Source organism: Sebastes umbrosus, chromosome 1 (assembly GCF_015220745.1).
Source record: "Sebastes umbrosus isolate fSebUmb1 chromosome 1, fSebUmb1.pri, whole genome shotgun sequence".
NCBI lineage: Eukaryota > Metazoa > Chordata > Actinopteri > Perciformes > Sebastidae > Sebastes > Sebastes umbrosus.
Window position 1 is genome coordinate 25,886,071 of NC_051269.1, and position 236,419 is coordinate 26,122,489.

The 236,419-nt window shown below is 40.6% G+C and overlaps 21 protein-coding genes and 1 long non-coding RNA gene across 39 annotated transcripts; 8 read left to right on the forward strand and 14 right to left on the reverse strand.

The window, feature by feature from the left end:
* Window positions 1–2,496: 2,496 nt before the first annotated feature.
* fblim1 (filamin binding LIM protein 1) lies at window positions 2,497–8,289 on the reverse strand. The gene is made up of 8 exons (XM_037778066.1): window positions 8,132–8,289; window positions 7,395–7,806; window positions 6,187–6,341; window positions 5,359–5,452; window positions 5,104–5,273; window positions 4,361–4,539; window positions 3,473–3,593; window positions 2,497–3,397 (listed from the first exon to the last, which is right to left on the reverse strand). The coding sequence occupies exons 2-8, from the start codon at window positions 7,780–7,782 to the stop codon at window positions 3,287–3,289; spliced, it is 1,218 nt and encodes a 405-aa protein (XP_037633994.1). The 5' UTR covers window positions 7,783–7,806; window positions 8,132–8,289; the 3' UTR covers window positions 2,497–3,286.
* Window positions 8,290–10,891: 2,602 nt separating this feature from the next.
* LOC119485719 (transmembrane protein 82-like) lies at window positions 10,892–13,414 on the reverse strand. The gene is made up of 5 exons (XM_037765466.1): window positions 13,098–13,414; window positions 12,920–12,992; window positions 12,636–12,834; window positions 12,064–12,481; window positions 10,892–11,211 (listed from the first exon to the last, which is right to left on the reverse strand). The coding sequence occupies exons 1-5, from the start codon at window positions 13,177–13,179 to the stop codon at window positions 10,892–10,894; spliced, it is 1,092 nt and encodes a 363-aa protein (XP_037621394.1). The 5' UTR covers window positions 13,180–13,414.
* A 137-nt stretch (window positions 13,415–13,551) lies between these two features.
* Window positions 13,552–21,620, reverse strand: slc25a34 (solute carrier family 25 member 34). 2 transcript variants are annotated; one of them, XM_037777722.1, is made up of 6 exons: window positions 21,416–21,620; window positions 20,245–20,986; window positions 17,009–17,074; window positions 15,798–15,950; window positions 15,078–15,212; window positions 13,552–14,966 (listed from the first exon to the last, which is right to left on the reverse strand). In XM_037777722.1, the coding sequence occupies exons 2-6, from the start codon at window positions 20,743–20,745 to the stop codon at window positions 14,778–14,780; spliced, it is 1,044 nt and encodes a 347-aa protein (XP_037633650.1). In that variant the 5' UTR covers window positions 20,746–20,986; window positions 21,416–21,620; the 3' UTR covers window positions 13,552–14,777. The 2 variants fall into 2 exon arrangements, with proteins under 2 accessions (XP_037633650.1, XP_037633659.1); XM_037777731.1 differs by lacking the exon at window positions 21,416–21,620 and adding an exon at window positions 21,316–21,334.
* Window positions 21,621–24,166: 2,546 nt separating this feature from the next.
* Window positions 24,167–30,782, reverse strand: fbxo42 (F-box protein 42). The gene is made up of 10 exons (XM_037777465.1): window positions 30,625–30,782; window positions 29,401–29,680; window positions 29,086–29,202; window positions 28,263–28,397; window positions 27,583–27,736; window positions 27,340–27,450; window positions 26,726–26,822; window positions 26,553–26,609; window positions 26,315–26,431; window positions 24,167–26,203 (listed from the first exon to the last, which is right to left on the reverse strand). The coding sequence occupies exons 2-10, from the start codon at window positions 29,672–29,674 to the stop codon at window positions 25,136–25,138; spliced, it is 2,130 nt and encodes a 709-aa protein (XP_037633393.1). The 5' UTR covers window positions 29,675–29,680; window positions 30,625–30,782; the 3' UTR covers window positions 24,167–25,135.
* Window positions 30,783–35,978: 5,196 nt separating this feature from the next.
* Window positions 35,979–41,051, forward strand: LOC119493028 (SUZ domain-containing protein 1-like). The gene is made up of 4 exons (XM_037777996.1): window positions 35,979–36,461; window positions 38,176–38,228; window positions 38,326–38,595; window positions 38,706–41,051. The coding sequence occupies exons 1-4, from the start codon at window positions 36,411–36,413 to the stop codon at window positions 38,815–38,817; spliced, it is 486 nt and encodes a 161-aa protein (XP_037633924.1). The 5' UTR covers window positions 35,979–36,410; the 3' UTR covers window positions 38,818–41,051.
* A 1,552-nt stretch (window positions 41,052–42,603) lies between these two features.
* On the forward strand, window positions 42,604–49,385 carry necap2 (NECAP endocytosis associated 2). The gene is made up of 8 exons (XM_037777855.1): window positions 42,604–42,861; window positions 44,688–44,788; window positions 45,650–45,754; window positions 46,840–46,921; window positions 47,326–47,434; window positions 47,577–47,721; window positions 48,118–48,208; window positions 48,392–49,385. Exons 1-8 carry the CDS (start codon window positions 42,767–42,769, stop codon window positions 48,438–48,440), a joined length of 777 nt encoding a protein of 258 aa, XP_037633783.1. The 5' UTR covers window positions 42,604–42,766; the 3' UTR covers window positions 48,441–49,385.
* A 1,601-nt stretch (window positions 49,386–50,986) lies between these two features.
* LOC119492684 (rootletin-like) lies at window positions 50,987–81,734 on the forward strand. 6 transcript variants are annotated; one of them, XM_037777348.1, is made up of 39 exons: window positions 51,003–51,135; window positions 55,902–56,034; window positions 56,768–56,894; window positions 56,990–57,135; window positions 59,068–59,259; window positions 59,342–59,425; window positions 59,509–59,600; window positions 59,724–59,889; window positions 59,973–60,079; window positions 60,176–60,403; window positions 60,495–60,585; window positions 62,254–62,340; window positions 62,415–62,627; window positions 63,884–64,083; window positions 64,184–64,366; window positions 64,878–65,022; window positions 65,127–65,273; window positions 66,071–66,301; window positions 66,531–66,724; window positions 66,807–66,934; window positions 67,151–67,320; window positions 67,436–67,615; window positions 68,243–68,377; window positions 68,481–68,624; window positions 70,020–70,258; window positions 70,337–70,496; window positions 70,595–70,762; window positions 70,853–71,273; window positions 72,104–72,261; window positions 72,361–72,481; window positions 73,142–73,305; window positions 73,860–74,075; window positions 75,082–75,306; window positions 75,394–75,543; window positions 75,717–75,917; window positions 77,289–77,420; window positions 80,561–80,734; window positions 80,856–80,930; window positions 81,155–81,734. In XM_037777348.1, the coding sequence occupies exons 2-39, from the start codon at window positions 55,978–55,980 to the stop codon at window positions 81,176–81,178; spliced, it is 6,075 nt and encodes a 2,024-aa protein (XP_037633276.1). In that variant the 5' UTR covers window positions 51,003–51,135; window positions 55,902–55,977; the 3' UTR covers window positions 81,179–81,734. The 6 variants fall into 6 exon arrangements, with proteins under 6 accessions (XP_037633308.1, XP_037633276.1, XP_037633267.1 ...); XM_037777380.1 differs by lacking the exon at window positions 55,902–56,034 and having other exon boundaries at window positions 50,987–51,135; window positions 56,993–57,135; XM_037777339.1 differs by lacking the exon at window positions 51,003–51,135 and having other exon boundaries at window positions 55,772–56,034.
* Window positions 81,735–81,832: 98 nt separating this feature from the next.
* mfap2 (microfibril associated protein 2) lies at window positions 81,833–89,369 on the reverse strand. The gene is made up of 9 exons (XM_037777981.1): window positions 89,213–89,369; window positions 87,414–87,475; window positions 85,486–85,533; window positions 85,071–85,097; window positions 84,902–84,982; window positions 84,774–84,815; window positions 84,595–84,682; window positions 82,718–82,791; window positions 81,833–82,636 (listed from the first exon to the last, which is right to left on the reverse strand). Exons 2-9 carry the CDS (start codon window positions 87,442–87,444, stop codon window positions 82,533–82,535), a joined length of 495 nt encoding a protein of 164 aa, XP_037633909.1. The 5' UTR covers window positions 87,445–87,475; window positions 89,213–89,369; the 3' UTR covers window positions 81,833–82,532.
* A 1,801-nt stretch (window positions 89,370–91,170) lies between these two features.
* Window positions 91,171–95,679, reverse strand: sdhb (succinate dehydrogenase complex, subunit B, iron sulfur (Ip)). Its single transcript, XM_037777811.1, has 8 exons — window positions 95,513–95,679; window positions 94,126–94,259; window positions 93,356–93,441; window positions 92,813–92,949; window positions 92,257–92,373; window positions 92,067–92,168; window positions 91,842–91,964; window positions 91,171–91,721 (listed from the first exon to the last, which is right to left on the reverse strand). Exons 1-8 carry the CDS (start codon window positions 95,582–95,584, stop codon window positions 91,641–91,643), a joined length of 852 nt encoding a protein of 283 aa, XP_037633739.1. The 5' UTR covers window positions 95,585–95,679; the 3' UTR covers window positions 91,171–91,640.
* Window positions 95,680–96,565: 886 nt separating this feature from the next.
* mrpl20 (mitochondrial ribosomal protein L20) lies at window positions 96,566–99,103 on the forward strand. Its single transcript, XM_037778011.1, has 4 exons — window positions 96,566–96,800; window positions 97,060–97,170; window positions 97,779–97,856; window positions 97,959–99,103. Exons 1-4 carry the CDS (start codon window positions 96,714–96,716, stop codon window positions 98,130–98,132), a joined length of 450 nt encoding a protein of 149 aa, XP_037633939.1. The 5' UTR covers window positions 96,566–96,713; the 3' UTR covers window positions 98,133–99,103.
* Window positions 99,104–100,808: 1,705 nt separating this feature from the next.
* Window positions 100,809–108,135, forward strand: atad3 (ATPase family AAA domain containing 3). The gene is made up of 16 exons (XM_037777476.1): window positions 100,809–101,138; window positions 101,983–102,059; window positions 102,949–103,050; window positions 103,148–103,207; window positions 103,294–103,363; window positions 103,450–103,615; window positions 103,883–103,952; window positions 104,751–104,906; window positions 104,993–105,049; window positions 105,142–105,267; window positions 105,359–105,483; window positions 105,579–105,630; window positions 105,742–105,812; window positions 106,454–106,621; window positions 107,095–107,203; window positions 107,341–108,135. Exons 1-16 carry the CDS (start codon window positions 100,949–100,951, stop codon window positions 107,806–107,808), a joined length of 2,067 nt encoding a protein of 688 aa, XP_037633404.1. The 5' UTR covers window positions 100,809–100,948; the 3' UTR covers window positions 107,809–108,135.
* Window positions 108,136–109,769: 1,634 nt separating this feature from the next.
* Window positions 109,770–112,611, reverse strand: LOC119493036 (transmembrane protein 240-like). 3 transcript variants are annotated; one of them, XM_037778024.1, is made up of 3 exons: window positions 112,234–112,611; window positions 110,690–110,898; window positions 109,770–109,941 (listed from the first exon to the last, which is right to left on the reverse strand). In XM_037778024.1, exons 1-3 carry the CDS (start codon window positions 112,317–112,319, stop codon window positions 109,799–109,801), a joined length of 438 nt encoding a protein of 145 aa, XP_037633952.1. In that variant the 5' UTR covers window positions 112,320–112,611; the 3' UTR covers window positions 109,770–109,798. The 3 variants fall into 3 exon arrangements, with proteins under 3 accessions (XP_037633952.1, XP_037633969.1, XP_037633962.1); XM_037778041.1 differs by lacking the exon at window positions 112,234–112,611 and adding an exon at window positions 112,089–112,207; XM_037778034.1 differs by lacking the exon at window positions 112,234–112,611 and adding an exon at window positions 111,283–111,339.
* On the forward strand, window positions 112,484–203,294 carry LOC119493077. Of its 5 annotated transcripts, XR_005207907.1 has the most exons (6): window positions 112,484–112,620; window positions 116,614–116,771; window positions 134,530–134,714; window positions 138,990–139,240; window positions 139,370–139,525; window positions 139,660–139,694. It is a non-coding gene; the product is annotated as an uncharacterized LOC119493077 (long non-coding RNA). The 5 variants fall into 5 exon arrangements; XR_005207905.1 differs by lacking the exons at window positions 139,370–139,525; window positions 139,660–139,694 and adding an exon at window positions 203,177–203,294; XR_005207908.1 differs by lacking the exons at window positions 139,370–139,525; window positions 139,660–139,694 and adding an exon at window positions 188,231–188,322.
* Window positions 115,002–120,730, reverse strand: ssu72 (SSU72 homolog, RNA polymerase II CTD phosphatase). The gene is made up of 5 exons (XM_037777918.1): window positions 120,448–120,730; window positions 118,711–118,854; window positions 116,579–116,718; window positions 116,278–116,396; window positions 115,002–115,941 (listed from the first exon to the last, which is right to left on the reverse strand). Exons 1-5 carry the CDS (start codon window positions 120,525–120,527, stop codon window positions 115,840–115,842), a joined length of 585 nt encoding a protein of 194 aa, XP_037633846.1. The 5' UTR covers window positions 120,528–120,730; the 3' UTR covers window positions 115,002–115,839.
* Window positions 123,354–125,799, reverse strand: fndc10 (fibronectin type III domain containing 10). The gene is made up of 2 exons (XM_037777745.1): window positions 125,383–125,799; window positions 123,354–125,224 (listed from the first exon to the last, which is right to left on the reverse strand). Exon 2 carries the CDS (start codon window positions 125,047–125,049, stop codon window positions 124,012–124,014), a length of 1,038 nt encoding a protein of 345 aa, XP_037633673.1. The 5' UTR covers window positions 125,050–125,224; window positions 125,383–125,799; the 3' UTR covers window positions 123,354–124,011.
* On the forward strand, window positions 128,032–130,152 carry LOC119493070 (olfactory receptor class A-like protein 4). The gene is made up of 2 exons (XM_037778090.1): window positions 128,032–128,998; window positions 129,086–130,152. The coding sequence occupies exons 1-2, from the start codon at window positions 128,912–128,914 to the stop codon at window positions 130,106–130,108; spliced, it is 1,110 nt and encodes a 369-aa protein (XP_037634018.1). The 5' UTR covers window positions 128,032–128,911; the 3' UTR covers window positions 130,109–130,152.
* LOC119492892 (olfactory receptor class A-like protein 4) lies at window positions 131,036–134,378 on the reverse strand. Its single transcript, XM_037777769.1, has 4 exons — window positions 134,063–134,378; window positions 133,490–133,753; window positions 131,826–132,071; window positions 131,036–131,620 (listed from the first exon to the last, which is right to left on the reverse strand). Exons 1-4 carry the CDS (start codon window positions 134,366–134,368, stop codon window positions 131,408–131,410), a joined length of 1,029 nt encoding a protein of 342 aa, XP_037633697.1. The 5' UTR covers window positions 134,369–134,378; the 3' UTR covers window positions 131,036–131,407.
* On the reverse strand, window positions 137,241–146,968 carry LOC119492822 (von Willebrand factor A domain-containing protein 1-like). 3 transcript variants are annotated; one of them, XM_037777621.1, is made up of 6 exons: window positions 146,642–146,968; window positions 140,258–140,797; window positions 139,827–140,105; window positions 138,935–139,210; window positions 138,430–138,717; window positions 137,241–138,305 (listed from the first exon to the last, which is right to left on the reverse strand). In XM_037777621.1, the coding sequence occupies exons 1-6, from the start codon at window positions 146,721–146,723 to the stop codon at window positions 138,286–138,288; spliced, it is 1,485 nt and encodes a 494-aa protein (XP_037633549.1). In that variant the 5' UTR covers window positions 146,724–146,968; the 3' UTR covers window positions 137,241–138,285. The 3 variants fall into 3 exon arrangements, with proteins under 3 accessions (XP_037633549.1, XP_037633538.1, XP_037633529.1); XM_037777610.1 differs by lacking the exon at window positions 146,642–146,968 and having other exon boundaries at window positions 138,430–138,714; window positions 140,258–141,184; XM_037777601.1 differs by lacking the exon at window positions 146,642–146,968 and having other exon boundaries at window positions 140,258–141,184.
* LOC119493014 (transmembrane protein 88) lies at window positions 185,384–194,580 on the reverse strand. The gene is made up of 3 exons (XM_037777968.1): window positions 194,112–194,580; window positions 192,603–192,897; window positions 185,384–188,448 (listed from the first exon to the last, which is right to left on the reverse strand). The coding sequence occupies exons 2-3, from the start codon at window positions 192,894–192,896 to the stop codon at window positions 188,221–188,223; spliced, it is 522 nt and encodes a 173-aa protein (XP_037633896.1). The 5' UTR covers window position 192,897; window positions 194,112–194,580; the 3' UTR covers window positions 185,384–188,220.
* On the reverse strand, window positions 199,277–206,577 carry nbl1 (NBL1, DAN family BMP antagonist). 2 transcript variants are annotated; one of them, XM_037777951.1, is made up of 4 exons: window positions 206,122–206,577; window positions 203,242–203,422; window positions 200,943–201,054; window positions 199,277–199,892 (listed from the first exon to the last, which is right to left on the reverse strand). In XM_037777951.1, exons 2-4 carry the CDS (start codon window positions 203,412–203,414, stop codon window positions 199,611–199,613), a joined length of 567 nt encoding a protein of 188 aa, XP_037633879.1. In that variant the 5' UTR covers window positions 203,415–203,422; window positions 206,122–206,577; the 3' UTR covers window positions 199,277–199,610. The 2 variants fall into 2 exon arrangements, with proteins under 2 accessions (XP_037633879.1, XP_037633872.1); XM_037777944.1 differs by having other exon boundaries at window positions 206,111–206,576.
* A 3,705-nt stretch (window positions 206,578–210,282) lies between these two features.
* Window positions 210,283–215,252, reverse strand: LOC119493051 (MICOS complex subunit Mic10-like). The gene is made up of 4 exons (XM_037778053.1): window positions 215,096–215,252; window positions 210,732–210,779; window positions 210,542–210,651; window positions 210,283–210,457 (listed from the first exon to the last, which is right to left on the reverse strand). The coding sequence occupies exons 1-4, from the start codon at window positions 215,154–215,156 to the stop codon at window positions 210,449–210,451; spliced, it is 228 nt and encodes a 75-aa protein (XP_037633981.1). The 5' UTR covers window positions 215,157–215,252; the 3' UTR covers window positions 210,283–210,448.
* Window positions 215,253–218,632: 3,380 nt separating this feature from the next.
* On the forward strand, window positions 218,633–235,904 carry capzb (capping actin protein of muscle Z-line subunit beta). 3 transcript variants are annotated; one of them, XM_037777825.1, is made up of 10 exons: window positions 218,634–218,942; window positions 225,518–225,607; window positions 228,865–228,986; window positions 229,127–229,240; window positions 229,329–229,470; window positions 229,915–230,031; window positions 230,124–230,189; window positions 230,840–230,916; window positions 231,334–231,435; window positions 234,813–235,904. In XM_037777825.1, the coding sequence occupies exons 1-9, from the start codon at window positions 218,940–218,942 to the stop codon at window positions 231,425–231,427; spliced, it is 825 nt and encodes a 274-aa protein (XP_037633753.1). In that variant the 5' UTR covers window positions 218,634–218,939; the 3' UTR covers window positions 231,428–231,435; window positions 234,813–235,904. The 3 variants fall into 3 exon arrangements, with proteins under 3 accessions (XP_037633770.1, XP_037633753.1, XP_037633761.1); XM_037777833.1 differs by having other exon boundaries at window positions 231,334–231,428; XM_037777842.1 differs by lacking the exon at window positions 231,334–231,435 and having other exon boundaries at window positions 218,633–218,942.
* Window positions 235,905–236,419: the final 515 nt, after the last annotated feature.

Here is a 236,419-nt window from a genome sequence, read left to right on the forward strand (position 1 = left end):
AGTTCTTCAAGAGGAAGAGGGACAGAACTGCAACACGAGCTGTCTGTCTGCAGAGATGTTGTTGTTGTCTGCAAGCAAGGTAAGCAGTGTTATTGATTATTATACATTATTCCAGTGGCACAAAAGGAGATTCCATCATCTTAATGATAGATAGATAGATATCAGGGTTTTTTTTGTTGTTTTTTACATTTATCCTTTGATATTGCAATAAATTTGTTATTAATTGTTTTTTATTTGCTTGTTTGTTTGTTTGTTTGTTTGATTTATTAGATAGATAGATAGATATCATGTTTGTTTTTTTTAGTTTTTTTTACATTTATCCTTTGATATTGCAATATATTGTTATTAATTGTTTTTTATTTGTTTGTTTTATTGACACAACAAACATTAATTACTTCTTTATTGTTTTCTTCCATTTACATGCATGTTCTTTTTAAATATCTATATATTGTAATTTGCTTAATGAATTGTATATATGTATATATATGTCTTTATTTTGTTCTTTTTTTATTTTTATTTATTATTGAATTGACGCATTGGCAATATTGTATTGAATAGTAACTTTATTGATCCCGAGGCACATTCAAGTTTCCAGCATCACAGTTCCATAGTGCAAAACATGTTAGTAAAAAGGCAGTAAAAAAGTTAGTAGTGCAAAGTATAAAGTACAAAAAAATATACCAAATATAAAAATACAAGGAGATGAAGAAAACTGTTAAAACTGAATATAGTGCAGGGTAACAGCTGGGATACAGGACTATTAAAAAAGTGAATATAGTGCAGAAGAGAATGTTAAAAATGAATATAGTGCAGGGTAACTCCAGTAGCTTAGTCATTATTATCATTATTATAATGTGCTAGTATTTGATACATGCTTAAAGCTGCAGTGTGTAGAATTGGAGCAAATATGATTTAAAAAAGTTATTTTTTATAAAACTGTCACTATATCCTGATAGTAGTGCATGAGACAGGTAATCTGAAAAAAATCATGTGCCTCTGTGTCCTCCGGTGCCCTGCAAGATTTCACAGACCGGAGGAAACAACCAATCAGAGCCGAGCTGGAGCCTTGCCGTCTCTGAGCAGCTGTCAATCACTCACGAAGTCCGATCAAACTAGGCAGCGCTGATCAAATATGAATCAATATTCTGTTACTGTAATGATTGTTTCTCGCCTCAAATGTTTTCAGAAACATCTTGTAATGAACTGTTTACCTGTAAAATGATAAAGTTTGTGACCTAGCAACCGTGTTGAGATCTGTTGAGAAAATACCAAGCACCGCCCACCAGCCGGAGCACAGCCAATAGGAACGCTCTCTCTCTCTGAAATGACCTGTGATTAGCCAAAGTCTCCCGTCACGGGCTACATTTCATAAGCCTGAAAACAGAGCCATGAGGACGTGCAGAAGTCTAGTTATCTCTCAGAACGCTTGAATTACAATATACTGAAAGGTTATTATGGAATTTTTGCCCAATGATGCCAAAAATATTCTGCCTACTGCAGGTTTAACTGTTGCTGAATTATTTAATAAAACTTGAACTATTCCTTTAAAGTTGAATATAAGGCTGCTGATCATTGCAACCCCAGTCAATGTTTTTCAAAGTAGGCTATAGTTTGTGCACACAAGCAGAAACTAGGGCTACAACTAGGCTTGACTAAATATCAATCTTCAATCTTTTTTTTCAATTAATCTATTATTTGGTAAATCTATAAGATGTCAGAAAGTAGTGAAAAATGTTGCTCACACATTTCCAGAACCCCAAAATGATGTCTTTAAAAGGCTTGTTTTTTCCAAAAACAGGCTGAAACCCAAAGATATTAAGTTTATGGGCTAATGACAAAGAGCAGAAAGCAGCAAATCACACTCAGGGAGCTGAAATCCAGCAAATGTGTGTCATTTTTGCTTGATCAATGATTTCAAAATCGATGGTCAAAACCGATTAATAGACTTACTGTTTATTAAGCACTAGCAAAAAACTAAAAAGAACCATAGAAAAGTATTGTTTTGTGCAAACATTGTGCACTGATGGCAATACTGAATAATTAATTAATTGTCCTTCAATTTAAGGAAAAGTCAAACACGTCCCTCTTGGACCACTTAAAGTGAGACAATATGTTTGCTGAACAACAGACACTGTAGCCAAAAGTGACAATTGTGGGATAATGGTATATATTAGTTTCACAAGTAGAGAAGACTCATAAAGTGAGCAAACAGACTCAGTAATGTTTCACAGCAATATCTACCTAAACTTTGATAATATTAGCTGATATTAGCCACCATAAGCTACCAGACCAAGTAATACTGTGGCAGAAAAGACCCAGAGTTTATTAAATGAGCAACAGTGTTTATATTTTGTATGAATTCAACTTTTCATTTCTTTCAAAGTAATCTACTTTAAAGAGCAGACAGAAAAGATAAGAGGTTAGCAAACCACTATTGCGATATTTAAAAATAAAAAGTAAAATTGTGTGTGCTGAATAAAAATATAAATGCCAAAATTAGTTTTCCAGAAAATGTTTTAATAAATGTTTTTGATACAAAGAAATATAATTCCACAAACATGTCATTTTGAGATACAGAACATAAATAATAAAAAATAATTTGGCTGGGATCTGAATGAGACTTTAATATTGTAATGTGAAGTCAATGTGAATAGTTCTATTGTTGAGGCAAAAAAGGCAATACAGGCTCTGTGGTCCAGTAAAGATGTTTGTGTGGTAAAAAAAAAAGTGAATGTAATCACATCATGAGCACCTTCTAGTTTTGGTCCGTAATGAGCGCTTGAGGATGTACTATTGTGCTCTGTAATCTTTTTATTCACATCGTAATACTCATTTGATAATGTATGTGTAAATTTAACAAGTGTAATGTTGGAGCCTGCCTCAAGATAAAATATATTAGTTTAGTTTTATATAGACACTTTTTTATATAACGTTTTTTTTTTTTTATAAAAGATTAATGTGATTGCGAAACAGTATACTGATTGAGATGTACAAAAATTCAAATAATGTTTGCCATATGTTATTGCAAAGGCTGTTGCATAAATATATTTGGTGCATTTTTGTAGTTTATTGAGTGCAAAATTATCAAGTAGAAAAGTAGAAAAGGAGGATCTTTAGAAAGCATGATATATTGAAAAAAAAATGCCATATTTCATTATTGTTCTATTGGAAAAAGATGTGTGACATTTGTAATGCCAGAGTCTTAAATGCACATGCAACGTGTCCCATCTCTTTGAACTTGGACTTTTCCACCAGTTGCAGTTTATCCCGGGCTGTTAGTCCAGTGTTAGTGCTCGCCAGAAACCAGCTTCAGATGGCAAGATTTGCAGAGCATCTTCCCATCCAAAGGGTAGCAGCCGTGCTCATTTGGTTCAGGAGAGAGCTGGATGACACAGACCTGCAGACAATAAGAAAGTTTTATTAATTAATGTGTCTTCATAGTTGTTAGTGTGTCCGCACAGTGAACACCTACCTCACATCTGTAGCAGTTCTCATGGTAGGAGTGTCCCATGCATTTAACATTATAGCTGTCGGTACCATCTTCTTTTGGAATGATTAGCTTTTTGCAGGCGTTGCACTTTGGAGCATACTTCCTTTATGGACAACATTTTAAAGGAAAGAAAATATTAGACAAAGCAAGGCAACTTTATTCATATATCACCTTTCAAACACAGAGTGACTTGTGCAACCAAGTGTTGTACAATGACAATAAATCAACCTTGAGTTGAAAGTGGTTTAAAGTGAAGAATGCATTAAAAGGACTTTAAAGAGGACCTATTGTGCTCATTTTCAGGTGCATACTTGTATTTTGGGTTTCTACTAAAACATGTTTACATGCTTTAATGTTCAAAAAACGCTTCACTTCTCTCATACCGGCTGTGTTACAGCACCTCTTTTCAGCCTCTGACTGCCCAGCCCTCCCGAAAAGCCCAGTCTGCTCTGATTTGTCAGCTGGCCTACTGTTGTGTTGGTCCACCAAACCAAACTCTTCGGTCTCCGCTCCAGCTCCGCTCTAACTAGCTTTCTTTGAGGGCGTGCCAAACTAGTCGCTAGGTAAATGTGTTACTTGGTGACATCACCACGTTACGGAAGAAAAGGCGGGACTTCAATCAAGGCGTTTCAGACAGTTCAGGAGCAGGGTTTCTGTGGGGGAGAGTGACTCCCTTTGGCGTGGACTTTGGGCTTTGTAACTTTGCAGACCTTTTACATTCACAAAAAAAACTATAGAACACACTAAAGGAAAGGGGAAAAGCATAATAGGTCCTCTTGTTGATGTGTTATCTCAGGCCTGTTACACAAAACCTCTGAGTTATGTAAATTATCATGCGATGCTTGATGCCATTATTTTGAACTCTCATACCTGTAATAATCCTGGAGGCAATAAACTTCTCCAACTTCTCCCTGAGCAAAAGCTTGCTCTCCGATTTGCTTCTTACACGTCGCACAGGTGAAACAAGTGGGGTGGTACGCTCGTTCCAGTGCACGGATCACATGATCTGTGATAGCGTCCCCACACGCCCAGCAAAGCTCCAGGCTGGCCTAAGAGACAGAAATAAATGGTTAGTGGAATACATTACTATTTTAAAAGACAATACCAACATTTTCCACTGTTTAACTCATTTACAAACCACTTATACCTCATGTATGTATGACATATGACAAAACATAGCACAGTGTTTACATTTTTGCATTATATTTTTCCCACTTTCCAAGCAACCATTGGCCTCCAATCATTTTTGCAAAAAATCAAAATCAGATTGCAGGTAATCCATCACAATGAACATCATCTCTACCTTTATTTTTTACATTAGGTAGGCTACAGACAGACTTGAATTCAATCTCCAGTTGTAACTACACTGTGCAATGATAACATTGACACTAAAAACAGGTGACACAATGTTAACTGATGGATGGATGATGGAAGGTATGGGAAAACCACAATTCAAAAATGTAAAACATTACAGCAGTCTAATTACAACAGTTAGCATTCATGTAAAGCATTCATGATTTGAAGTAAATGAGCATGCAAAAAACATTGGTTTACATTTATATTTGCAGCTTTAATAACATCCTATGGTGGAGGCCATTTTGACTTTGATCTACCTGGTAGCAGTCTTCACAGAGTGGGATTCCTGCCTTGTTGTAATACTGTTTACCAGCCAGGGGATTGTGACAAGATCGACACTGGAAGCAACCGTCATGGTACGTCCTGTTTAAGGCCTCTATTGCAGGTTCAGAAAGAGCCACGGGCTTCCGACAGAAGCCACACACATCTGCAACGTACACAGACATCAAAATGTCAAAGCGGGTTATAATAATATGTGTATGTGGTACATGTGTAAATAGAGATCACATTACCTCTACTCTCCCTGCTCGCGTCTTGGCCATTTTTATGGATCCCGTGGGATAGTTCATCTTGTTTTAACCCACTAGATGGTGTACTTGTTTCCACCTCAAATGTAAAGAACAATGTTAATGAAAACTTTAAACTGAGACAGTTCACAAGTTCACATTTGAGTTTGGCCTCACACACGGTGAACCACACAATTTAGCTTGATTTCGAACAAACAATGGTCATGTTTGAGGCTAGAAGGAAAATGTAGGAAGATTTAACCCATTGAAGCCCTAAATCTGTAACATCTTCACCAAAGTGAAAAAGAGGTGAAACACTATTTTAAATTCAACTATGCAGAAATTAAGATATGAGGTGCCTCTTAAGGGATTACATAAAACACAAACAATAAATCTATAAGTCATCGGGTACACTATATAGGTATAGTAGGTACACACTGTAAAAAAAACATAGGTACATAGTGATGAAAGTGAAAGTATTATCAGACCTCTTGCTGTAACTTTCATTATTTCTGCACAGATGGGGCTGTAATGATGGGAACTAAAAGTTTCTTATAAAGACATGTACAGTTTGGAAAGTGCTCTGTTTATGAACTGTCACATTTTCCTTCACAAAGTGTTTTTGATCATTCAGTCATATCTAAAAGACAGCTGTTTTTCCTTCATGATGTGTTTTGCAGATGATTCAACATAATACAGTATCTGTAAACGCTGTGGAAGGTTGTAATCTTTCACTGTGGGAAAATAAATGGCTTGTCTATTTCTGGTGAAATATATTTTGAGGAAAATTGGGATCAAGTGCTTTAAAACAGTAAATGACAGAAGTCTGCATACCTCTCTGTTGTAAACTGGCTGCTTGCCTGAGGTCAGAGGGCGGGAGAGAGGCGTCTGGGCAGGAGGAGGTGGTGGAAGTGCTGATTCGTCAGAGAGCGACGTTCCCAGAGATGAAGGCAGTGCAGCAGGAGGAGGAGGAGGAGGAGAGGGAAGAGCTCTGTTTCGCAAGAAAATGTAATATTAAACACCATTTTGTAGCAACTTACACAGATGCTTTTTTATTTAAGTTTCAAGTAAGCACTGAAATTAAGGATAGGATTAGTACAAAACCCAACTAAATATATATACAAATATATAGCCTGCACATGCATACATGCAGTATGCCTGCATACAGATTACACCACCCCCCCCCAAAAAAAACAATTAAATTAGAAAAACAAATAAAAAAGAGAAAATAATAGATTACTAATAATAATGACAATGAGAAATTAATATAAAAAGGGGAGAAATAGAAGCCTATGAGTTTATGTCTTCAACATGTGTTTTGCTCCTCAGAGTCAAAATAAAGTGACAACTCTTCTGCATGTTCCTAAAAGAGAAAGCCTCATGTGATCAAATTCAGCAGCTGTTCCTCAGAGATAATACTTTATCTTTACCAGACGGATAGCATACAATATATCCTGAATCCAGTGAGTGTTAGAAGAGGGTTAAGAATTGTTTCCAATTAAAAGAGTAATAGCATTGCACTCCTATAACACTGTCGGGCTCACAATGGACAGTTTAAAAATATATCAAAATTGATGTAGCAGAACCAGAGATATCGTATTTTTTTATATTCCACACTTTCCTCTTCCTTGTCAAAACCTGTTGCCTACATTACCCACAATACAACTGGTCTGCTAGCCTCAATTAGAGATGAGGAGCGGCCTACAGAGGTCTGGCACTTCTTTCTAACTCCACACCTCCAGATTCTTTTCATTCTCAAACTTGTTGTCTTCAGCCCCAACTGACGCTGACCCAAGGGACATCACCTGAGGCCAATTATCAACTTTTTGTTACAATATGTAGTATTGCTCCCCAAGACTTGTAAACATATTTTGATGTATCAGAGGTCTGGTTATAGGAAAGCAATATAATCTCATTTGTATCTAGGGAGGAGTCAGGACTTCTAAAACAAAGATGGACAGGTCAAAAACATATAATAAAGGTCAGCCAGGCCCCATCAGTTAGATGGAGAAAGATGGAAAAAAAGAGTTTGTCATGAATACCTGCATCACCTCTGTCGTCCTCTTGCAGCTTTCCTCTGCCGGGTCCAGGTTGGACAGGTTTTGGGCTCTGAGGGTCTGAAGTTTGGACAGGTTTTGGGCTCTGAGGGTCTGAAGTTCGGGCCGAGGTCCCCGTACGAGTCTGGCCTTTGCTGTCTACACTGCCATAAGACTCAGACTGTGAGCGGTCCTCTCTCTTATGTCTGACGGCGGCGGGGATGCTGTCACTTGGGCTGACTCGTACAGCGGCGTGCTGCTTGTCTCCGGCCGGGGCGCTGTGAGCCTGGAGGACGGGCTGCTGCTGCTGCTGTGTCACGGTAGCTTTGTGAGGAGACGCCAGAGTGATGAAAAACGAAGACACCATCCTTTTTGATGGAACTGCTGACGCCATGACTGTATAAAACCCACATACAGCCTAAACGAGAAGACACAACAGTTATTATCTACTGTTTCATAGTCTTGTAGAAACATAGAAACACATCATCACCTTACTTGATCTTTTTGAGCAACCCTGGAGCGTAAGAATAAAACTAATATTGAACATGACATTATCATCTCAATAATATTGACTCTAAGTGTACACACCCTCTCAGTCAACTTTGTGGGAGCACTCACTCTCACTTTATAGAGGCAAACTCACAGCTCTCATTACCCATAATGAATGGTTTTAGAGGCAGAAAGCACAAATCTGAATCATTTGTTTCCTTCACTCACTCTGGCTGTGAGCTGCCATTACATACCTGGGAGGAAATGTGGTTTGAAGACTTGTTTCTTTCTCCTCTCTGTATCTCAAAACTTCTGGTTTTGTTTTCCCTCCTGTAAGCTGCCACTGAGAGAAGACTTTACTCCGGTAGAGAGAGCGACTATCAGCAGAAGGCCACTCCTTTTCCTTCTGTACCTCCCTCCCATCCGTCGACCCCTCCTCCTTCTCTGGCTGAATGACAATACCACCTCCCTCCCGACCGTAAAAGGTGAACAGTTAATCTCTGGCAAAGTGCAGTAAAAAACATGACACATTCATCCACTATGAAAACTTGGCAGGCACACACACACACCCTGGCATGCACGTAGACACACAAAGGAAGTCATGCAACAGTTGGGCAATCAAACCAAACCCACACAGACTTTTTACATATTCAGCATCATAAAGTATCTCATAAGGTCTTTGCCCTCAAATAGGCACACATCCACTCCCACTCCTTTATCTTTTTGCATGCCAGCAGCAGGATGTGACTGTACCTGCCTTTTCCAGCAACTCTCTATCTCAAACTGTCCTCTTTTTCTCTCCTGTGCAGCTCTGTCTTATTGTTCTGTCAGCTTTATTTTCCCTACCTCCCTCATTGAGTCTGCCTCCTTTTTTCTTCTCCCTCTTTCCTTCTTCCCTTCCCCCCACTACATTATATCACTATAGCCTTGACTCACTATCAGTGTCACATGGCATTGCTCCCATTTGTACCCCACCGACATCTGATAATATGTGGTGGACTTCATCAGGCTCTCCTGATGGAGCTTTTGTGGTTGAAAGTGGCCGTAAAGGAGCCGCAGCATTACAGTGCAATGAATCAGGGCATTGTGCAAGAGGAGATATTGGTGTATTAGGAAAGGCAGGGGAGGGGGGGAACAGTGAGTGATGTCTGTGAGAGCTATGAAAAAGCTGCTTTGTTGTGTTTGGTGCTCTCCACCAGAGTGAGTCTCAGCAATATCAGGTCCGCTGATCAGCAAATATTGTGGTTAGTTTCCGGAGCCAAACCTTGTAGGGTCTACTTCCCTCCTGAGTCAGAAAGGGAGGATGGAGTGAGGAACTGAATGTGGAATAAAACCTAATAGACGTGGGTCAGAAGAGTGAGAATATGTGTGAGAGAGAAGGAGAGAGAGGGTTAACAGGAGACGGAGATGAGGAGAGTGATGGGGGTCTCTGTTGTTCCAGCTCTGTGGAAAGGAATGCTGCAGTGATGTCACGGTTGCAGGAGGGAGCATGCCTACTGATGACACAATCCACAGACCTCCACGCTCCGCCCCCCCTTACAGCCAAAATCCTCATTAAACCCTCTGAACCTCTTCATTGCTTCTACAGCACGACTTTTCAATTTAATCACCAACATCACAGTACATTTTTTTTTTTACTTTAATCCTCAGTTTTTATCTACTTGGGTGAGCAGACAACAGTTGAAATAGAATGAAGGGAACAGGAAGAAACACAGTAGATAGGAAAAAACAAGGACAATTGCATGTTCACAAATACAGTTGATGTTGATTTCCTAACTGCAAACATCTGCAGGGGTAGATAAACTACTTCTCAGGGACTTTACCCAAATATCTCAAGTAGTAGACTGCTTAGAGAAACAGTTAAAGGAGCACTTAAGCAATAAAGTTGAAGGAAATGTGAGAGACAGAGGCTGAGATATTCTGACTTTTAGTTAAGGGTGTTAAAGGATAATGTCTATTATTATATATAAAGATATAGAGGAGTAATGTCTACCTGAGCAGAGAATGAAGTCGCTCTCCCTCTGTGTGTGTGATGTGATCCAAGTTTCTGCGTGCTTTGTTGACATCGCCGGGCCGGTCGCACATGCTTTTAGTGCATGTTTGTGCATGTGAGTGTGCCCCACTGGCTAGCTCACGGCGGTCTCAGCGGATAACTCCGTCCTGACCGATTTTCAGCACTTTCACCGTTGTTTGCACCGTTAGCAACGTAAACTGATGTTGAGAGCCGTTTAGAGGCAATAGAAATGCTCCCAATCCCGTATTTTGCACCTTCAAGGGTCCAGCTCCAAATGAGCAGGATCCTACACTTCCCATAATGCAATTGGCCACTGTCTTTCATTAGACCCTCCTGCCTCTTACATGCCCACTTCTTTAAAACTCCACACCTCCAGTTTGTAATGCAGGTTTCCTGTTAATAAATAAATAAATCTTAAGCCTGAAATAACCCTGATGACATCACTATGACATTAAATCACAGGATTATATAATTTATAATTACACATTTAACAACGGCTTTCACAGGCTGACTAGCACTTCTCATGATGCATAAACTGATCTCCATGTGTAATATTGGTGGAGTATCCCTTTAATTAGTGACATATTGTCTCTGTCAGTGGGCCATTGATGCCAATGTGGCATACTGATGATTATCGTCTTAAAATGTACAGTCTCCTGACCAATTTCTCTGCTATTCATCGATTAAATTATGCTGTGTTACAACAGAAAACCTGCAATACAATATATTTAATAAGCAGCTTGACAATCCCTTTTCATGTATTATTTTTCATGACATGAAGCATAGAAACAGTGCAACATTATAGCGATAATCACTAAAGCTCCTAATCTTCCAGTCAATACTGGCAAGAAAACAGCAGCTGCTATATGGTGCAACATTGCAAACTCCTCATTCTTTCTGTTTAAAACAAGACTCAATAACAGTAAGTACACAACGTATGCCAAGTGTGGCCACAATAGTCCTTTTATTATTTGATTATTTATCAAGTATTTGCACATCTTTACATTCGAGGTAGTGTCTGGTATTTGAGGTAGATTTCGGGTTCAACTGTCATCTGATGATGTTTTGTAAAAAAAGGGAGACATAAGATATATTTGTAAAATCCCTGTGAGTGTAAGAGATGATTAACACAGACCTGTAATGTGGCCTGCAGCAGGTCCTGAGAGGGCAGCAGACTGACTGCTTCACCCAGGAACGTGATGAGGACGTGGAGGACATCCGACCAGTCGCCTACGGTCAGCATGAGCACCAGTAAGGCTCCCAGTCGCAGCACGACAGTGTGCAGCAGGGCCTGTGTGCCAGTGTGCCGCTGCTGGTCCTCTGTGCAAGATGATACACAAAAAGTTACACAATAATGCTAAAAGATCTTTTGTGCCTGCAGCTGCAGAGCCGGCCCTAACGGCAAGATTTTAGCTGATTTTGCATCGCAGCTCAATTGCACCACCAATCATTGTGTTCATACACTCACACAGAAACTGCTTAGCTTTATGTCTTTGAGATTAAGATACACAGATCACACTAAAAAGAAATACTGTATGTTGTAGGTTATTCCCAAAACACCTGAACAGTCTTTCCAACTTCCGCTATAATGAATTTAAGGTTAACACTTGTTATTTATTAGGGCCTATTTAATAGGCTACATAGTTATGTTGTTGTGGTTAATATTTTTAAATAATAGTATTAAAATAGTAAAAAAAAAATAGTAAAATGTATACATTTTTAATTATTTTTTCTTCCCTCATTCGGGGCGCCCCTACAGTATGGATGGATGGCACCCCTAGCATTCGCCTATACCACCTACAGTATGCCTAGGGTCGGCTCTGCGCAACAGTATAATGATTGTTTTATGAGATATGTGTTGTGTTTTTGACATCATTTGCAAGGCGTTGTCTCATATGTATCGCTTTTTATGGTCTCATTTCATACTTATTGTTTTATTGGTCCCATTTCCAGGTGCATCCCTTATGACCTGCTTTATATCTTTAGTTTGTGTGTTAATATAAACACTTTTGTGGCAGTGTGTCTTTCATTTGATGTCACCTGAAACTTGACAGAGTTATGTCTGTTTTGTGATTTGTCACTGTGCACAGGTGGATTAATCTAATCTAATCTCATTTAAAAATGTTTCTTTCTCCAGAAGTCTTCCTAAAGGACCACCGTCCAGACGCTCACCTTGAATGTAGACCACCAACATGGTGTAGCAGAGTGTCAGTGGAATCCAAAACTTTAGAGCATCCTTCTGGGACAGGAAGTGGTCATAAACCGTAGCGGTGGAAGCCGCAGCTGCTAGAGCAAAGGCCAAGACAACCGCTGTCTGTAGCGAGGCCAGTATGGTGTGTCCAGAGGCCAGGAGGGTGATGCACTTCCCACAGTAACGCTCTCTGCTATGCAGTGGGTAGAGTTTGGCCACATGGCTCCACAGACTGCGGCTGACACTTGCCAGTGCCCAGCTGAGAGCAGCAGCCAGAAACAAGCTGATGGAGCTGCGTGGAGCCCCCTTATGGAGGAAGTCAAGAGTACAGGTGAGGCCGCAGCCCAGGGAGAACTGGCACTGGATCAGGAGCAGGTCTAGGCCTCTGCCATTGGCATCCTGTGTTCAGATTGATACAGGAGCATGGATGAAAACATGTTAGATCAGTGTGAGAAAGATCTATATGTTGAACGCTTAAAGTAAATCCACACATAGACATAAAACAAGTCTAAATCAATGTGTTATCAGCTGTTCATGTGTTTGAGAGACTCACCAGTCTTGCTGATACCCAGGCAGAAACAGCTCTGAGAGAAAACTCCAGCACTATCAGAGAGGAAACCCTCGAGCCCACCAGAGACAGGAGGACCGTCAGGGACCAGAACTGCAGAGCTGTTGCCCAGGTCCCTCTCAGAAGATGGCCAGGTGAGGATGACCTCTGTTTGCTTTCAGTTTCAGTTTCAGTATCAGAATCACTGTGTGGACAGCAAAATTAGACAACGAATATACTGCACATAAAAAAACAATACATTTTCGCTCCTTTTTATAGAATAAACTCACCTGCATGTCTGGATGAAGTTGTAAACTCTCATCAAATTGAACAGCACTGATATTCCACATGCACCCACAAGACCTTTGAAGCAACAGAAATAAGTATGAAAAGAAACTCCTTTACTCATAAGTTGAGAATTAATATTATTTTATTGCCATATAGAAGAAAAAAATACGGTCAACTCACCTTGAAAAAAACAGTCAATTGGGTTTGAATCAAAAGACGTCCATTCAGGAGCTCCCAGGATCCAGGAGAAGGGAAAAAACATGTTTCCCTTGTAATATCTCAACAAGGACACACACAAAAAGGTGCTATGATCTCTCACTCATGCTGCTTCAATGATCAGAAACTACAAGTGCTGAATTCTTGTGAGCCAAACCGTCACGTCGCCTTTGTTTCCTCAAGCTCATCAGGTCTGTGTGCTCCATGTTTAAGGTCTAAAGGTCAAAGGTGATAGGAGTGTGGTTGTCTGTCTAATCATTTCCTGATGAAAGAAGCTGAAAGTCCTCTCAAAAATGTGATTAGGTTTACAGAGCAATCACACACTTTTTTGAATGTCTCTAAATAAAATCACACTTTGCTTATAATGCGTCTTAGATATCATGTATTTCAAAGAAATGGATACAGATGTATTCAATGCTTTTCATACAAAAATGTCTTTATTGTTATTATTACCAACTGCTGTTCAAAGGCTTGACGTACCCGTAGGTTCAGTTTCTGTACATAAAAACCTAAATCAATATGTCAGTAAATAAAACATTCCTATCAGATGTTTTTCTTTACATATAACAGACAAGGCAACTAGAATTATGTATTAAACTGTGACAAATCACAGCAGCCACACTGGACTATAAACATGTAAATACAGAGCTTATATGTTTTAATAATCCAGACTTGTTCTTCGTCTCATCGCCACTTCATTTGTGCCTGAAAGTCACGTGGGTCTCACTTCTCTCATTTCAGCTTTGCTGCGAGCCGACATGTGAGAGCCCAGGACATTTACTGTGAATTCATCATTTGAGGTATTAAAGTAAAACCTGATAGTTCAACAGCATATATTTAATATATTTGAGAAATTTGAAAGGAACTCCTGAAAATGTTAGAGTCTGTGCATTGTTATTTTATCAAGTGCTTCAATGCTCATCCATCTCCTTTGCTTCAGACAGAGTGAGTCTCACTTAAAGGAATAGTTCCACATTTTTGGGAAAATCGCTTATTTAGTTTCTGGCAGAGAATTAGATGAGAAGATGATACCACTGGTGTTTGTACGGTAAATATGAAGCTACTGCAAGCAGCTGGTTTAGCATAGCTTAGCACAAAGACTGGAAACAGGGTGAAACAGCTAGCCTGGCTTTGTCCGAAGTTAACAAAATCCACCTACCACCAGCGCCTTTACAGCTCACAAAAAGAAGTGTAAAAACGACAATTCAACGTTTTATGGAGGCGAGTTATGTGCCTGTTTCTTGGCTCTGAGCAGTTGCCAGGCAACCAGCGGAGACTCCAGGAAGTCACTGTTGTGATAACATCCCGTAAAACAGCAAATTAACATTTTTAGACTTCAACGTGTTAATTAGTGAGAGGTGTTGGTAGGTGGACTTTATTACAGTTGGACGGAGCCAGGCTAGCTGTTTCCACCCGTTTCCAGTCTTTATGCTAAGCTAAGCTAACCAGCTGCTGGCTTCATATTTACCGTACAGACATGAGAGTGGTATCAATCTTCTCATCTAACTCTCAGCAAGAATGTGAATAAGCACATTAACCAAAATGTCAAACATTTGCTTTAAATTCAGTGTTTCGTTAATTGATGGACCGCTTCAGTAGTCGTAGCTGAGTCCAGTCAATCAAGTGCAGGCGTTTTGGGGTGTTTTAGTTCCTTCCCTGGCTCTGGTTGTCCTTTACTGTCTGTTGCCTCATCAGATCCCAGAACAGCATGCTGAGCATTGTGTGTGGGGCCAAGCGCACGAAGACAGGACCCATGCCTTTATACAAGCCCAGCAGGCCCTCGGATTGGCACACCTTCAGCATACAATCTGAAAAGCCGTGGTACAGACGCCCCTGAAAAGAGAAAGAAAACATTATGTACAGAGCAATGGCTCAATCTTTTGTGCATTATTATTGAGCAAGAGCAAATTTGATGAAAAGAGGTAAGTTTCTAGGGGAACTCACCCTACGAAACTCATCCACCGGCTGGTTGTAGAGCCTTGTACTAATGACGTCAAACGGCGTCATGCTGATCGCCACGGCGACTCCACTGATCATGGCGGCTATCAGAGCCGTGAGCCAGTTGTTTGGACTAAACCACTGCAAGGAAAGAAAGAAACCGATTATTAAAGGTCCCATATCATGCTCATTTTCAGGTTCATACTTGTATTTTGTGTTTCTACTAGAACATATTTACATGCTGTAATGTTAAAAAAAACTTTATTTTCCTCATACTGTCAGCCCGAATATACCTGTATTTACCCACTGTCTGAAACGCTCCGTGTTTTAGTGCATTTTGACAGAATTGCAACAGAGCTGTCCTTTCAGCTGATGACATTCACATACACTGCAACCAGGAATAAACTGGGACACATTTAGAATGTTCACGTAAAAAAAGTTTTCAAGGGTCTAAATATTGTATATTCATGACATCACGAATGGGCAGAAATCCTGACAGCTTGTTTCAAATGCAGAGTTTCTGAATACGGGCTGTGTGTATTTCCCTGTGGATTGAGCGCTTCGATACTTTCACAGTATTTATATAGGACTTAAGCCTGCTTTATAATAAAAAAACATGAAAATCTCACTTTTTTATAATATGGGACCTTTAACGAAGGTCTGACTTTTGGCTGACGCTGCGGTGGCAGCTGTTGTGCTACAATGTCAGCTGTGTATCACGTCTACCTGGGAATGTGACACCCATTCCTTGGCCGAGGTGAAGGTTGCCAGTTGAGCAGCTGATCCCACCATGACTCGAGGCACAGCCCCGTTCACACCCCTCCAAAGACCAATTAAACCGTCTCTTCTATAGATGGTAACAAAGGCATCAGACGCTCCCTGTAATGGAAGAAAACAAAAGCATTGGCACCCTAATGATACTGTGCATGTCTTTCTATCATGTGGCGATAGAAATGTGTTTCTGTTGGATTAAAATGCCTTTTTCATGCATTTAACTCCGAGTCATACCAGCGCAAAGTAGTCTGCTTATAACAGAAGTTTAATGCTGCGTGTATAAATGTATGTTGCTGTATTTATCCACCCCTACAAATTATACATTAACATTATGTGGCATCAGTACAAAGTTTAAAACCAAAATATGGTGGTGGAATGTAACTAAGTATATTTACTAAAGTACAAATATCTCAAAGTTGAACTTTAGTATCTCCATGTTATGCAACTTCATACTTCTACTTCACTATTTTTCAGAGGGAAATATTATTCTTTTTAATAAAATGCATTTATTTGACAGATGAGAACGATATAAGGGCAAGATGTCCCGCTTTAACAGGTTCAACATAACCAACAGAGGGGTGGGGGAGCTGTCAATCAAGCGCAGTGTATACACACACCCATACAATCCTGATAGGACATCTAATTAGTATAACTGGAAGCACCTGTGAATATTAAATACATACATTTAAAAATAAATGCAAAAATAGATTAAAATAAATACATTTTAAAATTGTATTAAAATAGATACATAAATAAATAAATGGGAAAAATAAACCGCAGAGTAAATAAATAAATAAGGGAATTAATGCAAAGATAAATAAATAGAGGTGCAAATTAAAACAGAAATATTAAGATCACATTTTATCAATTAATTAATGTCTGCATTTATTGTTAATATTATTTTTGCTATATTTAATGACATATTTAAGTAATTTCTTTATTAATTAATTAATTTTTTATTTTGGCAGGTTCCGTTCTCCATATTATTGGGTGGACTGTGGGTTTGCAGGTGCTTTTAGATTTTGCATACAAAATATAAGATCACTCTATAAAACATGATGCATTATTAAACAGTATAATACGTAGTTAGAGTATGACATAATTCCAGATAAAAAAAACGTATAATGTATTCATGTGTCTTACTTTGAACATGTCCGTCTTACCAGATGGTTGTGCTGGTGGCCTACTGCTATGGCTTGCACAGTTTGAGCCTGCAGGTGGGTCTTCACCTGTGAAGAAAACGCAGCACACAACAAGGTTTAATGTGCATTCAGTTTGCACAAGATATTAAGTGCAGACAAAACCAGACTTGTTGTCGCTAAGTCGGATAAAGTCTGAGTCAGATGCCAGGATGAGTTATGTAACAATTGCAGGTAAGTGTGCTAATGTTTACCAGGTATGAGTCACAAACGTGTCTTAACAAACACCTCAGTGATTAATTTGCTCCAAACCTTAACAATCAAACAGCAGGTATAGCACAAAACCAAGAGGCCGCTCTACTTGATTTCATACAGTGTCAATAAAATAACCTTCAGCCGTCCTTCCTTCACTGCCAACACACACAGCAAGGGGCCACAAGATACTGTATATTTTTAGCAGCAGTGGGTAGGTTGAAGCAGAGTGCAGGGTATATTTAGAGACCAAGACAAACGTGTTGTAAAACAATATTTTCTTTCCATGACGGTGCAAAAGGTTAGATCGTTTTAAATGTGTTGACCGACAGCCGAGACAGGAAAACAGCAACACTACGGCTGTCGTATGAACAAGGACATGCAGAGGACGTTCATAACTTGTGCTGTAAATCAAGAGACTGATTGTTTTATAGATGCACATTAAATCTGTGTCTAATCTGACAAACAGCTGAATGGGACTTGGATGTGGACAGGCTGGCGGAGCAGGTGGGTAATGAAAAGATACATCACTCATCCATGTGGACAAGATAAGTCAGCTTAATGATCATATTGTTCCATCTTGTGTTCTTGATATCAAACTAGACGTCATCTGTGACAAACCACACACGCCCATATAATGTCATTTTGCCTCACGAGCCCTCGTGCTGGATAAAAATAGACGTAGGACATTTGACACGCCTTTGAAACTGAGCTGGTTCGCTTTCCTGTCTCCGATTGTGATGAATTACAACGCAGTTGTTCAGGGTTTGCGATGTCACGTTTGAATTTAGGCTTTCCAATTTTCATTTCATTAAAAATGTGACACCCCTCATTTATTTGACGCAGTTAGGAAGTTACTGTTGTTCTCCATATTTCTCCCCTTCAAACTCCTTTTAGTGACTTTCCCCTTTATATTTCCCGTTAGTGGCTCAAAAGAGTTATTGTTAAAGGCTAGGTTGACATTTCTATCTTCAAACAATACTCACATGTCTATATAATGAGCATCTTCCAGTGTACATACTGTTTGGGTAAGTGAGTGAATGTGAGCTGTTGAAATGTAGCGTCTAAAGTGCGTCCAATAGTGACTGATATGAATGAACTATGAACACCTCTTGCTTTACAAAGTTGCACAATCTTTATAGTGTGTAATTTAATACTGTAATCTAACGTTGCAATAGTGCCCTTCACTAATCTGTTTACAAAGCTGACGTGTGTATTAAGTCGACCCACCAAATGCAAACATGGTCTGATATCTGGTCACAGATGATGATGACCAGCGTGTTGGCGTTATTCAAACAGTACGTGCATAAAAAGAGTGTTACAATGAAACCTTTTGCATAATATATATGAAACTTGCAACAGAAAACAATTACCCATATCGTCTTTCCACAGGAGCTCCCTTGTCTTCTTAATGTCAGCTGTTTGGCTGTTAATTAACTTATTTAGTAACGTGTGTGTGTGAGAGGTTGAGTGTGTTGAGTGTAACCGAATCGGAGGTTTCAATTTCCTATTAAACCTAGTTTTTGACCTACTGGTCTCACATAGCTACTACAAAATGACATCATGGCTGACACCTCGTAGAAACATTCGAGGGACTTATTTTAAATGTTCTGACTCTCATACATTCAACATTATGCTCAAACAGTAACATCAATATATCCTGATGGTACACAAAACACAGAAATCACATCGTTGTTGTGACTGTGATCTTTTGGACAAACATCTTTGTCATAAACAGTAACGGGCCACATTATAACTTTAACTACAAATGGCTTGTAACACCTATATCGATTTAATCCAAAAACCTATAGAGCTGCTGACTTATAATGCCCAGTAGAGGCCAAGAACCCATCAAAGGGTCGCAAGACGATTAACAGTGTTACACAAAATTGCATCTTTTTCAAACTTTTCTCTAATATTTGCTCTTTTCTTGCCAAATACTGTGTAGTTTTACCTCTTCAAGGTCCCAAAAACTATTAATTCAAATTTACCTCCCTAACAGCACCTATATGTATAAATTCAAATTTACCTTCCCATCAACACCTATATGTATTAATTCAAAGTTGCCTTCCTAACATCACCTATATGTATTAAAGTTTGTGGCAGCTGCCAATTCTCTGGTGCTTGCTGTTGTTTCCCTTTTCCCTGGTGTTTTTTTGGTTGAGTTGCTGAGTGATTAGAGGGTTATTCAGTTCACCTGTTGCGCAGGGTGTGGGGACTGGCTCTTAAATGATAGTTGAGAGCAGCTTGGTGCATTCCCCTCTTGGCCAATCAGGGTGTAACGACGCCCTTTCTGTAGGGCTTAAAAGAGGAGGGAAACTGCACACCCAGTGTCATTCTGATCTCTCCTTCACTCAATGCAACATGTGTTATCAGCTTTATCAGAAACTCTGGTCTGTTTTGGGCCCTTTTGGGATTCTGTGATCTTTGTGTTTTGTTTGTTGAGAGTGTTGACTCTCCTAGTTGGGGAAATAAGTTAAGTGCCAACCAATTGGGTTACCTGCACTGGGACGTTTAGTACTATTTGTGCAACGATCTGGCTTGCCTTACAATAGCCTAACGCCTGCAGGCTGTATTTTTGTATTCTATTCATTTGTTGATTTTCAATGAAACCCTTTATACCCATTTCTTTTAGTGTATTTTATTTGGGAAAACTAAAGGAGGGTAAAAGGAAAAACACAAACCAATATTTCAGTTTCCTTAATTGTTTGTTAATATAGAGGCATTTGTTCATTATTGAAGAGGCATTTGTTCATTATTATTATTAAGAAGGCATTTTATTTTATATTATTATGTGGATGGGAACTGTTTTTCAGTCTTCTGACTGAACAACTAAAGTCTGGGGAACTCAGTACCGCCACAAGTTAACTATTAAGAGGGTAAAAATCACTTCAAATGAACTGCTCAGCACTCTCAGACATACACCCTGCATGTGATGAGGGGTCAAAAATGTGGGGAACGCCTGCAATAAAGGATGCAATAAAAAAGAGAAACTTTAGTAAACGTACCAGGTAGGCAGGCGAGGCAATGAGGGCCCCCAGCGCCCCGGCCCCGGCCCCTGACAGCAGACTGCCCCCGTGGTAGGAGGTGATGCCCAGAGATTCACAGTAGGAGTAGGAGCCCAGCCTCACGCCGTTCATCACACCCTGGTACATCAGCCCCACCGAGAGCCCCTTCTGCAGGCCCCGGAGCCCGTCTGTGCGGCCCACCACCCAGAGGGCCTGCAGGACCCCACGGTAGTGTCTCTGGTAGGACCCCCGAGCACGCAGCTCTCCCTGAAGCTGCAGACGGGTCTTTACAACCTCCAGGGGGTTGGTGAACACACAGGCGGCGCAGCAGGCGAGAGCACCCAGGGCGAAATCCAGAGGAGGCCAGACGGCCGGAGGGGGCGGCGAGCGTCCGAGGACACCGCAGGGTACAGTGGACACGGTGGATGCCATCCTGTGGGACGGCTGGGCATCGAACACAGACTCTTCTGGGGAAGTTTTCAGCAGCTGAGCGCTGGTCATCCCTGGGGAGAGTTTGTTCTTGTGACGACCGGTGTCAGTTTGTTAGGGAACAGGGAGAGTGTGTCACACTTGGTACAGAACAGTGAAGTCAGAAACAAACGCTATCAGCTGTTGTGATAACAAATCTGTTTTGCATGGTGCTCCTGTGACAATGCAGGTCAGTGCGCCTCTTTGGTGTCCTTCTGTTGTGACTTTCTCATGGAGCTTCCTTGACTGTCAGTCTGTTCAAAAGAGGCACCATCTGCAAGAGAATTTAATCACGTTGAAGGAAACATTTCAGGTTCAGGTGTGTTTACAAAAGCCCATATGACGTCACAGTGTCAAGAGAAAGACTCAGAGTGGAAACTCACATGACTAACATATTCTAAAACATGTCAGAAAACATTTCCTGCTTTTTAACTCGCTAAACTTGCAGCATGTCAAAATTCAACAACACAAAAAAACAGATGTACAACATCTTTAAGTTGAGTTGTGTGCACAAGAACACCTGACACTAACAGGTCTAACACCTCTCCAGTCAAATTCATTCAAACTAACAAACAGCTACACAGCCAAGCACAGTACAAGTACCAGAGGGTAAACACGCTCCAATAGAAACACTCCTCTCTCATGCCTTTTGAAAAAGTTATAACATATCTTTTGAATTTGGTGACTTCATTCAGAAACTCACAGTGTTTGGAGGTCCTGTGCAGCTCCATTCTTCCTCTCTCCCCATCATTGTAAACATGTGTCCTCAGCACATTCATTGTCAGAGTCTCCTCCCACTGCCTCTCACCAGAGCCAATACAGCTTCAGTCCTGTCTGCCACATCACCACATCCCCAGGTCTGCACCAATCACACTGCTCTGCTCTGAACTGCCCCCCTCTATGGTCCTATAGGAGCTCTCTGGGTAAAAGGTTATTGTTGGTCAAAGAGGGAGGTGGAGTGTCTGGGGGGAAAGGATCCAAATGGTGTCTAAACAAGGTTAATCTGTTGAGGATATAGAGTGGATAATCTCACAAACAAAACAAACAAACCTGTGCTCTCTTTTACTCCTGCACCACATTAAACTTTCTTATAGTAACAACTGTTTTAAGAGACATTTTGAGCACAAAAATGGAGTTAACAGAGGAAATAATGTGGTAGAGCTGTTAAAAATTCACAGATTGCTCAGAAGCATGTGTCAGCTATAAATTACATTTGGAAAAAATGATGCTTGTTGTTGAGGTGACTCATGTATGAGCCCTTTTCTTGATGTGCTGTATGCAGAAGAGCCACTAGAGTGCGCTCTTCTACATCTTTATAAAGTACAACTACTCAAATATGACTCCCAATGCCTCTTCATGAACAAATCAAATGCAACAATTGAGAGTTCATTCTTGATCTTGGAAACAGCAGCGGACTAAAACAATCTCACCACAAGGGTCAATGTGTAGCTGTTCAGGAGCTTTCGATGGTTTCACATGATCTTCCTCAGCAGATGGAGTGGTTTAGCACTTTAAAGGTTTCTTATGGAAGCAAAGAACAGCCATAATAATTTGACAATATAAACTAAACACGTAATGCTGTGACATGTAATCACTACTTAATACTTAATGTTAAAATGTAAATACCACTGGATTTATAGCATTGGAATTGAAAAAAAAATAAAATAAAAAAAAGTCTCTATATTCTCAATTAGGGGGTATCACAATATACCGGTATTTACCATAACCGTGACATTTAAAAATGAATTATTGATATCATGTTAATAATACACATATGATAATATTGTGTACATAATCCTGTGCCTCTTAAATCATTTTTATATATATAATAATTACACTAAAATATACATATATATATATACATATATATATATGTATATATATATATATATATATATACATTCACCGGCCACTTTATTAGGTACACCTTGCTAGTACCGGATGGTCTTCTGCTGCTGTAGCCCATCTGCTTCAAGGTTCGACGTATTGTGCATTCAGAGATGGTATTCTGCATACCTTGGTTGTAATGAGTGGTTATTTGAGTTACTGTTGCCTTTCTATCATCTTGAACCACTCTGCCCATTCTCCTCTGACCTCTGACATCAACAAGGCATTTCCGTCCACACAACTGTCGCTCACTGGATATTTTCTCTTTTTTGTACCATTCTCTGTAAACCCTAGAGATGGTTGTGCGTGAAAATCCCAGTAGATCAGCAGTTTTGAAATACTCAGACCAGCCCGTCTGGCACCAACAACCATGCCACGTTCAAAGTCACTTAAATCCCCTTTTTTTCCCCATTCTGATGCATGGTTTGAAATTCAGCAAGTCATCTTCACCACGTCTAGATGCCTAAATGTATTGAATTGTTGCCATGTAATTGGCTGATTAGCTATTTGTGTTAACAAGCAATTGAACAGGTGTGCCTAATAAAGTGGCCGGTGAGTGTATATATATATATATATACATATATATATATATATATATAGCTGTATGTTTTAGTGCAATTATTTTGCCAAAAAGAGACAAAAGGCACAATAAACAATTTAACGGCGAATTTGACATAGCATTTTTATTATTTTCAAATGTTCGCGATAATATCGTAATCATGAATTCAAGGCCAAGATAATCATTTAGGGAAAATCTGATATTGTGACTGCCCTAATTGAATTTTCCTCTTTGAATTTTCAAGGTTATTTTAAGTTCAAATTGCAAAATCGCTATTTATTTATTTATTATTGTTATCACATATTCAGAAAGAAAATTCAGATGTATATTAAAAAAATAAATATTTTTTTGGGTCTCAAAGTTCCAAGTAATTTTTCAATTTAGAAAAATTCAAACTTGAACATCCAGGCTACTGAGGATAATTCCGTCAGTCACATGATCCAAGAAAGAGTTCAGATGAGCGACTGAAAAGCCGCGTACAGGTCATACGGGATGGATGGTAGAGAATAACAAAAGATTCCCCAACTTATGAGCGTCACAGAGAGGGCTGTATGATCACAGAGTTGGTCGTGTGAGAATTAAAAAACTACACAAAACATATTCATAAATTTGGGCTCAATTACATTGAACGAAGGTCTTTGGCTGATGTGAGGCGTCCATATTTGTTTGGCGTTTCCAAGTCGTAATCACAACTTGGAAGTTAATGTGACGCTATTTACAAGTTGTAATTACAAAAACTCCCATATGACATGAACGCATCAGAAGCTGGGACATTAAGGCTTAGCAATTTTTGTCTTTAATTCTGGTGTCTAAATTAAACCAAACCAATTTGAGCAACTTGATTTTATTGTCTCGACTTGAAGTTTTAGATCCAAAATTGACTGAATTAAAATAAATTGAAACAGTTCTTTGAACATGGTATACTTTAATATTCTCTCTGAATTTGTGAAAACAAACCAAGAATTTAAAAAAAAAGAAGAAAAATTCAACCAAAAAACTTCAGAGATGTTTTTCAAAGGAAAATATTTGAATGCTTTTAATTTAGGAGCATTTAACACTGAGTAGTTATTACATCTTACATTTAGGTTTTCAGTTGCTCATAACAATTCAAATTATTATGGCCTTTCTTTTTCTTCCATACTTCTCACCCACATTGACTTATGAATTGAGATTGAAAGTTTATATGGAAGTATAAACATCTCAATATCAATTACAACTCTGCAAACTCCATTTGAGAAGATTGTGATATGATCGGAAGCTCCAGAGCAGCCACTAATGGACCTTATGGTGACATCTTTCTGTCAACAAATGCAGAAATGTTTGATAGTCAAAACTCACACAGAGCAGGAATATTAGGACTGTGACAGAGCAGACATGGAGGCCTTTATTGTTTAACTATGTTTATAGTACAGTGCCACGTCTCTCACCCTCCATGGCCTCCGACACACATTAGTCAACAACTTTTAACCACCACCGTGCACACATGACACTCACATACACACACACACACACTCACACCGTTTCATTGTAAACATTGCAGGCTTAAAGAGTGATACAAAAAGCAAGGTAGTCAAGCACCCGTTCTCCCAGAGTTCCTCTCTTTCAAGAGTTCAGAGGAGGGCGACACAGAAAAACAGAAATGTTATTGGTTGGTTGATCACCTTTTGGGGAACAACAAAAAATATTCTCTCTAATCACTGCAGTCACAAACACACACACATACTGACACACCCGTACACACAGTCAGGATTCTCTTTCAATCAAATGTTTTTTTATCAAAGTGTAGTTAAAGTGTTTTATTTTGAATGCTTGCAGTAGGCAGAAGGGAGAATAGTGAATTTATGAAGTGGAACATCTAACAATGATTATGTTCTTTTCCCATAATCCTCTCAAAAGGAAAAAGGCCTTGTGTGTCAATTCCCTTGTGTGGTCACAGGGTGGAGCGTCTGTCTTCCCACAATCCCGCCTGGAGCTGCACTACCTTTTAGCTCGTACAAAGTACAAGGCGTTGGTTTTAGGGTAGTACTTCACATTCTGTTTCTTGTCCATGAGGCCCCCAAAAATGATGAGCTCTCCCCTGCCCTGTACCACTGTGTGAAGGCTGGTCTCAGGAGGCCCTGTAACCGCGGCGGGAGTCCCGTTCCCGTAAACTCTCCAGGACACCACCCCGGCAGACTTGGCCCTGGACACGTCTAACACATACATCTGCATGGGCTTGCAGTTGAGAGACTGATACAGAGGCTTCCCTACGTTCAGGCTTTGGGGAGGGTGATGGCCAAGACGCCGTGCGATAGGTGGGATAGCGTGTCCATCAGCTGCAGCAGCCTGTGGAGGGCTGGAGGATGATGACGGAGGGGTTCCAGAAGGACCCGCTCCTCCACTACCACTACCACCACTTCCTCCTCCAGGAGAAGCCCCCTGCGTCTGAAGGGAAGACGATGACGATGAGGACGGTATAGAGGAGGAAGATTTGTTTTTCACTGCCTCCAGACCTCGTCGTAAGGCAGCGGGGGACACTGCTCCTGGGGGAGTGTGTGGGGAGCCTGCAGGAGGTGTATGCAGGCCGTTGGTGCTGGGCACCTCAGGGTGGTGAGCGGCAGAGGGGGGAGACTCCCAGCCATAGTCTGTGGAGGCAGATGGGAGAGGGCGAGAGGAAGGAGATGCAGCCTGGGCTGGGCTGGTCCTTGGTGAAGGGGAGGATCCATTTAATAACGGGGGAAGTGGAGGAAGAGGAGGGCTGTCTGGGCCTCGTGACGGAGACGGCTGTTGGGGAGAGGATGGGCTCCCTTCTCTGGCACTTCCTCTCGCTGAAGGCCGAGGTCTCAGCGTGCCCCATCGGCCGTTTACACAGGGAGCTTCTTCAACAGCTCCCAGGACGACACCGGCAGCGCCGCTCCGAACGGGAGACTGAGAGCGCAGAGAAGGCGGTTCGGGGCCCAGAGGGGCAGGCGTGGCACTTATGGGGGAGGGCCGAGAGTTAAGACTTGGGCTGAGTGGTGCACGGCCAGACGGAGCCTGTGAGAAAACCACCACACACTGGCCCACCTTGAGGTTAATGAACAAGATGAGAAAAAAAAAAAGACACATTAGTGATCAATCTAATAATCACACACAGACACATGCAGAATAGGACTGACAGCTAAGATAAACACTTACTCTACATGCTGGGTGACACCACAGCTCCGGGGCCCCGTGGTCCTCGTTTTCCACCTGCAGATGCTGCCACGTCCACGGCGGTGAATCCATGTGGAGGAGCCAGGCATCTTTAAGGAGCTTTAACACACAAGCCAACAGGATAAGTCAAAACTGTAGTCACTTATAGTCACATGGAATATTTGCTAGGAGATATAGATACTGTGTGTTGTTCTGATACTAGAGTGAAAAAATAACTTACTGCATTAGGACCGCCACAGCCTCCCAAGATGAGCAACGTCTGATCGTCAATCACAATCTAATAAGAAAACATTTAAAAAGGTATTATTTCATTTCATTTTTAAAAACATTTTTCACACCTTGAATAACAACTTTATTGTCAGACCTTAAAAAGTGTAAATGCTGAAGCCTTACTTGTGATTGGCCTCCTCGCGGGTGGGGTGACGGGCCAGATATGGGTGGTTTGGACCAGGACCACTGCTCCAGATCCAGAACCCAGACTTCATTACTCCTGATCAGAACCATCAGAGGGGACGACAACATGGTGAGGTGTGACAGCCAAAGATTGTATTCACTAACACACTTCCATTTACAATGTTTAAGGCTTAAACCTGAAATGTGTTTGAATTAGAATATAATTTCCGCCATTTATATGGTGGAGGGTGGTTGTGGACTCGCTTTTGTGAATGTTGATCAGATTTGTCAAATTAGATCTGTCCAAGTCTTCTAACAGCCCGTCTACACAGGATGTGTAACAGGTCCTGAGTAACTTGTTTTTTTAGGTTTCAAGTCTTTTTCCCCGTTTCACCTGCGTAACTAGTGATTGTATATGATTTACTGAAGGTGATATAACTTCATCACCTTCAGTAAATCATATACTCACAATAACCTGTCATCTGAGGAGTCAATAACACTTTTACTGTCTACAAACGAGGTTTAACACCTTTGCAAAGTTACAGATTTCATCTTTAATTTGTGCAGCTCAGTTTTGAATAATGTCTAATTGAATACAAGTAATACGTTCATACATTTGCCGTGCTCCTAGTGATCCCCCAAACACCACCATGGTGTTTCCAATCACAGAGGAAGAGTGGCCAGCCATAGGCGGTGGTCCATGTGTTGTTACTATGCAGTTCCACCTGAAACAACAGAAAAAGCCAATCATAAAAAGGGAGAAAAAGATAATGAGTGCTAAAGTCAAACTGTACAAAGTTTGTCCATCACTTGTGACAACTACATCCTTTAACTCCCGGTATTGAAGTCTCTCTCACCAGTTCTTCGAAGGAGAGTAGGTGTGGATTTCATCAAAAAACCTTTCTGGTTGGTGCAGTGGATATGGGCTGGGGCGAGTCCATCCCCCAAACAGCACTAACAGATCTTTGTGCATCACTAGAGTTGCCCCAGCTTTAGGAGAGGGATAAGAGCCTGGAAAAAGAAAAGAGCAAAGATATGACTCACATTGTAGCTAAATATGCCTGATGTTGTATTTATGTATAAATCAATAATATTTGATCAATCACTTTTAAGACGACTCTTACTTAATGCCATAAATGAAAATGGCTGAACAGAAATGGAAAACATGGCACACAGTAAGACTACGTAATTATTTTGCCACCTCACATACAAGTGATAAAAAAAGTTTAAAAACACGTGAACATTAATTTTATGATGCAGCAGGCCAAATCTCTCACACTAAATGCTCTTTACGCACTACAATCTCATTTCATCAGTGCTTCTTTGTTTTTTATTACCACCTCCTCAAATACTGTGTACTCAGCTGCTGCTGCTGCTGAGCATCTGACTACTATATTCACTTAATGTGGTTTGTCCTCCCACAGTTCCCCTTACATAAGCCCCATTTGCAGTTACTTTTTTACTGGAGCTCCATATCGTAAAAGGAGCTCCCATTTGTGTTTCCTGTTGGCCTTTACTGCTTCGAACCTGCTCGTACCTGAGGCTAAAGGGCGGATCCACTCCTTGCTGTTGAGGTCAAGTCTCCACAAATCATTGAAGGCAGCATTGCAGCTACTCTGAGTGCAACCCCCAAACACATACATGGACTGGTTTGAGTCATAATAACATGCACCTGCAACCCAAAAACAGAAGAGTTAACCACAATGTAATAGCAAACAGTGAGCTTTGAGTGTTTTTTTACATCTTTTGTTTGTGTGAAACTGGACATCACATGCACAATTCAATGTTTTATCACAAATCAGTGTTTTTAAATCTCAAAAAACAAATGACTAAAGAGCATTTCTGTTCAAAATGTAAAAGCTGGTGGTAAAAAGGTTTGCATCAGCTTGATACTGAAAACATAAGCGTCCGTTGTCTCCCTAACATTGAATCTATTTTAAGTGTTGTTGAAATCCATCAGATAGCAAAATTGATTAAGTGTCTGATGTTGCTCTTTTCATGAATCACTAATCTTGGCACAGGGCAGAAGCCATTTTAAATGCTGCACACTGGACTCATAATCTGATACAGGGTAGAAAATAAAACATATTTTCAAGGAGAAATTTTGTGAGATTTTTTACCCTGATGTTTGAAATTTGGATGCAATTACAATTACAGTTTATTTCCCCCCTTGATTGTGTTTTATGGGGCAAATACCTATTTCTTACACTGATCTGATCCACACCTAAAACCGCACTGAAACATCTTCAAATGTTAGATGCATAACCTGAAGTTCTGTATTTTTTACTTCTGTGAAAAAGCGTATAAATGATGTGTAACTCTTTTTGACATGAAAGTGTTGTAAAGCAGCAAATACTGACTGTGTGAGAAGCGCTGAGTGATCGGGGTTCCTGGATATGGGTATGTGCGACTTTCCCACTGGATATTCCCCTCCTGGACAGCTCTCAAGAAACCGTGGTAGCACTGATAAGCAACACCTAGATCAGATAAAATATTTGTTAGCAACAGGAACACAAAAAATGTGGACAAAGAGCGCATTTAAATGAGTTTTTAAATGTTCCCTCTCCATTTCACTGCTCTGCTCATAGTGTAATGCTCACTCCCACCCACTGTAAGATTAACAAGTCCACCTTACGATTCAGTTTTAAACAAGCCTATGTAAATATGAGGCATACCTTTGATGAGGCGATACCACTGCTTACATACGAGCGCAGCAGTCTTGTGCTCCTGGTAAGGTGAGAGGAAGGACAGAATATATTCAAGAACTTCCTCTGGCAACTCCACCATTGTCCTCCCTCCTCCTTTGGCACCGCTGTCCATGTTCCCTTCTTGTCGGCAGGACCCCATGTTTGCCTCTTCTTCCTCTGTTATCCCAGCAGGCTCTCCACCATCGTCCTCTGTATCCATGGCAACAAAGCATCCATCCTCATTATCAGGGGAGCGGGACATTATTGTCTGTTGAGACAGGGGGAGACATGCTAATAAATGTATGTACTAATGTTCAGGAACATGATGGCCATCTGGTAACAATTAACTACTACTGTAACAGCAGGTTCAAATTCACCATTTATTCTAACAGACTCACCCATTTCACATCTACCCCTATATATATATATATTCTTTATATGATTTCTGCAAATCAAAATTTAATAAGGATGAACTCTTAAAAACAAAATTAGAAAAAGATTTCTTCCTACCCCCCCAAAAAAACAAACAATGACACTGCAAAGCTAAAAACCAGCATAACATTTTAGTGTACATTTAGTGCTCAGCAGTCCTAATTGTCACATCCATTGTCTGAAACCTGGGTGGTGCCCTTTCTAGACTCTCTAGCAGCTGGTCCCTCCACATCCAGCACGTCCATCTGATACCATTAAGCTACATCTAACTAGCTGTGACTAGCTATCACACACCAAATCAAATGTGGGATTGCTAATGCTAAGTGCTATTCTAATTCTATGGTAAGATAACCACCTAGGAAACCACAAGTGAAAAGTCATAAACAAGGATGCTAAAACACACTGACTAACATACAATGTGCATGTTATTGGATTTAACGTTTGATCCTTTAGACAGTATCTGCTGCTAGCTCTGGCTGCTAACGCTAGCTGGCTGATCATGAGCATCCAAGCTAACGTGAATTTTTATCTTATAGTATAACGTTATAGAAATAATATTACACGTGTTTACGTATAAATACCTTTAAGTTTAACCCCCAACTTCTTAAGTATCTTAATGACACGACAACAGTCTCTGCTACCGTTACACCCATCTAGCATGCTAGCTCTTCTGCTGCTAATCTATGCTACCGTTAGCTCGCTGCAGTAGTTAGCTCCTCTAATGTTGATACATGTTGTTGTCAGTTTAACCGCTGAACTGTCGCAGCTTCGTTATAGTACCGTTGTAGTAGATGTGGTGTTTTAGGGGCTCTTGAGTTGTGTATCTTCTTCTCTCCGGTATCAGCTCCGGAGGTTCCTCTGCAGCCTCCAAACAGTCGCCATCTTCATCTTCCGCTCCGTGAACAGCGTCCTCCTCCGCAGCGACGCGGTAGCAGCAGCAGCAGCAGCAGCAGCAGCCTGTCTGTCTCTCTGTGTGTGTGGTACCAGGGTGGGTCCTCTCTACCTCTCTACCTAAACACACTGCGCCCTCCAGCTGCTGCTGCTGCTGCTGTGGGCATGATGTGAATGTGTTGCCCAGAGGGGGGTAAGTTGGAATTACCACCATATAATTACCCAATTTTAAAAATGTAGCAAAATTAACATAATATTGTAATATGATCAATTATAAATTGTTAAGTTAGGAAATCAATCATCAAAACCCCATCAGAGAATGGATGATACACCACAGACTGTGGAAACATGGCAATGACCTTTGGTGAACTGTCACCATAATGCATAAATCCGTGGTTACCATTGATCTTCGAAAAATGTGGACAATTACTTATTTATTTATTGTCCTTTATTTAACCAGGTTAGTCCCATTGAGATCAAAGATCTCTTTTACAAGGGAGACCTGGCCAAAAATAGCAGCAAGACAGTTATAGTGAAAGTAACAGACAACACATAAATTAACAACATTAAAACTCGCTCATACAAAACACTTGCACACAGACAACCTGGACTGCAGCGATTTCACCAGAGCCTAAATTCATTCAAGGTAACTAAGTTTTGAAGTTGAAATGAACCTCATTTTGGTTGTATTAAATTATTATGATGGCTGAGAATGTAAATGCAGGCTTTTATTAAGATCCATTAACATCTCAAATAAAGAGAACTAAACCAAACCTGTGATCACTGATTATTGATTGGGAACATACAGTACATATGTATTGATTGTAATGTACGATGTTGTATTATGTGATTTTATGTAAGATGTGCTATTCTGTATTTTTTTAATTTTTTTATTTATTTTCTTTTTCTTAAAAGCCTAACCAGAGACAATGTCTGCAAATTAGCTACGCTAGAAGTCCTATATACCTTGCATCAGTTGCACTTTAATTAAGTGTAACAATGCCTATGTATTGTCCCTGTCAAATAAACTAATAAATAAAAAAGAAAGAAAGAAAGAAAGGAAGAAACAGGGTTGGAAATTAGCACCATGCCACCAGCCAAATGTTGGTAAAATATGCAAGTGGAATCTACCAGCCACAGTGGCAGATGGACAAAAGAAGTTAATTTCCAACCCTGGAAAAAAGAAAGAAAGAAAGAAAGAAAGAAAGAGCGTGTTTTTGGACATTAAGTGATGTTTCAAGAAGTACATTTCATAGATCTCTGCATCATGGAATGAAATGTCTGTGTTTAGTCTACCTGTTTTTGGTGGGTTATAGGGTTGAGCTATTGAATACTGCTGTAATTTCATTCTCCAGTGTCCAACATTCATAGTTTCTTCCATACTTTGTTTCATGCAGTGTGCGAAGTGGTTGAAAATCAAAAGATATATAAGTTTAATGAACACTGCATGTTTAATTCTTAAAAAAAAAAAACCTGCATTGATGATGTTGTACATAATGTATAAAATGTACAAACAATTAAATAATAACCTAATAAAATTAATCACTTACAAATAAATGTCAGAAATCATGTTTTATTATGAAGGCAGATAAAAAGTATTGGACACTATAAATAAACTACTAAATACTCAAAGCCATCGCTTAGACAATATCATCATCAGACCCCTGTAATGTCAGTCCAACCTGCACCTCCAATGGCTAGAAAAGGGTGAAAGGAGCAGTGGTTTAGACCTGCAGATGGAGAGGTGATGACTCTGTCTCAAAGAATGAACAGACATTACTACTGCAATTTTGACATTTGTGAGGCAGGCAAAGTGTTACATCTGCAGTTTTTTTGTGGGTAGCCACTATTGCACATTTTACAAAGGGACTTTTCTTACAGTTTACTTGTTAAAATTTGCACAGGTGTTACATTAACAATGGTTCTGTTCTCGAGTCACAGTAAACCATGACAGTGTGACAGCGAGACAGCATGCACAGTTTCCTCCTGGTTATTTTGTAAGGGAAGAATAAAATAATACTAATAAAAATAAAAAAGGCTGTGATGCAACACAAGAAATGTAAGTCACTAAGCTGATCAGTCTGGTGCTGAATGTTTGAACTAGAAATACAGATTTTTTTTTAAATCATTGAATTTGTTAGCCTATTTATTTTATAGATGACAATTTCTACAGATAAAACAATTATGCTGACTTGTATGATGGTGAAGTGCCTGATTTTAATATTACACACAGTTAGTTGTTTAGAATGGGAATGGGGAAAAAAACTGCTGAACACACCACAAACTGAATCAATGACTAATCTTAAATGGGACAGAAGCCATTTTATCTGCTCTACACTGGACTCATATTCTAATCCACATATGATCAAAATACATTGCAAATGCATAAAAGCATCTATTTTGATTGTTTTGATGTAAAATCTCAACATCTGTCACAATGCATATTTGTGTACATTTTTTTAGACTATCATCTCTTGAACATAATTACACATTTTTGCTAATATTTTGTATATTCCTGTACAAAACTGTTCAGCTCTTTCATTTCATTTTTTCATTTCAAAATGTATTTTGAACATGTAGAATACAAAAAAAAGAAAGAAAGAAAGAAAAAGAATGATCATACCAACAAGTGGACAGTCAGAAACAAGTAGTATTTACATACAATGAAAAGCATAAGAAAAATAAATTCTCAAATACTTGATGCCTTGATTTACATATTTGAAAAGGAGTGAGAAGTATAAACTTATTTAATCCCACCCCTTCTCCAAAGTCAATTATAAATTATTAACCAGATTCCTTATTGAGCCATACATATACTCTAATTAAATTCACCTAAATTTGTCTAACTATAATTATTATTATTTATAATTATTCTAACTATAATTATTACATTTAATCTGTGTCATACAGAAATATAAATTAATTACTGATATAATTATCCTTATCAAAATATAAATTAGTTATCAGAATACCAATTCATTACTTATAATATAACTTAATCACAATACCAATTCATTACTTACATATTTATCTTAATCATATTGACTATTTGTTATCTTTCTTTTATGCATAAATTATTATTTATAATATACAATATTATAGATTGTATATTATAAATAATACATTACATTTAAAACAGATGTACATATTTAATATATATATATATATATATATATATATTATTTAGTTTACGTTTCTTGACTGTTTGCAGTCGTTACTTTGATCTTTTATCTTCCTCTTACTATATTTATTGTATGCACCATGATTTCTGATGCTGCGTTCATGTGACTACCGTTCATCTCCCATTTTAAATAACAAGAAGCTGTAATTTACAAATATAAAGTTTGGTATTTTGGAAAAAAAAACTCCAAACAGACAGGTGATATTCCAAATAAATTATTATCATAATCCTATTCTAGCAAATTAAAATATTTCACTTTGGATCTTTACGTATTGTATTATGTAATTTGTGTGTTTTATGTTTGTCCATTGACCACCGTGGTGTTTCTGTCAGTGCCAGTTCCACCAGACATGAACGCATCACTTCACTTCAACATAATGATGGGAATTTCACTTTTTAGTGAGCCAGATCATTTGGCTCAGCTCACTAAGAAGAGCCGGCTCTCTCGGCTCCCAAACGGCTCTTCATTTTCATATTCTCCTAATATATCGACTTTTTTTCTCGTAATGTTATGACTTTATTCTCGTATTACACATTTTTTTCTCGTAAAGTTGTGACTTTATTCTCGCAATATTACGACTTTATTTCTCGTAAAGTTATGACTTTATTCTCGTTATATTACGACTTTTTTTCTCGTAAAGTTGTGACTTTATTCTCGTATTACACATTTTTTTCTCGTAAAGTTGTGACTTTATTCTCGCAATATTACAACTTTATTTCTCGTAAAGTTATGACTTTATTCTCATTATATTACGACTTTTTTCTCGTAAAGCTATGACTTTATTCCCGTAATATTACGACTTTTTTTTTCTCTTTAAGTAATGATTTTATTCTCGTAATATTATGACTTTTTCTCGTAATATTACAACTTTATTCTCGTAATATTATGACTTTTTTTTCTCGTAAAGTTATGACTTTATTCTTGTAATATTACGACTTTTTTTCTCATAAAGTTATGACTTTATTCTCGCAATATTGCGCCTTTTGTCTCGTAAAGTTATGACTTTATTCTCGCAATATTACAACTTTATTTCTCGTAAAGTTATGACTTTATTCTCGTTATATTACGACTTTTTTCTCGTAAAGCTATGACTTTATTCCCGTAATATTACGACTTTTTTTTTCTCTTTAAGTAATGATTTTATTCTCGTAATATTATGACTTTTTCTCGTAATATTACAACTTTATTCTCGTAATATTATGACTTTTTTTTCTCGTAAAGTTATGACTTTATTCTTGTAATATTACGACTTTTTTTCTCATAAAGTTATGACTTTAGTCTCGTAATATTGCGCCTTTTGTCTCGTAAAGTTATGACTTTATTCTCGTAATATTACAACTTTTTTCTCATAAAGTTATGACTTTAGTCTCGTAATATTACGACTTTTTTTATTTCGTAAAGTTATGACTTTATTCTCGCAATATTGCGCCTTTTTTCTCGTAAAGTTATGACCTTATTCTCGTAATATTCCAACTTTTTTCTCGTAAAGTTAGGACTTTATTCTCGTAATATTACGACTTTTTTTTCTCGTAAAGTTATGACTTTATTCTCGTGATATTACGACTTTTTTTTCTCGTAAAGTTATGACTTTATTCTCGTGATATTACGACTTTTTTTTCTCGCAGTTATGACTTTATTCTCGTAATATTATGACTTTTTTCTCGCAAAGTTATGACTTTATTCTCGGAATATTACGACTTTTTTCCTGTAAAGTTATGATTATTCTACTATTATTACGACTATTTATCGTAAAGTTATGACTTTATTTTCGTAATATTACAACTTTTTTCTCGTAATATTATAACTTTATTCACGTAATATTATGACTTTATTCTGTAAACCTCAGATGTCTTTTCCCTCAATGTGGCCCTAATACTCCGTATTACATTTGCACTTTGGCCCTCACTGCTTTAGAGTTATATACTATATACTTAGACTATAAACTGTGTTACCTTCATCACAATACTATAATGTTTTGCGTCTCCAGACAGATTTATTATTGTTGTTATTGTCTTTAGATAGTAAAGGTTTCTGTAACGACACCATGACGTCATTCCTCTTCCTGTTTCCAGGGTTAACCTGAGAGGCTGATTAAGTGTTAAACCTCAGCTAGCTACCAGTCAACCAGTCAACCAGCCTAAACTACCGTGTTCACTCGGTATATCTCCGTTTGAGCGGCGTGTTTAACGACCCCAGTAGCCGGTTGATCTACCGAGGAGGGCGTTACGTTAGATATAAAGTACCAGGCAGCCAGAGAGGAGGATTAACCTCAGCAGAGGAGCATTAAACTAGCAGGCTAACACGAGGCTAAGCTAACTACGGTTTGTTTATTCAGCCTTCATTTTGATCACTCGTGACATCCAGCTCCCTGCAGGTCTGTGTGAGCTCCGACCACCGTCCCATGTCCTCTGTGTGGATGGGACGAGAGCTAGACAGCCGGTGAGAGGCCTGAAGAAGAGGAAAGCAGCAGCCAGCAGCTCTCTCTGTTACAACATGGAGGATGAAGAGGTGGCAGAGAGCTGGGAGGAGGCGGCGGACAGCGGGGTGAGTTACACTAACACTACTACTCTAAACAAGACTTGATTACAGCTTGCCAGTCAGATAGTCACATAGCAAGGATCGGTGATAACACTGGATGTGTGTGGCGCTTGAATACCTCATAAAAACATGTTTTTGTTACATTTCTGGTTGTTTTCTCATCAAATAAATCAGCTTCCTGACTGGGTCCTGCAGGCCTCACTGTCCCATAACGAGACAGGACTGATTCACTGAGTCATTTTATTTACTCAACAACATCATTTCATGATTTGTTTGGAAATCCCAAATAATATGCACACAAAAAACTTCATTTTTTACACTTTTTCCTATAATTCCCCCCTTTCTTAAGACCTGCCCTTTGCGGAAATGACAGGCTGCACTGAATCATTACAATACCATAACAACAGTGTAGTATGTTCAGGGCTTTGGAAATAGTATATTTAGAGTATATAAAACAGTATAGTATGTTCAGGGCTTTGGAAATAGTATATTTAGAGTATATAAGCAAATAGATATAACAGATTTTTTCCAGCATGTGTTGGTGGATTGTGTGTGACAAACTGTAAAATGATCTGTCAGTAGTAGAAACAGTCGTGTTTTTGTAACCGATCCCCTGTAATCAAACTGTATGTTCTGATTAAAACATTTAAAGTGGCTACAAAAACATGTCCATGACACTGTTGTGACTGCACGTTATTGTGATGGATATTAATGTAATGCAATGGTTGAGTTGCTCAGCTGCATTATTTTATCCTCATCTTTATTATGAGCAAACTGAAATCCAACAGCTGGCAACATCAGAGACTGCACCAACCTGTCCACATTCAAATCACAAATCAAAACTCACCTTTTTAGAACTGCTTTTAATGTGTAATAAATATTGTCTGTTTTATATTTTTATGATGTCCTTTTTTTTATGATCATTTTATCGGTGTAAAGTGTCTTTGAGTATCCAGAAAAGCGCTATTTAAATAAAATGTATTATTATTATTATTATTATTATTATTATTAAAGTGTTGATCTGATACTGAGATATGTATACAGTTTACCCTGACGACTTTGTATTGGCTGAACACTAAATATGAATTTCAACATCTATCTGAAAATGTATATAACAGCAATCACATTCTTCCCGACCCTGCCCTCCATCCTGATAACATAGGAAATACAAAAACTGATACTGCACACAGTGTATGGTAAAAGCCATAATCTGTAGACATAAATCATGAGTATGTGCAGTATTTAAGAAGATTTCTTCAATAAGAAGATGTCTTATCAATATAGATTTTCCAGCCAGCCAAGAATCAAACTGGGGACTTACCTTTCAGGGCATTTGCGCCCATGTGGTATGCACCCTAACCCCTCAGTTATCAGGTCGCCCCATATCCAGTTTTTTTATAGAATAAATACCATACTGTCAATTAAAAATGCACAGTTGCTATGAAATCAATTTCTTAACAAATTTAATTTGATCTAGTGAGGCCAATTGCAGGTCACCTATTAGTGACCAGAGGTTCAATACATTTCTTATCATGGTGAGGGATTATTGATTTGCAATGACTGATGTCATAATACCTTTCAAAAGTGTGTTTTTTTTTTTTAGATTCCAGCAACTTTGAAATCCGAATCTGGTGAACATGTTTGCTTTACAGGTCAAATAGACAGATAATTAACTTGTTGGACAACAACACAAATGTAATAAATATGTTTTTCTCCGCAGGAAATAGAGAGAAGGCTCGAGGCTAAACTGAAAATAAATCAGGAGGCAGTAAAGTAAGCAAAGAGACAATTTATTATCAAAAATGTTCAATACATGGTAAGCTTGCATAGAAGTAATTTTATTCCTCTCACTGTTTTTTACCTTGTACAGGAAGCTCAGCTTGGTTTCGGGCGGCTCACCTGTTCGAACTGCTATTGTAATCCAGGATGACTCCCAGCCTGCTGCACCCCCACCACAAATTCGAATTTTGAAACGTCCTTCAAATAACGGTACTGCAGGAAACCTCGCATCCTCGACTCGTCCCTCTCAGCAGATGAAGTCTTTGGCCCAGCGGGAGGCGGAGTACGCAGAAGCACGAAGAAGGATCTTGGGTAGTGCGTCCTCAGATGATACGCCTCAGGACAATCCATGCCAGGACAGGTAAGACTTTACAACAAAGAAGAACAACAATGAATTTACACAGTAGTTAAAACACCTAGAAGTGGAAAACACTGCTATTAATTTATTCTCATTTCCCCTCATATCATTAGGCCAGCTCGTATGAGCGTGCAGCAACCATCAGAACCAGTTCGTCCAAACAATCATGTGATCCGCCAGCCCACTGGCCCAGATGGCACCTCAGGCTTCCGGCTCTGCAGATAAACAGGAGCTACCTGCTACAAGGAATTACCCTGAGAGGGCATAAAGGGTGGCAGTTAAAGGGGTTAAGTGTGGTATGACGAGCAGAGTGGTGGGACGACGCAAAATTTGACAGACATTAGGAATATGAAGACGTAGCACGGATTGAAATGAACTTCTCCACCCTCTCTCTACTCTGCTTACTGGCATGGTCTTTGCCTCTCACCTTGTCTTTTCCTTCTGTGAAATGTTGCAAGGGGCTGGCAGAGATCAGCCAAAGGTCTGAAACCCCTTCTGTTCCACACTGTGAACAGGCGTTCGCCTCACATCCCTACACACTGTGATACTTCGATGTACCATGAGGTGCCCTATGATTTTAAGTATGATTGGCCGGCCGAGCGCCAAGGCATCAGGTGTCAGTCTCTTCAGGGAGAATAAGGAGAGCTCGTGAATCTGTGGGAATTCCCCGCAGAGGGGCAAGCGAACGAGCTGGCCTTACCACCGATGGAACGTGGATCACGGCTGGGTGTCCACCGGGAAGCTGGCCTCAGTTTGTTGGGTTCAGTGGAAATTTGACGGTGCTGAGAGTTTATTGTGTGTTCAGCAGCTTGAGTGCAAGGTGGGAGAAAGTCAAACTGATCCAACACTTTGAGTAAAAAAGGCACTGTGCTCAAACGTGCGTTTTTATACTGTAGTTGCATAGCAATGGCAGAGGCCCAGACCAGCACTTTCCACTGTCCACAGGCCTCTGTTTGGCACTGGTGGCGATGAAAGAAATGCCCGGTGGGCACGCAGCCTATGGCCAAAGATTATAGATCGGAAGGACAGAATGTCACTAAATCTAAGCTTATACAAGCAATAAAGATGAATTTACTCCCTGGATTATTTTTTACATGTTGCCTAATTACCTGTGCTGTGTTTTGTTTCTCGTGTTTTAAACAGCTGACATTGTTTCTTCATGTTTGTGTTTTTTTTTCTCAGACATAGTATGTTTAAGTCAGGAGATTAGTAGTGTATCAGAGACTAGATGATATAGCCTGCATAGGAAACGTTATTGGTAGTATCATATTCAATTTTATCGAAGTGGAAAAAGTCAGACCTGTTCATGAATTGAAAATCTTAAGTTACCGTGCATTAATGTCCCCCTGTGTGTGTGTTGCCTTGCTGTTAAATCAGAATTGTTAATACAGTCAACTGCACTGCATCTGTTTAGAAAAGAGGACTTTCATTTGTTTTTTGCACCAGTTGAAGTATATTGACTGATTGCATTAATATTATGGTTTGGTCTTCAGAAATGGAGGATGATATAGCCACATGACAACTGTGTTATTTTCGAAAGGGGCAAAAATTGTGGTGAAAACTACAAAAAAAAGATCACAAAAATAATAGAAATATCATCTTTCAGTCAGAACAGAGCCAAATTCCACTCCCTGGTTTTGAGGAATGTCTTTAATGTGGTGTTTTCACACAAAAGTATCTACACTATTGTTTGCCACTGATTGAACATAAAAGTTTGCAAACCTTGAAATTAATAATCTCGTCAAAAACTGATAAATTGCCAGTACTGAGAGTTACTGCAGCAATCTTCAATCTGCAAGAGTGTAAGGCAACTATAAAATGCTTCTCTAATAGAAGTGTTACATGACTGTGCTTTGACCATAACTTATACAAATAATTTCAATTGTCAGTAAAATCATTGATTGGAAATAGTCACAAGAAAAGTAATGAATTGAAACTATGATTAATGGTAAATTAAACACCTTGCTTCTACACAACAGCAAACATATTAACATGGCTTAAACTGCTGCATTTGTACCACTTATTCCAGCCTCACTTACTGTAAATTTAAAAAGTAAAAAAAGACATTTAGGGTCAGGGCAGTGCATAGTTCACAGTTCACTAACGTCTGGGAATTGAAGTTTCTGTTTGTTGATGACAGCAATATAAGTTGTCCATTGCAGCTCTAACATCTCAATATTTATGTTTTAGGAGATAGTATACACTATACCCTTAATACTGTATACTGTTCCCAGGGATCAGATTCAATTATTGAAATAAAATGGATTTGTTGTCATTTTAAATTGATAATTAAAAGCAAAAACCCATCCTGTATCTATGTGATCTGCACATGAAGCTTTGTTTCAGTCATTCACAGCTGCCTGTCTACTTTGAGGCTGATTTGATGTCATTGCTACTTTGAAACTTGAAAAACACAAATGAAATTTGAATACCCTTTAATAAACACACTTCAAACTTGGTGTATGTTTGTTTTATGTCATGAAACCTTGTTCTTGAGCAGAAAGTGGGATGATTTCAAAGTAGGGCTGTCCTGAATACTATTTTCTGGGCTATGAAGCTTCGTGGCGTGGCGTGGCGTGGCGTGGTGTGACAGGCTGACATGTTCTTCTGCCTGTCTGTCTCCATCTTGCCCATTTCAGTGCCCGAGTACACACACGCACCTCTATACACAACAAACAAGCTATATCTGCCCGAGAATAATTCATGTTGAATACGTATAACGTGGGATTATTCCTTATTTCATGGGCTATTTGGGGATTTACATTTTATTATTACATACTTATATTAAAAAATTAAAGAAAACAAAGCATTTGAGCACTGATTTGGAGGTCGATTACCATGACAATGGTCGAAGCTTCGAAGAATTCGGGTCAGCCCTAATTCTAAGCAAATATTATTTATAAATTACATAATGTGATACAGATAAGAATAACGAGAATATGGTTAATATAAAGACTTCTGTAAAGTAATCATCATCCCTCACTATGACTGGGATTAGTAGGTGAATTTCATTACAAAGTAGAAAAATACTTCATTATTCTCTTGGGGAAATTCAGTTTACATTCTCCTGATTATACTAACATAACATACTTTTACTTAAAGGGTTGTTTGTAACTTCTTACAAGTATAAATCAATCCGGGTCGGTGTCCCATGCGTGCTCGCGTGTTGCTACGCTGTTCAGACTCAGACTCCAACACAAACTACATGTAAGCACCAAAACCGCAAAGTTATATCTAGTGAAGCCCGTCTTGCAAAACAGTGTTGGCTGCAGTCGGAGGACGCGGGGGAGACCGTAGCTTTGGTCTCCAGGGCCGGAGTCTCTGCTCCTCTGCCTTCCTGCCTTCACTCACACGCCGCACTCGTGTATGCGCGCACACTACACACTGCTGAAGACTTCGTAGCTCTGAGAATATCTAGTGAATGTACAGTGGACGTTTGTGCAGAAATAACTGCTGCAGCTCCTCCAGACCAACAGAGGTTTCCCGTGTCTTGTGACGTGACGGGGCTCCGCAGTGAGAAACGTTATCATGTCCGACCGGGTGCCGGTGTCTTCCTCCAGCCGGGGTCGGGAGGCTGAAGCAGGAAAAGCCAACACTAGGATCAGCAGTGATTCATGGAGAGACCTTCGTCTGGTCAGCTAACATTACTGCCAAGCAGCTGAAATATAGAGTGATATTGTGGCTTTATCTGACGTGTGTCGCCTCACTGTTTTGAGCGATGCTCGTTCATGTCTGTTTAGAGCGAGCAAGCGCTGACTGTTGTTGACTTAACGGCCACAGGTGTCACTGTTAACAAGCAATTCTGAAAGTTACAAACAGTCCCTTTAATTTAATTTATTATTATTTTCATGTACTATTTTACATATTTTATTATTTATTATTATTTTTACTCTAATGCAATGATCTATGAGCCATGTTGTTTTTAAATTTGAATTTCTTCAATAAAAAAAATAAATTAAAATAAAGTAGTACGTACTTCCGGTCCCACTGCTCAGTAGTAGTGCGTGCTACTCTGCGCGGGTCCTCCTGACCGGACGTGTCGCTGTGTGAACGGACCTTGTGGCTCCTTTCTGTCTCTCGTCGTCTGGTTTCAACTCGTTCAACTCTCCAGCGGAGGCGAAGTGTCCACTGAAAGTCGGAAGTTGCTCTCTGGTAGTTAGTGAAACTGGACAAAATGGCAGAAGACAGCAGTTATGAGTCAATGCTCTGTGTGAAGCCCGAGGTTCATGTTTACAAGATCCCACCGAGGGCTTCCAACCGCGGATACCGGTAAGACGAGCTCCACGGAGACAACGTCCATTATCGGACAACCAGGTGTTGGCATGGATGTTTGTTACTTTTCTCTGTTTTCTCTGCAAAGTGTAGTCGACAGTTTACAACCAGTATAAAAACCAAGTTACAACAAGGTTATAAACCAGGTTATAGCCAGGTTACAACCAGGTTATAAACCAGGTTACAACCAGGTTATAAACCCAACGCAGCTAGTTAACACTGAGGATTCATGTAAACACACATAGCTAACACAGCTAGCTGCTACACATGCTAGCCGCTGCAGCTAGCTGTTATCTGCTCTCTGACATCGGACACCATCATCCAGACTGTGTCAACAAGCAGTTTATTGACTTTGACTTACAACAGCTGTCAATTTTAAAAAGTTCAAACTTTAGTTGTGAAATATCTAGATGATGAAATGATGACATTGCTGATAACGTTGAGTCTGAGAAGTTTAAAATGGCAGGTCCGATAATGGATGCATGAGTTTAGAGTTGCTAGCGGTTAACTAGCTAGCTAGCTAAAAACATATCTCTATGTCCACTTAGTAACTCTTTCAGGGGGTTTTCAACCACACCTTATGGTTTTCTGTTCTTGTCATGAAATCTGAGCAATCTGTAGAGGAAGACCGTGAAAGCACCAGTAAGTGTGCTAGTAAGTAGACCTTGAGTTAGTTTTTTTTTTGGTTTTGTACAACTACTGTTTCCAAGAGTCAAGAATGGACTTACATGACAGTTTCTGTATGTAGAAAGACAGGCAACAGGCTGCTTATTAGCACACTGAAAACACGTTTGTTTACAATGCTGCGGTGATGGATGACAGCTCCGAAGAAGATTTATCAAGTATTTAATACTCTTATCAACATGGGAGTGGGTAAATATGCTGCTTTATGCAAATATATGTATATATTTACTACTGGAAATCCATTAACAACACAAAACAATGACAAATATTGTCCAGAAACCCTCACAGGTACTGCATTTAATATAAAAAAATATGCTCAAATCATAACAACTCAAGCCCAACAAGCAACAACAGCTGTCAGTGTGTCAGTGTGCTGACTTGACTATGACTTGCCCCAAACTGCATGTGATTATCATAAAGTGGGCATGTCTGTAAAGGGGAGACTCGTGGGTACCCATAGAACCCATTTACATTCACATATCTTGAGGTCAGAAGTCAAGGGACCATTTTGAAAATGGCCATGCCAATTTTTCCTAGACAAAATTTAGCTTAAGTTTGTAGCGTTATTTAGCCTCTTTATTCCTTTGGTTTTTCTATTTTCATATGATACCAGTATCTTCACTCTAGCTTTAAAACTGAGTCAGTTACAACCTAAAAATCTCAATTTGCATTAATGCGTTAAAGAAATAAGTGGCGTTAAAACTAATTTACGTCAATTATTATATATTATTGTTATATTATTGTTATCGCATTAACTTTGACAGCCCTAGTTTTTTCTCGTCATATTTTGCTTATGAAGATGGAAATTCTAATGATATCTTTAATGGATCCACAGGTGTTATATTTTTGAATTAAATCCCAATGAGATGTATTGAAAGGAGCCAATACATCCATTCAAGCGAGTTTTTACAGACAAGCATTACTTTCCAAAGTCATAAAGCCTGTCCTTTTTAGGATTGCTTTCCTTCAGTTGGCAGCAGTACAAAGGAGATCACCGTTGACCCGAATGTCTCATTTTAGTCTTCCTGAAAACTTTTAATTTCACTTCCTCCTGCTGTGAAAAACTGCAGCTGCCTCAGTAGAAACTGTGATCAAGTCAGCCACTTTCATATTCAGATGTGTGTTTCCTGTTTTTCTAGTGCTGCTGACTGGAAGCTGGATGAACCTCAATGGAGTGGTCGGATGAAAATCACTGCTAAAGGCAAGATGGCCTACATTAAGTTAGAGGACAAAAACACAGGTAAACAAACCGGCATCTCCTTGCAGCCTAATATGGTGTGTGTACATAATTCACCACATGAGTTATCTGTATGACTCTTAACTTATATCACCAAGATAAATGGCTTTACAGTTAACTCTTTTCTGCAACCTTTTACCTCTGCAAGTAATTGTGCAAGATAAGAAGAAATGACTCATTTAAGTGAGTCTCTTCACTTCCCATAAGCACCAGAGTACCAAGTATTAGTAAAGCACTGACTATTTGAAGCGAGCCATCAGTTCCTTGGAACTTTAGAGCAGACCTGATTAGTGTAGTCAGAAAGAAAGAAAGAAAGCCTCACCAGTTTAGCCATGAAACAGAGTGAGACTGCCTCATTGCCCTGTCTGCTCTGTCTAGCTTTGTTGGTGTTATATGGATCAAATGTGTTCACAATTAGGTAGCACAAGATGGTGGTTCAAAAATGTTTAAAACTCTAAACATATGGTGCACAGCATGAGGGAAACTGGCTGCTGTAGTAAACTCTCTGATGGATTAATGAAAGTTTACCAAAACCACCCTGCTGGTTTACTAACAAAAAGGTCACTGGTTTGATTATTCCATATTAATGGAGGATTTTATATTACATGACAGCATCTTGCTGTAACCTTAAGAGTTAACTATTCAAAATAAATCCCGGAAAGACTCGCAAATTATACAATTCCAGTCGCAATTATCATAGAGAAAATGTGTCTGTCTGTCTGTCTGTCTGTCACAGTGTGATCAAGGTGTCGGTCAACCAGCTTGCTGTCTTTCTTTGTCCTTTGCAACAAACCGTTTTACTTGATTGCTCACAATGCAGAAAATAACCCTAAGGCACCGTTGGTGTAAATTTGTTCTTTGCAGGAGAGTTGTTTGCCATGGCTCCAGTCGAACAGTATCCAGGCTGTGTAGTTGAATCAGTCACAGACTCCAGCAGGTATTTTGTGATCCGGATAGAAGATGGCAATGGTAAGACACTTTCATGAGACAAGTAGGTGGATATAGTGTGCTAAAGATATCTCAAATGTAATGTCACATTTCTAGATTATATCAATTAAAAAAAACAACAACATTTACTTAAATCTAAATTTGTATCTCTCCGCCAACCAGTCAAGTTGCAGTTTACATCCATGTCTGTCTAAAATGTCATCACCTCACCATTTTATCCTATTAGACGTTTGTGTGATATGGTCATAATTAGCACATGAATTCTTGAGTTATGGCAAAAAACATGTTTTGTGAGGTCACCGTGACCTTTGACCTCCAAAATCAAATCAGTTCATCCTTGAGCCCAAGTGGAAGTTTGTGCCAATTTTGAAGAAATTCCCTCCAGGCGTTCCTGAGATATTGTGTTGACGAGAATGGACCAGACGTACGTACTGGCGGGCATACTGAAAACATAATGTTTGGCCATGGCCCAGCGTGGAGGCATGAAATAATAAAAAAACAAAAACATGACGGACTGTATCTAACTAGTCTTTCAGATTAATAGTACATTTTTCTTTTTCAAGAGAATTAGCTTTCACATTGAATTGTGATTACATTACTATGACAGTAAACTGAATATCTTTGAATTGAGGACAAAACAAGACATTTGAGGACGTCATCTTGGGCTTTGGGAAACACTGATCGACATTTTCTGACATTTTATAGACCAAACAACTTATTGATTAATCAAGAAAATAATTGACAGATTAATCGACAAGGAAAATGATTAGCTGCAGCCCTAGACACAAGACTTGGTTAACTTGGCCTTGTTTTCAGCCATTTTTCTCTAGACAATCACAGGAACTCTCCATCTTTCTCACATTGCAGTTATCAAGTGACAGTAGTTAAAGTTAAAAGGTGCCATCTATTGCTATTTATAGCATTTATCAAGTCTTTAAAATATATTTTTTCTGTAACAAAAAAGGGGTTATATGGCTAATATGGTGTCACAGGCCTACAGTATACTCTCCCTTACAGTAAATATCTTACTGCAGGAAATGTATGTTTTATCATATGATGCATAAGGTATCCTAATGTGTTTTTGTCTTTACAATCGTTTTATAAAGGACGTCATGCTTTTATCGGTCTGGGTTTTGCTGATCGTGGAGACTCATTTGACTTCAACGTAGCTTTACAAGACCATTTCAAGTAAGTTAGCTTCTCTTACGGAGCCTTTTTACTGTCTGATCTCTGTTTATACATACATGAACTCAACATGATCTCATCTGTTTATAAGACCAGGTTCATATTTATAAGCACATCCTGCAACATTTACGTGAATATGTTTAAATGTGATATTGTGAACAGCATTCATACTTGCACATTTGCTATGTGTGTAGACAATGGTGCACATTTGTCCATCATACATATAATTCATGTGTATTCAAGTGTAAAAGAGGTCCGCTCACATGAAACCTTTTAGATGGTGTTTGTTACAATACTTGCAATACAATACTGATGTTTTCTTATCTGTATCTTGCTACTGCAATGACCCAGTTTGACTCTATCCAACATTATTCATGTGATTATGCTTTCAAACTGTATTTCTAAAGGTGGGTGAAGCAAGAAGGCGAACTCGCAAAACAGGAAGCTTCTGACATCGTGGCACCTAAGCTGGACCTCAGCTTCAAAGAAGGACAGACCATCAAGATCAGCATCGGGGTGAGTTATTCAGCCCCAACATTACAGATATAAAGGAATTAATAGAAGGATTTAAATTGAACAATGACAGAGTCTCTGAAGAAAATAGCCATTAATTAAACAATAGAGACATTAAAAAATCTCATGACTCTCTTTATCACAGAACATCAAGAAGAAGGAGGCAGGTGGTGCCAAACCACGGCCCATGGGTGGGGGTCTCCTCCCACCTCCACCAGGTGCAAAGGTTGGGGGTGTCATACCGCCTCCTGTGGGACAACAGCCGGTCTCCCCTGTACAGACTAACACTGGTGATTACCGTGCTTTTGTATCAAATCATATTTTTTTAGGCGCTTTTACAAGTCAACATTTAGTCCGTTTTTATCAAACTCTGGTGCGATTCGTTAGGGCAGTTGTAAACGCAGTAATTGTACTCTGGCGTGGACCAAAACATCCGGTCCGAGACTTGCTTGCGAGAGGTGGTCTCGGACAGTTTCCAAGTGCAACAAAACGCAGACTGTCTGTGTGGGCATTTATTGAGATGGACGCAGGTAAACGGCAGGTTAAAATGAGTGGGAGAGAACTGACCTGGACTTCTGCAGAAGTCCAATTTACTTCACATCTGGGCTGAAGAGAAAATACAGAAAAACGCCCTTCAACACCGTCACATGATTTAAACAGTTTTCATGCTTTCCATAATTCTCCAGATCCAGCCCCTCTTTTCGACTTTGGGTTCCCCGGACCTGCAGCCCCACCCAGCTCCGACTTGTGGGGGGATTTCACATCTGCAGGCTCCAAGTAAGCTTTTTCAAAAAATGTCATCCGTATTTTTTGTCTGTGTAGTAATCCATCTTGTCCATCTGTCACATTTGTGTTCGTTTAACATGATTTGTTTTGAATCATCATCATCATTACACTCTCATCTTCCACCCCTTCCTCCCTCCCTCCCTCCCTCCCTCCCTCCCTCCCTCTCCTCCACAGTTCCAGTAAAGATGCTGTCAAATCAGGAGGATGGGTGCAGTTTAGTTGAGTGGTGAGAAAAGGTGCACACACTCAGGTTCCATACATTCCATGGACAGGACGATTGTGGCAAAGAGAAACTAAAAGAGAGGAACTGTTAGCAAACTTGACTGGCTCATAAACTATAGCCCGCTGACCAACACACTCTGGAGGAACAAACAGTAAACATGTACATATTTTTTACAATCATAATTCTTCTCTCACACTCCGCTATGAAGGGGGATGTTTGTTTGATTTTAGAAGTCAGGTGACCACTAATCCATCATTGTTGGAGTGTCTGCTCTCCTGAAGACAAGAGAGCACATTGATGGTTGAAAGGAAAGATTGTCTCGTCACACTAACCAGATGAAAACATCTATCCATTTCCTGAAATCAGATTTTCTAGTTTCTATTCATTGTCGCTGTAAATCAGAATCAGATTTGATTGTGTTCCTCGTCTTTACAACATCATGCTCCCATCATACAGTTATCTCATTACACCAGCAACTCTCATCTCAACGTTGTTTTTACCATTTTGGGAAAGTTAGTTTACCTATTGAAGTATCCATATTTTGTTTAGCTTTATACCAGTATGTGTGTGTTTTGTTTTCTGTTTCCTACTTTTTTGTTTTGTTTTAGTAGATCTGGCAAAGCTCTATCGATATTTGATGATTAGTTTTACATTAAACCAGGTTGTTTTAATCATGGTGTTGGAAAAAGTCACAATGGCCATTTTTTGTCTGTCATTCAAAGTTTGAACATTCTTTCGTTTGTCTTTGTTTACGCCCTTCATCTGTCTTTGCCTCCTGTGTTGTTCATTTTAAACAATGTGCCTTTTACCAAATAGAAATGTCCTCAATCTTTTTGCTAATTTGCATCGAGTATTTGATTAAGTGCCTTTCTGGGAAAAAAAGATCTAAAGTGTATAAAATGTAAACCTATGTCTTCTTGTAAATAAACAATATATTTCATTGAGTCTTGTTTTGATTTTTATTAGTGAACTGGTCGGCTTGTGCGATTGTAGAGAAGTGTTGTTCACGGCTCATGTTACACATTTCTCTGCTTCACAGGTGCAGTGTGTTCTCAGATATCACAGTATTGGACCAATTTAAAGTGTTTGTTATCACATAAAGTTGTTTATGATAAAAGGAGAACATTTATCTCCTCAATGTAATCAGCAACATTGGAGTTAATTTAAGAAATGTTAAAGTTGTTTTCAAATGATTTCATTGTTCTGAATCTGATAATAATGTACATGTATTGAACTGAACATCAATAACTTGACAATTGCCTGCTTTCCATCTTTTTCATATTTTGAAACGCCAAAAATATTGTAGTTTTAGGTAACAAAGTTATTAAATAACTTTTAAATATATTCAAATGACATCTAAATATAGGTTTTATTGAGTTTATTGTATTGAACGTTATTTCAAATTCATCAGCCGTAATACAGACTATTATAGGATTTCTCGGAGTCTTCTGACTGGAACGATTTTGTGACATTAATCCATAACTAATATAGATTTGATAACTGTTTACCAGATCACATGTAATCATTGTTTTTACATTTTAATTGAGGAAAATAATAATAATAATAAATTGGTTTATATATATATAGCACTCTTCAAAACGGATGTTACAAAGTGCTGCCTAAGACAATAAAAGCAGATAAATAAAGTGAATTAAAGGAACTTTTAAAACAGAACATAATAATAGTTTCAAGTTTCAAATTTATTTGTCATATGCATTTAAAGTACAGTGTACAGTGAAATTCAATGAAATGCATTTTACTCTGGCTCTGTCTCAGCCCTTAAAATCTATAAATAGTACACTTGATAAATACTACAATAAATAAGACAATACCAGAGAATAAAATTATAAAACAACCTTAAAAACATCCATAACAGCCATCCTTGAAGTTATTGCGACCTTTATTGAAAATATTTCTAATTAACTTAAAATTATAGTCATTATTATTTGTTATTACCTTGATTTTGAGACTTGCTAAGGTTCATGGTATGTTTTTGAATTATTCTCAATCATTTATATGAAAAACAGTGTTTAAGATAAGATAAGATATTCCTTTATTAGTCCCGCAGTGGGGAAATTTGCAGTGTACAGCAGCAAAGGGGATAGTGCAAAAAACAAGATGCATCAGCTAACACAGTGTAACAAAATATGAACCATTTAAATAGAAGGAAGTATAAAAATAGAAGCAGTATATACAGTATTGACAATAAACAGACTATTAACAATTGCACAAGTAGAAAATGATATTGCACAGTGAGAATGAAATGAAATTCCACCTGAAAATATTGCACAGTATGAATTACACCTGAGTAGTAATAATGATACTGCACAGTCAGTATACAGTATAGTGCAGCTATTGATGGTTGTAATTCAATCTGTGTTGACATAACTGAGATGATGGTATAACATGAAGACAGCAGACACAGAGCTGTTCTCTTCATACATCCAGGCTGTAAGCTGTAAACAGACTGCAGGCTGTTTGCAGCTGAACTGGAAGTCCCACCCCGGAACCAGCATGGGGGAAGATCTGGCAGGAAGGCGACGCTGCCAGCAGCTGATGATGAGGATGATGATGATGATGATGATGATGGTGATGGCACATCTATAACTGGTTTGTTTCTGTCTCTGTGATGATGAAGACTGATCAGAAGAATGGAGGGACGGCGGGATAACGCTCATCACACCGATCTGTCGAGGTGAGAAACTATAAATGAAACAGGGAAGTGGATGTTTTCACCGCGTTAAACCACAAACTAACACAATGTGGATGAATATTTATATATAGTTTATAGTTTTATACGCACGCTGTTGTTTCCATAGCAACGCGTTTGTGTCTGAATCTCAGTCTGCTGCTGGGAAACAGTTCAGTTTGATTTGATCGGATGCTGCACATTTTAACTACTAACCTCCCCCTCTTCCTCCTCTTCTTCCTCCTCCTCCTCCTCCTCCAACTCCTGAAGGAGACTTTTGAAAACTTGGGCGTGTCTTTGTGGATGTGTTTCTTTATATAGTCTCTGGTGTGTCTGGATATAAAGATGTGATGTTTTTATGAAATGAAAAGTGTGAAAGGACAAAAGCAGAAGAGGAACCAGACAGTTGAGGGTTGATTCATGACTGTTTTATTTATGGCTGCATCAGCTTGTTGTAAAATATAACAGCTGTTAAAAACTGAAACTGGAGAGAGAAGTCATCAGTTTGAGCTGCACTCAGGTGAGCTTTGGTGTGTGGATGAAGATAAGAGATCAACAGGTGTGTAACCTCCATGAATCTATACAGTACAAGGCTCACATCTCCCTCACTGTGGAATCACTGCCAGTCATCTACTAACAGGCCAGCTGGGGGCGCCACACATGTTGAGCTATTCAAACTGAGTCAACTAAACCAGTCTGTCTCATGTTATCATTAAATTCATACTGCCTTCTCACATCATAACATTAAACCCAGGAGAAGTACCACGAGCACCATGGTAGTATCATGGTAGTACCATGGTAGTATCATGGTAGTACCATGAGTACCATGGTAGTATCATGGTAGTACCACGAGCACCATGGTAGTATCATGGTAGTACCATGAGCACCATGGTAGTATCATGGTAGTACCATGAGTACCATGGTAGTATCATGGTAGTACCATGGTGACAGTACTTGACAATACCATGGTGCACACTATGGTATGCACTGTGGTACAAGTACCTTGGTACTGTCAAATATATCATGGTATATGTACCATGGTACTATATATATAAACATGGTACACATACCATGGTACTGTCAGAAATATCATGGTATGTTAAATATACTATGCTTTACCATGGTACTATCAAAATGGTACATATTATGTTAAATATACCATGATGTACCATTGTACTATCAAACTGGTCCATATACCATGGTACTGTCAAAAATACCATGGTATGTTAAATATACCATGCTGTACCATGGTACTATCAAACTGGTCCTTATACCATGGTACTGTCAAAAATACCATGGTATGTTAAATATACTATGCTGTACCATGGTACTATCAAAATACCATGGTACATATACCATGGCACTGTCAAAAATACCATGGTATGTTAAATATACCTTGCTGTACTATGGTACTTTCAAAATACCATGGTACAAATACCATGGTATGTTAAATATACCATGCTGTACTATGGTACTTTCAAAATGGTACATATACCATGGCACTGTCAAAAATACATAGTCTGTTAAATATACCATGATGTACCATGGCACTGTCAAAAATACCATGGTTCTTGTGCCATGGTTTTCGTAACATACCTACTACTGTTGAATGTACAATGGTATATCAAATAAAATAATGGACTGAGGCAAATGAAAAATACAGTATCTCACAATTTATTTTTGTGAATTAAAAAGTTGAATACCAACAGATAGCCTAATGTGAAAATATATTACATTAAAATCGTGTAATGTTTACAGAAAACATAAAGACTACTTAAGATATGAAAATACATAGGCCAATAATAAAAAAAAAACAATGGTCTTAACAAATTTGTGAACAAATGTGTGTGTGGCAAAGAACGAAAAATCGAAATGTCTTTGTAAGTGGTAAATCGGTGCAGTATTAAATGTTGGTGCTTTAGCACGATTTTCTTTTCATGATCTTGGTCGAATAGGACAACTTCTGACGAATGAATGTCTTTATTTCAGCTTCGGTTTTGTCTGGGAAGTTCAGCAGATCATCTGTAATCAGCAATTTTGTGGACAATTAACAAAATATTTGAGGTTAAGGCTTGAAGTGAAACCCCCAACATCAACAGTATGTCAGTAATTCATTATTATCAATATAAATGCACCTATTTACTATGTGAGATGTGACAACATTAACATTTGTTATTCTTAATTCCTGACATGTTTAACTTTCTTGAAATCAGACATTATGTCAGTGGGGGTCCTAACAAGGCTGTGCTGGGGGTCTGGTATTGACACAATGGCCCTCTTGTCTGTAGCTATGACAATCCAAACACCAAGTAGGGCAGTGCAGACCTCCTTATATTTAATGCTTGTGACATTAGTTTTACACCCACATACCTACAGACTCCTTTTGAAAAACAATCTGTGGGTAGCTCAGTTTGTATTATGAGTTTATTAGATTGAAAACTATTTTAAAGCCTCTTGTGGTTTTAGGCAAGTCTGGTTTACCAACCAGGCAAAGTGGGCAACTGCCCCAGGACCCCAGACCGTCAGAGGCCCCTAGGATGTGGGAATTCATGTGGTATTTTGATGAATTGATTAAAGGGACTTTTTGTAAGAATCAGAAATTGCTTGTTAACAGCGACACCTGTGGCCGTTAAGTCAACGAAAGTCAGCGTCGGGCTCGCGCTTGTGCTCGCGCTACATAGACATGAAAGAGCATTGCTCAAAACAGTGAGGCGACACACGTCAGCTAAAACCACAATATCACTCTATATTTCACCTGCTTGGCAGTAATGTTAGATGACCAGACGAAGGTCTCTCCATGAATCAATGCTGATCTTAGTGTTGGCTTTTCCTGCCTCAGCCTCCCGACCGCGGCCGGAGGGAACAGGGGAGACACCGGCACCCGGTCGGAGACGATAACGTTGCTCGCTGCAGAGCCCCGTCACTTCACAAGACACGGGAAACTTCTGTTGGTCTGGAGGAGCTGCAGCATTTATTTCTGCACAAACGTCCACTATACATTCACTAGATATTCTCAGAGCTACGAAATCTTCTGCAGTGTGTAGTGTGCGCGCATGCACGTGAGGTGGAGCGAGCTGAGTGAAGGCAAGCAGGCAGAGGAGCAGAGTACAGCAGAGACTCTGGTCCTGGAGACCAAAGCTACGGTCTCCCCCGCGTCCTCCGACCGCGGCCAACACTGTTTTGCAAGACGGGCTTCAATAGATATAACTTTGTGGTTTTGGTGCTTCCGTGTAGTTTGTGTTGGAGTCTGAGTCTGAAAAGCGTAGCCACACGCGAGCGAGCATGGGACACCGACCCGGATTGATTTATACGTGTAAGAAGTTACAAACAGTCCCTTTTAAAAAGTGCAGTACAAAAGTAAAACAACATTATTTCTATTCTGTTATCATATTCTACCGAAATGGCGTTTGTTAAACAATAAAATATAAGGCTATAAATATAATAAGTGTTCTCAGTCCAAAATGTCAGCGGCAGCACGGAGTTTGCAGAGTGGCGGCCATTAGCTAGTCAGTGGGGCTAACGTTAGCGAGCTAGACTAACGGCTGAAACAAGGCACAGAGAAACTGACTACAACACACAGGGACAGAGAGCGACTTCATTCTCTCCTCAGGTAGACTTTACTTTATATCTTCACACAGCAAATAGTTGTTTGCTGCTATATTAATACTCTGAATGACGAATTTCAAAATGTAAATGTGGAACTTGTTAGCAAACGGTTATTATTTAGCTACACATCAGTTACAGAGCAACATTATCATTCACTAATAGAGTCGTGTTTCTGGCACAGCTGTTGAAAATAAGTCCAATATTCACTCTCCTATAGCTCTCTTTTTATCTTGTCTTGCCATACATTATACATTTTATAATAAATTATTATTATAAAAACATATTTATATATGTTTTATATGTTATATAACCTAACTTAGTTAGCTGCTGTTAGCCGGCTAAAACTGCAAAGTACTTTTAACTAAGATTTCAAGATTCAAGAGTTTTATTTGCCATTTGCACCCCTAATATAAGAACATTGGAATTCTGAGCAGTTTACACCGAGTCAGCTTTAAGAAAAGAAAAAAGGTAGAAAAGGCACAAGGTAATTACAGCACAAAATAAGAAGCACATTCAACTCAACAAAATAAATAAATTATTAACATATAAAACGCCCTCAGTGTAGTCAATAAATAAACTAAACATCCCTCTGCATAGGAATGATACCCCCAGAATACAAATATACAGTATATATGCTCCATGACCATGTTAAAAGAACTTGTAGCTCTCAAAAAAATATTTTAAAAAATAAATAATTAATATATTTCAGTTAATCAAGTTAATTGCACATTGAGAACACCTGCTTTCTACTGTCATTTGCTAGTAAAAAAATTTGACCTCCCCTATTTTGAAACTTGATAACATAAATGCTGTCCTTGCAACATAAAAAAAAACAATGGTCAAAGTATGTTTAGGTGTTTTTCCTTTGTAGGGTGTCTCAAGGCTGTTAAAGTTTTATTTAGGCTTCTCTTTGTTGTGCGGTTGAAAGCAGTGCAAGTGGAGTAACATTAGTGGAGGAGGAGGAGGTGGAGTTAATGGAGGTGGAGGACGAGGAGGAGGAGGAGGAGGAGGTGTGGATTTTAAACCCTAGCTGTTAATCCTGCTGTCCTCAATCTCTGCCTGTCTGTACCAGAGGAGGAGGTGACAGGACACACTGCTCCTCTGCGACCTAAACTTTTATCAGCTCAAACAGCATCAAACAATGTGAACTTTTCTTCTTTATCAAGCGAAAGACCACAGTTCAGTCTGTGAGGACGTCGTTAATAATTCTGTTCACTGGAGGATTTTTAAATCTCATCTGCGATGAGCGCTGCAGAAAACCCAGACACCGACTCCAACAAACTGGAGTCAGTGATACAGGTGAGGTGCACCAGGCCTTCCTCCTCCATCCTCCCATCGCTTATTAAACAAACACCACTCATGCTGTGTGTGATGTGACAAACAGGCTAAAGCTGCTGGTTTATGTGAGTGTTTGTGTTGATGTTGTGATATACGGAGCAGTTTTGATGTGACTACTGTGGTACTGTATACCTGGTCGTTTGGCACTTTTCAAACACATCATCATCTTTAGGATTATTATTGTTGTCATTGCCTAGATATGGATAATCTATGGGCTGGCTCATTTTTGTCTCTCGTGGCTCATTTTCTCTCTAAATGTCTCAAAGGTAATTGTCTGTTTTGTCTGTCAAAGATTGTAGGTCAACCCCTTGAGAAACTCTATGAATCAGCCTATCATAATAACATATTAAGGCCGGCTAACCCCCTCGTCTCTGACCCCAACCATGTTTTGAACAGTGAATATGAATTGTTACCATCAAATCGGAGATACAGGGTTCCACGATTCAATAAGGTTAGACTGAAGCACTCTTTTGTACATCAGTCAATCCTTAAACTAAATATGGAGCCTAATCCCAGATCAAATGTACGTTGAAGGGCCCTGAATATCGTCTTCTGTGATTGCAATGTTTAAATGTACGTATCCTTGTTTCTTGCCTTTGTCCTTTTTGTGATGTTGCAAATGGAGCTGCTGTGATGCAAAACAAATTTCTGTCTGACAATAAAGTATTATCGTATTATCGTATCGTACAAACAGAGGCTGGAGGAGAGTGTTTTGTCTGAGGAGAAGAGGTTGACCGTCCGGGGCCCCTCACCAGACGCCCCCCCTACATGTCTACCAGCACGAGTACGAGAGATTGTCACAAAGAACCTCAACGATAGTTGTGAGTGGCCGGCAGTCTGCTCTCCCATCATATCAAATGTATAATTTGACACTTTTTTCTTTGCCTAATTTTTGTCCCCTTTTCTCTCTCCGCCGCAGCCGGGGCCATGTCCTCGGTCATGTCTCTCCAGGACGAGAACCGGGTGCTGCAGGGAGAGCTGGCCCGGCTGGAGGACCTGCTGGCACACAGCAGAGCCGATCGAGACGAGCTCGCCATCAAGTACGGTGCAATCAGTGAGAGGGTAAGACACCAGAGCAACAACTGGCACTTATAGTAAGGTGGGCAGAATAGGAGTGAGTAGAGAGATAGCCTAATAGTTATCAAAGTATCTGACTGACTGATATAAAGTAAAATCTCAAGACTTTCAAAATCCTAAAGGAAATGCTGTGGCACTTTTCCCTTTTTTTTTTGGTCTTTCTTTGTCTGGGATTTTCTGGTCTCCCAGGTGATGGGGGCAGGAATGAACTGAAGTGGAATGTTGCCATGGCGTCTGTCACCCTGGGCGACTGTAAACAGGGGCTTCAGTGGAGACAAGAGGAGGTGTAGTGGTGGGTGGGCCTCACACATCTAGCTTTGGGTTGATTATTGAGGGAAACATGCAGGTCTGCATCCAGAAACTAAAGACAACTCACCTGAAGTTTCTTCAGATAAATACTGTCCTTTATGAAACTGTATTAATTACTGTAAACCAATATTAAACAGTCTTGTAGGCTGTTGAGTAGACTGCTCTGAGTGGCTTTAGGCCTTTATTCTCTTTTCTAATCAACTAATTTGATTTAATGTAATTAAAATAGTCTTCAAACTGGGATGCTGCAATTCTTTTTTCTGCTGTATGAATCAGAAATACTTAGTTTTGTTAAGATGCCACTTATTATACCTGTAGTCATAATTAGTAGTTCAGTATGCATAGAATTACAAAGAATGTGGGATACAGAGCAACAGTCAACAATACTGGGGGCTACAACAATGAGTGCAGCAAAACAATGATCCTGGAAACAATATAGTGTGAATTATTACACGGCTCTGTTGAATACTCGATTCTGATTGGTCAATCACGGCGTTCTACAGTCTGTTATTTCTTTATAGCAGACTGTTGCTATGTATAACAGACCGTTGCTATGGGCACAGTTCTGATCTCGGACTCTGGCGGAAAATCTTTGTGCCAAATTATTGATTTCTTAAGTAAGTGGCCTTGTAATAAGCGGGATAATGTGCAGCTAGCGGGTCATTGTTGTGAAATAAACCGATGCAAGACCGCTCCGCATCGCCCTGTTGGGGTTTATTTCACAACAATGACCGGCTCGCTGTACATTATCCCTTACATGTAAATCTGTGATCGCTGTCTGCTACTTAATTAATTATTAATACACATACTACACTCAACTGTTAAACATTTACAGCATCTTATAGAGCTGAGTTGAAAATCACAAGTTTGCAAACTTTTTCTAACATTGATACGATTATCTTTTCATATTCACACAAATAAAACGCCTTCTTTGCCATTAACGCCATATTATTTTTTAAGTTAGATTTTCTTGTATATCCATTTAAATTGAGAAGAGCCAGGGGCTTCTAGGTTTTTTGTAAATATGATATTACTGGATATTCACAGGTTTGGGCATACGTTAAATATCAGGGAGGTAGTGGAAAATTATATTTTAAGCACTATGAGGTAATTTCTTTGGAAAATGTTGCACTTTTATTTATAATTATACATAAATGTTGCATTAAATGGGTAGTGACTAAAAGCAGCAGTTACTGGAAGAACAACCATGTCCTGACCTCAGTATCTAAAGCTCCAGAACAGCTACTAAATGGTCCTTGTGGTGAGATAGTTTTGTTGTTTCCAAGATCAATAATGAACATTTAATCTCAAATTTTAAGTCAACATGGACGAGACATGCTCAGACAGATTGAAATTTCAAACAATTCCCTGGCAAATTGGCAAAATCCATTTGATCAGGAAGATGGTGTGATATGATAGAAAGCTCCAGAACAGCTACTAAATGGACCTTGTGGTGAGAGAGTTTGTTTTCTGTTTCCAAGGTCAGGACTGAACTTTCAGTGGGATTTACAGTACGTGTAGGTGTTTTAAATTCACAGCATGGCAGCACTATGTGGATCTGTGAAATAAACATCACCCCCCGTCTCTTGCTTTTAATTAAACCAACAGCTGGAGCAGGCCCTACGTTTTGAGACGGGAGAAGGCGACCACGATTCACCGGAGTCACGCAGCCTGGCGCAGCAGAACGTTGACTTGCGGCGGAGGCTTGATGAGGAACAGGCATCCTACAAGCGTAAACTCACTGCGTACCAGGAGGGTCAGCAGAGGCAGGCGCAGCTCGTGCAGAAGTTGCAGGCCAAGGTATGTTTGTTACTCTGTCTTTAGTTGAGATGTAGTCGTCGGTGGTTGCTACAAGTCAGTAATTGTTTTCTTGCTACTTCAGGTACTTCAGTACAAAAAGAGGTGCGGGGATCTGGAGCAGATGGTGCAGGATCGGTCCTCAGAGTTGGAGAAACACAGGCTGAGTGTGAGTGGCGTTTATTGATTTTGATTTTAAGAAAGACGACATTAACTCTCCACTAATAACACTTAAACTATCTTCTTATTCAGAACCACAGTGAATCATCAAATGGTCGCCATCCAGATGAATCAAGCAGCAGCCTGGAGGACGCTTTAATCCGTCTGGAGGAAGAACAACAGAGGTGACTGATTCGACACGTTGCTTGTCTCCTGGGCTTGTGTGCATCAGACACTTCAGAATATCATATTGTTTTTGCCCGACTTGCTCTGTCAACATAATGTGCTTTTCCCTCGTGTGTTTTCAGGAGCAGCAGTTTATCTGCGGTGAATGCCATGCTGAGAGAGCAGCTGGAGCAGGCCGGTTTGGCCAATGAGGCTCTCAGCCAGGACATCCGCAGGCTCACTGCTGATTGGACTAAAGCCCGGGAGGAACTGGAACAAAAGGAGTCTGACTGGAGGAGAGAGGAGGAGGTGGGAGAGGGATGCTTACAAAACAGTAAAACATTGTAAATAGAGAAAAATGGGAAGATAATAACAATATTTCTGCCGTTCAGTCTTTCCACAGTTATTTCAGTACTGAGCATAGTCGCCTGCTGATGCTGTGGCGGCAAGTGGTCGGGTTTCGGAGGCATGTCTGTGAACTTAAGAGCGCCACTGAAAGGTGTGTAAACTGTTTGCCACATTTCCTCTGTGTTCTGATTTGAATCTTTCATGGTACTAACGTTTTCCCTTTGTGTCAACCTCTCGCCAATCTCAGGGACTTGTCAGATATGCGTAACGAGCTGGCTCGGGCGTCCCACTCTGCTCAGGTGTCTTGTGCAGGTCTGACTGCAACGCTGCATACCCGGGAGGCCGGAGCAGTTCTGGCCCTGGAGCGGGAGAAAGCTCTGCGGGTTCAGCTGGAGCAGCAGCTGAGAGAACGAGTGGCAGAGATGATGAATCTTCAGACCAGAACAGACTCAGAGAGAATAGAGCTCAACGCCAGGTCAGTGACTTTGTTTAGCTCTCTTACAGGTATGTTATTGATTAAACAACATTCGTATGAACTGAAGGCCTCTGTTTGTGTTGACTTTCAGGTTGTCAGATTCAGTGCGAGAGACTGAGAGACTAAAGGGCCAAATGGAAGAGAGAGACAGAGAAATTGTTGTACTGATGAGAAAGCTTGAGGTGAGAGGCCAGTCGTTTCTTTCTTATTATTGTCAAAAATGAATCAATGAGCCACAGAGTTACACTGGCTGACATGTTCCTTCATTACCATGAACACACCTACTGTAATTTATTTTGAGTTCATCCCGCATACACTCTCTTGCTGTTGTAAACACTCACTCTTCATCCAAATGTGTATCAATCCACAGCTGAAAGTAGTCCCCAACCAATACATTATTTACTTGTGTTTGAGTAACATTGCCAAAAACTACAGTGCCCAGCTGTTTTAGCCTTATTTAAACATCTTTTAAAGATCTTTACATGTTTTTAAGAATTTGTACACGTCTTCAGTAGGAACAAATTGGCTTGTGGTGTAGAGCCACAGGCCAAGAAGTCAGAACTTATTGTGAGATGGAATAATGTATTGTTGCTTTTGGTCTTTTCATGGATTTGTTGACAATAAGAACAATAAAAAAATGAGGGGGGTACTTGGGGTCTTTAGGGGGAGATAGCAGGTCAACAGTAGATGTCACATAGAAGTGGTGTACATCATCTGAAAGCTGGGAACCTGAAGATTAATTTGAGACGCAGCTCAGCACTGTGTTTCAAATTGTTCTTGTCATAAATCCGAAATAAAAAATAATTAATTGATTAAAATACATTTGTAAATTGTATAAGGGTTTAGAACATTATGATTTCTTATGTCTCATAAGATGTTGCAGCAATATTTGGGTTGATACCATTTGTGATGCTAATGTGCTAAATTTAACCATTTTTTACCACTTGAACATTAATGAAAATGATCAATAATCCCTCCAAAATACCACATTAAGACACCAAGACAATGAGGAACACCATAGAAAAAGCCATGCTGGGATCTGGTATTAAAAATGTTCTGCAAGAATAGCATTTTTCAGCAATTGAATGGTGAGCACTTCTGTTTTGGAAACTGCTCAGAAACCCCCTTATTGTCAATCTAGCTAGGAAAGCCATCCATACTCTGAATGCTCTAGGTCTTTAGGTTGTGGCTGTAAAGTTTCATGAGGCTGTGATTATCCTAGAGGTCACCACAGGTCATTTTATACAATGAGGTCAAGTTTACAAAAATGGTCTCACTACAATGAAATGGCTACTTTGGGGACTAACATCATCACACATGAATACAATTGGACTCATTGGATCCACAGCAGTCTCAGCTTTACAGTGATACCCAATTTATGTAATTCCAAGACTGTTTAGGGACCCAAGTATGCAGAAATATTTAAATACACCATTTTAGAATAGGCGAAAATAACACATTTATACTGCATTAAAGAAACGACAGGGTTTTTGCCCCAAACTGCATGTGATTATCATAAAGTGGACATTTCTGTAAAGGGGAGACTCTTGGGTACCCATAGAACCCATTTTCATTCACATATCTTGAGGTCAGAGGTCAAGGGACCCCTTTGAAAATCACCATGTCAATTTTTCCTTGCCAAAATTTAGCGAATCTTTGTAGCATTATTTAATGTTCTTCTCGACATGCTAGTTTGACATGGTGAAGACGAAAAAAGTAAGGACGGCCGAGGTCACCGGGACCCTCAAAGAGTGGAAGAGCTTAAGGCTGTAATGCTTTTTCAGCTGCATTAATCTTCCTCCTTGAGGTGACTGAAGCATCTGACTGTGTTTCATTTTGTTTTCCTTCAGGAGCAGAGTGGTAACGATGAGACTGACATGCAGGTGATGAGAGCTCACACTGAGACGCTGTTAGACACCATGCGGGACATCGCTCAGGTAAACAACTACACATATGCACACAATTTTATATCACAAAGATGTGAGTGCTTCATTGTAATTTTCTTTTGTAGACGGTTTTGTCCGATGGAGAGTCGTCATCTGAGGCAGACCAGGACAACTCTGGGGCTCCGCTGCTGGCATTGATCCGTGGCTTCTCCCCTCACCGCTGCCCCTCTCCTCGCATGTCATCCTCCCCCTCTCGACCCTCCTCGCTGGCTCCTCTTTCTGAGGCGGCGCTGTCAGCTCTGCGCTCTGCAGTCACAAACAAGACGCTGCAGCTGCAGGTGACATGTGAATTCATTCATTTCATTACAGTAATTGTTTCAGGAGGAAAGCACATTGGTGATGATGACGATACAGGGACAACTAAAAATAATGCTGATTTTGTAAGGACTGTGTGTTTTCATACTAGTACTTTCACAGGTTATTATGATACACATGTATTGAGAATATTTTGATATAAATGTTCACAATAATTACAGAGAGAGAGAGAGAGGGGAGACGATGCTTTTTTACTTCCAGCTTGGAAACAGTTAGTCACAACCAGTGGGTAACCTCCGGGTCTGAGAACTGACATTAAACCTGCATTCTTTCTAATAAACCAGCAGGGGGCGACTCCTCTGGTTGCAAAAAGAAGTCAGATTGTATAGAAGTCTATGAAAAATGACCCTACTTCTCACTTGATTTATTACCTCAGTAAACATTGTAAACATGAGTTTATCGTCTCAATTGCTAGCTTCAAGTCTTCTTCAATACAGCATGATGTTCATTTAGTAAATGATGGTCACATTTAGAGTAAAATAGACCATAAAGCAGGGTATGCTTTAGGGCGTGGCTACCTTGTGATTTATAGTTCGCTACCACGGTGTTGTCCGTGTTTTCGTCTTACAACTTTAACCCTTTCACAGTGTGTTTTCAGTTCATGAAAGTTAATTAAAACTATTTTGGTCGCCTGAAAATGTCTTATTCAGCGTTCGGTTGTACTGTTGTGCTCCACCCTCTTGTGTTAGTTGTGGTTGCAAAAAAAAAAACAAGATGGCCAAAACACTGAACTCAAGGTTTGAAAGCAGCAGTCCACAAACCAATGGGTGACATCACGGTGACTACGTCCACTTCTTATATACAGTCTATGGTCACAACATTACAGCAGTCCTCTAACCTTTAGGCTTCCACAACCACAATGAGAGCAGCTGTCTACTCATAGCAGAGCTTAAAGGGTCAGTTAACTCAAATAATGGCTGATGGTTTTGGTTTTATTTGCCCAGTTATTAGGTTTCTGACTTCATCCAAATACAGAGGCAGATAATAGAATTTTATTTTTGGTGCTGGTGGTGAAAATAATTAAAAATGTGAACTGTTACTCTGGATAACACACAGACCTCATTTCTTTTCTTTTTTTTCAAAATTCCATTCACCTCCATTATTTTGGTAGTGGAGACAGAAATTTCAGAGATGGAGATCTCAAAATCTTGGCAAATAAAACCAAAACAATCTGCACAAATAGATACTATTGGAGGTAAATCACTTGTTGTGTTTGCAGGATGTGCGAGGGCGTCTGCTCTCTGCCCAGTCCTCAGTTCAACAGTTGCGTAAGCAGCTTTCAGAGACTGATTTGGCTAAAAAAGATGCAGAACAGCGAAACCAAGCTCTGCAGAGAGAGAGGGATGCTGCTCAGAGAGAGAGGGAGACCACACAGAGAGAAAAGGATCGCCTGAAGCAGGAGAGAGACACGCTGGCCAGGTTTACAGACACTTATATCACCTTACACAATCTGCTTCTAATCCTTAAAACTATAACTCTACAATACACTGTTGTCCTTCACACATCATAAACATCGCAGTGAGAAGGTGAACTTGGAGAAGAACTTGCAGGCGGCACAGAGCAGCAACCAGATCCTGCAGATGGACTGTGAGAAGCTTCAGCTGACCGCGGCGTCCACGCAGCGAGAGCGAGATCACGAGAGGGAGGAGAAGGAGGCCGCCACTCAGGAGAGAGAGCGGTCGAAGGCAGAGACTCAGAGGATGTAAGTAGGCTAATTGATGGGGATTAAGTGAATGTGATGTGGTCACTAATCCACAAGGTCTTGTGCAGCCAACATACAGTTCATATGCCCACAGAAAGCCATTCATAAGATCTGTATTAGCTTCCTATACAGACAGATCTTCATTTATAAACCCCTCCTGACCTCCTTCACCAACTCCAAACATCGGTGAGCAGATACGATGCAAGCTCTTTATGCAAAGCACCATAGCAGAGCCGCCCAGACACATTTACAACATTAAATTCATCTTTCGCATATCAGACAAGCACAGGCCTTCTATCTATGTATGCCCAATAGATTTAGTAGCTTTATAATGCACATGACTTCTAATGTATGTCTCATCTTAGAGCATGAACTGTATTTCACCCATAATTCCCCTGCACATGGCAGTAAGCTTAACACACCAACAAGCACACACTCACACAAAGCCTCTCATTTGTAGCTGTAAAATGTATTGTTATAGTACTGCATGTGTATTGTATTGTTGCTACAGACAAAAGCAGTGGGATCAGAGTGAGAATCGAGCCTCCGCTCAGCGTGGAGAGCTGTCTGCAGCGAGGGAGACTCACCAGCAGGGGGAGGTTGAGCGGCAGCTGCTGCAGCGAGAGAAAGCCCAACTCTCTGAAGCACTTGCTCGGGTAAGAAAAGTCATCTTGTGCTCATTTAACTTTTCTGTAGATTTTAATATTCTGTGTTCTCATGTCGTGTGTGACCTTTTATATGACCCTCATGTCCCCTTCAGGCTGAGGGCAGCAACGCAGAGCTCTCTCTGCTGCTTAACAAGCTGCAGTCTGAGGATGCAGCTCTCAGGGACTCTCTGGCCAAGATGGGAAGCATGAATGAGGGACTGGCCCAGGACAAAACTGACCTAAACAGCTATATTCTCCAGGTAAGATAATTTCAGGAATGTTTTTGACCTCTTAAAGGGTTCAGTATGCTGGAAATTGAACTAGTTCATGTGATGTGTCCTAAGTGTTTTATACCTGTTTATATCTAAGGTGGTGCAAAGGCCTGCATCCAAAGCTCCTTTGTCTGTATAACACTACACTCCCTTATCTATTTCCATCTATCCCTCTTTCACGCGTCTTGTAGTCTCGATGCAACGACTTGTACAAATGAGGATAAGGGTGTATTCATGATGTTGCCCTTGGTTACACACACAAAAAAAAAGTGACAAAGCAGTTTTGTGAAGAATGAAAACAGTCAAGCCCCTAAAATAGAGACCTTTGAAAACCATGACGCAGACATCAACGTTCACTTCTTGATTGGTTCCGTCAGTCATAACGTGTCCTGATTCCTCACGACCCATCATGTGAACCTTTTCCGGAAGAAAACAAACAACATCAGCCTCGACCATCAGTGGTTAATTTCAACATGGATAATGAATTACAAGCGTTACTGACCTTTTGTTCTCTGCTAGAAGCTGTTGTGCAGTTAAGTTCTGCATTTTTTAATGCTACTACTGCCTACATGCGCAGGAGGCAAGCTATTATTCGAGCATCAATTCCCGTGTCCAGCGCTGCTTCCTGTTTACACCGGCACACCCTTACGTTTTCAGGCATGGTAGTATGGAAAGAGATTAACTATGAAACAACCTTAAAATGCTCGTCTGGACGGAGATGTTTTTTTTTTGAAAATGTATAAGTTAACTCATAACTCAGCTTCCTCTCTTCTCTCGTCTCTTAGCTGGAGGAAGAGAAGGCCCTTCTGCAGACTCAGAAACGGGAGGCGGAGCAGGAGAAGTTGACCATCAGAGATGAGCTGGTCCGGTTGGAGCAGGACCGGCTGGAGCTGGACTCGGCCCGCATCACGCTGCACCAGTCACTACAGGACGCCGAGCTAAGCCGGGTGGGGATGGAGGCAGAGCTCCAGAGTCTCAGGGCTGAGAGATTTAAGCTGCAGGAGAGAGTCACCCAGGTACATGACAGATTATATTACATCATCAACACATAAGAGAAAGCTACGGGCAATGCACTAATTGGGTCGGTAACGTGACTTAATTTAGCGATACTTCTTACGCAGCTACAGTGGTGCTTTATCAATGTTTATTTGGCTAAAATAGCGATGGAAACTGTACACATGTTTTTTTATTCCTTTGTTTGTTTCTTGTCTCTCACATTGTTTCTTTTTTGGCTTTTGTTGACAGCTTTGTGGCGAGGTGACCTCTCTAGGATCAGAGCTGAGTCTAACCAGAGGAGAGGGCCAGAGGAACGAGGTGGCTTTAGAGGAAGTCGGCCGCGGTCGGGTAGAACTGGCCCGAGACAAAGCAGCGCTGGTGGTCCAGCTGACAGCATCTGAGAGAGAAAACACCGTGCTGTCAGAGGAACTAACTGCTTTCAGGTGTGTGTTGTTGTTTGTGTCACTGACACGTGTGTTTTCATGAGTGTGTTTGTGTGTGTAACTTGTGTTTGTAACCGCGCAGGTCGGAGCGGGAGTCCCTGGAAACCAGTCTGTTCGAGGTGCAGCAGCAGCTTGTTCAGGTGGAGTCTCGTCGGGAGCAGCTGGAGACAGAAAACCAAAACCTCAGAGTCCGCTGTGAGACGGTTACAGGTGAGTGACAAAGTATGTAGAAGAAAACAAACAAAAGCAAAGAGAGAAGAGGATTTTGAGTAGAGAATTAGTCACAAATATGCCTCTTAAAGAGCTGAATTAAAGATGTTTGGTATAATGGGAATGACAGTTGGTCGGGAATATGACAGAATGAGAAGCTAATGGTTGTGTCCTGTGTTTCCCTCTCCTGGATGTTTTCCTGGATGGGATTTCCAGCTGAACTGAGGCGTGTACGCTCGGAGGGGGAGAATGTTTTGGCCCAGGCTGAGAGGGAGAAACAGGCTCTGACTCAGACTCTAAATGCTGCGCAGCTGGAGGCCCAGCAGGCTTTACGCAAGGCCATCTCCGAACATCAGGAGGAGGTGGAGAGGCTGGTCTCAGAAAAGGTCAGAAGGTTCAGCGGTTCGGTGTTACTCAAAGCTGTAGACCTATTTTTACTTTTCGGATGAGACTGATGACTCTTTAATCCATCTTTGTGCTCTCGGCTGCTCTGATTCACAGGAAGTCGTGCGGCACAGCCTGCTGATGGAGCATGATGGCACACTGCGGAGACTCCGGCAGGAAGCGGAGGATCAGCTCCACAGGGCAGAGAGAGAAAGAGAGGAGCTGCAGGATGAACTGAGGAGTCTCCAGCATGACAGAGATCAGAGTCTGCTGCAGGCTGAGACTGAGAAACAACAGGTCTGATCTGAGTTCAAGCCTCTGAGAAAATCCTCCTAATAATTAGGTTATGTTTTCACCGGCGTTGGTTTGTTTGTCTGTCTGTCTGTTAGCAGGATAACTCCAAAGGTTTGCGATGGATTTGAATGAAATAATTTAGAGGGGTGGAGTGTGGCACAATGAACAATCCATTAGATTTTTTTTAACTCCACACACGACAGATACGTGTGTTGATGTGTGACGAGACAGGTGCGGGAGCTGCTGGCTGTCCGCGCCGAGAAAGAAAAGAAGCGGTAGATGACGGGATGAGTGACAACGTAGTGTAACGTTATACAGACATAACAAGGCTGCTGAATGAGAGAGGCATCTGCCGATACGTTACACGGAAACACACCGTGTTAATAATAAGCCGACCACCTCACGGTACCGCCAGCTGTGAGCTGTGATTTGTTTTTAAAGTCAGGCACCTTGGCGGAGGTCTGCGCTCTCTGAGTGCCATTCTAGTTATAATAATATTTTCATTCAACCATGTTGTCCTTTCTGTCATGGTAGTTCATTAGATACAGTATGGAGACAGTGTGGTTCAGCTCCGGTACATCTGTTGTAAGTTCCTCCCCTCTGTTAACCAGACCTTTCCTCTCTTCCCAGGCCCTTTCTCTGAAGGAGGCAGAGAAAACAGTTCTGTCTGACAGGGTGTCCACCCTGCAGGCCGAGCTGTCAGCTGCAGCCCTGGAGGCCGAGCGAACATCGAGAGAAGCAGCTCATTACAGAGAGCAGGAGCAGGTGATGTGACTTCCTGTCTGAATCATCTTCTATCTTCTCTAACACAAACGCATAAGGAAGATTTACTAAATTGCCTTTTTGTTGACGTTTTGCTGGTACACAGATCAGAGTTGGGGCTCTGACCAGCGACCTGCTGGAGCTTCGCTCTCAGCTGGAGGATGCAGCGTCTGTCCATGAAAGGGAACTCCAGAGTCTACGAGAGACTTGTACTGATCTGCAGGCACGTGCTGACGTTGCTCTCAAAGAGGTAGATGATGCTGTACAAGTGGGAACATGAGAGTGATGCAGTACAAATCAGAGAGCACATACCTCCACCAAGGCTGCACATCCCTTAAGGTGTTATTTTAAGAATAGAAAACTAAATTTTGTATGCATTTACACGTAGTAACAATCATGGGATTCATGTGCTGTGTTTTTGTCATCGAAGTAGGTGTAGTACGTCATGAGAAAACTAGAAAAGGTTGAAGAATCTACATGTGCTCACTACTGAAAATTTGCAGTTGAAACATTTGAGGTAGTTGATGTAGTGAATACAAATACTGAAAAGAGTTGAAATGTAAGCTGAAGTGAAAGGAGTTGAAGATTTAAGCAGAGATTCAGACCGAAAGCAGCCCTGTGTTAAAAGGTGTGTTGTTTTAGATACTGGTGAGACATGAAATACAATCCAGAAATCCAGTTTGAGTAACAAATTAATGTGTTTAAAAGTTGTGGCTAGAAGGTAACTCTCTTGAGATGGTTATGGTCATGCATTGACCTTGAATGGTTAAGGTTAGGATACGTCGGGCAGCGAGTGTTGTGAGAGTTTTTGCTAGTTTTCGCAATTTGCGGGTTACCTTCAAGACACAACCGTGTTTAAAGGTTTGCCAGATGCCAAAACACTGCCCATTGGGTTATGATACTCAGGATTTTACAACTCTGGAAAGTTTAATAGCTAAACAGTAGAACTATGACATTCATATTACAAAGTAATCTACCAGGAATGTGTGCTATTTGATTGGCCAACACAACGGGGTGTTTTTATGCAGGGCTGAAGTCTGTCCAAACGCAGCCTTCCTTCAAGTTAGAGCACTGAAAAGACTTGAAATGTCAGGTGACGTGTATGTAATAGACTGAGGTGGAAGAGTCAGTTAAAGTGTAAGTGTAAAACTAAAAGACAATGTCAGTTGAAGGGTCAGCTGAAGTATAATCACTGAAGGCAGCTGAATTAAATTGTGTATGAACAGTGGAAGTTGTTTTTAGTTTTACAAAGGACCTAAAAAGGTTTAAAAGTGCAGGCATTGATGATGCAGTTGAATTGTCAGTTGATATGCAACTACTGAGAGCAGCTGAGTTGTCAGTTAAAGAATAAAAGACAAATTACCAATCCTAAAAAATTGATTTTTTTTATCTCTATCTTGGATCTGCGTCAGCATACATGTAGTTATAGACAATTACAATATTAAACATGCCCTATAGCGTGGTTAATAAACTTGCCCCTGTGGCAACGAGGCCAAACCTTCCACCAAAAGTTGGTGAAAAACGATATCCTGTGAACTATCAAATAGAAAACAGACCTTCCTGGTCGGCATCGTGAGATAATTCACCACATTTTGAGTGTGTTCGGTTACATCACATAGTACCACACATGACTTTTGCCCTCCAGCTGGACCAGTGCAGAGCTTCTCTCTCGGCTAACGAGGAGAGTCGAGACCAGCTGAGGCGGGATGTGTTGGACTGTGAGCGACGTCTCAACCAAACTCAGGACGCATCAGAAAACAGCAGAAGAGAGGGAGCGGAGCTGCGACGCAGCCTCGCTGACGTCTCCAAGGAGAGAGACACGCTGGGCCAGTCCAACACTCAGCTGAGAGAAACTCTACGAAGTGCAGAAACGGAGAGGATCAGGTAAACACTTCAACTGATGGGAAAGTATTCATTGAGAGTAAAGTTTTCACTGTCACTGAGTGTGTGTTGGCTTTTCAGTGTGAAGCGACAGTGTGAGGAGAAGGAGCAGAGGCTGGCTGTGCTGGAGGAGAATCTGTCATCTAATCAGAAGGAGGTGACAGAGCTGCGGAGCTGCCTGAGGGAAGTTGAACGGTCTCGACTCGAAGCTCGACGAGAACTCCAGGAGCTCCGCAGACAGGTCAGACATGCTGCCACCCCTCCTTCACACCTCTGAGACATTTAGAAAGAAGCTTTGTTTTCAGTCTAGATGTGATTCTGTGCTTTTCTTGGCTCCAGCTGAAGGTTCTGGATGGAGAGAAGGAGCAGAGAGCGAGGGAGGTGGCGGAGCTGCAGACTCGCCTGTCACTCGAGGAGCAAAGAGACGAGGAGAGAGGGAAAGAGGTTTTCACCCTCAAACAGAAGTTAACTGAGGCTGAAACAGCTCGAGAATCCCTCAAGAAAGAGGTGAGGATGGAGGAAAGTGAAAACACATTATGCGCATACTTGCTGTCTTCAATGCGTCACAATTTCTCATTCTTTTATATTTCAATGTAGCTTTCTGTGACTCAAAGGCGCCTGCTGGAGTCTGAGTCGGGCTGGCGGGGCTGCGAGAGAGAACTGACCGCTCAGCTTCAGGAGGCGCGTGGCTGCGAGAAGAAGCTGCAGGATGAAGCCAAGAATTTGGCGCTGCGCGCTCAGGCTGCTCAGGACTCTACCGCTCAGTCCAGCCTGCAACTGAGCGAGGCCCAGGGCCGACTGGCCGCCACAGAGGCGGAGCTGACCCGGGCCGAGGCAGGCAGGAGGGACCTGGAGTTTCGTCTGAGCAGCCTTCAGTCGGCACTGACGCGCACGCTGGGCATCGGAGCAAGCGGCAGGGGAGGCAGGGGGAGGAGTCCGGGGGGCTCCCCATCACCAGGCTCTATGTCACGCCACCACAGCATCTCACCCCTGCGCTCCTCGCTGTCCCCTCCCAAAGGTGAGAATGAAACATGCTGCTTTAACTCTGCAACATAGGATTTAGACATTTATAAAGACATTAAATGTACCTTGGTAACTAGAAAATGAATTCTAATTTAGCGGAATTATTTTTTAGGACTGTCTCAAAGAAAATTCCTTTTAGCTGATTAAAGGTCCAGTGTGTAGGATTTGGTGACTTCTAGTGGTGTGGTTTCAGATTGCAACCAACTGAGTACCCCTCCGCTCACTTCTCTCTTTCCAAGACTGTGGTAATGCGAGCCACTGAGTGCAAAACCGTGGTAACACCATTTGCCTCGCTCAGAGGACATCCTTACCTTAATAACACTACTTTAGGAGCAACAGAAGTCAGACGGCGGCTGGCAGTACAACGGTTTTGCAATCTGCGGTTCACGTTACCGCAGTTTCACAAGTGTGTTGGAGAATTACGGTGGCCTTCAGGTAATGTAAAAACATGAAAGGCTCTCTCTAGAGCCAGCGTTTGGTTTGTCCGTTCTGGGCTACTGTAGAAACATGGTGGAGCAACATAGCGAACTCCATGAAGAGAAGTTAACGAAAACACAACAATTCTTAGTTTCAGGTGATTATACACTAATGAAAACATAGTTATGAATATTATATTCCATTTCTGCTAATAGATTCCCCGAAATGTTACACACTGTTCCTTTAAAATGTTTTTTACTGTATTCTTGAGATATAAAGTATAGCAGATTATACCAATGAGCCATATCTCATATCCAGTATAATGTGATCCCTCCTCCCCTCCTTCAGATGGCCCAACATAGAAGAAATCTAAAGATGCATGCAACTCTTTATATTTCATTTTTACAGATTTTCGAGTAAGCACCCCTGACAATACTTTAAGCTCATTGTCTCCTGAGAGAGGGGATACACCGCTGCCTCTCCCTCAGCCAGAGCTGGACCCCGACACACTGCGAAGTGATCTGAGAGACTTCCTCCAGGAGCTGCGTGAGGCACAGAGAGAGAGGGTAACAGAGCTGCTCATCATAAAGTAAATATTAATAATAATTCAGGGATATTGTTTGTGTTTGTCTGGTTCAAGTCTCTGTTTATTGCTGATTTTGAAGGATGATGCTCGATGCCAGCTGGGGGCCCTGCAGCGGGAGCTGGACGAGCTGACGGGGGAACGAGAGTGTGCTCTGAGTCGTCTCACTCACCTGGAAAACACCTTACAGGAATACCAAGATGGTAAAACATTTTACTTTTGTCCATGTCGTTTCAGAAGAAAAGCCCTTAAAGGCAGGCTCGGTGATGTTGAGAAACTAGCAAGAGTGCACCAGATTTTTAAAAATGATCCAACTGAAAATTGGAGCCCAGTGTTGCCAACTCTTTTCCAGTGAAAGTAGCTCGCAGCACCAGCTTCAGAAGTCCCTAAATCTAGAGAGAAAGTCGCCAAGTCAGCAACACCGACAGCCTGTCATTTCAGGCCTCCCTCCAAAGGCACTCCCCCCAAATTATCATTATGAACGTAAACATATCATAATGAACGTAAACGGCAAACATGGCTATTGTTAGTACTCACAGCTGTCAAGTTAGCAGCTTGTGAAACACATCTGTGACGCGCAATGGGAGTGCACGGGTAAACAGGCAGACAGGTAGCCCATCCAGTCATTACATTTGAGCTGAATTAAATGATTGGACGGGTTTATTACAGTCCTACAACATCAACAGATACCACATTTTCCTTGTTTTTCAGTCAGAGCATTTGATTTATTGATCGCTGTAAGGATGTAATGAAAATTTAAACTAATATAATATGTTTTTTTTTTAAAAACAACCCTGCCTTTAACTAAAAGACAAAATGATCACAAAGACGTCTTTAATGTGTGTTAATGTGTGTGATTGCAGGGAAGCGCGGACTGGACGAGCGTCTGACCACCACTCAGATTTTGCTCCAGCAGCAGGACGAGGCGGTGAGGAGAGGAGACAGAGAGAGGAGAGCGCTCACCGACAGGGTGAAGGATTTAGAGCGAGCGCTGCAGGCCTCTGAGATGGATAAAAAACACACACAGGTACACACACGTTTGTGTACTCGTATATAAACACCATGTATTTGTACTGTCACCTGCACAGCAGGGACCACTGATCTGCCATGATCAGCATATGGCAGCACTCAACAGTAGGGCGATATGTAATAACAGCAGATTGCCACTCACATAGTGCCACACCTCATGTTGTGTCCCTGACAGCTCCCCATATGTCTGTTTTTAACGCCGGCACCTTTCATAATAATTCACCGTCTGGTCAACAGGAGGAGCACGGACACAAAGAGAGAGTGAGGAAAAAGCAGAACAGCTCCGATAGACAAAACTCTGTGTGGTGCTATTGAAAGAAATTTATATTTGTTGCATTCTTTAAAAGTCTCAGGAGGATTTACGAAGAGACAAGTAAAGTTGGAGCTTAGATGCAGCTGTGGCTCATCTGTGTGTGTGTTGTGTCTGTTTGGCCTGTCTGTGCATGCCTCTGTAATCTGGGTCTAAAACTCAGCTCTCCATTATAAAACAAAGAATTTTGCTCCGCCAACCGGCCTTTGAAAATCTTCTCTGTCCTCCCTCCGTCTCTACAGGATCAGTTGAATAAGCAGCGTGCTGCTGAGACGCGTCTGGAGGCGGAGAGGAGGCGTTTGCGGGAGGCGCTGGAGGCAGCTGAAGCCCGGGCCACCAGGGTGGAGCTGGGGAGGCGCAGTCTGGAGGGGGAGCTGCAGAGATTCAAACTGAGTCTGGGAGACCGGGAGGCTGACAGCCAGGCCTCCCAAGAGCGCCACGACTCTTTACTGAAACAGGTACAGCAGGCGGATACTGAGTCCTTTTATTCTCATATCCCGGAGGGCTTAAAGGAACTGTGTATAGGACTTCAGGGGATCTATTAGCAGATATGGAATATAATGTTCATAACTATTTCGTTAGCTTAGAATGAGTCCTTCATATCTACATAAGGAGCGGGTCCTCCTCATGGAGTCCGCCATGTTGCTCCACCATGTTTCTACAGTAGCCCAGAACGGATAAACCAAACACTGGCTGTAGAGAGAGCCTTTCATGGTTAACGTTACCTGAAGGCCACCGTAGTTCTCCAACACGCTTGTGAAACTGCGGTAACGTGAGCTGCAGAGTGCAAAACCGTGGTACCGCCAGCCGTTGTCTGACTTCTGTTGCTCCTAAAGTAGTGTTATTATGGTGAGGATGGCCTCTGAGCGAGGCGAACGGCGGTTTTGCACTCTGAGGCTCACGTTACCGCAGTTTCCCAAGCGTGTTCAAGAACTAGGGTGGCCTTCAGGTAACGTAAAGACGGGAAAGTCTCTCTCTGGAGCCAGTGTTTGGTTTGTCCGTTCTGGGCTACTGTAGAAACATGGCGGACTCCGTGAAGAGGACCTGCTCCCTATGTAGATATGAAGGAACTCATTCTAAGCTAACGAAAACACGATTCTTAGTTTCAGGTGATTATACACTAATGAAAACATAGTTATTAATATTATATTCCATTTCTGCTAATAGATCCCCTGAAATGTTACACATTGTTCCTTTAATTTTCCAATAAAACATGAATAGTGAGTGAATATTTATTTTGGTTTAAATAGAGAAGTTAAAGGAACAACACAGAGTCTGCAGCCACGCTAGCAGCTCTGAAAGGCTACACAGTCAGCATACTAACATGCTGATGTTCAGCAGGTATAAAGTTAGTTTAGGAGTTGGAATGCTAACATTTACTAATTAGCACTAAACACAAAGTGCTCTTCTCTTTTTTGGTTTGCTGACTGAATTACACATACATTTGATTTGTACAAACTGCAGGTGGCAGAAGGAGAAGCCCGTGTGTCTCTGCTCCAGAGAGAGGTAGAGAGGCTGAGCCAGACTCTGCTCAAAGCTCAGGAAGGTGAGTCTTTACTCAAAGAGAAGACCTCTTCCCTCAAAAAGAGCCTGCAGGAGGCGGTGGCTTCTCACAGCAGCACACAGAGTCGTCTGACCGCTCTGCAGAAGACGCTGAGTGTGGCCGAACAGGACAAAAGGCTTCTACAGGTGAGTGAGACAGAAGGGACAAAAAAAGCCTCGGACAATGTGGATGAAACTCAGACGGAGATGTGATGATTGTTTTGTACCAATAAGGAACGAATGGATGAAACCCGGGCGTCATTTGCGGAGGGGAAAAGGAATATGGTCACCCTCACTGAGCGCGTGCAAAGCTTGCAGAGTGAGCTGGACCAGAGCGAGCTGAGACGAGAGGAAGTGGAGGCTGAGCTGAACAACACTAAAGAGGTGAGGGAGGTAGATAAACTGTGTCGACAAACATCTGCACTAATCAAGTCTTCAGCAGAAGAAAAAGTATCTCAATACATAATATTTTATACATTAACACTCTCAACGTGGCTGCTTCTCCGTCTTCTCTAGAGTCATGTGTCTGTATGTGATCTCTGTCTTCCCTCCGTCAGGTTCTGCGTCAGCGCTCGGCCAGTGCCGCAGAGGCTCAGCGTGACGCCCAGTCAGCTCAGACAGAGCGGACCGCTGTAGAGGAGCGACTGCGTGGGCTGCAGCGAGCGGTCGCCATGCTTGAGACTGAGAAAAAAGATGCTGAGAGACAGGCTGTGAGGCTGGAGAAAGACAAAGATGCACTGAGGAATACACTGGATAAGGTCAGCGCTGCAGCTTTCATTCAATCGTTTCTTTGTGAATTCAAATATTCAAAGTTCACATGCTTTATGGACACTTGCTGGGTAACCGCAAAAAAAATGTGTGTCCCCATTATGTCACAGCGAGCAACGCGTTATGGAAGACATCGGGTCATAGAGTACCGGGGTCAAAGAGGGTCAGAACATGACAAACAGATTTTATCTATTAAATTAAAATTAGAGTCAAAGCATGTTTTGGCTTCACAATGATATTTTCTCAAGCCCCTCTTAAAACTTTTTCCCATGTGACCTGACGTATGTTTCTGCATGATGACGCTGCTACATGTACAGTATGTGTATACAACCTAGTCAGAGTATTAACATTACATACAGTAACTTTGTTTGGTCGGCATGCTCCCAGTTTGGAGAAGCAGACAGGAGTACCGGCACGAAAGCTAAGCAATGTACTGCTGTGAGGACGCCACGTGAGTTTGGCTCCAAAAATCACACAATAACACAAACTAACTAACTGATCGATGCAGCGACAGACCAGCAACTCCTGTGTTCTGTGATGTAAAATTACTGTTTTTGTAAATGGAGTCTGGTCTAATCTTGAAGACGGCGATACAACACTTCAGTTTCCCACTGGAAAGGCCTGTTCGATGGCGAGGTAAAGCGGTGAAAATATTCTAAATATAGTGTACACTTAAAGTGATATAGATTTTCTTGGTGGCTAAAATATTTTTTTCTGCTCCTACTGTACCATCCACAGCCGCTTTACCTCGCCGTCAGACAGCCCTTTCCCGCTGGGAATTGAAGCTGTTATATCGCTCTCTTCAAACCTCCCAGACTCCATTCACAAAAGCCATAATATTACCTTGCAGAACGCGGGAGTATACATACAACCCCTCTTCAAAAAACTAACCCTTTCAAATATTTCCAAACTTCCAAACTTTGACTCAGCTAGTGCTAGTGTTCAAATTATTCATAACCTTATTGATTAGCTTACTTTGGTAACCTACGTCACTGCTTTTTTAAACAGTTGAGTGGGCGTTTCCATTTGAAAAAAATTGAACAGAACGCAGATGGACCAACCCTTTAAATGTTTTAGTCTGAATTTGTGTCGCGAAGAGCTCTCATTCTTTGGTCAAATGAAGATACAGGAGATCTTGGTTTTTTGACATAGACAAGACAAGAATTGTTGGCTCTATTTGTCTTCGTCTGAGCTCGCCACTAGTTTTCATACTGTACATGTAAGTAAAGGTCAGTAATTGTCACTTGCATCTTTGAAAACAAAACTCAGAGTCTGCCGCCATGCTAGCAGCCCTGTCAGGATGTGACTTTTTTTGTAAGGGATCTCACGCTTTCTTATTGGTTACATTTCTATTTCATCAGGTTGAACGTCAGAAGCTGAAGACTGAGGAAGGCAGCATGCGGCTGTCTGCTGAGAAGAGCCGCTTGGATCGCTCTCTGAACACCACCGAACAGGAGCTGCAGGAAGCACAGCAACAGATACTGATGATGCAGGTGATTAAACCCGCACTGACAGATTCTTCAGAAATCACACCTGCTTTCATTAAGGCATACCAATACGTAACAAAGGCACAAACCCCTTAGAAGCTCTGACTGAGTGCTGCAGCGACACGACTCGCCACAGAATTTGTTTTCTTAGCTGCTTCACACCTCAGTGTTACTGAGTCCATCAAGTTTCACTGAAGGACAAAGCCAAACACATGCTTTAACGGGCTGCTCACACCTTTTACTGTGTAGACAAATGGGTCTTTAATGTGACAGATCAGCTCCATAGCTTGAGCTTTATAGGTTTTTGTGCAGTATAAATCATTTTCCTTTCACTTATTATTAAACCACACAACCTCCAGTTAAAAGACTGTTTACTTTGTGTGAAACGCTGCGTCTTCAACGACTCCTTTGATGAGAAAAACGTCCCATTTTCTTCAGTGAATGTTACAGGAGAGGGCTTAGCTTTGTTGCATTGGAAAGATTAACTTAATTAATAACTCACAGGACATTCAGGCTCGTCTTTGTTACTGCGGGAATAAATCGTTTATTCAACCCTCGTAAATATTCATTCGATTACACCTCTGAAACTTTAGAAGGTCCCGTAAATGTCAAGTGAGGTCCGTGTAACTTAAAATAACCTCTCAGCTCTGGATACATCTGCTTCTTGTTACACATCAAAAATTAGCATTGAAGAGTTGTTTTTCTGTTATTCTTCATCGCTGCACAACTCATTCTTGTTAGTGCTTCACGCAAGAAAACAAAAGGTCAATCCAAACCCCTTAGATATTTCTGGGGAGGCTTCATTTTGCTTAACAACAATCATAACTGTGTTTTTTTTTATTTACCACAGACACGCTATAAACAAGCAAATAAATAAAGCTGCAGTGAGTTTCGTAAGAACTCTGAAAAAGTCATTAAAGTTGTTTATTTCAGGCTGGTTTTACATCCCAGACCACTGTTCATTTCTCCTCATTTAGTCAAACTTTTCTCAGGCTGCGGAAGTCTTCATTAACTAAAGCAGTAACTCACAAAGCCGTTGAGGTCCTGGGGAAAAAGCTGCATAATAATTATAGTACTTCAGAGGCTATTTTTGTAAATACATTGCTACATATTTCTTCATTACACCCTGCTGTCACGCTAAATATACTGATTTTGAACCACAGTATGTCATTAGTATGCGAGGTAACCATTCTATTGTGTAAAATAAAAAAAACCTGAGCTAGAGCTGAAAGTGAGCAGAAAGAAGTGGAACCTGTGCACGTTGTGTCATTAAACTAGAAACAAGATACATGTTGGAAGTTTCTCTGCCGGGGGCCATCAACCATTTGTTAGAGGACCTTCTCCAGACCAATAAACATCACAGGTGTTAGCTGTCTCAGAAATGTGAACAACAACAACAGATTTGGGATGTTTACTCATCTCTAAATGATGCAACTAACGACATGATCATTAAATGTTACAGTTAATCTATATTTAACCAGTTACGTCATTTGTTCAGCATCTCGTAGCATCATGTAGATATTTTTCCAATTTCTGCCAAAAATATGTCCTCAAAGGACAAGTGTAACATTTCAGGGATCTACTGGCAGAAATATAACATAATAACTATGTTTTCATTAGTGTATAATCACCTGAAGCTTAGAATACTTGTGTTTTCATTAGCACAGAATGAGCCCTTCATATCTACATAGGGAGCGGGTCCTCTTCATGGAGTCATGTTGCTCCACCATGTTTCTACAGTAGCCCAGAACGGACAAACCAAACTCTGGCTCTAGAGAGAACCTTTCACGTTTTTACGTTCCCTGAAGGCCACCATATAGGGATGCTCATTTTTAATGTTATTTTAACTGATAACCGACCCTCGTTAACTGATTATTAACCGTAAACCGACAAGATTAGTGCGTCTTATGTAGCGGTGCGCCAGCTGCAGTGTCTGAGCACAACAGACAACTGAGTCCCCAGTTCACCCGTCGGGGAGAGTTACTGTAGCAGCCACGGCGCTGCGTGTAGTGTCGCAGACATGCAGCCACTTTCCCAGTAACTCTCCACCACAACATTTAGTTTAACATTAGCTGCGAGGTTGTCAGCTGTGTGTCAGCCCGGCCAAAAAATAGCAAGTGTCCGACAGACCGTGCGTGTGTGTGGCGGCGGTGAGTGTGAGGTTGTCGGTGGCGTTATAGCTATGAACGTAGCTGTAGCAGTGTGTGTACAGTTTATTTGTTGGTGAATAAATTAAGGTGGGCTGTTAAGGTGGACCAGCTTTTCTCCTTAGAGTGACGAGCCGCTCCTCTGAGTTTTGCTCAGCTTTTTATTTAATTTTTAATATTTCTTTTAACCGTTTAACCGATAGCGTTAACCGGTTGAAATTCTTAATGTCAGTCAACGGTTAAACGGTTAATTGTTAACATCCCTACCATCGTAGTTCTCCGACACGATTGTGAAGCTGCGTTAACGTGAGCCGCAGAGTGTAAAAAAACGTGGTACCGCCAGCCGCAGTTTGACTTCCGTTGCTCCTAAAGTAGTGTTATTATGGTAAGGACGGCCTCTGAGCGAGGCAAATGCTGTAACCACGGTTTTACACTCAGCAGCTCACGTTACCGCAGTCATGGAAAGGGAGGAGTGAGAGGAGGGGTACGGTGTGGTTGCGATCTGCAACCACACCGCTAGATGCTGCCAAATCCTACACACTGTCCCTTTAAGAAGCTCTCAAAAGAGAGGTACATAAATGTCCTGAACAATATCAAACCATTTCTTTTCCCCTAGAGGATCATCTTTACACACATTTCTTGCCATTTTGCAGACTACAAGTACACTTTTCTTTGTACTGTATGACCTCTTTAATATTCCCTGTAGGTACATCACAGCACAGTTGCTAGGAAAGGCCGATCCCATAATGTATTTTATGGCTGCATTTACATTGTTCCAGAAAAGCTTTAGTTAAGTGCATTTCCAGAAAACATGAGTTTGGTTTTCCTACAACTTGGTTGTTGGGTGGTTCACTGTCTGCTTTTGATCTGCGTTTTCTACATAAACTGTCCTGAGATTCGGTATCCTGCCAAACTTTCTGTCCTTTTCCTTTGTGTTAACGTGTGTGTGTGTGTGTGTGTGTGTGTGTGTGTGTGTGTGTGTGTGTGTGTTTTGAGTAGACTCAGCTGGCTGAGACGGAGCAGTCACACAGTCTGTGTGAGAGTTTGGCGAGGCAGCGTGACGAGGCCCAGCGGGAGGCGGAGAGACTGAGAACCAGCTTCAGGGACGTGGAGCGAACGCTGGGAGCCAGAGAGCGAGCTCACCGACACAGAGTCAAAGGCATGGAGGAGCAGGTACAAACATTATGATGTAGTAAAGTCTTCCTCAGGTTAAACCTTTTACACTTTTCCCTGCCTGCTACACTTGAGTGAGCTGGTTTGAGGTATAATAAAATGTAGTTTTGTATCGCTGCAGGTGTCCACCCTGAAGGAGCAGCTGCAACAAGAGATGAAACGGCGACAACCTTCTCTTCCAAACTCCCTGTTGTCGGTAGGAAAGTGAGATAAAACTTAAAACCAGAAGCACCAGCACATCTAATCCAGGGAAGATCCACTCATCACGAACTGAAAAGCAATATTTACTCTCACATTCCTACAAGTATTCATAGTCTAACTGCTGTTTAAAATACAATTTGTTTTACTTTGTGACACTGAAATGAAGACACAGTGTTTTATTGAACACTTAACCTGCAGCACACACTCCGCTAATGACAGGCGAAGGGGAACGGAGCGACGTGATTCAGCAGCTGCGCTGAAAACGCCAGCAGCCTGCTGATTACTGGCAACCATCTGTACTTGATCCTTGCTCAACATCTTCCCAAACTTCCTGCTCGTATTCAAGAAGAAAACCAAAATCACCGCAAAGGATTCTCCTCCAGACAGAATCTGGATGTAGTGCAGGAACGAAAAGCTGCCAGTTTGGCTTCGATTCCTCCACATTTATATGAACAGTTGAGGACACTAAGAGGAGGAAAGGAAGGTCTTCACTGTGTGCGAGTGCCAGGAAACAAATTAATAATGAAGGAGCTGCACTGTATTTTCTCTCGGACACAGATTTGACTGATTATGTGTTGTATAGACGGCTTTATAACTGAAACAGAGACCGTAAGGCACTACAGTATGATGGTAAACTTACAGTATATGTTTTTATTAGTTTTACTAGGTGTGTATACTTTGTACTTACTGTATAAAAGGCTGACAGACTGATGATTAATAGCTGCAATATGACTTGTATGGACAATACACATGGAGGCCACATGTCTGCAGGAGAATAAACCCACTGTGTGCTCCATAATTCATGTCTTTCGTAAATACCTTTCAACGCACCGAGCTGCAGCCTCAGATTATGTTACAGTGATGACTCACGTTTGACTCAATCACACACCGAACAGCTGTAGTTAAAAAAAAAAAGTTTATTTTTTTTTTCTCAGTCTTTATAGTGACAGTTTTACAAAGCAGTAGTACAGAGGCCGTTTGTGAGATGCCTTTTTAAAGCACTTGTCGCCACTGTAATATATTTATATAAAGCTTGCTGCTTGGTTGCTATAAGCACAGATCCAGGTGGCAGTAGTACAAAAACTGAGGTCACTCACCACCTGTTTCTTCACACATCTCATGATTTATTATGGCTGGATATTGATTATTGTTTTTTCTGATGTCAGTGCACAGTGGCCGCCATCGATGAGTCGATCATCATGAGAATGACTGCTTTTCAACACAAGTACAGTAACACATCAACAAACACAAAGCATGAGATTAATACGGTACAATATGCCAAAAACAAAATAGAAAAAAGATGTTCCGCAGTTTTATGTGCATCTCTAATCTTTTTTTTAGCACCAGTGTGATGATTTTATAGCACCAGTGATTTATACAATCATCAATGTTCTTTGGAGTATATTCATCCATACACACAGGATCTACTGGGCAGACATACATGACAACAACAAAAGTGCTTTTCGCACAGGAGTAATAAGTTGTACAGGAAGAGTCAAAGTGAGGAGGAGGAGTAACTGGGAGGAAGAGGAGGTGGATGAGTGGTAGTAAAAGCGGCAGTATCTGGGCAGGTAGTGTCCCTGATCTCTGTACTCAATCAGCAGCCACCACAGCTCTTCCCACAGCTTCCTCCTATTGATTGACACTGGCCGCTCAGCGCCGCCACGCCGCAGCGAGAGAACTGGTCACGACACATGTCCGCTAAACACACAGAGGCTCAGAGTTAAAATAACAAGTCTAATGCACACACAAAAACACACATGCAGAATACACTGAACGCACCTCTGATCAGCTCTTCATGTGCACAAACAGTCCTCACGCAGACCTCCTTGTTGATGACGTACACCCGTCGCAAACTTAATGGAAACACACGTAGAGAGTCATCTTCATATCAGTCAAAACTATACTTAGAGAATAAGTCAGACAATATTGTGTATTTTTCTTGCTGTCAACTAAGAACACCTCAATGGGTCACACTGTTAAACTGGGTGACATGTTCCTTCATTACGATAAACACGGACACTGTAGTTTATCATAACGCAGTCCCACATACACCGTCCTGCTGCTGTAAAAACTCACTACAGCACCAAATATGTATTAATCCGCAGCTGAAAATAGTCCCCAACAAATACAGTATTTGCTCCTGTTTGAGAAACGTTTGCTAAAGACTACAGTGCCCCGCTGTTTTAGGATACAACTGAGCCTTTTTTAAGCATACGACTATGTAGTGGTGAACTGTTTTTAAAGATTTACATCCTCAGTAGGAACAAATTGGCTCAGGGACTGAGTGTAGTGGGCTCAGTGTGAAAGCTAGGGTGAAGATACTGGTATCATATGAAACTTAAGGAATCAAGTGGTACAAACCATGTCATGTTAGCTTGTCGGGAAGAACGCTAAATAACGCTCCAGTTACGCTAAGTTTTGGCGAGGAAAAACTGGCATGGCCATTTTCAAAAGGGTCTCTTGACCTCTGACCTCAAGATATGTGAATGAGAACAGAGTAAAAAGTATACCTTATTAGATAAAACAGATGTTGATAAACTGCATAAGTTTCAGTTAAAAAAAGGTAATAACTCACAATATATCTTATTGCAATGCTCAGCATGTCGCAAAATGTTTAAAATCGCAATAAGAGTCCCATCCCGAGCAGATAGGGTAGACAAGTTGGGGAGAGTTGATAAATGAACCAACACATTGTTGGTTTTAGTATTTTCATGGGATTTTATGACAATAAGAAATATCCTTATCCTTACTGGTACTTTAAATTTACAGGACAACCAAACAGCGATTTAGCCTTTTCCTACACATTTTTACATCTACACTGTAGAAACATAAAATGCTGCTGTAGCTAAACGGTGTTGAGTAGTCACATAAATGCATTGTACTTCCAAAAGTCCTATATTTACCTCACTGATATTTGTAGACCAAAACTCATGCATTGTCTATGAGTAAAGTATACCAATAAATTATATAAATACTGACTTTTTAACTCTCATTTTGCAAGCTGTTTGGAGAAGATTCATTTTGGAGATTGATAGAGAATTTTGAGATGTATTAGAAGCAGTTTCAATAATTAAAGGTGACATATCATGCTCGTTTTCAGGTTCATGCTTGTATTTTGGGCTTCTACTAGAACATGTTTACATACTTAAAAAAAAAAACGCATTATTTTTCTCATACTGTCCGTCTGAATACACCTGTATTCATGCTCTGTCTGAAACGCTCCGTTTTAGCGCATTTCAACGGATACATTTCAACAGCTTGGGTCCATGTATACATCCGTCAGTTTGTGTCATTCGCAACAGGAAATAAACTGGGACACATTTAGTATGTTTACGTTTAAAACTGTGGAATGGTCTAAATATTGTAAATTTGTGACATCACAAATGGACAGAAATCCTAACAGCTTGTTTCAAATGCACAGTTTCTTAATACAGGCTGTGTGTATTTCTCCATAGATTGAGTGTTTTGATACCTTTGACAATATTTATATATCACTTAAACCTGCTTTATAATATAAAAGACATGAACATTTCTCTTTTTAAAATATGGGACCTTTAAGGGAAAGTCTGAGATGGAGTTACAGCAAATGACTACAAACATCACAGAGGTTTTGACTGATAGAAGGGACAAAGAGATAATGTCATTTCAGTGCGTACCTGTAGAAGCAGAGAGCGTTGAGGCACTGCTTGCATGGCTTATGAACAGAGTAGAGTCTGGTGCAGGGATACTGCTCCTCTCTGCAATCTGGAAATCAAACACACAGCAAAATGATATCTCCACTCAAACTAAACAACGGATTATCTGTCCTCTCTTTCTTCTCTGTGGGTTTTCTTACCGAGAGGGCCGGGCTCTGTGGGCTCCGTCTCCGAATCGGTCTCTGATGTTCACATGGAAAACAGATTAACAAATGAGTTGTAGACACAATATCATGACTCAGACAGCAGGAGAGTTCAGCAGATATACCTGATTTTTCTGGGCGGACCACTGGCTCCAGTCGGACCTGCTGCTGGTAGGTTCCAGGGAGAGAGTCATGATTTTCAGAGTCTGGACAAGAAGGAGAGGAATTATAAAATACACTGATGTTTAAATAGAACATCAAGAAACATATTATATGAACCTGAAAAGGCTTTACCTGGAAAATAATCTGGCCCATAGTCCTCTGTGAAGCCATAAAATAAGCAGGAGAGAAAATAGTTTCATGAGGTCAACATTGTGAAACCAATTACAGTCAGTACAACAAGCACTGCACCATATAAAATAAACCACCTGCACGTCAAAACTGAACAAAACAAGCAGTTTGCGAGGGTGTAATGCACGACTTCATATGAAAGATGTTTAAAAATAATGACATGCAGAGTGGTCAAAGTGCTATTTACAACAGTTGCTATGCTGGTGGTAAATAACAAAGTGAGGAGAAGCGAACTCCTCGAGGCTAGGTGACACATCAGAGGACAACAAGAAATGGAGAACAGATGTGCAGCAGAGCTCTGATATAAACCGATGCTGAGCTGGAACAATCAAGGCCAATATTCTCTTAACGAACTCACCCAGAAAAGGAAACGGTTCCTGGTACTGAGCCTGGGCGAGCAGCAGAGCTGTTGACGTTTCACAACAATAAAGTAATCACAAAAGATGGGGTGATGAGTGAAATACAGGGGAGGGAAACACAGGAATTACAAGTACTTTGAATACTGTAACTGAGTACCTTTATTATACACTAGTACTTTTTTCAGGTGTTTTTTCTCAATTCTACTTTTGATTTTTAAATTGCTTTTGTTTTAACACTGTCTTTATTGATTTTCAATATTAGACAAGGGCAAAAAAAATATACAAATTAATTAATAAAGAAATAAAATAAATAATAATAATGAAAAAGAAAATGAAAAAGAAAAACATGGTAACAGATTAAAAAAATATAATTGATATAATAATAATAATATATATGTAATAATAATAAATAATGGGATAAAATATAAGAAAGTTATAGTAATATTAATAATAAATTATAATTATGATAAATAAATACATGTATTAAAATAAAGTCTTACATTGTACTCTTTCTCAAAAGATAGAAAAATGCAACCCTCAGGGGTTTTGCTGCCACAGCTGTACTTGGTCTGGTATGACCAGTTACGGTGGCTATTGTTAGCTTATGTTTGCATACATACGCTGGATATTGTGTAATTGACATTACGTGCTATTGTTACACTACTTTACCATTATCCAGTAACTGACACCTGCAGCCACAGTTAGCAAAAGTTACATGAAGTCACCAGAAAAAGAGTGTATTGAATTGAGCCATGTTGTGCTTTATTGCTTTTTAATATAGCTTGTCCTTTGTAAGAGAAAAAAATGTTATTTCGTCTTTGAAAACTATAACTATAACTAAACTATAATAGCTTTTGCTGCTCAAACATTCCTGGCACTGGGCCTGGTACTGCCGGGATAATGGAAAAATGCTAAAACGTAGTGTAACAGTAGCACATGACATAATGTCAGTGAAGTGACTCAGAAATATCAGTTAAGCAACAATAAAATACACTACTGGTCATACCAGACCAAGTGAGGCTATAGCATCAAAAACCCAGCTGTAACAGAGTGACAGCGTGTTTTATTTTGTTATGAATTCAACTTTTCATTTCTGAGCAACATGTTCTCATCCCAACTCGTCACATACCGCGGCTTTGTTACGCCCTGTGGCGTCACTTTAGGATTAGGCAAAAAAACACTATAGTTAGGTTTACAAAAGAAATACATGGTTGGGCTTAAAACTAGCACGTTTGTTCAGTGAAAATGACACTGAACATTGTGAACGCGAGACACAAACAAACAGCTGATTGTAGCGTGACGCACAGGACACAAACAGCGGTCCACTGGATGAAAGCCTTGTGTTTGTTGTGTTAAACTATGTCACCCCAGTCCCGCCGCACTTTCTCGGCGCGAGTTGATAGAACGCCCGATGCGTTTCATACCAGCGCTAAAGGGTGCCTTGTGCGTCGGTATCTAACGTCTAACGGCCGTGACAAATCCGCCTCGGTATTTGACGCCCTGGGAATGAGAACGGGCTGTATCTGGATGTGGCATTTCTTCTGCTTTAAGTCCAAAACAAATCAGGTAAATATTCTATTTTAGTTTGCCTCATTGACCTTTGACCTCATGAGGAAGTCTGAGGAAGGAAACTGTCTTGTTAAAAAAAAATCTGTCACAAATTGTAGCGATGAACTGGAGAGTTAGTTAGTTAGCTGCTTGGTTGGTGTATTTATCTTTGGATAGAGCCAGGCCAGCTGTTTACAGTCTTTATGCTGACCTAAGCTACCTGCAGATTCATATTTATCGCACAAACATGAGAATGGTATCGATCTTCTCGTCTAACTCTCGGAAAGAAAGTGAAACCCCCGAACTTTAACTTCCACATTTAGTAATGAATATTTAAATTTAAGATTTGAAAGCAGGTTTTCCGGGTTGGTGCAGTTACCTGGCATGCAGATGAGCAGGAGGACTCTCATGGTCTCTGTGGGAGGTAGACTGACTTTAACACTGGAGGGGAGGTGAACAGAGTATTAATCAAAACAGAGCAACATGAGGGGAGTAAAGCTTAATAATGGATATTCATCTGAACCCTCTTCTCCTCCTCTCTTTCCTCCCTTGCCCTTCGTCACCTCTCCAACCCCCCACTGCTCTCCCCTCTCCTCCCCCCCTCCATTGGCCCCAAACAGCCACGGCAAGAGAAAGAGGGGAGAAACCTCTGACAGCAAGAATGTGGCACGTCTGTCTTCCTAAGAACAATCTCTCTGTTTTCCTACTTTTCCTCGCTGCAGCAGACGGTCTCGGGGCTGCATTCCAGGAAAAGAAACAGCTAGAGGACCCCTCAACCCCACCCCTCTTCTCCCTCAGCTTTCTTCATCCCTCCCTCCCTCCTTCTCTCTCTCTCTCTCTCCCTCCGTCTGTCTGTCTCCACATCCTTCGTTTCCCTTCTGTCGCCCTCACTGGTCATTTCCTCAAAACCTCCCCCCTCCTCCTCCTCCTCTTTTACCCCTTTTTCTTTCTTCTTCACTCCACCGAGCCTCTCAGGTTGAGTGAAAATGACATGTGGACAGAAAAACATGAACACTGACAGCATCACTGACCGTTACTTTTTTTTAAAGTCACACTGTGAAAGTGTTGCATACAGTAAAATCCATTACCTTAGCTTCCTGTAACACTCACTAAACTACTTTTCCACTTAGTGGAAAGTATGAATGCTCCTCCTCCGCTGCTGCAGCACTGCAGGCTGTTTCATACACACAACATGAAGCAGTTCATTTGTGCTTTTTTCACATCCTACACTGTCGACTTTCCTCTCTCTCTGGGACTGCATGCAGGCTTTTTTCTTTTTTTTTGTGAGGCCACAAAACGTGATTGAAACACGGTTTGCACAAGCTCTGCATGTGTATCAATAAATCAGTGAATGTGTGTGTGTGTGTGTGTTTGTGTACCAGCATCACACACACGCACACACACACACATTCTTCTTGTGCATCACAGTGGCTATCGGAAACCATATGTTTTCACAGCGCACATCTGGGAGCGATTAACCCCCCCTTCTCCCCATTGAGTCCTTCCCTTCCCAGCTACAGACCCCCATCTCCCCCACCTACACACACACACACACACACACACACACAGACACACACACACTCATTAAGAGTTTCTGAGGACAGCAACAGGAGATGCAATGCTGTCATCCATTTCCCCCCTTTTGTTTTCATGCAACTATGACAAATAAATAAACAAAATCATCTTCCCATGTGCCCTCATCGACCCCCAGCCTCTGGAAGCAACGGATTTTTTTTCTGTCTGTGTGTATGTGTGTGTGTGTGTGTTTTCCTTCTTGGCACCCTCTCTCCATTATAGTGCCATTGCTGCAGGCTGAGCTGTGAAGTCCCTCCTCCTTCTTCTCTCCAGTGAAAACACAGGACCACATGTCAGCTCTCAACAGCCATTAACATACACGCAAATTATCCCACAATTATTCGGTCTACATTAAGCTGGACTGATAAACGCTTCGGGTGCTTTAATGTCCATGAAACATGGACCAGGCTGCATGCAATCTGTGCACATAACACACCTCACATCTCCTCTGAGTTTTTTTCTTCCATAATTTTCAACCACTTAAAGTTGAGTCTTCTGAACTATCAGAGCCCACACATGCTTGAAATAAAAACAACAAAAGTAGGTCCAACTAAACTAGTTATAAAAATGCAAACACAAGACTTTTGGTTCAGAGTTTCTTACCCAACTTTGCTGCAGTTTGCTCCGACTATCCTTCAGCTCTCATGCGTCCTCTGAGTGCAGGAGGACCTCGCAGCGCCACATTGTACCACCCCGCATCTGTAGTCTCCTCCCCGTCCAGTCCCAGCCTCCAGCCCCCAGCCTCAAGCCTCCAGCCCCCGGCCCCCAGTTTCCAGCCCCCGGTCCTACCACCAACCCGCAACAAAACCACGGTGATCCCGAGACTGGCCACCTGCAGGATCAAAAGTATCGATGAGCTGACCAAACATTAGAAGGTGCTGGTTGCCATCACCGTTGCTAGGTGACCTGGTGACCTTGGATACCAGCATGTCACCATTTGTCTTAGCAGCTGAGATGTGTGAACTAATCTAAATACAGCAGCAAATCACAGATGCATTGACAGTGTCTGATGTTTATTTTATTGTTATTAAGGTCACATTAGAGTTTAAATGTCGTATTTGGCCTTTTTAGTTATTGTTAAAGGGACTGTTTGTAACTTTCAGAAATGCTTGTTAACAGCGACACCTGTGGCCGCAAAGTCAACGAAAGTCAGCGTCCTGCTCGCGCTTGCTCGCTCTACATAGACATGAACGAGCATCGCTCAAAACAGTGAGGCGACACACGTCAGCTAAAACCACAATATCACTCTATATTTCACCTGCTTGGCAGTAATGTTAGCTGACCAGACGAAGGTCTCTCCATGAATCACTGCTGATCCTAGTGTTGGCTTTTCTTTTCCTGCCTCAGCCTCCGGGGCTGGAGCAGGAAGAGAAACGTTATCGTCTCCGACCGCGGCCGGAGGAAACTGGGGAGACACCGGCACCCGGTTGGAGATGATACCGTTTGTCGCTACGGAGCTCCGTCACTTCACAAGACACGGAAAACCTCTTTTGGTCTGGAGGAGCTGCAGCATTTATTTCTGCACAAACGTCCACTGTACATTCACTAGATATTCTCAGAGCTACGAAGTCTTCTGCAGTGTGTAGTGTGTGCGCGTGAACGTGAGGTGGAGCGAGAACGAGCGCGTTGTGTGAGTGAAGACAAGCAGGCAGCGGAGCGGTCTGAACAGCGTAGCCAAACGCGAGCGCGCATGGGAAACCGACCAGGTAGATTTATACGTGTAAAAAGTTACAAACAGTCCCTTTAAAAGAACAATTTTAATCACCCCATTTTAGTTTGTGTAATTTTTAATCTGTTTAATCATCTTTTCTTTCCCTAAAGCTCCAATCTCATCTTATTAAGTGTTGTTTCCTTGAATAATTATAATAAAATATTTGACTTATTTTGCAAACACGTCTCTGCCTCATCAGTAACGAGTCTATGTGCCTTATCCATTTACCAGAAAAGTATTCAAGGTTTTGTTTAGTATTTCCTGTAAGTCCCCAGGTGGTGGTGTCGGCTGGTCTACTTCCAACTTACTGTCCTCGCCACTCTTTGCCAAACAGGCATATTTAGACAGACAGTATGAGGAAGGTTTTTTGAACATCTTTTGGGTCTTTCACTTCAGGTCTAAGTGGATGTATTGCCTGTGAGAGACACCAGTGGTGTAATGGTCATTGATGAGGTGAGTGTGCTACTAGGTAGATGGGTAGTAGGTTAACGTAGAGGAAGTGGGTACGCTCTCCTATATACTGTATTCCAATGGCTTTTTGGCTGATAGCTGGGTACACTGTAAACTGACAGAAAAAGAGTTGGGTATACTTGCATGTGCCCTCCACTACACCAACATCTACAGTATATGTAACATTTTACATGAACACCTGAACTAAACACATGATGAAACTCTTACAGAAACATCAACACTAATATCTGCCTGTGTGACAAGCTTCAACTAAACTCCGTGAAACTGCTGAAGTCATTTGAGGCTCTGTAAAATAGTGACATCTAGAGGACACTCCTACCGCTGTGGAAGTGTGTAGCCACATTTGTGACATCAAATAATAACCAATGAATACAGCTGCTGGCATTTCAACTATTTATTTACCATCAAAACAAAGACAGTTGTTGGTATGTTGGAAGATCTGAGGGAACAAATACACTGTATGTGTTTGAAGCAATTGCTAACCTGGAAAGCAGCAACAAGCTAAAAAAAAATGTTTACACACAAGAAAATCTCATTGTTTAATATGCAGCATCACATCTCCCAAGTGCACAACCATGCACACAGTAGCGTTGAAGATAAATACCTCTACTATGGTACATGTAAGACTCAGACACACACACTCTCTCGAGCATTCATACTGTACATGTGCGTTTATGTAACACCAAGTCCTCCAACCACACACACATTTCTGTGCAGAGAGTGGTAGTGGTGGTGGTGGTGGAGCTGACTGGTGTACTGGCCCCTTCAGACCTCAAAAAGCATTTTTAAAAAATCAATATATATTTCTTATCATGGAGGGAAAAGTTGTACAAGAGGACAACTGAGGTTTCAGACAGCAGCCGCCGCCTTGTCCTTGTATGTGGCCATCATTTTCTTGATCTCAGCGATTGCTTTCCCTGGGTTCAGGCCCTAAAACGAAGACCAGACAGACGAGAAAAGAGCAGTAAGAAACAGCACATGCTGTCTATATTCGAGGGGCACGAGATCTACATGAAGCTGCAGGTGTGCATGTAGCTGCAGGTGTGTTACCTTGGGGCAGGTCTTGGTGCAGTTCATGATGGTGTGGCAGCGGTAGAGGGAGAAAGGATCCTGCAGCTTGGCCAGGCGCTCCTCCGTGAACTCGTCTCGCGAGTCAATCATCCAACGATACGCCTGAGAGACAACAGCATGCAACCCATTAACTCTTCATTTTTTTTTTTAATGCAGATTCAGAATTTAGATCCATTTAAAATGTTGATGTGCTCAGACACACACCTGCATCAGCACAGCCGGCCCGAGGTATTTGTCTCCGTTCCACCAGTAGCTGGGGCAGCTCGTACTGCAGCATGCACACAGGATACATTCGTACAGCCCGTCCTAACACAGGAGGAAAAAGCTATTTATTTTCATGGGACTTTTGAGAGCACTGGGAGACTTTATTACCAAAATAAAAACATTGGCTTACCAGTTTCTGTCTGTTCTCAACAGACTGCAGGTACTGCTCCTTCCCTTCGTTTGAGTCATCCTTCTTCTTCAGGTACGGCTCGATAGACTTGTACTGGGCGTAGAAGTTACTCATGTCCTGCAAACATGATTGTACAATCAAGGATCCAGTTGACATACAAAGGTCGGAAATATATCAACAAAGAAGTGGGAAGTGTTAACTTAATATCACTGTAATATCCAGTAATATGTCACATTTAACCAGTTGTATAGCATGTGGAATTTTACAAACGAGTCTATAAATCAAAATGATCAATCTAAGCAGCAACATAAACACTTGCATTTGTTGCATATACACCAAATTCACCATGTACATATTTTTCAGAGGTAACTAAAAGTCTTTACTATCCATTACCGTGTTTTAGCTTCATTTAGTAATGTTAGAATTGGTTAAAATCATGACGAAAGAACAAAACAGATTTGGGTGATCTGTGTTTGACACACAAATAGAAATTGATGGGACTAGTGGAGGAACATCAGTTGGAGTCAGTTGAGGGGCGTGGTGGATATTTACTCACCGGCACCAGGTCCTTGACCACATACATGTGTGGCAGCGGGTAAATCTTAGACGGCTTGCTAATGTTGGTGTCAATCTTGTTGAGACAGGCGAGTGTGTTTCCCCCATTAATGTTCATTGCACAGGATCCACAAATACCTGCATTCAGACAAAAATAATAGAAGCTTTGAATATAATTTCTGAGACAAGGCAACCTAACAATACTGGACATGAGTATTTGGTTATTGTAGTGTGATAACAGATATTTTTGTTGGGAAACAAATTCAGTAAAGTAATGACGACCGTAATTATTTGGTGAATAAAAGAGGGATTGTGCAGCAATATCATAGTTTTCTTACACTTTTTTAGAGCAAACCAACTACGCATCCTTTACTTATTGCAGGCTGCAGCAACACAACTGAATAATTTTAGATTTTATGTGGTTAATACCAATCTATTAATTGACTACGACATCTACAACTACTACTACTAATTACACAGAGTTATTATTTGCCACATTTAATGATGGTTTTATCATCTAATGGCTCATGAATTTGTTACTGACCTTCTCTGCAGGAGCGGCGGAAGGTCAGAGTGGAGTCCATCTCATTCTTTATCTTGATCAGGGCATCAAGAACCATGGGACCACAACTATAAGAACAAGAACAAACCAGTCCATCAAGACAAAAAGGAGTAAAAGGCGACGACACATCTGTTGTGTTTTACTTTCCATATTTGGGACTCTTGTGGCTGCAGTAGCATATTGACCATATGCCGCTGTGAGTAGAGAGTTTCCCCTAAGCTGATCAGAGATAAGATGAAGGAAGAGGATTGGAAATATGCCAGGCTGTCAGAGCCACCTGAGTTAAGTCTACCTGACGGCTGTTGTCAGTTTGTTAATAATGCCCTCTGTTTACACGTGCTTGGGTACCGCTTTAAACTTCACTTAGAGATCAGCCTCCACCAGAGCAGGTGAACATGATCAACCAATAGCAGCGCTATTAAAAGGGGCCATATTACTGACTTTCTAATAAAAGTTAAACATCTATACACAATGGTCACAGATACTTGTTGTTTCTGACTGGATGCCAGGTGTCAAATCATTTTAAACTCAACCTCCCTATTTGTTGAGTAAGTGGCCAAAGAATAAATGCACTAATACACACCGAGATGACTTAATATAGAAAATAACGGATTGAGCTTCACCTCACCCATCATCACTGGATACCAGGACACCTTGTTGTGAATCACCACTTACGTATTTAAGCAGCTAATGAATGCTGCACATCCAGTACTGGAACTTGTCATGTCAGAGGGAAAAGCTGTGACACCTACGTGTTGAGGTCGATGTCGTAGGTCTGCATGCGGGGTTTGTCTCCTGGAGTGTCTGGGTCCCATCTGTACACCTGGAACTTCTTTATTCTGGGCTGAGCCGCTGGAGCCGCTGCTGTTTGGGCATACCGCACCGCCTGACAGCAGGGACAACAGAGAGAAAACAGGATTATATTGGTCACTTTGCATTAATACACACCACTAGACACTCTGACCAAGCAAATGTCTGTATAGTTAGATAATGAACTAACATTAACAATAATAACATTACCTGCTCATTTGAATAACTGTACCCTTATTCTTCTAAATATCAGTGCATCTTCTGTTTTCGGTAACTTAAGCATTAACCATAAACCACTTTGCAACATCAATGACCATAAAGCATTTACAAAAACAATCCAAATTACAAAAATGATCATGATTTATTGATAACCAGTTATCACTCATGATCTTAACATGACACAGTGCACTGATTTATTAAACAAACTATAGCTCTACGATTACACATGGTTAAGTTGTAAATTAATCAATTTTGTCTGGTTGTTTGTTTTTACTGGATTCTGTAACTAATATATGCCAGACTGCTTTGTTATAATTATATATATATATATATATATTGTTGTTATATATTGTTGTTTGTTTTAACTGGATTCTGTAACTAATATATGCCAGACTGCTTTATTATAATTAGCTATATATATATATACATACATACATATACATATACATATACATACATATATATATATATATATATATATATATATATATATATACACACACACATATATATATATATATACACACACACATATATATATACACACATATACATATATATGTATATGTATATATATACACATATACATATATACATAAATATATACTGTATATACATATATATATATATATATATTAGTATATACACATGTATATATATATATATATATATACATAAATATATACTGTATATACATATATATTAGTATATACATATATATATAAGTATATATATATATATATGTTAGTTAACGTTACTATAATTAGCTGAACAGTGTTTACAGGTTCGTTTCAGGACACGGTTGGTGTTTACGTGGATTTTAATCGTCTCTATTTGAAGATAAACACAGACATTAAAAGAAGTGATTAACAGGTTTAAATGTTGTTGTTGAGTCTAACTTCAGTCAGCTAACAGTAAACTAGATAACAACAGGTTAGCTAGTTAGTTCTTATCTGAGCTGGACTACAGTCACTCCAGAGTATAGACGGAGCCCTCCTCTATCAACATGACGCGTTGTATCGTTACTCTGAGCAAAGCGATGACAGAAACTCTACCTGACAATACCGGCTGATTAAAACTGTGTATTTACGGTGCTGATGTTGAACGTACCAGCAGTCCTGCCGGGCAGCGGAGCGTCATAACACCGCAGCGGCTCAAGGACGAGAGAGCAGCAGCCGACATCTTTAGTTTCACTGACCTCCACCTCCACCAGCCTGCTCTCCCAGCAGACACCGCGGCCGCGTCACAGCTCCGGTGGAAGGGAGCGCGTGTTTTCTCTAACCAACGTCTCCCGCCTTTAGAACCACGCGCACACAAGAAGAGCGTGGTGTTTTATAAGTTTGACATGCTTGTGACAATTTTGTTCTATAGTTTGTGTACCCAAAAGAATAAATAGAAAGCGATTTCTGAAGAAATTGCGGTGTGAATGCTGGTTGCTGAAGAGCTGCCTTAAATGTTGTTAGAAGAAGGTGAAGTAGTAGGAATAGATGGAAAAAGTGGGAATGGGTTGAATTTGTATGAAGAAGGATACAGACTCAGATTCAGAAAAATATGAATCAGTAAATACATGTTGTAATTGAATGAAAAGTAGCTGAAGCATTATAAATAGTGAGTTCCCTGTTAAGAAAGTTACCATCTGGGGCTTTTATTTTGAAAAACTAGATGAATCCCTAGTTTCCTGTTAACATACAATGAGAGTTGGGGGCTTTTATTTTGTAAAACAAGTCTCATTGGGAGCTTCCTGTCAGAAGTTTTATTTTGAAGGGATGGGTTAGGGGGAGGCATAATTAGACTATCTGATGTCAATGTTCCATAAGAAAGAGGTATGATAGGCCTCATTGTGAGCCTCCTGTTATGATACAGTCACTCTAAAATTCTGAAAATATGAAAGTTATGAATGAGAAAAATAATAGCGCACCGATCCCAATTGAGCTGAACGTTTTGATGTTTGAATGGAGTTTCTATGTTGAAAAATGTGGAACGAGTAGCGTTTCGAAAAAAGGGTAGGCCTACCGAAAAAGAGCATATGTTGTGAATGCTTCCAGCATGATGATTCCAGAATGCTTCCAGCATGATGATTCCAGAATGCTTCCAGCCCCGGGCGGAGCAGAGGACACCCCGCACACACAAGATGTCTCGGCTTTTAAATCGAACGAACCCAGTGCTCCTCTGTCAGTCGTAGCACGGCGTGTGAAATTGAACTCACATAACAGTGTGTGGAGCTGAGCTATAAGGTCACTTATATAGTGTTCATTCTGTAAAAAAAAAAAAAGGAGACTGCGGTGTTAAGTAGTTCACTTGAAGAACAGACATGGTATTCCTGACGTTGCCTCGTTGGATCAGAAGCCGTGGACCTGACAGATACTGGAAAGTTCAAGAAATTGTCAGAAATGCACGGGTAAGGCCACGACTACTTCCTGGAGGAGAAGGGGCTAAACTGTCTCCATACACTGTCTAAATGCTGTGATATGTATCACAGTGTAGTCTAAGTGGTAGTTACATCTGAAACGCTGTTTTAACTCATTTGTTATATTTTCCTCGTTGTGTAGACATGACCCACGCTGTTTGATTGGGTTATAGAGATATCTCATCATTATGATCTAATATTAAAGCATAATGATATTAATGTTCTTGCTTCCTGTCTGTTCCTCCTGCAGCACTTCAGAGGCAGGAAGAACCGCTGCTACGGTCTGGCTGTGAAGGCGGTCACGAGAGCTTTCGTCTACGCCACTAAAGCAAGGAGGGTCAAGAAACGCAACATGAGGACGGTGAGACACTTAATAATACTCTAATATATATATAGATATGTCCTCTACAACAACAAAAACATGGCTGGTAACACAGGCTACAGTCTCAATGAGATTTAATTTATAATATCTGAAAAAGCTTCTAATTACTGTGTACTTACTACCTTTCTCTGTACAGGGACAAGTGTATGCCTCACTTGAAAAGAGTCTTTGGGAATGATGGGGACATTGTGTTTTACCAAACCACATTATGTGAAGCAGTGCATGCTGTAGACAGTCACTGTGCAGCAGATGATTGATTGATTGATTGATTGATTGATAGAATGAATGAATGAATGAATCATTTGCTTAATTATAATACAGTACACGAATGTGGATCCAGTCATATTCATCAGGATATTGCAATAAAGTCACATGACTTATTTCCATTGTGGCCCTGTGAGGCTATAGGAGACCGGCAGGGGAAGGGGGTGACATGTAAAATCTAGCTGTCCTTCCAATCCCAGTTTCATCTGTGTGTGTTCAATGTTTACAGTATGGGCATGTTGACTTCTTGCAAAGATTGATATTGTATTTAATTGAGCAAGGTAATCAATATAATTTATTTTCTTGTGCTCTTATTTCTTCAGCTCTGGATCACACGCATTGCAGCAGCGTCACGAGAGCACGGCATGAAGTACCCCGCCCTCATTCATAACCTCACCAAGGTTAGTTGTGCTGATTATTGCACCCGTCCTCTCTACGTTCTTAATGCTGTTTGTTCACTCTATCTCTATGCGATGACATATTTCCTCTCTTCCTCCATACAGACCAGCGTTCAGCTCAATCGACGCGTGATCAGCGATCTGGCCGTCACAGAACCTCGGTCGTTCCTCTCACTTGCAAAGCTGGCGCGGGCTCGCCAACAGGAAGGCTTCCGTGCAGCGCTGGGTGACGGCAAAGAGCCTTCTGGTGTCTTCTCCCGCGTTGTTATGCTACAGTAAAGGACTTTCTGTAGATACAGATTTCCAATTGTTATGTGGTTTGAAGAAAGCCGGTCTTGGATTGTGTTCATGAAACAGTCAGTCAGGCACACACTCACCTCCTTGCTTTTGCAGTTTTCACACACAGATCACTAGACCTGTGTCACATGGGTTAGCCCCACACTGATGTAAAATCTCCTTGTTAGGTAGATTTTAAACAGAGTTACCAAAAGAGAAATGACCCTGAAGTAGAAAAGGGATCCAATATCTTGCTCAAGGACTCTCCAGCAGAACAGATGATTACTGTTGCATTGCCTTGATCCCTGACCTTGAAGGACAGTTTCTCCACTCACTGTGCCACCCTGCACCCATGCTGCGATTGTGTTGTCCAAAAGCAATGCACCCATGAAAACAGATTTGACAAGTTTATGCCTTTTCCTACTATTATGGCCCTTGCTGACTATGCTGGTAATGGGCAACTCCTAAATACGGTTGTACAGGCGACCCATTTTAAGTAAAGTTTAGATTCAATAGAAGAATCATTTTGAAATTGTGCCCTCTATATCATCCCAAGGTCATAATCCAAGATAGCAGCTGACATTAAACAGCATAGCAATTGTTTGTCCTCCACAGACAGCCCTGCTTCTGCTCCGTTCACTGATTTCAATCCAACACCTCTATCATGTTGACTTTCTCCGGCTACAGTGTCACTTACAAAATACTCCACTGCAGCCGTCCTGATTACCTCCAGTATCGTGATAGAGGATGTGATTATCAATTCCCATAAACCTCCTTCAGTTTGCATATGGAACCTTTTTGTTAAGTTATTATTTGATGCTGATTGTGACTTTTCTGGAGGCTGGGAAGAAGAGTGACCTCAAGCTTTTTCATGTAATGACCTTTGTCTCTGTGTAAATATATATTTTGCATTTTGTTGTGGCGAAATTATCCTCTGAATGTTTAGTTCATTAAACATTTTGATATAATTTATATTTTATCGTCCTGTCTTGATTCTATTTAAACATGTTAAGGATGTAATTTTTAGATATATTTTGTTCTAGACTAGTCATTTGTAGCTTCCGTGTTGACTTCTATGTCCCTACAAATGTTCTTCTGTTATGGCCATGATCGTACACACTAGTAGGGCTGCACAATTAATCAAAATTTTATCAAAATCGCAATATGACCTACTACAATTTTCAAATCGCAGGATGAGGAGGAAATCACAATATTTGTTAAAGGTGAAATGTGTGTCAAAATACCACTTTAAATAACATATTGGGGTGCTGCAGAGATGTCATTGCCTACATATCATATTCTACTGACTTAAAAGGACTGTTTGAAACTTCTTACATGTATAAATCATTGCGGGTCGGTGTCCCAAGCGCGCTCGCGTGTGGCTACGCTGTTCAGACAAGACTCCAACACAAACTACACGGAAGCACCAAAACCAAAAAGTTCTATCTAGTGAAGCCTGTCTTGCAAAACAGTGTTGGCCGCGGTCAGAGGACGCGGGGGAGACCGTAGCTTTGGTCTCCAGGACCGGAGTCTCTCCTGTACTCTGCTCCTCTGCTTGCTTGCCTGCCTTCACTCACACACCGCGCTCGTTCTCGCTCTCTCGCTCCACCTCTACCCGTGCATGCACGCACACTCCACACTGCAGGAGAGTTAGTAGCTCTGAGAATTTCTAGTGAATGTACAGTGGACGTTTGTGCAGAAATAAATGCTGCAGCTCCTCCAGACCAACAGAGGTTTCCCGTGTCTTGTGACGCGACGGGGCTCCACAATGAGTTACGTTATCGTCTCCGACCAAAACTCCGGTGTCTTCCCTGTTTCCTCCGGCCGCGGTCGGGAGGCTGAGGCAGGAAAAGCCAACACTAGGATCAGCATTGATTCATGGAGAGACCTTCGTCTGATCAGCTAACATTACTGCCAAGCAGGTGAAATATAGAGTGATATTGTGGTTTTAGCTGATGTGTGTCGCCTCACTGTTTTGACGGATGCTCGCTAACATTCAGGTAGCGCGTGCACACGGGCGAGCGCGAGCAACAGGACGCTGACTTTCGTTGACTTAACGGCCACAGGTGTCGCTGTTACAACCAATTTCTGATTCTTACAAACAGTCCCTTTAAGATAACATCTTTGTTTGGTACAGATCCCTGCAAAAAAAACACATCATAATAATTGTAATATGTTGTCTAATGAAAATGAGAAAAAAACGATGTAAAAATTATCATACCCTCTGATATCGCAATTTCAATATCAGTCAAAAATATTGCAATTAGATATTTTTTTAAAATCGTGCCTCCCCTCACAATAGGAACAGTATCAAATATATTAGAAGACACGATCTTTATTCAGTCAACCAGTGGTATTTGAGAAGCACAAACACCAACAGGTTTAAAGTCTAACCACAGCTCCCAACATTTAGTCCTGATGAATGCTCCTGAGATACAAAACACACTAATCACTAATGTCAATGACCTATGTGTGACTTTCAAAACCAGAAACAGCCTGATGCAACCAAAAGAAAACCCTGTCCTTTCTTGTGAATGGTGCTTTATTTTGACCCTCTGCAGCTACCTTACTAAAGTGGGCGGGACTACATGAATGACCTCTAGTGAGGAGAATTGTATGAACAGCCAATCAGAAGAAGGAGTACTCGTCACCAGCCAATCAGCGTCTCAGTTATTCTGCTCTCTATTGCACATGTGCAGAAGGTTGCAGCATGACACGCGTGTAGAGGAAGTGCACAGTGACAGGAGGACCGGAGCAGCTGCAGCCTCTCGCTCCACTCACACTACCGGCTAAACTGTGCTTTATATATTCCCGTTAAAATGTCGTGGCTGTTCGGCCTGAACAGAGGGCAGCCTGAGGTTCCTCCTGGTCTTCAGCCTCCTCCTCCTCCTCCTCCACCGGCTGGAGGCTCCAGCGGCGGAGGAGACAAACCCAAGGACAAATGGAGCAACTTCGATCCCACCGGGCTGGAGAGAGCTGCTCAGGCGGCCAAGGAGCTCGACAAGTCCCGTAAGTTGTTCTGCAGCAGCAGCAGCAGCAGCAGCTCCTCCATGGAGGTCACCTATACTGGAGGTTTCTCCTGATTATTACTGCACACAGAGAGGCATGATGATGCTCCAGCATCCAGCTCCTCTCTGGATCATGGTGATGCTGCAGCTTAAATAATGAGGCCCACACACTCAGCCAACATCTGTACATGCACATTTAATGTCATCTTTGTGAAAGTGTTTATGAGAACAACACTGTGCTGCTCTCAGCTTCATTCAAACTACTAGACTGGGGTTCAAAGGTCATCACCTTGCAGTCTGGCTTGCAACACCCAAAATCCACCTGTTTCACACACACATGCAGTGGTCCAAATACGGTTTCTGTCTTGTTTTGTGTTAATTATTCAAGCATTTTCCATATCATACATATCACATCACTGAAAATCTCCATGTTTGAAGCCAACATCTGTACATGTACATTTAATGCCTTTACTGCACACAGAGAGGCATGATGATGCTCCAGCATCCAGCTCCTCTCTGGATCATGGTGATGCTGCAGCTTAAATAATGAGGCCCACACACTCAGCCAACATCTGTACATGCACATTTAATATTATCTTTGTGAAAGTGTTGGTTGCTTTATGAGAACAACACTGTGCTGCTCTCACCTTCATTCAAACTACTAGACTGGGTTCAAAGGTCATCACCTTGCAGTCTGCCTTGCTACACCCACATTCCACATACATACAATGGTTCAACACTTCTTTCTATCTTGTTTTGTGTTCATTATTTTAAGCATTTATAGTTTGATCCCTGTAAATCTCCATATTTGAAGCCATCACATCTCTCCTCTCTCCTCCTTCCAGGACATGCCAAAGAAGCTCTGGATTTGGCTCGAATGCAGGAGCAGAGCACTCAGATGGAGCATCAGAGCAAAATGAAGGTACGAAACTACTGCTTCCCTCCTCATCTGCTGCAGGACACCACTGCTTTTCCAGGGAATTAAGTTGATTTTGCCAGTGCTAATTTACATAAACTAATGAATATGTTACTAATCATGTCATTTACTGGATGGGGGATGGTGCTGAGAGATGTAGCAGAGTTGCATTGAGCGTGGATACTTCACATCTTTATTTTTTTTAGTCTGTGCTGCAGTTTGACAATCAGAATTGTCAGCGACACAGCTGGTCACGTATGAGAATTATTATCAGAACTATTCATCAGTTTTTAAATCGTTTCTTCTGTCGCTGCAGTTTATCATGTGAAAGTTAAATATTGGAGAAAAATAGAGAGAATAGAAAAAGTATGTTCAGTAAATATTGCACATTATTTACTGGGTCATATGACTCTGTTGGAGCTTTTTCTTTGCTCTGCATCTGGATAATACCAGACACATTTTGATTGCACAACTTCTCATGGCATTGTTGATGAAGGTTTTGACATGTGGATGATGTGTTTATGCTTGTCAGTCTTTTTGAGGACTTTTATAGCACAACCCAGCTAGGGCTGGGTGATATGAAAAAAAATCAAATATCACAATATTTTTGACCTAATACTTCGATATCGATATTGTAAGGTTGACCACTAGTGCTTTACCTTCATATTTACACAATGAGATTATTTTTACTGTAATGCAGCCTTTAAAACCATATACCATATTACGATATATAAAATCTAAGACGATATCTAGTCTCATATCACTATATCGATCTAATATCGATATATTGCCCGGCCCTACAACACAGTTAATCGTGTGGTTGCAATGGATTAAAATGTTCACCAGTGTGTTACTGTGGTTTAAAAGATGTTTGTCATCCTCTTGTGCTCATCAGGAGTACGAAGCAGCAGTTGAGCAGCTCAAAGGCGACCAGATACGAGTCCAGGGAGAGGAGAGGAGGAAAACTGTTAACGAGGAGACCAAGCAGCATCAAGCGGTGAGAACAGACATGCTTTTCTTTTAGTATTTTAAGAACAATTAGAGGTATGCTGCAGCTGTGAACTAGACGTTGGTTGTTTTCTGCCCCATTACAGAGAGCTCAGTTTCAAGATAAGCTGGCCAGACAGCGATATGAGGACCAACTAAGGCAACAGGTGAGGTCATCTCCTACCTATCTAGTGTAAAATGCTTTAAAATTGAGACGCACTACCAACATCTTTTTTCTCTCTGTTTTCAATAGCAAGCCCTGAATGAGGAGAACCTTCGCAGGCAGGAGGATTCTGTACAGAAACAGGAGGCCATGAGGAAAGGTACCAGATTCACCGATGACAGGATCCTGTAAAAAGTTTGAAGATGTTGAGCGGTGGTTTCAAGTTGTGTGTCGTGGTTTTTATAGCTACGATAGAGCACGAGATGGAGCTGAGGAACAAGAACGAGCTGCTGCGTATAGAGGCTGAGACTAAAGCACGAGCCCGCGTGGAGCGAGAGAACGCCGACATAATCCGCGAGCAAATCCGTCTGAAGGCTGCAGAACACAGACAGACCGTCCTGGAGTCTATAAAGTAAGACACATTGACTCATTTATGGATTCAAACTTCAGTATTTATGATGGTGATGATTAGATGAAGTGTATTGATGGTTCTTGGCGTCCTGAATCATGTAAATGTTGGAGGAATATTTAATAAAGTATATAACAGCTCTCTCAGGATAAAAGTTCTAACTTATCTTAGAAGTGATCAGTTTTGTATGTAAAGTAACTGGTTAATCGACAGTTGCATCTTGTAAACGCCCCAAAGGCATGCTGACAGTTGATGTGTATTTGCTTTTAGGACTGCAGGCGCTGTGTTTGGAGAAGGATTCAGGGCCTTTGTGTCAGACTGGGACAAAGTCACAGCCACGGTGAGACTTCTGAGACTTCATCCACAGTCAATTTAGTCAATGATTATATTATAAATGCATAATTAAAGCTGAATTTATCTCTGAATTTCACTGATGAGAGACAGACTGGGCAACCAAATGAGTTCTCTGAAATACAATCTCTTCTACAAAATTAAAGGTCGACCGATTAATCAGTTGGACAGGATGCTTTACAAACTATCGTCATTGGCGGAACTTGGCACTGATAACGGCCGATGGCTGTAAATAGAAATACCAACACAACAATCTTTCTATTACACGTATTTGCATTTGCTAGAATTACGCCATTAATGACAACCTATATAGACCGAGAGTAACCACACATTTCCATATAAATGTTTGGACTGTCGGTGTGGGCAAACTGAAATAGCTTTAGATTGAGTTTAAGGCTGCAGCTAACCATCATTTCCATTGTCGATTAATCTGTCGATTATTTTCTTGATTAATTGATTAGTTGTTTGGTCTATAAAATGGTGAAAATTGTCGATCAGTGTTTCCCAAATTCCAAGATGACGTCCTCAAATGTCTTGTTTTGCCCACAACTCAAAGATATTCAGATTACTGTCATAGAGGAGTAAAGAAAACAGAAAATATTCACATTTAAGAAGCTGGAATCGGAGAACTTTGACTTTTTTTCTTAAAAAATTACTCAAACTGATTAATCGATTAACAAAATAGTTGGCGATTAATTTAATAGTTGACAACTAATCGTTAATCGTTGTTAATTTCTCACAGTGACCAGTATGTGAATGTTGTGTAACTGTTCCATCTTACCACCAGGTGGCAGGACTGACCCTTTTAGCTGTGGGAGTTTATTCAGCCCGAAACGCCACAGCGGTGGCGGGACGTTACATTGAGGCCCGGCTCGGGAAGCCGTCACTAGTGCGGGAAACGTCCAGATTCACCGTCGCAGAGGCAATCAAGCATCCAGTCAAGGTAACAAATTAGCAATTGATCCTTTGCTTATTTCGTTAACTGCAGATTAAAATATGTTAATAACACTTTCTCTGTTAACTATTTAGACGGTCAAACGGCTGAAGAGCAAACCTCAGGATGCCCTCGAGGGAGTTGTGCTCAATGTAAGTAGACATCAAAGTCTTTACAACAGGATGTAACCAACATGCATTTTTAAAGTAACCACTTGACATAAACGCATCTTTCTATCTCTTAGCCGTCCCTGGAAGAGCGTGTACGTGACATCGCCATAGCAACAAGAAACACGAGGCAGAACCACGGCCTGTACAGGAATATCCTCATGTACGGCCCTCCTGGCACGGGCAAAACTCTCTTCGCTAAGGTATACCTGCCGACTGAACGATGTAAACATTTACATACATGGAAAATGTTGTTTTTTCTAACTGTGAGGCATTTCTTCTTCCATCGAGTAGAAGCTGGCAGTGCATTCTGGGATGGACTACGCAATTATGACTGGTGGTGACGTGGCACCCATGGGCCGTGATGGTGTGACAGCCATGCACAAAGTGTTTGACTGGGCTGGCACAAGTCGACGCGGGTAGGCTACTTGATTTTATATGAAATGGACAAATATACAAACGGCAATACTGTCCACTCCAGATATAATATCATTGTGTTTTTATCCTGTTACAGACTTCTGCTTTTTGTTGATGAAGCTGATGCATTCCTTCGCAAGAGATCCACTGTAAGTCTGCATGTATTTCATTTTCCAGATACCTAAAAAATAATGTTTCCTACCTTTTTAAATTCTCCTTGACATATCTACATAACGTGAAATCTTTGCTCTTTTTTGTAGGAGAAGATCAGTGAAGACCTCAGAGCCACTTTGAATGCATTCTTGTATCGCACCGGAGAGCAGAGCACCAAGTAAAAAAATATTTATATTCTGTACAAATTAAACCTTAAAGGGATAGTTCAAGTGTTTTTGAAGTGGGGTTGTATGAGGTACTTATCCATAGTAGGTGTATTACTTAAAGTAGATGACGGTTGCCATGCCCGCAGTTTGGAGAAAGCAATGTACTGACAGAAAAATGGATTTTAGCCCCCTAAAAGAAAGGCTCACCTAAAAAAGTTGATAGTATAAATAATAATAGTATAGATAAGTTTCACTTTCAGTTCAGTTCTCCATCGGAAAGGAGAAGGAAAGGGCTGTCTTATGGCAAGATAAAGCCATGAAAATATTGTAAATATTGCATACACTTAAACAGATATTGATTTTTTTTAGGTGAGCATTTCTTTTAGTTGGCTAAAATACGTTTTTCTGCCATCCCTGTCCACTGTACTGCTTTGCTCCTGTGTCTCTTCTTCTGTCTGTTTCTCCAAAGTGGTGGCGTGCCGACCGCCATCTACTGTAAGCAATACACCTACTAGAGATAAGTATCTCATACAACCTCACTTCAAAACACCCAAACTATCCCTTTAAGTGTGTGATACACTTTATTTTACCTTGCCTCGGCTACTTCCCTGCACATCACTAAGCCGCTCGATGTCTGTGTTTTTTCCAACAGGTTCATGCTGGTGTTGGCCAGTAACCAACCAGAGCAGTTCGACTGGGCCATAAACGATCGTATCGATGAAATAGTGAATTTTGCTCTGCCGGGTCCTGAGGAGAGGGAGAGGCTGGTGCGGTTGTACTTTGACAAATATGTCCTGGAGCCCGCCACAGGAGGGAGGCAGTGAGTACAATCCTCAGAAACACAGCTGTAAAAATAAGGCACCAAGCCACTGTTCACTAGAGATGCATGCTGAAACAAGTAATTAGGTTCAGTCCACCATGTCTCACATGTAGATATATTAATTCAGAGTGATTTTGAGGAGTCTTATAATATTTGATAGAGTGATCATTGACTGAAAAGCTGTGTCAGGATGAGGATTAGATTCAGGCTCTTTTGAGATGAAGGCCAAGAAACAGCCTGCTGGGCATCTGGAGCGGCGCCCGCCATGCTGAGGCATTAATTACACAGAGGTCAGGTGTGTGACGGAGGGCTGAAAGGTGGGGAGCGATCCATACACGGGTCATTAGGCAATGAATTGAGCTCCAAAAACACAACAAAGTCAGAAAGAAATTGCATCCAGGCTAGCTAAACTGTGTGAAAATCATTTACTTTGTCGCCCTCTCATCTATCTGTTTCTGTGTGGTTTTGTACAGGCGGATGAAGCTGGCACAGTTTGACTATGGTCAAAAGTGCTCTGACATAGCGAAGCGGACAGGGGGCATGTCAGGTAGAGAGATCTCTAAGCTGGGTGTGGCCTGGCAGGTACGTTCATAAACCAAAAAAACGACAGTGTAAATCTTAATTTCACAATTCTTTACTTCAAAAATGCTACAAAATGTTCATTTCCGTGCAGTAAATGATTGTATAGACCACGTGTGTTGTCTCATGTTATCTTGTAGGCGGCAGCATATTCCTCTGAAGATGGCGTCCTGACGGAGGCTATGATTGATGCTCGAGTTGACGACGCCGTCAAGCAGCACATTCAGAAGATGGACTGGCTGCATGGAGACGAGGCGGCTCAGACCAAGACCCTTACACCTCCCCCGGCTGGAGCGACAGCCGGCGTGGGCAAAATGGGCTTCACTCTGCCCCTCAGCGAGGCACCTGAGGCTCAGGAGGTGATCGCCCCAATTCTCGAGATAGATACGAAACAAGAAGGTGAAAGTATACCACCTCCTTCAGACATCGACCAATCAGCAGAAGGCAAAAGTGCCGCCCCAGCTGGACAGGACTGTGACGATGCTGTCAAAGCAGAGGCTGCGACCGAAGCGGAGAGTTTAGCCCAGCCTGCTGCCCCCGCTGACAGCGAGGGCAAGAAGGAAGACAAAACTGGATCTTCTCCTCCAAAGGACGGAACTCCAGTTTGAGTCGTAGATTTATTCAGCGGGGGGCGACCTGGATTAGAAAGATTAGTGTCCCGCTCCTTTAACTAGTCAGTTTATGTCTTAACGTCTGTTGGACTGTCTGTGACAGAAGATGAGTTCAGCCGGTCGGGGAAGATAATTAATTAACTTTACAAAACACAAATGACGCCTGAGACTCTTTGATTCTAATATATAATGTATACATTGTAAAAGTCTACTTTACATGGAAACCAGACTGTGTGTCGGTAATAACAGTATATAAGTGTTGTGCACGGATGAGTGTCTCTGTTGAAATGATTAAATGGATCTGTGTTTTTATAAACGGCAGAAGTTCTGACTGTTTTGGGGGGCACAATTGCTTTATGATATTACACAAGCTGTAGCTTTGATTCTAGTTTAAGACACTTATAATAATAATAATAATATTATAATCGAGACAGTTGAGTTAAAATATCTTTCAGAAAGCTACATTTTGAACAGACATTGACCTCTATTAGTATAACCCTTATAAATGCTCATGTATTATTTGGAGACCTTGCAATGACATTGTCAAGCCTTATAATTATGTATATATGGTTTTGAAAGATAGTGTATAGCAACACAATGCATTACGGCAGAGAGGAGGGGTTATTGGATGAGGCAGCGATCCCGTCCTATAGGAATCCACATGGGATTTCAATATTTCATAATAATGGCTGAGGGGCGTCAGGAAGCTTCTCCTACAACGCAAAGTCAAGGGCATGAAGCTGTCCTTGGTTTGGAATAAGCCCCATGATAAAACTCCCTGTCAGACATTATAGGATGCCTTCATGTACTATGACGTACGGGTTCACATGCATAACCAAACAATCTGGTAATTCCAATTCGGCTTTATTAAAAAAACATCATAGTGCTGCATTGAGAAGCAATTAATTGCAAGATTTAATACTCCTTCAATGAAACACCTCAAAGTGTTATGCACTGGAGGTGCTAAGGGCATTTCGGACATCACGTCCCCAGGTGAGCCTGTCAAAAGTGTTCTTTTCAGTGTGTTCATAACACTGCGACAAGGTCACCTCATTTAAAAATCATCTTTAAGAGTTTACTGCTTGAAGCTGAAGTCGAATACTTTCAGCAAATATGATAAAATAAAAAACACTTTAATAAATCTGTCACTATATCCTGACATTAGTGCATGAGACAGATAATCTGTGAAAAAAAATCATGTTCCTCTGTGTCCTCCGGTGCTCCTAATGGTATTTGCAAGATTTCACAGCACCGGAGGAAAACAACCAATCAGAGCCGAGCTGTCTCTAAGCAGTTGTCAATCACTGCTTGCGAAACTCATGAACTTCGATCAAACGGTCAAACTAGGCAGCGCTGATCAAATATGAATCAATATTCTGTTACTGTAATGATTATTTCTCACCTCAAATGTTTTTAGAAACATCTTGTAGTGTACTGTTTAGCTGTAAAAGTTTGCTCCGGCTGGTGGGCGGTGCTTGGTTTCAGCCAAGGCCTATTGAAGGAGGCTGGGTCACGGGCGGACAGGGATCTTGGGTTATGGGGGTCTAACACATGAGCAGTGTAACTGAAACTGCGGTCTTGCGTTGCGATTGGCTCAATTTTGACGAGTGCAGACCAGATATTACTGCGCATGTGTTGTACCCCAAAGATATGACGTGTAGATGAAGCTTGACCCAGCCCCCTTCAATAGGCAGTAGCCACTACTAGCATAACACACCCAAATCTCCAAAGGGGCTTTCATCGGACAAGTTGCATTGTGGGTAATGTAGCTGCCAGGTTTTGACAGGGAAGAATGTGTGAAATAAAAAAAGATACAACTGGTTCTGATGCATTGATATTTTTTTCAAAACTTTGCATTGTGAGTCCGATAATATGATAAAAGCTAAAAATAAAGTTGTATTTGGATTCAGATCTGGAAGGGATATTACCTTATTGAAAAGAAAACACAATAGTAACTATTGAATTTATTCCATATTTTTATTTATCTTTATGTGTCTTTAACATTATGGTACATATCTTGATTGATGTGCAGCATGTTCCCCCTGGAGTCCTCCATGTGTTTTGGATGTAACCGCCTGAAGAACTCCCTTGTGTTACTGAATTTGGGCATCCATGACCAGAAAGCCACATCTGGAAAGAAAGAAGAAACCTTTATTTGTCATAGTACATACATGAAATTTGACCTCTGCATTTAACCCATCCTAAGTATTTTTAGGAGCAGCGGGCTGCTGCAAGCACCCGTGGAGCATCTTGGGGTTTAGTGTCTCGCTCAAGGACACTTTGACATACAGTCTGTAGGAGCTGGAGATCAAACCGCCAACCTTGTGGTTAAAGGACGACCCGCTCTACCCACTGAGCTACAGCCACATAGAAACTGAGCAGGTAAATGACATGTAGTTAAGACTACATGTGAGTCTGTGTTTGATGTAGTATGGATGCTAGTGGATGAAGTGTGAGGAAAGTGGTTCATTTAATCACTCAGAGGAGCTATTATCACAAGAAGAGACGAATGAGAGGGAAAAAAGGCACTTAAGAGGTCATTTGTTTAACCCGCTCTATCAATGACACCCTCTTTTACCCTCTTTTCAAAAGGCTGAAAGGCTTAATGCGGTGACCAATCTGTAATTGATAACGAAAAACCTTATTTCATTAAAATGTTCAGCTTCTTTGAGGACAGAATCGTATGTAATAAGATAAACAGTTTAACCCAGATTGGTCCTACTTTTGGCAGTGACATCAGGCTGGAGACTTTGTCTTACAAGAGTGCTATAGCTTACATATATCAATGTATCATTACACTGTATAATCACTGCCTTTCTTCAGGAACCCTGAAGCTTTACCCTCATGCAAGTTCAGTTTCAGTTGACTTCTTCCTCACCATTCATTTGGTTTGTCCTCCAGGATTTGAGCCGTGAGTGCCAAACGCTATCCAGCCACTGCAAGAACAGGCTGATGCAGAGTCCCAAGAGCAGTCCAACTATCACGTTCATCTCCTGCCGGGTCATGATGTCACTCACAGCGTAGTGTTCTCTGGAATCCACCATGGACTGGGCTCCATAATATGGCACGACATGATAGACTTGATGCCTGCAGCAGACAGAGCAGTAGCTGCTGGTTACACACAGAAAAGTAAAAACAAAAATGAACCCATGATGCTGAAAGATTATAAATATTTTTTAGCTGAAACCAAAATCAGATATCTTCCCGCCCCTGTTGAACAGTAACAGTATACTAATATGACAAATAATACACCAGTAAAACACTTGTTTAATAGTCTTAATAGAAATACAGTTTGTGGTTGTTTGGTGAAAATTATGTATTTCCAAGAAGTCAACTTTTAAGAATTTAAGAAAAACAGCCTTGTTTGCGTAATAGGTATAGTTTTATGAGTCTAAGAAAAATAATTTTCTTCATCCATAACGCGACACCTGTGGCCGTTAAGTCAAACCACAATATCACTCTATATTTCACCTGCTTGGCAGTGTTGTTAGCTGACCAGACGAAGGTCTCTCCATGAATCAATGCTGATCCTAGTGTTGGCTTTTCCTGCCTCAGCCTCGCTGCTTCAGCCTCCGAGCGCGCCCGAAGGGAGACACCGGCACCCGGTCGGAGACGATAACGTTACTCGCTGCGGAGCTCCGTCACTTCACAAGACACGTAAAACCTCTGTTGGTCTTAGCTGCAGCATTTATTTCTGCACAAACGTCCACTGTACACGCGCGCATGAACGTGAGGTGGAGCGAGAACGCGCATGTTGTGTTAGTGCAGGCAAGCAGAGGAACGGTCTGAACAGCTTAGCCACACGTGAGCGCGCATCTGCGAGCGAGCATTGGATCAAGACCCGGTATTTTTATACCTGTAAAAAGTTACAAACAGTCCCTTTAAGTGCTACATAATTACTGTTAAACTATCAAAACGCTCAATATACGGAGAAATACACACAGCCCGTATTCAGTAATTGCGCGTTTGAAACAAGATTTTAGGATTTCTGTCTATTTGTGATGTCACAAATATACAATATTTATTAATATTATTATTATAACTGTTTTAATTATGTCTTAATGTTCTTTTGCACTCTGTCGCAATGTTCTTGAATGTTTATGTAAAGCACTTTGAATTGCCCTGTTGCTGAAATGTGCTATACAAATAAAGCTGCCTTGCCTTGCCTTCATATTTGTATCCAATTAAGTATGTTTATGTAAATGTCTGAGTTAAAACAAATAAAGGAAAAACAAAATGAAAAAAAAAGAAAAAGAAAGCCATGAGATAATAAATACCCCGGGTTCATGGTGTGAATTCATCCTTACTGAATTGCCTGTTTGAAGATCACTGTCCACTATAACAGCAGGTCACAGCACAGTGTAACATAAGGTGTTATTCATTATATCTAACAGGCTCGAGCTGCTGGTTGTATCTCTTTACCTTCCACAGCTGCAGCCGCAGACCGCGTCCTCTCCTCGCACCAACGGCAGGATGAAGTTGTGAAAGCGGTCAAAAAGCGCGTTCATGTCCGTTTAGAAAAGTCTACAACAATAACTAAAAGTAAGCTGAGATAACGCTCAAAAACACACCGGAGGAAAGACGCGTTAAAAGCTGAATAACTAGATGAATCGTTATCGGGGTTTATTCGTTAACTGTCGACGGAGAAACGTTAATATCCGTTAAACTAGCAACATGGTGCGTTCAGGTGCAGACTCTTCAGGTAGCTTTGTACTCTCTAAGACATCACGACACTCTGGTGCTCTGACCAACCTGCTCAGACAAACTACACCACTGGGGGACGTGTCGGTGATGGGTTACTCCAGTCAGGTAATTTAACAAATAATTGTTGTTTTTTTGCTTCTAATGAACGAAATAAGTTGCTAACTTTTATCAACCACCGTAACGCAGCCGTTAGCTGGTTATCTAACTGTCACAATTTCAGTCGTCATTTTTTTTTTTTTTTTGAAAACTAACGGTCGAGTTGTAACAGTTGTTTAAGACGTTGGTAATAGTGATGGGAATTCCGGCTCTTTTTAGTGAGCCAGATCATTTGGCCTCAGCTCACCAAAGAAGAGCCGGCTCTTTCGGCTCCCAAACGGCTCTTCTTTGTACCACTTCTGCCTTTTATAATTCAGCCCTATTTAGCTTTAGCTGTTTTGACCTATGATTAGTATGTGTGCACATATATCACTTAAATTATTCAATATAATCATACTAAACCGTATAATTTCCAGAATACCATAATTGTACATGCTGCTTCGTTTCTGACTGTCAATCATCTCGTCTGCTATTTGCGCACTGCACTCCTCTCTCTCTTTCTCTCCTCCTCTCCCTCCTGCTCTGTACCTGCAGACCGTCAGCGCAACCTGCATCCCCGCCCCTCCCTGCTTGATGGTATGATCCTTGTCTGTCATCACCTGATTGGTCACACGGACGTCATTAACACGGACGTCATTCAGTCACAGTCAGTGCATGAAGTGCCCATGGCGCGGAGAAGATCGTCTTATCATTCTGCCTTGAATTAATTTAAGAAAAAAGAAAAAAAAAAAACATCTCTCGGACGGGAGCCGGCTCTTATCGTTCACTTAAAAGAGCCAGCTCTTTGAACCGACTCGTTCGCACCCGACACATCACTAGTTGTTACAGTTGTAAGACGTTAACGTTACATTTGTAGTGGATTACATCTGGTCTGCATGAGTACTAATTAGATAAGAGTAATAGACCTCTTTCACAACAGACATGTTGGCTTAAAGCAGGAAAAGCAGGAAAAAAACATCTTTACATGCTGTAATGTTAAAAAAAAACTTTATTTTTCTCGTACTGTCGGCCTGAATATACCTGTACTCACCTTCTGTCTGAAACGCTCCGTTTTAGTGCATTTCAACGGAATTGCAACGGACTTGCATAGCTAAGCAACAGCTTTGGTCCATGTTTACTTTCTGTCAGCTGATGACATTCACATACACTGCAACAGGAAATAAACTGGGACACATTCGATTTTTGACATCACAAATGGACAGAAATCCTAACGGCTTGTTTCAAATGCACAATTTCTGAATATGTGTGTATTTCTCCGTATATTGAGTGTTTTGATAGTTTAACAGTATTTATATAGCACTTAAACCTGCTTTATAATATAAAAGACATGGAAATCTCACTTTTTACAATATGGGACCTTTAAATTTTTGCCTTACCCAAATATTCACCTAATCTAACGTGCCCTTGCTTGTCAACAGAGGTCTATAACCAGGTATTTATGATAGCTCTATTAGCTTATATAGTATAGTATATAGAGTATTTCCATTTTATGCTACTTTATACTTCTCAACTACATTTCAGAGGCAAATATTGTACTTTTTACTCTACTACATTTATCTGACAACTTCAGTTAACATTACTACTTACTTTACACATTCTGATTAATAACACAAAATATATTTATGGTGTATCATTATTATTATTACCATTGACTCATTTCTGGGGGGAAATTCATAAGCTCTCAATAAATACAATAATATACATTATTTTGAAATGGGCCCTTTTGCATGAGTACTTTTACTTTTGGTACTTTAAGAATGTTTTGATGCTAATGCTTTTGTACTTTTACTTAAGTACAATTTTGAATGAAGGGCTTTTACTTAGAGTATTTTTACTCTGCAGTATTGCTACTTTTACTAAAAAGTAAAGTAAAAGATCTGAGTACTTTCTCCACTACTGATTTGACATGAAACCAACATGAACTAAATATCACAAAGCAAATACTACTTAAGTACAAGTATTTAAGAGTATTTCCATTTTATGCTACTTGATACTTCTTCTCAGCTACATTTCAGTTTACATTATTTTGAAACTGGGCATTTTGCATGAGTATGTTTAATTTTGGTACTTTAAGTAGGTTTCGACCCGAATGCTTCAAAAGCTTCGACCGTTCCCATGGAAATTGACCTCCAAATCAGTATTCAAATGTTTCGTTTAAAATATAAATTAATAAATAAATATATATATATATAACCCAAAAAATGGCATTCGGGAGTCGGTACAGCCCTTTTGATGCTAAAATATTTGTACTTCTACTTAAGTACTATTTTGAATGAAGGGCTTTTCCTTAGAGTGTTTTTAATAAGTAAAATAACTGAGTACTTCTTCCACCACTGATTTTACATGAAACCATGAACTAAATATCACAAAGCAAATAAAGAGGCGTGACATATTTCTTAGAGATGTTTCTTTGTTTAGAGGATTCATATGTACATACAGAAAAATCAGGCACTCTGAGCTGAGCTCGCATTTTGCAAATAATTACATTGCTTCAGTTCTTTAACATTTACAAAAGAAAAAAAAAACAACTATGCCCTGAAAAATAGCATATCCAAGTTTAAATATGAGTCAACACATTATATTGGAAACACACTGGAGGAGAGCCTCAGAGAGGTCTAGGTTTGGTTATTCATCATCAGCCCACCCACTTTAACTTAATCCAAACTAATCTACAACACATGGTCGCACAAAAACACTCATCCAATTCAATTAATTCTCCTCCCTGTCGGACCCCCCAAGAAACACATTTACACTGTCTCAGGTCAGGAATAAAAATCTGACATATTCGCTTAAACAAATTACAATTATATACCATCTGGAGCAAACAAAAATCAGCATTGATATGCTGTACTGAACAAAATCAGAGGGACTGGCAAAGGAGTTGTTGAACCAGGGGTGTGGGTGTTATGGCTCTCCCTGAGGAGACATGGTTGGGTGCTTTCACTGGACTGGGATGGAGGGAGGACCTTGGCCTGACCTTGATACAGAGAAATAAAGGCAGAGCAAGAGCAGCAAGTCTGTCCTCTGCATAGAGGAAAAACCCATCATCACCAATATGTCCAACAACAGCCATTTGTTAGGTCCTGACCCAAAGCTGTGTGTGGCTGTGTAGGCACACAATGTATATGTTGTAGATGACTGAGGAGAAAGAAGTGTGTGTGTGTCCATATACTATTGTTTGATTGCTTGTGATCCGGGTCTGTGTTTATTGCAAGTTTCTATTATGTATCAATAGAAACAGACAGTGTGAAGAAAAGGCCTGTTGCTCTTCTCCTCAAACTCCTGTATGAGCTCGTCCATTTCATCCTCCATGTCCTCAGTGTGCTGGATCTGCAGGGGTGGAGGAGGAGGAGGCACGTTAAACACAGCCTGAACACACATGACTCATTTGAACTCAAATCAATCTGCACACCATTTATAAACCTATAGCACCCTTTTATAGCATTGGTAGCATTTTCATGAGATGCCTACTGAATCCCCTATTTCGGAAATATACTGGATGGCAGATCATGTCCACTTAAAGATCATTTCAGTCATATTACTTAAGTTTTTACTGTAGATATATTGCATACTTTATGTCATGTGACTTAACAGAGTGGTTTGTTATACTCAGCCCTCAGTGTGCCTGTACAACAGCATTTATGAATCCTGGTAGGAGACACTCACACATTGGCACAGCTCACAGATGAGGAAGGCGCCCAGCGTGGCTTCCTCATGGTTATCCTGAATGTCTACATTGATGACGTGCACGGGCTGTAGAGTCTCCTGCTCTCTTGAATTCAGATCTGGGGAAAACAACGGATGAAAGAGAAAGTGTGTGTCACAATCGGAAGTGTTGAACTTGGTCTGCATACAAATCATTGCGGGGTAAAAAATGGGTTTTTGTATGTAGTATCAAATCAGTACTTGCAAGGGGCTTTGAACTATAGCCCTTCAGTGATTAGACATGTCTTATGAGAAGCCTCACCCTCCAGCACTTGGTCATAAACTCTCTCTTCACAGGTGATGACCAGGTCAAACTTGTCCTTGCAGCTTTGAAAGCGCTCCGGCTTTGATTTGATGCGCTTGTTGCGGTCCAGCATGTGCAGGATGCCATTCTGTGTGTATCTGAAGAGTTCGGAGGTCAAGGAACACAGCAGGAGCAAGAGAAACACTTCAAGGTAATACAACACATCAACTCATCACACTACCAGAGACAGGATTTCAATCAACAACACTGAAATACCTGCCAACACCCTGTAAGACTGTGTGAGACAGTACGCTATTCATTTGTCTGAATGAGACTGCATATTTTGTTTTCATTGTGGGGTTCACACTTGAATGGTATCAGTGTTTGTATTAGATAAGCTGCAGCACCCTCTAGTGGTGTCTGAAACAACTACCTACTATAGCATTTCAGGTGATGCCATATAATATTATTAACAAGCCATTCTGACACTGGCCAGCTGACATTTGTTGTCCTTAATACAGATGTTATAATTCTGTCCAATACTCCTTTATGTTTTGAAAATGCAGCCAAAGTAAACTTGCAAGACATTATATAAATAAAAAAAGACCAACCACCATGGTGAATTGTCTACAATAGTGGACTATATTTTTAAGAAACCCAGGCAAAGTTGCAAGAATACAACAAATTGTTTTGTAAAAGGCAGTATGTACATCTCCTATTATAATACATTGGGATTTAAAGAGCAGCTAGTTTACAATTTGTAACACATCACCTTTGACATGCAGGAATACAGACAACCTACCGTGGGTTGGCAAAATGTACACCTGCAATACAGTAATATTAGCAAGTACAAATTTGGTGAAGCACATTTCTCCTACTTTTAAGCTTAGATTAACTCAAGATGACCTTCTTAGACACACTTAACTCCAAAGAATATTACTACATTTAGCCTAGACTTTAATTAAACAAAGTAATTATCTTCAGAAAAATTAGGAGATTTTCCAGAAATAAAGGAAGCCTTAAATTATACAACAGGTTTAACATTAGACTGCTGATTGATAGTAGAGACATGGATTATTTGAACTATATCAACAAAAACCACAAAGTACCACCAGTCAGTATTAATTGACAGGAACAATAATAATGTTGATGACCTCTAAAGTTTGGGAGACAATTTCCACATGTGCAAAGAAACTGCAGTGGAAATCACTCACCATTAGTTTTTGTCTCCAGCTCCAACAAATTACAGGCTTCTTGTAATGTGGTCCAAGGTTTTTGAGTGTCCTCAGTTTGGTGTACTGTATATGCATATACAGTCTCACTAATGAGGACCAACAAAAGTAGATAATCGTCAACTTACCTATATTCAATAATATCTTAATCAAAATGTAAGATGTGACTCAGAAAGCCCGTACTTTAAGCTTTAAACTGCCCTTGAAGTTTTTGTTTTTTTAACTTTTGTTAAACACCTTGTTGGGTGCTTCTTTTAGTACTTGTCACCACTGTTTTTCTTTGCCAATGGGACTTCTCCAGTGGTTTGATTTCTGTATACTTTGCCCTTCAGTTTTACAGTGTTTTTCACTGATGCACCAACAATTTACTTAAATTACAGCAATTAATAACTACAAAAGACAAGTGAGCCAGAAAATGTTCTGTGTACCTTGCTGGTATTATTCAAACTGTATATCAATTGTGACAATGGGAAAAAAATAATATATTGACAACATAGAAACTGCACTAGCAAGAAACAACAGTGGTAACATATATGCAAATGCAGACACTCACCATAAACTAGGATTTTAGAAGTGGGTATAGATTTAAATCTGATAGTTTCAGAAAAAAAATGTATGATCTTCACCAAATTGTACTTACTGTTGTATTGCAAGGTGTTTTGGCCACCCCCTGTAAATCATAGGTATAACAACAAAGCATATATCTATAACACATTTTAAAATCCCTGCATGTGATTTACCCATCAGTGCGGTCCCATCTGCTGTGCCGTTCAAACGCCATCACATTTGCATGAACTCCCCCAAAGCTTAATATCTTAACACGATACATGTACATGGGCCATGTCTACTTAGCTGTCTTCCGGTATACAGTATATATATATGTGTGTGTGTGTGGAAAAGTGAGTGAGAAGGGGATACAGTTCCTTGTCCTTGCGGACCAAGTCGTTGTACATCTGTATATATGTCGTTTTGAAGTCGTACACATTTGGCTTATCCGGGGCAGGACCGGGGAGCTTCACATGAGACCCTGTCCCGAAGGAACGCACTTCAAATCCACGTTTGCTGCAAAGATTAAAAAAAAGGAAAAGACAGTAAATTACATACCACTTTTACACAAGATAACATTACATAGGAGAAGAATGCAGTCAACAACAGCTTTCCAATGAAGTCAGCTTTTCAAATTGCCTCCTCACATACAAGATATAAACTAAATATATAACATGGTCCTGTTTTATGTCACAGGCTGAAATAAGACTTCACTGCACACCAGAAGTGCAAAAAAAACATTTCAGCTTGTATCCTCCGACCGAGATGATCTAGAAAATTTTTAAGAAAAGGGAAATTTTTTTTTTTTTTTTAATTTCACATAGGTGACAGTTTATCTTTGCCTGTAAATAACGTTGTACTATAGAGGTGCACTGCTTTCCAATGACAAAAACAGCCACTAGGGAATGAGATCAAGTGTGAAATGTCCCAAGCCAGAGAATACCTTTGGTTTAAAAACCAATAAATATAGACACGACCTTTTGTAAATGGTGTGTGAATAATAATAAGGGGACAGATCAGAGCTGGTAAGCCACCACTATCTATGTTGCACAAGCTGCAGTTGCTCCCTTCCGGATTAATCCCTAGAGGGGGGCGCTGTAGTCAGCATGTGGGGAGAGAAAAAAACCCAATTTGGGCCAGTATTTTGAAAGCCCTTAACCTGTTTGAAAACAAAATCTGTGTGGATATTTGCTTTAAGGCAACAGCAAACTTGAAACCTAGATAGCAACCAGCGTTTTAAAAGTAGGCTGTAACCCAGGTGTGACACTCAGAAGGAGCGAATGAAGCACACCTTTTGGTTTAAAAACTATTAAACCTACACACAACCTTTTGTAAATGGTGTGTGAACAATAAGGGACAGATCAGAGCTGGTAAACCACCACTATGTTGCACAAACTGCAGTTGCTCCCTTCCGGATTAATCCCTACAGGGGGGCGCTGTAGTCGGCATGTGGGGAGTAAAAAAAACAATTTTGGAAGCCCTTAATCTGTTTGAAAACAACATCTGTGTGGATGTTTACTTGAAGCTAACAGCAAACCTGAATCCTAGATAGCAACCAGCGTTTTAAAGCACGCAGTAGCCCCGGTGTGACGCTCAGAAGGAGCGAATCAAGTGTGACATGTCTGACAGTCCCAAACCAAGAGCACACCTTTGGTTTAAAAACTAATAAATCCAGACACGACCTTTTGTAAATGGTAAACCACCCTATGTTGTACAAGCTGCAGTGGCTCCCTTCCGGATTAATCCCTACAAGGGGGCGCTGTAGTCAGCATGTTGGGAGGAAAAAAAGAAAAACTTGGGTATTTTGAGAGCCCTTAATCTGTTTGAAAACAAAATCTGTGTGGCTATTTTCTTTAAGGCAACAAAAAACCTGTAACCTAGATAGAAACCAGCGTTTAAAAGCACGCTGTAGCTCCAGTGTGACGCTCAGAAGGAGCGAGTCCATTGTTAACTGCGATGAGGCCCGACGGACTGCCTGCCTGCCTGCCTGTCTGTCTGTCTGTCACCGTGTCGACATGACTCGTGACTCGGCTCAGAAAAACGGCTCGGATTTGGTTGACTTCACGGTGGTTTTCCCGGTCTGTCGTCGTCCCGGCGGCTCATGTTTACCTGAGGATACTGTGCGCTTCCATACTGCGGTTCTGGTTGCTCGAGCACACCACCGCTACACGCAGCGGGTGGCTCGGCATCGCGACTCTCCGGCTGAACACTAACTAACACGACAGCAAGCTGTTTAGAAACTACACACAGGTAGTTCAGTTTGATCCCTGTAAGAATAAAGAAACATAAACAACACAACCCCCCTTTCTGTTACGCTAAATAACAAAACGTTTCGAGTACAAATACTGTGCGACTGGCTCGTCTTCTTTATGATGCAGGAAGTTAAAATGGCGTCGAGCCGTTCGTGCACTGCGGCTTTAAATAGAGTGATGTCATCAGAGGGCGGGGCTTCATGCTTGTCACGCACCAGAAGAATGTAGCGACGTAGACGCGACGTAGACGCGACGTCAATAAACACACATGCTGTGAAAGATATGATTTTCCTTGAAAGAAATATTTTTTTACTACATTCAAATGGCTGTGAGAACACCCAGGAGATTTTCCTAAAATAGAATAAATGACGCTGCTGCTGAAACAAACCTCAGTCAAAAATGCTAAATACAAAAATAACCTCTTAACTCATTTATTCCTAAGAGTTGACAACTTTTACAGTGTTTTAGACATGAGCATACAGTGCATTTGATGACACATTTGTCTTTTTAATTTGTGTGCGACGTAGACGTGACGTCAATAAACAAATATGCTGTGAAAAAATATGATTTTCCTTGAAAGAAATATTTTTACTACATTCAAATGGCTATGATGAGAACACCCAGGAGATTTTCCAAAAATAGAGACACACTTGTGATTCTGAGTAAATGACGCTGCTGCTGAAACAAACTTGAGTCAAAAATGCTAAATACATAAATAGATTTCAAGCCATTTATTGTCATTGTGTAGTACAACGAAATTAGATTGTGACAATCCCATAGGTGCTAATGAAAAGATAATACAATAAAAAAGAGATAGTGCAATATAAATATAAAAGATAATACAATATAAAATATAAAAATACAATATGTATATTGATGAGATAACAGTTTTGCCAAATTACAGTTTTGCCAGATTATTGCACAAAGTGTCCATCAGATAATTATATAATTATTACACATCATCATATAATTATTGCACAGAGTGATCAGCATGTTATTGCACATATCCGTAACAGTATATTTACAGTATTTACATTTCAAAAGTGACACAAAAGTGACCAACGTGTTATTGCACATTTAAAAAAAAGAACCAAATAACCTCTTAACTTATTTATTCCTACGAGTTGACCATTTTTACAGTGTTTTAGACATAAGCACACAGTGCATTTGATGATACATTTTTCCTTTTATTTTGTGTTCAACACAGTAATTTTGTGTTTATTTTGTGTTAGTATCTTCATCCAAAAATCTGTTCTGAAGTGAACAGACAACTGCAAATTTCCACTCTTCCTGTATGTATATTCTTATACATAAATCATCTTAACTGTACATATGTGCATTTTATGCTTGATGTTGATGATGCTGCTTTACTCTTAGTGCACATACACAATTATGAATGACTTACAGTGTGCTTTTTGACCGGCAGTGCTCAATTTGTTGATTTGTTGGTTGTTGGCAGTCTATGCATGTACTGTGTGTGCGCATGTGGACTGGCGACAGTCTGTGTATGTACTGTATGTATGCACTATATTATTGTGTATTTCTTAACAGCAGATACTGTATGTGTCCAAGACAAATTTCCTTAGCGACAACTGAGTCTATCTTATCTTATTTGATCTCTTCTTATCTTATCTTATCTTATGCTACCTTAATGCTTTTGATAAGGTTGTATGCATTCCCCAGCATTCATGTGGATGTTACTGCATCTGTGCATATGTATGTAATAGCAGCAATGTTTTTTTGTTTTACTATATCATATTGTGCTTTGCTATGTAGATTCTCCCCACTGGACTTAATCATTGTTTCATCTGATTTAGAGCTGAGCTATATGATGATGTGCATACCCTAAGATGACTTTCAAATCACAATACATATCAATATTACGATATAACATTACATGTACCATGATAGAGGATGCATATCATCCACTCGGAATCTAATCATATTTCATACATTTGTATCCAGTTTAACCATCCAGACATACATAAACAAAAAAAGCTAAATAATGCGTCAGTGATTTACCTGCATCAGACATCTATTGCGAGAGTTTGTGTTTATACAGATATTTTGAATTCCTGTCTGTTGTTGATTCTTGTAAATAGAGTGCTACAGGAACGAGTCCTAAAACCAGGAAATGAGTTGGCATTTTAGCACTTCAGGTTCCTTCGTCTTGAAGTCAATGTTTTTTTAATGGGTTATTGATTAGATGTTTAAAATAAGGTCTGTGGTTACCATAAGATCAGGAGATTTTAACGTTTTGTTCTATGACATAAAATGCATCAATAAATAACCCACCCGTGAATTTAGAAACCTTAATGTGTTTTAAAAAAGGCAGTTGCTATTAAGTGGCTACATGAGACTAAACGTCATCACGCCGACTCGTCCACCTTTACAGCCTTGTTGTGTATACTCACGCTCATGCGATAATGTAGTTTGTTTGTGGCCTAATGTTAGCTTTTTACTTCTGGCAATTGTATTTACTCTTCAAAAATCATAAAAGTGGTTTTCATTTGTGAAGGTTATCTTGTTGAACAAAAGTATCATAAACGTTTGTTTGCCAGAGAGCTTATTTTTTCTGCAATAATCCAAAACCCAATGGAAAAATCCCATCGGCTTTTTGTTGAGGGAACCAGGGCGATGCTAACTTCCCGGTTGGTCTACATAAAATACGTCATCCCTGGAGCACTCTATTGTCCAGGGATGTGAGGACGAACACATGCACACACTCTCTCACACACACAAGGAGAAACACAAGGACAGCTGTAAAGTATTACAAATGACCTCATGGTACTTTATTCACTGACAGCAGGACATAAAGGCATTCTAACTCAAGATGCTTGGCACAGCATTTGAAAGATTGTACACCAGATTGTATTGCCCTTCACAAAATGGTACAAATACATACTGTAGGTGGACTTAAAAGCAAAACTAAACGGTGGGATGGTTTAGTCAAATGGACAAAAATCAATTCAGTAAAGATTTATTTCCTGTGTCGCAGCAAGGACAGGATACTTTCACAGGCTGCACATTTAGCAAAAACTGCTGTTTCTGATGCACTCAAAGCCATTTCATTAGTTGTATTGCTGTATAAATGCTGCCAGCATACAGATCGACAGACTCCGTCACAGACAACCTTGAACAAAAACATAACACAGTAGACTACTGTATAATAGTAAATGCAGGTTATCAGTACTTTTGGTTCAGTGCATCCTCGCAGAGGTTGACAAGGCGTGTTATTTGCAGAGCCACAGTAGTTTGTGCTTAATATTAGTCATAACAGGATGTGTATATCATTATGTGGCTGATTGAAAAGTATTATTGACAGTGAGTGACTAGGAATGTGAGATTAGATATGGTCACCATGGATGTTAAATGTAGGCCATTTTATCTATTAACAGTGCGTCTTGGATTCAGGGTCACATCAGTGACGCGAGTGAGTGCGGTACGAGTATGTGTGCTGCGTCGTGGGGCTCATGATGTTTTCTGTGATGTACGCCACCAGCAAGCAGATGATGACCAGCATCACGCAAATAGCTCCCCCAACCGTTGTCATGGCGATCACAATGTCCTGCATCCCGGACGGCGGCAGGGTAAACTCGACACAGTCCCGCTGGGCCGCTTTCTGAGCTGCATCGGAGCGGGCCAGGGAGCGCAGGCAGATGCGGTAGGGGATGTTCTCGTGCAGCTCGGTCAGGAGAAAGTCCCTGCAGCCAGATCCAAGATGGACACCAGCACACTCAAACTGAGTATAGCTCCCATTCCACCAGCAGTTTAACTCGTAGCCTGCCCGCCTGTGGCGTCGGCCACTGAAAACAGTGTTTGATCTTAGAGGTTCCTCTCTTGATGAATTTGTCCCTGGATCCCCATTGCTCTTCTGGCCAGCTGCAGTCTCTTTCGTCTTTATGTCTTGGCCAGCCATTGTGGTTTCTGCCTCACGGGTCCACTGTAACAGTACGCTGCCATTGACAAGAATATTTGCCACCAGATTCCCCAAAGACACCACCGTCCTGCAGTCTCCCCGATGACACTTGTACCCCAACACCGTGTGCCGAAAACACAGCTGCCCGCCAATGCCTCCCTCGATCACTCGGTAAGCACATGGCGGTGACACCCCAGCTTCCTCCGGGCTCAGTGCCCTGCCAGACCTTTCAGACATCACAGCAGTAGCATCGCCTCTGCTGGTGTTGAAAGAGAAGCTGTTCATTTGGCCTGTTACCTCTTTTAGCTTTGGTGATGGCCTACTTTCGTGGCTGTGATTGCCATAGTTAGAAGTGATGTTAGTCTGTGTTAGCCAGCCCAATTGCCTCCCGCCTCTAGCCTCTGATGAGGATGATGATGTTGATGCTGATGCTGAGCTGCTGCCATGAGATCTGCTGCTGCTGGAGCCAGCTGTCTGCTGTAATGTGCAGAGCAGGAGTGCCGATAAGGCGAGCAGTGATGGTCGTTGTTGGCTTTTCATCTCACTTTTCCTCTCGTCGAGTTATTTTCTCTCACAGTGGATCAGATGGGCGATGGTACGAGGAGGGCTGATGTCTGCTGCCATAAGATCAGCTCTGCTTCAGTGCACACGACGAAAATCCGTGTGAAACAGGATGATAGCTCGTCCATGGGCGAGGAGAGGAGCGGGTATGCATCTGCGACAGAAATAACATTTAGTCATGCGGTTATATCCAGTCAGAGAGTATATGACCTTGGATAAGCTTTGCAGGATGAAGTTAATAATTCCTAAACGGTGATAATGAGTCACCCCTGTGCAGCTTTCGACTCACATGCGTGTATATAAATCACTTACTTGTTTCGGTGGGACGAGAGGAGTCCGTGCCATCAGATTCTCCTCTTCCTGTCTGGCTTCACGTAAAGGCTTTGATGCAAGCTGTGTGAGAGAGAGTGCACGTGGAGGAGCGCGCGCCGCGGTGTGCTTGGGAGCGTGGGTGCGTGCACAAAATATTTGTAGTCATCAACAATCGGTTGGTTTGTGAGTCATCATCCCACACAGAGCCTCAGGTGTCTGTCAATAGCAGAGACAAGAACCAGAGTCGTGGCAACGTTTTAACCATCCTGCATCCCACCTGTGATGCTCACCTGCAGGTCTCGAGCACACATCAGATCAGAGCTGCTGCTCGGCCTACCTGTGCAAATAACACCTACACGCCCACAACCTTTTCTCCGAAATAGTTTTTCTTGTTATGTGTGTGTGTGTGTTTTTTAACGCCACTCTTTCTTTTTGTCATTATTATTATATTTATTTCTTTTCTTGGTTTTGTTTTGTTTTTGAATGTTGAGGTTGTTTTCTCTCTAATGTACTTGATGGGTTTGTCTGTAAAGCTCATCTACTTAAAAGTTGGTTTATAGACTGTTGTAATTACAAACAGTGGATTGCATATATGAAAACAACCTTGAAAAAAGGGAAAAAATAAAGTATAAAAAATCCCCGAAATAATCTTTCTCCCAATCTTATTTTAGTTTAATATTGATGGTAGGGTCCCAGGGAATTAAAAAATTAAAGCAGTATTAATCTTCTTTAATAATAATTTGTACTCATTGCTTTGCTAAAATGGAAAAAGCAACAGATTCAGATCAAAATTGACTCAAAATTACCTTTCTTTTGGGAAAATTCTTTTTATTCCTTTTTCTTCCAAACATAGCATAACAAAACATAACAAAACATAACACCTGTGCCATAATACCAAAAAAAAATATCCTACATTTAACATTTAATATGCACATACATAAATACACACATACACATCGCCTCCCACTCCCACACAGAGACAGGTCCAGCCTTCTTCCCACCCCTAGAGGTTAAGTTACAGAAAAAATAACATACAAATATATTTTTTAAATAATTTAATTAGTTAGTTAGAATTAAAAGTGATAAATACTACAGTAATATAGTTCATGGTGAATGTCAAAATTACCTTTCAATATAGAAAACACAACTAACATTTTCTGATTAGAGTTTTAAAATACTGCACACTTCAATGTTTAATCTTGGTGTCGTGCCATTTTCTGATAAGAAAGATTTTATTATGCTTTCTGTAAACTAAAGTTTCTGTAGTGGTGCTTTTTAAATATAGTTCAAATTCAGAAAACATAATTCAGATTAATTTGGCCAGTGGTGAAGTTACACTATAAGAAACAAAGACTTTTGGTCTCTTTCTGTATAATTTACCATTGTTGGTTGCATCTGATGCGGCCTTACTCTCACTTTTGGTCACATTTCCCAATTTCCCCCCCGGGGATCAATAATGTATTTCTGATTCTGATTCTAATGCAAGGCATTCAATGTATTTACAAATTGTCAGAGTTTACGTATCCAATATATGAACTGTATATTATGTGTTTTTCGCACATGGTAAAAATGGACAAGAGAAAGAAATAGACCCTTTATTCTCTAATTTTCACATCAGGGGCCTTAAAGGTACAGTGTGTAGGATTTGGCGGCAACTAGTGGTGTGGTTGCAGATTGCAACCAACTGAGTCCCCCTCCGCTCACTCCTCCCTTTCCAAGACTGAGGTAAGAAGCGCGCCAAGTGCGGTTCGCTTCGCTCAGGGGCCATCCTTACCATAATAACACTACATTAAGAGCAACGTAAGTCAGAACCACCGCGGCTTTGCACTCTGCAGCTCACGTTACCACTGTTTCACAAGCGTGTCGGAGAACTACGGTGGCCTTCAGGTAATGTAAAAACGCGAAAGGCTCTCTCTAGAGCCAGTGTTTGGTTTGTCCATTCTGGGCTACTGTAGAAACATGGCGGAGCAACATAGAGGACTCTGTGAAGAGGACCCGCTCCCAAAGAGTCTGGGTCACGCGTCATCAATGCGTTGTATCTTTGGGATACAACACGTGCGCAGTAAAATCTGGTTTGCACACGCCAAAATTGAGCCAATTGCAACACACTATCGCAGCTTCAGTTACACTGCGCATGTGTTATACTCCATACCCCAAGACCCGTGTCTGCCCGTGTGCCAGCCTCCTTCAATAAGCCTTGACCTGCTCCCTATGTAGATATGAAGGACTCATTCTAAGCTAACGAAAACGATGATTCTTAAATTCAGGTGATTATACTCTAATCAAAACATAGTTATGAATATCATATTCCATTTCTGCTAATCATTCATCCAAAATACTACACACTAGTCCTTTAAGTAAAAATAGTAAATTTGTTGTTTACATAGAAGATGGTGGGAATAATAGTTTGTGTTTTGTACTGCATGGAATGAGAGATCTTTAGGTCCTTTTGTTCACCCCTCTGATGGTGATAACAGAAACACTTAAAAAGCATATTCGCACTATAGCCTGAAAAGTTGACATTAATTATACAAAGACTTCTCTGACAGCCTCAACAAAAATTATAATCCTCACAAAGGCAGCATGCATGCAGCATTCTGACATACTGTGTACTGGAGAGGTCTTGAGGCAAAATGGCCCAACTACAGGTATACTTATTCACTGTTGAATGAGATTATAGACCCATTTCTCTGTATTAAATCATAATAAACAAAGAGCACCTATAATGATCAGTAGGAATACAAAGTTTAATATCAAGCACAATGGAAAAAAAAGTATATGATCAAGATGTTCTCCACAATACATTTAATTAAGCAGTGCTTATGTGAGATTGTTCGAAGCAATAATTGCCTCGTGCCAAGAGAGAGACCTGGCAACTCAGTAAACAATTAGTACCAAGGGAGAGAATGAATAGCTGACTAATAGGAGAAAAAAACGCTGCGTCAGTGGGACTGATTTAGCTTCACCTGTCCCTTAAAGGTTGCACAGGATAATTGCTTAAATCGGTGTAATCTGCACTTAATGTTATATCTAATGGTCTGATACTATCTGTATTTCTATTTAGCTAAACTGTGGAATATAAAGAATTAATACTGAAAAATAAACAAGCAGATTGCTGGTCCTTCACAATATGCATTTCCATAGCAGATTTAAGTGTTTAGTATGAATAATTTAATGAGAACAGGCTGTTATGAACACAACAAACAACAGCGACCCACACCTGTTGATGCCGCCGTTCAGGTCAAGAGACAGCGTTTCATTTGCAGTTGGTCGGTGATGTGGAAAGAAAACGTAGAAAATGCCTGCCTCTGCATGAACACTCAAAGCATCAACATATTGGGTTAAATTAACCTTGAGCCTGGTCAGCAAAGATGAAACCTTCAACAAGGCTATTTGTTTGTCAGTGCGTGCATATATAAAACGCTGTGAGGAGGACCATCAGCAGCGGTAGTCGTGTATGTGAAGCCTTGATGTTTCACTCGGGCTCTCACACACATGCTTGTCACAAAGCCATGCAGAGGATGATGCCATGTCAGAGGTCCTCACTGTAGAGGCTTTTCTGTTTGGGTTCTTGGTCTTTTCTGGCATCCTGGGAAACATCTTGGTCATCCATGTGGTGAGATAATATAGAGACGTTTATTTGTTGATTGAGCTGAATGTTTTGGGTAGGATTGTTCTCAGTCTGTCTTGCTTATACTCTCAGGTGTTTCAGTCGGCCGTTGAGAGTCCGTCTCGGAGACTCGCTCCCTCTGACAACATTTTGGTGCACTTGTCACTGGCCAACCTGCTGACCTCGCTTTTCCGCACAGTGCCCATCTTTGTGTCAGACCTGGGCCTGGATGTGTCTCTGTCTCCGGTCTGGTGCAGAATCTTCATGCTGCTGTGGGTGTGGTGGCGAGCCGTGGGCTGTTGGGTGACTCTAGCACTTAGCGTCTTCCACTGCACCACCCTGAGGCGACAGCACGTAGCCTTTGGACCTCTCGCACAGCAGAAAGAGAGGCGGCGGGTGTGGATCGTTCTGGGGCTGGTGTGGGGGGCAAACCTGGTCTTCTCAATTCCAGCTCTCGTATACAGCACTCATGTTCACGGCAACTTCACTGTGGAGCTGATGGTGATCAGCTGCACCACCAGGCCACTCCTGGGCTGTGTCTGGGAGTTCCCCTCCAACGAACAGGGCTCAGCCTTCGCCTCCTCCTCGCTCGCGCTTAATGAGGTGTTGCCTCTGGTGCTGATGGTTTGCACCAACCTGGCCACGCTTCACGCTCTGGCAAAACACATCCGAGCTGTGACCTCAGGGGGAGACTCGGGAGGAGCCCATGGGGAGCTGGACAAACACGTGTCCACTGAACGCAAAGCAGCTCATGTGATCATGTCGCTGGTGTCGCTCTTCGTGGTCTGCTGGGCGCTACAGGTTGCTGCGGTGACGTACTACAACCACGATGGGGGACACCATGCTGAAGGACTGCTGACTGTGGCCCACTTCTCTGCCTCGCTGTTTGTAGGTTTCAGTCCCATGGTGGTGGCCCTGGGACATGGCAAGCTGAGGAGGAGGATCATGAGTATGATCCTGATGTGGGCTAAAGTTCTTAAATGTCACAGGGAGGACACTAAAGACGGGGGTAAATCCCCAAAGACTAAAGGAAAGAAGGGAAAACAAACAGTTTCTATTGTTCAAAAAGAGACAAAGGTCATAAAAGTGAAGGAGAAAGTTCAAGCAAACAAATGATGGAAGCAAAGTGTGACTGCATTGATACGAAAATTACTGAAAAAAATACAAAAAATGTATACCAAAATAACCACGGATGCTCATCCATTTGAATCCAGAGGCACCATAGTGCAAGTTTCCTCTGGACAGAACTGTTGTCACTTATTATTTTAGCTTATTTTGAGATATTTCAAGCCATTTAGTGCAAGTCAAACCCGGCCATTCTCATTTCCAGGACGTCAAATACCAACACTTTGTCACGGCCGTCAGCGTTCAATACTGACGTACAAGGCACCCTTTAGCGTCGATATAAAACGCACCAGGCTTTCCATTATCTACAATGTAAACCCATCCGCATCAATATTAAACGTTCAGAGAAAGTGCTGTGGTGACATAGTTTAAAGAGCGAAACACAGGGTAGGTGGGAGGGGAGGTGGATGGGTCCAACAAACACAAGGCTTTTATCCAGGAGACCGCTGTTCGTGTCCCGTGCGTCACGTTACAATCAGCTGTTCGTTCGTGTCCCGTGTTCACAACGTTCAGTGTCATTTTCACTGAACAAACGTAGTAGTTTTAAGCCCAACCATGTTGTTTTTTCCTAAACCAAATTATAGTAGTTTTGTTGCCTGAACCTAAGCAAGTTTTTTTGTTTTCTTCACAACATTAAACATGTGTTTACTACAACTGAAAAGTCATGCCGAGGGGTCGTGAAGCACATGTTTAAATTGACCGAAAAGTGACAGCGAGGGGTCTGAGCATCAGTATATGACGAGTTGGGATGATAAAGTGTTGGTCAAACTGAGACACAGTGTGTTGGCTAAGTCAGAAATCATCACAGTGCAATCAAGCAGGTGTTGTGGTTTCTTTTATTGTTGAAACTATTTTTTCCAATCCAATGTATCATTGCTTCTTTGTTGTTTCTTTTCAGCTAAGGTGTATTCTAATGATCACGTACAATGTCTCAATAGGCTTTACAAGCCTAGAATATCATCTAAATTAAGTGGTTTTGATATTTTTGGTAGATATTTATTTTATTTTGACCATTTGTTTAGTTATATAAAGACATTACATCATCTACCAGCCCTGTCTACATATTGCGTTTATTGGGTCATGTAGCACAAATCCTTAATAATCCTTACTAACCTTAATTACTTTTTAGCACTTTGCCTTTCCAGTAAATCCATATGTCCATAGTGACATAGTCCATAGTCCTCATATGTGGAGGTTTACAGAGAGAAACATCATATATTTATACCTATAACCATGAACCTCTTGTTGATGCAAATAATAGTTTGTGATTAGCAGTATTGTGGGGCTCTGTCAGTGAGTGAGCGTAGACTTGATGAAAGAACGCAGCCGCCGGTGGCCAACCGCCAGAACAGCAGGTGACATGGCAATGAAGATGATGTTGGCAAAACGAGCAATGACCAGAAGAAACTCAGCGGAGGAGCCGCGGTTGTAGTTGAAATAGTTGACAGAGATAATGCTAGTTCCCCAGGATGCAATGAAGAGCATTATGAGAGCGAGAATCACCTGGAGAAACACAACACAAACTGATGAAATATGTTCACCTTTACTCCAATAAAACTGTAAAACAATTGATATACATGTTTATCTGATCCATAAATTACTTCTCAGGTCTGCTGTAGATTAAGCTTTTTACCTATCCACTACTCATGGCTTCAGTGAGCTCTTCAAAACCACAAGGCCTCCCCACTTCCACCCTCCTCTTCCTCACCTTAGCTGCTCGTCTCTCGGCAGGCACCCGTTTCATGGCAGGTGCGTCTGGCACGGAACTCCGCATCCTGCTATGGGTGTAGAGTGTGTAAAGGGAGCCCAGGTTGGTGAAGGCCATTAGGATTATGGGAATTGTTTCGTGGATCACCATAGATGTGGTGGCATAGGCCAGGCCACTGTAGCTGGAGGGGAAGTTCCACACACAGCCCAGCAGGGGGCGCGTTGTGCTGCTCACCAGCATCAGGGTCTGAGGGAAGAGGAGGAAGATGGAGGAGTGGAGGAAAGAGGGTGGAACATACACTCAGTCAGCAATTTAGGGGACATCTACTTATGACAATGATTTTATTGCCGATCTATTTAAACTTAAATGCAGGTCTCTTGCTTCATTGACTGTATTATTACACCGTGGTATTGCTAGTCTACATGATTTAAGTACTTTCTGCACAACCTATCAAAGGGATATTACTTGTAATTTCCTCATCATAAAACATTTCTCTAAACTTTAAAGGACCATGGCAGTGGGTAACCTCCGAGGTCTGAAATGTGAAGCTATAATGTGGAAGTACCTTAAACTTACATTCTTTCTAACAGCAAGCAGGGCACGACTCCTCTAGTTGTAAAAAGAAGTCTGATTGTATAGAAGTCTATGAGAAAATGAGCCTACTTCTCACTTGATTTATTACCTCAGTAAACATTGTAAACATGAGTTTATGGTCTCAATCGCTAGTTTCAAGTCTTCTTCAATACAGCATGATGTTCATTTAATAAATTATGGTCCCATTTAGAGTCAAATAGACCATAAAACAGGGGATGCTTTAGGGCGTGGCTACTTTGTGATTGACAGGTCGCTACCACGGCGTTGTCCGGTCTGGGAGTTGTCCGTGTTTTCATCATACAACTTTGACTCTTTCACAGTGTGTTGTCAGTTCATTAAAGTTAATTGTAACTTTTTTGTTGCCTAAAAATGTCTTATTCAGAGTTCAATTTTACTTAGCTCCACCCTCTCGTGTCACCTCTGGTTGCAAAAAAACAAGATGGCGACGGCCAAAATGCCGAACTCGAGGCTTCAAAACGGCAGTCCACATACCAATGGGTGACGTCACAGCGACTACGTTGACTTCTTATATACAGTATATGGACCATAACAGTTTTTTTGCTAGTTTTAACCTCTTAAAACAATGAAAAATTTTAACGCAGAATTTTTTTAAAGCATATGCTTTAAAAAAATTCTGCGTTAAATGTTTTTTTGCTATACAGACACACACAGACAGTTGTCTAAACAACAAGTAACAAGTTAACAAGTCTGAACAATTCTTTTAAAATCAAATTTACATTATTATTGTGGTAATGCAGCTTATTTTTAAAGTCAGCATTAAATGACCTCATACCATTAATGTAATTTCATAATGATAATGTAACTTTAACAAAAATAAATGCAAAGTTGACTGTGATGGGTCACACACAATGAAAGCAGGTTTCAAAAGTGTGTTGATTTTCATCCCAAACAGAAATGAATGGAAACCAGCCTTGAATAGAGAAAAAAAAGTAAATACACATTTCATTTCTTAAACAAAGTAACATGGTGTACAAAATGACTAGCTGTGATATAAAGTGTACATGATTTGTTGAAAATAGGCTGAAACATGCAAAACCACAGGCTCTCACCTCTGTGCTGTTCGAGTCCCCGCTAGTAGAAAAGATGTGAGCAGGAATGGAGTAAATAAAGTTGAGAATCCAGATGAGGGCCAGACTCAGCATTAGGATCTTAGGAAGGCCCCGGGGCCCGTGAAGGCTCCCGACAGTAGGAGCCACACGCCTCAATGTCTGGAGGTGGAACGCACTGAGGAAGAGCGTTGACCACACATTTACCGATCGCAGCCACACCCAGATACCCATGAGGACCTGACACCACTCTTTGGATGAGTACAGCTGTAATAGAAAGAGACGGGTGCATATTCACAAATGTTGATCTTTTCCTCACTAATATCCTGTTCTCACAAAGACGTTTCTTTCACCAACCAAACTGACATTTCTCACCTCACCTCTTGTCTACTTAACTGTTCAGCTACTGTAGAACACAAACTTCCCAGACAAAACGTTCTTGTCAATAATCTACTATCCACTTTGGCGTGGGCAACCGGTAAAGAAGGTGGTGCAAAAAAAGTCAAATCAACATGAACTAACAAAAGAGTGACTCATTGGCAATCTTAAAAACTATTGATCTTAAAGACCACATACCTCTAATCCCATGTCTGAGATGACCAGCAGTGTGTTCCTCATCACAGACACCAGCAGGTTGGACAGCGCCATGTTAATGATAATGATGTCCGAGTTACTTCCCCCAGCGCGGTTCATTATCACGCTCTTACCAATCACCCCAATGACAATGGCATTACCAATGATGCCCAGCATCACCAGGAAGATGTAGAAGGTAGTTTGCACAGGGGACACAGAGACACGAAGTCCCATCCCCACAAGCTCAGTGTCTCCATCCACCTCCATGGGGTCGCTCATCTCAGCCATTGTCTCTTCAACCATGTCCATGAAGTTTTAACAGCTGATGTTAAGTCTTAAAGCATGGTCCATCTTCATTTTAATGTATGTCAGATGAATATAATTCAGTTTTCATCCTCCAGCATGCTGCCAACACGTTATGCACCCGTATATTCACCCCACTGGTATTTTGTGTTTCTCAATCTTTGCAGATGCAGTCAGCTAGCTGAAGACACTCCCTCTCGGGGCCAATAAAAGAAGACCATCCTACCTGTGTCATCACGACAGAAAACTGACAGCAGAGGCGTCTTTGTGCTGCGGCCTGGTGAGTAAATCCCTGGTAGGCTGTCAGAAAGCCAAAAAGCAACACAATGTTTTATGCCTTGGGGAGCTTAAGGTGCATGTTAATGAAACACAGGAGATTAATCAGCTCCCCTGAATGAAATGTGCTTCCTTTGCAACTTGATTCGTTTCGCCATCATCCTCTGGGAAGTGGACGCCTTTTTGTTTGTGTGCATGTTTGTTCGTGCTTGTGTGTGGCTTTTCAGAAAATGAGCAAAAAAACTTAATCTTATGTTTTGACTGTAACTGAAACCCTATTAACACAAGTTCCTGTCACAGGAGGTAGCCATGAAATTTGGGTAAATTTCCACTCAGGTTAGACATGCCCCTATCAAAGACTAATAACGGCATATCTAGTCAAAGGTGATGATCATTTCTTGCTTGTGATGCGAGAGGTTCTGCATTTGTATCCTGTTCAGTTCCCCAAATTGGGTGTGGAGATCAGTAACATAAGCCTTTAAAGCAATGCATGGATGTGTGGCATATGTGCTGTGGAGGTGTTGCAAGGTGCAAAAGGAAAACAATGCAGACAAATACACAGTATACCCAAGTACTGAGCTGTCTTTCTTCAATCTTACAGTGAAGGTCAGGTGTGACATTTAGCAGTAAGAGTACCTTAAACAGCAGCTGAGTTAGGTTTTATCTGAGCTTTTATTATTATCACTGCTGCATAAACATTAAACACACCACCGTCTTTACTAATATTTGTACCAATAACACAAATTAGATCAACATTAGTTGTAATTAAGATCCTCTAAAATGTGTTTGTCAGTCCTATCCATTATATTCTGTCTGTGCAGGTTAAATGTGTTTCATGGTGTTCAAGTGAAGTCATTAAATATAATGGAACATAATCTCTAATCATGCTAAAAGAGTTAATTTATGACAAGAAGACATGAAGTTCACCATTTACAGTTGGCAATTTCTGATTGCAGCCAAGAGCCACTAGATGGAGCCACAAACAACCAAATACGAGAGAGGACAAAACATTTCAATACAGAATTTTTTATTCCCTTCCAATTAAAAAATGCTTGTGGGCACTGTGCAAATATCTTTAATAGAAACCTTCTTGTCTTTTAATTTGCCCAGAGAAACATTTTACCAGACAAACCTGTCCACAAATTCAGTAGCATATAAAGTGAAATACAAAACAAGTAATTAAAAAATATATATTCACAGTACATATTCACTATGAGCACTAACCACTGTACAGGAAGTACAGAAACAGGATGCAGATACAGTATGGAATTCACTCTGATCAAGCACCACATGCATCCTCTCTGCGTTTTATCACTGACGGAAACACACCTGTCTGATTTAACTGTGTGCTGCCAGTGTGGCATATGATGCTAAACGTCCATCGCTGAGTGGAACCAAGAGAAAACTTGATGTTTTTCTGAATCATTCATGATCGGCTTCAAAATCGAAACACTTGAAACTTTGAACAAAACGGCACATAAGCAGAAATTTGGTCATAGATAATAAAAAAATATTCCAAAATATTTGCCAGCATGCATCACTACGATGGTTTGTTGCTTGCAGCCCCTACATGGATTTTGGAAATAAACTTTGCACTGATGCCGCTGTGTGTAACACAACTTTAGAGCTAATTCTGGACAGATCTTACAGACTGCACCTTTAAATGAAGTGTGTAACATTTAGGGGGTTCTATTGGCAGAAATGGAACATAATAAGGTTCAATAAATGTATCATAAGTTGACCATTTATGTTTAATCATTATATTAACCTCTTATTTTAGGTGACATGAACATGTAACATGTAACATATAAAATGCTTAGTCAGGAGCCTTCATGGTTACTAATAACTTGAATGATGAAACAGCAGATCTTGTTGATGACCTTTTTATAAGCGTCACAAGATCCATTAAAGGACCAGTGTGTAACATTTAGATTGATCTATTGGCAGAAATGGAATATAATATTTATAAGTATGTTTTCATTAGTGTATAATCACCTGAAAATAAGAATCGTTGTGTTTTCGTTAGCTCAGAATGAGCCGTGTATAGCTACATAGGGGTCCTCTTCGCGGAGCCGGCCGCCATGTTTCTATAGTCGCCCAGAGCGGACAAACCAAACACTGTGTTAACTCAGAGTTAACCCCTGTCACTCCACTCAGCCGCTGGGAAACAAGACACAGGAAACCTTCGTTGAGGAGTTACAGCATTTATTTCTGCACAAACTGCAACCTCCACTGTACAGTCACTTGATATTCTCAAAGCTAAACTAAGGTTGCGTCCGAAATTCCATACTAACATGCAGATATCTTAGTATGTCCGAAACCTTAGTATGGAACCAAGAGTACGCAAATTGCATTCTATTTCCAGTGAAATTTTACAGTATTCATCGCTGGACACGGCATAAATGTCCCACAATGCAATGCGGTAGTGACGACAATGTTCATAACGGACGTTGATGGACAGCTCTGTGACATCAATAAAGGCTTCAATTTAACTGTAAGTTTAAGATTTCCCTTTGCTAGGCGTAATATATATTTTAAATTAATTCACACTTTGATTCTCACAAACCGTCGTTTTGGCTAAACGTCTCCAACCGGCAAGGAGATTCTCGGGAAGTGACGACGTAAAGTACTGCTCAGTGCATCCGAAAATATACATACTACTGTTTTATTTACACAAAAGTATGTACATATATTGGGTATGTAGTGCATAGTATATGATTTAGCATTACCACTACCACTAGCTTGCCTTTTCGCTCACATAACACACATTTGCTGCCTATCTCTCTCTCTCTTGCTTCATCACTCACCTCTCACGTACACACACACTCTACTCACTGACTCTGCTATTCTCCAAATGACCTACGCTACTCTTACAACAACTGGCTCTAGAGAGGGCCATTCACGTTTTCACGTCAGCCGCCGCAGTTCTTGGTACATGGGAGATGTTGCAATCTGCAACTTCACTGCTAGATGCCGCCAGATGTTACACTCTGGACCTTTAAGAACTGTGAATATACTTTCAAGGAGAAGAGAACATTTTCATATAATTTCAAGTAAATACACCTGTAATTATGTACAAAGTGTGTAAACAGTACAATTTAAGAATAGGCTGACATTACAGACTAATAATCATAATGATAAATAATAATAACAATAGTAGCTCACACAAACTGTGAATGCTGCATACTCTGCAGCGGTTTATGTTCCTGAATAACTGAATGTCAGAAACTAAATGTGTGGTGTCGTGGTGGGCAGCCTTCCTGCAAAGTTGATGATAAAAATGAATAATTATGCCAGATTTTGCTCAGCCATTGTGAGGACAGAGAGCTGTGGGTATGTGATAACGCCTTTTCTGTGACCATAATTTATTTCATGATGAACATTTTCCATCCATTATCTGTAACCGCTTATCCTATTCAGGGTCACGGGGGGCTGGAGCCGATCCCAGCTGACATTGGGCGAAGGTGGGGTACACCCTGGACAGGTCGCCAGCCTATCACAGGGCTTGATGAACATTTTAACTTAGAATAATAATATTCATAATAATATTCAATCCTGCACAAGTTATCTAGTGCACCCAGCACTCAAAATGCTCGATTTCACCCACTTTTTTGCGCCAGCTGCCTGATTGCTGCCGACGCTGGTTGTTAACCCCACCGGCTGGAATCTATCAGAGAAGAGACAGACAAATGGAAAATTACACTTCCTCTAATGAACCAAATCTGCAATGTATGAACATAATTGCAGGAATTAAGAAAAAAACAAAACAGATAATATTCAGCTCAGCCAACCTGTGTGCCTCCCTGCAGTGCAGCATAACCCGTCTCCTCGGCCCGAGCTGTAGACCGGGGACACGCACACTCGACTGCTTGATGCGAGGTGCGTGAGACGCGTTGAACGAGAGGTAGGAGGCAGGTAGACGGTGGAGATTGAGGGCTTCAAGGATGAGCTGTGGGAGTTTTCTATTTCCCAGCTCAGCCAGTAGCCTTTCAAACCTTCCTGATGGGCCTGCCACGCGACCTGCACCTCCTGACGCTCTAATGGGGTCAGCTGAAGGTCGGCCAGGGCTGGCAGAGCTGCTGCAGGAGAAAAAAACAAAGAGGAAAAGCAAGGGAAAGATTTGAGTAAGAATGATTCCCAAATGGACTCTAAAGGTCAACTTTCAATAAAGAGAATAAACAGAACAAATGCTTTTAACCAAAGAAAACTAAATTATCTGCAGGGAAGAACAACTGAAAGACACAAACTCACAAAGACATAAAAACATAGTATTGAAACCTCAAACTGAAAACCTACCCTCTTGAGTGCATGCCCTTACAGACATGGCTCTTTCTTTTCCATTCACATGCAGAGCACTGACTGTGACCAGGTACTGAGTGCCCGGCTCCAGGCCCGTCAGTACGGTGGAGTTCTGCTGGTTGGGTAATGTCACGATGTGGACGTCTCCGCTTGGAATAGCTCCATACTCCACCGTATATCTCTGAACTCGAGCCGGCTGCAGGGGACCCCAGCTCACACGGATCTGACGAAGACCAGAGGCCAACACGGAGACCACTGCCGGGCTTAAAACATCTGAGGGGAGAGGAAGCACAAGAGACACAGGTGAGGTGGTGGAGTGGCTTACACATATTGCTGTGCAGCACCTGATAGACGAGTCAGACGTTGGGTGTGTTGATGCATTTTCGCTAATGAAATAATAATAATACACTTAATACAAACTTTAGATGTCAGACAGGAAACAGAAAAAACGCAGTAAAAGGCTCTCTAATGGCATGGATATCTGTCCTCTTTGACGCACACTCAGTCTGTTGAATGACCGCGTCTCAAGTTTTGTGATGTATTTCTATCAGAAAAATGGAAATTCAAACATCTACAATTCAACAACAAGTGAGAAAACTCAATTTGCTGAGGAAGATTTTGCAAAATGATTGCTAACAATAACAGCAACCGAATGGGCCTTGTGGTGAGATTGTTTCTCTTCCCCTCTTTTAATTGTTTTTATGCCCCCGCGCCGGCGAAAGCCGTGGCCACAGACATGGATGTAAACTGCAACTTGACTGCTTGGCGGAGGCATACAACCACAAGGCGGTAATTCTAGTTTGTCATGAATCAAGTGTGTTTTTTTAAGTGCATTGCAGGATTATAAAAACACATGTATTTAAGGGGAAATTCCCTTTAATCCTCTCACCAGGAAGTGTGGTGAAGTTAACAGAGAGTGTGTTAAACAGTCTCTGGTTGGACTCTGGATGCAGGGCGGCGGTGTAGGTGGTGTCAGGTTGCAGGTTGGTCAGCTCTACCCAGCTGGAGTCGCCTGGGAGAATGCGTCTAGTTTTAGCGTCCGTATTCCGCATAGAGTTGTACGAGAGCTCATAGTAACCGCTGTCTGCGCTCAGAACGGGACGCCACTGCAGCACAGCACTGTGGGAAGTCAAGTGAACCACACGCAGTCGTTCTGCACGAATGATTTCTATAGATGAGACAAGACGAGAGGAAAGAGAGGTAGTTAATCTGTCGTTAAAAATCACTTTTTATGTCTCAAAATAACAGTCTAATATCTGCCATGGAACTTCTACTGTGCTAAACCTCATATTTCAAACACACACACACACACACACATACTGATAATGGCCTCCCTCAGGTCCTGTGTGATGATTTCGATGGTTTCTATGTCTACAGAGTAGAGGTGAGACTCCAGTGGAGGTGTCACTGCACGTTGTAGCACCTGGTAGTTTCCATGTACTGTAGACACAGCTAAAACAGAAACTCCCTGCGCCTTCAGCTGAGACATGGGCTCGTCCACGTCTCCGGGCTGCACACCATCAGTCAGCCACAGCAGTATCTTTGGCACATTCTCGTCCGTCTCTGTCAGAAGCTGCTGGGCCACCCTGAGCGCTGCCTCGGTGTTAGTGTCTCCCTGCAGCTGTCTGACACTCCCCAGAGCTTTCTGCAGACTTTCCTGATTGTTGTGAACGTCCAGGCCAAACTCCAAGTTAGGGTTTGTGCCCACCTGCAGCAGCCCGACTCTGACGTGCCCACTGCCCAATGAGAAGGGGCGAAGCAGCTCGGTGGTGAAGAGCAACAGGTGGATGAACTCGTAGTTTGCTACACTTCCTGAAGAGTCCAGCAGAAGGAGAATATCCCCTTCACAGCAGTTTAACACTGTGCACAACAGAGGGAAAAACAAGAGGGTTATTTCAATACGTGCGTCTTTCTTGTTTTGACTGACAAGTTTACTAGTTGCCTTTTTCAAACCTAAGCCATCATACATTAAGCCATCAAACCTGCATCAACTGATTTTTTTTTTGGCCACTTGGGGGCAGTAGAAACACGGTGTCAACACAAAATTAGCATATTATCACCTTTATGTTGATATGGCGTACTTGTTGGCAAACAGTTACACATTATTTACAGAGTAATATAAGCATTAATTTGCAATCATGTTTCTGGTAGTGGGCAACCTCCAGTTCTGAAAAGTGAAGCCAGTGTAGAAGTGCCTTAAACTTGCATTCTTTCTAATAGCCAGCAGGCAGTCAAAAGAAGTCTGATTGTATATTGTATTACCTCAGTAAACATTGTAAACATGAGTTTATGGTCTTAATCGGTGGTTTCCAGTCTTCTTCAATACAGCATGATGTTCATTTAGTAAATTATGGTCCCATTTAGAGTCAAATAGACCATAAAGCAGGGTATGCTTTAGGGCTTGGCTACCTTGTGATTGACAGGTCGCTTGTCAGTCAACTTAAACCCTTTCACAGGGTGTTTTTACTTCATGAAAGTTATTGTAACATTTTGGTTGCCTAAAAATGTTCCCATTTTCGCATACACATGTATGTGACAAGGTTATAATAGTTTCGAATTTTCAGTTATTTTTTATTTTATTCTAGTTTTGACTTTTTGATTTCATTGTTTAGTTTTAGCTGGTTTTCAGGGTGTGTTTGCTAGTTTTAGTTTAGTTTCAGTTTTTCAGAAAGGTTTTGTTTTTATATATTTAGTTTTAATTTTACAGTAGTTTTAGGTTTATTTTGTTAGGGCCAGCTCTAATATCTCAGAAGTAGCTACATATACATACAAAATACATGGCTGGAGAACTGTGTAGGAATGGCCATAAAGTTTAATGTTTAATCTTCGCGCTACTTTAGTGTTCGATGTGAAGCGATTGCGGCATAGCGTCATCTCCTGGAAGATCAAGTCCGTTCAGTTTCTGTGGTTCAATGTCACGAGAGTTGACGGAAATTCATGCCGTCTCCTTTTTTCAGTAGTGATATATTATAGCTAAAAAAAATTAAATTAATTTACGTTAATTTTTATTTGTTTTATTAGTTTTTTACCCAGGCAATATTGTTTCAGTTTAGTTTTAATTTTTCTTAAAAGATATGGTTTTTATTTAGTTTCAGTTTACTAGAAATATTTTTTCACTTCTTATTTTCATTTTAGTTTCAGTTTTAGTTTAATAACCCTGGTAAGTGAAAAGTTGATTTGATCCATAAATATATTGGTAATAACAGCTTTAAAGTAGAGTTTCAATTCCCTCCTTTTTAGACATTGGATCAAGACACAGACGGGCAAGTTTTTAATTAAAGGTTAACTCGAATTTTCATAAAACATGGTGACTTATTAGGTGCCTACGCTCAAATATACTAGAAACTGTTGGCAGTGATGAATCATCCCATAATGACTATATTAATATCTCAGTCATATGCAGGACGGATCTTATTAATGTCACAGATGCCATTGCTGTGGGGGAGCATTAATATAAAGACTGAAAGGCAATAACAGGAATACGAGGTGTCTTGTTTTGTATATAAATCTGAAATACTGCTCACACGTTATCGAAACACGTCAGAAAAGTATTGCATTGAGAATACTTTAAATGGAGCTACAGCAGAGGATTTATGATTGCGAGGAATAAAGAGAATTGGGTCACTGGAGTCGATTTATCATATGAGTGAGAGTGAGATTTACTTTGTAGATAAATCAGTGACAAAAAAACCCAAAGAGCTGTGCAGAGAGGAAAAGAGAAAGCATATATTCCCACATATTGGGATCTAGTCTCCACTTGAATGAACACATACTGGTTTCTCATCTCCACCTTTCATCATTTCTCAGAAGCCATTTTGTTCCATTTTGTCGTCAAAAAGTCGTCATGGTGGAATAATTTTCACTGACAAGAATCAATTCCACCTGCAAGCACCATCCTGCACCTTCAGATTTCTGTCCAATACATTTGGTGACTCACTGATCTGTTCCTTCTGGAAACCACTAAGTGTATCCTAATTATCCTGCTCACTGCATGTGGCTTTTGGTACATTTGGTACCTGTAGTTCATGAAGTATTGGTCTTATACCATCACCTGTTATAAATAACTAATACACTGACATTCATTCTTAGAATAATCTGGGTCATTTTAATGTGTGTGCTATATGAGAATGAATTCAACACAAATAGAGTAATTCCTAATTGTCCCCTACATTCACATCTGCTTTATTGCCTCACGTCTTCCATTTCGTTCAGACTCTTTTCCATTTGCAACTCTTCTGCGGAACACACTCATTATTTTATTGCAGCAGTGGTCCATAATCATTAAACTTTTATAGGGAGGCAGAAAATAAAGCAGCAGTAAAGTAAACAGGCAGGGAGGAAATGAGGGAGAACAGCGCAATCAGGCAAAGAGGTGTCTGCCGACGCGTTAATGAAACACAGATAACTTAAAAAAGAGTGCAAGAGAAGAGAAGCTACGTGGGAAAGAGGTGAGACCTCTGTAGACCTTTATATATGTACTGTATATAAGGGGCGAAGCTGAAAGGGAAAATGAGACAGAGAGCCCAGAAACGAGACAGAAAGATGAGATGAGATGGTTGGATTAGAGTTGTTGACGGAGATGTAGAGGAATTGCTCCATCTTTGCATTCCTCAGAGGAAAATACATGTGAATATGAGAGATTTGAACATGTCATCTGTCATGTAATTGGTTTTAAGCTGTGCCAAGGCCATATGCCTCGCTACAGAGCTGCACAGATGAACCAAAAATATGTTAATGCTTTCTGTGAAGTTTACGGAGTGCAATATTGACATGCGCCGACATCAAACAGACAGATGGTAGACTACCCAGTCTGTGTTGAATTAAAATCAACACAGGCTACTTCTAAACTCTAAAACATTTGACAAATAAACTATATGTTGATCTGCTGCCTTTTAAACTTTTACAGAGTTCCTGCAGAAAAGTGAAACCGCAAATTAATTAAAAATTCCACACATTCCATGTGTGCTTTTTTGGGGGGGATCTGTAACTTAGTTAATAAGTCAAAAATATTTACTTTTAATTAGCCGTGTCCACCTCTAAGTACCTCAACTTCCTCTATGTCGAAGCCAACATTACGAACAAAGCTCCAATTGTCCTTCAAAACACAGTAATGAACTGCTCCTTTAGAAGAATAAAACATGAACAATAAACAGTTTACCTGCAATACTGCTATGATGTAGAGGATTCAACTTTAGTTCAGCACTGTACAGATCAGCACCAGTTTTTACCTCTGATCTCTTCAGCCTCTATTCTACCTTTAGACCTCTTACATTTTCCAATACAATTTTATGGCTTCTTGCTGAGAGTTAGCTGAGAAGATTGACCCCACTCAGAACATAACTCCTGAAGCCAATGCAGAAGTGCTTTGAACTTGCATTCTTTCTAACAGCCAGCAGGGGGCGACGAAGTCTGATAATGACTTAATTAATTACCTCAGTAAACATTGTAAACATGAGTTTATGGTCTCAATCACTAGTTTCAAGTCTTCATCAATACAGCATGATGTTCATTTAGTAAATTATGGTCCCATTTAGAGTCAAATAGACCATAAAGCATGTATGCAAGTATGCTTTAGGTCGTGGCTACCTCGTATGCAGGTCGCTACCATGGCGTTGTCTGGTCTGGGAGTTGTCTGTGCTTTCACTTCTTTGCAATATGCATTCTTTGGGCTGGGGTCTAACAAAAAGATGCTGTTGTGGTTGCATTATGGGAAATATAGGATTCATTGTTTTGGAATTTAACCCATACTAGGAACTAGAGGTTAGGATACCTCAACTTCTGCTGCAACAATTTTGACCCTTCTTTTTTAAAACAAATCTGTTGTAGTTCCTCAACTTTATGGCAGAGCAATAATAAATTGCTGTAGTGCCCCTTTAAGATTCACTCACAGTCACACGCAGCTGATGTTTTAGGGCAGGCTGGTGCCGGTGGACGCACTGTTTGAGGTCCAATTTGGCTGTAATATCTCCAGTGGTGTCATAATTTGGACAGAATTACATTTTTTCCATAGCTCGTTTCAGTTAATACACCTTGATAATTTGTTCCATAGGAAGTCACAAAAACAACTTCAATCCTGTTCAGCCAACTGGCTTCTTTTCCAGCTTAAACCTATGAAAAAATAATCTGACATCACCTGCAGTGGTGGAAGAAGTATCCAGATCCTTCACTTAAAGGACCAGTGTGTAACATTTAGGGGGATCTAATAGCAGAAATGTAATATAATACAGTATAAGTAACTATGCTTTCATTAATGTATAATCACTGGAAAATAAGAATTGTGTTTTTGTTATCTTAGAAAGAGCCATTTATATCTAATCGGGTCCTCTTCATGGAGCCAGCCGCCATGTTTTTACAGTAGCCCAGAATGGACAAACCAAACACTGGCTCTAGAGAGAGCATTTTGCGTTTTTACGTTTTTACATTTTTACGTTTTTGCGTCGGCCACCGAAGTTCTCCTTCGGCACACCGGCGAAGTTTAAATTTGCAATCTGCAACCTCTCCGCTAGATGCCGCCACATCCTACACCCTGGACCTTTATGTAAAAGTACCAATACCACATTTTGTAAAATAGACCATTAGAAGTAAAGTCCTATGTTCAAAATATAAGTGAAAACAAAGAAATAGCAAACAGTAAAATGTACATAAAGTTTAAAAAATAAAAGTACTCATTATGCTGAAAAATGTTCCCTTTGAGTGTTAACCAATATATTATATTATTGGATTATTATTACTGATGCGTTAATGCGTAAATAGCATTTTAATGTTAGCTGGTTGAAGCAAATTTGAGCTACTTCATATACTCTACAGTGGTTTAATCTATAACACTGTATTATATTTTATACAGTGATCATGTGTTTTATATGTAAAATCATAATCTGACAAGTACCTGCAGCCGTCAGATAAATGTAGTGGAATAAAAAGTGCAATACAATAAGTATAATAACATAAAATAGCATACAATTGAAATACTCAATAAAGTACAACTACTTAAAAAAAAGAAACTACTGAAGTGCAGTAGTTGAGTAAATGTACTGTGAATATGTGATCCAATAAAGAAAAATAAACCACGTGTTTTCTTCACAGTGACTTTTCATATTGTACCCTACAACAGTGATTATTTACACACATTCTGATGATAACAGACCATTATATTGATTATTAGATCATAAACTGTGATCATATAAAAAGACACACCCATTATTTCATGTCCCTGAATTAAAAGTAATGAAACACTGTTACGCAATGCACCAGCACACAATATCTCTCTGGGACAACACTGTCCATGTGTGAACTTGTTTTAACCAGACTGCCTGGGGAAATGATCCTGGCTTGTTGTTACATATTAAAATGCCAGCTGATCTTTAACTTTATGCCACCCAGCACTGCACTTCCTCAAACATTTATTAACAGCAATATCTAAATATTTTACTAAAACTGATTTAGAGTTGAACTGTTTTAGAGTGTGTTTGCATAATTGGTGACTTTTACCACAAAGGAAATTTTTTTTTTCTGAAGGTTTAACTTTCAGCCCAGACTTCATCTACAAAACATAAAATTTTCCCAATCTAACCCCAAAGGAGAAGAAGGAGATCACAACCAAGTCATTTTATTTGTGCATCAGGTCTGTCTACTGTCCATGTTTCATTCGGCTATGTACCTGCTCTACTTCGTGTCTGTATTGTAAGCTTATTGTTATCAACTCACCTGTGGCAGGTACACCAATTTGCATGTTGCTCCGCTGCAACATCGCCCAGAGAACAACACAGCGAAGTAAAAATTCCTTCATCCTTTCTAAACGGCATTAAAAAAGATGTGAGTGTGATCGGAAAAAACAGCAGGCAGGTGAAATATAATCAACACCAGGTCCTCTTTCACCGGTTCCCATCGCATAGATCAGCTGTCACACGTTGATCCAGTCTGTGTTATTATGCACCACTGTCGCCTCTTCTGCAGAGTTTTGCTACTGCATCCAAACTTTTCTGCAGTCAACACCTGCGTCATGCATACAGTAGGCTACTGCAATGTCTGCACGGTGCATTTATTATAAGATTACTTCTCTCTCAGTCCGCCAAACGGTTTCACTTTCTAGTCCAGATTATTCCTCCTCCTCCTCCTCCAGCTGCTGAGCCAGGACATCAAATCATTGTCTCTTTTTGCTGCACTGTTAAGAATTTCCCAGTAAAACAACAGTAAAGAACTGGCAGCAGGGTTGCCTTTATGTTACTGTAAAATTAACATTATTACAGCTTTGTACTGTTAATGAAAAATACAGTTTGAACTGGTTGTTTTTTTATTAATTTCACAGTATTTTACAGTTAATTTACTGTTTAAAGATACATTATATAGCTGTTTTTCACCTTTCTTTTACATTATCTTTCTGATATGTTTTAATGCACTATTTAGGTTGTATTTTTGACATACATTTTAATAAACATTATTTGTTTGCCTAGATGAATAGACTTGGCAGGTTAAAGACATAGGAATAGTCACACTAAATACAATTAAAGGCACTTATTAGGAAAAAGGCTATAATAGACTTGTTGACACTTTTCCCAAAATGTCTGTCTATAGCTACAATCACAGAATGCAAACCATAACAACATGTGAGTCAAGAACACAGCTAATTCACTGATTTTACAATCACGTACAATGTACTAGCCTCACATGAGCAGATCAGGTCCCAGAAATAAAAAAATACTGCATGAAACTGTTACTGATGATACTTTAGACAGTTGATCAGCATGCTGTTTTTTAACAATGCATTATAGTTCAGTTAAAAAACGGCCTATGAGCGTAATTTAACAGGTTTTCTTTTGTATTAACAGTAAAGCACTGTTTTTGGCAATAACAGGTTAATACTGTTGAAATCCTGCTGTAAATTAACAGCAATTGTTTACAGTGAGGACATAAAATCATTGTCTTTTTTTGGGGGGGTTTGGTCTTTGATGGGACTCAGAGATGCGTTCTTGATGATTGCTGTTTCCTCCTGCACTGTAATTTCCTCAGTCCATGTGGTCATCACACTTATTCATACAAACAGACAAGCACCTGGCCAAATAGACACTCGTGTACAGTAACAGACTGTGTGTGTCCCAGAGGAACCAAGAAAATCTCATCGCAAGCGTGCCAGAATTAAATGTCTGCTGTGCATGGCTGCAAGAAAGAAAAAAAATGATCTCATCTGTTTTTTCCCGCTACATTATATTGTGCTGGAGGAAAAGCAGTGAAACTGATCCGATCTTCATTTTCTCTGGAGACACCCTGGAAGCCCCTCAGGCTGGACCACAAAACTGGACCCTACTTTGGGAAACAGTAACAGGGCACCCATTTGGATCGAGGAGCGAGCAAGGAAACACATTAAGTCAGTCCATTAGACAGGATTAGAGTAAATACCACAGCTGCCACTTATCCGAAAGATAACTTGGATCAAGTGCAGGCTATTGACATGCATTTATTGTATAGTCGACAATAGTGTGTGTGTGTCTGTGCCAACACATAAAGATAAAAGGCTTAATAAATGAAGGGCACTGACTGAATGTGCCCTCTTGAGATGAGAGTGCCCTGCATGTGTGTATGTTACTTCACTGGGAATGATGTGGATACTTTTCTTGTACATGATGGCGTTTCATATATTATTTTTGGTCACTTTTTGCTAGTGTCTCGTTGCAACAGGTTGCGCAGAAAGGGTGTGTAGGGTGCACGTTGGGACAGAGGTGGGATGGTGAGGTGGAGACAGATAGTAGAAAGATAACGTAGAGGACATATTTTGATTGTGCCATTTGATATCAAACACTTTTGCTTACATACCAGGCGGGTTTGTCTAGACTGTAGACAGAAGCTGGAGTTCAGTCAGTTCACGTAGACAGTCTGTCTGCAGGTTCATGAATCCTGAAGTCTTTTAGATGTTATTCTAATTTTTTGTTGAAGACGAATTAATGATGATGCTTGGAAGATGTTTTGTGATTTACTTTGATTTTCTGTCAAAGCAGCACACTTCAAAGGAATAGTTCAACATTTTGAATAAAAACACATGAACCTATTTGCCCTCTTGTGGAGAGTTAGATGAGAAGATAAATACCACTCTCATACATCAGACCGGCACATACAGGTACTTTGCAAAGAGTCAAGGCCGCGCCCCCTTTTGGGGGGAAGAAAACCGAAGATCCCATAGATTTCAATGCAATTTGACATATGTTTGGATTGTAATAATGATAAATTTGTATGCATTTATCTCTTGTTATACAAATGTTATAATTATTATTATTATTATTATTTCGCGACATTGCTTGAACCTGAGTGTTCATGACACCTTAATAAATTAAAGTTGGTCGCTGCCATGTCCCTTCAGTCTTCCCCCGTCCAACACAGTGGCCGGATATTGCTTATCGAGACGTATATACATATTTGATTGAATCATGTTAGGCTCAGTGTTGTCTGTACATAACCAACCTGTTAATAGCCAACTGTTTGCTCTATAGGCTGAGATTTAGTAGGAGACGACAGTCTGATGCTGCTATAATGTTAAAGTATGACAGTATTACTACAGCAGCCTCCCACTCAAGCGAACATTAACTAGCCATGATACTAGTCACTGTCACCAGCATCTTTTAGCCATTTAACCACACTGACGGTGAATATTCACGTATCGTCTGTGCCTCAAATCTCAATTTGAAAGCCTCGGTTAACCCGCTACACAACAGCTTTTCGGCATTTTCCATTTTCTCTCATGCGACAGCGAGTTTCTATAGCTTGGAGCCATAAAGCCCCTCTATTAGATCTTTTTTAGGACACGGCAGAGGAACAAATCGGAGGTCAGCGTTTTGGGATTCATTGTTAATGCGACCAACTACACAGCAACTCTTCGGCATAGTGTTATTACTATTAGTGGTTTGTTTAAAGTAGAAATTTGGAGACATGTTTCAACTTCTTCTGTTTACGCTGTTGCCGTCTATGAGGGACACAAGATTGTTTTCCCCCAAAAGGGGGCGTGGTCATGCGAGCTTACTCTGGATGACGTATTGCCGGTCTGATGTCTGTAGGCTACACTAAATATGAAGCTACTGTCAGCAGATGGTTAGGTTAGTAGGCCTATGTTGATAGTTTTTATACTAACTGCTAAAACAGTATATAATGATGATTATTATGTACATACTGTGTATAATTAGCTTGTAGTATGGATTTGGGACACAGCTTGTTATTATGAAGTTTTCACAATTTTTTCCAGCTCTATACTCAGATATATTAGAAGGTCAAACACTTCATGTTAAGAAGATTCAGTCAAGATTTCACATTCAAAGTGATGTGTGTCATCTTCTCTACTAGTAGCAGCTTGCTATCAAAACTCTCACTGTGGTACGTGCTGTTTTTACTTCCACTTGAAGCAGATTGATTTTGATTTTCATGGTTATGTGTATAATAAGTGACACATTAACTCCCACTGTAGCACCTCAGCTTAAGTGTGTGTGTGTGTTCATGCTCCCAACTCAGTTATTATACTGTGTAAGCGGTATTATGAATTCCTTCTGAGCATGCAGCATGAAGACATACATGATTAACAAATTACCAGCACTTCATTTTTCACAGTTTAAAAATATCACGGACTGGTTGTGCACAAAGAAGGGAGATGTGCTATTAAAAAGCCATTTTATTAACACCATGTTGATGAGCTTTGCCTCTGCTGAGGAGTCCAGCTGATTAACTTCCAGATTAATGTGCTGTCAGCATGCCACACAAATTAAGAGGGTTTGTTATCACGACAGCACAGCGATACGATAATATTGACCGCAAGGGACAAGAATTAAGTGCTAACCTATTTCCCTTTAAGGCTGAATGCTTTCATTTGGAACACGTTCTTTAAAAAGTGGAGTGTACACTTGAGCTTTGAACATTGGTGGCAGGAAAAGGATGGCTTTGAACCAAAAGGTCTCCAAAAACACAATATACAGAGCACTTACAGGTATTGACTAGAGGCATCGACTCAAAGGACATTAATAAGGATGGAGGCTTCCTTCCCTCCTTCCTTCTTTCCGTCTCATCTGCTGTCTGGTGCATGTCCGGGCCTGCAGCATCATCAGCCCTCTTTGTAAGATGGAAAACTGGAATTTCCCATGAAGAAGAGTTTGGCAAAGGCAACTTTCTCTTCATGTTTGCATGGACAAACATGTGCATGAGCATAACATGTGTGTTTGTGAGTCTGGTCATGTGTGAATGTGTACGGGTGAGTTAATGTGTGAGTGTTTTTTGACAAAAAGACTCTGATTAAACTGAAAGCTCCGATATATCCGACTTGGCACTTACCTTGGTGCCTGAAAAGCTACAAATATAGACGCCTAACATCAGCTGAAGAAGCTATTTTAATCCTAAATCCTTAAATGGAAAACATGGGAATCTTTCCCCTTCTACCGTCCATCCCATTTGATGTGAATGCAGCATAATAGTCTACAGCCACGCTAGCGGCTCTGTGAGACTAAAGGTTCCCCAGTGGATTTATCTGGAGTAAACAAGCAAAATGTATCTTTACATCACTCACCAAAACACATTGTGTGTATCCTTGAGGTCTAACAAAAGTGTTGAATGTATTTCCTTCCTCATAAAACATGAAAAGCAGATTTTTATGCCTCCTCTCTATGTCTGTACAGACGTACGGCTGAACGCAATATCTCAGGAACACCTGGAGGAAAGTTCTTCAAATTTGACACATCCACTTGGACTTGATTTTAGATTTTAGATGGTTGGTGGAGACATACAACTGCGAGGCAGTAAGTCAAAATTATTTCAAATCTAGCATTGTTTACATCCATGTTGCAGTCTAGCTTGCAGTCTACTTCTTCACTGCATTTCCTGGCATTGCTGCGTTTGATTGAAGGCTAAAATCATTGGTAAACTGTGTATCTTGTGTGTCTTTGTGTGAGTGAATGACACTAACAAAATGGGACACACTCATTCACTATGTATAATGTTTACCATACCATCTTAATTTAGCATGTTAGCATGCTAACATTTGTTAATTAGCACTCAACACAAAGTACAGCTGAGGATGATGGCAATATCATTAGTTTTGCAGGTATTTGGTCATAAAGGAAAGTATTGAACAAATTATAATTTTGACCTGATGATGGCGAAGATGAAGGTTAAAGGGACTATTTGTAACTTTTTAAGCGTATAAATGTAGCGGGTCGCCACACATGCGCGTTCGCATATGCGCGCTCGCGTGTGGCTGGAGCCTCGTCTCCGCTGCCTGCTCTCCTTCACTCAGAATGCGCGCGCGTCCTCGCTGTCTCGCTCCACCTCTAGACGTGAACAGAGCTTTCCCGTGTCTTGTGAAGTGACGGAGCTCTTCAGAGAGTTACGTTACCCTCTCGTTACCGACCGGGTGCTGGTGTCTCCTCTGCTCTCTCCGGCTGCGGGCGGAGAGAGCAGGGAGACACGCTGCAGAGCCCCGCTGCTTCAGCCTGCACTTAGGCAGGAAAAGCCAACACTAGGATCAGATCTAAATCATGTTCATGGAGAGACCTTCGTCTGGTCAGCTAACATTACTGCCAAGAAGCTGAAATATAGAGTGATATTGTGCTTTTAGCTGACGTGTGTCGCCTCACTGTTTTGAGCGATGCTCGTTCAGGTATATTTAGAGCGAGCAAGCGCGAGTCCGACGCTGACTTTCGTTGATTTCACGGCCACAGGTGTCGCTGTTAAGAAGCATTTCTGAAAGTTACAAATAGTCCCTTTAAGAGATCACCAAAGTAATTTGGATTCATCCTGTTCGTTTCCATATTTGTAGTTGTTGAGATATTTCAGTCCTGAGCAAAGTGGTGGACAGACTGACTGACATTGCCATACTCCCATAATGGCTAAAAAATACAAGAATCGATCATGAATGGTGAGGAGCTGAGGAGAAACAGAAAAAGAAAAACAAAGAGATGTAATTTCATAACTTTCTCCACTTCAGTAGTGTTCATCAAATTATAATTGATGCATACAAACAATGATGTAGATTGTGAGAGAAAAGAGAAAGCCCCAAAGCATTCAAACAAACAATTTATTTCCAATTTGAATGTCCAAAGTGTGAAATGACTTAACTCCTCTATGTGTGTGTGTGTGTGTGTGTGTCAGAAAGCTGGCTCAGAGTAAAATCTAATCACCAGTTTCAGAGCTCTGTCGTTAGATGAGTCTGCTGGAATAGATAAAACTCTTCGGTGTCAGTCTAGAGAGCACTAACCTTCAGCTGCCTCATAAAACACGGAGAAGTACTTCATGAATGCAGTTTTGGCTGCACGCGAAGGCTGCGGGCATTTTGCCTGTTAGTTACTCTGACAGTGAACTCTGAAAACATACTCGATTTCATTCATCCATTCACGTGGAGGCTGATTTGTTTGACTGGTGTGTAACAGATGATGGCAGGTTGCTGATTCTAACACCATTTAGCTAATGGAGCAGCCAAAGTCGTGTAATTACCTTTAATGTCTGCCCGGTCCCATTTCTAATCCGATTAAAGTATCACAACGGTCATTTATGAGGAAAGATGCAGGACTTTTGGGAAAAGATACAGGAAATATAGCAAAGGAGGCTGTGACAGAATCAACTTGGAGAGAAACCAGAGACACAGAGGTCGAAACTATAGTGATGCCAGCGCTAAGTAGCTCTCCTCTGATGCAGGACCTGGAAAAAAGCAGCAGAGCGAAAGCTGCACAGAGAAATGTGTCTGAATACAGTATAATGTTATGGGTATCTTGGGGCGCTTCACGACCTTTGCCATGACCTTTGTTGAAAGTCCCAGCGGGAATATGGTGGTGATGCATTAGTGCTAAATGTCATTCATAGAGTCATTTATTTCCCGGTTTAATCTTGAGGCTTGAATGAGGTTTGAAAAGGTGTTTAGAGACACATTAGTAAACAGTCAATGACACTGATTGAACATTGACGTTTTTGTCCCCTGACCCGTTTTTTCATTTGTGTGCTGCAGAAAGAGTGCACTGTGGTTCAGATCCAGAGGAGTCGCGTAACGCTGTTATGAAATACTGAGGCACACATTCTTCAGTAATGGAACAAGTGCAGCAACATCAGCCCAGTTTCCAGTGAAAGTAATGTCCACATTTAAATGACACTAGCTCTCTGTTTTACCAGCAGAGAAATTCTAGTTTATAAAGAAAAAAGTCTGTTTGAACCTTTTATCTTCACGCTTCAAGCCTGAACAAGATAAGTTCCAAGTCAATCGATCCCAAATGTATTTCTAAAAAAAAATCACTTAACACTAGCAGAGGACCACACCAGTATTTTCACAAACGTTTATGACTTATCACATATAAGCTATAATACAGGTCACCATTGTCCAAGGCTTACCATTATGTTTTAGATCAGTGGTTCCCAACCTGGGGGTCGGGACCCCCACAAGTGGTCTCAAGATGATTAAAGCTTTAATTCCTTGAAAGGGCTAGATGTAAGAATCAGAAATTGCTTGTTAAAACTGACACATGTGGCCGTTAAGCCAACGACAGTCAGCGTCCTGTTGCTCGCACTTGTGCTCGCACTATGTAGAAGTGAGCGAGCATCGGTCAATAAAGTGTGGTGACAAACACGAGATTGAACGTGACTGACAGGCATCATGTTGATTAACGTTAGCAACATTAGCCAGTTAAAACCACAATATCACTCTATATTTTACATGCTTGGCAGCAATGTTAGCTTACCAAACAAAGGTCCCTCCATGAATCGAAGGCCTCGGCCGATGTTGATCCTAGTTTTCCCCCGATGTCGGTCACATTCCTGTTTCGCAAGACGGGCTTCACGTGATTTAACTTAGTTTTTTTGTGCTTCCGTGGAGTTAGTGTTTGAGTCTGAGTTGTGGTGGGGGCTGGTCGTTTGTTGGCGTTGTTGGACTCCATTTCTAACTGAACATTATCTATGGTTGCACACTGTTAGCCCTGAGGCAGAGCTGAAGAGAGTAAAGGCACATGATGTCACATACGTTTGATATTCCTGGAAAAAACAGCTCGCATTCGTAACATTAAAAGCAGTCTACAGGCTGATAGAGGAAACCCAGAAAGTTGCGGAAAGTCTAATTTTTTTAGGTTAGGTTACAACCTGTTCACACATAGGGAATAAAAAACGATTCAAAATTTTATATACGTGTAAAAACTTACATACATTCCCTTTAAGATTTCAGTCCTGGTTGAATTTGCAGCACTCATGGTTACCATGGTAACATTAACTACTACTACTTTGTCAGATATACAACAGAAGAGGAACCTGGTGTGTTTGTGTACTGTGCAGATAACAACAAACATTAAAACATTGTTTTAATGAAGAGAGTGTCTTCTTCCATCGAGCCTTGAACAACCGCAATTTGTGCTGCACACTGCTCGAGTAGTTTTGCTTTGCTCTAATCTTTGCTATTTTTCTTGTAAATTACTGACATTTCTTTCTTCTTTGGAACTATTCAAATAAAACAATGGACACTGAACTGGACATAGACATGCAATTTGTGACAAGGGGTAGACAAGTAGACGTTGACCTGTTTCTAGAGGTCACAAGATATAAGGTTTTAGATAATTGAATGCTTTGTTCTGTGTTTCCAGGCAGCCCCTGGTTTCCAATCATTTCTCTACAGGATGAAAATCTATTAACAGCGACTAGAAACCTTCATAAGATGGTTAACCATCACTGTGAACATCATGCTGGCTTTTACGAATTTAGATTTGATCTTATTTTTATCATTGTTGCTCATCTTCACTTACAACTTTACTATCATGCAGTGACAATAGCTTTAACTACAAAAACAGCTGATGTTGATATTCACTGTGATGGATGAATTGCCCAAATCAAGTCTTTGCAATTTGATTTTGTAACGATGTGAATGTAAACTGATGTCTTCCTGGATGGTGGAAAATCTCTTTTAAACAGTAAAACAGCACAGTATATGTTGATGAGCTGTAATATTGACTATATATAATATACACTATTGATCATTCTTTTAAAAACATAAACTAGACGATGTGATGTTGTCAAAACATTGCAACCTTTTTTTTCTTCCAGGCATTATAAGGCTTTTAGTCGTTCAAACCCATCAGCTGTCCTGCTGCTTGAGACACAAGAGAGATTAATGTGCCTTCAGTTTCACAAAGTGTTCTAAATGATGGATTGACTTTTTGCTGGATTTTAGTCACAATGCCACTTCGTTATAATCTCCAGCAGACTGGCCACGGAGGGGAAAGCAATCAGCTACCTGCAGGTGTAGCAGAACATCCGATATTTTTATTGCAGTAAGTTTTATAAAAAGCAGCAGCTCATATATAACTGCTTCACCGGTAACGATGTTTATGCCCTGCACACATAACACATTTCCTCATCGATTTCTGGCAGACTGCAGAGAATAACTCTGAAACAACCATAAAACAACAATAAGGTCAATATGATGGTCACACACCATATTTCCCCTTCGATGCTGAAGCTCCAGGCGCACAAATGCATGCAATGATTCGCTTTTGTTTTCAGCATTGAGCTGGAAATGACAGGAAAGAAATGTGATGGTACGCAGCAGCATGTGGGATCTGCTGTGACCTGGGACCAATCAATCAATCAATCAGAGTGTTTCAGACCAGTAAAGGATCAATCAATCTCAGTGCTGTATATTGGATGTGCTAATCCTTGATCAGTCAGTTGTCTGACTGGTCTCTGAGGCCTCAGGTGTGTTTTACCTCTGCTGGAGATTTATTAATTATGTCATGTTTGTTTGGCTGTTATTTGGCAGGATATCTCAAAACACCCGTTCACAGATTTCAGTCACATTTGGTAGAAATATAGGCAACTGGACAAGCAACAAGTGTTTTTTTGGTGCTAATCCAGGAATAATTTAATGGATTTGTGATAAAGGATTTTTAGCCCTGTAGCAGCATAGTTTCCATCCCTAGAAGAACCATGCGGCTACATGGCTAAAAACCTTTGTTGGTTGGTTTGTCGGCCTACCACTTTGGTCTTCTCAGTATATCTCATCAATTATTTAAGGTTCTAGGTTAATACAGTATATTGCATAATAAAATACACGTTCTCAGTGGTCCCTTTCATGGGCTGTGCACCCCATTGCACCCCTGCCAGTGTGTAATGTTCCCAGTCAGGATGCTTTCTATTGCTCCACTGTAAAAGTTGGCATTGGAATTTTGCATTCTTAAAGGAACAGTGTGTAACATTTAGAGGCATCTAATGGCAGAAATTGAATATCATTATTAATAAGTATGTTTTCTTTATAAGTGGAATGTACCTGCAGCAACTGTAACAGAGTCTGTCTTTCCAGAATTGGATTGCACAGCCACAGCAGGCACTGCAACTCATAGATTAAGCCTGGGCACAAACTCCATTGTCTTCTGAGACAGAAGGATGCTAGAGATTTGGTGAAGAGGCCTGTTGCCTATCTATGTCTAGAAAAGCATCCATAAGTCGCTGCTGTCTCACGCTTCTGGTTTTGGCCAAATGTGCACTGAAAACAATGACACAGCCACGGCTAAAAGCTTTCAGCATTTCCCATAAAAGCGATGGGGTATGTGATCAGACCTGTTGGTCTCTAAACAGAAATCAATGTTTGTGGATACATAGTCGCAGATCTCTGTGTTGGCCAGCAGTCCAGTGTTCAGTTTCCATCCTCCTTGGTGTCTACGTGAGCCTGAGGGGAGGAAAAGGTCTAGTATGTGAGGGACATAATCGGAAATTACTATGGCAGCAGGGTTTCTAAGTCTGTGTGACAAAACCAGCCCAAAACCAGAACACTGTTTTTAAACACACATATACACTGCTTTTATAGTCCAACAGTTTTGCAGTCATTGACAAATGTATTGTAATATCTACTAAGTAACACCATAAATGTTTAGTGTGCCAGCATCAAGCCGTTTCCCCTTAACAGTTGTTTCTCCTAGGTCTTAAAATGGCCTTGTGTAATTAGATAGTATATTATCATAAATAAAATATAGCTCTCTAAATGTGTAGACCAATTCACAGACTGCACAAACTAACCTGTTGTTTTGTCTTTGCTTTCTCTTCCCCTTTCCCCTCTTCTTCCTCCCTGCGTCCATCAATGAAGTGCTTTATTTCAACTTAAACACCTTATCATGTTGCTTCACTATATTTTAATCATATACTTACAGTAAATACATGTGTGAATAGGTTATGTATTTACTGTTAGCATTTTTGTTTACCATATTTCAACTGATTTCATCCTGTTAATTCACAACATTTTAATAATATGCTCACAGTACATATACAGTATATGTCAATAGGCTTACGTACTGAGCTTTTGTATCATCCCCAGACACATGTTCGATCCATTCTTTAATTCATTTTTCACTTTCCCATTCTTCCCATTCCCATTATTTCATCCCGTATTTTGCCCACTTGCTTGGCATCATTTCTCCCCGGGGTTGACTTGTTTGTTTCGCTAGTTGTCTTTATACATCCATGGCTGGGAGAGGTGTGTATACGTGTGTGTATGTTTATGATATTACGTTGCCACAGAAATCAGAGAACCGATGATGAAAGTGTGAATTTGGTCCATTGACACATAATTACGCCACTTGGGACCACTTCTGATCGGATCTCACTTCCCCGCTCTATATGCAAATAAACACATAGTAAACACATGGATAATACCGCAGATGTTGCAATGTAATATTACAGGAATGTCAGTAGTAATATCCTACATATTTGTGAATTTGGTTACATTTTATTAACATGAAAATATAAGGTTATTGTCTATCAGTGGCCCCTAGGGACCTCCGTGCCACCGACACCAGCGCCTTTGCCAGGCAACACCGGCGTACAGAGCTTCAGAGAGCCGGGGATGAGAGCGGACGGGCAGGTGTCAGATCTGTGCAGAGCACTGGAACAAAAACATCGACTGACACCTCTCTGTGACCCGGAGTTCAAGGCCTCCAGTCTGTCAAAATGACAGATTGACAGACTTTTTTTCCATCATTGTTAAAAAATATTCAGTAAGTGACGGAAAATATTCGGTTAACGTGACCTCTGACTTAGAGCTGTCCAGTTGTGATTGGATCACCCAAGACGCATGTTAATGCTGAAGTAGGCGAGATTGGAAAAAGTTATTTTTATAAAACAGTCGCTACATCGTGACAGTAGTACATGAAACAGGTAACCTGAAAAAAAAAACATGTGACTCTGTGTCCTCCAGTGCTCCTAATGGCATCTGCAAGATTTCACAGACTGGAGGAAAACAACCAATCAGAGCCGAGCTGGAGTCTGCTGTTCAGCTGCTGTCTATGAGAGTCAATCACTTGCGAATTCCGACCAAACGATCAAACTAGGCAGCGCTGATCAAATTTGAATCAATATTATGTTACGTTAATGCCTATTTTTCGCCTCAAATGTTTTCAGAATCATCTTGTAGTGCACGGTTTAGCTGTAAAATGAGAAAGTTTGTGACCTGGCAGCCATGTTAACCCTAACCAATGTTTTTTCGGAACAGCACAAATTTGTACACAGTTTTAGTATAATCTCAGGAATGTTTGTTTTAAAGAAGCAGTCCAAATATTGAGTGTTAAGTTGTCTTTAGATGACTGAAAGGAACAGTGTGTAACAAATAGGGGGATCTATTGGCAGAAATGGAATATAATATTAATAAGTAAGTTTTCTTTAGTGTATAATCTCCTGAAATTAGGAACAGTGTTTTTGTTACATTAGAATGAGCCCTTCATATCTACATACGGAGCGGGTCCTCTACATGGCCATTCGCGTTGTGTCAGCCACCGTAGACCTCCTACACGCTTGGCTTAGTTTCAGTTGCTTGCAATCTGCTAGATGACGCCAAATCCTACACACTGCACATTTAAGAAAATAATACTTTCATATATCTGTGAAATCAAATGCTTCTAAAAAGGTTCGTATTTAAAGAATCATAAGAATGGAAAGAACGTTAAACAGGAAAATTATAGGTAATCAGACGGTAATACAATACCTAATTAAGAGATACCAATAAATTAGCTAAGGACGTGTTATATTTAGTCATTAAAGACCTGGTGGAAATTGGGTAATTATGTCCAAAAGTTCCAACTGTACTTAAAGCTGCCATAATCAATAGTTTATATCAATATATTAATAAGGGCTCAAATTTGGCACTCAATGCAAAAAAAAAAAGAAATACCTTCAATTTTAAGTTTCCTGTTGGTATTTGACACTGCAGCACTTTCCTTTAGCTGTCAATGTTCTGGTATTAGTTTACGTACGTATATATATTATAGCCTAACCATGACGTTTTCCCTTAACCTAACTAAGCGGTTTTCTTGCCCGAACCTAAATCAGTGGATTTGTTGCCCCCTGCTGGTACTGCAAGATAATACAGGCGAGTAATATTCACGTCTCTGTGAGGCAAAACATGACACTGACATTATCCTCTGGTGGACCGGCGGGTCTATTACATGCTTTGGCGTGATACTGGGTTGCTCTGTCATTCACAGTTTCTTTTTCAGTTCTCACCCAGACTCTCTGTCTCACACTTCTCACCCAAGTTTGTTGAATTTTAGTCTCAAACTAACAGGCTCAGTTTGGAGTTTATAGTAAGCCTCCGGGGCTCTTTGTGCATTCTTCTCCTTTTACTGTATTTATTCCAGTAGCTTTAGTCATTTTATCTTTGTGCTTGTAAAGCAGTATTTTCCCCAGTATATATGTCAATAATGACCTTAACAGCTGAAAAAGGATTGGAGCGGACTGAAATGTTTCCACCGGTGTCATTACATTGATTTGTTTGTTTTGATTGACTTATTTCACATAAGGAACCACACAAAAGAAATGCCTTCGTTCTTCATCAGCAAACATAGAAAAACACTGACGGTTTTCATCAAAGATGTAGTCAAAAATGTTTGCAATCGCTTGCAGAGTTCTGCTTTCTGCACTCATGATATGATATACATTTTTCATTTAAGGAACCGTTTGACATTTTGGGAAATATGCTTACTCTAATAATAATAATTCATTCTAGTAATATTTAACAAAGTAGTGACATATGTCAATATTATCGTACAGTATTTGCTTTCTCAAATACCACTTAAAATGGCTTTGCGTCATAGGTTGCCGCCTCTGTGCTAAAATAAGCTACTCGATTCCTCTGGGCTCTAAATCAGTACTTTACCCACAGACATGACGGTGGTATCGTTCTTCTCCTGTAATTCATATATGTATATATATATTGCCACATGAGCAAATAAGGATATTTCCCAAAATGTTCAACCATTTTTTTAAGACTATGAAGCTACCCAGTTAGCCAGTTTCAGTGACAGCAAGATTGGCTGTTTTTGTCTTCTTCTCCACTGATCCATAAGGCTTCAGCACTGGTTTCATTGGAGACTTCCAGGTATCATTAACGCCAGGATGTCACAGGAGAGTCACATGTGAGTTGTTGGCGTCATCTAACAGACACGCGAGAGTCGTCAGAGTCACATAAATCAAGGTGTGAATTGGTTTGGGACCACCTGGGAAGGATGTGAGGGGAGCATTGTTAGGAGCTGGTGTCTCAGCAGTTCCTCCTCTCATTCCTGATCCAGTCTAACATGGACTAAATGGATCTGTCTTTTTGTGACTAAAATGTGTTCATTGTGTCTTAACACGGGGAACTGCTGAGCATTAAACCGAGGAGTTGGCGTCATGTTGGGTATATTACATTATTTGCTTGTGTCTTGTTGGCGGTCTTTATGGGCCTTATTTATTGTATTGTAATGCAGCCGGTTATTTATCAGTCAACTCTTTCGCATTTCAGCGTCTGTTGCTTTTCAATAAATTAATTAATCTGCCCAGAGCCAGCCTTTGTTTTAATCACATAATCCTCTAATACATTATCCTCATTTGGACTCTTTTATCTTTAGTTTCATTCATGTAGAACAGGGTCCGAAGTTAACGCTGGCCAAGAGCCAAATGCGGGTAGATTGTCCGTTTGGCGAGTAAATTTCGGAAGGGTATCCGCCGCACTGGCGGGTAAACGTTTGTACCAAACTAGTCATGTATTCAGGCTTGAATTGATTAATCGTCAATATATTTCAATTATTTTGATTCAGATTTTGCTCTGGCCTCTTCTCTAAGTTTGTATTCAACATGCTACTTCATTATCTCAATGAAATGTAATATGTATATGTAAAAATGTATATGTGACACAAAAGGGCAGTTTATTATTTTGGTAAAAAAATATGCTTGGCCGGTGGACTATTAGATTTAACAGTCCCCTTGGCCGGTGAGTCAAAAAGTTAATTTCAGACATTGATCTACAATTAAAAGCATATTAGTAATGTGCCGGCCCCTCTGCTTGGTGGCTTTGCTGTTGCTGTTGCTGTGTGTGCTGCAGACCTGATTGAGAGTAATCAGCGGCATGGGACACACCTGGCCCGGTGTGCACCATGCAGTACATAAAAGCCTGAGCAGCGGCAGCAGCAGCCATTTGTTGGCAGCTCTCCTCTCATCACACATCTTTGTGTTGTGGCTTTTGTGTCTTTTCTCTTGTTTTTACAGCACAACATCCATGCAGCACATTTTCACTCATCTACTCCCTACACCGCCGACTTAACAGACTCCTTCCATCCATTTGTTTTCCTTGTTTTGACTATTTTTTGGTTATTAAATCACTTTATTTGTTAAAGGTTTACTATGTAGCATTGTCTGTTGCTGTTTGTAAACACACAGCATTCAAAGTTGGCCCCTCCTCTCCGGCTCAACGAGCAAGAGTGAAAGCTAGAGAGTGAATGAAGAGAGGGAGCGGCTTTAGCGAGAACAAAGCAGTGAATCAGAGGAATAAATCATTTTCTAAAGAACAAATAAACACACCCACACCTTTGCACAACCCTGCGGGAATGTGATGTTGAATAAATGCAGCTGAAGCGCACGATTCGTCCTGCTGTGGCCTGTCTGTTCTGTATGCAGGGCCGCTTGGGCCATTTGGCTTTGTGGTTTGTAAAATGATGCAGATAGAATCCAGTTACGAAATTAAAGTTCACGGTACCACATCAGCTGGTATAAACAAACAAACAAACAAACAAACAAATAATCGACCAACCCACGGATATCGAACGGCCCACTGGTGACCGTGATTTTACTCGTTTGCCAATGGCCAGTACATGCCTGAAAGAATTAAAAATGTTAAACATACCTGCAAGCGATGCAGTTCGTTCTTTGTTGTCTTCTCCCCGACTCCTGTTGGCTTTTTTGGAACTATTCTTTCCGAAATTGTCGCAGCAGCGTTATGGCCAGGCTATTTTGGTGCCTTACGCATAGCATGCAATGCACGTGTACGTAGCGCCGCCGCTGTCTGTGTATGTGTGTGTGGCTCTGCTTGGTGAAAATGATACACCAATAGCAGCGCACAGAAGAGGAGCGAGACGGACAGTGGAAACACTAGAGGTGCAACGAATCACAAAACTCACGGTTCACATCGTATCACGGTTTTGAGTCATGGATCAGATCAGCAGAAAAAAAAATAAAGGGGGCAAATATAACATTTTAAAGATACCCCGATCATGTTGTTTGTTACTGAGCGGTTGCTGATCATCGATGAGCCATATCGGCAGATACAGATAGTTTTTGTTGTTGTTTTGCTTTGTTATAGCAGCTGGTATACAAGGCTCCAAATTAGTAGTTTTAAATGTTATCCTTGTACTTTAATTGCTTAAAAGCAATTGAAATCTTGGCATAAGTAGTTTTAATTATGTATTGAAAGCTCCTTTGAGCTATTGTTAGGAAGTTCAACAGGTCATAATTCCCTCTGAACCTGATTTCACCAACATTTCTATTACACTAGTGTCCTCACAAAATATATGCAGTTTAATTCTCTGCCTCTTTAGGAAATCATGTTGTAATGTTTGAAACTGTGTATTTATATAACTAGTGCAGGAGGCTACCTGTTCGTATTGTGTGCCTGTCTGGAACGGGCTGATTGCTCGGCACCTGGAAGTTCTGCTTGCAGCGTTGTCAAGAACCACAGTATGGCTGCTTGTACCCACCAAGTGTGAAGTTGATTGGATGAATGGATCTCGAGATATGTGAAGGACAGTCAGACAGAGATTCCTTCCTTTATAGTTAGATGCTGCTGCTACAGCGCCACCTATTAGCCAAATGGCACCAAATTTGCCATAGTCACTTCGGCCTCATATCTGCACACTTCCCACACTTAATTTTTGAGAGTTACGGTTCATAAGTCACAGGCCAATAATGAATGTTCATTGTTATATATCACCATAATTGTACCACATTGGATAGTGCATGTCCTTGGTTCCTCAGCAATGAAAGTCTACCGGATGAGCAGTTCTGGGGATATGCAAAGGACATAGAGAAAGACAGCCAGAGATTCCTCGCTTTATAGTTAGACTCCTTAGCATTTCTCAATTTAAAATCATTCATTGTGTTTTTAAACCTTCATCAATTAAATGTATTTCTTGGTTGTATGTACAGGTGTGTCTTATATATGTGAATTTATGCACACACTTTTTGCTCTACTGCTGTCTGTCTGCCTCATACGTCTACCTGTCTTATCCGTGTAAACACACACACACACATACACACACAGTTGATGCCAGTGCTGACTGAAGCAATAAACAGACAGGAGACAGGTGGAGGACAGAGGGAGGAGGAGAGGTACTCAGCAGTATTTATGCCTGAGGCAGGAACACAGAGAAGACTGAAGAACTTTACTGTTGCTTTAAAAGGATTAGAAAAAGTCTAAATTACAATATCTGCCTCCGGTCCTAAAATCTGTTTGTAGAGTATCACTTACCAGTTTCACAGATGTTTGGAGGATGAAACTTATACTGATCTCAGCACACTTGCAGGACAATGTAGCTACTGTGTTACCTGATTTTCATAAAACAAATTTCCAGAGAGTACATTTCATTGTAAAACATCTTCAGCTAATAAACCTCAAATGAGGTAAGCATGTCTCAGTTACTGCCTAAAAATGTTCCCTTATGCCTCACCTTAATACTCTTTTGAAGTATTTACTCACTGCAAACCACAACAATCCCATATTGCTTCTCTACATATTTTATATATTTAATGCCAGTACACCACAATGGCTTCCAGAAACCTTTTGAAATCATTCTCCAGACTGTTGAGCCTCAAATGCAACAAAAATTGAGCATTTTGGGTATTTGAGACTTCATCTTAGTCTAAAGAGTTTTGTGTCGTTCAGGTGATGGGGCTCAGGCTGATCGTGTGGCAGATGTGTGTGTTTTCTCCAGATGTTTCCAGGCTCAGAGGAGTGTGTGCTGAGCAGATTACAGGATGATAACAGCCTCCTGCTGTGTTTGGTTAATACTGTACCGGCTTTCAGATCTTCCCTCTCGTCTGACCTTTCCTCTCGTCTGACCTTTCACTCCTCTCAACTTCATTCCCAATTTCCAGCTTTGCCTCACTGTCTCTGGCGTCTGTCAGCTGCTTCTTGTTCATCAGTATTTCTCTCTCATCTGCCCCTGGGGGGAAACTGAGGAGCATGGCTCTGCTCTCAGCCCTGCACCTCGAGAGGGAAATGGCAGCGAGGGAGCAGATTTATTTGTGGAGTTTATTTATTATTTATTTATGGAGATTCAGGAGATGTCTCTAAGGCTTACATGTATCTGCATGTGGCAAGGATGGCAAGTATGCTGTTGGAAGAAAATATGTCAAAACACTATTACTGCTGAGAATGTATGCACAACAGCAGAAGGACCTCTGCACTTGAGAAAACGAGGCAAACAAGAATAGACTCAGAGTGTCTCGAGTTTGAAAAGTTGACAGTTTATTTGGCATCAAACAGGTTAGAAGTGTTATCCTCAGAAGGGTTCAAAACATCACTGTGCTAAAGGTACGAACTGTTTCAATTTGATGTGGGTGTTAAACAAAAATAGCTTCAAATATTAGTACACTGTCAGAGTTCATATACAGGAGTTTATTTACAGTTTACAGTTGATTGTAGTGAACTAGTAAGCATTATACTTAATGGCCGTGTTATGTTATGATTATATAACAGTTAAGGAGCGTTGTTCGGCCATTCCAGTTTAAATATCTATTAACAAATAATAATGTTCACAATAAATTAGGCCCTCCTGCCTGCACTTACCGAGGTGGTTGCTGTGGAACGGGCGGTTGCTATGAAACTTTCACTAGTAGCTAGCATTATATCGATTTCATTATTTGGCTTTTTATTTACATTATTGCATATTGCCATTTATTGTGCAACCACTGAAAACTGTCCGGCGTCGGTAGGATGACTTTGATAACTGCTTACTAGGCTTGCCTTTATTTGTTAGGCGGCGGTGTGTTGCTTGGTGTGGCAAGGATGTTTCTCCGGTCCCTGAGTTTCGGTTGCCAATCCACTTGCAGCCATAATCTTTCTCGTGTGAAGACACACATCAGATAGTGTCTGAATCGTGGTGCTGCGGAGGCAGCGGTTAGTGTATTTCTGCTGCATTCCTGCTTGCTTGCATATTCTGGGCAACATTGTTTAACCTCCTCTTTACATAGCGTTGCACGTCATTTATTATTACCTCCGCCAAGGCCAAAAGCCTAGAAGGAGGTATTGTTTTCACCGGCGTTGGTTTGTTTGTTTGTGTGTCTGTCTGTCTTTTCATTTATTTCACATATTATGGAATTTGGTGGCCAAAATGTGGTTTATTATTATATACATTAATAGTTAATTATATACAGTATATACCTTACAATCCTTATTTCCAGATGTGACGGAGACTTTAGCTCTTTCTCCAGCATGAAATCTTTTTTTCTTTCTTTCTTTTTGTTGTGTTGTTTCTATGGTTGGCTATAAATTGCATTTCACATTAACAACAACAACACGTAAGCTAGTGCAAAGACAAGTGGTATTTCAACCGTGCACGGTATGGTTCGGCCATGATAACTCCACAGCTTTCAATCTTCGACCCGCTGCTTCTCTGTCTGATTCATTGTTATTCTGCTCAACCGTCACCGTGTCCACGAGCAGTACTTGACTAAATACAGCACTCATGATTCTGCAGCTCCCTTCATATTTAACCCCGAGCACGTCATGCTGTCAGTCCTCTGCAGGACTCAGTGCTGTGCTACTTTTCAGTGTCCAGTCAGGACTGATGTTACACCAGCTGACACTAATCAGCTGAGATCAACCAGGTGACAGTACAGAGGGGAGCAGCTGACCAAATAAAGCACCCTTTATAAAGGGTCTTTAATATAGCTTTATTACCTCCGCCAAGGCCGAAGGCCTAGGAAGGAGGTTATGTTTTCACCGGCGTTGGTTTGTTGGTTTGTCCGTTTGGAGGATTACTCCAAAAATCTGTGATGGATTTGAATGAAATGTTTTTGGGGGCTGAACAATCCATTAGGTTTTGGTGGCGATCCGGATCATGATCCGGATTCAGGACTATTTTAAGGATTCCGATCAGCCAGAATATTAAGACCTCTGGGTATAACACATGCGCAGTATAACTGATGACGCGATGATGATGCATGACCCCGCCTCTTTCCTTCAGAGAGAGGGACAGAGCGAGAGCAGGGGGTGGAGGGGAACAACTGTAGAATCGGCGTTTTTTCACATTAAACTACAAAGAAAAGAAAAATACACGTGGATGATGGCGCAAGCTGCACGGAGAGGGGGGCGGAGGTCTGCGCTCTCCGAGTGCCATTCTAGTTAATGGTGTACTAATTCTTTATATATCAGTTATAAGCCATTAGTAAGAACAACTTTTGAGTTGCCAGGTTGTGAAACATCTCGTATTTGACACTCATGAATAGGGCTGCAGTAAACTCAAACCTGCTTACTTTCCTCTTATCTTTGTTTTTATCTCCCTCTGAGATTGTTTATGTGTGTTTTCATGTCGATTTATGGGTGAGTGTGCGTGCACTGATGGCACAAAGGCCATATCTTCCAAGCTCATCCCTTTATGAACACATACACACACAGAGCTCACATGCACTGGGCTGTTTATAGAGGCACTGCAGAGGCAGGTAGACTGACGAGGGCGATAAAAGATGTTCAGTCACTGGGACTCCTGTGAAGACACACTAAAGAGAGTGAAGATGGCTTATCATGCTTTGGTTTTAACAGAGGCTGCTTCTGTGTGCGTGTCTGTGGGAGTTAACATCAAAATGTTTTTGGATCAGGGCATGTTTCTGCACGTTCTGATTACTTGTGGTCGGCCCCACCAAAGACATAATTACCCCGAGTTTTAAAAATCTTACCCAACCCTCCACCCCCTCACATACTTTTACAGTTTTAAGGTTACAGTCTGATTTATATCTCTCTAACCAGTCAACATCCAGCTGCAATAATCAAGATGAGAGAAGATCAGAGTTGATAAAGATTTTGGTCATCTATGTCGCCAAATGAAAGGTCAGGAGTTCACAAAAGTGAGTAGGATTCTCCCTCTGGAGACCATGAATGTCTGTACCAAATGTCATGCCAATCCATCCAGTATTTGATGAGATATTTGAGTCTGGAACAAAGTGGTGGACCAACAAACAAACGACTGACAGACCGACATTATCATCCCCAGAACCACATCGCTCATTTGGCTAAAAGGTCAGCGCAGTAATTAAGGTGTAAATATAATATTTTCCTAAAAAGCCACCAGAATTGAACATCGTGTGCATTATGCACTAAAGGACAGCGCTCTGTGTTTATCAATGAAAGCAAATGTGATTTTAATTTGGGTTAATGGATTCATATTTGTAGAGCTCTTTTTTGTTGTCATTTGTTAGACTTTATTTATTATGGAAAGCAAGATGACAGTTACGTGTTATTTGCTATGTTGTAAAACATGTATATAAATGCAGGAAATATATTCACAGAGCTTATTTTTGTTTGTTTATTTATTTTTGGTTGAAAAACACTTTATTCATGAGTCTGGTGCTGGAAGAAGTGGCAGGTATAGTGTAGCTGCTAGCTACAATATTCATATTTAAGCTGTATGTGTGATCACCCTGAGGAAAGGTAAACACTTTTATTTTGACAATGTGTTTGTCCCAGATCTCAGACAACAGCTGACCACATAACAACACCTGCCAAAGTATGTTTCATTCACAACCTCCAGCAATCTGAAGTTGTTCTCCACATTAAAAAACACCTCCCACTTCCTGGTGTAAACATCTGAGTGGATGAGAGGAATTTTCATCTTCTGTCTTTCATTGTAAATTAAATCCAATTAAAGTGGCAGTAGGTAGAATATTGTTGGCATCATTGGGCAAAAATTCCATTATAACCTTTCAACATATTGTAATTCAAGTGTTCTGAGAGATAACTAGACGTCTGCACCTCCTCATGGCTCTGTTTTCAGGCTTTAGAAGATCTAGCCCGTGACGGGGGACTTTGACCAATCACAGGTCATTTCAGAGAGAGTGAGCGTTCCTATTGGCTGTGCTCTGGTCATGTCACCGGATCTTGGCGTTCCTTCACCGGATTTCACAATGGCTGCTGCGTCACAAAATTTCTCATTTTACAGCTAAACTGTACACTAAAAGATGATTCTGAAAACATTTGATGCCATTAGGAGCACGAGGGGAAGCAGAGGAACATGATTTGCGGAGTTCCGAGTGATTGACAGCCGGCTCTCATAGACAGCAGATGGATAGCAGACCTCAGATCAGCTCTGACTGCTTGTTTTCCTCCGGTCTGTGAAATCTTGCAGATGCCGTTAGGAGCACCGGAGGACACAGAAGCACATGCTTTTTTTCAGGTTACCTGTTTCATGCACTACTGTCAGGATATAGCAACCGTTTTATAAAAATAACTTTTTTAAATCATATTTGCTCCAATCTCGCCTACTTCAGCTTTAACCACTATTGTAGGATTTGTGTGAAGAGTCTTTTATATATATATTTTTTTGGTACTTGTATTATAGCTGAAGTCGATAAGAACAAATGTGGTCACTATATGCTGACAGTAGTGCATGAGACAGATAATCAGTGAAAAAAATCATGTTCCTCTGCCTCCTTTCAGTAACAAATTCAACCACGCCCGAAGGAAAACAACCAATCAGAGCCGAGGAGTCTCAGCAGTCAGTCACTGCTTGCAAAACTCGCAAACTCCGTTCAAATTAACTAGGCAGCGCTGAAAAGTAAAGCAAGACAGTTTGTGCCTGGGCCCCTTAAATCAATGAATCCACCCCTGAAAAACAAACCTATGTTGCAGTTACTTGCGGTCAGAAACATCAGTGAAATACACAGCGTAGATTATTTCCGAATAGGCATATTTAGTCGCTTGCTTTGACATAACCACCGCAGTTATAAAGCAGAGCATGGATTTAATTAGTGGAGGTATTTTGCTGTTCGATTGTTTATTAATATTGAACGTGTTGCAAATTGCACCAAATTTAAAACAGCACCCCTTTGGGTCCTGAGCAATACACCTGCCAAATGTGAAGTAGATGGGATGAGCGGTTCTAGAGATATGGGAAGGACATACCCACAGACAGACAGGCAGACAGACAGACAGACAGACAGACAGACATTCCTCGCTTTACAGTTAGATGTCATCAGTTAAGCACATTCCTGTTACTGTAATCCATTATCCATTATTAGCCTTCCTCTGCGGCGGCTTTAGAGGATCGGACCATGAACGGACAGGAAAATGACGAGATCCCTCAGGTACCTAATCTCACAGCAGCAGCTCTGTTCCTCTGTCGGTGCAGGAATGTGAGCAGGCGTGTCTCAATGTGAAACTACACAAAGACACCAGGGCATCTGAGACGCCAGATTAGCATCCGCTGTCAATCACACCACATCCAGCAAATCTGAATGGAAAGCCTTCACTAACCCTACAAGGACGTAGTTGTTGAACCAGAGATGAAACGTCTTTCATGAACTCTGAATGAAATGAAAAATGATCTGAATAAATCAGTGAAACATTAATATAAACTTCAGCTGCATTACCGAATAACAAAGCTGATTGTTGAAATTTCTTTAAACCAATCAAAATTGTTTTGGGCGGCGTTAAGAAAATTATGCAGCGATAGTGCCCTTGCAAAATAGATAGCAGAAGGGGAGGAGAATGCTAGCTAAAATAGGTAGTCAATGGCAGACTTTTGTGATTTATACAGTTTATGGCACAGAAACAATTTCATATGTTGACCTTTTCATAAGCTCAATCATTCCTGTTTGTTTTCTACTCTCCACAAGCGCACCCATCTCATGAGGACATTGCTCGGAAACTCGTCTATCAATTTAAAGAAACAAGTACACCACTTACGCACCGTTTTAAATAGTTGTGATAAAGTTCTGCTTCATTTGTTTATTACTAAAAATGAGTTGGATAGCACTGTACAGTCAAAAAACTCTTTACTCTTTTCATTTTTGAATTGCTTGTCATGACTTTTGATACAAGGATTAATACTGTGTTAGCTAAACAAAGGCGTTTCCATCTGCATGTCCCGTTAAATAACCTAATACATACATACAGGAAGAATTTGCCAAAAATCCTTGATGAAATCAGAGAAACTCATGATGACACTTGAAAAGGGCAAGTCCACCATTTTCTATCTGAAACATGCAGTTGTAGCAATTATCTGAAGTTGTCCAATTATTCACTATCACATGGAACCCTATACAGTATATAGAGGACCATATATAATAGCTCCTCAGTTCATGACTCAAATCCTGCAATTGTGCATGATGGTAGGTCTTGATTCGTGACCAGTGGGCAGCCTCCGGGTCTGAAAAGTGAAGCCAATGCTGATGTGCCTTATACTTATACTTATACTCCACTAGACAAAGGAACACGCCATAACGTGGCCTATATAAGTGATTTTAGACACAATGACCAGTGTGTCCATCATCTCCTTCGTGTCTAACTTTAAGGTTTAACATTTAATCAACCATTAAATAAATCTTGATCTAATCGTATGTGGCAGATTGATTCCCTTTACAGGAGCATTGCACTGCACACTGCGTCATTGTATTCATCAATGTTACCATTCATTATGTAGGTAGATCAGTTATCTAAATGAACATCATGAGTTTTTATGTCAAGTGAGGAACAATACAGGAGATTCCCCTCACGTCTTTTAGTACCCAAAACACACAAAACACTTTTGTTCATTTCATCAATTACATCACAAATCAAATGTTCAGACTACTCATTACTAATTGCTAAGAGAAATGAATTAATCATGTCTGATTGTTATACTCAGTGCAAAGGAGAAGATTATCCACAGTACACTGCTGTCAAACCACAAGTGTATGCTTTTATCACACTGATCGCACAGAGATAATTTGTGTGTTATGGCCTGAGCGACCCCGTGAGATGCAGTGAATCCCCTCCTGGATGCTGCCGGTCTCTTGCAGAGGATGGAATTAGTGTTCATGAAAAGCCTGCGTTGATTCCTCTTTTCATCCCGCAGCCACAGGAGATGGGGAATAAGCTGTAATGAGACGAGAGCGGAACAAGGGAGAATGGATTTTAATTTTCAGAAAAATAGGAGTAGGATGAGGAGGGAGGACAGCGGCGCTCGGTAAAGACCCAAAGTATTAAGCCATGAACTGAAAGGAGAGTAATGAGAGAGAAGCTGGCGGAGAGGGGAAAGATAATGTGTAATAGTGGGAGTTCTTCTTCTCCCAGGTGGGGGGTACTGAGAGACGGAGCGTGGCTGATACGGGGGCAGAGATTATTGTGTTCACAGTTTAACGTGGGGGGAAAAAAATCAGAGAGAAGTAGATAGTAGCTGTCTGGCAGACATGGTGGAACGACGATAAAGCGAGCAACCTGCAGACGTTAAAAACAAGACTTAAAGTCAGGGTATGTTCAAAAAAAACTAGTTTGTACGAAGTGTTGTCAGAAGGCAAAACTGTTTATAGCTGTTCTGAACGGCCATACTTGAAGGTGGAGTGAAAATCCTGCTGTCATAGAGGATGGCGAGACAAAATGATTTCAGACAGTCACTACTGGAGGGAAATATAGGGGTTCAGACGTTCGAGCATGCAACAAGCACTTTGGTTGAAGCATCTTGACAACTTGAAAGTCTACAGCCATGCTAGCAGCTTCAGTACTTAGGCCGTATTTATCATTCTTCGAATATCGAGAGACAGTGGGGGAGAAACAGCAGAGCCGCCACATTTTCGCATCTAACTCGATGAGTTAAGGGTTTATTTTACTGTTGGAACAGTGGAGAGACTAACCAAGATGGTTTTGGTGAGTTTTATTTTGTTTCTGTAGAGTTTGAATGAAGTGTGTTTTACGATGCTCCACCGCTTGAACACATCTCCAAGCTGAAACTACGTTGGGCGCGGCGCCACGCGTGCACACACCTGACGGAAAAGAGCCGAACTGAACACGACACACACGTTTTACCGGTGCCTAGTAGTAATCTTACTACCATTCGGCGCCTGGGATGGTAAAAACAAGGGAAAATATATTCCTTAAGTCAAGACGATAGTCGCATAAACTATTACATTTTTTTTTATAATTTAATGACTGTTCTAAAATTTTAAAATCATGACCCATCCTAATTACAATTCAACCTCAGGGGACCATGGAGGTCTGTACCGAAATGTGAAAGGGTGAAAGAAACAAATCTGTGCATTAACCAAGAAACAGTCAAAGTAGAAAAATTCTTATTCTTTATGGCACAGAGGGAAATATGAGAAAGAAAAAGACAGCATGTGGGGGCAGAAAGGTATAGAAAGAGAGATTATAGAAACGGTAGATTGGATGGTAAATACTAGGAGAGCTGTGATTTTCTCTTGCAGGAACGAGCGAGTAAAGAGGCTGAGTGTGTGAGAGAGAGCGATGGGGAGGAGTACAAGAGTGGAAAATGGACTGAGAGAGCCTGATGTAAATGGCTCACAGGACATTCATTTCCACAAGAGTGCCTCAGAAAGCAGCAGAGAAAGAGACAAAGAGAGAGGGCTTGATGAAGCAAAAATCATTATAAATGCAGGAAATCACATTTGTGTTGTTTTTATTACCTCTTATTGTGGTATCTTGTGATACTCCCGATTTAAAATGTAAAAGCATCTTCCTTTTTAAAAAGCCACATTCGTATATTTTGCAGCCGATTTGAGCAGCGGACAGATGAGGAATATTACACCAACCGACGCTGTGAATGCTCTCTCATGATTGCCTGTGATTGTGATACAAAATACACTGATTTTAAGCACTGAGCATGATTAGCCATGATTACCTCTGTGACCTAAAATGGATGATACGGCTCTGTCATTATAACCAGCAGGAAGAAAACACCCTGTATTCTACAAACCCGCTGCTAAAAATCACACAGGCTCAGTATTAGACAACCAGCCATGAACAGGGAGTCTGGAGAAGGTGTGATTGTCTTTGACACTGTGCTGTCGGGTGTTAAAGCACTGAAGATGTGAACCTACACTACCGAGGTGTACATCAGGAACTCTTCTTCAATACAGCATGATGTTCATTTAGTAAATGATGGTCCCATTTAGAGTAAAAAAGACCATAAAGCAGGGTATGCTTTAGGGCGTGGCTACCTTGTGATTGACAGGTCGCTACCACGGCGTTGTCTGGTCTGAGAGTTGTCCGTGTTTTCGTCTTACAACTTTAACTCTTTCACAGTGTGTTTTCAGTTCATGAAAGTTAAAGGGACTATTTGTAACTTTCAGAAATGCTTCTTAACAGCGACACCTGTGGCCATGAAATCAACGAAAGTCAGCATCGGGCTCGCGCTTGCTCGCTCTAAATATACCTGAACGAGCATCGCTCAAAACATTGAGGCGACACACGTCAGCTAAAAGCACAATATCACTCTATATTTCAGCTGCTTGGCAGTAATGTTAGCTGACCAGACGAAGGTCTCTCCATGAACATGATTTAGATCTGATCCTAGTGTTGGCTTTTCCTGCCTAAGTGCAGGCTGAGGCAGCGGGGCTCTGCAGCGTGTCTCCTCTGCTCTCTCCGCCCGCAGCCGGAGAGAGCAGAGGAGACACCGGCACCCGGTTGGTAACGAGAAGACAACGTAAATTTCTGTAGAGCTCCGTCACTTCACAAGACACGGAAAACCTCTGTTGGTCTGGAGGAGCTGCAGCATTTATTTCTGCACAAACGTCCCCTGTACATTCACTAGATATTCTCAGAGCTAAACTAACTCTTCTGCAGTGTGTAGTGAGCGCGCGTTCACGTCTAGAGGTGGAGCGAGCTGAGCTGTCTGAGTGAAGGCGAGCAGGCAGAGGAGGAGGGTACAGTGGCTACACGCGAACGCGCATATGCGAGCGCGCATGTGTGCCGACCCGCTACATTTATACGCCTACAAAGTTACAAACAGTCCCTTTAATTATAACATTTTCGGTCACCTAAAAATATCTTATTCAGTGTTCGGTTGTACTTAGCGCCACCCTCTCGTGTCACTTCTGGTTTCAAAAAACAAGATGGCGAACTCAAGGCTTCAAAAGAGTAGTCCACAAACCAATAGTTGACGTCACGTTGACTTCGTCCACTTCTCACAGTATATATAGTCTATGTTAAAAAACAAAAATGCCAAACATGTGGTGGTAAAAAAAAAAAAAAAGGCTGACCATGGCCGGATTAACCTATTTCAGGGCCTAAGGAGCTGTGGGCCTCTATGAGCCCCTCATGTTTCCCAATTTAGTTTGGTTATAAGTTGATTAAATGTTAATTTATGATATGCATATGCACCATGTAATCATAATATCAAATGTAAGAATAAAGGTATTAAACCATGGTTTTGACACAGGTTCTAAAGATTAGGTACAAATGCAAGGTCATCTTAAAGCCCCTTACAGTTTAGTTTATATTCAATAATCAATCCATCATATTACCTCAAACAAACTGAGTCTGGAGCCCTTTGGGGCTCATGAGACTCTGGGGCTCCATAGTAATCCAGCCTTGAGCCTACCAGCACCTCCGAAGCTCAGTAATTAACACATTATTTCTTGTTTGTCTGAGATATGGACGTGTTGATCTTTAGATGTACTGGTGGGTGTATTTTGTTACCTTTGGACAGAGCTGTTTCCTCTTGTTTCCAGTCTTTGTGCTAAGCTAATCTAAACCTCTCCTGGCTGTAGCTTCATATTTACCGTACAGACATGAGAGTGATATCAATCTTCTCATCTAACTCTCAGTAAGAAAGAAAATCAAAGTATATTACTCAAAATGTTGAACTATTCCTTTCAACTCCTACCCGTGAAAAACTGCATAAACTCCAACAAAAAGCATCAAAACTAGAGCTTGTTTTTCAAATTATTTTCATTGCAAATCTAAACTATTTTATGTTTCTTATTGTTTTCTTCCATTATTTTTATTTTTGTTCTACCTCAAGCATATAAATCCTTTTTACTATCTATTTGGCCCCTAGTAGTAATATCCTACATATTCATATTCATAATATTCAGGCACATTTTATGAACCTAAAGATATATGGTTAATGTCTACCGGTGGCCCCCGGGAGCCTCCGTGCCGCCAAAACAAAACACAGACACATCACTAACAGTATGATAGTAACATCCAAAACACAAGACAGGCTGGCAGCAAATCACTTCCTGTGTCTAGTCTGGTAGTCTGTGGTTATATACTGTAGCCTATAACATATACTGTATTTTGATTTATTACACGGCGGGGTTGAATACTGGATTCTGATTGGTCAATCACAGTGTTCTATGGTCTGTTATTTCTTTATAACAGACCGTTGCTATGGGCACAGTTCTGATGTTGGACTCTGGAGGACCGTTTTTGTGTCAAATTATTGATTTCTTAAAGCTTCAGTAGGCAGTATATTTTTGACATCATTTGGCAAAAATTCCATATTAACCTTTCAGGATATTGTAATTCAAGTGAGAGAAAACTAGACTTCTGCACCTCCTCATGGTTCTGTTTTCAGGCTTTAAAAAATCTACTTTGCCCAATCACAGGTCATTTCAGAGAGTGTTCCTATTGGCTGTGCTCCGGTCATGTGACCGGAACTTGGCATTCCTTCAACAGATTTTACAATGGCGGTCGCGTCACAAATTGTTCTCATTTTACAGCTAAACCGTGCACTACAAGATGATTCTGAAAACATCTGAGGAGAGAAATAGGCATTAAAGGTAACATAATATTGATTAATATTTGATCAGCGCTGCCTAGTTTGACCGTTTGGTCGGAGTTCGCAAGTGATTGACAGCCGGCTCTCATAGACAGCAGCTGGACAGCGGACCTCAGATCAGCTCTTACTGCTTGTTTTTTTCTGGTCTGTGAAATCTTGCAGATGCCGTTAGGAGCACCGGAGGACACAGAGGCACATGATTTTATTTTACTACGCATAAAGCGCCTGCCGTTTACTCGCGGAGCGCTTGTTTGCCTGTCTATTCACATGAGGAGTGCAGTGATCCCGCAGATCCAAGCAGGACGTTGGTTGAGTAGGCGGTCCTTAAGTGTGACCCAGGACACATTCGGGTAAAAGAATGTCTGTCTCACCTGTTTGGCGACGCCTGGAAGCTGCTTGACATCCTCCTCGATCCATCCCTTCATATATGTTCACATTATATGTATAATTTTTTGTCATAATGGTCTATTGTCTGTCCTGGAAGAGGAATCTCTCCTCCGTTGCTCTTCCTGAGGTTTCTTCCAGTTTTTGCTCATCCGATGCGAGGACAGATTACTGTAAAGGACAGAAGGTGTCGTATCCTGTACAGATTGTAAAGCCCCCTGAGGCAAATTTGTGATTTATGATATATAAATAAATTGACTTGACCTGTACTTAGAGCTGTCCACTGATTCGAGCACCCAAGACGCATGTTAATGCACATGGGAGAAGTTTGCCTTCAGGGCTTCCTGCCAGAACGGGTTTATTTTAACCCAAACAACAATCTTCCCCTAAACCTCACCAAGTAGGTTTGTTGCCTAAACCTAAGGAGATTTCTGGCAGTAAGCCCTGAAGGCAAACTTCTCCCATGTGCCATTTGAACGGCAGGTCTGAACAAAGCTGTTGTTATTTGACCTGCTAGAGACCTCCTCGGTGATCAGGTCGGTGATGGCAGCTGGCTGGCAAGTTAGGCTTCGATGCCGCCGCCTCTTCAGGCTCTTGACGCCTCCTCCTACATCTCCCCCAGAGCCTTGGAGGATTTCAGGGGCTAATTGGATGAGTGTGTAACTGTGTACAAATGAAGCCTATATGACAAAAGTTTAATTACGCCAATTTAAAACACTTCACTTCTCCACGCCTCCAGCCCCGCCCTGCAAGTGTTGTCAGCTCTTGACAGTCTGCTGTAGGCTCCGCGCCTCGCTGCCTGTTGGCAATTATCCCTCTCTATTCCTGCGCTTTATCACCAACCGTTGGCCGACACAGGATGTGCAGAGGAAATGAGGAATCTGAATTTGTTTGCTCGTTGTGCCGGCGAACATCTGTGTGCTACCGTGGTCATTATTTGCTTAGCCACTCGTGCCCCACAACAGAGGCACACGGTGGATACAGCTCCAACACACATGTAATCTTATCATACTGCACAAAAAAACAACACATCTCCCTGACACACGCCACAAGCTATGAACAAGGACATCACTTACACTATTAACATACATAATAAACACACATACCACAAACACCTGCTGCCATAGAGACAGATTAAATGAAGTGTCCATTCAGCAGCCACTGGTGGATGCAGAGGGAGGAGGGTGACAAACAAACTCACTGCTGCAGCCCACATCATCATCATCTAATCCTGCTGCATGTTTGAGATGAAGTTTATGTTTAGACTTTGTGCTTTGGTCGATGAGCCCAGATCAGTGTTTTGTTTTTTTTGTAATCCTGCAGATTAATTTGTTGACAGTGTGTAATTGTCAATGTTCCTTTGTTTGCTTTGGACTGAATTCAGAAACCCACTTTTCTTGTTGACATTTTCAGTAATGAAGTGGTTTTGATAAACATGCTCCAAAAGGTTTTTACATCTGATTACATTAATCTGTGGAGCGATACAGAGAAGACACTTACAACGCAGTCAGGATGTATTAGGACAGCTTGGACAGTTTTGGCTCCATATTCATCACATTGGAACTGAAATTAAACAATGAGTATGAGGTAGTACTGACATAGTACTGATGACTCGCAGCTTTAAAGGAATCTACATTTTGGGTTTGCTTACTTACCGAAAGTTAGACGAGTCCGTGTATTAACTATGGAGCTAGAGCCATGAGTCAGTTAGCTTAGCTTAGCATAAAGACTGGAAGCAGGGGGAATAAGCTAGCCTGGCTCTGTCCAAAGTTTAAAAATCTGCCTACACCTGCACCGTTAAAGCTCACTAGTTAACATGTTGTATCTCAGTTAACTGCCTTTAATTTGAGGGTGTTTATTTGGCATCACATTTGTAATCAATTGGCTGAAGTATGCATCCCAAAACATCACCAATTTAGTAGTACATGTCCATGTAGTACACTGTGTACACTATGTACTTACTTGCGTAGTTCGCGAATTTCGACAGGGTAGTGTTCTCACAAATCAAACAGCTGTTGTGCAATTACCGGAAATGACGATCGCAACATTTGACGCTTCTTCTTCTTCCTCTTTTTAATGACAAATTGCAAGCGGATGGTGAATTACCGCCAACATTTGACTGTGATTGTTGCCTGCCACAATATCTGCGGGCTTGTTTGCTCATTTGATAATTGTATTAAAACTGAATAATTTACTTTTACTTGCTTGTGTGTGCCCCTTTTTTTACGCAAGGTGGAAAATATGCCGCCATCTCCGCCATTTTTACAAGTTTGGTGATCCCTCCCCTTCCGGTACGTAGCTGTAGGTATTACTCACATTGAGAAATAAGTGGGTTGACATAGTTGTGGTCATGTGGTTTGGGAAATATCGATACAATAACCCAAAAAGCCAAACATGATTGGTCCATTTAGTTATTTAGTCCAAACACCTTATTGACCTGACGTTTTGTAATTTGAGCTATTGTGGGATCTGTCATTTAAAATGTTCCCCATTCACATCATATTAAACATAATTTTGATCCAGGTCAGATAGATCAACTATATTTACTCTTCAATCAAAACATACAGGTCGTACAGTATGTTAGCATGATAACGTTAGCTTTCACAGTTGGTTCAGTTGGCTACACAACAGTTACACCTGAAAGTTACTGGGTGTAAATATTTTATAACAGCTGACCTCTATATAAAAACTAGCTTCCCACTTTTATTCAGTGATAATTAAATTAGTAAACGTTTAACATCCGTCAGCAGACGCTGTACTGCAACCATCTTCAGTCTGATCTTCCACACGTGCTTAGTTTAATTTAAAGTCAGGTGCCGCTTTGACCGGTCAACAACACGTCACTGTTCGGCCCACAGCCTGTAATAATGTCATTTCTAGGACTATGTATGAAAGGCTCTGAGCCCCCCACTGTGAACGTGAACACCCTCAAACGCTGAGAGTCATTGTTTCTTTTGAAATCCATTGTGTTTAAGCACAGAACCAAAACTAGAACCACACTCCACTGCCGTACTGTAATACTTTATGACTGCACTGTGTGGACAACACATAATAAATATGAACTACAATACTGTTGCCACACAGTGTTTCTGTTTATTATGTGTTGATATGTTACATAATGTTTGTTTTGCATTCTTTAATTTTGTTTAAAAAGGCGATAACATCTTTTGGCAGGCTGGACTGGAGTAAAGAAACGCAAAGCTGCTCCTCGCTTCTTTTTCCATTCTGCAGTTCACTGTGACATTTTTATTACTCAAAGGTCTCTTTACTCCAGAAAGTTGCTGCATGAAACACACACATATTAAGGACACTTATATTAAAGCTGGAAACTCGCTCCCAGAGTTATAAATGACATATCAGTATTACCTCTGATATGGTTGCCATGGAAAATACCTGAAAAATCCAGGTTGTCGTGGAGACAGATCAGTAAGGTCTGTGTGAAAGTTGCATCAAATTATAAATTTAAAGTAATAATCATGACCCAGAGGGTTTTATTTAATGTGACCACAGCAATATGTCCATTTTTACCTGTGATGGAAGGTGCTAAATATTCTTAGCAATATGTATAGTATAGTATAGTATAGTATACGTAGTCTCTTTGGTTTACTGTGCTTTATGGGAATGATGTGTTTTCAGTGTTTGGACTGAAACATTAGAGCTAACAGTTCCAGTCAGTACTTTATATTCCCCTCATTGATAGGTCTGGTTTGAAATACTGTCTGATAGCCTCTCTTTTTAAAAGCAGCACTCAGGCAGACAGAAACATCCATTACAGAGTCCACTTTGAAACCAAACAGTGAATATCCACATTTTCATCGCTCTGGTGGGAGCAGTGTGATGGACCGTTACACTAATGGATTCAAGTTTAAAGAGTCTGTGAGGTATTAAAAGAAGAATACGGTCATTTTTGGAATTAGACTAGATCAGCTGCATTTGTCCCTCATTTAACTGTTTTGTCACAAAAAAGGTATCAACACTTTAACTTCATTCAAATATATTTTTTAGCCATGCTATCGGCCCGACTCTAGGGATGACAATGTCGATCATTCGGCTGATCACTTACTGAAATATCTCAACTACTATTTGATGAATTTCCATGAAATTTGGTGCAGATATTTGTGGTCCCCCGAGGATGCTCGAGGAGAGGGAAGCCAAAGGCATTCGTGGGAATTTATCATCAGAAATAGATCATCTATATCACATTTAAAATATCATTTATATTCAGAGTCTGTTTTCTTGCCAGATTCGCTAACGGCACGCAGTGAAAATAAACCAGAACTATCGCTGAAGATCGCAAGCCGGCCGCGGAGCTCAGCCCAAATGATTTACACGGGCGCCGAAAGGACACGGGCAGCGCTTCTCTGAAAATCGCGGTGCTTTCGCAGCCTATGTGAACCCGCCGTGACGCCATCTTGAAGTTCACATTTGTGGTTTTGAGTGAAATGTCTCAACAATTCTTGGATGGATTCATGTCCCCGTCTACTTCACTTTTCATCTAGTGTCATCATCAGGTCAAAATTCAAATCCTTTGGTCCAATACTTTGGTTTACGACCAAATATCTGCAAAACTAATGATATTCCCATCAGCCTCAGCTGTACTTTCTTAGCATGCTTAACTAAGATGGTAATGGTTTAACATCAGCATGTTAGCATTGTCATTGTGAGGATGTTAGCATAATGAAACTTAAGTGCATTTAGGAAGACTCTTTACGCTCACATTCAGTCACTAATCTCTCTCGCTCTCCGGCTTCTACTTTATCCGCTGAGCATGGGCGCTCACGCTAAAGCTTGATTTATGCTTGCCCCATCCGCAAGGGTCACGAGTTTCTGCACGGCCAAAGTGACGTCACACCATCAGACACGGCCCTTTATGGGGGTTCCTTGCGGCAGGTTTTCGCCCCTTCCGCACACATCCAAATTTTTCTACACGGATGTGGATGGGTGGTCAATGAAGAACTTTGAGAATGTCTGTTTGCCGCGAGGAGAAATCCGCACAGAGTATAAAAGATCAAAACGCTTCCTTAACCATGTCCGTGCAGCCATCCTTGTGGAAAGCATAACCAAAGCTTAATGTTGCGTTCACACTACGAGCGGCACGGCAACATTTCACAAGTCATTTTCAATGGAAGCCAGTGACATGAAGCTACAAACTGACGCCTGACACTTGTCGTTGTGTGACGGGCAGTGACGTGCTACAAATAAAGTAGAGCTGGTCTCAACATTTTTCAGCACTCCAATGATGCAGTGAAGCGTCAACCATTCATATGTTTTTGTTTCACCCTGTTCTGTTTCATCCAAGACAATGCCGTTAGTCAGTTCCCAGTGCTATTTAACGACACATAACTACGTCAACGAGCACTAGAGCAACACTTCAACGGCGACTCGCCAACAATGTAGCTGGCCACGCTGGCCGTTTTGTTGTTTTTGTCACTCGAAGTGTGAGCGTAGCGTAAATGAAACCAACCAGATTTTGCCACGATCTCCCTAAGCCTCATATCTTTGATGTCAAACTTTAAAAAGTTGTCCACATTTGTTGTCAGTTGTCATTTCAGTACAAACGACGCAACCCTCCTCTTCTCCATTCACCTCCAGATTAACAGATTCATATAATATTTAAATCCTAAAACTGTTATTTGGCTAAATGATAACAGATTAACATGGTTTATTAATTTTGTAGAATCTGGTGGTGTGGGTTATTTTGTTTTGTTTCTGTTTTTACACTCAAAGAAAACAAGTGGAAATAGTCCAAAGATCAAATGCTGAATATATTGGACTAAATGACTCTCAGTGTGATGGGAACTAATGAATAATGATGAGCTGCATGGCGACATTAATGAAAAGTAGATTTGGAGCATTTTCAAAGGATTTTATATTCTGTAATTATAGTTTAAAGGGGTATTATTATAATACAATTTTAAAGGGCTTCAATACCAACAACCCTGCACCCATTCTGCTCAAATTTCTGGCTTTCAGAGCTCCATCCTGCTTCAATTTCCTCCCCATCCTCTGCATCTATTCTGTTTGTCATCCACTTACAAATGAGAACAGTGCTACGAGTGATTGACCCGCATTATCAGCCAATTTCCTTTTTAACTAAAAAACAGTCCAGTTTAGTCTCCTCTCTGTGCCTCGGGGGAGAACACTAAAGCTCAGCCACATTTTCAGCCACGTCACAGTAAACAGTACACATGAAGAGGATGACTTTAGAGCTTAATGCTATGAGTCACCCAACAATGAGGAGACACAACAATGTGATGCTGACCAGTATTACTACATGTCTGGATGGTCAATGTTAAGCCGCTGCAGACCCAGTCCGTTCGCACAAATAGGCGTATGAATGACACGATAATGCGCAAGGCATTTAGCGTGCAATAAGAACGCCTTTCTTGCTGTTAGCGTGTCATTTGTATGTCATGTAGTCTGTACTGACTGCAATGTAAATGCATCTGCGTAAATATGCTACTGTACGCTCAGAGCTAGTGACGAAGAAAAGAAAGCGAGGGAGGGTGGATGGGTCCAACAAACACAACTTTCAACCAGGAGACCGGTGTTTGGAACCGGTGTTTTGTTTGGTATTACGTAAGTGACGTTTTTGACGTGTTTACTTATGTAACATTGTTTCTGTACGTATTTTACTTAGTTTCTGTACTTATTTTAAGCCCAACCATGATGTTTTTCCTAATTCAGTGGGTCTGTTGCCTAAACCTAACTGCGGATGTTACCATAGTTTTGTTGTGTGGCGTACAAATTACAATTGAAAAGGTTAAAATGCGTCCTCATGACACTTGGAATGTGTGTGTAACAGAGTGCTCCAGAGATGACGTATTTTTGTAGGCCAACCAGGAAGTTATTGCCTTGGGTTCCCTCGACAAAAAGCCAATGGGATTTTTCCATTGGGTTTTGGATTATTGCAGAAAATAAGCTCTGTGGTAAATAAACGTTTATGATACTGATACATTATGTTCAGCAAGATAATCTTCACGAATGAACACATCTATGATTTTTGAAGCATAAATGAAATCGGCAGGAGTAAAAAGCTAACGTTAGGCTATAAACGAACTGCACCACGGTCGCATGAGAGCGAGTATACACAACGAGGCTGTAAAGGTGGACGAGTCTGCGTGATGACAACCACCTTTTTAAAGGCTTCAAATTTCATCAGTGGGATATTTATTGATGTATTTTATGTCGTAGAAAAAAACGTTAAAATCTCTTAAGCTTGTGTTAACCACAGACCTTATTTCAGGCATATAACTATAAACCCATTCAAAAAAAACATTGACTTCCAGACGAGGGAACCGGTAGTGCTGAAACGCTAACACATTTCCGGGTTTTAGGATTCACTCCTGTAGCACTCTGTGTCGTGCGTCCTTCCCATGAGACTGGGTTGGCGGACCATGTCTGTCCATTACATTACTGTGGACCGACTACTGTAGGATTTCTGCTTCAGCTGCTACACACAATCAGCCGTATAACAACATTGCCTCAATAAAAATCAATAAAAACATTTTAATTTAAATATGAATTACCTCTTTGAAGAATAAGGGAACAAGATTGCATTAAAAGCCAGCTTTCGGTACTTGAGTTTCTGATACTCTGTGCTATGAACACATTTTTTTTTTCAAGGTATTGAGATTTGACCTTTTGCTTTTTGTGTATTTGTCAGGCAGACAGAAACACGTACTTTTGGTGAGCAGACATAGAGCTTATATAAATTGCCAGGTAATGCTGGTATACTGAGAGCAGTCAGACGTCGACGCTGCAGGCTGTCTGAACAAGAGAAGGATGATGTATCTGTCAGTATGGTGGTTTAATAGACTACATAGATCATCAGGACAGACTGGACACCCACATCATCAGAGGCACACATGACCTGTGTAGCAGAGGGTAAACTGAGGGAGATGTTGTGTCAGAGACTTTTATCATATTATTTCCTTTTTTGAAATTGAGAGGATAATGCCCTTTAAGTGTTTTTTTAAATGTGTTGTGTATGTATGTTTGAGAGAGTGAATGTTAAATCATCACTCACTGGACTCAAATCCACAAACCTTGACAAACATCACAAAAGAGACACTGAAAAAAAAGCCCTCTATTTATTATTGTAAGGTCTGAACATGAGAATGTGTTGCCGTTTTGATGGTAACACTGTAATCTTTCCAAAACATTATTTCAGGTGTGATGTTTACCAGCATGCAACTTGGCAAAAATAAAAAAGACCCTTTTCCTTCCTCTTAAAATACTGAAACTAACAGGGCTTCATTACTGTCAACAAACAATGGAGGCTCAATAACAGGACATAAACACGCAAATAAATATGTTTAAATAGAAAATAAATACATTTCAGTACGATAACATTGGCACAGGACATGTAATAACTGCTCCTCAAGAAATATGATTCAAGGCTTTCTCCTGAGAAATGAAATCCGAACACTTAATTACGGAGCACTGACACGCAGATAAAAAGGATATGCGGCACGCGTGTCACTGATGAATTTAAATGACCAGAAAACAAAGAGGCAGCAGAATGAGCTCCTGGTCGGATGATTCAGATCTCGCTTTAACACCTGGCTTCAACTGAACAGCCATTACTCTGTCGTACTGTCAGCTTCTGTTGTTTTTATAATGAAGGGTGTGTTTTATCATGGCACGACGTGATCTCAAAGATCCACTTAAATGAAATATGTTTCCCTCCCTCCTACAAGACATGACTGCTAATGATGCTACATCAGATAAACAAACATCATTGTCCATTTAATTCACCTCACAGACAATATTAAAGTCCTTGAATGCTGCTTTTTATTGTACATGTTACACTATTCACCGTGTTTTCAGGGTGTTTGAACGCCCCGGGGATTCGAGCCCATGTTAAACTCAAAATCGAATGTTTGCAATTTTGTTTTGACTTTTTCAAGACTTCTAATGAACAACCACGAATAACTTCACAGCAACATATTTCTGAGAAAGTCCCACATGTAACCATGTCAACATAGTTAGCAAACAGGCAATACAAAATCACAAAAATATTACTTTTATACACAGAATCTATAATGATAAACCAGTCTGTGATGTGTTACTCTCTTGAAGCTGCTATCTTGTCAAAATAAAATGACAATTCCTTTGGAGTCTTGCTTGTGTTAAAACCATGATATTGCAACATTTTTTGTACATTTATCCTTCATTTTACAAAAATGATTTGAGTAGCATTTTTGTTCTGGGCTGTCCCGAGATGCATTTTGTTCCTTCGGATCAAATGAGTGCAGAATAAGTTTTGTGATCTTTGTATGTGAGGTTAAAGTACAAAGACGTCACTCCACGAATCACTGAAAAGTATTTAGTTTCTAAAACAAAGACAGATAAGACTGAGTTGCTACAGTGAACTTAAACACAATCTTGTTCTCACAAAATCACAAAATGACCTTAAATGTAGAGGGGGTAGACAAAATAATGGAGACACTTTTCAATACGCAACCCAGTACGACGACACTACAAAACTTGGCCTTGAAGGTATAACGAGGTGGATCAGTCCTGTCTCCTAAAAAATGTGTTCCCATACAACTAAATTACATTTTCAATTACGTTTGGAAGGAAACGTATTTTGTTGCGGATGTTTACATATCACAAATACCTATGTAAGTCCGAGGACGTCCGCAGCGAGTGACGTAGTAGAATGTGTGACGTGCAGAGCAGGTAATATATCAAGCGTTATTACACGGCTGTGTTGAATACTCGATTCTGATTGGTCAATCACGGCGTTCTGTAGTCTGTAATTTCTTTATAGCAGACCGTTGCTATGTATAGCAGACCGTTGCTATGGGCACAGTTCTGATGTCGGACTCTGGAGGACCGTTTTTGTGTCAAAATATTGATTTCTTAAGTAAGTAGCCGTGTAATAAGCAGGATAATGTACAGCTAGCGGGTCATTGTTGTGAAAGAATCCCCTTCAGGTGCAGTATCGCCCTGTTGGGGAATCTTTCACAACAAAGACCGGCTCGCTGTTCATTATCCCTTACTTATAATAAGTTGAATAAAAAAGTTATTGAATAATAACAAACAAGAAAGTCCACTATTGTAGGACGGGAGGGGAGGTTGATGAGTCCAACAAACACCAGACTTAACCCCAGGAGACCGGTGTTCATGTCCCGTTAGAAACGTAGTAACTCATTGCGTTTTGTTTTGTTTTAAAATCATTTTAAGTCAAACCATGATGTTTTTTTTAATAAACCTAACCCAGTAGTTTTGTTGCCTAAACCTAACTAAGTAGATATATTTAATTTTTTATTTTTTTGTTTCAATTTATGACGTTAATCACATGTTGTGACCGTAATTCAGGAGAAAATACGTTTCCCTCAAAATGTATTGTTATTATGCCATTTAGTTGTATGGGAACGTAATTTAGTGGGAGGCGGGGTTGAAAACAATACATTGTGGCTTTACAGGGGGGTTAAGAGCTAAAACATTTTTCTCGACAACAGCACTGACTACCTGGAGTCTTGTCGACACTGTGAGGTTGCCCGGCAACCAGTGGAGACTCCAGGAAGTTACTACGCCAAGAAATGAGCTGGATACGGCGCCGCCACTCAGCCTTGCTGCCAGTTTGTCCCGATGGCCACACCTATTGCAACTAAAAAAAACTCCTGCGGTCCAAAAAGCTTTTTTCCCACAAACCACCATTTTAACAGAGATCTAACTAGCAAGAAAGTGAATAAGCGTCTTCGCCAAAACGTCAAACTCTGTCTTTGAAACGTAGCATCTAGTTAAGTCAACATCTCTCACACTATTTTATTGATTACAATGTGAGGTGTTTCTGTTATTTTGTCTACCCCTTGTATCTCTCAGGTTGATTTTACACTAATCGAACTTTCTGACTGTTAGCATATCTGACCGCCGGCGCCTCGTGCTTCGTCTCAATCACACCCAGGCGTGGACGCTGCCCGCCCAGTCCAACAGCCGCCCTCTGTACCAGGCGCGTGAAATCGGCTGAATGAGAAGCAGGAGTCGAAACCTTCGGAGCAGCCCGCAAAAGATGGCGGCCGCCACCACCACGAGCGGCGACATCATCACGAACCCCAGGATAATGAGGGCGGAGCAGCTGTTGTCGTCAAGGTAACGGCAGATGGCAGAGGGGGCGTCAAGGACCTACGAGGACAAACATAGAGGGGGATCAGAAAAGTAGACAGGAGGGCTCCGGAGAACGTGGTGATATCTTGGCATCAGCAGGAGCTCCTTCTCTTCTGTCTAAAAGGAAGTAGGAGGGTTTGTTAATGTGTGTGTTTGCATATGCTCAGGCTGCAGAAGTGGGACAGTGTGGGTAGTGGGCTGTGACAGCGTTTCTCCCAGCCTCCCTCTACAGTTCAGATAAGAAGTGGCTCAGTAGCTGTCAGTAACCCTCCGAGCTGTCAATCACCTTGTGAGGGCGAGCGAGAGGGAGGAGGCGGGCCTGAGAGAAAGAGATGGAAACTAAAGAAAGATGTGAAAGTAGCACACGACATGTACACACACATAAAGTACAAGTACATTATCTCAAACACACTCAAAACCATTTGGTTACGTCTGAAGCCCTTTTTCTAAATGATCTCCTATTGTGAGCTTTTTCAAAAGGAGCTTCGCCTCCAACAAGTGCACCCTAGCAACAGCCGTGTTCGACACACTCATGAGCACACGCACACACACACACACACAGAGACACACCTCTGTCAAGTGCACACTGTGCGTTCACTGAGTGCATTTTTCCTCCTCGTCGTACTGTCAGTGTGTCTGTGCACAGCTGGTGCTGGCACCAAATCAGACAGCCTTGTGTTCTCAGTGGGGCCCTCGCTTCGTGTTCAGTCTGTCGACACAATAGGGAGAACTCTCTGACTGACGTTGTCGGTAATTGTTTGCTCTGAACTGACATTTGCTCCGGCCTCATCGCGATTATAGTCTTGTTGCGTGTTCTTTAATTTGTCTGCTCCGTCACGCGGCTGTGCCTTCAGAAAATTAAGTCTTTCCACACAGAGACAACCGGACGGAAAGACAAACTGTGTCAGAGGTGGGATGTGATGTTATGACCTGTCTGGTGAACCAAGGACGGAGCTGTAGATCTTCACAGAATGATGATGCCTTGAATCACCATATTTTACTGATGATCTGTCTGCTCCTCACATAACTCACGAGCAAAGCGAGCCGCACCCTTCTCCTCACCTCATTACCAGAAACACTGTCTGACAGGCCCCAACATCCAAGGTAATCATATTTCTTTTGGCTTGTGTTGATAATAAAAAACCAATAAGTACAAACATGAAGCATAAGCCTGAACACCTGTCGGATGATGTCTCAGGTATAGACGTAAAACGCTGCCAAAAAGACTTCCCCTTAGGGCTGTGATTGTCTGTTTCCTTCTAAGGCTCCAGGTGCCAGTCTTAATGAGAGACAATCCTCCCACTCTCTGTAGATGACATGGGATTACATACCTAAACTTCAAGTTAAGCCAAAGAAGACGCAGTGCAGACTCCTCCTAGTTAATGATTTACAAACATACTGTCAGGTTGGAACAGAGCGCTATCCTTTTAAAGCTGCACTACATATTTTTCTTAGCCACTTGGGGGCAGCAGAAACAGGCTGTCAACACCACACTGATTTTACTGATTCTTGTTTTAAGTTGGCGTGTCAAACTTGTTAGCAAGTTATTTACACATCCAGCAGTTACGGAGCAACATTATCATTCTTTGTCCACCTGATGAATGAAAGTGCAACGTAGAGCGCTCCAGGGATGACGTAGTTTTGTAGGCCAACCAGGAAGTTAGAATTGACCTGGGTTCTCTTGACATTGGCTTTTGGATTATTGCAGAAAATAAGCTGCAAACAAACGTTTATGATACTTACACATTTTGTTCAGCAAGATAATCTTATCACAAATGAGCACCACTTTGTGATTTTTGAAGTATGAATGCAATCACCAGAGGTAAAAAGCTAACGTTAGGCTATAAACGAACTACACCACGGTCGCATGAGCGCGAGTATACACGACGAGGCTGTAAAGGCGGACGAGTTGGCGTGATGACGTTTAGTAGTCTCATTTAGCCACTTGTTAGCAACCGCCTTCAAAATTCATGAGTGGGATATTTACTGACGTATTTTATATCGTAGAACAAAAGGTTAAAATCTCTTTAGCTTGTTTTAACCACTCTATTCACTCTGCGTTTAGCTCTGTTTTGCTCTCCATCAACTCCTGAGAGAAACATCTGGTAGCTGAAAAATGCTCCACCATGTTCACCAGATAGTCTCTAACCGTGTCGGTCGGTCATTTGGTGCTGAGCACATACAGTGGGTTTTGTTTTTTGCTGAAAACAGCTGCTCGCTGTGGCTGGAAACACTAAATGTATGCTTAATTATCTGTGGGTTTATAAAAACATTGACTATAGCAGCTTTAATCATCCTCGTATAGTCAACCATCATCAACTGGAGGAATGCTATGCTGCGTTCAAGACAACTCAGAACTCAAACATTTCCGACCTCCTTCTATAAAGAAGTACAGTGGAACGCCACTCAAAGTCGGAGTTCCTACTTGTAAAATGCAAATCCATCTACCCCGCCTTCATGAAGAAGCAGTTGTCTGACGTCACACAACAATGGTAGTGCGCATTGGAAATGGTTAACCATCAACCAAAAGGCAACGTAAAGTATATTTGCCTGTATTTCATTAGAATAACACATACTATTGCATAGTAAAATCCTGTTCTGCATGTAAATTGATGTCAAAATATGTTGCCATGTTATTAGGTAGCTGGTTACAGTAAACAATCTCTGAAAGTTATCCTCTCTGCACAAAAGTTATTCAGGAAAACGTTAAAAATGCAAAAAAATTATGTAAAGGGCTGCACTGCTGAGAGTTCAATTGAGTGCACACTTGACAAAGAATCATAATTTTGTCACGGTCAGACATGGTTTTTGTTTACGTTTGGCGTTGTGCACCTGGGATACATGGAGGTTGGAAGTCGGAGATTTCAACTGGGAAAAATCCAACCACCGAGTTGCTGGAACGTCGCATTAGTTGACAGTAGAGAGTGACAGGAAACATGGGGACGACATGCGACAAAGGTTACCTCCAGGACTCTCCAGGAAACTGAAGCAACTTCAAGCTATGAGCTTTACAACTTGTCACTTGGACGCCCGAATTAGTAAGTTTTAAATGACCAGTGTGTAATATTTAGGGGGATCTCTTGGCAGAAATGGAATATCTCGCTCCTGTCTCTCTCTTACTTCACCACTCACTTCCCTCGTACACACACTCTAAGCACTGGCTCTGCTCCTAATGACCTACGCTACTCTGACAACAACTGGCTCCTGAGAGGGACATTCTCGTTTTTGCGTTAGCCACCGTAGCTCTCCTACACGCTTGGCACACGGAAGAAGCATTAGTTGGTCGCAATCTCAACCTCACCGCTACATACCTCCAGATCCTACACACTGCTCCTATAAAAAAAAAAAAATCTTTTGTGCATTTTTGCCTTTATTTTGACAGATGAAAGATGAACGAGACAGGAAATGTGGAATAAGGACAGGGGTGAAATGCAGCAGAGGTCACAACCTGGAATCGAACGAGGGTCGTTGCAGTTAACTTGGTATGTGTCTGAGACCAACACCTGGACAATTACGAGGCTTTTAAGGACATGTCCAGCATAGTGATTAGTTGTTTATAGGGTTGCCATGGGAAACCACATCTAAACTAAACTAAAAAAGAATCAATGCAGGAAGTTTTTAACAAGACAAAATTGTACAGCTACAGGGACACCAAGTAGTTTTGTTTTTCTAGATTATTAACAATGTTCAGTTTGCCTACAAACTGTATTGTGGTCTTAATCTGATCTGCATGATAGCAGATTGTTCACTCAGTCTACGTGACAATCGCATTTGTTGCAAAGTGTGTGGAAACTATCTTATTATAAAACAGATAAAAATCACAAATCGTTGGGAACATAATTTGTGGCGAAAAATGGAATGAATATCACATTGCACAACACAACTATCCTAAATCTTTAACCTATTATTTTGCATTGTGGAAATACTGAACTCTGAGGCCCACAGTGATTCCTGCCATGTCTGATATTATAACCTGGACCTTGTTCCAGTAAATCAGTGTCCACCTCAGCTCAGTATCTGCTGACTAATCATCCAGATCCAGGATTTAGCTCAGATGCAACTTTACGACTTGAATTTTGGAGCTCAAATCACACCAGTGGAATCCGCAGTAAACTTTCCTCTCAGCTTGTTCTTGCTGCAAAGAGAATAAACAACAGAGTGATATATCTCACCCTGGAGTGGCAGAGGAAACCGGCGTACAGCAGCAGCATAGCAGGCAGCAGCACCACAGAGAAGACCACAGCCAGGAGCAGAGCGCTGACGAGGACGACACACAGGTCCCAGAGGATGAGAGCTGCACCGCACGCCACGCAGCCACACCTGCCCCGGCGGCTGCCCCACGCACTGCCCCCGCTGTGGGCCACGGGAGGAGGCAGCATCTTCACTCCCTCCCCGACCCAGAACTCCTCCTCTTTCTCCTCTTCGCCTGAACCGCCATCATCCACGTCCACGTCCATCCCACACATCCTGAGGCAGACAGACAAAGAGACTCTTTAAACTCTGTTTAGAGCAGACTGAGGGAGAATTGTTGTGATTCAGACTGCAGGGTGGTTACAGGCCATTCGGTTTGTTAGTGTTTTAATTTAATGGATGCAGAAGAGATGCGTGTATGCTTGCAAAACATTACTGTGTCAATGTAAATTGTGTATATTATGAAAATCTGTATTCAATTAATGGAACATAAAGTACTTAAACATATTTGCATGTTAAATCAGTCCATTTCTCATCACTTTAATGTTGAATCACACCACAACTGATGATTATTTTCATTATTGATTAATCTGTTGATTATTTTCTCGATTAATCGATTAGTTGTTTGGTCATTAAAATGTCAGAAAATTATGAAAAATGTCGATCGGTGTTTCCCAAAGCCCAAGATGACGTCCTCAAATGTCTTGTTTATGTCCACAACTCAAAGATATTCAGTTTACTGTCATAGAGGAGTAAAGAAACCAGAAAATATTCACATTTAAGAAGCTTCCTTTCTTAAAATAACTCAAACCCATTAATCTATTATCAAAATAGTTGGTGATTCATTTAATAGCTGACAACTACACGATTAATCAAATTGCTGCAGCTCTAAATCACACACAAAAACACCTGTGTGTATATTTCCTTTCACATTGCTGCATTTAATTTTTGCATGCATGTTGTATTTAAAAAAAACTTAAATAAGAACAGACTGTCCTCCCCCCCCCCCCCCCCCCCCCCTCACTGCTGCTCTCTTCTTCTGTCAATCCAGGCAGCCAATAACTCATCAGACTATGCAAATGAGGACACACACACACTTTTGTCTGTCTTCCCATCGCTCCTCCAGTCGATCTCATCGATCAGGACTTTGTCACTGAGGAGCCTGGACTGGACTGAGTGCCAATACGATGCATTTTAAATTCATGCAGTCCGGAACCTTATAACCCTGAAGGACCTGCTGCTGAGCTGCAGAGCTGCAGAGCTGCAGAGCATCACACACTGGACAGGACTCATGTTCTGATCCAACACATCTTCATCATCCTTTACCTTGATGGATACATTAATGGAGCTATAGTTTATATTTTAGTTTAGTTTTTTTCTGTCTGTAAACTGTTAAACCCTGGTGTCACAAGCATTATTAATGCATGTGATAGAGTAGCCCTATATGTCTCCTAATAAACAACATAAATGAGGATGTTATTGTTGCCTACCTTCAAGTACAGATCCGGTTAATCCCTGCGGTGTCTTTGACTTCTTCTCCCGGTGATCCACTCGGAGCTCTTAATGTTACTACTGGATATAATAAATACTAGTGTTGTTGTGAGAGCAGCAGCTGAGAGTTGGACTCAGAGCTGCTGGCTGTGTAGTGATATAGTGTAGTGATGCTCTGTGATGCTCTCAGGAGCCTCTGGAGGAGCGAGCGACTCCGGGCCGCGCGCACTGCCGCTAAGTGCGCGCTCACACGGTCGCACATCAATTATTTTTTTGCTATATTGATAGTAGCAATATTTTTGTTTTAAATATTTTAAAAACACGTGAACACATCTGTACAGCTGCTCCCTACACTAACATACAAACCAAAAATAATGTGAAACACAATGAGGGAGCACAAAGGGGGGGGGTGGGGGGGGGGGGGGGGGGGGGGTCATATTTTGACGTCATTGCTGTACATTTTCTGGCAACACATAACCCTTTATAACGGGTTCATACTAGGGCTGTCAATCTATTAACATATTTAATAATTTAATCAAATAATTAATTAATGTGATTCATTTGTGTTTAATCAGACATTTATTATCTGTTCAAAATGTACCTTAAAGGGAGGTTTGTCAAGTGTTTAATACCCTTATCAACATGGGAGTGGACAAATGTGTTTGCTTTATGCAAATGTATGTATATATTTATTATCGGAAATCAATTAACAACACAAAACAATGACAAATATTATCCAGAAACCCTCACAGGTACTGCATTTAACATAAAAAAATATGCTCAAATCATAACATGGCAAACTGCAGCCCAACAGGCAACAACAGCTGTCAGTGTGTCAGTGTGCTGACTTGACTATGACTTACCCCAAACTGCATGTGATTATCATAAAGTGGGCATGTCTGTAAAGGGGAGGCTTGTGGGTACCCATAGAACCCATTTACATTCACATATCTTGAGGTCAGAGGTCAAGGAACTCCTTGAAAATGGCCATACCAGTTTTCCTCGCCGAAATTTAGCGTAAGTTTGGAGCGATATTTATGATGCCAGTATCTTCACTCTAGCTTTAAAACTGAGCCCGCTGCAACCGAAAAATGGCAAATTGCATTAGCGCGTTTAAGAAATTAGTACTTATTAATGGATTACCAACATTTCTAAATGCATTGTTATCAAATGGATAAACACCAACCAAAAAAGCATTTTTTTAAAACCTGGCAACCATTGTTGGTATTAATGGCATATAACTGATCAACACAGTGAAATATTCACCAAATTCCCTTTATTTTTCGTGTCCAGCAACACGGGACGTACACACATAAAATAAAACTACTTAGTTAGGTTTAGGAACAGATTGTGGTTTGGGTTAAAATAACTCAGAAAGTGCTGTAACTTAAGTACGGAAGTTACGTGACAAATAAATCAACTGTGACTTGTGGTTTCACACGGGACATGAGTACCGGTCTCCTGGGCGAAGGTTCTGTTCTCTTTTGACACACCCATCAACCCCGACCACCTCGCCATGCGGTGTTCGCCGCTCTTTATACTTCCTGGTTCACAATTAAGTGGATTACATATGAATTGATTTCGTGCTGACATCACGATACATTTCGGGACTATTTCACGAACAGCTGTGCGACTGGGCTGAAGTAATATGTAAAAGCCTTTAGTTACAACTTACATACACTTCATAAAGAACGCCTTATTAGAAAATAATACTGCTATTTCTTCAAGCTTTATGTGATAAGTCTTTAAATGAGCACTAAATGGTTGTAACATTTCCTAAGTGTGCTTTCACGAGCCATAGTTCGTTTGGTTAGTCCGAATCAGAGTGAAATTGATACTTTTGGTTCATTCTCTATTCAGCCTGGTTCGGTCTCACAGTGCACAAATTAAAGCTGAACAAATAAAAATATGATTTGCTGAGGGGCGTGTAAAGAGCGAATTTATCTTTTTCGTCTCGAGAACTGCCGCTTCTATGCATAAGTGTTTCAATTTGACTCAGCACTGATGTCAAGTAAACATCGGACTTCTGCAGAAGTCCAGGTCCGTCCTCTACCACTCATGTTAACCTCTTATTTACTAACAAATGCCCACACAGGCAGCCTGCGCTTTGGTTCACTTGGAAACGGTCCGAGACCACCTCTCGCAAGCGGTCTCGGACCGGTTGTTTTGGTCCGCACCAGAGTATGATTAAAACGGACTAAATGTTGGCTTGTGAGAGCGCCTTAAAAGACAAATCTGAAGCTGAACATCTTGTTTTTGCTGACCTCTAGTGGTCTAACTTCTCATCTTTCTACAGTGATGTAGAAGTGTACTCCAGGGTGTGGTCAGTACGCCGTGACATCACAGTTGAGCCTCTTTAACAATTGTCTGATAGAGCCAATGTTGGCAGTATGGTACGTTAGTCTGTTTAAATAACAACTAAAATAGGCCGTGCTAAATTATTACAAAAGCTGCTTGTAGCCTAGTTCATCTTGTGACATAATGTATTTCAGTTTAGTCAAATAATCAGATAACATCTCAGGAAAATGGGACTAGGGTTAAATTCATAGAGGTTACACATACTGTAAAAAATGAGTCTCACATGGATCAAAATATAAGGAGAGAAATACAATAAAATAAAACCATCCACAACTCTATCAGAAAGCATGCCTTATAAGGAAAGAGATGAGGAGTATCAAGTGAAAGATGATAAGAATCAAGGCCTGCTGTGCACATGAGAACTAGTTTAAAGGGGGGGGAAGTAAATCACAGCTTGATAAACAAGTTAATAGATGACAATACGCTGTGAAATGTTCAGAAATGTCCCTCTGAGTTTCTCCCTCTGCTGTCTGCCTCTGACAAATCTTCAGAGCATCGTCAGCTGTGTGGCCGGGAGATAAGCAGGATGATCGATTTGTTTTGCAGCACAGACAGACAGTCAACCTTTCGCTGTTCAAATTTAATTACACAGAACAAGGAGAAAAAAGATGAGATGATATGGGACAGAGCTGACGAGAAATGGAAGAACAGATAGTGTCTGGACGTAGAGATAGAGATGAGGGAGTGATTGATGAAGGAGAGGAGAGATGCTGTAGAGAGTCTGGAGGGAAGACGTTGCTGCTTGGTGTCTTTGCTGTCTGCTTCTGAGGAGTTAAGAGGCTTACAGTAAATATATAACCTTTCCAGACTCCACCTGTAACATCTGCTGACATCTGCTGGGCTCTCTGTGAACTTTTTAAACTAAACATAACACACACACACATTTATTTTTTGGCAACCACTTCAAACAGTGTTCCTCCTGTAATGTCCTCCAGCCTCTCTTCATGGACTGGACTGAAGATCAGTTTACTTAACCGAGCAGACCATGAACTGAACATCCTCAGTTTGTTTCCTTTTATGATCTCCGAGCTTTTTGTATGATTCTGTCGCTCTCTGCCTCGGGACACGCACAAGGTCACTCACCATCCATTCACTGAATAGCATCCTGCAGGTTGCCATGGTAATTAATCTTAGTCAAGCAGCATCCAACACCAACAAACACCATCTATCTATCCATCTATCTATCTATCTATCTATCTATCTATCCTCAATTAACAGCTGAGTCTCTTAAATTCTTCCGCTGGCCTTCTGTAGTGAACTTTTTTTCTGAATTAACATACTTTAAAGGATAGGTCCACATTTTTTCAAATGCCCATATGTACACTGAAAGAGTTATTGGTTGCTGTTTCTCTCCATACTGACTGTGAAGAGATCCCTTCCTAACATGACAAAATCAGAAGTTTGAATTTGGAGAGGCGGCTGTGGAGTCTGATTGTCCTTGATGAGGATCAGGTGGTTGAAGCCTTTATCTAGCCCTGGTTTCAGTGATCAGGTGCTGACTCATTGTCTCTTTGTCAGAGGTAGTGAGAGTGCGGTCCTGTTTTTGCTCTGTCTGTACAGGGGTATGTGAATCTGCAGAAGTACCATGTGAACCTACCTGTGGAGTTCACTCACCATTTAGCTTCTTCTCTTCTCTGGAGTCTCTTAGAGTGGGTTAGGTCTGTGTGGCCTGCCTTCACTGGTTCTTTTGTTTCATTTGTGTTCTGGTCAGCTGCTCGACAGCGGTGTTTTAGTTTTAGTCTTTTCAAGATATATTGAGTGTAGGGAGCCTTCCTTTTGGGCCTGTTTTCATTTGCTGTTTCCCCTCTCCCTTTAAATCGCTTGCGATTTTTGTGGTGTGATTAACTTTAAGATTCCCCTGGTCCGCAATTGCGTCACTCACCCCGTTCCCCCTGACAGAATTTGCCAAATCAAGTCTTTTGAGTAAGAAATTCCCTCTTTGTGTTACTATCTCTCCACTGCGGCTCGGCAAATAAACACTGTCTGTAGAAATACAAAGACTGTAACTTGATATTAGCTTTAGCTGGACTTTAAAAGACATTTTTGTACAGCATGAGGACTGTTGGTTTTACCCCCCCCCCCATCTCTTACTTTGCAGTCATGCTAAGAACGGATCATTTCACTGCAGCTTGAACAGGAGGAATATTTACAATAACTCCTTTAATTTACTCACTTCGCCACTGTTCTGGTGGAATTAGGACTCCATGAAGAGGACCTGCTCCCTATGTAGATATGAACAGCTCATTCTAAGCTGACGAAAACACAACGATTCTTAGTGTCAGGTGATTAAACACTAATGAAAACATAGGTACGAATATTATATTCCATTTCTGCTAATAGATCCCCCGAAATGTTACACACTGTTCCTTTAAAGTAGTCAAATCCTGAATAATATGGATAAACAAGTGAAAGCATCGCTGTAAAACTTTCTCTGTGGTTTTTCCATCACAGCATCTCATTAAACTCTCTGGCAGAGTGAGATCAGAGTCAGGCCAATGAAGCAGCGAACAGCAGGCTCTCTTCCCATCACGCACCTCTTCTGTGCTCCACTAAGCGGCACCAACATCTATAAAATGTTTGTCCATGTCCGGGGTTTTGTTGATCAAATAAAACAACAGCATGTGCCGCGACCCCAAACTCACAGAGCAGCCACATGATAATAAAGAAAACGACCTCATTTAGAAACAGTGAAAGGAAGCTGAGGTTGTTTCTGTGGTTCAACACAAAAACACTCACATTTCTTGTGATGGTGAAAGGAGAGCGCTAACTGGCACTTGTTTGAACAAAACAAACGACAAAAGGGCAGTTATCACAACAACAGAATTTATTGCATTAAAGCGGATAAAAAAGTAACGAGACTACAGCTTCTTAACAGACTATAGTCATGTCTGGATGCATGTTTAATCAGCAAACAAAAAGAGTGCATAGGCTGGTGTGTTTGTACGAGTTTATATACAATAGAGTGTAATCTGATAGCATGACTTTGTGAGAGTGTGTGTGTGCCTTTAGAGAAACGTTTTGACACAAAGTGAAGCCATATTTTCAAAGTGCCTTTATAATACTACAGATTGGTACAAAGGATGCGGTGTGGAGGAGAGTAGAGGGCGGAAGAGAGGAGCAGCGTAAAGAGTCGTACCTACCTACCCTCCGTCTGATGTGTGTGGCAGTGTGTGATGGTCTGTGTGTGGGTGAGCATGCTTGTTAGAGTGTGTGTCTGACGGGGGCAGAGGGTGAGACTGAGCGCCACTGAGAGTGTCGGATAAAGACGGAGCGTCCACAACGTTGTCTGCCGGGTACAGCTGCATCACCGCCCCCTCCTGGCCAGCCTCCTTACTGCAGGACTGGCAGCTGCAGTGGAAGATCCTCTCCACCAGCTTATCCACACGCGGAGTCTCTTCATTGCCCGGGCACTCCAGAGTCACCTATTCACACACACACATATATACATGCAATTAAATACATACAAACACATACACAGAGAGATAAAATGTTGAGTGCTTTTGTTTTAATATCTGGAGGTACAAAGTCAATGGCTACTGGATTTTCTGTTGGTTTGTCAGTGATCTTATTTGTTTTTTTATCTACCTGTCCTTCTAAGGAAATCAGATTTTTACAATATGTACATATACTGCTATATGCGGATGGATGATGTGTGTGTTTTGGCAGTATTTTCACGCTAAGAAAATGATTGCGCCATAACTGTATTGTCAACGGAATCGATATAAAATAAACAGAAAATATACAAGCCCCCTGTAAACCTCAGTGTTGCACAAGCTCTTCTAGCTCTCTCTCCAGACCTCACGCAACTTCCCCTCACTGTTTCCATTATCCACTGAAAAATTATCATTCAGCAGTTTTATCAAGATCTACCACCAAGTGCCAAACCAGCATGGAGCAGTATCCTCTTTCATGAGAGCTGACTTTGTTTTGTTTCAGACTGAATTCTGTTTAAAGTCCTGCAACAACAATCATAACCACAGACATAAACATTCATTTCCAGATAATTAGAAGTAAGGTGAGACTGTAGATGCACGTTTTCTGGATTTTCTCAAGTAACAAAAATAGCACGAAAATTAATTAATCTACCAGGTGACAGCACTCCAAGAGATACAATATTTTCCACTGAAACATGAGGCGACCTCACCTGTGATCCCACCCGCCTAGCCTCCCTGGCAGCCTTCCAAACTACATACACTACACCTCACTACAAAGCCTTTGTTGTCGAGAGACTGGATTCATTCTGGCTAACACGGACAATGAACTTTAGAGGAATAAAAAATACAAGATTATGGTTCATAGGGAACCGTAGTAATTTGACACAAATCTTTTTAAAATCCCCCGTTTCTGTGTTGTGTTTTCCGCTGAACACAGTGATTCTTTCATGTTAGAAACCTGTGGTTTTGTGTGCAAGTTTGACAAGTCAGTGTTGGTGTGTGTGCTTGCTACATGAGCTAATGTGCAATAAATCTTACCACTTCCCACTGTGTCTGGGCAGGCATGCAGGAGTCACAGTGCACCAGGGACTCGGTGGACTGTGGGAACGTGTTGGGGACGCTGTAACTGAAACACTGGCCCAGACAGGCTCTGTGAAGAGGACAGAGTGCATTAGTGCGTGATTCAACTGCACAGCCAGAGCGTTCAGAGCTGTGGATGTGTGGTAGCTTCAGGCCAGACACAAAATCACAAAATGGAGACTTGTTATTCAGAAAAGTTCTTTGTTTATATACTATATATATTATAGACTCGAATTTAAATTCCTGTTTAAGTTTTGACCAATTTGTTGCTGCATTAAAAAGGTTTACACTTGAATTGTAATTTCTTTTAATTTTGAAGATTTTTTACCTTTAAGTTGCTGGTGCACCATATATTATTTTAATAATAAATAATTCAGTAAATTTATATCTATGTATTTATTTGTTATATTTTGTTTTACAAAGTTAGGAAAGCGATGTTTAAGTCAAGCCTGATGTTGCCTTACACATAAAATAATGATCATAGTCACTTCCACACAGTGAGGCATACAGCTTATTATTTAAACACTGGTATCGGATCGGTACTCGGTATCGGCTGATACCCAAAGCCCAGATGTCGCTATCGGAACTGAAAAAGTCAGATTGGTGCATCCCTAATATTAATACGCATGTGTTTTTGTTTTTTTTTATCATTACTACTATTTTACTTGAATGTTGAAGTATATTTACTCTGTACACGTGTGTATTTTTTCTCTTCCTTTCTTTTGAATAATTTTTTTCATGCACAAATAGAAATCTTTATACATCTAACATATTGCACTGTAAATTATGCACCATCTGTTTTCAATGAAACAAATCTTAAAAAAAGAAGAAGAACAAAACAAACAATGAAGCCATCCTCGTAACAAGTGTTTTCTGTCTCCAAAGCCTGAAATAGCTTATTGCTCCATTGTTGTCCAAAAACACATCACTAAGCCACATTGTTCCGTCATTAACATGAACATGGGCCTGCTGCTGTAAATCTTCTCTAGAGCAACAAACCAGTGGCGGAAAATAGCCCCCGATAAATGCACTATTTACTCCTGTTTGAGCGTTGTTTGTCTGTCCATCTGTTTTAGTTGTGTTGCTTTCACTGAGCCTTTCTTTAAAATTAAAGTATATATTCATGACCTGTTTCTAAAGATGTCCTCAGTAGGAACCAATGAGCTTTTGGCTGAATGCCACAGATAGGTTAGGAAGGTATTGAAAGTATTGAGAGACGGACTAACACATTGGTAGTTTTTCATTTTTTCATGGGATTTGTTGACAATAAGAAACATATTAATATCGCCAGCGTTATCCTTTAATATCAATGCCTGCAGTTTTCCAACCAAATATGTATCGAAATCAACATGCAGAGTTATAACTTGCTCAGAATAGTGTAGTGTAAGTAACTTGTTATTTCTTCATACTTATACTTCAAGTGTAATGGATGGATTAGCTATCTCACAAGAGTGTCAAGTCTCTGCAAACAAATAACTTCCTGAAAGGCAGAAAAATACAAAAATCTAAAACACTGTTGTATGTTTTAAATCCCGGTTGGTAATAGGGTTGTAGCGAGATGAGACTTTCACGGTACAATAACCATCTCAGAAAATATCACGGTTTCACGGTATTGCACTATTATTATTATTATTATTATTATTATTATTATCAGTTACAATGACCCTGAAAGGAATGAGAACAGAATTATAATAAACAAACTGTAATATGTTATATAAAGCATCTTAGTTTACATGTTAGCAGCACTATGGCATGTAATTAACTACTAAATGAAAAAAAAAAATCCGCTGTGAGCTTTTAAAATAATAATAATTGATTATTAACAATTAACATATAATGTGTATATATATATATATAATGTATCTTTAACTCACACATTCCCTTATGTCTGTTTTTTTCTAAATACAGTAGATGAGCAAATGTACAGGGTATGATAACTGTCAACTTCCATATCACGGTGCTCCTTGATACCGGTATACCGTTACAACCCTAGTTGGTAATAACACAAATATGTGTTTGTAGTAAACTGTCTGTAACCTGCAAAATCCCTACAGTGTGGTACTTTAAGTTGAAGCACAGCACTATGTCAGTGCCGACCCCAGTGTGTCCGACAAACTGAATGAGGCATAACTGTGAGGATGCAACTTATTGACATCTGGACATTTCTACTTTGGCCTATTCACTTTTTTCAGCTGCTGGAGAAATGATTAGAAGGAGAAAGAGAGAGCGAGACAGAGAGGGCCTTCATCCTCCTGACCTGTTTTGAATAGAGCGAGGCTGACATCCCGTGTGCCCGACTATCTGTGTGATGTTCTTGGCTTCGCACCAGGCGCTCTTGTCAGGGAACAGCGCCAGGCGGTTGATGTGTGCAGGCGGTGCCGCTGAATACAGTGCAAACAGTGCCCAACAAATCTGAATCCTCTGCCACATGACTGCACCTAAAGGGGCAGAAAACCACAGCATGTTACCGCTCTGTTAACCTTGTTCCACATTAAAAAACACATTCAAAAGAGTAGTCACGCAATCTCTTGATGTTTTCTGACGTCTACTGGTCGGATTTTGCCTGGCTTTGCATATCCCTGCAGATGTGGATTGGCAACTTAAAGCCCCTTTTGCTTCATATTTTCTCCAGTTATCATGTTTGACTCATTTGAATGATTAAAAGAGACAACTTCTTAATTATGTGGCGCAGAGAGAACATTATACTGGGTTCATAGTGTCCTAAAAGAGACAATACAATAGGGGGGAGGGAGGAAATGTCTGCTCCTACCACCTGACTCTAATACCAGGTCTGCTCTGTTTCACTCACTTCTTTAAAAATGCCTCAACCAGTCACGTCATTTACAACCTACCAAATCGTTTTCTCCTGCTGCTTATAAAAAAAGTGTCTGTGGTCTCCCACGTAGACGACTTAGCACACTTTTCAGCACTTCCATATGTCTCTGACACAAGAAACTTTGTCTACACGAAACAATAGAGCGCTCCTCATCTATTGTGTATGGATAGAAAAGATAAAGGGGCGTCTCGGGTGTGCTGTTGTGAGGGGGGAAGACTTGCTTTAATAAATATAGATATATTTTTTTACAGACTTCAGGCTACTTTCTTTAAACACAGCACACTCTACAGACTCTATATTAGCGTTAGAGTGGTAGTTTAATAGAATACTCTATCCAAAAGTAAGCACAACTACAAGCCAAGTATACCTTTCTGTAGGCCTATGAGGCAAGAATACTTAATTATACTTTTCTTAATTATATCTCAATCAAAAGATTAAGCACAAGTAGACCTATAAACAAAGTAGACTTAGACTTTTCTGTATACTTGTCAGTATGAGCCAAGTGTACTTATGTATACTTTTGTTCTCTGATAAGTACATAAAAAATAAACTGAAAGTATACTAATAGCACACTTGAATAAACTTATTTTTGGTAAGGGTATATTTCCCAGGTATACTTTATGTAGTAAGTATACTAATATCAATGTACTAGTAGTATACCTGAGCGTGTACTACTTTAATATTTCTTGGGACTTAATTGGCCCACTTTTTAGTTTATACAAGTATACTTTTAAGTATACTCTAAGTATAAGAATAGTAAACTTTGAGTACACAGCTAGTTTCCACCTAGCTTTTATTTTGTACTGCAACTATACTTTAAGTATACTGAACATTTGCTAGTTTTATACTTGTGGCCCGCTTTTTAGTTCACGAAAGTACACTTTGAAGTATACTCTCAGTAAATTACTAGTTTAAAAGTTTTTATACTGTAAGTATATACTTGTAGCCCACTTTATAGTTTATGAAAGTGCACTTTAAAGTATACTCTCAGTAAACGACTAGTTCAAAATGTTTATATTGTAAGTATATACTGTACTTGTAGCCCACTTTCTCTCTATGAAAGTACACTTTAAAGTATACTCTCAGTAAACTACAAGTTTAATAGTTTTTATTCTGCAATAATACTTGTATATACTTGTAGCCCACTTTATAGTTCATGAAAGTGCAGTTTAAATTCAGTAAACTACTAGTTAATAGTTTTTATCCTGCAAGTATATACTTGTATAAACTTGTAGCACACTTTTTTTTGTAGCAGAGATTGGGCAAAAATGATTTATGAGCATCTCTGCTTTCTATTTCATGAAAGTAATACTTTGTATACTTTAACTTACTGTTTCAGAAAGAGTATAAACGAATATAACGAATATATACTCTTTATTTCCCCCCTGACCTTGTCTATAGTTACAGTAGACCCTGACCTTGTCTATAGTTACAGTAGACCCTGACCTTTACTATAGTTACAGTAGACCCTGACCTTGTCTATAGTTACAGTAGACCCTGACCTTTACTATAGTTACAGTAGACCCTGACCTTTACTATAGTTACAGTAGACCCCTGACCTTTACTATAGTTACAGTAGACCCCTGACCTTTACTATAGTTACAGTAGACCCTGACCTTGTCTATAGTTACAGTAGACCCTGACCTTTACTATAGTTACAGTAGACCCTGACCTTGTCTATAGTTACAGTAGACCCTGACCTTTACTATAGTTACAGTAGACCCCTGACCTTTACTATAGTTACAGTAGACCCCTGACCTTTACTATAGTTACAGTAGACCCCTGACCTTGTCTATAGTTACAGTAGACCCTGACCTTGTCTATAGTTACAGTAGTAGACGGTTAAATCTGAGTTTGAATCTGTCGTTAGGGATCAGTTCCCATGGTGAAGTAACGTACGTTAAACGTCAGTTAAGCTACTTCAACTGCCGTTTAACGGCTGATAACAGGCTAAACAGATATAAGAAATCTTCTCTTTTCTAGTTTTCTTTTATTTATCATACTAAATTTAGCCATGTAGTTAAAACAAGAGTGATTTTACTTGATTTTACACCGGTAAGATGATCTTTGAGTTACTTAGGATGGTGGGAGAAGTTTCAACCGTCATTTTTAAACAAGTGTCGCAGCTAACTAACTAACGGATGAAAAGCACCGTAACGTGTCGGTTATTCACTATCACTAATACATTTAACGTACTTTTCAAACTATAGTTACCGGTAATAATGTCGTGACGTTACTTTCTGAGTAACGAGCCCTTAACAGTGGTCGTCTGTAGTTGAGAGTAACTCTCCAGCAGCTCACCTTCCTCCGGAGGAACAGCCGGCTGAGATGCGCTGAAACCTGGACTCCTGGAAGAAGCAGAGGATGCGGTGCTGCCGTCCGATATCACCGCGCGCTGATATTAAAGGAAAATGTGAGCACTTCGAGGATACTTCCGAGCCCAGTTCTTGTCATAAAACACAGTTACATCATCCGGACAGAGAAGGAGCCGGTCCGTGAGACGGGTGAGTGAAGGATTGATGGGGAGATGGAGGTTATAGTAGTTCTGAGCTCTATCTCATCCAGAGTCCATCAGCTCAGACCGGACCTCCCACTTTACTGTTCTCTCTCTCAGTCCACTGTTAAGTTCAACCCTGTAGCTGTAACTCCGCTGAGAAACACCCTCCAAGTTGTTGTCTTTTGTTGTCAGACTGTGTAGCAGAGCTGAGGCGCGGTTGAGCCCACGGACAGGAGTCCCCGCTGAGCCGGTTCTGGACGAAGGAAAGCGGGTAAGAGGAGGAGGAGGAGGAGGAGGAGGAGGAGGAGGAGGACTGGTGGGAAGGTTGCCAATGTTTCCCCAAAGTAGGAGCGAGGCCAGACCACACATTGGATTTACAACAAAATATAACAAAATAGGGCATATTTACTGTCATGAGTTAACTTTTGCTTTACTAACATTTAAAACTGAAACACTAATATTAGTGTGATAATGTAATAACAGTATGTGAATCAATGATCTGATCCAGTTGGACTTATATCAACAGCAGGTTATTTAACTAAATGATAAGCTCATGACAACTTGATCTAATTAATGCCTCAATATGTTGAGTGACCACATCCCAGCCAACATTTGTATGTAGGGCCCATGTGGGTAGTAAATGGGCTGAAAAATGGGCCCTATATGGGATGGTCCATGGGTTACATAATGGCCCCGTGCCAATTGCCTTTGTGGGTTTCATGCAGGAGTACACTGGGTGTTATATGGGCCCAATCTGGGCGACATAAACCAAAACCCATCTCGGCCCCAGGTTTAAGTTCTATGTGGGAACTACATGGCCTGAAATATGGGTTGTAAGTGGGTTTGTCCACAGTTTCCATGTTGGCCCCATGCACTAATTTCCCAGTAGTGACCCAACTAGGACCCACTTGGGTAGCCCACATTGGGAGCCCATGTGGGACCAACTTAGTTGACCCAATTGGGGGCCATTTTATCCAAATGGCTCCCACTTGGGGAGCCCATGTGGGACCTACTTAGTTGATCCAAGTGGGCCCATACCCACTTGGTACCCAGGTACCCCCAGCATAACCCATGTGGGGCCCACATAACCATGTTGGCTGGGATGAGATGCCGAAAGGCAATAGGTAACCTTTGCTGACCTGTGAGTCAACTCCTTTAAAATCCCATTTAATAAAAGGGAATATGGGGCCTAACATCTGAGCTTTAAAGGTCCCATATCATGCTCATTTTCAGCTTCATACTTGTATTTTGTGTTTCTACTAGAATATGTTTACATGCTGTGTTGTTAAAAAAACAACTTTATTTTCCTCATACTGTCTGCCTGAATATGCCTGTATTTAACCTCTGTCTGAAACGCTCCGTTTTAGCGCATCTTGACGGAATTGCGTTGCTAGGCAACAGCTTGGGTCCATGTGTATTTCCTGTCAGCTGATGACATTCACATACACTGCAACCAGGAATAAACTGGGACACATTTAGAATTTTTACATTTAAATCTGTGTCAAGGTTCTAAATATTGTGTATTTGTGACATCACAAATGGACAGAAATCCTGACAGCTTGTTTCAAATGCAGAGTTTCTGAATACGGGCTGTGTGTATTTCTCTGTGGATTGAGTGTTTCGATACTTTCACAGTATTTATATAGGACTTAAGCCTGCTTTATAATAAAAAAAAAAGAAAGGAAAATCTCACTTTTTTATAATATGGGACCTTTAATGGAATATGATGCCCAAGCTACTGGTCAATGTCCAAATGCCAGTGTCTTTTCTGACTAAAAAAAAAACAGACAGTAGCATTCAGTGGGGAAAGAAGTATTCAGATCCTCAAGGGAAAATAGGCAATATACACACCACACTTTTAAATTATAGGCCTATTCCCTTATAAATTATGTAAAAGTTTCACTTACTGTAAGTAAAAGTCCAAAAGCCTTAGAAGTGTACAAAAGTAGTTCAAGTAAGCATTATACCGACTTGTGTACATTTACTCAAGTACTTCTTGGTACTTGTACCATTTTCATTTTATGAAAACTTACTAACTTACTTTCTACTTCTACCAATACATTTCAGGGGGAGGTATTGTACTTTTTGCTTCACTACATTTACTTGGCAGTTATAGTAACTTCACATTTTACATACAAAACATATGATCACAGTATAAAAAACAATGTATTGTTATACATTAACCTACTCAAGGAGTAAAGTAGTAAAATCCGCTCCACCTTGACAGACTTTACAGCAGTAAACATTTACTTGCACACCAATACATTAGCAGCTAATATTAATATACAGTAATAGTACATCAATCACAGGGGGCATTTTCTGAATTGCATATATTTACTTTTGATACCCATAAGTACATTTAGATAATAATACAATACAATACAATAAATCTTTATTGTCCACAAGGGTTGAAATTTGTCTTCGGCTCACCAAACACAGGAAACAACAACATTAAAAAAACAGACAAGCAGTTAGTAAAAAAACAAATACATAGACAGGTAATGATACACATTAAAACAGTTGATGTCAGTGTCTGTGGCTTAGATCTGTTCACTTTGTTGAGTTAAGAATATTGATGGCACTTTGGATAAAGGACTTTTTAAACACATTTGTATTTGCCAGAGGGACTCTATAGCATAATTTATTATAGAATAACATTTTTGCTGCTGGGCCTATACTTGTAATTGAGTATTTTTACAGAGTGGTATTGCTGCTTTTACTGAACTAACAGATGTGAATACAGCAGCTGCAAGCTGGAGTCATGCAGCAGCACATATGGCATGTCTGGTCTTATATTTCATGCCAGACATTCACCAACACCGACTGAACAGATTTTGTCACGGGATGAACAAATGTGATTAGGTAGCATTATTAGACTGGTAATTATGATTCATCATGGAGAATGTTGTAGACAGGCACAGACAGGTATGGCCTGCCTGGTTACACCTCAGCTGTGTCCCCGGTCCCCCTCACCCACCCCATTCCTGCACTTCATCCTACCTGCTTACAGGTGTTCAGCCTGGCTCGTGTCCATAAGCACCCCCATCTGTCTCACGCTTCACTTGCAAACAAATATTTTAATGGACAGGGGACGAGTGACACGGCTTAATGTCTGACATTGCCCATTATGTGCTCACATTGCTGAGAAAACTGTAACTGTGACGGAGAGAGAAAATGTGAGTTAGAGAAAGCATGCATGCGTCAGTGTCTTCTTTGATGTGGAAGTGTAAGCCATGTGTTGTGTTCAGAGTGCAAAGTGCAGAACTCACCTGTTAGTAATAAGAGCGAGCTCCAGTCCAGAAATGGCATTCCTCTGCATTCCACGGATTCTGCTTCACCAGGGGTCTGGATAAACGTGTGCGCCTGCACACGCTCACACAATCCCTCTTCCTCTCCTAGCAGGGTCGTGCAACCACACATGAGTGATCAATCACACTCAAAACAATCACGCCAAAACAGACTCACGGCCAACAAATACACAAGACGTAAGAGATTCTTTCTGATATGGAGACGTGTGCTTTTCAAACTCCCTGTAAAGAAAACTCAGTTGCAGCAAACACGCTTGTCTAACTCATAATCATACCGTGCACATGCTTGATCTAGCATGTGATGATCAGACTGGGTTACTTCTCTGTCTTCAGAAATTAATCTACCCATTTTAGTATTAAAATAAATCTTTAAAGAGGAAAACTATCTGACAAAGTTCATGTCAAAAATAACTCTCTTCCAACACTATAACACTAGTCTCCCACCAACTTCATTTTTCTTTATTCCATCATTCTGTGCAACTTTTCATCCTCCCACTCTCTAACGGAGCTGCAGATGCTGAACCTGGCCCTCATTCCAAAACAGCAGGAGTTCGAGTCTCCCAGCTCATTAACACACAAAACTGCCTCCCACCCCCAAAACCACATTTCATTCTCCTCAAACATGCACACATAAAAAAAAGGGAGAGAGAAACAAGAGAGAGTTTTCCAGAATCGCTTTATTAAATATACATTGACCGCCATTTGATAAACACAATGTGGGAATCATTGGACGTTAGTGCCAGGGACAGAAAGGAGCAGCAAAACAACACAAAAACGGACGGGCAGCTTCATGGCAACTCCTGCTCATCTTCTTAGTCCTTCACTACTGGTCCTGTAAATGAGCACACACAAAAATCATGTGTTAGTGTGTTACAAACCTCTAACAAACAATACATTTTACCTTCTGTATTCTCACCTTAACCATGCGGCCATGAACCAGGTACGGTGACCTGAAGTCATGCTGGCAGTTGGCGTATCCCATGCCCAGTCCCAAACCTGAACCAAGTGAGACGGGCCATGTGCGACCTGGGGGAGAAAAGCATTCACATGTAGAGCTTACAAAAAAAACCTGCATGCACAAGTCTACCTTAAGAAAAAGCACTTACGTTTGAAGAGAAGGACGGAGAACACAACGCCCACAGCGAGGCCAGTTACTGCAAAGAGGAAGAAAAAAAAGAAAGTATGAGTGCCGTGATTAAACTACACTTCAAAAAAAAGATTTGACCTTAGTGCTGAGGTAGCGTGATCATGTCTGATCCAGTACAAAATCTTCCTGGCACAGATGTAGATCTGTTGTAATGAGGTCAGCGGGGTGCCGCTATTATGTTTGATGCAAGAGTTGGTAAACAGCACAAGTTAGCAAGACATTGCTCATTAGGAAAATAGAGGGAGAGAAAAAGCAGAAAGGGTACAAACATCCAAGAAAGAAAGAAAACAGTAAAAAGGGGTGCAAGAGAGGGGGGAGTAAAAAAGGGGCAAAACGCCAGTGTCCACGAGGCAGAGGGCAGGAGAGGTCAAAGAGTGCAACACATGTGCAGGTAAGAAATGTCTTGACCCAGTGTGGTCAAGCAGGTTATTCAGTGGCACAGGAGCTGGCTCAGTTGTTTGAAGTGCTCAGACCAGAGTGGAATCTCGAGGAGGAATGTGTTTGTGCGTTTAACTTCACCTCGCTGCAGGCCACACCACACCCAACAGCAGGCCAGCCAGCACAGAAAACACATAAAAAAACAGCCATTTGGGCCCCTCCGACTCTTAATTGGATTCAGGGAGCTATGCAGCATGACCGCCTGAACCAGAACCCTCAGACTGTTCTCTATTGCACAACTTACAAATGTCAAACAAGACCACAAAAGACACCCTGGCTATCAGTGCAGATCAACAATAAATCATTGTCCTCTGCGTCTATCTCAAGCAAAGATTTAGTTCAATTTAAGGTTCTCTGTCTGTCTTTGCTCTTCAGCCAAAGCTGTTTTGAAGCCCCTGATTTTTTTTTCCACTGACAGTGATACAGTAAAAGCATTGGCAAAATATGAGGGCTGATCAACATCTCATTTTGGCATCCTCTCTCTTTGTCTGGACGTCTCCAAGGGGGACGGATTATAACAAAAACATTTGTGCTGCAGCAGAATGAACTGCATAACCCACAGGCCAGAAAATACTCCCAGAAAATAAAGTCCAGAGCTGGTTAATGGTACTGTGATTTATTTCGTCATTATTTCAGGTATTTTCTGGAAATGGCATCAAGGAAGACATTCATTGTCAATCATAGTGATTTTGTGAATTTAGTTTAAAAAAATATACAACTCAAGTCGTATAGCCTAAGTCACGTTGCAATTTTAAAATGATTGACAACACATTTCTTTGTAGAACCAGTTGTGTTTCTGTGTGTTGCAGGGGACACGGTTTAGGATTTGCACAGCTTGAGTGAGAAACATAAACATAATATACTTAATATGACGATCTGTAACTGTGAAGTCATGTTCTTTTAAGTGTGCAGCTCTTCTTACTTCTGACTCTTTTCACTTCCAGTTTTTATCCATACCAGTGGTGTTGGTTCTAGAGAGGGCAAAGTCGTCTTTTTCAGTCATTACACCAGGTATTCATGGTGCCCTTGGGATATTTTGTAATAACTCTGGTGATGCCCGGACATAATAGTGCCATCATCAGGTCAAAATTTTAAATTTGTGCAATATGGTATGACTATTGACATTCCCTCAGCTATACTTTCAACTGTGCAATACTCATACTATCACTAATACTACATTTATACTGTATATTTCAAGAAATACTCTTATTTAATTCTTATTTATACTATTCTTGCATTTATATTTAACACACTTAATAGATCCCACTTCTCAGCATTTTGTATTTTATTATTTACACTGTGGTTATATATTGTATGTGTTTGATGCACATATTTGTACATATTTCTTATTTTTTATTATTTATTTATATTTCTCTATATTGTGTTATATACTGTAGCATTATCTACAAAACTGACATGTTACATACTCCTTTATTTCTTTTTTCTTACATTTCTTTATGCTTATATTTAAGAGCAACTGTAATGTCCCAATAAAGTATTTCTGATCCTGATTCTTTGTTTTGTGCCAATTAGCCAATGTTAGCATGCTGAATGCTAACCTAAGACAGTGAATATGGTAAAAAAATATATACATGTTACACATCAGCATTGTGAGCATGTTGGCATACATGCAGTGAAGAGCTGGCCTGTCTCACTCTAATATTGTTTACAGTTCCTCAAATTAAATACCATGTTTCCAATAAACACAGTTGTTTCCTGTTATGAAGAGGATGTTTCTAATTGTGTGCACCATCAATGCACATGCTTTCGCTTCAGAAAAAGAAGTTGGATTTGACTTCTCTCATTTCACTTTTATCACTGGCCAGTATGTATTACCTCTCTTCCTTTGCTGTACGGAGCAAATCCTTTGTAGGATATCCAAAAGTTTTCCCACATAATCTGAACCTAGGGCACTAAATACATCAAATGTAGGGCAGAGGCACAAGAGGATACCAACCTTTTATGTGATCGTCTTGTTTATGGTATATCTCAATTTATTATATTAAAATGCTAGCAATCATTAACACACAATGTTACACAAAATATTAGGAGGACTAATATTAGTAACTAACAAAAAAAAAACTGAGCATCAAGCTCCTGAGCAGAACATCTGCTGCCGAGTTTCTCTGGCTACCAGAGACACCTTGGCACAGCTGGCAGTTTGCTACACAGAGTGAGCTCAAAGAAATGCCACAATGCAGATGTTTTTCCTCCGAGCAAGAGACATATGTCATTGTGCCGAAGTTGACGTCACTAAGTGTCTTTTGGGACAGATTGTTTGCCAGTCTAAGTATTTGAGTGCTGGGCCAACAATGTTCCAAATAATTTGTATTAAGATGATGTAAAGTAAATTTATTCCTGGATCGAAGCCCATGAAGCTACTACAGATTTGATAGGTTGTTTCTGCTTTCCAGTTGGTGCCTGAACTGCTGGCCACAAGTAGACCATCGCCAACACTGGCTTAAAAAGGTATTAGCTATACAAGAGTTCGTCCACACTAAACTGGAAAAATCTAAAAAGGCACCTCATCAGTCCATGCTCAGCCAGCATTTTTCTCACCCAACAAATGTCATTTTTCATAAACAGTCTCTACAGAGTGGATAAATCTCAAACGGCTGGCTTTACTTTTTAGTACTGACAGGATAAAGCTTTTAGAAAACAATAACATAATGTCCTCCCAGACAGGCCAAGTTATGAAGACAACCATCTGTGTCACACGGCACAGCTGATGCCATTGTCCTACATTTCCATTTTTAAGATAGGATTCAATCACCATTTTATGCTCATTCTGTCTGACAACAGTATATAATATTAAATGACAACAACTAATTTGTGACTTCAGCTGTATTAAAACACAGTATACAGAGAGCAGGAGGGGACGAACAGTGGTTTAACGGAGCAGAGTTATCATGTTTCTAATGGATTAGGGGTGTTAGTGTAGACTGACTTTTCAGATTTACCCAGTTAAGTGTGGATGTGGTCTGAGTTGAATCTGCACCTCTGGCAGTCTCAACCAGTAGACCACTTACACACCAAAAACTGACAATAACTGCACTATACTGTATACTGACTGTGCAATATCATTACAACTCAGGTGCAATTCATTCTGTGCAATATTTTCAGGTGGAATTTAATTTCATTCCCACTGTGCAATATCATTTTTCCATTTGTGCAATTTTTTTTAATAGTCTGTTTATTGTTAATACTGTTTATACTGCTTCTATTGAAATGGTTCATATTTTCTTTCACTTTGTTTACCTGTTTTTTTTTTTTTACTGTGTTAGCTGATGCATCTTGTTTCTTTGCACTCTTTTGCACAATACTACAGGAATATCTTATCTTATCTTAACAAAACAGATGCTTCTGTCATTTTGTACCCTGTATGTTAGTTTTAATGGCTAGAAAATCATGAACTTCAGAATAGGACCGTTATTGTTGCTATATAACTGTAAAAAAAAAAACATTGTGGGTGCTAAAGAGATGAGACAGCCTGGCCAATGAGGACAATATCAGTCTCAGGCTGAAAGTAGACAGAATGATCCTTTAAGGCTATGATCCACCCTCCATACTCTGTTACTCCAAAGGTGACATTCACACACTCAGTACAGTCTGTTAATCAAAAACACATAACCTGGCCAACTCTAGTTTCTATCCCAACACTATGTGGTCTTCTTTTAATCTAATAATTCCTCCACATGTTCGTTTTATGCATTCAGCAGACAGGTTGACCTCAGTAATGTGTCCCAGCATGGCCACACACACAGATGTGTCCTAGAAAAGGAGCTCCACTGACCTGCAGCACCATTATTTACCATATATAATATACTGCAGAATACCTAATGACAGCGTTACATCATTATATCACATGTATGAAGAGACATTAACCTGTTTTCACGGCTGTATCAGCAAGACAACGGTCCCATTTCCGTCCGTGTTCGTCTGCCATGTTTTCAGCTGTCAGGAAGCTCCGCGAAATCTCGCGAGAGAAATGTAGAGTCACGTGAACTCACTCCACCACACCACCACCAGAATACCACTCTCTTATTTATCATGGGTTAATACATTATTTTAGTTTTAGTAAAGTTTTAGTTTTTTTTTATTCAGCTCCTAAAATACCTGAATATCTCTTTTGATATTTTAATAATTTTATTTACAGAATTTACACCCTATGCAGTTTCCATGCAACACTATATATTTTTTTTTTGTCAGCAGCTCAGACTGTTTACTAAAATAACTGAACATCTCTTTTGATATTTTATTAATTTTATTTACAGATTTTATACTTTTATGCAGTTTCCATGCAACAATATATATTTTTTTGTCAGCAGCTCAGACTGTTTACTTGTGCTCATGTTGTGAATCACGAGAATCCACATTTTGATTTCCGAGTTTACGATACAGGCAACAGGCAATGTGAGGACATACAACTTAAGAGTCTAAACAGCCCTTTTCTGTTTAGAAAGGTGCACATTCACACACTTTATAGGAATTACATGTATTGCCCCCCTCAATGTATGTTACTTTATTTCTCACTGACTGACTCACTGGATTTTAAAGTGTTAATCCATTAGATAGCCTGTTTCACACTAATTTGCTAACTTTGTTTGTCGTCTTTAGTAGGCCGTTCAATACATCTGACTTTATCTGGTAAAAGTTCTGTATATTACAATACAATATTACATTATTCTCGATAGTTTTCAATGCTTGAGGAAGTGTCCTCCATCCCGCCCATATGCTGAGATATGCACAGGAAGTGATGCATACATGCACAAAGTGTTGCACATAGGTTAGCCTACTGACCTACGTACTGAAAGGAAAAGAGTTCCCATTTACTGCTATGCTGGCAGTAGTACATTTGAGAATATATGCAACTGGATTAACTTTCTTTCTTATATGTTTTTATAAAACAATATCGATGTGGCATATTTTAAGAAAGAACTTGAGCCACACCTTCTTCTAATCAAAAACATGTCTATTGTGTTCATAACATTAATCTTTTTTTAAATTGCAGCTCCTCTTCTTAGGAAATTCCAACAGATGCTGGAAGTCAAAGTGCTGCTTTCCAGTCACAGTCAATAACATGCAGATGTTTCGTGGGATTGACAGGAAGGTTTCCCATTTACAAACAATCCAGGATGCACATGCAGCTTCAGGGAAGAAAGCATATTTGCACAATGGATAGCTTTGATATGGAGATTTTCAGAAATATTTCTAAATAATGAAAAAAAAAATACATGGGAGTACACTTGCATGTGTCACTTGCTCATACATTTTTATGACAAACCTTAGTTAACCACTGAGCAATTATAGTCACAGTAAAAAACATTAACCCAGTTCTTCAAGTGCATAGGAAACCTTTCCCTCATATGTGATGCATAAACATCTTAACTTCTAGTTGTCATTTTGAGCTCTGAAAAATTATAAAAGTCGTGAATTTTACCACCCAAAGTCATGAGTCTGCATCTCTTTCAAACAGGAACTATGACTGACACTAAAGTGGTGGTTCATCCTGAGGGAGAACACCAGCAAACCAAAACAATTAACTTAAGAGAAGGTGACAGAGCTGGGTGTTAATTATCAGTGTGATCAGCAGTACTAGACATCCTTTTTACATACAGGAAATCAGCTCATTCAGTTTTAATAAAATCTAATATCATTAATGAACCACCAGCCACCACAGGTGTCGACAAATCCACCACAACACCCCCATTAACCATGAATGATCATCAACCACCAACACATTTAGGTACTATATAAACATTTACTACATCATTACACCTGCTTGCATACTTGAATCATTCTTGCATAATGCAAATAAGGGAACATTCATATTCAATTCAACTGGACATAAATCATTCAAGCTAAACCTAAGGGAGTGCTCAGAACATATGAATATAAATAAAATAACAAAAATAAAAAAATAAAAAGCAAGTAAAAGTGACCCACATTTTAAGTGAATATTTGTAGATTGTTTTCATGCTACTTCTTTTTGGTTTAATTTACAGAAGAACTTCTTAAAACATTTTTGAAAAGGATATCTAACAAAGATTATAGATATTACTCAGATGAGTTGACATAATTAATTTGATTAATATCCTATCAAAATATTACATCCATAAAATGATATGGCTCAAAAGAATACCCTCCTTTTATACTTTTAAAGATTTTTAAAACATATTTGATTACGATCCAAAACTTAAAACTCAAAAACTGGCAAAAACTATTAAATTGTTTCGACATTTCAAATTTATTCAAATTATTTTTTTTGTTTTTTTGTTTTTATTCTCCTTACATTTTTTTTGTATAATATATTTTATTTTTATATTATTTTTATACTGTGAAATATATTTGCTGAATTTTTTGCAATGAAAAATCTGAACATGTTTATGTAACTACTGTATTGAACATTCAAAGAAAAAAGTATGGGGAAAAAATACTTTATTTTGCAACATTGACTGCTTTCAAAATCTATAATGACAAAGGGAGATGAAACCTAAATGTATGTTAAATTAATCAATATTAAATTAAAGAATGATAATTACACTTACCACAGAAGATATGTCAGAAGATATGAGTGTATAAAAATGCTGAAATAAAGGTGGAAAATAGTAAATATTAAAAACACATGTAATATAAATAAATTATTTTGATGTGCATAATTTCTGTCATTAAAAAAAAGGTTAATGAAAAGAGCAGAAGGGACTGTAAACATCACATTTATAGACTAGTCATCGTTAGTAAATCGAGTATTATACGATTGAAAACTTAAAACTATTAGATTGTTTAGACATTTCAAATTTATTCCAATTGTTTGTTTGTTTTTGTATGTTTTTATTCTCCTAACATTTTTTTGTTGTATAATTTTATTTTTTTTTTTTATTATTTTATACTGTGAAATATATTTGCTGATTTTTTTTGTAATGAAAAATCTGAACATGTTTATGTAACTACTGTATTGAACTTTCGAAATAAAGTATGGGGAAAAAAATACTTTATTTTATTTTAAAATAATCAATATTTAATTAAAGAATGATAATTACACTTACCACAGAAGATATGTCAGAAGATATGAGTGTATAAAAATAATGTGTGCTGAAATAAAGGTGGAAAATATTAAATATTAAAAACCCATGTAATATTAATATATAATATTAATAAATATAATATTATTATAATATTATTTTGATGTGCATATTTTCTGTCATTAAAAAAAATGTTAATGAAAAGAGCAGAAAGGAGTGTAAACATCACATTTATAGACTAGTCATCATTAGTAGAAGCGAGTATTTTTTTGTGCATACCTCCATCAGTGTATTTGTCTCTGCACATCTTATCTCCTTCCCTCTCTGAGAGCGTATTTACTGCACCACTCCTCTCTCTCCATACTTGGCAATGCCGTTCTCGCTCCGTCGCTATTGGCTGCTGGTAGAGAGACAGACCGGAGTGACCCGGATGTGTACCAGCGGGCCTGTGTGGTGTGTTTTCTGCCTGCAGCTTGCTTCCTGTAGCCCGGTTGAGGAAGTGAATATCGCTGACAGGACAGGGCTGGGTTCAGGTTCAGAGAGGGAGAGAGAGGCGAACTAAACATCTTCCGCGGGGGGAATAAACAAAACAAAACAAAACAACGCAGCAAGAGGAGCGGATCTGTTCCAACTGTAGTGAAGCTTAAAGGTGTAACAGTCAACGGTGAAAACCTGCTCCCCCTAGCCCCGCTGAGACCGCCGCAGACATGGTAAGGGCCGCGGCAGAGCTGGAGGAGAGAGACGGGGTAGCTCTGGAGCTGCTGCTAGCTAACGGCTAACTAACGGATACTGCTTACTAACGGCTACTGCTTACTAACGGCTAACTAACGGCTGCTGCTTACTAACAGATAACTAACGGCTACTGCTAACTAACGGTTAACTGACGGTTACTCCTAACTAACGGCTACTGCAAACTAACGGCTATTGCTTACTAACAGATAACTAACGTCTGCTGCTAACTAACGGCTACTGCAAACTAACGCCTAACTAACGGCTACTGCAAACTAACGCCTAACTAACGGCTACTGCAAACTAACGCCTATTCCTAACTGACGGCTAACTAACAGGTACGTGTTGCTAAGCTAGGCTAACGCTAGCTGGAGGTGCTGGGTGGTAACCTGAGAGCAGCAGCTCAGTTCAGCTCAGTTCAATTGTATATAAATCACCGATGCATATCTAACCTGCACTAGTTTGCAAAACTTCTGCCTAACTACCGGATATAGGAATGAATTAGCTTCGTGGCTAAGCTAGCAGTAGTTTCTTCCAGCTAGTTAGTAGCTAGCAGTTAGCTAAAGCTAGCTGCATAAGGTATAAAGTTAGCACAGGATGTTTTGGATTTGACACAAGTTTCGTGGATAGTATTAGTGAGGAGTCGTAATATAATGTGTCGTGTACATACACATACAGTCCTCCAGGCGTGCACCACACACACACACACACACTCAGGCTAATATAGTCAAGCGCCGGGTTGCCTGTAGCTAAAATAAGACCTGCTTGCTCCTCCTATTCCAACATGACAAGCTGTCAACCTCCTCTGCTGGTGGGTTTTCCTGCCTTGTGAGTTTAAGACAATGTTTAATCATCTGGGAAACTCTGACACTTCCTTAAAGATCATAACAGCAGTTATTGTTTACTTATTGCAACACTTCCCTACCTCTCCAGCTTATAAAGGCAGTAACATCACTGTAATTGATCATAATAATAATATTTGACTTGAACTACTGTAGCATAATGGAGTAACCATTTTGTGCTTTCAGTCAATATTTAATCTGGGGAAACTCTGACACTCCATATAAATCATAACAACAATTTACTTAATGCATGCTTTTAACACTTTCCTACCTCTGCAGCTTATAAGGCAGTAACTGAAATTGATCATGTATTTATGCTTGACAAAAAAAATAATATTTGACTTGAACTACTCTAGCATAATGGAGCACCATTTTTGTGCTTTCACACTGTTTATAAAAGTGTTTTGTAGTACTTCCACATGACCTAAATTGTGTGATGCCTGAGTTGGGAAGAGCAGCTGGTTTTTCTCCGCAGTCGCCCACTCTCCTCGGCCTCACCTCATCCATTCTGCTGGCTGAGCCTCACCGCCCTCCCCTGACCCTCGGGGTTGTTGGTCTGAGCTAGTGTTTACACGGAGACAGGAGCACGGGTAAACACAGCGTCAAGGAGCGCAGGTGTCTGATGGTGCAGACTGATTCATCAGCTGAGAGGAGATTTTAAGACAGGCAAAAAGCAACTCGGAGTGAGAGGAAATGGCACGGGAGAAACTTCTGTTATGTTGAGGGTCACCCTTAAGGAAAATGTTTATGGAAAGAGGGTTCTCTACTTTATAACATGTCGTCGTCCTTTGACCAGCTAGCAGCTGTATGAGTAAACTCTTGTTAGGTTCATGCACTCCAGAGGAGTCACTTCATAGATATGCCAAGGTGGAGGGTTTTGTCGACATCTAAGAGGGAGGTGAATGAAATGGGTATAATAAACAAATAATGTAGCAGGGCAAAAAACTATTGCTATTGTGCTTTTGGTGATTTTGATATTGATAGAATTTAACTTATTTTCAATGCAAATGCATCCTTTTCCCATTGGTTTTGGATGAGCATAGCGAACTGTTCTTCATATTTCTTCATACTTCCTAGCCCCATTTCTGTTCGTTTGTCATGGTAGATATTGTACACTTATCCTGTCAGGGCATCATAATATGTGTAAAGACAGATAACTGGTTGCTCTGTGTGTTCAACCGTAAGGCAAAACGTGTCAGGTGCTCTTGGAAAACGGGGAAAAGGCAGTCCAGGCACTCCAAAATACTAAAACAAGTGGCAACGAGGAAGTATATTAAAAAGCCTTTATTGTAGTGGATCATTAAATCATTAAATCAGTAAAAAGTAAAGATGCACCGATCCAACTTTTTCAGTCCCAATATCGATACCTGGGCTTTGGGTATCGGCCGACACCGAGTACCAATCCGATACCAGTGTTTAATTAATAAGCTGTATGCCTCACTGTGTGGAAGTGACTGGGATCATTCTTTTATGTGTAAAGCAACATCAGGCTTGACTTAAATATTGCTTTCCTAACAAATAAATACATAGATATACATTTACTGTCCTGTTATTTGTTATTAAAATAATAAATCGTACACCAGAAACTTGGTAAAAAATCTTCAAAATTTACAGCAATCGCAGTTGAAATGTAAAACTTTTTAATCCAGCAACAAATTGGTCAAAACTTAAACAGGAATTCAAATTCCAGTATATAATGTATATAGTATATAAACATAGAATTGAATTGAATAGATCGGTCCCATTGTCACCGATATCCGATCCAGCTATTTGAGTCAGTATCGGCTCGATGTCCGATCTGCCCGATATCCGATCCGGTATCTGTATTGGTGCATCCCTAGTTCAGATACTGTAATATTTTGTATTAATTGCTGTAGTAGTGACTTTGATGGCATCTGATGCTCAGATGAAAATGAGACATAACTAGTGACCTGCGAGTGTTAGCTGAAAAACAGGTTTTGTCCCTCTACTATTATTCAACTTCCTCCATCTTCTTACACATTTCCCAGAGTTTCATGTTGTGGCTTGTCTGTCCTCCCCTGCTCACTAATATCCTGCTGCTCACTGCATATTTAAGGGGGAGAAACCCCCGGGGGGAAGGCTATGCTATGCAGTCCTGTCTGTTCTGTGTCCTCTGACTGAGCTGTCATTATGAATAACTTCTTTATTTAGTCTTAACTTGCCTGTTTAAAGAAAAGTTAAATATTTTACCTTTCATTTGTCCTAAAACTGCAGCAAAAGAAAGACTTTTTTTTTTTTTTACTGGATACAGGAACGTTGATCTGTAAGAGTTAAAGACCGGGCCTGCTGTTTTGCAAACTGTAGTTTATTGGGGACATTGAACACATAATCAAACATGTGCTGAGTCTGGGGGACTAAGTACAAAACAAAACAAGCCTCAGTAAACAACCCAAACATGTAACCTAAAAAGGAATTGGCTACAGTCTCAGGCTGGATTTAAGACTGAACTGATTTTTGGGTTGTTGGTTTTGTAGTCTGTGATGATGATAGGGAGGTTTTGAGTGTTTGTTGCACAATACAACAATCAATGTTTCAGATTTTAAATAGTGTGTTTGCCCCGTCTCACCTAGAATACAGAGCGCCTAACTGTCATCTAGTCACAACACAAATACAGAGATGAGATGTGTCAATATATATTCGATTCGGTCACATTATACGTTTGCTTTGCAGTAATTAATCAGAACTTAATGTCGCAGTGTCAGGGGCAGCCCGATCAGACACAATCGGGTGCTGATATGTGAGAAAAACTGCACTATGGGTCAAGCACCAGGCTGAAGTTAGTTTGATAATCAGCTGTTGGACACATTTTACCAATTTCCTGTGAGAAACTCTGGATCTCATACCTTCCAACTAAGCCGCCATTTGTTTACTTCATTTATCATGCTATGAATTTTTCAGCTTGTTTTTGGATCAGAGATTGATAACCTAATCAGTGATGTCAGAGCAGATGTTTTGTGTATCCAGCCGCCACAGAGGGTGAAGTTTCCACCGCAATTAAAGCTGCAGCCAGTTTGAGCAAATATGATAAAAAAGTTATTTTTATAAAACTGTCACTATATCCTGACAGTAGTGCATGAGACATATAATCTGTGAAAAAAATCATGTTCCTCTGCCTCTCCTCGTGCTCCTAATGGCATCTGCAAGTTTCTACCGCGCCTGAATCTAAACAACCAATCACAGCCGAGTTGGAGCTGGGCCAGTCTCTGGGCAGCTGGCGAACTCCAATCAATCGGTCAAACTAGGCAGCGCTGATCAAATATGAATCAATATTCTGTTACTGTAATGTCTATATCTCGCCTCAAATGTTGACAGAAAGATCTTGAAGTGTACTGTTTAGCTGTAAAATTAGAAAGTTTGCTTCGGCCGGCATGTTGAGAAAAGTCAAGACAAAACCAAGCACCGCCCACCAGCCTTGTCACAAACTTTCTCCTTTTAAGCTAAACGGTACACTACAAGATGTTTCTGAAAACATTTGAGGTGAGAAATAGGCATATTAGTTTGGCCTAAATGATAGTTGCACCTGACATTTACCTGTTTGTAGTTCACCTCAGTTCGACTACTAGCTGCTATTTCATGATGAGTTCATAGCGATTACACATCATATCTGCCACCTAATGTGTCACCTGTGCTCCATGACGCACCTCGCAGCCAAATGAAACGCATCCTTTGACAGCAGATGGAAAATATTTTCAATGACATCGCTTATTTAGATATGGTCAGACGTGCCACATGGTTGAATTTTCAGAAATCAGAATAGTTTTCTACACCGTGCAGTTCAAGTTGGTCAAACTTTTGACCATTTGGCGTCCAATTGCTATTTCATCTCTAACTGATTTTTTGCTCAGCAAATTCTCACATGACAAATCATGAGTGCTGTTCAGTCTACTGAGCTGTAAATGTTGTGTCTGTGGTCTCACAGCGCGAGCACAGTTTGCCTGCAAGGGTGAGTGGATATTTTCTGCACAACCGCTCCTCTCATACCCTCATACAGAATGTAGCAGGCCATTATCAGTGGGCTGTTTGGAGATGTGAAGGAGCTTAGAGTGGTCCTTTTTTTATATAGAGAGCATAGCAATTCTGAGTCCTGATCCAATACTTACGTATATTTTCCTACATAAGCTGCACAATGCACAATACTAGTGAGCCTGCTTTAAAACTAGTACGTTTTGAAGCTCATGCTTTCTTCATAACTTCTTCATAAGCATAGCAGGGCTTTTTCTTTAAAGGATAGGTTCACAGTTTTTCAAGTGTATCTTAAAACAATGGTCAGGTGCCCATTTGAGCTTTGAAGCAGGTTTTCCTTGCTGTAGGGATTGGGTGATAGGATTTTATCTTGGATTGCAATTAAAAAACACTCACAAAAAGTTGATGGTGAATTTCCATTATCTGGATAACCGTGAATATCCTCATCAGTGACTTGAAAAAGCTGTCTAGCTCGCATTCACGGTAGAGAAGTGTAAAAATGGAGCTGGATTGAGAAAATACAGGAATTATCATGTAAGAAAATACAGACTCACACAATGTCGCTATATTTTTTTATTTATGTAACCGTTATTTATGTGGGGGGACCTTATGATTTATGAATACCTTATATCCAATTGATTGTTTTTTGTTGTTTTTTTTGCACTAAAAAGGATGTTCAGTAACAAATATAAATATTTGTTTCTTAACAAAATGTAAGGTAAAGTGAGTCCAGTATGTTTTGGTGCCATTTTAAGAATTTTAAGCATATTTTGATGATTATCGGGCCGCTGTGGCTCATAGGTAGGACGGGTTGCCCATCAATTGGAAGGTCAGCGGTTTGATCCCCAACTCCTCCAGTCCACATGTCGAAGAGTCCTTGAGCATGATACTGAACCCCAAATTGCTCCTGAAGGCAGTGCCAGCGATGTGTGAATGAGTATTTAGATTAGATCCTGATGGGCAGGTTGGCACCTTGCATGACAGCCTCTGCCATCAGTGTATGAATGTGTGCGTGTGTGAATGGGTGAATGCTGACATATAATGTATAACGTTTTGTGTGGTCGGAAGACTGGAAAGGCGCTATATAAATCTAAGTCCATTTACCATTTAGCAATATCGTGAATCACAATTATTTTGGCCAGGATAATCATGACATGAAATTTTCATATTGTTCAATCATGCCTACCTTGCTGTAATCATTCCTTCTATTTATAGCAGCCATTAAGAGATCCCCATTTAATGCGCTTCAAAGTGAGTCATGGGGTACAAAATCCACAGTCCTCATTCTGCGTAGAAATATATTTCAATGCTTATTCTAAGATATTGTGAAGAAGTCTGAGTTAGTCAAAGTCTTCTTAGTACAAAATGTTTGTGGTTTCCTAGACTGTGTCTACTTGTTGAGCTGTAGAAGAGGGATAGTAACACAAAGAGCAAGTTGTTGTACTAAAAAGGTTGTAACTTTTAAGGGAAGAGGATACTCACTTGATTTGATTAATAGACTAATGGCCTCATATTATACTCCTGGTAAAAATGAATTGTAATTTTTCTTGTTAGTTAATGAGATGAACTAAAACTTTGCAAATCAAATCATACCGGTATACAATAACACACTGTATGTGACCTGAACGATTTAGACTGGAGGAGCGCTGCTGTGTTGTGAAGCTTTGAACTGACATGTTTAACTTTAATCTGGCAGTAGAGTGTAATCAGTGTTGTCTCTTTGTTTTTAGAATGACCAGCAGCTGGACTGTGCCCTGGACCTGATGAGGCGTCTGCCTCCTCAGCAGATCGAGAAGAACCTCAGTGACCTCATTGACCTGGTGAGTTACTGCCTTTACTTTCTCCTGTCAGATTTCTTTGCAGGTAAAACACACGCACACGCACACTCACACGCACACGCACACGCACACACACACGCACACACAGACAGGGTGTAGGTTATGTCTCCTCCAGACATGAAAAATCCAGACTCTATGAATATGCAATGTTGTTCATTTCGAAAGTTTAACTATTGGAGACAAGATGTCTTCTACTGCACTGAAAAGTTCACTCTCACTACATGTGCACTGGAAGTTTCAAGTGTCCACTTCACAATTGTGTAATGTCGGACACATTTACATGAGAATCAAGCTGATTTTGGGCCTGATTTCCCCCCCACCCTCCCGACAACGGTCTGCAAAGCACAGATTTTTTGATGGTTTGAAAGATTATCTCTCCAGATATTCCTGTAGTGAGAGGTATGTGAAGAGTGTTTTTTACATCCCCCAATCGGCTCGGAAGTCCATCCTGGCCTCACTGATTTCAAATCGTAAATAATAAACATGTTTAAAATTTAACATGTTTATTATTTACGATTTGAAATCAGCGCAAGTGTTTATCTAACAAGTCTCCATGACTTCATCCGTCCATCCTTTATGAATTTTCAGTACAAAGTAGGGCATCGTCTGCCCATCGTCCGCCATGTTTGTTTACACTAAAGTCACGTTTGATCACGAGAGATTTTGCTAGATTTTCATTTTCTTTAGTCTGGACTCTTATAGAGCGCACCAGGGATGACGTATTTTTGTAGGACAACCAGAAAGTTAGCATCGCCCTGGTTCCCTCAATCCCACAATTATGATACATGTTTTGTTCAACAAGATAATCTTCATAAATTAACACTACTTCTGATTTTTGAAGCGTAAATGCAATCGGCAGGAGTAAAAAGCTAACGTTAGGCTAAAAATGAACTAGACCAAGGTTGCATGAACGGGAGTATAAACAACAAGGTTGTAATGGCGGACAAGTCCGCGTGATGACGTTTAGTAGTCTTATTTAGTCACTTATTAGCAACCGGCTTTTTTAAGACACAAAAGCTTAAAAATTCAGGAGTGGGGTATTTATTCATGTATGTTATGTCGCAAAACAAAACGTTAAATCTCTTAAGCTTGTGTTAACCACAGACCTTATTTCAAGCATTTAACAAAAACTCTTTCAAAAAACCCATTCACTTCCAGACGAGGGATCCTGAAGTCCTAAAATGCTAACTAATTTCTGGGTTTTAGGACCCATTCCTGTAGCACTCTATAGTTCATGAATGGAATCTGTTATTGTGTGGTGTGCTGTTTTGGCCAAATTGTTACTCACCACACACTAAAGGAACAAAACTGTTAAATTTATTATAACATGTCGTTAAGTGTGAGGTCTCTCACATTTTCAAAATCTGTTAAGATTTGCGGGTCAGGGATGGCAGCTCGGTGTTGGAGGTTCCCCTTGTGGGAACTCTCCCCAGTGCTGGCTGGTCCTTGCCGGGAATATTTCCTCCATGGTGATGCACCCCCACCGGCTCTAGGTCGGCTCAGAAAGGCTCAGTTTAAAGGTGGCTCTTTACGGCACCCTTGCCCGTTCCTCGCCGCCTAGTGCTCTCTCTGCCCTCTCTCCTTGTGGGGAGGGACAAAGCTCCCCGCTCCTGGCACGACTGTCAATCAGGGCGGACTGTCCTCAGTGCGGCGATGTTTGCAACCCACCTGACCCATCTTGAAACACAGACCCCGTCTTGTTTACCATGCTTTGTGGGTGTAACTTTTTTGGCCGTGTCATCATCATTCATATCTATACAACCAATATGTTAATGATGAAATGGTTTTCTAGAGCACACGTTTCTTCATTGATCCCTTTGAGAGCAAAATTTACTTTAAAATTTAGGCTACAAAATTTTTTCTTTCTAAATGCCTGATGTTTCCGAAGTCGAGGAGTAATAGTATAAAATAATCGGTATCTCAATATTGACCAAAATAATCATGATTATGATTTTTGCCATAATCGAGTAGCCCTATTTGGTAGCATCATAAATGTATGTGTGTTTGGGTGGGCCTCCTGTTGTTTTGTTGGTGCTTCAATGTTTGTTGTTTCATACCATGCAAGTGCAACAGTTGTTGCATGGTATGAAACAACAAACAGTGTGTCATCTGGGAAACTGGAGCCATTTCATATGATGGAAGAAGTTTTTTTTTCTAAATCCTAAGTGCAACACTTGATTAATTCCCTGCTTGTAAATTAATAATTTGTTTCCTTCCGTCAATTTTCTGTTAAAAACACTGCTTTTGAAATTGTTGGACCTGTTCTGTGGAGTTTAATAGCAGTGCCAGCTGAGTCTGACAAATTAAGCTAAACCAGACACAAATCAAATCACACTTTTGCCAGTGTTTGCATGGCACTTTGTTTTGTGGGCATATGCGTTCCTTTCCACCCAGACCCCCACATGCTCACCTTCCTCCTCCCTCACCTTTAACCTCTCTCTCCCCGGGCATCGGCTCTCTCCTCACCCATTTCACTATGTCCGGTTGTTAGCGAATATTATCGCAGCTGTCAATCACCTCCACTGCCAGGCACTTTTTTGGCTCCACCATCTCTTCCTGGTGACTCAGAATCACCTGAAATCACCTCTTTATTTCCTGTTTGTCCCAGATCTCTCTTGTCTCCTCCATTTTCTCCCCTACCACTGGGTTTTGTCCCCCCCTCCTTCCCTTGTCTCACCCAGTCTGGGCTGCCAGGTGTATGTGTGTGTGTTTGGGGGTGTGGGGGATTTCTTTTAGGGAAACAGGGCCTCCTTTGTGTCTATACTCTGATGTAGGAGGACATAGAGAGGGGAGTCCATGTCAGTCTGTGAGAAGTAATTTGTACCCCCTTATCCTCTAGATATTATGTTTCCCAATGATATTTTATTCCAGCTCCACTCAGTAACCTCTGCTGTTTGAGTGAAGCTGGAATGTGAAAGACAAGAAACTTTCAGTACATTTTTGACCAAAATGAGACCACCTAATACAAGGCTACTTTTGTTTTTGCTGTCTAGTCTGTTCCTCCAGTCCTGCAAGTTTTATAAGCTGGCATCTCTTACAGGAAGTCTGAATTGGCAAAAATAGCTTGTCTTAATGTCTCTTGCTCACACCCAAGACAAACGGAAACACTTTTAATAAGATGTCTGAGGAGTTCAAATGTGTTACAAACTTTTGCAGTAGTTTCTGTGGCTGAGCACATCAAAGTATCTGTGCTGTAGAAAACATCGTGTTCATGTATTGAACTTTTTCTCTCTGTCCAGGTGCCCAGTCTGTGTGAGGACCTCCTCTCTTCTGTGGACCAGCCCCTGAAGATTGCCCGGGACAAGGTGGTGGGGAAAGACTATCTGCTCTGTGATTACAACAGAGACGGCGACTCCTACAGGTCGAGTTTATAACTGCACTTCAGTCATGGACAAGAAACATTAACTACATTAATCAGTCATTGAAAAATAGACCAAAGACAGTGACTGAAACTTTAACTGCATTTTAATGGATTTTATAATGTCCTTTTTAATACATCAGATCCCCGTGGAGTAATAAGTATGAACCTCCCATTGAAGACGGTGCAATGCCTTCAGCTCGCCTGAGGAAACTCGAGGTCGAAGCCAATAACGCCTTCGACCAGTACAGAGACCTGTGAGTACCGGCGAAGCCATCTCATGGGGCGTTTTTAATAAACGGTCGGCGTCGCCCGCTTGTGACCTCTGATTTCTGTGTTTTTCAGGTACTTTGAGGGTGGCGTGTCCTCTGTGTACCTCTGGGACTTGGATCATGGCTTCGCTGGAGTTATTCTCATCAAGAAGGCCGGGGATGGATCCAAGAAGATCAAAGGGTGCTGGGACTCCATCCATGTGGTGGAGGTGCAGGTGAGAATCAGCGGATATGAAATACGTTGACATTTGAACTTTCTCCTGACCAGTCTTTTTGTTTTCTTAGAGGAAGCCTGGACAGGCAAAGACAAAACCTGTGCATTACATTTGCATGTGACTGTTAACATCAGTGACATGCAGTCCATTTAGTCCATTTATTCATAGATTAATAAATACATTTGTAAACCAACTTATTAATGCCTTTTTTTATTGTACAGTTAGTTAATAATCAATTAAATGCTTTATTACTATTTCCGTGACTCTTGTGGTCCTCCATAATGCAGGAGATGCACCATCAGCGGCTTTCTGTAATTGTTTTCAATGAGAGTGAAGCATTCTGCATGCTGCTTTTGCGTTGCTGCACGCCTTGCACTTTTATAGGAGCACCCTGAATGCCCTGGAGCATTGTCTCATTGCTTGTTGTGTCTGTTGTGCGATCAGGAGAAGTCCAGCGGTCGTACTGCTCACTACAAACTCACCTCCACCGTCATGCTGTGGCTCCAGACAACCAAGACCGGCTCCGGTACCATGAACCTAGGCGGCAGCCTTACAAGACAGGTACGGTGTTAAGCTAAACGGAAAAACCACTGCTGACACATCAAGCCTTTCTGTAGTCATCCATGAACTCAATTTGTTTTGTCTTTTCACAGATGGAAAAAGATGAGACAGTTGGAGAGTCCTCACCCCACATCGCCAACATCGGCCGCCTTGTTGAAGTCAGTATAACGCCTAATATCCTGCTTGTTTAACTTTTTTGACTGCCTACCTAAAGCTGCGATGTATTGTTTTTCAAGAACAGGCCTCCTACACAGGATTTTATAGGGATTTAAAAGTTACATTATATATAGACTAATCTGCCGGCTGCTTTATGTGTTGTGCTCTCCGGACTACGCCACCATTATTATGGTGACGGAGATGAACTGAACACATTTTCATTTGCAGTGAAAGAATGGATGTTTGGGTTAACAGGGCCGATAATCACACCCTCCCAAAGATGAAGTCAGAAAACACTATTGTGAAACTGGTTATGAAACAAGCTTTGGGATGCAATAACATTAATATAGAGACGGAGCGCAATGCGTCATACTCTGACAACCACGCCCACTGGAGGGTAAACAATCGATGCCGCAGTATGGAACCAAGGGCTGAAACGCTAACAAAATGCCTGTAGCTAGCAAAAAATGTTAGATTTCAGAAAATCAAAGGATTAGTTTAGCACCCTATGTCTACCAGGGGTGTAGCAGTGTCACTGTGCATCATGTTCACACACCTCCATATTTGTCAATACAGTAAAAATGTTGTTGTTGTTGTTAACCTGAAATTAGAGGCAGACTAAATGTTAAGACTGTCTTGTTTGGCGTTCCAGGATATGGAGAACAAGATTCGCTCCACACTGAATGAAATCTACTTTGGGAAGACCAAGGACATCGTCAACGGCCTAAGGTAACGTTACATGAGTTGTTTGGATGAATGGGACTCTCTCCTTTTACAGCACTTCCTGTCAGCCTTGGTCTGCAGAAACTCTGTTTTTCTAATTGTACCAGTTCTACTGAGAGCAGAGTAGGTTTGTGTCTCTGTTGACCTGTTCAACAGATATTTTCTTACAGCTTTTGTCAATATCTGTCATTTCTTATCTGTTATTTTATTTAAACCTACCATTGCTCCCCCTCTCTTCAGTTGCATTTTTTCTGTATTCACTTCACCTCCTCCGTCCCCTATCCCTCTCCTCAACCTCTCCTATGATCTTATTTTTTTATTGCCTTTCATCCCACGTTTCTGCTGCCATTTTTCTCACTGTCTGCCCTCCTGTCAATCCCTCCGTCACCTCTCCTCCCCTGCTGTCTCTCCTCTGTGCTCCAGATCTATTGAGTCTTTGCCTGATAACCAAAAGTACCGGCAGCTCCAGAAGGAGCTGTCGCAGGTCCTCACCCAGCGTCAGATCTTCATTGACTAGGGTCAGAGGTACAATCTGGCATGGACAAGTGTGTGTGTTTGTGTATATTAGTGTGTATTGGTAAGTAGCAAATTAACAAGGAAAAATGTTGTTCTGTCCACGGTGCTCCTCTCAGATGTCTCACGGTACTTTAAAAGGAAGGAAGGAAGGAAGGAAGGAAGCAGGCAAAGTTCAAATAATAAATTATTTCAGTCGGACATATCTTTGATATTTCCATACACACTTTTTAGACTGCTAAGAACACCAAACGGGATGACCTTCAAACTGTAGTATGGTCTGAACTCTGAAGTCTCCAATAAATCCGGAGCCAATCCAATTCTGGAACCAGCGTTTTTAATAAACATCTTAATTGTGTTCCTATCATTGGCAGTAATGCTGTTACCCCAACATACAGCAGCATAAAACAAGGAACCAGCCACAAAACTCTGACAGAAAACATTAAAAGCTTCTTACTGACCTCGAAATTTCCTGGGAGAAAAAACAACCTGTACTGTGCCTTCTTAACCTTTTCTACTCCATCCCTCTTTACCATAGGCACATTTTTGTAATTTTTTAGGAGGGTACAGGGGGTCTTTAGGGGGAGATAGCAGGTCAGCAGTATATGTCACATAGAAGTGGTGTACATCGACTGAAAGCTGAGAACCTGAAGATTAATTTGAGTTGTTATGGTAAAAAATCTGAAATAAACATGAATTAATGAATTGAAATCAATTCTGAACATTTTGATAGAAGTATATGATGGAAGTTTGCTACATCAAGTACATGCTCTATTATGTCTCATAAGTTGTTGCAGCAATTTTTGGTTTATACCATTTGTTACACAGATTTGGTGCTAAATTTTACCATTTTTTTACCACTCAAGAATTGATAATAAATGATCAATAATCCCTCCAAAATACCACATTAAGACACAAAGACCTTGAGGAACACCATAGAAAAAGCCATGCTGTGATTTGGTATCAAAAACTTTTAACATTTGGAGATTTCTGCAAGAATTGCATTTTTGGCAATGATATGGCGAGCATTTCTGTTTTTGGAAACTGCTCAGAGAACTGTTTATTGTCAACCTACCTAGGAAAGCCATCCATCCTCTGAATGCTCTAGGTCTATAGTTTGTGGTTGTGAAGTTTCATGAGGTTGTGATTATCCTAGAGGTCACCACAGGTCATTTTATACAGCGAGGTCAAGTTTTAAAAAACAAATGGTCTCACTAAAATGAAATGGCTACTACGGGGCTACCTTCACTCGTGCCTAAAAAAACCGAGCTGGCCCCAGGGCGCCGGCGCCCTCAAGGGGTGGAAGAGGTTTGAGAGAATTTGTGATTCCCCTCTTTCTTTTTAGTTTTTTGGATGTCAATAACCAGCTCCTGCATCTCACTATTATTAAGATTCAGGTAATTAACATCACACCAGCTCACAAAGTCTCATCTCTGTAGGTTTAGTGTCCTATATTGACTCATGTGCTTTGGAATGATGTTTATGTAATTAAGATATGATCAAATTTTGAACATCATTAGATTGCAGAGGACACACAGATGCCACAAAAAATGCATTTGGGGCGCTTTGTGTCAGATAGTTGTTTGTTGAGTTCAATATGTTATCTACAACAAGTAGAACAAAACAGAAAAACCTGATATATATGTTTTTTTAAGTGCTTGTGAGGGTTCAGGCTCACAGGTGTGTGTATGTGGAACTGTATGCTATATGAACACGTTAGCAGGCTCCTCAGAGTGTTGAAGATTGAGCAGCTGTGCAGGCATGTTGTGCAGGTTTTGTTTACCTTTTTAGTCTAACAGATGATGTCTGTGAAGGAGCGACACACTACTAACCATGTCAGAGTACTCAACGCAGTCACCACCCCTGATGTTTTGCAGTTTGTTGCCCAAATAAGGTTTTCTTAAATGGTGTGTTTATTCTGGACGCAGCACTTTGTCCTTTCTAAGGAGTGTGTGTGTGTGTATGAAAGCACAGCATTGTAACAATACCAGAGAAATCTGATTAACATAAATATTCATCCCCCTCTATTAAACAGGATTATATTGTTCAGAAACTCAAATACTGTAGCTTAATGGAATACTTTGCCCACAAAATTACCATTTGTGTATCAATTACTCACCGCGTGTTACCTTGAATTCTTGAAGAAAACTTTGTTTTTCTTGCGTCCACGGTGAATGGAGAATCAAAAAAATGGAGAAAAGCCTTGATGAATTGAAATAACTGGAGGCCGCAACAATTAAAAAAATCAAAACTATATCAAAACCATTGGGCAGCCTCCAGGTCTGAGAAGTGAAGACAATGCTGAAGTGCCTTAAACTTGCTTTTTTTCCTAATAGCCAGCAGGGGGCGACTCCTCTGGTTGCAAAAAGAAGTCTGATTGAATATAAGTCTATGAGAAAATGAGCCTACTTCTCACTTGATTTATTACCTCAGTAAACATTGTAAACAGGAGTTTATGGTCTCAATCGCTAGTTTCAAGTCTTCTTCAATACAGCATGATGTTCATTTAGTAAATTATGGTCCCATTTAGAGTCAAATAGACCATAAAGCAGGGGATGCTTTAGGGCGTGGCTTTCTTGTGATTGCTACCACGGCGTTGTCCGGTCTGGGAGTTTTCTGCGTTTTTGTCTTACAACCGTAACTCTCTCACGGTGTGTTTTCAGTTCAAGTTAATTATAACCTTTTTGGTCCAATAAAAATGTCTTATTCAGCATTTGGTTGTAAACGTCTGCTTACAAACTCTCACAACTCCTGCGGTATAATCCAAGTCTCATTTATCCAGTCGCATGCTCACTACTTAACGGATGTTTTGATAATAGTTTGCTGTTGTTAAACGTTGTGGCCACCATTTACCATTTACTTTTGAAAAATGTTTTCTTCAAGAATTCAAAGTAACAAGGATTGAGTAATTGTCTTCATATATAAAATACAAGTCAATTTGTGGGTGAATTATTATTAATTATTATTATTGTGGGCAAATAGAGTGAATAGATTTACATTTGATATTAGCCCATAAAATTCTCAGTTAATTATGCATCTCAAAATAACTTCATTGTTCAACAAAGTGCAAAATGTTAAGGATGATGAATCCCTGTGTAGGCATTTAAAGCACGGTTCAACTGCATGACAGCAAATAACTGTTGGTTTTTATCTGCCTGACATTAATGTGTGCGGTGTGAGTCGATATATTTAATGTGTGATTTCACCGTCTTCTCTCCACAGAGAAGAAGTTGGACTGTGAAGTCTGTCTAACTAACTCTGCTCTTGAACTTACAGACTGTGTTTCTGTCTCGCTGGAGAAACTTTTCCTGTCTCTCTTGCTGTTTTCACATTTTTGACGTTGCACACACTGACTGTCTCTCTCTCTCTTTGTGTCCCTCCCCATACAGGAGTGTTCAGACTCTGGCTGACAAGTCAAAGCAAGACCTTCTGAAGGTCGACCTGATGGAGGCACTCAAACGCAAACAGCTAAGCTAGAGTTGCTACTGTTTTTTTTGTTTTTTTTTCTTCTTCTGTCTCTCTCACTCTCTCTCCGCCTCATCTCTGCCATCTTTTCTCTGTTTCTTTACGTCTCTCCCTCCACGCCTGTTTCAGTGCTGCACTCTTTGTTTATTTGTGGAAAAACGAAAAAAAGGAGAAAATGCTTAGCTTTTTATTTGGTTTCTGTCCGGTTTTTGTTTTTCATGCATCTCATCTGCCATGAAGCCATTCACTCAACGCTCCTTCTGTCTCTCTTCACCCCTCTCTTCTCTCCCATGTTATGAATATAATGATAGTATTACCACGGTTAATGATAATCTTACAGTGTGAGGGTCATTGTAGTAATAATCCCTCATGTTCTCACAGCGGATGTGTCCTCGTTCAGTTTCAAACGAGTGATTTCGGCTCTTCCTCGGTGTCGAGGAAACGGACAGACTGTGCTGTAAGTGGGGCTGTCATTATTATTATGTACATCAAATTTATTTCTAGCACCTACTTTTGTCTACGACACCCCCCCACCCCCCTGATATATTTGTATAAAATTATTACTGTCGGTGTATAACTGTCTTTCTTCTGGGTAAACGGTGTGAACTCGAGGGCGGCCTTCGGTTTGTGTTAGAAGGTTTTTACTCATTATTCCATTCATGCATGTGAGCCTGTGTGGGGCTGCAGCAAGTGGAAATGTAGACTTATCAAACATGGGGATGGACTGTTATAATCACCGGGTGATTACACCCACGTCGTCGACCCAACAACCCCCTACACTGTGTATAACATAACAGTTTGCCTCCCCTCTGTTCAGCTTATTCAACTCTTCTCTCTCCTCACCTACTTTGTCTTTGTTGGGGGTCACAGTTTGTCTTTGTGTCTCAGTGGAAACCTTTGACTGTTTCCATTTTGGAGGGGATTCTTTTCGTTGTATTTTTGTTTTGTTTTTATTTTGTAAAGCTTATGATTCATATTGTATTAGAGCCTCCAGCAACAATAAAAACTGTAAAAAGTTACACTTGTGTTTATTGTTTTATTCATTTCTTATTGAGGGGAGTGGAGGAAGTGGACAAAATAACATTACCATTGCAAACACTGATATTCAGGTGGGAAACATTTAGAGTCCCCTTATTAAGCATTTATAAGCAGAATATACACATTTAATAAGTAAGGGATAATGTACAGCAAGCCGGTCATCCTTCAGGGCGATGCGTCGGGGTCCAACCCTCCGCGCATCGCCCTGTCGGGGGTTTATTTCACAACAATGACCCGCTAGCTGTACATTATCCCACTTATTACACGGCTACTTACTTAAGAAATCAATAATTTCACACAAAAAACTGTCCTCCAGAGTCCGACATCAGAACTGCACCCATAGCAACAGTCTGTTATACATAGCAACGGTCTGCTATAAAGAAATAACAGACCGTAGAACGCTGTGATTGACCAATCAGAATCCAGTATTCAACAAAGCCGTGTAATAAATTGCTTATAACACACTGTAATGTAGCAAAACACAGTTGTAATA

Excerpts from the sequence above, each read along its gene's own strand:
- nbl1 (XM_037777951.1), bottom strand. The coding sequence starts at position 203,414 with ATGTGGCAGAGGATTCAGATTTGTTGGGCACTGTTTGCACTGTATTCA. Across the intron at positions 201,055-203,241 it reads CCTCGCTCTATTCAAAACAG|AGCCTGTCTGGGCCAGTGTT; the intron begins GTCAGGAGGATG and ends TCCTCTTCACAG. Across the intron at positions 199,893-200,942 it reads CCCAGACACAGTGGGAAGTG|GTGACTCTGGAGTGCCCGGG; the intron begins GTAAGATTTATT and ends GTGTGTGAATAG.
- LOC119492822 (XM_037777601.1), bottom strand. The coding sequence starts at position 140,906 with ATGTATGATGGCTTAGGTTTGAAAAAGGCAACTAGTAAACTTGTCAGT. Across the intron at positions 139,211-139,826 it reads TAACTTCACCACACTTCCTG|ATGTTTTAAGCCCGGCAGTG; the intron begins GTGAGAGGATTA and ends CTCTCCCCTCAG. Across the intron at positions 138,306-138,429 it reads CACTGCAGGGAGGCACACAG|ATTCCAGCCGGTGGGGTTAA; the intron begins GTTGGCTGAGCT and ends CTTCTCTGATAG.
- LOC119485719 (XM_037765466.1), bottom strand. The coding sequence starts at position 13,179 with ATGTTTTTTCCCTTCTCCTGGATCCTGGGAGCTCCTGAATGGACGTCT. Across the intron at positions 12,835-12,919 it reads AACTTCATCCAGACATGCAG|TGATTCTGATACTGAAACTG; the intron begins GTGAGTTTATTC and ends CTGTCCACACAG. Across the intron at positions 11,212-12,063 it reads GTTGGTGGTCTACATTCAAG|AGGACCAGCAGCGGCACACT; the intron begins GTGAGCGTCTGG and ends CATCTTGCACAG.
- sdhb (XM_037777811.1), bottom strand. The coding sequence starts at position 95,584 with ATGTCGGCTGCTGCTCTCTCGTCCTTGAGCCGCTGCGGTGTTATGACG. Across the intron at positions 92,374-92,812 it reads TGGTCAAGGACCTGGTGCCG|GACATGAGTAACTTCTACGC; the intron begins GTGAGTAAATAT and ends TCATGTTTGCAG. Across the intron at positions 91,722-91,841 it reads GCACCAAGACCTGCCCCAAG|GGCCTGAACCCAGGGAAAGC; the intron begins GTAACACACCTG and ends TCTTCGTTTTAG.
- LOC119493070 (XM_037778090.1), top strand. The coding sequence starts at position 128,912 with ATGTCAGAGGTCCTCACTGTAGAGGCTTTTCTGTTTGGGTTCTTGGTC. Across the intron at positions 128,999-129,085 it reads ACATCTTGGTCATCCATGTG|GTGTTTCAGTCGGCCGTTGA; the intron begins GTGAGATAATAT and ends TTATACTCTCAG.
- mrpl20 (XM_037778011.1), top strand. The coding sequence starts at position 96,714 with ATGGTATTCCTGACGTTGCCTCGTTGGATCAGAAGCCGTGGACCTGAC. Across the intron at positions 96,801-97,059 it reads AAATTGTCAGAAATGCACGG|CACTTCAGAGGCAGGAAGAA; the intron begins GTAAGGCCACGA and ends TTCCTCCTGCAG. Across the intron at positions 97,857-97,958 it reads TCATTCATAACCTCACCAAG|ACCAGCGTTCAGCTCAATCG; the intron begins GTTAGTTGTGCT and ends TCCTCCATACAG.
- mfap2 (XM_037777981.1), bottom strand. The coding sequence starts at position 87,444 with ATGAGAGTCCTCCTGCTCATCTGCATGCCAG. Across the intron at positions 85,098-85,485 it reads GGAACCGTTTCCTTTTCTGG|AGGACTATGGGCCAGATTAT; the intron begins GTGAGTTCGTTA and ends ATGGCTTCACAG. Across the intron at positions 84,816-84,901 it reads GGTCCGCCCAGAAAAATCAG|AGACCGATTCGGAGACGGAG; the intron begins GTATATCTGCTG and ends TGTGAACATCAG.
- LOC119492892 (XM_037777769.1), bottom strand. The coding sequence starts at position 134,368 with ATGGACATGGTTGAAGAGACAATGGCTGAGATGAGCGACCCCATGGAG. Across the intron at positions 132,072-133,489 it reads GGGACTCGAACAGCACAGAG|ACCCTGATGCTGGTGAGCAG; the intron begins GTGAGAGCCTGT and ends CTCTTCCCTCAG. Across the intron at positions 131,621-131,825 it reads CCGAGAGACGAGCAGCTAAG|GTGATTCTCGCTCTCATAAT; the intron begins GTGAGGAAGAGG and ends GTGTTTCTCCAG.
- slc25a34 (XM_037777722.1), bottom strand. The coding sequence starts at position 20,745 with ATGACCAGCGCTCAGCTGCTGAAAACTTCCCCAGAAGAGTCTGTGTTC. Across the intron at positions 17,075-20,244 it reads TTGCCTCGCCTGCCTACCTG|GTGAAGACCCACCTGCAGGC; the intron begins GTACGTTTACTA and ends TTTTCTTCACAG. Across the intron at positions 15,213-15,797 it reads AATGGGTGTCACATTCCCAG|TGGTTTAGTCCAAACAACTG; the intron begins GTAGACGTGATA and ends CTTTCCTTGCAG.
- ssu72 (XM_037777918.1), bottom strand. The coding sequence starts at position 120,527 with ATGCCGAGCCACCCGCTGCGTGTAGCGGTGGTGTGCTCGAGCAACCAG. Across the intron at positions 118,855-120,447 it reads GAAGCGCACAGTATCCTCAG|CAAACGTGGATTTGAAGTGC; the intron begins GTAAACATGAGC and ends TAATCTTTGCAG. Across the intron at positions 115,942-116,277 it reads TCTGTGAGCTGTGCCAATGT|ATCCAGCACACTGAGGACAT; the intron begins GTGAGTGTCTCC and ends CCACCCCTGCAG.
- LOC119493028 (XM_037777996.1), top strand. The coding sequence starts at position 36,411 with ATGGAGGATGAAGAGGTGGCAGAGAGCTGGGAGGAGGCGGCGGACAGC. Across the intron at positions 36,462-38,175 it reads AGGAGGCGGCGGACAGCGGG|GAAATAGAGAGAAGGCTCGA; the intron begins GTGAGTTACACT and ends TTTTCTCCGCAG. Across the intron at positions 38,596-38,705 it reads GACAATCCATGCCAGGACAG|GCCAGCTCGTATGAGCGTGC; the intron begins GTAAGACTTTAC and ends TCATATCATTAG.
- fblim1 (XM_037778066.1), bottom strand. The coding sequence starts at position 7,782 with ATGGCGTCAGCAGTTCCATCAAAAAGGATGGTGTCTTCGTTTTTCATC. Across the intron at positions 5,453-6,186 it reads AGCCAGTTTACAACAGAGAG|GTGGAAACAAGTACACCATC; the intron begins GTATGCAGACTT and ends TTTACATTTGAG. Across the intron at positions 4,540-5,103 it reads TCTGTGAAGACTGCTACCAG|GCCAGCCTGGAGCTTTGCTG; the intron begins GTAGATCAAAGT and ends TCTGTCTCTTAG.
- LOC119493036 (XM_037778024.1), bottom strand. The coding sequence starts at position 112,319 with ATGAACGCGCTTTTTGACCGCTTTCACAACTTCATCCTGCCGTTGGTG. Across the intron at positions 110,899-112,233 it reads TGCGGCTGCAGCTGTGGAAG|GCATCAAGTCTATCATGTCG; the intron begins GTAAAGAGATAC and ends TGTCTGCTGCAG. Across the intron at positions 109,942-110,689 it reads GAGGACAAACCAAATGAATG|ATGTGGCTTTCTGGTCATGG; the intron begins GTGAGGAAGAAG and ends CTTTCTTTCCAG.
- atad3 (XM_037777476.1), top strand. The coding sequence starts at position 100,949 with ATGTCGTGGCTGTTCGGCCTGAACAGAGGGCAGCCTGAGGTTCCTCCT. Across the intron at positions 105,050-105,141 it reads TCGAGGGAGTTGTGCTCAAT|CCGTCCCTGGAAGAGCGTGT; the intron begins GTAAGTAGACAT and ends TCTATCTCTTAG. Across the intron at positions 105,813-106,453 it reads ACCGGAGAGCAGAGCACCAA|GTTCATGCTGGTGTTGGCCA; the intron begins GTAAAAAAATAT and ends TTTTTCCAACAG.
- fbxo42 (XM_037777465.1), bottom strand. The coding sequence starts at position 29,674 with ATGTCCCGCTCCCCTGATAATGAGGATGGATGCTTTGTTGCCATGGAT. Across the intron at positions 27,451-27,582 it reads TACTCTCCTTCGAAGAACTG|GTGGAACTGCATAGTAACAA; the intron begins GTGAGAGAGACT and ends CTGTTGTTTCAG. Across the intron at positions 26,610-26,725 it reads CGCGAGGAGGCCAATCACAA|ATTGTGATTGACGATCAGAC; the intron begins GTAAGGCTTCAG and ends TTTTCTTATTAG.
- LOC119493014 (XM_037777968.1), bottom strand. The coding sequence starts at position 192,896 with ATGTGTGGGATGGACGTGGACGTGGATGATGGCGGTTCAGGCGAAGAG. Across the intron at positions 188,449-192,602 it reads GTTTCCTCTGCCACTCCAGG|GTCCTTGACGCCCCCTCTGC; the intron begins GTGAGATATATC and ends TTGTCCTCGTAG.
- necap2 (XM_037777855.1), top strand. The coding sequence starts at position 42,767 with ATGGCAGAAGACAGCAGTTATGAGTCAATGCTCTGTGTGAAGCCCGAG. Across the intron at positions 42,862-44,687 it reads GCTTCCAACCGCGGATACCG|TGCTGCTGACTGGAAGCTGG; the intron begins GTAAGACGAGCT and ends CTGTTTTTCTAG. Across the intron at positions 45,755-46,839 it reads CCGGATAGAAGATGGCAATG|GACGTCATGCTTTTATCGGT; the intron begins GTAAGACACTTT and ends CGTTTTATAAAG.
- LOC119493051 (XM_037778053.1), bottom strand. The coding sequence starts at position 215,156 with ATGGCAGACGAACACGGACGGAAATGGGACCGTTGTCTTGCTGATACA. Across the intron at positions 210,780-215,095 it reads TGATACAGCCGTGAAAACAG|TAACTGGCCTCGCTGTGGGC; the intron begins GTTAATGTCTCT and ends TCCTCTTTGCAG. Across the intron at positions 210,652-210,731 it reads CTCCGTCCTTCTCTTCAAAC|GTCGCACATGGCCCGTCTCA; the intron begins GTAAGTGCTTTT and ends TTTCTCCCCCAG.
- capzb (XM_037777825.1), top strand. Across the intron at positions 230,032-230,123 it reads GCGGCAGCCTTACAAGACAG|ATGGAAAAAGATGAGACAGT; the intron begins GTACGGTGTTAA and ends GTCTTTTCACAG. Across the intron at positions 230,190-230,839 it reads ACATCGGCCGCCTTGTTGAA|GATATGGAGAACAAGATTCG; the intron begins GTCAGTATAACG and ends TTGGCGTTCCAG.
- LOC119492684 (XM_037777348.1), top strand. The coding sequence starts at position 55,978 with ATGAGCGCTGCAGAAAACCCAGACACCGACTCCAACAAACTGGAGTCA. Across the intron at positions 60,080-60,175 it reads CTTAAGAGCGCCACTGAAAG|GGACTTGTCAGATATGCGTA; the intron begins GTGTGTAAACTG and ends CGCCAATCTCAG. Across the intron at positions 65,023-65,126 it reads TCTCTGAAGCACTTGCTCGG|GCTGAGGGCAGCAACGCAGA; the intron begins GTAAGAAAAGTC and ends TGTCCCCTTCAG.
- fndc10 (XM_037777745.1), bottom strand. The coding sequence starts at position 125,049 with ATGAAAAGCCAACAACGACCATCACTGCTCGCCTTATCGGCACTCCTG.